This window comes from Ranitomeya imitator, chromosome 2 (assembly GCF_032444005.1).
Source record: "Ranitomeya imitator isolate aRanImi1 chromosome 2, aRanImi1.pri, whole genome shotgun sequence".
NCBI lineage: Eukaryota > Metazoa > Chordata > Amphibia > Anura > Dendrobatidae > Ranitomeya > Ranitomeya imitator.
Window position 1 is genome coordinate 411,507,046 of NC_091283.1, and position 288,358 is coordinate 411,795,403.

General features: G+C 44.1%; 1 long non-coding RNA gene across 1 annotated transcript; it reads right to left on the reverse strand.

Moving 5' to 3' along the window:
• Positions 1 to 56,254: 56,254 nt before the first annotated feature.
• On the reverse strand, positions 56,255 to 221,335 carry LOC138664218 (uncharacterized). The gene is made up of 4 exons (XR_011318305.1): positions 221,024 to 221,335; positions 107,057 to 107,143; positions 57,417 to 58,241; positions 56,255 to 56,269 (listed from the first exon to the last, which is right to left on the reverse strand). It is a non-coding gene; the product is annotated as an uncharacterized lncRNA (long non-coding RNA).
• Positions 221,336 to 288,358: the final 67,023 nt, after the last annotated feature.

The window sequence follows — 288,358 nt, forward strand, 5'->3', positions numbered from 1 at the left end:
CCGCTCTGCTTTACGGCCGGCCGGCGTTCACAGTCAGTGCGGGAAGCTGACGCCGGGGGACGCGACAGACACCGGAATGTAAGTATGTAGTGTTTGTTTTTTTTTACATTTACAATGGTAACCAGGGTAAACATCGGGTTACTAAGCGCAGCCCTGCGCTTAGTAACCCGATGTTTACCCTGGTTACCAGGGGACTTCAGCATCGTTGGTCGCTGGAGAGCTGTCTGTGTGACAGCTCTCCAGCGACCACACAGCGACGAAACAGCGACGCTGCAGCGATCGGCATCGTTGCCTATATCGCTGCAGCGTCGCTTAATGTGACGGTACCTTTAGAGATTGCAGCAGGGAGAGGAAGTAGATTGTACACACATACTTGGAGGCATTTATGACCTTCAAGGAGGGTGGATCACGTAGCCTGTGCTATTTCAATGCATATAGAGAGAACAGAGCACGCACAGTGCAGTCTGCAAGGACAGAGCATTAATAACAGTCTTTGTATCCGGTCAGAGAGTGAGGAATGCACCCACTGCAGACTCTGCAGGGGAGGGGGAAATCCTCACACTTCTTAGCATCAATGTCTGCCAGGATAAGTTCAGTTTCACAAGTCCATGAAACATGGACTGTGTTTGGATTAAAATACTCCACCTAACTAGCTAGTTTTCTCATCTCAGTATTACCAGTGTTTCACAGACGAGTGAGATTGGATAAGGAGAAATACGTAAAAAAAGAAGCTGTGCTGATACATGAGAGCTAGTGAAGGTGGCAGCAAACAAACCTCAAATTCAGCCTATATTACCGGGAGGACACATCCACATTAGAAATGTCTGAAACAAGTAGAAAGGGGGTCTGAAAATTAATTAAAAGGGTTTTCCCTTTTCAGAAAATCGTGGTCCCCAAGTGCAGATTGTTTAAAAATTTCCATACTCAATGTTCCCATGCCCAACGGTAAGTCTCCGCTGCTGCTTCTGGTATAGCATTGGAGAGTATCTGCTGGACCTGGGGAGGGTGACTAAATTATGGTTTGTTTGTATTTATAACACACTGTGCATGGGTACTGGTGTTTTCTGAAAGGGGACAACCCCTTTAACTTTGCAGACTGAAACTCGGTGCAACTTTTTTAACCCTAAGTAGAAAAAAAAATCCATTTTATACGCCAAAAGTGTCTCAAGAATTAGAAAAACATAGCTGATCTTTTCCAACAGCGACACCCATGTCTACAGGTACTTCAGCTTGGCTATTTGCCTTATATACAGTGCCTTGTGAAAGTATTCAGCCCCCTGGAACTTTTCAACCTTTTCCCACATATCATGCTTCAAACATAAAGATACCAAATGTAAATTTTTGGTGAAGAATCAACAACAAGTGGAACACAATTGTGAAGTTGAACAAAATTTATTGGTTATTTAAAATTTTTGTGGAAATTCAAAAACTGAAAAGTGGGGCGTGCAATATTATTCTGCCCCTTTAACTTAATACTTTGTTGCGCCACTTTTTGCTGCGATTACAGCTGCAAGTCGCTTGGGGTATGTCTCTATCAGTTTTGTACATCGAGAGACTGAAATTCTTGCCCATTCGTCCTTGGCTAACAGCTCGAGCTCAGTGAGGTTTGATGGAGATCATTTGTAAACAGCAGTTTTCAGCTCTTTCCACAGATTCTCGATTGGATTGAGGTCTGGACTTTGACTTGGCCATTCTAACACCTGGATACGTTTATTTGTGAACCATTCCACTGTAGATTTTGCTTTATGTTTGGGATCATTGTCTTGTTGGAAGACAAATCTCCGTCCCAATCTCAGGCCTTTTGCAGACTCCAACAGGTTTTCTTCAAGAATGGTCCTGTATTTGGCTCCATCCATCTTCCCATCAATTTTAACCATCTTCCCTGTCCTTGCTGAAGAAAAGCAGGCCCAAACCATGATGCAGCCACCACCATGTTTGACAGTGGGGATGGTGTATTCAGGGTGATGAGCTGTGTTACCTCTACCCCAAACATATAATTTGGCATTGTTGCCAAAGAGTTAGATTTTGGTTTCATCTGACCAGAGCACATTCTTCCACATGTTTGGTGTCTCTCAGGTGGCTTGTTGCAAACTTTAAGCAACACATTTTATGGATATCTATGAGTAATGGCTTTCTTCTTGCCACTTCCATAAAGACCAGATTTGTGCAGTGTACGACTGATTGTTGACCTATGGACAGACTGTCCCACCTCAGCTGTAGATCTCTGCAGTTCATCCAGAGTGATCATGGGCCTCTTGGCTGCATCTCTAATCAGTCTTCTCCTTGTTTGAGATGAAAGTTTAGAGGGACGGCCGGGTCTTGGTAGATTTGCAGTGGTATGATGCTCATTCCATTTCAATATGATCGCTTGCACAGTGCTCCTTGGGATGTTTAAAGTTTTGGAAATCATTTTGTATCCAAATCCGGCTTTAAACTTCTCCACAACAGTATCACGGACCTGCCTGCTGTGTTCCTTGGTCTTCATGATGCTCTCTGTGCTTCAAACAGAACCCTGAGACTATCACAGAGCAGGTGCATTTATACGGAGACTTGATTACACACAGGTGGATTATATTTATCATCATTAGGCATTTAGGACAACATTGGATCATTCAGAGATCCACAATGAACTTCTGGAGGAGTTTGCTGCACTGAAAGTAAAGGGGCGGAATTTCCACAAAAATTTAAAATAACCAATAAATTTTGTTCAACTTCACAATTGTGTTCCACTTGTTGTTGATTCTTCACCAAATATTTACATTTGGTATCTTTATGTTTGAAGCATGATATGTGGGAAAAGGTTGAAAAGTTCCAGGGGGCCAAATACTTTCGCAAGGCACTGTAAGTTGTACTAATTATATATAATATATATATTATTTCTGTGCATCTAATAGTAAGCGTCCCTTGAGACAAGAAGTATATATATAAAAGTCAGATTTCAAGTTACACACCTGAGAGGTGGCACCATGCCCAGCCGCCAGAGGCTGTTCCAAAACCCTTATCAGCCTCTAGTTTCCGCGTATCAATCATCGGCTTGTTTCCATGTATCTCTCATCCGCAGACTTTAGTTCAGAGCTCTCTGGCACAGGGGCCTGGGAGGAATTTGTTCCCTCTGTCTCTCCCTGTTTGTTTATCTGTTGTAATTATACACGGTGCAAAGTGTTCACTTGGGGGATAATGAGTCAAGGCATAATTATCACTCGGGCCCCCGCAGCACTGCAAACAATTCATGTTTTATTAACACACAATATTCCAACCTGTAGCCCCATGAGGTGGGTTATAAATGTGGATATCGGCTCGACATAGGATTATTATATTACTTCTGTAAGGTCAGTAATTATCCTGAATCATCATTTTCATCCCAGCTCTGTGATTTCAGGATTTAAGTCCCATTTATTTGGGCCAATAATCAGAAAATGTCTATAAGAGCACTCGTTCCTGATCATTGATCCGGCTGGCAAACTAGCAAAACCCTTGTTTATGGTGGCGATCAAATCATCATTGTTGGCAGCACATTGCCATGTGTTATTAACAGAAGATGTGCTGCTGACAAGAATCGTGCTGTATGGGGGACATAATTGTGCTGTATCGGGGGTGAGTGAATTGTGCCGATTGCAGGGACAGAATTGTGCTATATTGGGGGAACAAAATTGTGCTGTATGTGGGGACAGAATTGTGCTGTATGGGGGGGACAGAATTGTGCTGTATGGGGGGACAGAGTTGTGCTGTATGTGGGGACAGAATTGTGCTGTATGGGGGAGAGAGAATTGTGCTGTATGGGGGAGAGAGAATTGTGCTGTATGTGGGGACAGATTTGTGCTGTATGGGGGGGACAGGATTATGCTGTATGTGGGGACAGAATTGTGCTGTATGGGGGGGACAGAATTGTGCTGTATGGGGGAGAGAGAATTGTGCTGTATGGGGGAGAGAGAATTGTGCTTTATGGGGGAGAGAGAATTGTGCTGTATGGGGGGGGGACAGAATTGTGCTGTATGGGGGAGAGAGAATTGTGCTGTATGGGGGGGACAGAATTGTGCTGTATGGGGGGGACAGAATTATGCTGTATGGGGGAGAGAGAATTGTGCTGTATGTGGGGACAGAATTGTGCTGTATGGGGGGACAGAATTGTGCTATATGGGGGGACAGAATTGTGCTGTATTGGGGAGAGAGAATTGTGCTGTATGGGGGGACAGAATTGTGTTGTATGGGGGAGAGAGAATTGTGCTGTATGGGGGAGAGAGAATTGTGCTGTATGGGGGAGAGAGAATTGTGCTGTATGGGGGAGACAGAATTGTGCTGTATGGGGGGACAGAATTGTACCGAATGGGGGAGACAGAATTGTGCTGTATGGGGGGACAGAATTGTGCTGTATTGGGGGAGAGAGAATTGTGCTGTATGGGGGAGAGAGAATTGTGCTGTATGGGGGAGAGAGAATTGTGCTGTATGGGGGAGACAGAATTGTGCTGTATGGGGGGACAGAATTGTACCGAATGGGGGAGACAGAATTGTGCTGTATGGGGGGACAGAATTATGCTGTATGAAGGGGACTGAATTATGCTGTATGTGGGGACAGAATTGTACTGTATGGGGGAGAGAGAATTGTACTTTATGGGGGAGACAGAATTGTGCTGTATGGGGGGGACAGAATTGTGCTGTATGGGGGAGAGAGAATTGTGCTGTATGTGGGGACAGAATTGTGCTGTATGGGGGAGAGAGAATTGTGCTGTATGTGGGGACAGAGTTGTACTGTATGGGGGAGACAGAATTGTGCTGTATGGGGGGACAGAATTGTACTGCATGGGGGAGACAGAATTGTGCTGTATGGGGGAGAGAGAATTGTGCTGTATGGGGGGACAGAATTATGCTGTATGAAGGGGACTGAATTATGCTGTATGTGGGGACAGAATTGTGCTGTATGGGGGGACAGAATTGTACTGTATTGGGGGAGAGAGAATTGTGCGGTATGGGGGAGAGAGAATTGTGCTGTATGTGGGGACAGAATTGTGCTGTATGGGGGAGAGAGAATTGTGCTGTACGTGGGGACAGAATTGTACTGTATGGGGGAGACATAATTGTGCTGTATGGGGGGGACAGAATTGTGCTGTATTGGGGGAGACATAATTGTGCTGTATGGGGGGGACAGAATTGTGCTGTATTGGGGGAGACATAATTGTGCTGTATGGGGGACAGAATTGTGCTGTATGGGGGGAGAGAATTGTGCTGCATGTGGGGACAGAATTGTACTGTATGGGGGAGACAGAATTGTGCTGTATGGGGGAGACAGAATTGTGCTGTATGGGGGAGACAGAATTGTGCTGTATGGGGGAGAGGGGGAGACAGAATTGTGCTGTATGGGGGAGAGGGGGAGACAGAATTGTGCTGTATGGGGTATATTATTGTGCTGCATAGGGTGACTGAATCATGCTGTAGTGAAGGGACAGAATGATCCTATTAACCCCCTTTCTGTCCTCTTAAAGTTATGTCATTCACTGTCAATGGCACCATAAACGACTACTGATCAACTTGTATATAATCAATTGGTCATCATTTATGTGGAGAAATTAAGCATTTAAATGCGCCTCTAGTCTTCAAACTCTCAGTGGTGGCACAATGGTTTGCACTGTTGCCATTGTACACAACTGGGTAATCCGACGGGGGAACATCATCAGGCCCCTGGTGTAGGGGGAGCCACAGGTAGGATTTCCAGTTTACGGTAGTGACATTAATGCGTAGTGTTGCTGTCTGCAATGAATCTGTACGGTTATTTGTATGCTATATAACATACCATCATAATGGGTGGAGCACGCCTGCAGAAGGAGCAGCACAGTTCCTTTTCAAAAGTTTATGTAGTGATTGTAAAGGAAGTATTTTTATTGATGTGAGTCATCAAGGTTTGGTTTACGGATAAGTCAAATAGACCATAGCATTGCATGGCGGCAGCTTTTGTGTTTGTTTGTTTTTTCCCCTGTTTTACTTTTTTTTTAAACCAACAACTAGCTGGCTTATTTATCACTTTTAGTAGATTTTGTCTTTCTATTATCGTTTTCTGACAATTTCTCTTTTGGCTACAAAAAGGGTCAAAGTTGGAGGGAAACGTATCATTCTTCCCCAAACATGATTGTAGGGACTTTCAGAATGTGGAATCCCAGTTGTCCTCTCTGAGTAGTTTTAAGTAGTTACAGTTGCTTGGGAAAGTATTCACCCCCTTGGCATTTTTGGTGATTTGCTACCTCACAATCTGGAATTTCATTTTTTTTAGGTCTTGCATCAGTTCATGTAAAGAACATGCATACAACTGTGAACATTTGGTTTTCATTTTATTATGAAACAAACAAATAGGAAAAAATAGCTGAAAACTCCAGTGTGCATAACCCTTCATCCCACTTGTCAGTACTTTGTAGAGCATCCTTTTGTGGCAATTACAGCTGCAAGTCATTTTTGATAAGTCTATGAGCTTTCTACATCTTGCCACTGGGATTTTTTACCATTTCTCAAGACAAAACTGCTGCAGCTCCTTCAAGTTAGATGGTTTCCTTTGATGAATAGCAATCTTCAAGTCTGACCACAAACTCTCAATTGGATTAACGTCTGGACTTTGACTAGACCACTCCAAAACCTATAAGTTCCCCCATAAACCATAAAGTGTTGCTTTAGCTGTATGTGTTGGGTCATTGTCTTGTTGGAAGGTGAAACTCCATCCCAATCTCAAATCACTGACAGACTGAAACAGAAACTGCTGAAAAACATCCCTACTGCATATTGTTGCCACCACCATGTTTCATTGTGAGGATTGTGTTTTTAGGGTGATGAGCTGTGTTTGATTTGCACCAGACATAGCATTTACCTTGGTGTCCAAAAAGTTCAATTTTGGCCTCATCAGACCATAACACCTTCTCCCATACATTTCAGGAGTTTCAAACTTGTGTTTTGGCAAACTCAAAACAAGTCATATGTGTAAGTAAGGGCTTTTTCCATCCCTCTCTTCCATAAAAGTCACCTCTATGGAGTGTACGGCTTATTGTTGTCATATGGACATGTAACACCCCAGGTAACCGGTTGTTACAGTGGCATTGCTTTCCTCACGGGGAGAGTGATGTCATGCTTGGAAGCGAGGAAGGATCCCTTAAACAGGTATTCAGCACATGCAACACTGTTTTGACTCCAGGCCAGAAGAGGGAGCTCTGATCCAGTTTGTGGGGAGCTTCCCTAGATATTGATATATATACCCCTTTAAGCAGCGTCGGTTATCCCTGACCGAATACCACATTTGGCATCACGAACATTCTTATTCCTAAAAACCCCTTTAAAGACCTTTCCTTTAATTTGGACGCCCAGGGCCACGGACCGGGTCGCTGCCACCGTGACCACACTTTTAATGACGACTGGACACGGTACCGAGTACCCCTAGGCCTTGGGAGGGGCACTCCAGACAGCTACTCTAGTCTGCTTGGGAAATCTGCAGCTGTTGGTCTCTATGCTGTTTCTCTGATTAATGCCATCCTTTCCCCTTGCATGGGAATTTTACTGGGCATCTTCTCTTTTGTCAGGTTTGTTGTGGTTCTTTCCATTTGATGATAATGGATTTGATGGGGATCATCAGAGATTGTGATTTTTTTTATAGCCCAACCCTGACTTATACTTGTCAACAACTTTGTCCCTGACTTGTTTGGAGATCTCCTTGGTCTTCATGGTGTTGTTTGGTTAGTAGTGCCTCTTTCTTAATGGTGTTGTAGCCTCTCTGGCCTTACAGAAAAGGTACAGTGTATATACTAAAAAACTATGTGACACTTAGATTGCAAACAGGTGGACTTCTTATCACTAGGAATGTGACTTAGGAAGGTAACTGCTTGCACCAGCAATTTTTTGGGGCTTCATCACAAAAGGGGTGAATACATATGGACATGCCAATTTTTAGTTATTTCATCCCATGAATGTAATTTATGCCTATATTTTTCTCACTACACTTCACCAACAGACTATTTAGTGCTGATCCATTACACACAAATCGGATTACAAAAATATTTAAACACAGGTTGTAATGTAACAAAATAGGTAAAAAGCCAAGGGGGTGAATACTTTCAAAATCCACTGTATTTTAAATAGGCAACAAAGACCGGCCATACACAAGTCAGACGAGACTTGCTTTGGCCAATAACCATCTCAGCTGACTCTCCCATACACAGGAGCTCTCTCTTGGCCGAGTACTCCTGAATCCAAGCACTCCTGTTCTCTAAGAGAGCCGACTACTAACACGTCGATATTGCCATGTTCAGCTGACATTAGTCTAATGTTTATAGAGGCCTTACGAAGAAATACTTGGTGTAGTTGGTTGGACAGAAATCTGAGAACAGATGGACTTAAGGCACCCATACATTTTAGACTAGTATTGGCAGAACCCATTGTTATTGACTGGTTTGACTGATGGTCTACAGTTGAGGGAAATTTTAGTCACACATGCCTGATTTCGGACTGCCGATCACATTGTTCTCCCAAAGAGAAGCCGCTGGCTGTCGTGTCTTTCTCATAGAGAACACAGGAGAGCTCGGCTGAGCGAGCGCTCCTGTGTGGGGAGAGTTGGCTGAGATGGCTGTTAGTTGAACGATCGGCCATAGCACGGTTCAGCCAACAGTCATCTAATGTGTTTGGCCAACATTAGTATAGATGGTCTAAGGTCAAAGCTAGCAGGGTTGGTTTTTATGCAAGATCCGGACCAGTTTGGAAGGTTGCATTGCACCAGGTGCAGCTCCAGAGGTCACTATGTTGGACCTTCCCGTTCTTGAGGAGTCCAAAGTGGTGCCCGTTTATACTCCAGAAGGTTTGTTAGCTCATATTGTTGATACAATAAGAGTCTTCATGGACTGCAGTTTTTAGAAATCGATGACTACTAATCTCTCAGCAATCAAAGCAGGTGTGGGTAAAGCCTGAGTGGCATAACAGACCTTGGGTGAAATGTATAAAAATCACTCAGGTTTCTTAGGTTCTCATGGATCTTGTTTGGGCTGTATCGGCTGTTATTCAAAGCAACAAACTGTAAAGAAAATTGTTGAAAAAAAATCTTCATAGCTTTTCCCACTGATAAATCAAACCCTTTTTACCTACTTTTCAAGGCAGTTATGCCAAAAACTGGCAAATTGACATTGATAAATCTACCCAGCTCTCCAGAAAGGTCGTACAGGGCCCACGGGCATAAGGGGAGGCAGGGTGACTTGGGAAGATAGGGAGCTGACAGGGCTATGGGGTTTTTAGTTTTTTTCCCTAATGGGGTTTATATTACATGCTGGGAGGGGTAATTGGTTCAGTTATAGAAGAAGGAGGGGTTGGAGGAGGAGTTACAGGGGGACATTGTAAGAGGGGGAAGACATCTTAGTAGAGCAACCATTTTGAGTACCCACCTTTGTGACTAGAAGCTCCAACCCACCCTCCCCTTTTTTTACTTGAGGATCAGGCCACGGGCGTGTTTATAAGGAACACCCCCTTTTTCTTTATTAAAAGGGGCTTTAAGGGCATTATCGTTAAAGGAACCTATGTTTCATATAATAATCGTCATGGCGGCGCGGCAGGGTCCTCGAAGTTGGTGCAATGTGGAAATGGCAGATTGGTGGTGGGGGGATCTTGAAAGGTCCTGGACTCCCCCTGGGGGAATTTAATTGGACGGGGTTTGTTTGGATAATCCCGTGGAGGAGATACCTAAGTGACTCGTGGACGGGTCTCTTGGTTTGGTCAGGTTAGTCATCATCTGCCTCTGAGCTGGTGCATAGCGGCTTGGGGTAAGACTTAACCAGAGGGGCCAAAAGTTGGGATTTGGATATTTAAAGCTTACATTGTTGGGGCTTCGAGGACCACCCCCCTTTCCTCAGGAGGCTATTGTTTTGATATGTTTTGTATTAAATGTTAATAAAGGCTGCTGTGGCCATTTAAATCCAATATGTCTAATGTGTTTATTGGGGGGGATTTTCTTTAGTGTTAAGGGATTGGACCTTTCAGTGCTTCGTTAAGGAGTGGAGGATCAAGGGGTCGTTAGTGAAGCTGACCTGAGTCACGTATACCCTTATGTCATGCTCTCATGCAGTTATAGTTCCCAGCATGTGAGGCATGTCGGAAGATATATGTTTTTTCAAAAGTCAGAGAAATCCACAGGTTGTAACTGGTCAAAAGTAAGAATGAAACCTTGCACTCAACTTAATAACGTGATGATTTATTGTAGTACGCTTAACAAACATTTCGGTCACGTTTGACCTTCGTCAGTGACGTACTATGAGACAAGCGGTGGATGCCATGTCTGAGGTGGCAGCGCCCAAGCATCACACAGGATTAAGACAATTATCCCACACAATCGCTATTTTCAAACCTACTATAAATCGGGACATACCAGGGACTATCCCCACCGATATCCTAAATACACTATCTAACACAGTACGTCACTGACGAAACGTTTGTTAAGCGTACTACAATAAATCATCACGTCATTAAGTTGAGTGCAAGGTTTCATTCTTACTATTGAACGGTTTGGGGACCTACCTTAGCACCTCCTATAGTCGTGTTCACGGTGTTTCTTCCTATACGTAACTGGTAAAAGCACAAAATTTATAATCTGAACAGAAACTGAAGTTGGTAAATTGGAACCATTACGGGGAATCTGTCGGCAGGTTTTTGCTATGAAATCAGAGGGCAGCATGATGTGTGCACTGAAACCCAGATTACAGCGATGTGTCAATTTCTTAGCAGTACAACAAGTTGTACTTTCAATACAATCAGTGTTTTGTCAGCAGAGATTACCATTAGAGGACTACTTGTCATGTGCAAGATAGTCCAGCTTATCTGTGTAACCCAGACCTCACCCACTGATTGGCAGCTTCCTGTGCAAACTCTATGTACAAGCCAATCAGATTTGTGGGCGGGGTCATACACAGCTCAGCATTATAGCACTACTATATTTACAGCAGAGAAAACAGGGATTTTATCAAAACTGCAGCAAACAGTCCAATAAGTGATATATTGATGGAATCAGGGTTTCTGCCCCAACATCATGCTGTTCTCAGATTACATAGCATAAACGTGCTGTTAGCAATACAAGGTAGTATTAAAAAGGAATCTAGCGGTCTTCAACTTGAGGCTGCTAAAATTACACATCTGGTCCCCCCTTTTAGAAGTTGAGGTGTTACAACTACTGTATGGCCACTGCTAGAAGACCCCTATTATACAGAGTAGAATAGGCCTTTGCTATTTGCACCATTTTCAGTGGTTGAGTACTGTACTCAACCTCGGTGATCAAGATCGCACACGGTTGTATGAACTTTTCTTATTTGCATAGTGTAGGAGCTGTAGTTTTGCAACTACTGCATAACAACAGCTAGTAGCTCACCACTATACAGGATACAACCGTTTTCGCTATTTGCAACTTTTCATAGTTTGACAGTTGCATTTTTCTGCAAAATCTGTACAATTGCAGCTCGGAGATCACTACCATCCGTAGTAGCCTGGACTTATTGGCACAGAATGCCATCAGATACAATCGTATATGTTCCAACCCAATGGATAGGGATGAACACCTTGGTTGCCTCAGAAAGACCTTTTTGAATCAGGGCTACCATCCAAGAACAATTGAAAACCAGATTACAAGAGCCACCAGAATATCAAGGAATCACCTGCTACATTACAAAGCTAAAGAAGAAAATAACCGGGTACCTCTAGAAGTTACCTACAAACCAAATCTTGTGGTGCTAAGGGGAGCTGCACGGAAATTACAACCTTTACTACATAAAGATGCCCGCTTACAATCCATTTTTCCAGACCCCCCACTACTGAGTTTTAGGCAGCCCCCATATCTAAGAAGTATCATTGTCAGAAGCTCCCTGTCCTCTTCAACAGCTGCAGGAACCTTTCCTTGCAATCAGAAAAAATGTAAAACCTGTCCACTTATAATGACTACGGACAAGATAAAGATCCCCAATTCACATCAGGACTGCAAGATCCCAGGTACTTTCAGCTGCATCACATCTAATGTGGTGTACCTAATTATTTGTACTAAATGTCCAACTGGGGGTCTGTATGTGGGGGAGACAGGGCAGAAACTGAGAACAAGGATGAACTCTCATCGCCATACAATAAGAGAAAAAAGAATGGATCTACCTGTGGCAATACATTTCTGTCTCCCAAATCATAACATTATGGACATGAAATTACTTGTGTTAAAAGGTAACTTCAAATCTAAGAGAGACAGAAGAGTCTGGGAATATAAACTGATGACGACCTTTGACACTCTCACTGCAGGAATGAATGTGTCACACGGATTTATGTCTTTTTACATCAACTAAGGAACTTGCCCCTCAGACTATAAGGGGTCATCACAACAGAACCAGACCTTAATCAGAGGACAATAAAACAATCCTTATCTAAGAACTGGCCCAATATTTATGGATATAACTGTTTATCACTCATGGTAATTCTGCTTCATGTCTCCTGTCTTATCCATGGTCTGTCTTATCCATGGTTTTTCCCTTTTTTTTTCCTATACTATGTTGTGCATAAATATGTGATTCTTCAGAATTTCTTTTAGTCTTTGCCTGATGAAGAGACCTGTGTAGTCTCGAAAGCTTGCAATTTGTTACCATCTTTTCAGTTAGCCATTAAAAGGTATCAACCACTGAGGACTCTCAATTCTAAATATTTGGCACAGGGTGAAAGCTGTAGTTTTGTAACAGCTGGAATCAGGGCTGTGGAGTCGGAGTTGGAGTAGTGGAGTCGGTGTCATGGAAATTGAAGAGTCGGAGGTTTGGTTTACCGACTCCACAGCCCTGGCTGGAATTAGATTTATGGGGGCCTAGATTGTTAAACTTTGACTTCTGCTGGGATTTTTTTTTTTGTTTTTTGTAAGTTATGTAAATTTTTATTTATTAAAAAAAAAAAAATGATGAATATTCATGTTTTTCCAGCAGTAACTCTGCATTTTTTTTTTTTGCATCTGATTAGTCATTGTCTGGACGGGCTGCAAACAATGCATCACCGGCACAATGAGATTACTTCCAAAATCCGATTAACGACCATATCAATCAAATTAAATCACTTTGTGAAAACTTTTTCATCCTTTTTCTTGCCTGCACAATTAATGCATGCGGGGAGATGCCCCCCATCCCCCCCCCAGAATGCCACCCCGATACAATCATCATAACACTTTATGTACGTGCTGGTGTGAAATGAGCGCAACTGAAATCTATCCCACCGTGCCCCCTCCTCCCCTCATTTCTGCATTCCTTGGGAATCTTGTAATTAATTCAGGAGAAAATTAATTACTGTCGGATTATGCAACAATAGGATGCTTTAGAATTGAAGAGGCCCAATACGCACCAGATCTGAGGACCTCTTATCCTCTTTAAAGCTACGTTAACCCATTCCGCGCCCTAAACGCTATTGTTAATTGGACGTTATGACGGAACTTTAACTAGAAAACGGAGCATCCTGTTATCCTGAGCTCCGTGCATGAATTAGACAGGCGATATATGGCCAGACGCCTAATCTATAATATTGAGAGGGCGTAAGCCTCGATTTATCCTGGCGGCGTGGTGCATGTCCCCCCTGCCTACTCCGCATACCCCCCTAATCGCATGTATGGTTTGTGCCGGATTATCCTTTTCTACATGGCTAAGCCCAATTAGGCGGCACCAAAGAGGCTATAAAACTAAGTGGCAGGATGACGGTCACCATGTCCTACCTTCCAGACCTAGCGACGTGCCGGTCCTGATGAGAGTCCACAAAGTGAACAAAAGTTCCCAAAAAGGGTTAATTGAAATATTTGCAGTGTTTACTCAACACCCCCCCAACACTTTTTCCCATGTCTGTCGCTTGCCGACCTATGAATTAGTTGCCATGGTGACTGTGTACCCCCCACCCCCCCTTTTCTTCCTCAACCCCAAAGAACGGGAAAAAAAAAAAAGATCTCGAGGACTCATTTTAGCAGAAATAATTCTCACCCCCTGGAGCCTGGCGTCCAATCAGAGAGCCAGAATGTGATGTCATATCATTCCTCCGTTACCATGTGTAGAGGGTGCATGAAAACCGGGGGACTTGGAAATGCCCAGTCTACGTGTTGCCGTATTTGGCTGACTGTGCATTACTAAGCAAGAGAAGCGAAAGATGAAGGTTGGAGTCTGCTGCAGCGTAGGAATAGCACTTAAAGGGACATTTCACTGGAATTTTTCAATTTAAACTGAGTGTCTCCTCCAATTGCCTCTGTTCCACCGATTCTGGAACAGTTTTTCTTTTTCTTCTGTGCCATTCCGTTCCAAAGTTATGCCCCATGGAAATTCAAATGCAGATTTTTCTCTTCAACTAATGTGACCATGTTTTGATTGGTCAGTGGCACAATATATAAAGAAAACGCCCATAGAGTTCTGTGGTATATGCCCAATTGCTTAAAGGGAAAATGAGCATCTTTATTTCCTGGGGCATAACTTGGTTTGGACGGGCACAGAAGAAAAAGAAAAACTGTTCAAGAATCAGTTGTAGAAGCGGCTACTGGAGGAAGTTCTTAGATTACGGTACATTAAAGGGAATTTGTAAGCATTTTTTTTGCTATGGAATCTGAGCGCACCATTATGTAGGGATAAAGACCCTGATTCCAGGGATGTGTCATTTACTTGGCTCTTGCTGTTATTTTAATACAATCACAGTTTTCTCTGCTGCAGATCTAGCAGAGCTCGAATGCTGAGCTTTGTATAACCCCGCCTACAAAACTGATTAGCCGCTTTCTGTCACCACACAGTGTACACAGAAAGCAGCCAATCATTGTTGGAGCATGGTTACACCAGAAGGCACAAGACACCTAGTCCTCTAGTGATAATCTCCTGCTGATAAAACACAGATTTAACGAAAATAGCAACACACTGCCTAGTAAGTCACACATCACTGTTATCAGGGTATCTGTCCCTACATCATACTGCGCTCAGATTACATAGCAAAAACCTGCTGACAAAATCCCTTTAAGGTCACAGTTACACGACTGAATAACTCAGAGGAGAAGCCCAATGCGATGCTCGGACTGGCTGTCGGCTTGACAGCATGTATTCCTACGCAGCTTTGACTCTCGGGTCAGGGATGCCGGTGGCCAGTATGAGCACTACGTTGCGATCATTGGCTGTTATACGGCCATATGACCGCCTTAAGGCTTGTGTCCTTGTGTTTAGAATATACTGTACATAATGGGGCAATGTTTCATTAGCAAAATCCTGTAGACTGTTGCCAGAGTAGTGTTCATATTCATGAGCTGTGTATAACTCCGCCCCACCACTGATTGGCAGCATGTTGTGTACAATGTGCATAGGCAGAAAGCATTCAGAGAACTGGTCCATCTGCAGCAGATCAAAAAGGGATTTGATCAAAATTTGACTAAACAGCCCAGTAGGTGACACATCGTTGGAATCAGGGTCTCTACCCCTACATTATGCTGCTCTCAGATGGGATAGCAAAGACTGATAGATTCCTTTTATTTACATGCTTGGTGTTCAGAAGGTATGGAAACGTGCACATCCATCTACTGAACTGCGTGTTGGAGGACGCACTTGATCAATTCCTGTCCTGTCTGCCAACTCAGTGCTTAGTGGTCCTAAGAGACTATATTGTCAGATGTCTGAGGGGAAAAAAGACTCATTTTGACGAGAACCCAGCCACCCACCTCGTCCGTCATCAGAAGAGCCAGTGGAAATGGATTTCTGCCCTGCTTGTCATGAAAGTAGCAAAGTCTGTGCACTGCATGACAGTACAAATTTTTCGGAAAGGAAAGTAATAATGAACTGTGTTGCTAGCTGCCAGAAGGAGAAGGAGACTGATTTTGTCTGGAGCCCACCCCTAAAAGCAGAACAGCTAATGGAAACAATTTGCTCCTCTGGTTGTCAGGAAAGCGGCATAGAACCTGCAATAGCATGTCAGTATAGTTGAAAGGCAGAGCTAAGTAAGAAGTGACTATATTGTCAGCTACGAAAGGGAGAAGGATACTGATTCTAGTTACAAAATGAACGTTGCGCGGTGTGGTTTATCCTAATCCTCCTGTTTCAAGCCTCTCGCTACCCTCTGCTGTTCAGTAACATTATAGTATTATTTCAGGTGACAGAATATTGTTTCTGGAGTTTGGATGTAACACTGTGTTATTATTTTTGTCTTTACAGGAATAGAAGAGCTCACTTTCCAACCAAACATGATCTGCAGGTATGTGGGAATTTAATGAGCTCATTGTATAAACATGGTAAGAAGTGAAGGTAACCTTGCTGAAAACACCTGCCAGTGGCAGCTCCGTAACTGTATGTATACATATATGGGTGGATGTTTGGGAAGCAAATAGGGCATCAAGATTAGATTGAAGAGGTCTGACTCCCATCACCCCCCACAATCAGCTGCCATGCAGAAGTACAGTCATGGTCAAAAATTTTGAGAATGAGACAAATATTAATTTTTCCAAAGTCTACTGCTTCATTTTTTCTAATGGCAATTTGCATATACTTCTGAATGTCAGAGTGATCAGCTTAACAGCAATTACTGTACTTGCAAAGTCAATATTTGCCCAGAAAATGAACTGTAACCCCCAAAACACATTTCAACATCATTGCAGTCCTGCCTTAAAAGGAGCAGCTAACATCGTTTTAGTGATTGATCCATTAACACAGGTGTGGGTGTTGATGAGGACAGGGCTGGCGATCAATCAGTCATGATTAAGTAAGAATGACATCACTGGACACTTTAAAAGGAGGCTGGTGCTTGGTATCATTGTTTCTCTTCAGTTAACCATGGTTATCTCTAAAGAAACACATGCAGCCATCATTGCACTGCACAAAAATGGCCTAACAGGGAAGAGTATCGCAGCTACAAAGATTGCACCTCAGTCAACAATCTATCGCATCATCAAGAACTTCAAGGAGAGAGCTTCCATTGTTGTCAAAAAGGCTCCAGGGCGCCCAAGAAAGACCAGCAAGCGCCAGGACCGTATCTTAAAACTGTTTCAGCTGCGGGATCGGACTACCAGCAGTGCCGAGCTTGCTCAGGAATGGCAGCAGGCTGGTGTGAGTGCTTCTGCACGCACTGTGAGGCGGAGACTCTTTGAGCAAGGCCTGGTTTCAAGGAGGGCAGCAAAGAAGCCACTTCTCTCCAGAAAAAACATCAGGGACCGACTGATATTGTGCAAAAGGTACAGGGAGTGGACTGCTGAGGACTGGGGCAAAGTCATTTTCTCTGATGAATCCCCTTTTCGATTGTTTGGGACATCTGATTCGGAGAAGAAGAGGTGAGCGCTACCACCAGTCTTGTCTCATGCCAACTGTAAAGCATCCTGAAACCATTCATGTGTGGGGTTGCTTCTCAGCCAAGGGAATCGGCTCACTCACAGTCTTGCCTAAAAACACAGCCATGAATAAAGAATGGTACCAGAATGTCCTCCAAAAGCAACTTCTCCCAACCGTCCAAGAGCAGTTTGGCGCCCAACAATGCCTTTTCCAGCATGATGGAGCACCTTGCCATAAAGCAAAGGTGATAACTAAATGGCTCATGGAACAAAACATAGAGATTTTGGGTCCATGGCCTGGAAACTCCCCAGATCTTAATCCCATTGAGAACTTGTGGTCAATCATCAAGAGACGGGTGGACAAACAAAAACCAACAAATTCTGGCAAAATGCAAGCATTGAATATGCAAGAATGGACTGCTATCAGTCAGGATTTGGTCCAGAAGTTGATTGAGAGCATGCCAGGGAGAATTGCAGAGGTCTTGAAGAAGAAGGGTCAACACTGCAAATATTGACTTGCTGCATTAACTCATTCTAACTGTCAATATAACCTACTGGTACTCATAATATGATTGCAATTATATTTCTGTATGTGATATAAACATCAGACAAACACTAATAAAAACCAGATCATGTGAAAATATAATTTTGGTGTCATTCTCAAAACTTTTGGCCATGACTGTACATTGTGCAGTGGCTGTGGGTGGTACTATATGGAAGAGAGATTGCAGTACCAATCACGGCCACTACACAATGTATGGAGCTGTGCCGCTTCTGGTCAGCTGTGGGTCTGACGCCTAACACCTTCACCGATTAGATGATTGAAGGATAGGGTATAAATATTAAAGAAAATGTGTCAGAAGAAATCAGTTTTTTTCATGTTCCTTGTCTTGCAATTCTCACACTGGCCACTGGGGCTTTTTCTAGACTCTATCTTCATATGGTTTCAGGAAATTTACATGCAGATTAGCAGCAAATTCACACATACATTAACAGCAATGACCAGACAACGACCTGTTTTATATTAAAGTCTTTAATGAGAGTTTGCAAAGGTCATTCTGGAGGGAGCGCAAGGGACAAGGGACCTGTAATATCGCTTATTGTGATTGGTGGATCCTGTGCTATCAGCTGTGTATGGAGGAGTTGCCTGTCATTGTAATTCTGCCTCTGATGATAATGAATCTGCTGAAAACTCTTCCTGAAATTACAGGAAGTATGAGTCTAAAATAAGATCAGTGGCCAAAGTGAAAATTGCAGGATTACGAATTTTGATTTTAATTAGATATCGCAATATAAAAATAAAAACATTGCAAAATTCATTTTCTGGTGATACATTTCTTTTAAAGTCCCTGAAAAACCCTTTAAGGCCCCGTATAAATGATAATCCATAATAGAGTTGTCCAGATTGCTCTCTTTGATTTCTGCAAGATCTCTTTCATTTTTGGAGGTTGCACTATGACAATAAAGGACCCCCAAGAACAAGCTGCAAATAGGCTGAAAACCATATTTTCAGAAGGGTGGATAGTGTGAATTAGGTCGTATAGAGCGTGTATGGAGCAGTACCCAGGCAGTCAACATTTCTGTATCATGCCAGTGGCTTTAGCACTTGGGTCGCAGGGCGCTCGGGATGAACGGGTGCTGGCCTCAGCCTATTACGCACTCATTCATATTCATCTGATGATTTGGGGAAGGCGAGGACGGAAGCGTATCTCCGAGAAAGAGAGGGCAAGTACAAGATTTCATGCTGAGAACCTGTAGTTCAGAGGAAATTGGAGGAATCATTTCTTTCTATACAGTGAAAAAAACAAAACAATGAGAGGTTTGTGAAGGAAATCCCCCTATAGATGCAATGTAACCACCATGGGGCTCGCTGAGCCTATATATATGTAAACTACCACACGATATGGAGAAAAGTATTGGGTCTCGATGAGTGCTGACTGCTGAGGCGTAGAGGGCATAAAATATGCCAACACCCGGCTGACTCCATAACTGCAGAATCCAAAGGGGTATTCTCATCATATAAAGGCTAACTTACCGATCACAGGGCGTTCAACCTCCGGGACTCCCACCAATCCTGAAAACCAGTGCATTGAAGAGCCCCGAGCATTGGTCGATCTTGTGCATTGCCCTTCATTCACTCCTATGGGAGTGCCGAAGACCAGCCGAGCCCTGCGTTTGGCTAAATCCAGCGTTCACATTAAGAATAAATGGAGCCGCAGTGCACACGATCAACACCCTTTCCATTCAGATGGGTGGTTTTCGCGATCTGAGAACGAGATATCCTTAAGTTTGGACGTTATCCCCTAACATCAACACAAAAACTGCACCCCCACCAGGAGCTTCATGTCATTGTTTTCCACCACTGATCATTGCCTTACATCACCAAGCACAATGCCACCCGTCAGATGGAATGGCGTAAAGCATGTCCTTATATACACGATCGCAGTCAATCAATCATGACAGCGGCATTTAGGAGGTTAGGAAGAGAGTGTTGCCCCATGTCTGTCACGTTGGGACACTTATGGGCGCCACAGAGAAGGTATAATACAACAGTCTGCAATTTTGCTTGTATTGTTTAGGTGATCAAGTGATGACGGGTTCAAAAGATCCGCCGGAACTAATAAAAAGTGTAAAAATAAATACAAAATTAAAGAACATTTTCAAAAAGTGTTTAAATCACCAATTTTCTTGTACGCCAAATAGCGAAATCTAACATATTTGGTATTGCCGCCTGGGTAACTGTCTAAACAAATAAAATGTAAAAAAATGTTTCACCTATGAAGAAAAAAATCTAAATGGTGGAAATCGAATAAAATGAGGCCAAAATTATAGCAATAAAAACTACAGCTCACCGCACAAGAAACAACCCTGAAAAAAACTGTTATGGTTCTCAGAATATAGCAAGTAAAGTAATTAAAAAAAAAAAAACTGTGTTGGGGGGGTTTAAACAAAATAAAAACCTGTATAAATTTGGCATCACCCTACCGACCCATTGATGAAATATGTCGAGTCATTATTACCGCAAAATGGACGATGGAAGAACAACACGGTAAAATGGTGTGTGTGTGTGGGGGGGGGGGGGTTGGGGGGGGGTAGTGTTATACACTCAAAGCAGAACTTAAAACAAAAAAATAAGTCACATCTCCAAGGGGTTAATAACTGCAGATTTACTGAAGATCCATAGGAAAGCTTAGGAACATACCCCCTCTCTTTTGGTGAATACACTGTGTTCCAAATTATTATGCAAATTGGATATAAGTGTCATAAAGATTTAATTGTTTTGTTTTTCAAATAAACTCATGGATGGTATTGTGTCTCAGGGCTCAATAAATCACTGAAATCAATCTTAAACACGTGTGATTATTAGTTTTCCAGGTGATTCTAATTAAAGGAAAACTACTTAAAAATAATGTTCCACATTATTAAGCAGGCCACAGGTTTCAAGCAATATGGGAAATAAAAAGGATCTCTCTGCTGCTGAAAAGAGTTAAATAGTTCAATGTCTTGGACAAGGTATGAAAACATTAGATATTTTACGAAAACTTAAGAGTGATCATCATACTGTAAAGAGATTTCTGACTGAAAGAGAGCACAGACAGGGTTCATGCAGATAAAGGCATAATGAGGAAGGTTTCTGCCAGACAAATTCATTGGATTAATAGAGTAGCTGCCAAAATAACATTACAAAGCAGCAAACAGCTATTTGAAGCTACTGGTGCCTCTTGAGTCCCTAGAACCTCAAAGTGTAGGATCCTTCAAAGGCTTGCTGTGGTGCATAAACCTACTATTCGGCCACCCCTAAACAGTGTTCACAAGCAGAAACGGTTGCAGTGGGCCCAGACATACATGAAGACTAATTTTCAAACAGTTTTGTTTACTGATGAGTGTTGAGCAACCCTGGATGGTCCAGATGGATGGAGTAGTGGATGGTTGGTGGATTGCCACCATGTTCCAACAAGGCTGTGACGTCAGCAAGGAGGTGGAGGAGTCATGTTTTGGGCCGGAATCATGGGGAAACAGCTGGTAGGGCCCTTAAAGGTTCCTGAAGATGTGAAAATGACCTCTGCAAAGTATATAGAGTTTCTGACTGACAACTTTCTTCCATGGTATAAAAAGCAGAAACGTGCCTTCAGGAGCAAAATCATCTTCATGCATGACAATGCACCATCTCATGCTGCAAAGAATACCTCTGAGTTATTGGCTGCTATGGGCATAAAAGGAGATAAACTCATGGTGTGGCCACCATCTTCCCCTGACCTCAACCCTGTAGAGAACCTTTAGAGTATCATCAAGCAAAAGATCTATGAGGGTGGGAGGCAGTTCACATCAAAACAGCGGCTCTGGGAGGCTATTCTGACTTCATGCAAGTAGAGGAGGAGAACAGGTTGTTGACCACCATCTTGGAGAGTGAAGGAGTTAACAGGAATGCCTGGAGCATCTTGCTGACGGTAATGCGGAGAATGCAGGATCTGGGCAGAGCTCGGGCAGAAGTGCATCGTTTAGGAATGAATTAGTAATGTAAACATTCTGCCCTCATCCTTCACCGCCGGCTGAATGTCACGTTTCACTTGTTTCTTGGCTTTCCCTCTCTCAGTATCTTCTCCATGGTCTTCCCCTTCAGGCCTCGGCCCGTTCAGACTCCTCTCAGTAGCTTATCTAAACAGCATGGTTTTATTCTGGATAATTATCTTTATCTGATTCCCCATGAGCTGAGATTGTGGGATCCCCGGGGCACGGCATCTATAATGGGTGTAGTAACCCCACTGGGTTCAGCCGTAGTTCACACGCTCTGTATACATGCCTGCAAAAGTTTTGGAGGAGCAGAAAAAGAAATTCTGTAGATCTAGTTGGAGCTACTGAGCTCTAGCAATTTTATAATGAACAAAAAAAGGGGTGCAAAGAGGGACGGAAGGATTTGGGAAGAGTAGGGACTGTTCCTCAGAAGAGAAACACTAGGGAGTAATGTCTTCTGTGGTGGGGCTGGATGGTCACTTCATGTCAGGTGCAGATGTCTAGACATTACTCCTGATCGTAGGAGATAACCATCTAAGTACAGAAGCTACAGGGCCACGGTTTGCACCAGATCAAACTGGCAGATTACAAAGTAAACATGGGTTGGGGGGCAGTGGCATAACTATGACTAGAGTCCCAAGGGCCTCATTGCAAGATTTTGAACTGGGCCCACATCTCAATGTTGGTCAGGTGTAAGCGCCCTTGTAGTGTTCTAGATCCTATAAAGACATACGTTTTTACCCTCCATTTAATGGTATCTCCATCCTGGCCCCTTCTTGTAATAACGTCCCCCATCCTGGCCCTTTTCTGTCATATCATCCCCCATCCTAGTATAAAGAGCCACAACCAGCTGTAATAGGTGCTGGCAAGAATCCATTATGAATGTACCTTTGTATGATGCAGAAGAGTTCTTGAAGAGTACGGTTGGCTACCTTCTATACCTGAACTTGATTTCAAGTAAAAAGAAATTTGTTTCTATCAACTCGTCTGGTTTCCTCATCCTGGGGATTTAGGGATCTGATGCTGTACAGTGCGCGGCAGGCCGGAATGTGAAGGTGTCCACTGTAACAGCGGAGTCACACACACCCAAGAACCTCATATTACTGTACCTTTCCAAGGCGCAGATACTGGCCCATCGCTACCACCAAGTGCCACGTTACATGTGTCCGAAAACTATACCCACCTTGATGGCCCAATGGCTGCACAATCTTCCAAAGTTTTGAGGCCAATTTTTGAGCAGAACACTGTAGCCAGCCTCTGCATCTGGTTTCATCCTTTGGATGGCAAGACCTGAAATGAGCAGTTCATCTACGACAACCATGTCTGCTCTAAAGAAAGGGATAAAATGAAAGGAAGGGGTTCGATGGCGAATATTGTAATGTCCATGGCCGATACGGTTATTGTGGTGTTACGTGTGGTGTGAATTATCTGAGCTTCCCTTTGAAGGAAACAAATACTTTTTCATAGTAATCTCTATACCATTGTGTTTTTGTCTGAGTACACTGGTGAAATGCGTCGCTTCTTGTGAACTTCTGTCCGCCTCTCTTGCCCTGCTCACTTCCTCCAGGATGATGTTTGTGGTCGGTTCCAGCTTTGTTTGCCAGGGCTTATATGGGTACACAGTGAAACGTTCCGATTCTGCAACCACTTCAAGCACAGAGCGGAGTAACACGTTTACCTGGAGGAATGCTCCCAGTCTCCACCTCCGCTGTCAGAGCCAGCTCCTTGTCGAGTCTCCTGTTGTAACATGCAGCGCCAATGAACCAGAAGAAAACCGTATACATATATACTGTTGTTTTAACTGTTAAGATCATGGATGCAAGAAGATTCAATTTCATGCAGTTCTTGATCTTCACGACCAATGTACCCATGTAGCGCGGTCATGCACAGTCCTGTGTCCTGGTAGCACATTCTCCCCCATGTTTGTACAGATTCTTCACAGTCTATCCCTCATCCCATCCAACATTCTCCTTCAAAATCATGGGTCCACTTTCTACTACTTGGCCCTGGCAATTTTTTTTATATCCGTAGACACCGCCATCTTTTGCTGAGCTAGGAATATTATTTACAAAGAACACCATAAACATGTAAGATATTACATTACTTCTCAGGGTTCTCTATACTTCACCCTGTGGTGGGAAGGGGCCTCCGGCATCTGCACCTGCAGCACGGAGAGAGCGCGCTAGGAGCCAAGGAGGATACAACAGTCTATAAACAATGATGTTACTAAGGTATTGGAAGTTTACAACCGCCCTTCTCCCTAAGCAACAAGACAGGAGAATAACACAACAGGTGAGTCAGTGGGCACTCAGACCGTAGACACTGCCCCCCAACCACCATGCCGTAAACATCTGTGAGCCATGCTCTGACTATGCTAATAAAATGCAGGAAGAGAGGATAGAATGTGTGTCAGCCGTGAGAACGCCTGGGACAAACGGTCAGGCATTACCATCACAAGGGTCTCACACATAGAATTATTTTTCCTACATTTGGATGATGAACCAGTGACTTTTTGGGGGTCTATTGGGCCCACCAGAGAAAACTTTCAATGGCATCCTAAACGTTAACATTATTGTTGCATTGACAGGTCATAATAATCATAGATAATTTATGTGATAGATAAGAAATCTACAAATCACTTTATTTATCATATCTTATCTGAGAAAAAATGCTCCAAAGTGCCGGTCACTAGATGCCTGACTTCCCGCTGCCTGTTGTCAAGTGTAATCCATCTCGAGCAGCAGAGAAGATGGAGCTGGTTTTTGTCCTTCTACAAGTGTGGTGGAACTTCTCACAACTACTACTCAAGTTTCACTGCTAAAATGCATCCTGGGAATTGGATTTTTTTTAAAAGTCCCAGCACCTACAGTGCTGGCAGAATGCTGCTCACTACTACTACTACTGAACTCTACTACTTGAAGTGGGAGAAGGTCTTTGTCTTCGTACAGGAAGTGACAGTGGGTTTTGGACTTTCTTCTCCTCCTTACCTGCTTGTCTTACTGGATACAGACAGCACAGAGAAGCAGAATTTCAGTTGAGTGCATTTTAGCCATTGAAGATTGACAGAAGGAATGCATTCTGGGAATTAAATGTAGTAAAGTTCCAGCACCTATAGAGCTGGTAGAATGCTGCTCACTACTAATACCTTAAGTCTTACTACTTGAAGCGGAAAAGGTCTTTGTCAATCTATAGCAGGTGGGTGTGTTTTTCTCTCTACAGGAAGCAGTGGGTTTTGCACTTTCTTCTCCTTACCTGCTTATCAAAATGCATACAGACAGCACATAGAGGCAGGCTTTCAGTTCAAAGCAGACTAGGCATTGGAGAATGACAAAAACAATGTATTCTGAGAACTGAATATATTAAAATTCCAGCACCTATAGTGCTGGTAGAATGCTGACCAAGCCGGACCACCAACTCAAAAAGTTTGGACTGCAGGTTACAGAGCATGAGAATATGGACAGGTCTAGCACATAATAGGATGATATGTGCAACTCAGTTTAAACTTGTTGGGCATGAGGGAAGCAAGACTATTTTTTCTGAAATGACAGTTTTGTCTGAAATGACAGATAGATTGGAAGAATAAACTCTAGTTAGTTTTTTTTATAAATGGGTTGGGGTAAATCATGAAGCCATTGTCTACAGTGGTTGTAGAAGAAGCAAGGAGCCTTCTTGAGATCATGCACTGTGGCTGGAGCATTACTTAGTTCGGCACTACCTGGGCACGGACTGCACACACAGCTGTCAGGGCAGGCGCTCTGTTTAGACAGGCATTATATCTGATGTATGACTGACGGGCATTTGGTGGAAATCCCCAACCTGCAAAACTTTATGTCATCCCTAAAGAATGAAGAGTAAAATCTCTAATGTGAATGTCTTCACGGCTAAGAATAGATCCCAGAATCTTGTGCTGCCAAGGCTCTCATTAATCATTTCCTGAGATTCACATATTTCAAATATATTGCAAAATAATTGTAAGATAACCTGAGAATAGCGCTCCTAAGGCTTGTACCCCTTGCAGGCTTTATAATGACCGGGTCAAGCCAATCAAGCCTAGGAAATGATCTGGAGATGGTCTACGGGACAAATGCCCCAACGCTTTCATTGAGCCACTAATACAGAAATCATCCTAGGATATATCCGATAAAATGTAATCCAAAGTAGTATCATTTTAGCCCTAGTGAAGTTGGAATGTATAAAAAAATTCATAAAAATGCAGTATACTTTATTTTTACATTGTCCATTCTATTGGGTGATTCCTTTTCATAATCATTCGGCCAGTACTATATGTGCTGGAACTTTCTTTACCTAACTTCCCAACATGCATTCCTTCTGTAATTGTCCAACAACAATGCCTGCACAAAACTAAAAGCCTCTCTGTTATGGTTGTATGAAGTTCAAAATTTGAGGAAAAATTACCAACTCAGCTTTTCCATTTCGAATAACAAGGAAGCATGAGGTCACACCACTGCCCAGCATTTGTAGATGCACATTGGAAGGGGAAAAGGTTGAAATTCCAAATCCAATGGAACATAAAATCACAACTGTTATTGTTAGTGCATTAAAATTATATACATATTACAAAAAATAAAGTGAAGTGAGAGACCTCCATGAAACTTATGTGTTTTGAATGCTAAATGTTTTTAATCCAGGTCATATGAAGTTTGACAGACATGAGAGGAGGAGTATAGCGACTAAGACTGACCCTGTTTCCTGTAGAGGGACAAAGACTGACCCTGTTTCCTGTAGAGGGACAAAGACTGACCCTGTTTCCTGTAGAGGGATAAAATCCCTTCTCTGCTTCCTGTACAGGGACAAAGACCCTCCCCAGCTTCTGTAGAGGGACAAAGGCCCTCCCCCACTTCCTGTAGAGGGACAAAGATCCTCCCCTGCTTCCTGTAGAGGGACAAAGAGCCTTCAACACTTCCTGTAGAGGGACAAAGTTCCACCCCTGCTTCCTGCAGAGGGACAAAGACCCTCCCCCACTTCTTGTAGCGAGACAAAAACCCTCCCTTGCTTCCTGTAGGGGGCAAAGTCCAAACCCTGATTCCTGTATAGGGGCACAGACCCTTCACCGCTTCCTGTAGAGGGACAAAGGACCTCCCCTACTTCCTGTAGAGGGAAAAAGGCCCCCCACTTTCTGTAGAGACACGAAGACTCACCCCTGCTTCCTGTAGAGAGACAAAAACCCACCCCCAATTCTTGTCTTTGTGTCTTTGCTGCTAGAGACAACTTACTCTTGACAAAAGACATTTTTGGGGTAAGACAATATCATTTATCCATGAAGCGATTTGCAGAATATCTTTTTTATCTCAGTATTTATCACACGAGATCGTAATTTTAAGATAAATCATAGAATGTTAGAATTGGATGCAACTTGAAGGGTCATCATGTCCAACCCCTGTTCAATGCAGCACATGATTCACAAAACTATCTCAGACAGATGTCTGTCTAGCCCATGTTTGAAGACTTCCATTGAAAGAGAACTCACCACCTCTCGTGGCAGCCTGCTTCACTCATTGATCACCTTCACTGTCAAAAAGTTTTTCTAATATCTAATCTGTAATCTTCACCCTTTCAGTTTAATTCCATTGCTTCTCCTGTTTCCATGAGCAAATGACAATAAGGATGATCCCTCTACATTGGGACATCCCTTCAGAGGGGGGCGGACTTATTGCCAGTGCAGCTGCCCTGGGGCCCGGAGGTGGACTGGGGCACTCGCAGGCAGGCAAGGACAGCGTCACCACCCGACACATGTCGGGGCCCAAACGCCGTTGGGGACACCGGTACGCTATGGGGCCTGTGAGTCAAGGGGGCACGGTGAGAGTTTGGGTGCTGGCACTGGGCCCTCTCTCTGTACTTTAATCTGTTTGAAACACTCACCGCTCCCTGTCCCTGCCCAGCTCCGGTCTCTTATATGAGGCCCATTATTTTGTATAGAGCATTATATGGGGCCCATTATATTGTATGATGTATTATATGAGTCATTGGGGCCCATTATACTGCATGGAGCATTATATGGGGCCCAGTAAACTGTATTCCATTATATGGAACCCATAATTCTGTATAGAGCATTATATGGGGCCCATTCTGTATCGAGCATTATATAGGACCCATTATTCTGTATGGAGCAATATATGGGGTCCATTATTCTTTATGCTGCATTATAGGAGGCCCATTATTCTGTATGGAGCAATATATGGGGCTTATTATACTATATAGAGCAATATATCTGACTCATTATCCTGTATGGAGCACTATATAGGTCTCATTATTCTGAATGGAGCAATATATGGGGCTCATTATTCTGTATGGAGGACTACATAGGGTATAGTATACTGTATGGAGCAATATATGGGGCTCATTATACTATATGGAGAAATATATGGGGTACATTATACTGTATGGAGGACTATATAGGAAGAAATTGACTTTTGTAAAATGCACACTGCTGAGGACACATATATTTCTCTGTCGTATCTGTGCATCATGAATCGTGGTATGTGTTAAAGGGGCACACTGAGACTCTTTCGCCTGGGGCCCATGAAAACCTGGAGCCAGGCATGTGTGTCTGTCTGTGCATGTGTTTATGAATGTGTGTGTGTATGTATGCATGTGTGTTTATGCATGTGGATGTACACATGTGATCAAAATTATGGGTAATAATAAAAAACCCACAATGGTTACAGAAATAAATGGAATCTGACAAAAGTAATAATAAAAGATCTGTGAAAATTAACAAATGAAAGTCAGACATTGCTTTTCAACCATGCTTCCACAGAATAAAAAAAAAAAAAAAACTCATGACATAGGCCTGGACAGACATGATGGTACCCTTAACTTAATATATTGTTGCACAACCTTTTGAGGCAATCACTGCAGTCAAACGATTCCTGTAACTGTCAATGTGAATTCTGCACCTATCGACAGGTATTTTGGTCCACTACTCAAGAGCAAACTGCTCCAGTTGTCTTGTTTTTAAAGGTTGCCTTTTCCAGGCGGCATAATTCAGTTCTTTCCAAAGATGCTCAATAGGATTTAGGCCAGGGCTCATAGAAGGTCACTTCAGAATAGTCCAATGTTTTCCTCTTAGCCATTCTTGGGTGATTTGGTGACTGAGACCAAGCTTTCTGACACTGGGCAGCACATTTCTCTCTAGAATCCCTCGATAGTCTTGAGAGTGCATTGTACCCTGCACAGATTCTAGACACCCTGTGCCAGATGCAGCAAAGCAGCCCCAGTACATAACAGAGTCTCCTCCATGTTTCACAGTAGGTACAGTGTTCTTTTCTTGATATGCTTCATTATTCTGTCTGTGAACATAGAGCTGATGTGCCTTGCCAATAAGTTCCATTTTTGTTCCATCTGTCCATAGGACATTCTCCCAGAAGCATTGTGGCTTGTCTGTCAACATGTAGTTTGGCAAATTCCAGTCTGGCTTTTTTATGATTACTTTTCAACAATGGTGTCCTACTTGGTCGTCTCCCATGAAGTCCACTTTGGCTCAGACAACGACGGATGGTGAGATCTGACACTGATGTTCCTTGAGCTTGAAGTTCACCTTTAATCTTTTTAGAAGTTTTTCTGGGCTCTTATGTTACCATTCGTATTATCCGTCTCTTTGATTTGTCATTAATTTTCCTCCTGCGTCCACGTCCAGGGAGGATGGCTACAGTCCCATGGCTCTTAAATTTCTGAATAATATGTGCAACTGTAGTCACAGTAACATCAAGCTGCTTGGAGATGGAGATGGTCTTATAACTTTTACCATTAACATGTTTGTCTATGATTTTCATTCTAATCTCCTGAGACAACTCTTTCCTTCGCTTCCTCTGGTCCATGTTGAGTGTGATACACACCATGTCTCCAAACAGCACAGTGAGTGTCTGTAGCTCTATATACAGGCCCACTCACTGATTCCAAGATTGTAGACACCTGTACGGTGTTCATTTTAGGACATGGTCACAAATCAAAGTCAAACATCAGAAATACTCTGTCTGATACCTCATTCTGATACTTGAGTCTGATACCTGAGTCTGATACCTGAGTCTGATACTTGACTCTGATACCTGACTCTGATACCTGACTTTGATACTTGACTCTGATACCTGACTCTGATACCTGACTCTGATACCTGACTCTGATACCTGACTTTGATACTTGACTCTGATACCTGACTCTGATATGCTGACTCTGATACCTGACTCTGATACTTGACTCTGATACCTGACTCTGATACCTGACTCTGATACCTGACTCTGATACCTGACTCTGATACTTGACTCTGATACTTGACTCTGATACTTGAGTCTGATACATGAAATTAGTAAAATTAGTAAAATTAGCTAAAATTAGTACCTGGGATCACTCGAGCTTGTGGTGCAATGGTAAGGCCAACGGCTGTAGTGTCTAGACGCAGGATCCGTTTTTTTTCCGCCGGATCGGTTTTATTTTTCTGCCAGCTCCATTTTTTTACGCCGGATCCGATTTTTTTTTACGTCGGATCTGTTTTTTTTACGCCGGATCCGTTTTTTTTACGCCGGATCCGTTTTTTTTTTTTTTTGCCTGATCCGTTTTTTTTTCCGCCAGATCCTTTTTTCTTCCGTCGGATCTGTTTTCTTCGCCGGATCCGTTTTTTTACGCCAAATCCGTTTTTTTTCGCCAGATCCGTTTTTTTCTGTCGGATCTGTTTTTTTACGCCATATCCATTTTTTATGCCGGATCCGTTTTTTTTTTTACGCCGGATCCGCTTTTTTTTTTTTACACCGGATTTTTTTTTTGCCGGATCCGTTTTTTTTCACCTGATCCATTTTTTTTTACGCCGAATCCGTTTTTTTCGCCTGATCCATTTTTTCTTCCAGATCCGTTTTTTTTTTTTTTTACGCCTGATCAGTTTATTTTTGCGCCGTATCCGTTTTTTTACGCCGGATCCATTTTTCGTCTGCCGGCGGAAAAAACGGATCCGTCGTAAAAAAAACGGATCCGTCGTAAAAAACGTTTTTTTTTTACGCCGGATCCGTTTTTTCCGGTGGCAGAAAAAAAAACGGATCCGGCGGAAAAAAACGGATCCGGCGTAAAAAAAACGGATCCGGCGGAAAAATAAATGGATCAGGCGTAAAAAAAAAACGGATCTGGAAGAAAAAAATGAATCCGCCGAAAAAAACGGATTCGGCGTAAAAAAACGGATCCGGCGAACAAAAACGGATTTGGCGTAAAAAAACGGATCCGGCGAAAAAAAACTGATCTGGCAAAAAAAAAACGGATCTGGCGGAAAAAAAACGGATCCGGTGTAAAAAAAACGGATCCGGCGTTAAAAAAACGGATCCGGTGTAAAAAAATGGATATGGCGTTAAAAAAAACAGATTCGGCAGAATAAAACGGATCCGGCGAAAAAAAAAATGGATCCGGCGTAAAAATAAACGGATCAGGCGTAAAAAAAAAACGGATCCGGAAGAAAAAATGAATCCGGCGAAAAAAATGGATTTGGCGTAAAAAAAAAACGGATCCGGCGAAAAAAACGGATTTGGCATAAAAAAACGGATCCAGCAGAAAAAAAACGGATCCGGTGAAAAAAAAACGGATTCGGCGTAAAAAAACGGATCCGGTGAAAAAAACGGATCCGGCGGAAGAAAAACCGATCCGGCGTAAAAAAAACGGATCAGGCAAAAAAAAAACCGGATCCGGCGTAAAAAAAAAAAAATGGATCCGGCGAAAAAAAAACGGATCCGGCAGAAAAAAAAAACGGATCTGGCGTAAAAAAAAAAAACGGATCCGGCAAAAAAAACAGATCTGGCAGAAAAAAAAGGATCAGGCGAAAAAAAACAGATCCGGTGTAAAAAAAACGGATCCGGTGTAAAAAAAACGGATCCGGCGTAAAAAAAGGATCAGGCAGAAAGAAAACGGAGCCGGCAGACAAAAACGGATCCGGCGGACAAAAACGGATCCGGAAAAAAAAACGGATCCTGAGGAAAAAAAAACGGATCCTGCAGAAAAAAAACGGATCTGGCGGAAAAAAAACGGATCCGGCCGACAAAAACGGATCCGGCAGAAAAATAAAACCGATCCGGCGGGAAAAAAAAGGATCGGCGGAAAAAAAACAGATCCTGCGTCTAGAGGCTACAGCCGTCGGCATTACCATTGCACCACAAGCTCAAGTGATCCCAGGTACTAATTTTAGCTAATTTTACTAATTTTACTAATTTCATGTATCAGAATCAAGTATCAGACTCAGGTATCGGAGTCAAGTATCAGAGTCAAGTATCAGAGTCAAGTATCAGAGTCAGGTATCAAAGTCAATTATCAGAGTCAGGTATCAGAGTCAGGTATCAAAGTCAAGTATCAGAGTCAGGTATCAGAGTCAGGTATCAAAGTCAAGTATCAGAGTCAGGTATCAGAGTCAGGTATCAAAGTCAAGTATCAGAGTCAAGTATCAGAGTCAAGTATCAGAGTCAGGTATCAGAGTCAAGTATCAGAATGAGGTATCAGACAGAGTATTTCTGATGTTTGACTTTGATTTGTGACTTTGATATGTGAAAGTCAGGTATCAGAATCGAGTATCAGAATGAGGTATCAGACAGAGCATTTCTGATGTTTGACTTTGATTTGTGACCATGTGTGAAAGTCAGGTATCAGAATCGAGTATCAGAATGAGGTATCAGACAGAGCATTTCTGATGTTTGACTTTGATTTGTGACCATGTGTGAAAGTCAGGTATCAGACTCAAGTATCAGAATGAGGTATCAGACAGAGTATTTCTGATGTTTGACTTTGATTTGTGACCATGTCCTAAAATGAACACCGTACACCTGTGATGTCCCTTTTGTCACATTATTTTCAGGGGTACCATCGGTCCATGCCTATTTCATGAGTTTTATTTTGTTTTAAATTCTGTGGAAGCATGGATGAAAAGCAATGTCTGACTTCATTTGTTCATTTTCATAGATCTTTTCTTATTACTTTTGTCAGATTCAAGTTATTTCTGTGACCATTGTGGGTTTTTATGTCATTAAATGAGAGACACCAACAATTTTGGTATGTATATGTGTGTGTCTATCTATGTGTATTCAAAACATTTAACTCCCTCCTCCGCCCCCCACTGCCCCCTCCAACCTCCCTCATCTCTGCTGAGGACTTTGCCACACACTTTAAAAATAAGATCGACCAGACAAGGCAAGACTTTATTGTTCAACCACCACAACCCCTTTGTATACCAGACCAATGCCCAAACCCCATAACCTCCCTATCCAACATCACTGAAGGGGGACTTAATTGTCTCCTCTCCAAATCCCACCTCACCACCTGTGCGCTCGATCCCATCCCATCCCACCTCCTCCCCAACCTCACCACCACACTTATCCCATCCCTAACCCACCTCTTCAACCTATCACTAACTTCTGGCACCTTCCCCTCTGCGTTCAAACATGCCACAATCACGCCTATCCTTAAAAAGCCAACCCTCGATCCAACTGCTATGTCCAGCTATCGCCCAATATCGCTGCTCCCATTTGCTTCCAAACTCCTGGAGCAGCACGTCCATGCTGAACTCTCCTCCCACCTCTCATCTAACTTGTTGTACGACAATCTACAATCTGGTTTCCGCCCCCATCACTCAACTGAGACTGCCCTGACCAAAATCACTAACGACCTACTTACCGCCAAAGCTACTGGACAATACTCTGTACTCCTCCTTCTAGACCTGTCCTCTGCTTTCGACACAGTTGACCACTGCCTCCTTCTACAGATCCTCTCCTCCTTTGGCATCAAAGACCTCGCCCTTTCCTGGATCGCCTCGTACCTTTCCAACCGCACATTCAGCGTCTCCCACTCCCATACTACCTCCTCATCCCACCCTCTCTCTGTTGGAGTCCCCCAAGGCTCTGTTCTAGGACCCCTACTCTTCTCAATCTATACACTTGGCTTGGGACAACTCATAAAGTCCCATGGATTCCAGTACCACCTCTATGCTGACGACACTCAGATCTACCTCTCTGGCCCAGACGTCACCGCTCTGCTGTCCAGAATCCCAGAGTGCCTATCAGCCATATCCTCCTTCTTCTCCTCTCGCTTCCTCAAACTCAATGTGGACAAATCTGAACTCATCATCTTTCCTCTATCCCACAAATCTTCCTTACTTGACCTATCTATCGCAGTCAATGACATCATGCTTTCCCCTGTACCCGAAGTCCGCTGCCTCGGAGTAACCTTCGACTCTGCCCTGTCCTTCAAACCACACATCCAAGCTCTTTCCACCTCCTGTCGCCTCCAGCTCAAAAATATCTCCAGGATCCGTCCTTTCCTCAACCCCCAATCTACTAAAATGCTTGTGCACGCCCTCATCATTTCCCGCCTTGACTACTGCAACATTCTTTTATGTGGCCTCCCTGCTAACACCCTTGCACCTCTCCAGTCCATCCTTAACTCTGCTGCCCGACTAATCCATCTCTCTCCTCGCTACTCCTCCGCTTCCCCCCTCTGCAAATCTCTTCACTGGCTCCCATTCCCTCAGCGTATCCAGTTCAAATTGCTAATACTGACCTACAAAGCCATCCACAACCTGTCTCCTCCATATATCTCTGAACTAATCTCTCGATATCTTCCCTCACGTGACCTCCGGTCCTCCCAAGACCTCCTTCTCTCCTCCACACTTATTCGCTCCTCATCCAATCGCCTCCAAGACTTCTCCCGAATATCCCCCATCCTCTGGAACTCTCTGCCCCAACACGTCCGACTATCAACCACAGTCGGATCCTTCAGACGGAACCTGAAAACTCATCTCTTCAGGAAAGCCTACAGCCTGCACTGACACCGCTGCTGCCTCATCACCAACGAAGCTACCGCCTCACCAACACCGGAGCTACCGCCTCACCAACACCGGAGCTCCTGCAACCCACAACCTACTGTCTCCTTCCCCATAATCCTGTAGAATGTAAGCCCGCAAGGGCAGGGTCCTCGCCCCTCTGTATCAGTCCGTCATTGTTAGTTTGTTTACTGTATGTGATATTTGTAACTTGTATGTAACCCCTTCTCATGTACAGCACCATGGAATCAATGGTGCTATATAAATAAATAATAATAATAATAATAATAATAATGTGTATATGAGTGTATGTATGGGTGTGCATGTATGTGTGTGTGTAAGGCTACTTTCACATTTCCATCTTTTGCAGACCGTCACAATGCGTCGTTCTGTGGAAAAAACGCATCCTGCAAAGTTGCCCGCAGGATGCGCTTTTTTCACATAGACGCATTGCAACGTATGAACACACGTTCCATACGTCGTGCACTGGATGCATCGGTATTTGGCGGGCCGTCATATCGAAAAAACATTCAAGGGAACGATTTTCGTACATTGTGTCCTGCATTTTTTACTGTGCATGCCCGGCCGGAACTTCACCCCCTCCTCCCTGGGACTTTACAATGGGCAGCGGACGCATTGAAACACTGTGTCCGCTGCTCACGAACTCACAAATTCATAAACTTCTGTCGGTACGTCGCGCCGACGCTTGGCGACGGCCGAGTACTGACGGAAATGTGAAAGAAGCCTTAGTGTGAACATATTTGTTTTTGGCTCATGTATGATATTGTAAATGTAAAGAATATGAAAATCAACCAGGCTCTTTAACCCCTTTCTGACATATGACGTACTATCCCGTCGAGGTGGGCCCGTATGACCACCGACGGGATAGTACGTCATAGCGATCGGCCGCACTCACGGGGATAGCGCGGCCGATCGCGGCCGGGTGTCAACTGCCTATCGCAGCTGACATCTGGCGCTATGTGCCAGGAGTGGTCACGGACCGCTCCCGACACATTAACCCCCGGCACACCGCGATCAAACATGATCGCGGTGTGCCGGTGGTACAGGGAAGCATCGCACAGGGAGGGGGCTCCCTGCGTTCTTCCCTGAGACCCCCGAAGCCCCCCGAGGGTCTCTTACCTCCTTCCTCGCTGCAGGCCCCGAATCCAAAATGGCCACGGCATCCGGGTCCTGCAGGGAGGGAGGTGGCTTCGCAGCGCCTGCTCAGAGCAGGCACTGTGAAGCCTGGAGCTGTGCATGTCAGATCGCTGATTTGACACAGTGCACAGCAAAGTGTCAGATCAGCGATCTTACCCTATAACATGATGCCCCCCCTGGGGCAATGTTATAGTGTAAAAAAAAAAAATTCACATGTGTAAAAAAAATTCCCCCCAAAATTCCCCCCCCCCAAAAAAAAAATTTTTGTTCCTATAAATACATTTCTTTATCTAAATAAAAAAACAATAAAAGTACACATATTTAGTATCGCCACGTCCGTAACAACCCCACCTATATGACTGTCCCGCTAGTTAACCCCTTCAGTGAACGCGTAAAAAAAAAAAACGAGGCAAAAAACAACGCTTTATTATCATACCACCAAACAAAAAGTGGAATAACACGTGATCAAAAAGACGGATATAAATAGCATCATCAGCAAAAAAATAAAAAAGTTATAGTCCTCAGAATAAAGCGATGCAAAAATAATTATTTTTTCTATAAAATAGTTTTTATCGTATAAAAGCTCCAAAACATAAAAAAATGATATAAATGAGGTATCGCTGTAATCGTACTGATCCGAAGAATAAAACTGCTTTATCTATTTTACCAAACGCGGAACGGTATAAACGCCTCCCCCAAAAGAAATTCATGAATAGCTAGTTTTTGGTCATTCTGCCTCACAAAAATCGGAATAAAAAGCGATCAAAAAATGTCACGTGCCCGAAAATTTTACCAATAAAAACGTCAACTCGTCCCGCAAAAAACAAGACCTCACATGACTCTGTGGACCAAAATATGGAAAAATTATAGCTCTCAAAATGTGGTAATGCAAAAAATATTTTTTTGCAATAAAAAGCGTCTTTCAGTGTGTGACGGCTGCCAATCATAAAAATCTGCTAAAAAACCCGCTATAAAAGTAAATCAAACCCCCCTTCATCACCCCCTTAGTTAGGAAAATAATTTAAAAAATGTATTTATTTCCATTTTTCCATTAGGGTTAGGGCTAGGGTTAGGGCTAGGGTCGGGGCTAGGGTTAAGGCTACAGTTAGGGTTGGGGCTAAAGTTAGGGTTGGGGCTAAAGTTAGGGTTAGGGCTAAAGTTAGGGTTTGGATTACATTTACGGTTGGGAATAGGGTTGGAATTAGGGTTAGGGGTGTGTCAGGGTTAGGGGTGTGTTTAGGGTTACCGTTTGGATAAGGATTAGGGGTGTGTTTGCATTAGGGTTTCAGTTATAATTGGGGGGTTTCCACTGTTTAGGCACATCAGGGGCTCTCCAAACGCAACATGGCGTCCGATTTCAATTCCAGCCAATTCTGTGCTGAAAAAATAAAACAGTGCTCCTTCCCTTCCGAGCTCTCCCGTGTGCCCAAACAGGGGTTTACCCCAACATATGGGGTATTAGCATACTCAGGACAAATTGGACAACAACTTTTGGGGTCCAATTGCTCCTGTTACCCTTGGGAAAATACAAAACTGGGGGCTAAAAAATAATTTTTGTGGGAAAAAAAGATTTTTTATTTTCACGGCTCTGCGTTATAAACTGTAGTGAAACACTTGGGGGTTCAAAGTTCTCACAACACATCTAGATAAGTTCCTTGGGGGGTCTAGTTTCCAATATGGGGTCACTTGTGGGGGGTTTCTACTGTTTAGGTACATTAGGGGCTCTGCAAACGCAATGTGACGCCTGCAGACCAATCCATCTAAGTCTGCATTCCAAATGATGCTCCTTCCCTTCCGAGCTCTGCCATGTGCTCAAACGGTGGTTCCCCCACTCCCCCCCCCGTATCGGGGATCAGTGTACTCAGGACAAATTGGACAACAATTTTTAGGGTCCAATTTCTCCTGTTACCCTTGGAAAAATACAAAACTGGGGGCTAAAAAATAATTTTTGTGAAAAAAAAATATTTTTTATTTGCACGGCTCTGCGTTATAAACTGTAGTGAAACACTTGGGGGTTCAAAGCTCTCACAACACATCTAGATGAGTTCCTTAGGGGGTCTACTTTCCAAAATGGTGTCACTTGTGGGGGGTTTCAATGTTTAGGCACATCATTGGCTCTCCAAATGCAACATGGCGTCCCATCTCAATTCCTGTCAATTTTGCCTTGAAAAGTCAAACGGCGCTCCTTCCCTTCCGAGCTCTCCCATTCGCCCAAACAGTGGTTTACCCCCACATATGGGGTATCAGCGTACTCAGGACAAATTGGACAACAATTTTTAGGGTCAAATTTCTTCTCTTACCCTTGGGAAAATAAAAAATTGGGGGCAAAAGTTAATTTTTGTGAAAAAATATGATTTTTTATTTTTACGGTTCTGCATTATAAACTTCTGTGAAGCACTTGGTGGGTCAAAGTGCTCACCACACCTCTAGATAAGTTCCTTAGGGGGTCTACTTTCCAAAAAGGTTTCACTTATTGGGGGTTTCAATGTTTAGGCACATCAGTGGCTCTCCAAACGTAACATGGCGTCCCATCTCAATTCCAGTCAATTTTGCATTGAAAAGTCAAATGGCGCTCCTTCGCTTCCGAGCTCTGTCATGCGCCCAAACAGTGGTTTACCCCCACATATCAGGTATCGGTGTACTCAGGACAAATTGTACAACAACTTCTGGGGTCCATTTTCTCCTGTTACCCTTGGTAAAATAAAACAAATTGGAGCTGAAGTAAATTTTTTGAGAAAAAAAGTTAAATGTTCATTTTTATTTAAACATTCCAAAAATTCCTGTGAAACACCTGAAGGGTTAATAAACTTCTTGAATGTGGTTTTGAGCACCTTGAGGGGTGCAGTTTTTAGAATGGGGTCACACTTGGGTATTTTCTATCATATAAACCCCTCAAAATGACTTCAAATGAGATGTGGTCCCTAAAAAAAATGCTGGTCAACTTCTAACCCTTATAACTCCCTAACAAAAAAAAAAATTGGTTCCAAAATTGTGCTGATGTAAAGTAGACATGTGGGAAATGTTACTTACTAAGTATTTTGTGTGACATATCTCTGTGATTTAATTGCATAAAAATTCAAAGTTGGAAAATTGCGAAATTTTCAACATTTTCGCCAAATTTCTGTTTTTTTCACAAATAAACGCAGGTAATATCAAAGAAATTTTTCCCACTGTCATGAAGTACAATATGTCACGAGAAAACAATGTCAGAATCACTGGGATCCGTTGAAGCGTTCCAGAGTTATAACCTCATAAAGGGACAGTGGTCAGAATTGTAAAAATTGGCCCGGTCATTAACGTGCAAACCACCTTTGGGGGTAAAGGGGTTAAAGGTTATTCACCAAGTAGTAAAAAAATAGAAATATATTTATTTTAAAAGGTGTGCGTAGACCCAAAAATAACTTTTATTATGGTGCCCTGTGAACTCTGGGTATGCAGGGTGGTGATAATGAGGGCTCAGAGCCCAAGGTTTCGGGGGTCCCATGGCTAGATTGTCCTCATCATAAGCGGAATGCCAGGCAGGGAGGGGGGCCCAGAAATATTTCTTGCACAGAGACCCCAAACTGACAGTGTCCGCCCCTGCCTTCAGATATTTGTAGACAGCTATTAAGTTTCCTCTAAGCCTTCTGTTTTGGAAGCTAAACATTCCCAGATCCTTTAACTGTTTCTCGTAGGATATACTTTGTAGTCTGCTCACCATCCTGGTAGCTCTCCTCTGAACTGGCTACAGTTTTTCAATGTATTTTTTTTAAATGTGGTGCTCAGAACTTGACACAGTATTCCAGATGAAGTCTGACCAAGGAGGAGTAGAGAGGGGTAATTACTTCACGTGTTCTAGACTCTATGCTTCTCTTAATACATCCTAGAACTGTGTTTGCCTGTTTTGCTGCTACATCACACTGTTGACTCATGCGCAGTCTGCAACCTAATAGTGTATCCAAGTCTTTTTCTCACGTGCTGTTGCTTAGTTCTGTTCCTCCCATTCTGTAGATGTAATTTTCGTTTTTCTGGCCCAGATGTAGAATTTTGCATTTCTCCCTGTTAAATACCATTCTGTTAGTCGTTGCCCATTCTTCAAGCTTATCTATATCCTGCTGAATCCTTTCTCTGTCTTCTCTAGTGTTAGCTATCCCACCTAGCTTTGCATCGTCTGCAAATCTGATTAGTTTACCTTCGGTTCCCTTATCTAGATCATTTATAAAAATGTTGAACAACGCTGGGGCCAGAAAAAAAGGTAGCAAGGAAGAAAACGTGCATGCCCAATATAAGAATTAATAAGATTTATTGGAGACAATTATCAGCAAACATTCAAAAGTCAATAGGCTGTGCCCACTTTTTTCATTAGCTTTGAGATCAGAATTTAATCATTTATCTCTTTGTGTATGTAAAGGCAACATCTAGATTTGGAGCTCTGTTTAAATAAAAAAAAAAAACGACAGACCCTCCATTTCGTTGACAAATTATGGGGCCTTTGGCAGCTGTCCCAATGGTACCTACTCCTATGTATCTTGACTATATGTGAGCCCCAAGTCTAAGGAATTCCTATTATTTATTTGGAGACTTCAGGGATTCATTATCATGTATGCTAAATCAATGCAGACTTTGTCTTTATGTCCTCTAGGGCAGTGACACCCATTGATGACCCAATGTTATGGGAGCACACACACCACTCCGGGTATATGGATGACTTGGCTGCTCTCAGTCACTTATTCCAGTGCATTAGTAGCACACTGGATGTTTCCGCAGATTTCCAGCATGCTAGGACTAGCCATTTTTTTTATTTCTGGTTTATATCCTTATACGTATGTGTCTTGTAGCTGGCTCCTCTTAATTAATGACTCTTCACTCTGCAGCCATGGATATTAATTATTACAACGCCATGTGTCAGCTTCAGCCCAGCACGTAGACACTGTCAGGAGAGTGAGAGTGGATCTGGGGCCACGCCTGTGCTGCACACCTTGCCAAAAATGTGATGCGGATAAAGGCATTGGAACGGCAATAGAGAATGTAGAGGAAGTTAGGAATACCTGAGCCCACCACCAGAGATGGAGCTCGGCACAGCTCCAGTGTGAGGATCCCAAACATTCTATCATGGCATGCATGAACTTCTAATAGAAAAAAAGAACCGCCCACAGAATAGTTATTACATATGCTGTGTAACGGCTTTGTAAAAAAGGTCTGCATTTTTTTTTACATTTATATATACAGGGGTTGGACAAAATAATGGAAACACCTGAAAACATCAACAAAAGTTAGTTTAATATGGTGTAGGTCCACCTTTTGCGGCGATTACAGCCTCAATTCTCTGAGGTATGGATTCATACAAGGTGTGAATTCTTTCCAAAGGAATTTTAGCCCATTCTGCAGTTAAAACACCCTCCAGTTCTTTGAGCGACGATGGCGGAGGAAATCGACGTCTAACTTGAATCTCTAAAATCAACCATAAGTGCTCAATAATGTTGAGGTCTGGGGATTGTGGGGGCCAGATGAGATGCTCAACTTCATTAGAATGTTCCTCGTGCCATACTTTAACGATTCGAGCTGTATGAATTGGGGCATTATCATCCTGAAAGATGGCGTTCCCCTCCGGGAACAGTGCTTGAACCATTGGATGCACTTGGTCGCCCAAAATGCCTAAATGATCTTGGCTGTTAATTCTTCCATGAAGGGATATCATTGGCCCAGCGGATCTCCATGAAATAGCACCCCAGATCATCATAGAACCTCCGCCTTGTTTTACGGTTGGGAGAAGGCAGTCTGGATGGAATGCTTCTTTCGGCTCTCTCCAAATGTACACTCGTCCGGAGGTCGGAAATAGGGTAAACGATGATTCGTCTGAGAATATCACGTTTCCACTGCTCGAGGGACCAATTCTGGAGGTTTCTACACCACTCTAAACGCTTGGAAACATTTGTCATTGAGAGCAGCGGTTTTCTAATTGCAGCTCTTCCCTGGAATCCAGATTTGTGCAGCTCCTGACGAACAGTTTTCGTGGAAATTGGGTTCTGTAGGTGTTCATTGAGCTCAGCAGTGATTTTCAGAGCCGTGGTCTTTCGATCCTCTCTCACAATTCGCTTTAGAGTCCGACGGTCTCTCTCAGTGAACTTTGACTTTCGGCCGGACCTGTGCTTTGCTGCGGATGTTTTTCCTTCTCTTTCAAACACAGTCATTACTTTGGAGACAGTAGCTCTTGACACACCAAGCATTCGGGCACTTTCTGTTACACTAGCGCCTGCCATATGAGCACCAACAATTTGGCCTCTTTGAAATTCTGAGAGGTCTGCCATTGGTATCAGGTACTCATCAATGTTCTTAAAATTAGGCAAAACAAACAGTTAATTTACATACAGATATCACAAATAATCAACTACAAAACAATACCATGTCACGGTTTGCATGTTTATCACATGTTCGAAGGTTATGATGCCAAAACATTAGGTGTTTCCATTATTTGTCCAACCCCTGTATATATACTGTGTATATACACTGTATATGCATACAGTGTCACTTATGTACACGTCAGGTATTGCAGTATTAGACAGAGTATGGCTGCAGTATTAAACCAAGCCTTTGGATAAGAAAGGGCCATTGTGCAGCACCAGGATCTTCAGTTATACTTTGTCATCTTCATTTTCCGGTCCTTTTATGGACAGTTGACGTTCTTTGTTGTCTTGCTATCCAGAGCTTGATTGGCTAAACTCAATGTTAAAATTGCAATTGCAAATGTCCCTTCTCCAGGAGACTAGCGGAATAATGGCTTTTTCATAGATGCCCTATCAAGTCTGCTTAAAGGGGTTGTTCACCCTTTTTTCCAAGGCATCAAGTGTGTATTCCAGATAATAGAAAACACCTGCCGATCCTCTGCCGCCCCGGTGAATAGTTACCTGGTCCCCACACTTGTCTCTTCTCTACCACATTTAGAGTGGTTGACCTGAAACTACTGCGTCTACTCATTAGAAGGAAACTACTTTCTTTTTTGTTGTCTTTTAATACACCCTCAGGCCCTCGATAAAGCAAAAAAAAAAAGGGTGGATGACTCCTTTAGGGTATGTGTCCACGTTCAGGATTGCATCAGGATTTGGTCAGGATTTTATGCAGGTAAAATCCTGACCAAATCTGCACCTGAGGTCACTGGCAGGTCACCTGCGCTGTCCTTGCGTTTTTCTGCAATGTAAGGACATGCTGCGTTCTTAAAAGACGCGCCGCATGTGCGTTTTCGCGGGTATGCCGTATGCGTCTTTTACTGCATAGTGGAGACGGGATTTCATTAAATCCCCTCCACTATGCTGTAACATCTGGACGCTGCGTTTTTGATGCTGCGGCTCAATGCAGCGTCAAAAACGCAGCGTTTCCTGAACGTGGAAACATACCCTTAAACTTGTGGGTCCACTATGGAATTATTCTTTTAGATAAGTTCTTGCTTTTCTAGGAAAGCTACATCCATACATTTCCCCGGGAGTGTGATGTCTCTCTGCCTTCCTGACTGTTGGCGTTGCCTAGAAAACCCTATTGGTGAAATCTTAGTTTGTTAGTGGGGTCCCTCATTCAGGACCCTTATCTAGAGTTGTGTAAAAAAGTGTTTGCTCCTTCCTGATTTCCTACTCTTTTGCATGTTTTTCACACTTTTAAGTGTTTCAGATCACCAAACAAATGTAAATATTAGACAAAGATAACACAAGTAATCACAAAATGCAGTTTTACATGAAGGTCTTTATTATTAAGGGAAAAAGAAAATCAAATTTACAGGGCACTGTGTGAAAAAGTTATTGCCGCCCTTCCCTTGAAACATAAATGAACTGTGATTTATCAGATCTTTGTGAAGCTCAGTTCATATTCCTCATCCACACTCAGACCGGATTACTGCCACACCTGTTCTCAATCAAGAAATCACTTAAATTGGACCTGCCTGACAAAGGGAAGTGGACCAAAAGTTCCTCAAAAGCTAGACATCATGCCATGATCCAAAAAAATTCTGGAAAAAATGAGAAACAAAGTAATTGAGATCTATCAGTCTGGAAAATGTTATGCCATTTCTAAACTTTGGGGACTTCAGCAAACCACAGTGAGAGCCATTATCCACAAATGGTGAAAGCATGGAACAGTGGTGAACCTTCCCAAGAGTGGCCAGCCGACCAAAATTACCCCAATAGCACAGCAACAACTCATTCAAGAGGTCATAACAAACAAAAGACCCCACAACAGCATCCGAAGAACTGCAGGTCTCACTTACAATGCCTACAAGTAGTATTCAACCCCCTGCAGATTTAGCAGGTTTAATAAGATGCAAATAAGTTAGAGCCTTCAAACTTCAAACAAGAGCAGGATTTATTAACAGATGCATAAATCTTACAAACCAAAAAGTTTTGTTGCTCAGTTAAATTTTTATAAATTTTAAACATAAAAGTGTGGGTCAATTATTATTCAACCCCTAGGTTTAATATTTTGTGGAATAACCTTTGTTTGCAATTACAGCTAATAATCGTCTTTTATAAGACCTGATCAGGCCGGCACAGGTCTCTGGAGTTATCTTGGCCCACTCCTTCATGCAGATCTTCTCCAAGTTATCTAGGTTCTTTGGGTGTCTCATGTGGACTTTAATCTTGAGCTCCTTCCACAAGTTTTCAATTGGGTTAAGGTCAGGAGACTGACTAGGCCACTATTTTTTGCCTCTTGAACCAGGCCTTGGTTTTCTTGGCTGTGTGCTTTGGGTCGTTGTCTTGTTGGAAGATGAAATGACGACCCATCTTAAGATCCTTGATGGAGGAGCGGAGGTTCTTGGCCAAAATCTCCAGGTAGGCCGTGCTATCCATCTTCCCATGGATGCGGACCAGATGGCCAGGCCCCTTGGCTGAGAAACAGCCCCACAGCATGATGCTGCCACCACCAAGCTTGACTGTAGGGATGGTATTCTTGGGGTCGTATGCAGTGCCATCCAGTCTCCAAACGTCACGTGTGTGGTTGGCACCAAAGATCTCGATCTTGGTCTCATCAGACCAGAGAACCTTGAACCAGTCAGTCTCAGAGTCCTCCAAGTGATCATGAGCAAACTGTAGACGAGCCTTGACATGACGCTTTGAAAGTAAAGGTACCTTACGGGCTCGTCTGGAACGGAGACCATTGCGGTGGAGTACGTTACTTATGGTATTGACTGAAACCAATGTCCCCACTGCCATGAGATCTTCCCGGAGCTCCTTCCTTGTTCTCCTTGGGTTAGCCTTGACTCTTCGGACAAGCCTGGCCTCGGCACGGGAGGAAACTTTCAAAGGCTGTCCAGGCCGTGGAAGGCTAACAGTAGTTCCATAAGCCTTCCACTTACGGATGATGCTCCCAACAGTGGAGACAGGTAGGCCCAATTCCTTGGAAAGGGTTTTGTACCCCTTGCCAGCCTTTTGACACTCCACGATCTTGTCTCTGATGGCCTTGGAATGCTCCTTTGTCTTTCCCATGTTGACCATGTATGAGTGCTGTTCACAAGTTTGGGGACGGTCTTAAATAGTCAGAAAAGGCTGGAAAAAGAGATAATTAATCCAAACATGTGAAGCTCATTGTTCTTTGTGCCTGACCTACTTCTTAATACTTTAGGGGAACCAAACAGAATTCTGGTGGGTTGAGGGGTTGAATAATAAATGACCCTCTGAAAAGACTTTTCACAATTTAAAAAAAAAATAAACAAAGAAATAACATTCGTTTTTGCTGCAGTGCATTTCACACTTCCAGGCTGATCTACAGTCCAAATGTCACAATGCCAAGTTAATTCCAAATGTGTAAACCTGCTAAATCTGCAGGGGGTTGAATACTACTTGTAGGCACTGTATCTTAGTTAAGGTCAGTGTTCATGACTCCACCATAAGAAAGAGACTGGGCAAAACGCTTGATTGCAGATGTTGCTGCTAAGGGTGGCCTTATTAGGTTTAGGGTACAATCACTTTTTTACACATGGCACTGTAGGTTTGGATTTATTTTTCCTTTAATAATAAAGACCTTAGTTTAAAAACTGTATTTTATGTTTACTTGTGTTATCTTTCTCTATTAACACATCCGTGCCACTTTTGCCCCTGTGCTGTATCTGGTAATGCAGCTCAACTTACCTGAATACTGCACAGACACAGCCATTGGAAAAGGTAGTGCTGTATCATAACACTGGACAGCCCCCTGGTTGTGAAACCTTTCAACCCATAGAGAATTATTTCCGGCGGATAATCCCTTTATAATTCAGCATTGTAGTCTAGTGAATCATTAGTCAGGGTTAAGTTAAGGTTTTCATTAGGTTCCAATATACCGTAGCTCCACGATTGGTTATTTCTAATGCATCAATGTTAAATCTCCATTTTTATCAAAACAAGGCAGTTAAAAGAGTTACCAAAATGCATTTTCGACGATTGGTCAAGACTCAGGACCAATGAATGACGATCATGGTGCAGAGCACTAATTAATGGCGTTGCAGGTTGGCAGCTGGGTTCTCCTAGACTGCAGCTGTAAAGAGAAAGCAGCATAAACACAGAGGCAATTTAGAGATTAGCGTATGTACCACAGTATGTTGGCTGCGTGCTCCCATCTCCAAGCCTGGCACCGTTAGCGGCCCCTCTCCGGTTTTACATTCCTTCAATAATGATATGTAATTTCGGCACGCAGAAAAAAAGAGGGGAGGGGAGGACCCTACTTGAATGTCGGAGGGACCGTGGGAAACAAAGAGCTCATCTGTACACAGAAATGCACCAAGCAGAAAGTCATCATGTCTCGGAGATAAATCTGGGGCATTCGTACCTGTGCTAACAGGTCTCCAAAGATGAATGAGCACTGATAATGGGCACCTCTTCCCTGGGCAGATATCAGTCAAAATGAAGTTGGCCAGCTTGTTTTATCATAGTTTTGGTAAATCATATAATTAGGAGGCCAGGAGAAGATTGTTATATTAGAGGGAGATAGGGTAGGATATGCGATCACATCAACGTTGTGAGTTGTGACATGTTGGACCACGACATCCAGCCGAGATGTGTTATGAAATTTTTGTAAACTATACCTTTAGTCTGGTACCTAAAACTCAATAATATTAACCATTTGGCCTACATATGCAGAAATTATTAAATTATCTCAAGTCTGATCATTAGAGGTAGATTTATCACATTTTATATACGTGGTCAATATGAATGAGGGAATCGATTCGCAAGACTCTGGACCATCAGTATTCAGTGGCCACTGGTCAGGAACTCTGTTAACCTCCATATACCGCGAACCATCAATATTGACTGATTGCAGGTTGGGAGCCCTGTGAACCTCCTTATACATGCCAGACTCTCAGATACCTCTTCTGATCCTTAGACCCAGCATGATGTCATCAATGCAATGTTAGACAAACATGACATCACTTAACAAAAGAGGAGCCAGGGATACCAACAAATAGGATGCAGTTCACTGGGCTCCCATCCATTAGCTATGGAGTATTGAGTACCAAGGTCCTGCAAATCAATTTGCTCACCTCTAGTGGCTCCCTATTCATCTTCGTTTAGAATTAATGCCGCCAAGTTATATAGTGTGGGATCATGATTGTGAAAAACCAGGCTGAGACCTTATCTTAAGGGAACCCGTGAGGAGCTCTAGGGTCACCAAACTAATTACTGTACATTGCAAGATAGGGTAGAACAAGATAAATTCAAACATACATTTATGACCACAAATGGATTCTCCATAGTAGAGAAAATCAGCTTTGAACCTTTATGTAAATGAGGTTGTAAGTGTAAAGAGGGAAAAAGTTACTCATCCTCCTCATTGTTCTCCACCTAGTATAACCTTCAGGTTTGATTGACTTATGTTGGGTGCTGCCATATTATGGCTGTCAGTAGCACTAACCAGACAACTATCAAGCCTTTATCAAAAGGAGAATGAGAACTCAAACTTGAAATGTTTGGAAAATGTTTCCATTCTCTGAGATTCCATCCTTCTTTCACTCAAAAAAGATGAACGGAAGAGTGGATCAAGTGCAAGGAGCCCCACATAATATTAGAAGAGTCTATACTCCATTCTGTTGTTTTGAATGGAGTACCACTTTTGGGTAATAAAGTCCATATTTGTACCTAGAGTATTCTTATAGCTGCTGGGAATAGAATGTATATTTCACTCTTAGATTATCCTCAAGTCCTACTGTCTTCTACTGACAAAGGTGCTTACTGTAAATGTTTTTTTTTTTTACTAAATACTACATTTCTGATACCTCACCCTTAACGTATGTCCAATATAGTAAACATTTATGGGTCTATTCATGAAGTTAATTGAATCCTCTTAAGTCTTTGTTTTCTAAGGAGGCCTCAATAAGGTGCAGATGGTTCACTCCTAATTTATTCATGAAGTTCTAGACTCGAACACATATCTAGAGATGGGAAATGAGGAGGTGCTGAAAGTACCCTTTATCTTTCCCTCTCTCCCCCCAATAACAAACTTCCTCTACATCCTGGAGAAAAAAAATTGTAAAAAAAAAACCCATATCAAAGTGTCCGAATGGCATCCTGCATGGAACTATTGGAGCGAAGGGTGAACGTCTGGATCAGGTTCCTTCAGAAACGGACATAAGGGAGATGGGAGAGCCAGCACGCGGCATGTCTGCGTCAGCTCTGACAGCTCGCACTGGGGCACGGCGCCTCTGAAGTAGAAGGAAGGAGGGGGTCCCAGGACCTGTAGGGAAATTATTAGGGGGAGGTGAGAAATCTGAGTAAACATAGCTGGTGAAAATGAATAAGGGAGGAAGCAGGAGGAAAATTAAAACCGGACTTCAGGTCCCATGGTAATCCCTGAACATGCTGCAGGATACCACCATACAAAGTGTAAATCTAGCACAGTTGGTCTACTCTGCAACAGCGTCCAGATGAGATAAAGCAAGACGTCTGGGATTAATGGCTCGTATGCAAGAGTACTCCAGTTCAGTTCTTCATGCAGCATTATATGATGGTGGACCAGCACCTCTTGGCTTTACTGCACCATGTGGACCTCTATAAAATTTCTTCATACTCCAATTGAGAACTCCAAAACTTTTTTGACAGTTTCTCCAAAGTACGTAAAAAAATTCTTGCTCATGTAGATGGAGGCCAACCATGGCCATAATTGGAGATGATGTTCTCTTATCTAGATCTTTAGTCTCTTAAGCTACATTCACACATCATTGTCAACTTTTAAAACTTGTGAGAAATAGACCGTTTTTTTCATCCGTGTGGCATCCAGCTTTTTCTCATCCGTTTCTATAAAGTGAAGATTTCCTGAACTTTTATTTATCCATTGACTCTTAATAGATCAGTGAAGTCCAGATAGAGAACTGAAGAACCATGTATGTCTTCCATGATACATCCCTTGTATATGATACTTTAGAGACACTAATGGCCAAGTCCGATCCGCAAAATGGGGATGAATAGAACATGATCCGACTCTCACAAATCGGATGCACAGATCCTTTTTGTCCCCCTAAACTAATATGAGTATGGAACAATGAAACTGAGTCCAAGTGCTGTCCGAGAAAAAACAGATGCGTCCCAGTAGATAAGTACTGTATGATATTAACATTTTGATTTAAAGGGGTTGTTTAAAATTAGAAAGCATGGCTGTCATAGTCATACTTATACAGTAGTGGCACACCTGATCACTGGTTGTGTCTCCGATCTGCCGCTCCATTTTATAAAGAGGATATATGTGCACTGTGGGGGCGTAATCACTAGGCTTGAGCAAAACGGATCATACAAATTCAAAAGTCGCTGACTTTTGGCAAAGTCGGGTTTCATGAAACCCGACCCGATCCTAGTGTGGGATCGGCCATGCAGTCGGCGATCTTGGCGCCAAAGTCGCATTTCGTATGACGCGTTTGGCGCCATTTTTTTCAGCCAATGAAGGAGCGTGGGCAGAGTAATGACATAGGTCTTAGGGGCGTGGATGCCTATCGCCATCTTGTCGCTTGTGCGCTGTAGCGATTTGCAATGTGTAACACCAGCTTTTCTGTTCAGGGACGGAGGAGAGAGAGAGAGAGAGAGAGAAAAAAAATTCCCATTGACTTTGCATTGGGTTTCGTGTTTCGGTCGATCCCCGACTTTTCGCCATAATCGGCCGATTTCACTCGACTCGACTTTTGAGATAGTCGGGTTTCGCGAAACCCGACTCGACCCTAAAAAAGTAAAAGTCGCTCAACCCTAGTAATCACCAATCCTATTTGGCTTTCACAAGACAACCCCTTAAGTTTACAAATATATTCAGAAGAGGGCTGTCTAGGCGATTGAATCAGTCAGACAACCCCCTTCACGCCCAACACTGGTCACATGCTGTCCTAGGAAACCCTTCCTTGTGTCACATATAAAGCCCAAAGAGGACTCGCTACAGTCGAGACCAGAGCGGAGGTCCGGGCATTGGTTAAAGAAATAATAGAAAATTGCATAACTTACCATTTAAAGCCTCATTTAAACTAGACAACCCCTTTAATTAAATTTTTAGATTGGAAATGCCACAATAAAGATCTCTTGAAGATCTGCCCTTTCATTTCAAAAGCTAAAGTCACAAAGAAAATAAAGGATATGAAAGTTCTCATCGATAAGTGGTCATCATGTTCTGCTGGGGAAGTGGCTACTTCCAAGTGGTCACAGTAAAATCCCTGAAATAGTTATCCTTCCCTGTGTGACACTGTCTACAGGGATAACAGTCAATCACAGATTAGGACCGCCCACTGGACTCCAGAGCATAAAATGTAAATAAATAATAATAAAAATGTAAGTTCTAATTAATCTTTTTTCCACAAAACTACATATCTGTCTGCTCTATGAAATACTGCCAGCAGATCGGACAGGTCGCCTTTAAATCTTTGTCTATGTAAGGGATTAGGAGCTCTGTATCAGAAAAAAACCAACTGCTATAAAATATACTAAGAAATTACAATCTGTACAGGATTACCAGATCTGGACATTCACTTTTAGCATAAAATCCCAGATCACTCTTAGATCCCAAAAATCCTTTTTCTAAAGGGCCACATGGTGCTTGAAGATGAACTGGCATTGGTCCTCCTACCACCACCATCCAGGGCAGCAACTTAGACAAAGGTCCAAATTTTTATTTATTTATTTTTTAAGTTAGTTTTCGTCCCGTTCTGTGAATTTCTCATTGTCCTACTGTTGCGATTGTCATTTGTGTAAGCACGAATACATGAATACAAATCATCCTCCAAAAAATCCAGTTTTAGGCCAGGCTTGTTTTTTGTGCCTCCTGGATTGGCTGACTCCATCACAAAGTGCACTGCTCCCGTGTAGAATGGAGGAACCGTCCAAACATCGCTCTCCCAATGACAGCCGCCTCTTCTGTATTAGGAGTGGGGAGTCTGTGGGATGTTTCCCCCGCTCACAGCAGGCCCCTCATTGTGAAGCAGGTCAACAGGAAGCGAAAAGATACTTTTCAGCACTTTCTGTAAACTCATCCAAAAATTCTTATCTCCTATAAAGAAGAGCTGAAAGATAAAGGACGACTGATTGTTCCTGTTCATCGGTTATGCTGGTTATGTGCCGAGCAGCCTCTGCGGAGGATCGGAGGTCATTACTGGCGAACTATATGGAGTACTGTCCCTCTGGAGACTGTATTGTGTGCGATGCATCACACTTGTCGTGTAGTCCAAAAAAGCTCCCAATGTATAGGCCAAATACGTCTTGTTAAAGGGAACCTGTCACCCCGTTTTGCATCTCGGCTTTGGGAAAATGGCCGCCGCGATCTCTAATGCGCACGTGCGGCATCCCGCGGCCATTTTCCTGAAGCCCCGTGCAGCAGAGCACTCCATCTGCGCACGCGCGGCCCCAGGAAGATGGCCGCCCCCACCGATGCAAGGGATTACAGCGCAGATCGCGCGCTGTGTCTTCACGTGGGCGCAGGGAAGTCGGAACTCTGGACATGCGCACACCACTACGCCACCAACGGAAAGCTGGGGAAGAAAAGAGCGCTGTGAACACGCCCACCTGACCAGACCAGCCTGATTGACAGGCAAAAACGGCGACTTTGGTAATGTATTTCTCAGCATACATGGGGAATCAGCGTACACTACATACACTATAGTAACGCACAGCGCAGGCCATATTTAACAGTATTTATAGCTCAATCTCAAAAAACGGGGTGACAGGTTCCCTTTAACCATTTGGTCAGTAAACGTCAGCAGACCGAAGAGTATACTTTACAAAGATACATGCTGCAGAACGCGAATGGACGGATTTGTCTGGAGCTTTTCCTATTTTGTATCTCTGACTGCTCTGAAGGGCAGGGAACAAAGTCTCCATACAGCCCACCATCATCCTGCACCATCACAATAGTAATACACCATGCATATGTGGACGTCTGTTGGGTGAAAGTTTCTAGGTGGAGATTAATAAAAAAAATTCATATCACGTAAAAAACTAACACGCCGATGGCACATGGACTTGAAAAATGGACACACCAATGGCACACAGATGTAAAAAATAGAAATGCAGATGGCACACGGAAGTTAAAAAAAAGGGACGTTTGGATGTCAAAAACGGATCTGCGGATGGATGGCACACCGATATAGAAAATGGATACAAAGATGGAAAGCAAACTGACATACAAAATGGCTACACAGATACATGGCAAAATGACATAAAAATACGGAATGGATGTTACATGGACGTAAAAAACACATATGCAAATCATACACAGATGTAAAATACTGGCACAAGGATGAAAATTAGTTGAAAATCGTCCGAATAGTCTCGATGAAAGGTGACAAATTTTCGTACGCTCGTCTGCAGCCGGGCTTGGCCTTAGATAGTAAGAGGGTTGTATAGATGATGTACCCCACTTTTGGATAATTTGCAGCCTATTGATCTATACCTCCAATATATAATGCACAATTTGATGTGATAAGGGTCTAACTCATGTAACGACGTAAAAGGAGTGAGCAGGGGCTGGTATTTCTAAGAAGCCTCATTGACCCTGTGATGATGCAAAACGTGGCCACCATCACTAAGCTCCTGCCTGGAAGGGGCTTGTGGAGAAGCAGCAGTGACTGTATAATCGCTCTGCATAGATTTTATGACTGATGGAACTGACTGTCGCCGTCGAGCTCGGGCCGTCACCCCGGCGCTCCTGCATACTACACATGGAGTGAGGCCGCTCGGTGTATTTTGCTGTTTGTTTTTTCACAATGTAGGAGGTGGTTCAGATTTTCTGTACAGGTAGAAAGAGATTGAAGTGAACCTTTCAGCGGCGCCCCCTCCCACCTCTTATCTGAGGCACAAGGCGCCAGGCGTGGAGGGACGCACAAAAGCAAGGGTGAAAAATCAGAGAATGGCCAACCGACAACTAATATTTGACTTTGTAAAAAGTAAACGAACGAAAAGCCTTCCAGGTCTGCGACACACGTGGTTATGAAAGCCTCGTATGGCCATAAAAACGAGCTGCATGGTAACCACACGTCACTGCCAGGCACACAGGGAGAAGTGGCATCATAGGAGCCCTTACAGCCCCAATTATCAAACATAAAAATAGCACAAAAAGTTGAAAAATAATAAAGGGTGTTTTCACCTTTCGGGACAATTTTCTTTGTTTAACTTAAATCTAAAAATGTATTATTGCATATGGGTTTCGGTAAAAGTGTTGCCTTCTCTGGCCTCAATGGTGGCTGCAGAATGAGCTGATAATCCTTTAGTGAGCTCACTATGACTGTTTCCGCAGGGGGGTTGTAAACCTTTTATCTGTCTTTTCCTGAGCTTTTCTCAGACGATTTATGACCAGAGACCACATCAAAGTTGAATGTGTGGAGAAAACAAATCGCCTATAAAAGCAAGGTGGTGCAAAATTTTTAATAAAACCCAATTGTAAAAAAATGTTTTGCACTTTAAGTAAAAAGAAAATAGTCGCCAAAAGTGAACAACTCCTTTATGATGTCTTCAAATGTGAAGGACCCATAACAGTTATGACTTACCTGTTGATAAGGTATATTGTCCCCTGCAGAGAGGCCCATGAATGGTGCCCAGAGGCCAGTGCCAACAACCTCTCTGTTGGTCTAAAGCACGGCGATGTCTATTCAAAGGGTGGGGAGGTTTAAGGAGGAAGGGGCAATGTGTGTGTCATGCCACCCTGTAGATTGGCTTTATTAAGGTACCTTTTATTTTTAGAGGACTTCCTGAAAGTAGCTGTTTGGCGCACCACATCTAGGGACAGAGCCCCTGCCCGAGGTTGGGCTTGCCAGCTCCACCACCTTTTTTCTTGGCTTCACTTGGGCCAGTGCTGTCTCGACTAAAATCTCGCCAATATACAATCTCTGTATCGGCACACGTGTATATCTGTCTTGGAACTGGCCATCTCCCTATAATTAGAAATATTGGTCTTGTAGTAATTCTTCCTTTCCTCCATCCAGGGCAATATTAGTAATATATCCCATCTAGTTATTGGGGACGGGGATACATGGGCCTGTGTGATTTCAAATGCCAGGGCAGAATTTCATCCCCAGTCCGTACCTGGTGTTGATGAATTCTGACCAACACATAATCAAATTAGAAATCTCGGGAATTTTTTATTTCCAGAGTAAAAAAAAAAAAGACAAACACCTCCTAACAGAATGAAGCAAATGTGAACAGGTGCAAGCTGCTGTTACTGTAACATATACAATCCAAAGAATACATGCGTGTGATCTGATGTCTTCAGACATTGAATATATGAAATGTAAACTGCATTGCTGCCAGATAGACTATACGTGTAAAATTGAGGTTCTTGGTGCACAAACTGGCCAATTTGTGTTCGCCCACCAGCCACAACAAGGATCTCAACCTTGCCATCGGACATGCTTCTCCTGTCCCAAAAATGTACAAATTTAAAATATCAGGAAGGATCCAACACTACATAAAAACAGGCTAAGGGCTAATTCCGACAGGTTTTTATCAGTCAGTATGCCCACCGGACAACACAGTAAGAATAAGCAGTGTGCCTGCGCCCAGCAGCCATTTTTCACATCAATGGTCCAGACAAGTTGCATGTCAATAACTTGCTGATTTGGGGCTGTGTGGACGATCACGTGGAGCTAGACTGATTTTAGTACTGCTGTCTGAACCGGGCTTTAGACTAATGGGACTACCTTTAATTGTATGCCATAAAAAAAAAGTTGGGGTCTCATCACAAGAAATGTACACCTTGTTATGTCTGGTGGTCACATATGAATTTGCCAATTTGGTTACATTTTATAGGCATAGTGTATATGACAATAATATATTTTCCCAGTGTTCATGTGGATTTCCTCCAGGTACTCAGTTTTCCTCCCACATTCCAAAGACATACTGATATTGTGAGCCCCAATGGGGACAGTGATGATAATGTCTGTGCTGTGGAATATGATAGCGGTATATAAGCAAAGCATAATAATATATTCAATGTCTGCATAGATCTTGGCGCATATAGTGTCTACTGCGCTCTTTGGTTGGCATATATTACTGCGTCATGGAGTTGGTTGCAGATATACTCAATAATTCAGGTAGTTTCTGAGTCAAGAAAAGTCTTGCAGTCATTTTGGCTGTCATGTCCGATGCTGAATGAGATGCATGGAGTAACTTCCCAGTAGAGATGTAGCCCAATATTAATCCATCCTTCTATCATAGCCCAACGAGCGACATTTTCTTCATATGCATAATACAAATATTATGGTAGTAAGCAGAAACTGAATCAATACTGACCTATTGGGCACTTAAGATTTTTAGGATCCTCATAAAAGTCTGAATTTTGGGCACTGCAATCCAAGAATAACATTGAAAATGCTCTCTGGAGCCATGTCTTTACCGCTAGAAAAGTTCCAATACCCCTCCCCCTTCATACGCACACCTCCGTTAACCTATCGTCTTCCAAAAGGAACTGTGCCTCAATTATGTAATTTCCGTCATCTTACAGACTGGTAAATTTACACTCAACATACCTGTATACATGTAACCGATAAGAAACCTTGTCCAGCGTCATTATATTATCACTGGTCATTAACTGGTCGTGTCCAAACTGACGCAAACATAGGCGTCTACTGCAGGTCTTCTATCTTGTACCTACGTACATATCCTAAAAGATCTAAAGAGATGGCAAATCTGGAACAATCCTATCTTGGTGGACAAGTCATTGCCGGCAGGTAACCATAACTTGTATGGTATAATTTGGGGAAGGCGGGGCTGATGCAGTAATCGATATAAGTATTTCATGGAGAATGCGGAATATTGTTCACTCATGTAATAGTGGCCAACAGCGACATATATAGGAGAAAAGGCCCATAATGATGAAGAATAAGTCATCCCAATGCCAGGAGGCCACCATGCTTGGGTATACAACTTCCTGATCTTTGAAGAAGAGATCAACCCTTGACTTCTCCATTGACTTCATTTCTCCATTTTTGGGGATTGTGGAACTAACAGAACTTTCATATCACCCATGGGAAGTAAGAAGATGGCTACATGATGTTTCATCCTACATTAGCCACTTAACAGTCTCATACTCTTCCAGGATAAGTACAGATTAGGTGGCCATATGTAATCCAAAGGTCTTCTGGCACCAGCTCTCTTCTATAACAACAAAGGGATTGCATTTAAGCTGGACAATGCTTCCCTCCTGCACAGAAGGTTCTCCATATGCTCAACCAGTCTTGCCAAAAGCTAACTTTATTCCAATGTGTGGATGTCCTAAAGGGGCTAACCTTAATTTAATAGATTATTTTTACAACCACTATTCAACAAGGTCAAACACTTTTGGAATTTAATGCTTATTAAATTGTATAGCCGTTCTTGGGATAGTAAGAATTTGCTTTTGCTTACAGCTCGTTGCCATGGAGACAGACCACCACTACTGTCTAGATTATAAGAACTGTGCATAGGATGGAAGGGATTGGAGGCAACAGCGTGCTCCAGTGATCCCGGCCAGCTACAAATAGGTGTTACTAGCTGAATAAAAAAAAAAAGCTTGTAAGCATGGCACATGTTCTATGTTCTGTTGTTTAGAAGTGGTGGTCGGTCTCCTAGGCAATGAGCTCTAAATAAAAGTGTTAATATATCAAGAACGACTGAACATTTTAATAAGCAGTAAACTCCAAAATTGTTTATTTTTTTACAACCACTGTCTGACATAATCCATCTATGAAGATGGGAATAACCCAGTTGAAGAAAACAAAATATATTATGCAACATTCATAAATTACAGATAAACTTTGGTCCTCTGTTCCAGTTAATGCTTGCAATAACGGGAGAGGTTTGCATGCCACATGACTAACTGAACATGTCAGTCGATGGAGGTAGGAGGACTAAAATTGGAACTCATAGGATACCTGCAAAAACCATACTGGGTTTATAAAAGAGTCCGATTCGTGAAAGGGCAGATCCATGCAAAATCTTGGAGCAACTCAAGGCTGGGCTAAAATTTGGCGATTTCTGCCCAGCTTCAAGAATGTGAACAGATCTGAGTCGGGATGGTGGCATGGTGTCTGTCGATCATCAAATTTATGATCAGCGGCGGCATTCACTAAGCCAGAAATTTTACTCCAGCAGGGACAAGAGTAGGATTAGTGGCGAAGTGAAGGCCACTTGTCCTACACTCCCGATTCACTAAGAGGTGTGTGTCGCATGACTCCAGCATGCCCCCTCAACAGGACCGGTGTGAACAAGGCTCTACATTCTTGACAGGAGTTTTCTGCAAATTTTTACAGAAAGAATATCTCACCTCTTGCTAGAGACGTCCACACACAAACTGCCCAGCGCTGGATTATCAGGTGATGTTGACTTTGGTTAGCCATTTAGCCATAATCAATGGAGATCATAAAACTTAACTTTACAGTTCTGAGGAATTATTTAATGAACCTGAGCTGAATGTCATGTGTGTATACCACTGCTTGACATTACCTGAGGTGAGCTCTATACGGGGTGATACTTCCCTACCAACTAACATCTCAGCGCATGTATGGTTCGCGGGTGGTTGGGTGCTGACATTATCCATCCTGTGCACTTGGCCAATTGTATTGCATTATTTTCTTATTTGCAGAGAAATAAGTGAAAGGTACCAAATATTTTTCCATTTTTTAAAAATATTTATGTAAAAGTGTCCGCAAATCAGAGAAATCAATATATAAGATGGAGAAAATATTTCTAATAGAAGGACTGAGCACCCAAGTTTGGATCCACCACACAGGATAAAAGGACAGCTGGATCCTCTGCAAGTGCTCCTCGCATTTCTTCAAGTCTTTATGGATAGTAAGGATCTGAACTGTTGAAGTTCTTGTAAAATTGGATGTGGTCCATAATGTACAAGACCATTTGGCAACGTTCTTTTCGAGCATGTAATATCCATCCTGTAGTGGCAGAGCTCCATCCATTGTAAACCAAGTGCAATACTCGACCACACAGTAGACGTTCATCCATCAACTTTACTTGTGTCTTATCCAACATGAGATGTTTCATATCCTCGTATGTCAGGGTCTCCGGTATAATGATCTTCAGTCTTGTGCGCAGATGGATCTGCAGAAACCATGCTTGATATTTGGTCCATAACCTGAGAAATAACATAGCAAAAAGAGAACGCTGTCATTATTTTTCATATTTTACAGCTCATATTGACATTTCAGGCTAAATTTTGAGTTCAAGAGTGACCTAAGAATCAAAAGCATCCTCAATCATTTCCATAAATTTGGTTGCAAATAACTAAATCCAAAATTCAATCCCAGGTAATGCTGAACCCCGTACAAAACTAGAACCCCGGCATAACATACCAAAAAAAAGTTTGGACACGTTTTGGAGATGAGTGCATCGCTTTGATGGTAATTAAATTCATAGCAAATTTTAATACATTTGAAAAATATTTGATTTCTGCCAAAAAAAAGGCTACTACTATTTTACACTTTTCATTGGCCAAGGAAGGCGCACATGATCTTTGGTGTGGCTGAACTTCTCCATCATGCCTTGCCACGATAACAAAACATGGAATAATGCACGGAATATTGTAGCCCTTATAAAAGTCAATGCAAGGAATGCAGCAGCCACACCGTGGTGAATAGAGGACATAACAGCTCACATCTTACCAATAGAGGTAGGAAGAAAAAGCAGTAAAACTCTGAATAAACTGTACAGATAGTGTGTGACAGCACAGCAGTAAGAACAGTTACCATTGTCTACACGATGGACCCATTACCTTGAATTAGATTTATCAGGTTTCTGTCAATATGGTGGCTATTTTATCCCGCATGTTGGAGGATGGAGCCTCCAATGCAGATGTGAATATTGTATAATCTCATAGAATAGGAAAGATTTTACTTGGCAGAAGGAAAAGATTCATCATGCGACCTAACCAAGATACTAAGAAAAAAATGTTGATATCCATTTTAACCTTTTTAACCCCTTCCTGACCTTTGACGCAGCGTATGCGTCATGAAAACCCGTGTCAATCCGACCTTGTGACGCAGCATATGCGTCATGGCCGGATTGGGCTCCTGCAGGCCGGGTGAAAGGGTTAACTCCAATTTCACCCGGCCTGCAGGGACAGGGGGGGTGGTAGTTTAGCCCAGGGGGGGTGGCTTCACCCCCCCCCCCCCCCCGTGGCTACGATCGCTCTGATTGGCTGTTGAAAGTGAAACTGCCAATCAGAGCGATTTGTAATATTTCACCTAAAAAACTGGTGAAATATTACAATCCAGCCATGGCCGATGCTGCAATATCATCAGCCATGGCTGGAAACACTTTTGTGCCCCCACCCCACCCCACCGATCGCCCCTCCAGCCCTCCGATCTGTGGTCCGCTCCCCTCTGTCCTGTGCTCCGCTCCCCCGTCCTCCTGTCCGCTCCCCCCGTGCTCCAATCCACCCCCCTGCACACCGATCCACCCCCCCCGCACACCGATCCACCCGCCCGCACACCGATCCACCCGCCCGCACACCGATCCACCCGCCCGCACACCGATCCACCCCCCCATACTCCGATCCACCCCCCACCCCCCCCGGTGCTCAGACGCCCCCCCCCGTGCCCTGATCTCCCCCCCCTTATACTTACCTAGCCTCCCGGGGTCCGTCCGTCTTCTTTCCTGGGCGCCGCCTTGTTCCAAAAATGGCGGGCCCATGCGCAGTGCGCCCGCCGAATCTGCCGGCCAACAGATTCGTTCCAATGTGAATTTTGATCACTGTGATAAAACCTATCACAGTGATCAAAATAAAAAAACTGTAAATGACCCCCCCCTTTGTCCCCCATAGGTAGGGACAATAATAAAATAAAGAATTTTTTTTTTTTTCCACTAAGGTTGGAGTTAGAACTAGGGTTAGGGTTAGGGGTAGGGTTAGGGTACGGTATGTGCACACGTATTCTGGTCCTCTGCGGATTTTTCCGCAGCGGATTTGATAAATCCACAGTGCTAAACCGCTGTGGATTTATCGCAGATTTACCGCGGTTTTTCTGCGCATTTCACGGCGGTTTTACAACTGCGATTTTCTATTGGAGCAGTTGTAAAACCGCTGTGGAATCCGCAGAAAGAAGCGACATGCTGCGGAATGTAAACCGCGGCGTTTCCGTGCAGTTTTTCCGCAGCATGTGTACAGCGATTTTTGTTTCCCATAGGTTTACATTGAAATGTAAACTCATGGGAAACTGCTGCGGATCCGCAGCGTTTTCCGCAGCGTGTGCACATACCTTTAGAATTAGGCTATGTGCACACGGTGCGGATTTGGCTGCGGATCCGCAGCGGATTGGCCGCTGCGGATCCGCAGCAGTGTTCCATCAGGTTTACAGTACCATGTAAACATATGGAAAACCAAATCCGCTGTGCCCATGGTGCGGAAAATACCACGCGGAAACGCTGCGTTGTATTTTCCGCAGCATGTCAATTCTTTGTGCGGATTCCGCAGCGTTTTACACCTGATCCTCAATAGGAATCCGCAGGTGAAATCCGCACAAAAAACACTGGAAATCCGCGGTAAATCCGCAGGTAAAACGTAGTGCCTTTTACCCGCGGATTTTTCAAAAATAGTGCGGAAAAATCTCACACGAATCCGCAACGTGGGCACATAGCCTTAGGGTTAGGGTTGGGTTGGAATTAGGGTTGTGGTTAGGGTTAGGGGTGTGTTGAGGTTAGGGTTGTGGTTAGGGGTGTGTTGGGGTTAGGGTTGTGATTAGGGTTATGGCTACAGTTGGGATTAGGGTTAGGGGTGTAGGGGGGTTAGTGTTGGAGGTAGAATTGAGGGGTTTCCACTGTTTAGGCACATCAGGGGGTCTCCAAACGCAACATGGCGCCACCATTGATTCCAGCCAATCTTTAATTCAAAAAGTCAAATGGTGCTCCCTCCCTTCCGAGCCCCGACGTGTGCCCAAACAGTGGTTTACCCCCACATATGGGGTACCAGCATAGTCAGGACAAACTGCGCAACAATTACTGGGGTCCAATTTCTCCTGTTACCCTTGAGAAAATAAAAAATTGCTTGCTAAAACATCATTTTTGAGGAAAGAAAAATGAATTTTTGTTTTCACGGCTCTGCGTTGTAAACGTCTGTGAAGCACTTGGGGGTTCAAAGTGCTCACCACATATCTAGATAAGTTCCTTGGGGGGGTCTAGTTTCCAAAATGGGGTCACTTGTGGGGGGTTTCTACTGTTTAGCCACATCAGGGGCTCTGCAAACGCAACGTGACGCCCGTAGAGCATTCCATCAAAGTCTGCATTTCAAAACTTCACTACTTCACTTCCGAGCCCCGATGTGTGCCCAAACAGTAGTTTACCCCCACATATGGGGTATCACCGTACTCAGGAGAAACTGGACAACAAATATTGGGGTCAAATTTCTCCTGTTACCCTTGGGAAAAAAAATTGCGGGCTAAAAAATCATTTTTGAGAAAATAATTTTTTTTTTTTTTTCATGGCTCTGCGTTATAAACTTCTGTGAAGCACTTGAGGGTTCAAAGTGCTCACCACACATCTAGATTAGTTCCTTTGGGGGTCTAGTTTCCAAAATGGGGTCATTTGTGGGGGATCTCCAATGTTTAGGCACACAGGGGCTCTCCAAACGCGACATGGTGTCCGCTAATGATTGGAGCTAATTTTCCATTTAAAAAGCCAAATGGCGTGCCTTCCCTTCCAAGCCCTGCTGTGCGCCCAAACAGTGGTTTACCCCCACATATGGGGTATCTGCGTACTCAAGACAAACTGGACAACAACATTTATGGTCCAATTTCTCCTATTACCGTTGGCAAAATAGGAAATTCCAGGCTAAAAAATCATTTTTGAGGAAAGAAAAATTATTTTTTATTTTCATGGCTCTGCGTTATAAACTTCTGTGAAGCACCTGGGGGTTTAAAGTGCTCAGTATGCATCTAGATAAGTTCCTTGGGGGGTCTAGTTTCCAAAATGGGGTCACTTGTGGGGGAGCTCCAATGCATAGGCACACAGGGGCTCTCCAAACGCGACATGGTGTCCGCTAACAATTGGAGCTAATTTTCCATTCAAAAAGTCAAATGGCGCGCCTTCCCTTCCGAGCCCTGCCGTGTGCCCAAACAGTGGTTTACCCCCACATATGAGGTATCGGCGTACTTGGGAGAAATTACCCAACAAGTTTTAGGATCCATTTTATCCTATTGCCCATGTGAAAATGAAAAAATTGAGGCGAAAAGAAATTTTTTGTGAAAAAAAAGTACTTTTTCATTTTTACGGATCGATTTGTGAAGCACCTGAGGGTTTAAAGTGCTCACTAGGCATCTAGATAAGTTCCTTGGGGGGTCCAGTTTCCAAAATGGGGTCACTTGTTGGGGAGCTCCAATGTTTAGGCACACAGGGTCTCTCCAAACGCGACATGGTGTCCGCTAACGATGGAGATAATTTTTCATTCAAAAAGTCAAATGGCGCTCCTTCCCTTCCGAGCCTTACCATGTGTCCAAACAGTGGTTTACCTTTACATGTCAGGTATCGGTGTACTCAGGAGAATTTGCCCAACAAATTTTAGGATCCATTTTATCCTGTTGCCCATGTGAAAATGAAAAAATTGAGGCTAAAAGAATTTTTTTTGTGAAATAAAAGTACTTTTTCATTTTTACGGATCAATTTGTGAAGCACCTGGGGGTTTAAAGTGCTCATTAGGCATCTAGATAAGTTCCTTGGGGCGTCTAGTTTCCAAAATGGGGTCACTTGTGGGGGAGCTCCAATTTTTAGGCACACGGGGGCTCTCCAAATGTGACATGGTGTCCGCTAAAGAGTGCAGCCAATTTTTCATTCAAAAAGTCAAATGGCGCTCCTTCCCTTCCAAGCCCTGCCGTGCGCCCAAACAGTGGTTTACCCCCACATATGAAGTATCAGCGTACTCAGGACAAACTGGACAACAACTTTCGTGGTTCAGTTTCTCCTTTTACCATTGGGAAAATAAAAAAATTGTTGCTGAAAGATCATTTTTGTGACTAAAAAGTTAAATGTTCATTTTTTCCTTTCATGTTGCTTCTGCTGCTGTGAAGCACCTGAAGGGTTAATAAACTTCTTGAATGTGGTTTTGTGCACCTTGAGGTGTGCAGTTTTTAGAATGGTGTCACTTTTGGGTATTTTCAGCCATATAGACCCCTCAATCTGACTTCAAATGTGAGGTGGTCCCTAAAAAAAATGGTTTTGTAAATTTCGTTGTAAAAATGAGAAATCGCTGGTCAAATTTTAACCCTTATAACTTTCTAGCAAAAAAAAAATTTTGTTTCCAAAATTGTGCTGATGTAAAGTATACATGTGGGAAATGTTATTTATTAACTATTTTGTGTCACATAACTCTCTGGTTTAACAGAATAAAAATTCAAAATGTGAAAATTGCGAAATTTTCGCCAAATTTCCGTTTTTATCACAAATAAACACAGAATTTATTGACCTAAATTTACTACTAACATGAAGCCCAATATGTCACGAAAAAAACAATCTCAGAACCGCTAGGATCCGTTGAAGCGTTCCTGAGTTATTACCTCATAAAGGGACACTGGTCAGAATTGCAAAAAACGGCAAGGTCTTTAAGGTCAAAATAGGCTGGGTCATGAAGGGGTTAAACTAAGTCATCATTGCTTTCTATAGGAGGTTGGTGCGTTTTGGGGTCTGCACTATTTAGGGCCTGTAGGCACTAGTCGGTATGCTTGCCATATGGCGCCTATGTGAGAATTGGTACAAGAATACCTCCATCATATGTCATGCAATCAAATCAAAATTGAAAAGTTTTTGTATGCCTTCATTACAATCCGATGTACATATAGGTGCAGTGTAGGCGCCCCTATACTATGGCAGTACGGCCCAAGACCATGAAGCTTTTCCAGTTTTACTAGAATCATAGATAGATCGATAATGTGCATCAGGGCCATAAGTTTGTTTTGCCCTTTTTTTTCTACAATTTCCTTTGGTATAGGCCATTTCACACTACAGATGTTTGCCCTTAGCTGTGAACCCTACGTGTAAAACAATTAATGCCTCCCACACAGCAGATGCCGATGGGTTAATGCATACATATGATATCATGAAGTTTGATTTTTCTTTTTGTATTTCTTTTTTTTTTCTTAAAGGGGATGGTAAGGAGTTCCCGCAAAGTATCTGGATCTTTAAAAACACACAGAGTGGCTGGAATGAAGCCCGCTCATCGTACCAGTGTGTTTGGAAAGACAAGAGGCCGGCCCTCAACCTGACAACTCACACAAAGGAAATGAGTCCCGAGTAAACGAGGAAATTAAAAGTGCTTCCTACAGGTTGCCAGGAAACTTGGGCACTTGGCTGAAGATTGTACTTGAAGTGTGTACGGTTAAAGGGGCGGGAGATGGCAACCTAGATTCCATCGTAACAGAAAATGCACTACAGAGCGGAGTTTACCTTTACTTTTTTTTAAGAGGATTTTATGTGAGACTCAGTAGTAGTTAGAAGAAGCAAATCTAAAAAAAAAAAAAATCAAAACGGACAACTCTAAACATGACTTTCAATATGAACATACACAAAAATTCAAAGCAGTTACACATTAAAGGGCTATGTCTAACTTTGTATCTTAGCTTTTATGCACAAGATGACAAATAACTTCCTGATTGTTGGCGGTCTGATCACTGGGACCCCCACCGAACCAGAGAACAAGACTCCTGTTCTCCACTAATCCATTGTCTACGAGACAGCAGCATACCAAGCTCTGTTTCTCCGCTGGTCCCATAGACAACGTAGCGGTGATACACATGCTTGCATCTTGTAAAAAGAGAAGAAACTTTGGACTAGCTCCGCTTAGAGGCCCGCAGTGTGATATCACTGAGTGTGATAGTTCTGAAATGCTGAAAACAAGAAATTTAATGTGATTATCGTCTTTTTGGCACGAATTTTGGCTTTTTGTTATTTAAGGTTTTTATGTCATTCCCGGATAATAACAAACCAGATGACCATCTGAAGATAGGCAAGGCCAGGACATCGGGACCAGTCAAAGCACGTCAAATGGCTGAGAACACTAGACTTTTTGGAAGTGGGGGGCCGCCATGATCTTAATGTTTATCAAAACATGGGTGGGTTACACTCTTGTGACTCTAGGGGTGCTCATAATAGACACATAGCTGGGTATTGCGTGATGTACTTTGACATAATGCATATGATTCAATTTGATAAATTGAGACACCAGAGACTTTGGATTAATGTGAAACGTCTACGTTCCTGGCAAATATGCATCTTTCTCCGCCTCAGATATTTTCATTTTTGCCCATCCCGAGTTACCGTTTCCAGTTCTCATGCATCCAGTTGACATCATGGGTTTCCTTAATCGACACTCAGTTGAAGAAGTCTAGTGGACAAACCTTTAGAGAGTCTGTATTGATCTTCCACGGTGTCGGGACATTGGGTAAAGACAAGGGTGTTTACTTAGGAATCGGTAATGACTAATAAATACATCAGAGCCCCCTCCAGAAACATTATGGAACCATTAATCTCAATAAAAACACATATGTGAAGGCGGACACTCAAGGCCAATAAGACGCAAACACTTTTGTAGTCACAGAAAGCCAACTGTAGCCATCTGTGTGCTGGGTTTTAGCCTTTATTACTCATGGTTATCCATTTCTAGTGGGGTGCGGAGGGGTTTAAAAAGGTAGTCTGGATTAGATAAGCCATATTAAGAGAAGGGGATCTGCTTATTTCGCTGAGCTTTGGAGGACCTAATACTTGCATACATTACACAGACAGCCTGCTGATTTCAGAGTGAACCATGTAATACTCAATTTTCCCTGTGGAGGAGCTACAGTAGAATTAGGCTATGTGCACACGTTGCGGAATGGGGTGCAGAAATTTCTGCACAAAATCTGCAACTCCTGGCAGAAACCGCAGGTGCAGATTTGCCGCGGATTTTATGCGGAATTGATGCAGATTTTGTGCGGATTTTCTGTGATTTTTACCACTGCGGATTTCTATAATGGAAGGGTGCAGAAACCCTACAGGTCCGCACAAAAGTGACATGCACTTCTTTTAAATCCGCATCGTTTCCGCACGGATTTTTCCGCACTATGTGCACAGCTTTTTTTTTTCACTATTGATTTACATTGTACTCTAAATCACAGAGCGGATCTGCAGCGTTTCTGCACGGAAAAATCCGCTGCTGATCCGCACTAAATCCGCATCGTGTGCAGATAGCCTTAAACACTTGTTACCAGGTCCCTCTGCAGATTACAGCTGATTGATGTGGCTGCCAGTAGAACACAATATGATTATCTTATTATGGAAGGCCCCTTCTAACTAAAAAAGGTTGTCCTAGGTGGACTAACTAAGTACATGGAAAATGAAGACCTAACTATTCTATTGCGATCTTGCTATTTTCTTTCAACAATTAATTACCTATTGCAGATTTACAAGTTAGATTATTTTAAGAAGGGTTTTATTTAGCGTACACCCTAAATAGTTTTGTCATTTTATTAGCAGAGACATTACATATCTTGCCTTAACATTTTGGTATGAGTCCCCGAAATAATGCCCTTGAATGTTGAATAATGAGGTCATCGAGAAACAATGGTTCAAGCCAATTTGCAGGGATACTAATACTAGGCAGATCTATCAGACCATGGATATGCCACACAGCAAAGGACATGTGCTATGTAGTATTCACATGCTTGTATTGGTTTGGCTAATATATCTGGTCTTGGCTCACTAAATGGTTGGCCATTGACTTTTAGAGTGCTTCAAATAAGTCACTCTTGCAATAAAAAAAATTTTTCCCTGTTAGAATTTTTTTTTTTACAATTTGGGCATTGTGAAAAAAGGGTCTATACACAACCAGTCTCCTCTAAGGGAGCCTATCAGCCTAAAATAACATACTGTTTAGATCCGTTTTTTTGTTTTCCAAGTATTTTTTTTTAAATTATTGCTTTTTTTAATATGATCATTATTTTAAAAAAAATCGTAATCTTGAAATTTTCACTGTGGCCACTTTGTCGATTTTGAGACTCCCATTTCCTTTTCAGCAGTCTCACTATCATCACAGGCATGTGTGCAATGATAGGTAAAACCTCTATATACAGCTGATAACAGAGGATCCACCAATCACAATAGGTGATGTCACAGCTGACCTTCCCTTCACAATGAACTCTGCACACACTCATTAGATGTTTCAATACAAAAGATAGGGTCAGGGTCTGACCATTGTGGCTAATATACATATGTTTGTCACAGTGTGACTGTGGGATAGCAAATGGGCTCCCCTATGATGTTGCTCAAGCTAGGGGTCCTTAGCTATCCCTGTCCCCAGGATTACCCCTGATGGTGGGGACGCCTGAGACTCATTCCTCGCTATGCTCCTGAGTAGCACTAATCTGCTAAGTATATGGGGAACATAAAGCAGAAGCACAGTCACACAGCACTTGCACAGGGAAAAACACTAAGGTACAAAAATGTAAAACCTGTGAGGCAACAAAGTAACAAAAAGACACCATCGGAAAAGGAAAGGTTTTACCAAATACCCCTCACAACAACTTTGGAATAACCATCAGTTATTCAGGATGTGTCCACCTCTCTAGACCATGATAGACTAACTATAGCTGGTATTACCTGCACAGCAAAGCCAGCATATATAGAGGAGAGCAGACATGACTCGTGCGCCAACAGCATGTGACTAAAGGAGATTAACAACCCCCGCCCAGCAACAATTTAACTCTTGCTAACTTGCCTAGGAGCTGCAGCTCTTAGGCCAAGTTCACACGTTGAGTATTTGGTCAGTATTTTACCTCAGTATTTGTAAGCCAAAACTAGGAGTGGATGAAAAATACAGGAGTGGTGACGTGTTTCTATTCTACATTTCCTCTGATTGTTCCACTCCTGGTTTTGGCTTACAGATATTGAGGTAAAAGACTGACCAAATACTGCATGTGTGAACGTGGCCATAGAGTCGACACCAAAGTCACCCTGTGCTGATCATAACTACTAATTTAGTTAGAAGGAAGAGTGTAAGAATCTGTGGATTGCACCGACCCAGACGCTGCCATAACAGTTGGTGATACTTGCAAAAACCTCCTTCTGACAGTGTTATTTCCTGAAAAGACAGGAAGTTAGAGTCTAAAAAGCGCCAGTGTGAAAATTGCAAGATTATTAATTTTGTTTTTAAATAAAGAAATAATTGGCAACATTTAAAAAAGTATATACATTTAACACAAAATCCTGATCCTTGCACTGAAATCAGATGTAAATCTCAGTGGCAACCAAAAGTAAAATAACAGTATGTGATGTTAATGTGCGGAATGTGCTCTGTGTAACCAGATGTGTGGGGCCGATGTGTGGGAGAGAAGAGGCAGCAGTGACCTTGTACCTCTGGCTTCTCTACTTTGTGTACATGAAAACAGGGCCCTGGCTGGTTTCCTTTCCAGCTGTCTGTCTAATTCTTTATTTCCACAAACACCCTGTAAGTAAGTAATCTGTTAATAGCCGGCCCTGTCTGGGACAGGTGCCGCGAGCTTAGCCCTAGGAGCATCCTGAGTCACTTCCCAGGTATGGCTTTTAGCAGTGAGTAATGCTTCTCTCCCGAGAGGGCTGGACCACCTCCATAGTATTACACACTGCATCTAACCAGCTGATAATTAAAGGAGTTTATTCTCAGAAGTGCCCACCAACCCACGCTCTACCTCTCAGAAGGCCGTGAACTATAAAATTACCTAAAATTAGGAGCAATTTTTGAGCTACGTCCTTGGAAATGAGAAGTATCTTAGTGCAACATCTGTAAAGCGTCCGTCATCGTATCCCCTATTTTAGTTCTTCAAAAAGTTGGGTTTGGTACAGTTCTCCAATCTGTAATTTATGTGGAGCAATTCCAGATTAACACACACATAAAATGCTATTTGGTGTTACGTGGGATGTCTTGGTTCCTAATAGAGGAGAATATTTTTTTCTTATGGATTTATGATCAATGATATCTACAATATACGAAGGGAACTCGGAGAACAGAATATAGAAATTCCCATAAAAAAAGGACTTTATTCACCAGGAGTCTTGTCTATGTTTCTTCTTGTGGAGACAGCAGGCTGGCATATGGAGGCCAGTCAATACTTTTTGGGGGATAAATGTATGCAAGTTAGCTCTTTTCCAGAAGAAAGAAAGATGCCTTTCTAGTACCAACTATTGGGCGCACTTCGGAGATGATCAAAATCAAGGTCAATCAGCTGCTCCTAAAGCCAGCAGAATATTGTAATGTATTCATAGAGGCATGGGCTTGCAAGTCTGGGACGTTATCTAGAATAAACTCTGACAACACGAGGCCCTGAAGTTAGAACAAGTTAGAACAAGTCTCCAAAATCAGTCAAGTCTGAACATAGCCCGAAACCATGTCAGTAACAGTTCTGTAGAGGTGCCAGAACTTACTAAGTACTAGGGCTCTAGGAGTCAGAAGCTGCAGTACCGGGATCTGCCTAGAAGTGGAACCTGGCAGCTACCTACAGCCCAGTCTGTCTCCACCATCAGGAGATTCCTAGTGCGGGCCTGGTCCAGTGGCACAGTGGGTCCACAAATCCACGTGAGCCACCATTGGGTATAACAGTTATCTGTTATCCAGCGTTTTCGGGGTTCAAAATCGAGATCGCTAATTTGAACCCAGCAGGAATAACTTGATTTTTTGGGGAATAACCCTTTAACTGATACGAGCACATAAATGTCCTGTATAAAAATATGGTTAGTATCTGACATTTTAACAAGTCTTGCTATGTGGCTAAGTCAAATCAGATTCTCCTCCAAAAGAAAGTAACCCATTCGGGGGGATCTTGGCACTCATCACTGCAAAAATAACTCCAACAATAACGCTTCAATATAATAAATTTTAAAACAAATGAATTTTATTATTGCAATAAATATAAAAGAAACCACACGGGTTTATAAAAGCATAAATGAAAAGACTAGTGGGGAAGAGAAACCAAAATACAGGAAAAGAGGGGTGGGCATGGCTTAAAGTGGCATAGCATATAGTATATATATAAAGCAAAACAAAAGGGGAGTACGTACAAAGCTTCATGATATAAAGTGCAAGTGCACACATAGACTACTATGTAATATCTCAGTAAGTAAATATGCACACAAATGCTATTAATATGTAATACACAAGCTCATTCCATAGAGATGACCACCACCCGTGTGGTTTCTTTTATATTTATTGTAATAATAAAATAAATTGTTTTAGAGATTTATTATATTCAAGCGTTATTGTTGGAGTTGTTTATGCATATTTTTTGCTTCTTGTTGGTATATATATATATATATATATATATATATATATATATATATATATATATACATGATTGAGTCCACTTCTTGGTGTTCCTCATCCCTGCAAAGCAAAATTGTTTCACTCGTATAATGTCTTACGAATTGGAAGAAGTACAGAACAATTCATTGACCCATCGGTCCACAAGCAGGACAAGCCTGGCTAGGTGGTTTCCTATGGTTAGAAGATAGTAAAAGGTTTGTGGCTGGGAACAGATTGTCTAGGGGTGTGGGAGTGATGAGTTTTAGCTCATTATATAATAATAATTTTATAAATATCACTTCCCATGATCTGTCATAATTTATCACTGTCGGGATGGTTGTGGTTACCTCATTGTTCTTGTAATCTCTCTACAGCCTCATTCTTTTGGCCATTTCCTGACATACAGACAGATTGAGCGCACAGTCATTCTTCTTCTGCACTGAAAATGTAAATTGTTACCCTCAGGTCGTAGAAGATACACCAACTCTAGGTGACAAGTGTCTTGTCACTGTCAATACATTGTGCTAGATTTATCTACATTCACCTGTTTTATACATTTTATCATAATTCATAACCCAAGAGTATGATGCTGTGCAGAAGTGGTTATTGGTAGCTTTAGTATAACAAATGATCCCTGTACTGTCAGACAACCTGAGATTGTTTGATAAATAGGCACATTGCTAATTACTTTATATAAAAAATTTTGTGTTTAGCCACCAAAAAATTACCAAAAAGTGGACCCTTTCCATCTCTAGCCGCAGAGACACTAATACGGGGTGCAGGAAGTGGGGACGAGTCTGTTTCCCTATAGGAAGTGAGGGTGAGTCTGTATCTCTGCAGGAAGTCAGAGCAGGTCTGTCTTTCTACAGAAAGTCAGGGTGAGTCTGTCTCTACAGGAAGTGAGGGCGGCTGTTTCTCTACAGAAAGTGAAGGCGGGTATCTCTACAGAAAGTGAGGGCGGGTCTGTCTCTATACAGGAAGTACATTTCAAAAACCTTTTCAAAAACCTGACCGGCACATCCAAACATAGACTCAGTGTGAACAGGTGCTGAACCTAGAGTCGCCAACTCGTATATAGTTAAGTAAATAAGGCAGCACACTGCAGCGCTAGAACATACAAACTTGAAAAACGAAATTTGAACTGCATTACTGCACTAGAAATATGAAAAATGAGAGCGTTTAGCGCATAAAAATGGCCAATTTTATGTGTACCTGGTAGCCCCTTTACGGCATCTCTCTTATACCAGGTCCTACACTTGCCTTACCTCGCTGAGAATAAACGTCTCCATCTGAATGGGTACATGTGAAACCTCTTCTTAGACTAAAATTCTCTCTCTCTGTGGAGGGGTATTGGACCTGCTGTAATTAAAACACCTGTGGCTAGGAGGCGGAGTGCACGATCAGAAGGCTAGAGAATACATTTCAAAAACCTGACCGGCACATCCAAACATAGACTCAGTGTGAACAGGTGCTGAACCTAGAGTCGCCAACTCGTATATAGTTAAGTAAATAAGGCAGCACACTGCAGCGCTAGAACATACAAACTTGAAAAACGAAATTTGAACTGCATTACTGCACTAGAAATATGAAAAATGAGAGCGTTTAGCGCATAAAAATGGCCAATTTTATGTGTACCTGGTAGCCCCTTTACGGCATCTCTCTTATACCAGGTCCTACACTTGCCTTACCTCGCTGAGAATAAACGTCTCCATCTGAATGGGTACATGTGAAACCTCTTCTTAGACTAAAATTCTCTCTCTCTGTGGAGGGGTATTGCACCTGCTGTAATTAAAACACCTGTGGCTAGGAGGCAGTGTGCACGATCAGAAGGCTAGAGAATACATTTCAAAAACCTGACCGGCACATCCAAACATAGACTCAGTGTGAACAGGTGCTGAACCTAGAGTCGCCAACTCGTATATAGTTAAGTAAATAAGGCAGCACACTGCAGCGCTAGAACATACAAACTTGAAAAACGAAATTTGAACTGCATTACTGCACTAGAAATATGAAAAATGAGAGCATTTAGCGCATAAAAATGGCCAATTTTATGTGTACCTGGTAGCCCCTTTACAGCATCTCTCTTATACCAGGTCCTACACTTGCCTTACCTCGCTGAGAATAAACGTCTCCATCTGAATGGGTACATGTGAAACCTCTTCTTAGACTAAAATTCTCTCTCTCTGTGGAGGGGTATTGGACCTGCTGTAATTAAAACACCTGTGGCTAGGAGGCGGAGTGCACGATCAGAAGGCTAGAGAATACATTTCAAAAACCTGACCGGCACATCCAAACATAGACTCAGTGTGAACAGGTGCTGAACCTAGAGTCGCCAACTCGTATATAGTTAAGTAAATAAGGCAGCACACTGCAGCGCTAGAACATACAAACTTGAAAAACGAAATTTGAACTGCATTACTGCACTAGAAATATGAAAAATGAGAGCGTTTAGGGCATAAAAATGGCCAATTTTATGTGTACCTGGTAGCCTCAGATGGAGACGTTTATTCTCAGCGAGGTAAGGCAAGTGTAGGACCTGGTATAAGAGAGATCCCGTAAAGGGGCTACCAGGTACACATAAAATTGGCCATTTTTATGCGCTAAACGCTCTCATTTTTCATATTTCTAGTGCAGTAATGCAGTTCAAATTTCGTTTTTCAAGTTTGTATGTTCTAGCGCTGCAGTGTGCTGCCTTATTTACTTAACTAATAATCTATACAGGAAGTGAGGGCCAGTCTGTCTCTCTACAGGAAGTGAGGGTGGGTCTGCCTCTCTACAGGAAGTGAGGGCGAGTCTGTATCTCTACAGGAAGTCAGAGCAGGTCTGTCTTTCTACATAAAGTCAGGGTGGGTCTGTCTCTACAGGAAGTGAGGGCCGGTCTGTCTCTCTACAGGAAGTGAGGGTGGGTCTGCCTCTCTACAGGAAGTGAGGGTTAGTCTGTATCTCTACAGGAAGTGAGGACCGGTTTGTCTCTACAGGAAGTGAGGGTGGGTCTGCCTCTCTACAGGAAGTGAGGGCGAGTCTGCCTCTCTACAGGAAGTGAGGGCGGGTGTCTCTACAGAGTGAGGGCGGGTGTCTCTCTACAGAAAGTGAGGGCGGGTGTCTCTCTACAGAAAGTGAGGCTCTCTACAGAAAGTGAGGGCGGGTGTCTACAGAAAGTGAGGATGGGTCTGTCTCTATGCAGGAAGTGAGGGCCAGTCTGTCTCTATACAGGAAGTGAGAGTGGGTCTGCCTCTCTACAAGAAGTGAGGGCGAGTCTGCCTCTCTACAGGAAATTAGGGCGGGTTTGCCTCTCTACAGAAAGTGAGGGTGGGTGTCTACAGAAAGTGACGACGGGTATCTCTCTACAGAAAGTGAGGGTGGGTGTGTCTACAGAAAGTGAGGGCGGGTCTCTATACAGGAAGTGAGGGCCGGTCTGTCTATACAGGAAGTGAGGGCGGCTGTTTCTCTACAGAAAGTGAGGGCGGGTGTCTCTACAGAAAGTGAGGGAGTGTCTCTCTACAGAAAGTGAGGGCGAATCTGTCTCTATACAGGAATTGAGGGAGGGTCTGTCTCTATACAGGAAGTGAGGGCGAGTCTGCCTCTCTACAGGAAGTGAGGGCGGTTCTGCCTCTCTACAGGAAGGGAGGGCGGGTCTTTCTCGCTACATGAAATGATGGTGGGTCTGTCTCTCTACAGCAAAAGCGGAAGATTTGTCTTTTTACAGGAAGTTGGGTTGGGTCTGTCTCTCTAAAGGAAGTGAGGGCTAGTCTGTCTCTCTACAGGAAACGGAGGTGGGTCTCTCTACAAAAATGGAGGAGGGTCTGTTTCTCTACAGGAAGTGGAGGCAGGTCTGTGTTTGTAGGATATTAGGGTGGATCTATCTCTACAGGAAGGGTGGATGGGTCTTTGTCTCTACAGGAAGTGAGAGCAGGTCTGTCTCTACTAATAGTTGGGTCAGGTCTGTGTCTCTACAAGAAGTGAGGGCGGAACACATGGGCTACTTGCACAGTGAACAAGTCTGTATGTATGTTTTTGGTTTTACTATTCTCTTTTGTGTCTTCAGGTTTCTTGGTGGTGTGTGAACATGATCATACAGACTTGTTCACTGTGCAAGTAGCCCATGTGTTCCTGTTTCCATAATTGTTCTCTTGTGTCTACAAGACTGGGGAGTTCCACCACTCCTCTTGGGCTATCTGCACAAAAGCTGTTCTACCCTGTATGCACACATGGATTTTTCCTCTCTGAACCCTGTTCACACAGGTTATATACAGATGATCAGGTTTTTAAATACATCAGATAGGGATTGCATACATTAGTTAGGACTGCTCTGATAAGGGTATACCGTGAAGATTGGTAGAGCAGCTTAGTATACATTTTTTGCAAAAAACGTATCAACCAAATACCCTGTTTTTTACATCTTTTACTAGCACTTGCGGATTACTGCAACATTTTTTCAAACTGAGTGTTTTTGGTTTTACTATTCTCTTTTGTGTCTTCAGGTTTCTTGGTGGTGTGTGAACATGATCATACAGACTTGTTCACTGTGCAAGTAGCCCATGTGTTCCTGTTTCCATAATTGTTCTCTTGTGTCTACAAGACTGGGGAGTTCCACCACTCCTCTTGGGCTATCTGCACAAAAGCTGTTCTACCCTGTATGCACACATGGATTTTTCCTCTCTGAACCCTGTTCACACAGGTTATATACAGATGATCAAGTTTTTAAATACATCAGATAGGGATTGCATACATTAGTTAGGACTGCTCTGATAAGGGTATACCGTGAAGATTGGTAGAGCAGCTTAGTATACATTTTTTGCAAAAAAACGTATCAACCAAATACCCTGTTTTTTACATCTTTTACTAGCACTTGCGGATTACTGCAACATTTTTTCAAACTGAGTGTTTTTGGTTTTACTATTCTCTTTTGTGTCTTCAAGAAGTGAGGGCGGATCTGTTTGTACAGGAAGTGAGGATGAGTCTGTCTCTAAAGGAAGTGAGGACGGGTCTGCCTTTACAGGAAGTAAGTACGAGTCTGTCTCTCTACAGGAAGTGAAGGTGGGTCTGTCTCTCTACAGAAAGTGAAGGTGGGTCTGTCTCTCTACAGGAACTGGAATTAAATGTTTCTACAGGAAGAGATGGCGGGTCTGTTTCTCTACAGAAACTGGGGCAGGTCTGTTTCTCTACAGGAGGTGGGGGTGGGTCTGACTCTCTAGAGGAAGTGGGGGCGGGTCTGTCTCTCCAAAGGAAGTGGGGCCGAGTCTGATATCTACAGGAAATGGGGGCATGTGTTTCTCTACAGGAATTGGAGTCTGTCTCTCTACAGAAAGTGAGGGCAGATCTGTTTTCTCTATAGCTAGTGAGGATAGGTCTGTCTCTACAGTTAGTGAGGGTGGGTCTATCTACAGTTAGTGAAAGCAGGTATGTCTCTACAAGAAGTGGAGGATGATCTGTCTCTCTACAGAAAGTGAGGGCAGATTTGTTTTCTCTATAGCTAGTGAGGGCAGGTCTGTCTCTACAGTTAGTGAGGGTGCGTCTATCTACAGTTAGTGAGAGTGGGTATGTCTCTACAAGAACTGGAGGCTGATCTGTCTCTCTATAGAAAGTGAGGGTGGGTCTATTTGTAGTTAGCGGGGGCGGATCTCTCTATAGGAAGTGGCTGTGGTCTCTGCCTCTATGAGAAGATGGGACTGGTCTTTCACTCTATGGAAAGTGAGGTGGGCCTTTGTCTATAATGGAAGTGAGGGTGTTTCTTCTCTACATGAAATATGGCTGTTTTCTGGCTCTACAGGATGAGGGGCGTCTGTCTTTACAGGAAGTGAGTACAAGTCTGTCTCTACAGGAAGTGAGTATGAGTCTGTCTCTACAGGAAGTGAGGACGAGTCTGTCTTTCTACAGGAAGTGAAAGTGGGTCTGTCTCTACAGGAAGTGAGGGTGGGTCTGTCTCTACATGAAGTGAGGACAAGTCTGTTTCTCTACTGGAAGTGAAGGTGGGAAGGCCTCTCTACAGGAAATGAAGGTAGGTCTGTCTACACGAAATTAGGGTGGGTGTTTCTACAGGAAGTGAGGGTAGGTCTGTCTCTACAGGAAGTGAGGGTAGGTCTGTCTCTACAAGAAGTGGAGGTGGGTCTGTCTCTCTACAAGAACTGGAGTTGAATCTGTCTCTACAGGAAGTGATGGGTCTGTTTCTCTACAGAAAGTGGGGGCGGGTCTGTCTCTCTACAGGAAGTGTGGGCAGGTCTGACTCTCAACAGGAAGTGGGGGTGGGTCTGTCTCTCTAAAGGAAGTGGAATCGGGTCAGATATCTACAGGAAATGGGGGTTGGGTATGTCTCTCTACAGAAAGTGATGGCAGATTTGTTTTCTCTATAGCGAGTGAGGGCAGGCCTGTCTCTACAGTTAGGGAGGGTGGGTCTATCTACAGTTAGTGAGAGCGGGTATGTCTCTACAAGAAGTTGAGGCTGATCTGCCTCTATAGAAAGTGAGGGTGGATCCATATGTAGTTAGCGGGGGTGGATCTCTATAGGAAGAGGCTATGGTCTCTGCTGTTATGAATAGGTAATTCAGAACCACAATGGACCTTGAAGTTCAGAGCACACAAGTGACCTGACAAAAACCACAAAACATAGGACGAGCTCTGAGACGTGGAAACTCTGCTGACCGCAATCCCTAAACCTATCAAACCACACTAGAGGTAGCCGTGGATTGCGCCTAACGCTCCCTATGCAACTCGGCACAGCCTGAGAAACTAGCTAGTCCTGAAGATAGAAAAATAAGCCTACCTTGCCTCAGAGAAATTCCCCAAAGGAAAAGGCAGCCCCCCACATATAATGACTGTGAGTAAGATGAAAATACAAACACAGAGATTAAATAGATTTAGCAAAGTGAGGCCCGACTTACTGAATAGACCGAGGATAGGAAAGATAGCTTTGCGGTCAACACAAAATCCTACAAACAACCACGCAGAGGGGCAAAAAGACCCTCCGCACCGACTAACGGTACGGAGGTGCTCCCTCTGCTTCTCAGAGCTTCCAGCAAGCAAGCAGAACCAAAAAAGCAAGCTGGACAGAAAATATAGCAACAAAAGAACACAAGCAGAACTTAGCTTATGCTGAGCAGACAGGCCACAGGAACGATCCAGGAGGAAGCAAGACCAATACTAGAACATTGACTGGAGGCCAGGATCAAAGCACTAGGTGGAGTTAAATAGAGCAGCACCTAACGACTTAACCTCATCACCTGAGGAAGGAAACTCAGAAGCCGCAGTACCACTTTTGACCACAGGAGGGAGCTTGATCACAGAATTCACAACAGTACCCCCCCCTTGAGGAGGGGTCACCAAACCCTCACCAGAGCCCCCAGGCCGACCAGGATGAGCCATATGAAAGGCACGAACAAGATCGGCAGCATAGACATCAGAGGCAAAGACCCAGGAATTATCTTCCTGACCATAACCCTTCCACTTAACCAGATACTGGAGTTTCCGTCTCGAAACACGAGAATCCAAAATCTTCTCCACTATATACTCCAACTCCCCTTCCACCAAAACCGGGGCAGGAGGATCAACAGATGGAACCACAGGCGCCACGTATCTCCGCAACAATGACCTATGGAATACGTTATGGATGGAAAAAGAATCTGGAAGGGTCAAACGAAAAGACACAGGATTAAGAACCTCAGAAATCCTATACGGGCCAATGAAACGAGGCTTAAACTTAGGAGAGGAAACCTTCATAGGAATATAACGAGATGACAACCAAACCAAATCCCCAACACGAAGTCGGGGACCCACACAGCGTCTGCGATTAGCGAAACGTTGAGCCTTCTCCTGGGACAAGGTCAAATTGTCCACTACATGAGTCCAAATCCGCTGCAACCTGTCCACCACAGTATCCACACCAGGACAGTCCGAAGACTCAACCTGCCCTGAAGAGAAACGAGGATGGAACCCAGAATTGCAGAAAACGGTGAAACCAAGGTAGCCGAGCTGGCCCGATTATTAAGAGCGAACTCAGCCAACGGCAAAAAGGACACCCAATCATCCTGATCAGCAGAAACAAAACATCTCAGATATGTTTCCAAGGTCTGATTGGTTCGTTCAGTCTGGCCATTTGTCTGAGGATGGAAAGCCGAGGAAAAAGACAAATCAATGCCCATCCTACCACAAAAGGCTCGCCAAAACCTCGAAACAAACTGGGAACCTCTGTCAGAAACGATGTTCTCTGGAATGCCATGTAAACGAACCACATGCTGGAAGAACAATGGCACCAAATCAGAGGAGGAAGGCAATTTAGACAAGGGTACCAAATGGATCATCTTAGAGAAGCGATCACAAACTACCCAAATGACCGACATTTTTTGAGAGACGGGGAGATCCGAAATAAAATCCATAGAGATATGTGTCCAAGGCCTCTTCGGAATCGGCAAGGGCAAAAGCAACCCACTGGCACGAGAACAGCAGGGCTTAGCCCGAGCACAAATCCCACAGGACTGCACAAAAGAACGCACATCCCGCGACAGAGACGGCCACCAAAAGGATCTAGCCACCAAATCTCTGGTACCAAAGATTCCAGGATGACCAGCCAACACCGAACAATGAACCTCAGAGATAACTTTATTCGTCCACCTATCAGGGACAAACAGTTTCTCTGCTGGGCAACGATCAGGTTTATTAGCCTGAAATTTTTGCAGCACCCGCCGCAAATCACGGGAGATAGCAGACACAATTACTCCCTCTTTGAGAATACCCGCCGGCTCAGGCAAACCCGGAGAGTCGGGCACAAAACTCCTAGACAGGGCATCCGCCTTCACATTTTTAGAGCCCGGAAGGTACGAAACCACAGAGTCAAAACGGGAGAAAAACAGCGACCAACGAGCCTGTCTAGGATTCAACCGTTTGGCAGACTCGAGATAAGTCAAGTTCTTGTGATCAGTCAAGACCACCACGCGATGCTTAGCTCCTTCAAGCCAATGACGCCACTCCTCGAATGCCCACTTCATGGCCAGCAACTCTCGATTGCCAACATCATAATTTCGCTCAGCAGGTGAAAACTTCCTGGAAAAGAAGGCGCATGGCTTCATCACCGAGCAATCAGCACCTCTTTGCGACAAAACAGCCCCCACTCCAATTTCAGAAGCATCAACCTCAACCTGGAACGGAAGCGAAACATCTGGTTGACACAACACAGGGGCAGAAGAAAAACGACGCTTTAACTCTTGAAAAGCTTCCACAGCAGCAGAAGACCAAATGACCACATCAGCACCCTTCTTGGTCAAATCGGTCAATGGTTTAGCAATACTAGAAAAATTACAGATGAAGCGACGATAAAAATTAGCAAAGCCAAGGAACTTTTGCAGACTCTTCAGAGATGTCGGCTGAGTCCAATCATAAATGGCCTGGACCTTAACAGGGTCCATCTCGATGGTAGAAGGGGAAAAAATGAACCCCAAAAATGAAACCTTCTGAACACCAAAGAAACACTTTGATCCCTTCACAAACAAAGAATTAGCACGCAGGACCTGGAACACCATTCTGACCTGCTTCACATGAGACTCCCAATCATCCGAGAAGACCAAAATATCATTCAAATATACAATCAGGAATTTATCCAGGTACTCTCGGAAGATGTCATGCATAAAGGACTGAAATACTGATGGAGCATTGGCAAGTCCGAATGGCATAACTAGGTACTCAAAATGGCCCTCGGGCGTATTAAATGCAGTTTTCCATTCATTGCCCCGTTTAATACGCACAAGATTATATGCACCACGAAGATCTATCTTGGTGAACCAACGAGCCCCCTTAATCCGAGCAAACAAATCAGATAGCAGCGGCAAGGGGTACTGAAATTTGACCGTGATTTTATTTAGAAGGCGGTAATCAATACAAGGTCTCAGCGAACCATCCTTCTTGGCCACAAAAAAGAACCCTGCTCCCAATGGCGACGACGACGGCCGAATATGACCCTTCTCCAAGGATTCATTTACGTAACTCCGCATAGCGGCGTGCTCAGGTACAGATAAATTAAACAGTCGACCCTTAGGAAACTTACTACCAGGAATCAACTCGATAGCACAATCACAATCCCTATGCGGAGGTAGGGCATTGGACTTGGGCTCATCAAATACATCCCGGTAATCAGACAAGAACTCTGGGACCTCAGAAGGGGTGGATGATGAGATAAACAGAAATGGAACATCACCATGTACCCCCTGACAACCCCAGCTGGACACAGACATTGATTTCCAATCTAATACTGGGTTATGGACTTGTAGCCATGGTAACCCCAACACGACCACATCATGCAGATTTTGCAACACCAGAAAGCGAATATCCTCCTGGTGCGCAGGAGCCATGCACATGGTCAGCTGGGTCCAATACTGAGGCTTATTCTTGGCCAAAGGCGTAGCATCAATTCCTCTCAATGGAATAAGACACTGCAAGGGCTCCAAGACAAACCCACAGCGCCTAGCAAACTCCAAGTCCATCAAATTCAGGGCAGCGCCTGAATCCACAAATGCCATGACAGAATAGGAAGACAAAGAGCAGATCAAAGTAACGGACAAAAGAAATTTCGACTGTACCGTACCAATGGTGGCAGACTTAGCGAACCGCTTAGTGCGCTTAGGACAATCGGAGATAGCATGAGTGGAATCACCACAGTAGAAACACAGCCCATTCTGACGTCTGTGTTCTTGTCTTTCAGCTCTGGTCAAAGTCCTATCGCACTGCATAGGCTCAGGTTTATGCTCAGATAATACCGCCAAATGGTGCACAGATTTACGCTCACGCAAGCGTCGACCGATCTGAATGGCCAAAGACAGACTCATTCAGACCAGCAGGCATAGGAAATCCCACCATGACATCCTTAAGGGCTTCAGAGAGACCCTTTCTGAAGATTGCTGCCAAAGCACATTCATTCCATTGAGTGAGCACAGACCACTTTCTAAACTTCTGACAATAAATTTCTATCTCATCCTGACCCTGACACAGAGCCAGCAAATTTTTCTCTGCCTGATCCACTGAATTAGGTTCATCGTACAGTAATCCGAGCGCCAGAAAAAACGCATCAATATTACATAATGCAGGATCTCCTGGCGCAAGGGAAAATGCCCAGTCTTGAGGGTCGCCACGTAATAAAGAAATAATAATCTTAACTTGTTGAACTGGGTCACCAGAGGAGCGAGGTTTCAACGCCAGAAACAGTTTGCAATTATTTTTGAAACTCAGAAATTTAGCTCTATCTCCAGAAAACAAATCAGGAATAGGAATTCTTGGTTCTAACATAGAATTCTGAGCCACAAAGTCTTGAATATTTTGTACTCTTGCAGTGAGAAGATCCACACATGAAGACAGACCTTTAATGTCCATCACCACACCTGTGTCCTGAACCACCCAAATGTCTAGGGGAAAAAAAAGGCAAAACACAGTGCAAAGAAAAAAAAATGGTCTCAGAACTTCTTTTTTCCCTCTATTGAGAAGCATAGTACTTTGGGCCTCCAGTACTGTTATGAATAGGTAATTCAGAACCACAATGGACCTTGAAGTTCAGAGCACACAAGTGACCTGACAAAAACCACAAAACATAGGACGAGCTCTGAGACGTGGAAACTCTGCTGACCGCAATCCCTAAACCTATCAAACCACACTAGAGGTAGCCGTGGATTGCGCCTAACGCTCCCTATGCAACTCGGCACAGCCTGAGAAACTAGCTAGTCCTGAAGATAGAAAAATAAGCCTACCTTGCCTCAGAGAAATTCCCCAAAGGAAAAGGCAGCCCCCCACATATAATGACTGTGAGTAAGATGAAAATACAAACACAGAGATTAAATAGATTTAGCAAAGTGAGGCCCGACTTACTGAATAGACCGAGGATAGGAAAGATAGCTTTGCGGTCAACACAAAAACCTACAAACAACCACGCAGAGGGGCAAAAAGACCCTCCGCACCGACTAAAGGTACGGAGGTGCTCCCTCTGCGTCTCAGAGCTTCCAGCAAGCAAGCAGAACCAAAAAAGCAAGCTGGACAGAAAATATAGCAACAAAAGAACACAAGCAGAACTTAGCTTATGCTGAGCAGACAGGCCACAGGAACGATCCAGGAGGAAGCAAGACCAATACTAGAACATTGACTGGAGGCCAGGATCAAAGCACTAGGTGGAGTTAAATAGAGCAGCACCTAACGACTTAACCTCATCACCTGAGGAAGGAAACTCAGAAGCCGCAGTACCACTCGTGACCACAGGAGGGAGCTTGATCACAGAATTCACAACACTCTGCCACTATGAGAAGTTGGGACGAGTCTTTGACTTTATGGAAAGTGAGGTGGGTTTTTGTCTATAATGGAAGTGAGGGTGTTTTTTTCTCTACATGAAATATTAATGTTTTTTGTCTTTACAGGATGTGAGGGCGTGTCTCTATCTACAGGAAGTGGGGGATGGGTCTGTTTCTCTTCAGGAGGGGGGGATGGAAGGGTGGGTCTTTTTCTCTACAGGAAGGATGGGGGATTTGTCTACAGGAAGCAGAGGTGTGTATTCAGCTCTCTACAGGAAATAAGGGAGGGTTTTTGTGTCTACAGGAAGCAGAGGTGGGTCTTTAGCGCTCTACAGGAAGTGAGGAAAGGTTTTTATTGCTAAAGAAATTGGTGGTGAGTCTTTGTCTTTCTACAAGAAGTGGGGTGAGTTTTGGTCTATTTACAGGAATTGGAAGTATTTGTCTCTTTGCTCCTGCTCTCCTCTGTTAGGCTGGTTTCACATTTTGCGTTTAGTGACGCTGCGTTTGTAGCGCATATAAACGCATGCGTCATGTTTTCCTATATTTAACACTAAAAACGCATGTGTTTGACGACGCATGCGTCTTTTCGATGCTTGTGTCCAGCTGCAGAAATGCAACATGTAGTAATTTCCAGAGGCGTCTATTTGCCGCATAGAAATGCATGCGTTCGTTTGCGTCTAAAAAACACATTGCTGTCTATGTAAACGCATGCGTTTTTTTTTTGCACATGCGTTTGGTTGCGTTTTTGAATGCATGCGTTTCAATTGAGATAAGCCTGTCTAGACACTGATAAGCCACCCCCTACCATCAAGGTGATAAAAGGGAGGTTGTGGACAGTTTCAGGACACTTCTCACCAGACTCTGTAGAAGACAAGACACGGGCAGGCCGCATTTTGGAGGACAAGACCCTGATCAATGTGAGTATATATATCCTAGCCAATGCCTTTATTTTCTATTTTTTGGCTCTACATGTCCTAATTTCTTCCATTTCTTTCTTTCTACATGCGTCAGAATGTCTTCTTTGGAGTCTTCATCTGATGAGGAATATCAGCCATGTCAGTCGGAAGTGGAGCATGTCAGTGAGGTGAGTATTTGCCTCGTCAGCTTGGTAAGTATTCACTGTCACATCGACACATGTGACAATTTGATTTTTCCTTTTTGTTTAGAGCACTTCTACTGAGGCACAGACCGAGCAGGAGCAGCGGAGTCAAGGTCCGGTGGGAAGATGCCAGCGGGTATGTTTACAAGGCTGACTGTCCTCAGTGTAATATTCTTGAATCTTCCTTTCTTTCCACTCGTATTTCTTTAATTTTTTCTTCTGGAATCCTTTTGTATGTTGACTTTCCTATTCATGCCATTTCTCAGCATCTTTTTTTTTTCTTTTCCTTATGTAATTGAGCAAAATTAAATGACTTTCTTTAATTTTTAGGTTTCACAACGGGACGATGACCTGATCGACAATGACCTCCTAATCACCCTTGTCCAGGAGCGAGTCCTGTTGTGGGACAGCCGGGATCCACAGCATTCGATCAACACCACGCTCCGGCGTTTATGGAATGAGGTGGCCCGAGCGATGTGGGATGGCTGGGACAACGCCCAGACACGGGTCCGTAGTGCATTTGGTAAGTATTGCACTGCAGTGTGAAGCAGCAGAGACCTTGGCCATGCTCACTCGACTGTGTGTGATGAAAGAAACTCTCCGGCGTTTCTCTCATCACACACAGTTGTCTGTGCAAGGCAAAAAGTCCATTTCCTGACCATAATGTGTTTTATTTTAACAGTGGACAAAGTAAAAACACGTTGGCGTTCGATGAAGGACCGCTTCAACAAGGATCTGCGCCAAGAAAGTCGTGTTGCCAGTGGTTCAGGAGCAAGGATCCGAACGTACAAGTATCATCACGTTCTGTCATTTTTAAGACCGGTCCTTGCCCAGAGAACGTAAGTATTTATCACATGCTTTTGGTTGTATTGTATTGCCATAATCTGTATTTTTAAATTCCACAGGATTTTGCGTCTTGTTAATTTTTGGTATTAATTTTCTTTTTCCTCTTTTCACAGCACATACAGCACGACTGTCGGCCCAGGTTCTGGAGCGGTCCTTCATCCGACAGCCATGGACCCGTCCTAGCCATCCAGCAGCGCAGCAGCAGGTGGGCCTTCCACACTAACTGGAGACCAGGGAGCTGATCCATCAGGTCTTCCCCTTTCGCAGTCCTCTTCCACTGCCCCATTTTTTTGGGGCTCATCCCGGCAGCGGCAGAGGGCTTCGGACAGGTCACTCATGCCCGAGTTTTTGCACTTGAGCTCGGTTTTACATGAAGCATTCAAGGCTTTAGGTGACCGAATGGATGTTTCACATAACCTCTTGAATGCCCGTATCCAGGAGGTCACCAAAAGCCTTGATCAAGTGAAAGACGACCTCCAGAGGCCAGCTCATCATTTTTTTAACCAAATTGAGCAGGGCATGTCGGAACACCTTACCCCTGATCTCCAGCTCAGTGTTATGCAGGCCTGCAATGCTGGTTACGTGCAGGCTATGCAGCAGAGTCGGTATTTCCAGCAGACAGTGGCGGCATATCCAACTGTGCTGTCACTGTCACGATTAACCTCAATGCCGACCTCTGCTGCATACCACTGCACGGTCACCTCAATTCCTTACACAGGCGTACTCCTCCACAGCGCCAGCACCATGACGAGAGCAGTTGGACATACCACTGCCACCACCGTGAAAACCGCTGCTCCGGCTTGGACCTCCTCCACTGACACCTCGATGCAGCAGGACCCTGGCATGGGTTTTCGGACCGGCCCCACCACGATGCAACAGGATCCTGGCATGGCTTTCAGGACCGCCCCCACCACGATGCAGCAGGACCCTGGCATGCCTTTACGGACTGGCCCCACCACGATGCAGCAGGACCCTGGCAGGGCTTTCCGGACCGCCCCCGCCACGATGCAGCAGGACCCTGGCATGCCTTTCCGGACCGCCCCCACCACGATGCAGCAGGACCCTGGCATGGTTTTCCGGACCGCCACCACCACGACGCAGCAGGACCCTGGCATGGCTTTATGTACCGCCCCCACCATGATGCAGCAGGACCCTGGCATGGCCGTTCGCTCGACAAGCGCTATGGACTGTGAGACAGTGAAGCCGGACCCTGACAGGTCACCCGCCACCATGCCACGGCATATGAGCCCACCAAGACGTCCCCCTACCAGGCAAACCCCAAAAAAAACTCAGAAAAAAAAACAGAGAACTCTTAGTATTTCTCCCCCTTCACCTACCGATGTGTCTGTAATGTCAGTTTTGTCTCACCCTTCCAGTGGGTCTCAAGCCTCTCATGTGTCAAGCCCCATCCCCGAACTTCCAGACCCTTCTAGTTTCATTGCCCCTTCTCCTGCCACCTCAGCGTCGTCCACGGGTAGCCAGGCCTCAGTTCTTCACACCCCCCGTTTACATCACTCTACCCCAAGCCGGCGCAGTAAAAAATAATTTTTTGACTTTGTTAACAAAATAAAACAAGTTTGATTTGCCACAATTATGTTTGGTTTATTGTGTCTATCGCCGCTGGCAACTCACACCGTGCGCCAAGAAACTTCGCCACACACTTATTTTTTGGGCCACATCATATCTCCAGTAGTTAAAAATAAAAGACTGCAGCTATATGTGTGTCTTTAGTATACAGATATGAGGTGGGCCAAAAAATATAACATGTATCTCCATAATCTCTTTTTGTCTATGCCTAGTGTGGCAGTATGAAGAGAAAATGGTGGAAATACAGTGCAGTCCTCTACTGATCAGGTCAGGTGTCAAAAAACTCATTAGTTATGACACCTGACCTGTTGAGTAGATAACTGCCTTGTATAACCACCATTTTCTCTTCTTTATACATAATCGATTACACACAAATTGAGGGGACAATGGTGGTCACACGCTACATATCTATGCTCACCTGCACAGGTGTCAGAAATAGTGAATTCATGAGCCTGTATATGTGCATCATGAATTCATTATTTCGGACACCTGACTTGATGAGTATAGATAGCGTGACAGTAATTGTCTCTTCAGTTTGTGTCCAATGGATACAGGAGAAGAGAATCATGACGCAATGACTTCAACAAGCTTACCAATAAAGCAACATGGCTGCCATATTTTATATCAGTATTTGTAAACCAAAACAAGGAGTGGAACAATTAGAGGTAAATTATTATATTAACATAATAACTAGCACCTCTGCCTTTATCACCCACTCCTGGTTTTGGATTACAAAAAATGATATTAAATACAGATCAAATACTGCCAGTTTTAGGACAACCTTGGTTTGGAGAGGAAAAAGATAGGAGACATGGTCAACACAACCAACACTAAAGTTTATTAATGTGAAATATTATTATGATTGTAGAAAATTACTGGTACAGATATAGTTACAACAGGACATTTACACAACATTGTCCTGCCATGACACCCGGCCAAAATCTTAATCAAAAAAGGCAGCAAATTGGTCCCGCATGTGACCAACGGCTGCAGTTGACTGCAGTGGGTGATGCTGGAAATCAGGCAGTGGGTGTGCAACTGGTTCATCCAGTTCAATGTTGGGTCGCTCCTTAGTCATTATGTAATTGTGGAGAACCACACAGGCTTTGACCAGCTCGTCGACTGTTTCCACTTTTAGATTTATGGCTGATGCAAGAATGCGCCATTTAGCGACCAGAATGCCAAAGGTACACTCTACTGTTCTTCGGGCCCTGGTCAGTCTATAGTTAAAGATCCTTCTAGTGTGGTTCAAGTCCCGACTGGAATATGGCTTCAGTAGGTTTTCACACATCTGGAAGGCCTCAACCCCAACCATAACAAATGGCAGCGGTGGGCCTTGAGTGTTGGGGAGAGGCTGTGGCGGGGGAAAATTGAAATTTTTGCCATACACACGCCGGCCCATATCAGAGCTCTTGAAAGTCTGGGAATCGTTGCCACGGCCAAAAGCTCCAATGTCCACGGCGATGAAGCGACAGTCCGCATCAGCTATTGCCATGAGCACTACAGAAAAATATTTCTTATAGTTAAAAAACTCCGATTCTGTTCTGGCAGGTTTGATAATGTGGATGTGCTTTCCATCCACCGCTCCTAAACAGTTGGGGAAATCACACACATTCCAGAATTTTTCTGCAATTTCACGCTACATGTCCAAGGTGGGTAAGGGTATAAACTCATCCCGGAATACATTCCACAAAGCCCGACATGTGTCCACAACTATTCCGGACAGGGTGGATATTCCAAGCCGGTATTGGAAGTGGAGGGATGATAAACTGTCTCCTGTGGCCAGAAATCTGGAAGAAAAACACAAACAAAAAAAAAATTACAATCTATTCTTTTTATGGTGTGGTTACCCCCCCAAAAAAAGGAAATACACAAAAAATACATGTCAGAAAAACCTAAATTTGGACGGTCATTGGTTTAGATTTTGAATGTACCTTAATGTAACCAGCAGACGTTCCTCGGGTGGAATCGCTCTACGGAGCTGGGTGTCCTGTCGCCGTATGGCTCCTTGGACACGAGAAAGCAAATCCCGGAACGATTCTTGCGACATTCGCGTGTACTCCTGGAATGTCTCCGGGTTGGCATTCAGCTCGGCATAGAGCGTGTGATAGGCTCCACGGCTCTCACGTAGTTCAATAATGGGGTGCCTCCAAAAACGCCTACGTTGTCTCCTTCTCCATCTTTCGTGATTTCGGTCTTGCTCCCAAGCAAAAGCACAGGCAAGAAACAGCTTGAAGCTGAAATCCAGGTTGAAATAAAAGCTCTCCATGCGAAGATCCATCATGACACAGGATACAGTAGCAAACTGTTAAAATTTCAGTAGCCCTAGGGTCTATATATAGAGATCCCATCATATACGCCCTCTCTAGTCCCATTGGTGGTGTCTGGTTATCTTGATTTTTATCTTGTGAAATTTCTCTTCTTGCGCACCAAAAACGCAAACGCATGAAAAAACGCATGTAAACGCGTACAAACGCGGTGTTTTTTTTAGCCGCATGCGTCAACGCATGCGGCTAAATAATGCTGCAATTGTATGCGTTTACATGCGTTTTTTCCACCACTTGCGGATGCGTTTAAAACGCTGCAGATTAAAACGCAAATGTGAAACCAGCCTAAATCATGTATGCAGATTGTCAGAATTGAACTTTCAGTTTAGGACATGCAATGGCAGGAGCAATGCATCCTGGGAAGAGAAGACAAAAGTGACAGCACCTATTGTGCAGGCAGAATGCCAACAAAGATAAATCGGCCACTCAAAAAAAAATGGATGGCATGAGAATCAGGACACTACTTGTGACTAGGGTTGAGCGAAACGGGTCGAAAATTTTCAAAAGTCGCCGACTTTTGGCAAGGTCGGGTTTCATGAAACCCGACCCGACCCCTGTGTGGGGTCGGCCATGAAGTCGGCGATCTTTTGAATCTGGAATCGGAATTCCGATACCGATTCCCGATATGTTTAAGATATCGGGAATTGGTATCGGAATTCAGATTTAAGTGTAAAATAAAGAATTAAAATAAAAAATATCGCAATACTTACCCTCTGACGCGCCCTGGTACTAACCGGGAACCTTCCTCCTTCGAATCAGCGCTTCCAGGACCTTGCGGTGACGTCGCGGCTTGTGATTGGTCGCGCGGCCGCCCATGTGACCGCTCGCGCGACCAATCAGAAGCCGTGACGTCACCACGACGTCACCGAAGGTCCTGGAAGGGCTGATTCTTAGGAAGGAAGGCTGTCGGAAAGAAGCAGGGTATAATAGGAATATACTCACCCTCGGACGCGCCCTGCTTCTTTCCGGCAGCCTCCCTTCCTAAGAATCAGCGCTTGCAGGACCTTCGGTGACGTCGCGGTGACGTCACGGCTTCTGATTGGTCGCGTCAGAGGGTAAGTATTGCGATATTTTTTATTTTAATTCTTTATTTTACACTAAAATATGGATCGCAGGGCCTGAAGGAGAGTTTCCGCTCCTTCAGACCCTGGGAACCATGGAAACCCAATGCACTGCATTGGGTTTCGGGTTTCGGCCGACCTCGACTTTTTTATAGGATCGGCCGATTTCACTCGACCCGACTTTTGAAAAAGTCGGGTTTCGTGAAACCCGACCCGATCCTATAAAAGTAAAGGTCGCTCAACCCTACTTGTGACATATTAGGCTGGGATGTGCAGAAAAAAATCAGCTTTATCTTGTTGTGGGGGATGATGGCAGAAAGCCCCTGCTTTTCTGCAGCTGTTCTATTAAAGTACAAATTATGTGGCCCTCAATAAAATCAATGTACAAGTCTTTCCCCTTCTGATTAATAGAGAGGTTCCCAATCCTTTATAAGTCTGTATAGCCCAAAAAGACATGTTATAGTGGCCAAAAGTCATCAAGTTTCTTGCAGTAAGGGCTGAAGAACAAGACAAAAATGTGCAAAGTAATTATTCTGTTCAGGGCGCTTGATCACACACATTGATAATTTATTATTTAAATGTGCTAACAAGCGCTGTCCTACCGTCCGGGGAGGGGGGAAGCATAACTCATCACTTCAGCAGTATCGTACACAAAGCTCCTTGTCGCTAACGACAAAAACAAAAACTTTAGGTCTCCAATGAGGCTCATGTCCCAGCCTTTACAGCAGCAGACTGACCTTCCTCCCCTGGAGGCAAAGCCTGCCATGTAATGATGACACTTGTCCTGTATGCTGGATGGTTGGCTTAAAAAAAAGATGATACCTAATGTAACAGCTGGTGTGATGGATGGGACTAGGAAACTGCCCTTAGGGGCCAATTTCTGAAAAAAGAAAATAGATTTTAACCCTTACGGAGCTATAGAAAGTAGAGTGGATGTTTATGCCTGAGAAATTATAAACCTGTCTCTTTGAGTTGGTCTTTTGTTGTTGTTTTTTGTGTGTGTGAAGGGGTAAATAGATAACAAGGCGATGTTGATATTGATGTTTTCTTTTAGGCCGGGATCACACATGCGAGAAACACGTCCGTGTCTCGCATGTGAAATCCAAGCTCTGGCGCCGGAACTCCAGAGCGGAGTGTGTGGCCGCATAGCAACACATGGAGCCGCACGCTCTGCTCTGGAGTGCCGGCGCCAGAGCTTGGATTTCACATGCGAGACACGGACGTGTTTCTCGCATGTGTGATCCCGACCTTAGAGTTCAAAAAGCAAGCGGAACCTGCATTAGTATAAATTTTTAAGAGTTCAAAAAGCAAGCAGAAACCACTTCAGGAAATTCTTGCTTCGGAACAATTTTGATTGGACACTTGTTTGTTTTAAAACCTCTTTAGAAAAAAAAAAGTAAACAAAAAAACCTAATTTGAACAGCAAACTAGAATTCTCATAAAAATGAATTGGAAGCGGTTTCCAAGAGTTTTTAAAGCAGATTTTGAGAAGCATTTTGGAGCGTTAAAAAACTCCTGAAAAAAACTCATGCCATAATGGTATTGTATGTATACACTTTTTTCCCCAGGAGATTAGGAGCAGAAACTCTTTGGGTATGTGCACACATTGCGGATTTGGCTGCGGATTCACATCAGTTTTCCATGCGTTGTACAGTACCATGTAAACGTATGGAAAACAAAATCTGAAGTGCACAAGCTACGGAAAATGCAGCGCGGAATTGCAGCGGTTTTATTTTCCGCAGCATGTCAATTCTATGTGCGGATTCCGCAGCGTTTTACACCTGCTCCGAGATCCTTGCGGAGAGTGACATGTTAAGCATGTCGAGGTGAGGAGACTTAGGCTGCCGTCACACTATCAGGATTTGGTCAGTATTTTACATCAGTATTTGTAAGCCAAAACCAGGAGTGGGTGATAAATACAGAAGTGGTGCAAATGTTTCTATTATACTTTTCCTCTAATTGTTCCACTCCTGGTTTTGGCTTACAAATACTGATGTAAAATACTGACCAAATACTGCTAGTGTGACGGCAGCCTTAAAGCCGCAATGCTCCTCTGGGAAATATGCAAATTGTCTCTTCAGAGAGGAAGTGGACTAGAACGCTAGTGCTCCCAGAGGAGCATTGCGGCTTTAAGTCTCCTCACCTCGACATGCTTAACACTCCGCAAGGAGAGACAATACTTCTTGGATCCCGGTCAGATGCCTCTCAATCAGCCAAACCAGAGCTCCACTTTGCACTGATGAGGGGCAGTACCCCGAAACACAGTGTCTGCAAATTGAGATTCTGGTTTGGCTATTATCTTAAGTCATGTGACAAGGCTCGTTAAAGGGTCAACATTGACTGTAAGGCCGGCGTCACACTAGCGAGTTTTACGGACGTATGAGCGCAGAAAATACATCCAGAAAATACGCATTGCACATGGCCCAATGATTCTCTATGGGGCAGCTCCTATCTGCCGTATATTACACATCCGTAATATACGGTATGTTATGGGCGTAGAAAATCGCCGCAACTCGAGGTAACTACAGTACATTCCCCTTTTACAGCCAGGAGGAAAGCTAATGCAGAGCTCCTGGGTGTAAAATGATTTAACCCCTTCAGATGGATTTACAGCGTGGGACAAGACTGTAACAACGGAAGGTATGGAATATTGTTGTTTGTTTTTTTTAACTTTGTTTCAGGTGACAAGGGTCTTCAGGTGGATTAAGAGTATAATAAAATATTAAAACACCATGTGTCTTTATTTCATTAAAATACTTTTTAATAATGTGTGTGTTTTATTAACCATTTCTTTCTATTGGATTAATATAATGGATAGGTGTCATAACTGACGCCTCTCCATTATTAACCTGGCTTAATGTCACCTTCCAATAGCAAGGTGACATTAACCCTTCATTACCCCATATCCCACCACTACAGGGGAGTGGGAAGAGAGAGGCTAAAGGTACCGTCACACTAGACGATATCGCTAGCGATCCGTGACGTTGCAGCGTCCTCGCTAGCGATATCGTCCAGTGTGACAGGCAGCAGCGATCAGGCCCCTGCTGTGCTGTCGCTGGTCGGGGAAGAAAGTCCAGAACTTTATTTGGTCGCTGGACTCCCCGCAGACATCGCTGAATCGGCGTGTGTGACACCGATTCAGCGATGTCTTCACTGGTAACCAGGGTAAACATCGGGTAACTAAGCGCAGGGCCGCGCTTAGTAACCCGATGTTTACCCTGGTTACCATCCTAAAAGTAAAAAAAAACAAACACTACATACTTACCTACAGCCGTCTGTCCTCCAGCGCTGTGCTCTGCTCTCCTCCTGTACTGGCTGTGAGCGTCGGTCAGCCGGAAAGCAGAGCGGTGACGTCACCGCTCTGCTTTCCGGCCGCTGTGCTCACAGCCAGACCAGAGAAGCAGAGCGCCGAGGACAGACAGCGGTAGGTAAGTATGTAGTGTTTGTTTTTTTTTACTTTTAGGATGGTAACCAGGGTAAACATCGGGTTACTAAGCGCGGCCCTGCGCTTAGTTACCCGATGTTTACCCTGGTTACCGGCATCGTTGGTCGCTGGAGAGCTGTCTGTGTGACAGCTCTCCAGCAGCGACCAAACAGCGACGCTGCAGCGATCCGGATCGTTGTCGGAATCGCTGCAGCGTCGCTAAGTGTGACGGTACCTTAAGTGCCAGAATAGGCGCATCTTCCAGATGTGCCTTTTCTGGGGTGGCTGGGGGCAGATGTTTTTAGCCAGGGGGGCGGAAATAACCATGGTCCCTCTCTAGGCTATTAATATTTGCCCTCAGTCACTGGCTTTCCCACTCTGGCGGAGAAAATTGCACGGGAGCCCACGCCAATTTTTTCCGGGATTTAACCCTTTAATTTAATAGCTAGAGACCCCAAATTTGACACAAAGACACTTCTTACATTACTTATGAGGAATATGTTATAAAAGAAGGGATATGAGATGGTTTATGGGCAGCACGGTGGCGCAGTGGTTAGCACAGCAGCCTTGCAGCGCTGGAGTCCTGGGTTCAAGCCCCACTAAGGACAACATCTGCAAAGAGTTTGTATGTTCTCTCCGTGTTTGCGTGGGTTTCCTCCGGGCACTCCGGTTTCCTCCCACATTCCAAAGACATACTGATAGGGAATTTAGATTGTGAGCCCCAATGGGGACAGCAATGATAATGTGTGTAAAGCGCTGCGGAATATGTTAGCGCTATATAAAAATAAAGATTATTATTATTATTATATGGTTTACAGTATGTAACCCATGTCTCATATCCTGTCGGGTTTGTGAAGGAGATAGGAAAAGCTGGCAATAGAATTACCGGCCTTTCTGCTATCTAGCGTTGAATTAAATATAAATACATATATATATATATATATATATATAGATTGTATATATGTTTTTAAGAATATTTGAGCTGATGGATCCATGATATGTCCATTTTGCAAGCCTGCAAGAAAAAAATCGCCATACGGATGACACACGGATAAATTTGTGCGTAAAAATCGCATCCTCGCATTGAATATGGAACAGTGTTTTGGGACAATTACTGCGGAAAAACGGACCGTATTTACTTACGCCTAGTGTGACGCCGGCCTTAGGATTGCTACTTCCAATAGGTGGCACTAGAGTTCTAGTCCTCTTCCTCTCTGAAGAGACGATTTATACCTGCTCCATAATTAGAATTTGCAGGTGTAAAAATGCATGTGAAAACCGCACAAAAAACAGCGGATTTTTAAGAATCTGCGTGGAAAAGTCCGCACACGAATCCGCAATGTGTGCACATGGCCTTTCTGGTCAGTTTACGCTTCAAAAACTCAGTGTGGACATAGCCTAAAAGTGGATCCAAGTTATAAGTCGGGTGGTTTACCACATACAGAGTGGTCACTCATAGACTCCTAGAGGGGCGAAAAGGACTTATATAATACGATTATACATATTTCCTCATGCATATGCCAATCCAACACAGTAGTGTGAATAGACCTTATTATTGTGTCTTTGCTTCATTATTTTTTACACATTCTTCCCTCTTTTTTGTGTTTTTGGCGCAGATTCCAAGCAGATTTTTTAATGCTTTTTATTATATTATTTTTTACAAGTATTTTTTAAGCTCACCATACGAAAAAAAAATGCACAAAACCCCAACCCCACAAACATCCACAGGGTCTTTAAAGGCAAAGTGCACATAAGTTTTCATGTAATCGCATCCATTTTGCTTGAACTGCTAAATGCAGGGATCCTGTTTTTCTGGCATATTCTTATAAGAACCTACGGTACTTTTTTTATGCTGCTTTGGTGCTGTTTTTGATGCAGTTTTTCAGTGAGGTTTTAACGTGTTTTTAATTCTAGCACAGGTGCTCAGCAGTTTAATGTACTTTATGTTGCAAACCATTATGAAAAACGGCAACAAAAATGTTTTTTTTCTGTTGTTTTTTTGCTATTTGTGCACTATAAATGCTTTTTCCCATTCAAATGTATGGAAAGCTTGTTACAGGCCGATTTGAAGCATTTTTGCCACTTTTGGCAGAGAATTTTATCTTAACACTATGTGTGAACATAACCTAACTTATGGTTTTCATTCATATAGTTCAATTAAGTCTGATGCCCTCATCATTATGTTGGTGGCACGGTACCAGCAGATCACAAGATCGCGTTTTCTGTGTTGGTACAATAACAGAGCAGTGTATGAAGGAGGCTGGCTGACTGTTCTTTTCAATAGCTAAGCCAGCACCCTTCACCACAACTGATACTTAGACAGCTAGGTTTGGCCTAATTTTCGAACATGAGCAGACAGCACTGACATGTGCCCACACAGAAATAGGAAATTCTGTCCTCTACCAAGCACAGAAACAGAAGTGGAACTGTCAGGAAGGGAAGTGGAGCTGCCAGGAACGGAAGTGGATCGGCCGGGAACGGAAGTGGAACGGCCGGGAACAGAGTTGCTACAGGAGATTGGGACACCTGGTGTAACTTAACTACATTAATAAATTATACAGTATAATTTACTCCTTGTAAAAATTGTTTAAAAAACAATCTGCGCTTTACTCATCCTCCGTAGGTCCAGCAATGAGTCTCTGCTGCTGATCCCAGTCTTTTATTATATGTAGCGCTGCAGTCAATCAGTGAGTTCAACAACTTTGAGCAGCTCGTGGTGTCAACTCTGATGATGTGACGTCAGCACTGCAGAAAAATAACAGACACATTGCAGCGGTGGAGACAATGCGCTGAACCCGGGAAGAGCAAGTAAAGCTTTGTTTGCTTTACGCCTATTTATGTATTTTTATGGTCTGAACAGTCCCATATAATACTGCCAAATAGTGTCTAATAAAAATATCATAGTGCCAACAGATTTAACTGTGCCTTACACTGGCCAGATCTTCATTGCCATACAGTGCAAGAAAAACAGGCCCATGAAGAGGTCCAATAATCATTCACCCCAGCTGCCATGATGCATGTTAGGGCCATGGGGCAAGTGATCTTTTTGCCTATATCATAAGGACGTCTATGAAATCTATAAAAAGCCATTCTTCTCTGCTGCAAATAAAACCCTATAATCTGCTGCCGGGCCCATAAAGGGTTAACACACTGATGTAGGGGTTCTATCTGTGTGCTGATTATTTTGCGGGATTACCAGCATAAGTTTACATGTTTTTTCCTCCTTTTGATGGTAAAATGATTTAAATCTCCCACATCTTGAGCACATAACTTTCCATGGGTGTTTGTTTCTTTTCTTGGTTACATTTATTATTTTTTGCGGTCCATACATTACATGATACAGAATGTGGACAAGACCCAGCGTGTTACAACACCGGCAAAAAGCAGATCATCATTTAATATCAGACTTCGAGCAAAAGCATTCACCTGTCACAAGGGAAATCTGATTGTCATGGCTCATTTATAAACGGCAGAGAATGGAAATGAAGGCTTAGCTGCCGTGTTCTTAAAATGTACGGACACAACTTATACCCTTAAAGGGAGGGACCTTAAACTTGAAAGTGTGCACTACCCAGTTAGGCCGGTTTCACACGTCAGTGGCTCCGGTACGTGAGGTGACAGTTTCCTCACGTACCGGAGCCACTGACACACGTAGACACATTGAAATCAATGCATCTGTGCAGATGTCATTGATTTTTTGCGGACCGTGTCTCCATGTGCCAAACACGGAGACATGTCAGTGTTCGTGGGAGCGCACGGATTACACGGACCCATTAAAGTCAATGGGTCCGTGTAAAACAGGTACCGCACACGGACGTTGTCCGTGTGCAGTCCGTGTGCCGTGCAGGAGACAGCGTTACAGTAAGCGCTGTCCCCCCACATGGTGCTGAAGCCGCGATTCATATCTTCTCTGCAGCAGCGTTTGCTGTAGAGAAGATATGAATATTCCATTTTTTTTTGTTTCTCGTGTTTAACATAAAGATCCATGACCCCACCCCCCTCCCACCCCCTGTGCGCCCGCCCGCTGTTCTTAAAATACTCACCCGGCTCCCTCGCTGGCTGGCGCTGCTTCCTGTCCTGGCCGCACCTTCTACTGTATGAGCGGTCACGTGGGGCCGCTCATTTACAGTAATGAATATGCGGCTCCCACCCCTAGGGGAGGTGGAGCCGCATATTCATGACTGTAATCGGCGGCCCCACGTGACCGCTCATACAGTAGAAGGTGCGGCCAGGACAGGAAGCAGCGCCAGCCAGCAAGGGAGTCGGGTGAGTATTTTAAGAGCAGCGGGCGGGCGCACAGGGGGTGGGAGGGGGTTGGGGTCATGGATCTTTATGTTAAACACGAAAAAAAAAAAAAAAAAAGGATTTATCATATCTTCTCTACAGCAAACGCTGCTGCAGAGAAGATATGAATCGTGGCTTCAGCACCAGATGCAGGGGACAGTGCTAAACTTTAGCGCTGTCTCCTGCACGGTGCGTGTGGTACCCAGTGGGCACACGGGCGGCACACGTGTGCCACAGAAATGCACGGGCACACGGACACGGATAATTCCGGTACCGGAATTATCTGGACGTGTGGAACTGCCCTTAAAGGTACACTCAATCGTTCCATGCTACACCTTAAAGAGGACTTATCTCTTGCCATAAATATATGTAGAATTGTGAGTCCTCAGTGGTTGATGCCTTTTAATGGCTAACTGAAAAGATGGTAACAAATTGCAAGCTTTCGAGACTACTCAAGTCTCTTCATCAGGCACAGACTAAAGCAAATTCTGAAGAATCACATATTTGTACACAACACAGCACAGAACTGTCATTATGGGAGAGTGATAAGTGATAAACAGTTGTGTCCCATAATGACAGTTCTGTGCTGTGTTGTGTACAAATATGTGATTCTTCAGAATTTGTTTTAGTCTTTGCCTGATGAAGAGACCTGTGTAGTCTCGAAAGCTTGCAATTTATTACTATCTTTTCAGTTAGCCATTAAAAGGTATCAACCACTGAGGACTCTCAATTCTAAATATTTTTCTATCTGTTGGCTAACAGGGTACCAAGATATATATCTTTCCTTGCCATAAATATTTAATTATTTTTATCCGGTATAAATGCCGCTGTTCTCCTGAATCCGGCGTTGTTTTTCTTTTGTTCCTACTACTCTTCATTCCTGAGATATGGCCTCCTCTTTTCTAAATAAAAATGTAGAACTTTTTAGCCAAATGGGTGTGGCCTTCAAGGAGACACCCACTGAGAAGAGCTGATGACCACACCCAGTTTGCTAAACATTACTAGATCTACATACTGGGAAGATGGGGCCATATCTCATGAGCGGAGAGGCGCAGGAACAAAAGAAAAATAACACCGGATTCAAGAGAACTGTGGCATTAAAGGTAATCTGTCATTTGATTTATGGACAGCATGCAACAAAACCCAGCTATGTGATTTTAGCCAGATATGTCTTACTCTTAAATACCGCATAGGTGAAAAGCCCTCTGGACTTGACTAGTCTGGTGTGGTCCCTGGCTATCTTCTCTCCGCCCCACTTCAGTTGATTTACCCTATGTATATACACTGGCAGTAAGTATCTGAGACAGGTTCCCTTTAATAATGTAAAAAAAAGCCATATTTATGCCAAGTGACACGTCCTCTTTAAAGGGATTGTTTTATCTTTTAGCATGTAGCCACCATGATGATCAGATCTTGGCACTCCACACAAACAGCAGATTTTGCCAGGGAAGCCTTGTCAGTCCACACTGAGAAATGTACTATTACAGGTCAGCCATTCAAATATATGGGAGTCATGTAGATCCACCAGAGTCAGAACCACTCTTATAGTTCTTATCTCTGGTTCACAGATGGGGATGTCCTTATATAAGATTTACATGCCAAAACAGCAAATGTGCGAATGCTACCTAAACATCTAGGAGGCTTCTGAGTTGCCAAAACATTTTTCGGGAAGCAACATTTTTAACCCTGTGACAAGCCCAAGCTTTGGAGAGGGCACAATCAAACGTTGTGGATTGGGATGTGATATGTAAAAAAGGGGGTGTAGCTATGTAAAAATATATTTACTTCACCCCACAATCAACCTTTCTACTTGGAAACTATTTAAAAAAGTTGCCTAAAAGTATGCCTAAAAGATCAGACGAGCTGATATGTCTTCATGAGAGGATACCTTTCATTCCGTGCTCCTTGGCATCTGTCCGGTGGCTGACGTAGGCAGATGGGTAACATCGATTCTACCAGACTGGACAAACGGTATGTTTACATTGCAGTTTTGCGACACATCAGTGTCTCTGTTGGAGCTTCTGTCTGAAGCCCTCAAAAACAGGATTTGGGTGAAACCCCCTGATGGAAGTTGTATTTACTTTAATGAGGAACACAAGTTACTTTGTGTTTTGTTTGGTTTCCATTTCAGCAGTGTCCACCTTTTTAAGGTGGCCAGTTAGGCATAGTCAACTGTGCTTTTGTGCCTGTCCAAACAAAGGCCAGGTAGATCATAAAATGACACTATTTGCCTCTACGTCAATGGCACTGTCAGGGGTTTCGTCCATCTCCTGTTATTTTAGGATTTTGGATGAAAACCCCAAAGGATTCTCTGGCGTGTGGCCCAAAAGCAATGCCCTTGGAGCATGGAGTCTTTGGTGGGTGCTAGTGTTTATTTCCCACTTCAAGAAAGTGGAGCAGCTTTTGCCTCAACGTCTCTATTTGTGGTGGTTATTTTACTACCCAAGTCCAATATTACTGTGAAGCAATCTGTTTTAGTGCTTGGGATTTACAGAGTCCAAACTAGATTATTTGGCAAGGAGGATTATAGGTTAGGCCCTCAACCTTATCAACTTTCAAGTATGTAAGGCCCTGTGCAGACCTGGTGTAATCGTTGCATTAATTAGAAGAGGCTCTGGGTTTGCTTGCAGGTAGGAGGTAGTTCATAGGGTTCCTATCCAGCATCTGCAAATTACTGACCAGGGTTCTGCAAATGGATTTGGTCATCTCTACTGGCCATGGCACTCGGGTGACCAGCTAACAGAGAAACTAGCCGGAATAGGAATGAACAGGGGTGACATGGTTGCTGCCAGGCAGCTACTTACTGTCCTTGCGAACAAAACAAAAAAGGAGAATCATGAGCATTCCTACATAGGAAGAATTCTGAGCTTGGTCAAGGCTACCTTTTTTTTGTCTGAAAGTACGTTTTAAGAAGACTTTGACCACCTTACAGTTTAACGATAGCATTTAGAAAACCAGCCCTCCTTATTCTATCCGACGTACAAAAAAAAGTGTACCTCAACTTTGATGATTTTGGATATTCTACCAGCTTTTAGAAAAGAAACCAGATTCTCCATTTGAACATCCTAATAGTTCCCTGAAAATCATCATTGTTGGCTTGTAGGTTCACTGGACAGAAGACTGGAGCAATAGACGAGGAGAATTACAGAAGGAGCAATAGTGACTACAAATTTTATACTGGAAAGATAACTCAATTAATCTGTCAAGTCAGAGGCTCAAAAAAGGTTAAATTACATCCAGAGAGGAAACCCATCACAGCTTATTTTTTTCCCTTCCATGTTTGACTAGTTGTTTACCATGGGAGGGCAGAAGCTGGTCTGTGCCAAAGTCAAGGACTAAGCGTCCCTTTGGCAGCACAGTTACATAAAATGCAAGTAAATGAACCAGAAATTGAAACGGGATCTCAGCCTCATCCAAGGGTGCTCTCACCGAGGTCACCACTCCTCTCCTTGCTCCAGGACTCGCTGCTCAGTCTCAGCCCAGACAGCGGGGACAGAATAGTCAGTGGTAATGACGGTGGCTCCAATCGGTTTTAGTTTACATGAATAATGCCTAATACTAAAGGGAAGCAAAGCTAGCTAATCGACTTACAAAAAAAAAACCGAACTGCTGAGAAGTCTCAAAGGAGATTAGGCAACGTGGCTGTGCCGGAATAATATGCTTATTTCAGTGTTCAAAAATAAATATATTTGTGTGTACCTAGTAAGCGATCTACACCCTGTAGTGTCCTACACTGCAGGCCCCCCAAGAGGCTAATCGGACAATCCTTTTTTGTTAGGGTCCCCTGATGATAAATAAACACAGCTGAGACCTCCAGCGATCAACTGGAATCGGCATGAGAGCCCACAGCTGTGTAATTCTTCTGCAGCGCCTTCAGAGGGAGAATGAAGTATTACACAATTCCTTTTGACCATAGCTTTCTGTTCATGAAATGTGTGAACATGCCAGATCCTTCAGGAAAAAAAAAACTTTATGGTTTTTAGATGGTGGGGTGCTAAATGGGGGAAATCCTGTCTTTAAAAATGGACACTAGACAACTAAATAATGGGACATAGCAAAGGGAGAGTTGAGTTTTCCTATTGCCCATGAATGTGGGGAGAGGGAGTTGAGTTGTATAGAAAAATTGTCCATTGCGGTTGTATTCTAGGGTGTAAGTAGAATTTATAGGGCCCCTTAGCAAAATGCTATGAAACCAATAAATAAAGGTATATGTGATAGCGCCATGTATCACAGAGTTCACATAATATTGCTAGAAAGCAGAAACCATTACAAAATATTGTACCGGAGTATGCCCCCTTAACCCCTGTAACCCACAGCAGGTACTATGACTAGTACAGTTATAAATACTAATAATACAATAGTTGGTCCAATTTGATTCGCAGGACTTGGTGCATCGGCCACGTCATTAATCTGTCGTATCAGCATGGGAGCCCTGAGAACCTGATGGCATCCGTGTCTCCTGTTTTGAGAATCCTGCAACAATGGCATCATGAAAGGCCAGCTAATCAATAAAGAAGCCGTGGATGCTGGGAAGAAATAGGCATTTCTTAGGTTTTCCCATCCAGCGGCCATATTACAGATTTGCCGATGGACTGCGTCCAACTCAAATAGTCTTTCTTGTTGATGTCTAGGTAGCAGTAGTGTTCGCACTCCCATGTATCTTTTCTCTGAAGTTTTCTGATTTTATTATTCTTTTTGTCCGTTAAGTGTGCTCTCCTTAGGGGGTTTCCAGGACTACAAAATTTGAAAGGTTAGGCCATCAATATCAGATAGGAAGGGGCCTATTTCTCAGCAACGCCTTAGACAAGGCAAAGTTCTGTAGTTTTGGTAGTGGCTTTACCTTAAGTTTACAACTTGAAGCAGTCCAATCTCATTCTTTTGAATATGGCTGAGCTGCCTGAATGCCAGGCACAACCGCTACTAAAATAGGGATACGGCATTTATGAAGCACCACTGTCCTGTCCCTTTAGCCAGATGACTAGTATGGGCACCCCGAGTTGGGTTCTCTAGGATCAGGTAGGATGATCTAGGTCACTGTCCCCAAACTGCAATTCTCAAGAGCCAGGAACAGATCATTTGTACAGGATTTCACAAGTTATGGAATTATCACCTCAGCAATAATAAGAAAATCTGGAAAACCATCTGTTGGTGCCATTTGAGGACTGAAGATGGGAAACATTGGTCTAAAAGGACAGAACATCAATTCCATAGTCCTAGAAAACCCACTTAAAAAGAAAATAAACTTTTGATTATTTTTCTATATGTTTTAGGACCTTAAGTAAATCCGGTGTTGTACACTGCAGAGAAACGGTGGTGCGCACTACGGAGAAACGGTGGTGCGCACTACGGAGAAACGGTGGTGCGCACTACGGAGAAACGCTGGTGCGCACTACGGAGAAACGCTGGTGCGCACTATGGAGAAAAGGTGGTGCACACTACAGAGAAACGGTGGTGCACACTACGGAGAAACGGTGGTGCACACTATGGAGAAATGGTGGTGCGCACTATGAAGAAATGGTGGTGCACACTACGAAGAAATGGTGGTGCGCACTACGGAGAAACGGTGGTGCACACTACAGAGAAACGGTGGTGCACACTACAGAGAAACGGTGGTGCACACTATGGAGAAATGGTGGTGCGCACTATGAAGAAATGGTGGTGCGCACTATGAAGAAATGGTGGTGCGCACTATGAAGAAATGGTGGTGCGCACTACGAAGAAATGGTGGTGCGCACTACGGAGAAACGGTGGTGCACACTACAGAGAAACGGTGGTGCACACTACAGAGAAACGGTGGTGCACACTATGGAGAAATGGTGGTGCGCACTATGAAGAAATGGTGGTGCGCACTATGAAGAAATGGTGGTGCGCACTATGAAGAAATGGTGGTGCGCACTATGGAGAAACAGTGGTGCACACTACAGCGAAATGGTGGTGCACACTATGGAGAAACGGTGGTGCACACTATGGAGAAACGGTGGTGCGCACGATGGAGAAATAGTGGTGCACACAATGAAGAAATGGTGGTGCGCACTACAGAGAAACGGTGGTGCGCACTACGGAGAAACGGTGGTGCACACTACGGAGAAACGGTGGTGCACACTATGGAGAAATAGTGGTGCACACTATGGAGAAATGGTGGTGCACACTATGGAGAAATGGTGGTGCACACTATGGAGAAATGGTGGTGCACACTATGGAGAAACTGTGGTGCGCACGACGGAGAAACGGTGGTGCACACTATGGAGAAACTGTGGTGTACATGAGCAGTGACATCAGAGATCCAACGATATTGGCTGTGAGTCTGAATGACAGATAGTTATGAACCAATTGGATGTACATATGTACAGAACTGTCATTGGGCAATGTAAGTAGCCAATGATTAGGCAGATGGACAGTGTGCAGAGGTAATTATTTTCTGTCTGTTCTTATTGGCCGGTCAGTAATGTATCCTGCGTCAAGACTCAGTGGTGACATCGTCAGTGTCTGACGCTGAAGAATAAGATTGGCCATTTTTTTCTCCCTAGTAAATACATCGTTAAAGAAGAGTATATAGGCACTTGTGTGACTCTGACTGGCTATGAAAATGATATGAGCGACGATTGGTTTATTGCTTTTATTGGATATGCAATAGGGATTATCTTATTGGTTTTTATGGGCCCTATGGCGTCAAAGCAAAGGCTTTAAAAGGTCCATTTCATCACTCAATATAGCCCCAGCCCCCTGAGGAAGACCATTTAGGCGAAACTTGTTGGGGTGGCTATGTACTTATTTTAGTTAGCACTAGTGAAACCTGTGCATATCATAGATTACAAATACTTTGATTATGCAGTATCAACCCATGGACTGTAGCCATGGTATCGATACGGTAGCAGAGCTTCAGCAATACATTTAGGTAGATCAGCTAAATGTATAGGATCTAAAGATCATAATTTATATAGAAATAACACAGGCTCACTATTGTAATTTTAATCAGACTTTACCGCTTTTAATTAAACATAATAAAAGGCATATTTTAATACATGCCTTAATTAGGGGTTATTTACCCTCTGGGTAATTTGCTAATGTGTGATCTTATAGAAGAGCGGTGCACGTCTTAAAGGTCTTTTCAGCGAAGGGTGGGGTTCTCAGGACCTGGATCATCACTGATCTGCTCATAATTATAGGCCCAAAAATATACCCGAAAGTTTACTTACTCTTAAAAGAACTATCCATGTTCAGAGCCAACGTTTTCCCTTCACCTTGCGTGATCAGCAGTCCTTGCTATCAGCTATTACTGGAAGAGAGGGAAGCGTCTATATAATGATGACACTTGGTACATCTCTTGGCTCTCGCTTATGGATAAAATAGGGCATATGAGAAAGTTGAGTAAAGCTTTCCCTATAAAATACTGGAATATATCTAGAAGTTTAGTGCTTGAGTACAGTAGTCTTGACCTTATGATGTTTGGTTGCTGCTTGTCACCATGGCTGACCTATTTTCTCATGTCTGGTCCCACTTATAGCCTACAAACCCTCTGATGGCACTGGTGATGAATACGGCAATAGCGTTGAGTACTACTAGATCCATTCTTCACATTTATAGCTGTACAACCACCCTTTATCTCACGTTGTTGGGGCTTTTCGGTATGAAACTTGCCTGTCTGGTTCTTCTACCCTTACTTTTTGTGATGGATCTGTCACTGAACCAAGCTTTTTTTTTCCTTCTGACCTTGCTACTGTGCCCAATGACCCGCCTTTATCTCTGTATTGTGCCTTGATTGAGGGGACCTGTCACTTGACATCACCTTACAGGATCCAACCCAACCTGTAGTGGATCCTATTGTCCCCACACATTTCCCTCTTTGACTACTCGCCTAACCAGTCTGTAATTCTTGACGTACTGATGCAATGTCTTTAAATCCCGGAACTATCGCTGGCAACACCATGTACTCCAAACTACATGAGGGTTATAACAGTGACTTTTAGGCATTAAACAGTGTGACCTCCTGCTCAGCAAGTCAAGGTGGTGACGTAGATTTCATCCTATATATCTTATATAGGGGTTGTCCAGTCACATACGATTCTCAGGGCAGGTCATCAATATCAGACTGCCGATATTTTAGGATTTTTAGAGTAACTACACTTTTTTAAAATTATTTTATCTAACATAGAAAGTTATGAGTTGTCTTCCTTCCCATAAAAAAAATAAATGTAAGTGGTTCCCAAACGCCTGTTCTTCCCCAGTCTATCTCCCTGTCTTCAGCTGCATTGATATCAGAACGTACTCCTTTGGAGTATAGATGATGGCAGTGATGGGTCGGCTCCAGTCTCCTCCTCTAAGTGTTGTGCTTATCAGAACAATCTATTATGACAGCTTATCCCCCAGGGTTAGTGAGACACGGGTGCTGACCCATCACTGCCATCATCTGTACTCCAAATACCGTAAGTGCTTTCTGATATTAATACAGCTAAAGGCAGGAAAGCAGACTGGGGAAAAACGGGATTTGGAAACCACTTACATGCTTTTTTTTCGTAACTGGATTGAAGAATCACCTAATAAAGTGATTTTCACAGTGTCATAACTTGGTCAAAACTCTAAAAAAAATAAAAGTTTAATTACTTTTTAAAATATGTCATCAATTGTGGGGGGGGGGGGGTCAGACACCATGCAACACCCCCAGTCAGCTGTTTGCAGCTCCCACTGTAGACAGATGTACACAGTGTAAAGAACAGCACAGTGTAGTGGCCGTTCTCAGGTACTGCAGCTCAGCTACCATTCACTTCAACAGGATTACGACACATTGTACAGAGCTGAGCTGTACCGACTCCAGCGTGAGCCAGAAATAGCTGATCAGACGGGGGTGTCAGACCAATCTGGTATTGATGACCTGTCATTAATATCTAAGTCCTGAACATCCCCTTTAACAATCACACTTGGTCCATACAGGAATGTGCCAATAAATTGGGCCTCCAAGCAACATTTTCAGGGTAGTGCTCAAAGACCATGCAGACAAATAAAAAAGGGTTTGTTGGTGCTACCTTCTACCAAACACTCATTCATCACCCGCACACATGGGTGAGATCTGTGACCGCTACACAGTGAAGCCCCCAATGGGTGTGCAATATCCTAGAGAAGCCCAATCCTCAGTGGAGGTCTAATCTCTCACCCTCGGACCCACCAATAATCTGCCCCAAAAATCGATGCATCATTTCAGGCACCGATCTGCCATGGATGTGGTGGGGCTGAGCAGCAGATCTACCATTCAGTGGGTCCAATCCTTGACTTTTCTGTGTGTAACTCACAGAAATAACGTGATTGTTTTTTTTCAGCAGCACAAGCAACAATTTCCATAGCAAATTTCCGTAGCATGAGAGCGGAGCGGCGGAAACCACATTCACATGGATAGGGTTCGGATTGTCGCCAGCGAATATCAGCGCAGAGTTCGAGACGAAATCGCCCTGCTCAGTAAGAATAGAGGTGGCACGTGTGGTGTCGGCTCCTGTTTTGGTTGCTTTCCGCACACTCGCTGTGATAACTGAAGACGTGAGCGAGAGGAACATTTGACCACGAGATGAAAGTGGGCAAAACTTCCATAAACCAAATGCACAGAGCCATCCGAGGAGCAGGACAGGCTGTATACTTCCAGTAATGTCCGCTGAAATAATCCACTTACAATAGGGGAACGTTTTTTTCTCTTTTTTTTTTCTTCCCCCCTCAATTCGTCTACCAAACGTCAAGCTTACCAAACACTCTTTTTCTTTAGGACAAGGTTTCAAAGGTATCCATTTCATAAGTGGTACTTACATCTGTCAGAGCGGCTCCGTCCGACGCGGCTTAATGACCTCCCATTACGTGGCGTCCATATGGAGGGAGACGAGGAAACAATGACGGCTGAAATGGAAAGGGATAAACATCAGTTTAATACGCTCCTCTCGTCCTGGTCACCTGACCGCGGTATCGGTAGAGATGACTCTCCTTTTAAAGATTATTATTATTATATTAAAGGGGTTGTTCACAGGCCGCTATAATGCGAGAGTAAACAAGGCAATGTAAAAAGACCAGCGAGGAGGATTGGGATGCAGCGTGGATTAAATAGGTTAATATCACTTATATGTCTTTAATTAGAGGTTTTCCAAAATCGGAAAAACTTTGGTCCCTACCACACTGCAGTTTGATAAAAAAAATAAAACCATGCTTTACTCACCCTCCCTGGGTCCAGACACGAGTCTCTCCTGATGTTCCAAATGTCTGCTATTGTCTGCAGAGCTGACATCACTTGGCGCTGCAGCCAATCAGTGAGCTGTGCGGACCGTGCTGTATACAGGCATTGAGATCGGTTATTGGTTGCAGTGATGCTGATGTGAAATGAGCGCTGCAGACAATAACAGCCATCGGGAGCAGCAGCAGAGGCTCAGTGTTGGACCCGGGGAGGGTGAGTAAAGTGCATTTTTGCTTGTTTGTTTTTTTTTTTTTTTTTAAACAGTGTATGTTTGAAACTGGAAATGCTCTTTAATGATTAGTTTACACCACATTTCGATATGATTTGCTGCCACGTGTGACCACCATCAGTGGACATGTGCTGGACGTTCTGCAAGAGAGTCAAAGGAACAGTAGGGGGAGACGATAAAAGTATGTAACAGCGATAGCTGGACGCAGGAGTGTTCTTTTTATTTTCACTAATTAAAAAAATCTCATCCTTACTTGTGAAACTACCCCTTTTAAAGCAACATACACAAGACTAGAAGACATCAGGCCCTGCCCAATGCATCATCTGTGTATAAGAAGCCAGCACCTAAATGAAGGGAACATCTCATGTTGTACTAGGTGTTTTCTCACTCAGTCTATATAAATATATGTATGCTATAGTTGTGCCATCTTATCTGTTATTGGAGACTTTCTACCATTATACTCTTAATTCATCATGGTGTAGTCCTTGGAGTAAAAGGAGCAGAACGCGTCACCTCTACGGGGGAGATGATGGACATGAACCCTAGTAGTGTCACCCACATCTACCAAGACTTTATGGCATACCTTGTGAAAGATCAGAATAGCACTTTTTGGTGCAATTCCTAAACGACCCAATTTACCATAAAGTGGGAAACACTGGGATTCTGTGCTTTGAAAATAGAAATGTGTTTTTTCAGTCGGGCCATAGAAACCTATAGGGGAAAAAACAGCCCTAAAAATGCACCATTTAACAGCATCTAAACACACAGTGGGTAGGAGTTTTCATGAAGCACCCACTTTACTTGAATTGTTACCCAAATGCTATTAACCTGTAGTTATAAGGTGAATTGGAAGAAAATAGCGTTTCAATGATGTCCGGCCAAAGTACTGAAAGGGCGGCTACTGGGAGAAAATGAGCCTTATTCTGCCTGGGAGCTGCCAGCTACAGTCACCGCTCATCACCACTACACTCTATACTGTGAGCGGCAATTTTATGGAGAGGCACAGGCAATGCTCCATGGGAGAAAAGAATACAAATTAGCTCTCTAATTAGCATACGTTTCTCCCATGGAGCATTGCCTGATAGACTAAATACTCAGCTCATCACTTGGAGTAGAACCAGTCCTTCCCTCTCATTACAAAGCACGTTCCAGAACGCGGTCCTTTACAGACCGATGGTCTTGGGAGAAACGGAAACACGCAGACAAGCCTTTTAACTTTGTCTTCTTTTTGTCTTTGGATGCATAATTGCAGTTCAGTCATCCATGATGATCTCTTACCTTCCCGAGAACTGGGAATTTGTGAACCCAATGTTGTGGTCCTGCCCGGCACAAATAACGGTGCTTATTGAGACCATTGGTGAAGTAGGACGGTCTACACCGGCCACACAACCCTTACTACTAATACAGTACTGTCCAAGCAGAACCACGATCCAACATTACTAGGTGGCACAAAAAAGCACCAGAACCAAGACCATCAAAAATGTAAAGAGCGAAAGCATGAGGTGCAAAGCACCAGAACCAAGACCATCAAGAACGTAAAAAGCAAAAGCATGAGGTGCCAAAAAGTCAATGGTGATTTATTACAAATTGGGTGGTAGGGTTCATGTTACTATGAAAATAGTTGGAGGCCACAGGGTCATCCACTGATCCCTATATGTGGTATAGGACACTCAGCTGCTGGTACGTGTCATTAGGGTTGGATGGAAAACTCCTTAAAGAGAATCTGTCAGTAGGATGAAGCCTCCTAAGCTATCTATTAGGGCACACAGATCAAAGGAAGCTAATAAATTGACACCTTGATATCTGCGATCCGGTATCTTATTCCAAAGAAATCCCCCTTTTTCTTAATATGTAAATGAGCTGTTAAGATCTATGTGCCGGACACAGATCTCCCTGACAATCTGCCTCCATAAATTATTTTAAATGATAGGGGGGGTGTTACCAGTGTGAGACATGTAGATCAGGAGAGCAGACTGTCAGTCATTACATGTCTCACACTTGTAACTTCCCCGTCATTTAAAATATGTATACGGAAAAAGGCCTCCTTTTCCTCATACAGCGTCACTCTTGGTCATGCCTGATATGACCACAAGTTAATGGGAATGAGCTGCAATACTAAACACGGCCCTTAAACTAAGAGCTGTGCTGTTTCAGGGAGAAATCTTCTTTTCTAATCCTAAATACCCTTTTATGTACCACATGCTGCCTTGAGGATTCAATAGGGTGCCATGTTGTATGTGACATTATTATTGCTGTCCACATGTTGGGGCTTTAGTTTTAGCACCCCTAAACTGATAAGACCATTTGTTCTCATTTATTTATTTTCAGCTTGTAATGGATCGGCCTTTCTCAGATACAATAGCCCGATGCCCCGTGCGCCTGCACGGGATGTGGCAGATCCTTTAATTCTTTTCCTGGAAGGAATAAAAGTGGATTTCTTTCTGAAGTCCCATCCTGGATGGGTGCGACTTATTTATTCTCCATATCTGCCTAACCTATTCTGTGATATGCTGTCTGGCACCGCTCTTGTCGGATCTGTTTGGTCAGTGGTATAGCATGGAATTTGGAAATATTTTTCTGGCTAAATAAACACCTTTATCCAACGTTTTAATCGGCAACTGATTTTTTTTTAATGAAAGGAAAGTCACTTCTTAAGAAACTTATGTTGGGAAAGCTGAAAGAGCCTGGGCTCAACTATAAATGCTTAAAGGGGCGACCATGCAGAGAAAAGTCATTTTCATACATAAATCCTGTGTTAATACACAGGACGGAGTCCTCTTTTCTGTGTCTCCCTGTACAGAGTGGAGAGTGGTTACACAAGAGCGTCTCTTGCTCTGGAGCACATCTCCTGTCCTATCCATTGATGTGAATGGACATGGTGTAATACTTCATTTCTCCAGTGGTGACGCCGCAGGGAAACTGAGCACATTCTGCCAAATTTTGCAACAGATGACATCTGATCACTGGTGGTCCTAACAGGGAGACCCTCTACAATCCATGAAATGTGTGAAAATCTCCGTATCTCCATAACTGTCTACTACGCTGGCTCATATAAACCAGTCCTGGATGGGAAAAGCGCTATTGGTACCACTATTGGATGTTTCAGAAGATAAAGACCTTTAGGATAAGGCCACACGGCACGGCTCAATGTCTCACGATTGTGAAACTAATTCATGCGGCCATTGGCCGGCCATGGGTTGGTGGAGTTTCAGCCGTGAAGCTACCGTCTGGTCACACTCTTACATGAGCAGATAATCAGCTGAATGAGTATTTATGAAAACTCTGGTTCCCAATCATTGGCCCGTAGCACCATACTACTGATGAGCGAACAAATAAGCAAAACGCTAGATCATATGGTGATTGGATCGATTATGTGGTCCTAAAGTCATCTCTATCGGTAGCAGCTCTCCCCATGTAAACATTGGTTGTGCTGCAGAAAGTATGCAAACTGTACGGACTCCCTAAGGTTAATACTATCGTTCTTCCAGTTTGCAACGACTGATGTAAAGTAGCTTTAAATGATCGCCGATCACCATGCTTTATCTTCGATAGGGGCAGAAACTACGTTTTACTTTGTGAACTTAGTCAAGATAGGTGGTGGATGAAACATTTAATTACCCCACCAATTGCTAGTAATCCTTTTTACAAGGTGGACACCACACGGCACCGTAGCCACATGGATGGCATTTGGGGAATGCACTTTGGAAGGTTGGTCCTGCTCACTTCCACATCGGGTGGGTGTGGGGCAGGTTAAGTTACATCTACAGATACCGGCTGGGACACCTCCATGATACCGGTCTATTGCTCCAACGTCCTGGCTGGTATCCGTGGATGTGACATCACCTGTCTGCTCACCTGTCGATGAGAAAGTAAGAGGAGCAGGACCAACGATAAGTGCTATAGCCACACAAAAGGATCCTGAGCACAGATGGATAGTGATAACTCGATTCACTTTTCCAGTAAATACTAAGTAATGAAGCAGATAGAAAACACGGAGACTTACTGAGCTCCCAGTGTTATACAAAGGCACCTACAATTGATGCATGGTCCATCCCTTGCTGCACCATGGAGGTATTCTCTCTAGAAGGACTTCCATTGGCATGGACCATGTCTTGGAACCCTTTGAGATGTGAAGGAGTCTGGGCAGCAGTTACCAATAGATCCTATCCCGAAAAAATGTCCCATTACTTCATGTAGTTGTTGAGGGGAGAGGGAATTAATACCTCGGAGTCTGGCTCTCATTAGCAGCTCCTCTGATTTACTATTTAACAAATTCCTATTTAATGAACTACCCACTTTCACAATGTGAGACTGTGGCTCTGTGAGCGAAAAACAAGAATCCCCTCTAAGGAGCCGGGGGAATATTATGTGACATATTGTGGGTTAATTATTCACAAGGACTGAAAATCACACCATGGGGCCGTGTAATCGGTCACAGAGACCCCAATGTGTGCAGACTGTAAACATGATGGCAACCAATAAGGTATATACAAATATAGACCAACCAATAAAGACTGTATACATATACAGGCCATATAGTATAGTCCGAAATTGGCTCAGAAATAGCATATATAGTAAGTCTTGGTGCCCACAGCCTCATCTGATCTGATAGACTGCTGGTGGTCAAAAAGGTTGTGTTCACCAAGGCTTTTTTTGAAGCGGTCAAAAACCACAGGTTTTTCAATCAGGAACCGCTCCTTTTTTTGCCATTTTTGTTTTCCTGGAGTGGTTTTCAAGTGTTCTTTGCAGCCCTTTCATTGGACAGTGCCTAGTCTGGAGAGGTTTTCTTAGGGATCTGCATAAAAAAAAGTGACACATTTTCTTTATTCCACCCGATGTTTTTTCCAAACCTCTTCAGGAGAAAATGAAACATTAAAAACCTACCGTAATTGGTACAAAGTAGATTTTTTTTTATACAAAGGATATTTTCAAGTAATTTTTGAGGTGGCTTTTGGGAAGGATCTGCTCCAAAAAAAAGCTTCTATGAACAAAGGGGGGGGGGACGATTCATCAAAGTGTTTTTACTAGAAAACTGGCATAAAACACTCTTTTCAACAAATTTTTGAACAATGCAAAGTTGCACAACAATTTTGTATCTTTTGAATTTTGGGCAGAGACCTTGGATTCCAGCGATGTATTACTTACTAGGATGTGTTTTGCTTTTTCAACACAATGAGTGTTGAGATTATCATTACAGGACTAGGTGTCTCGTGCCTCCTGGTCCAGCCACGCCCCCAACACTGATTAGCAGCTTTCTGTCACTATACATTGTAGAAATCTGCCAATCGGTGGTGTGGGCGGGGTTATACACGGTTCAGCATTCCGAGCTCTGCTAGATCTGCAGAAGAGAAAACCGTGATTCTATCACAACTGCTGCACCCAGTAAACTAAGTGATATATCGCTGGAATCAGGGTCTCTGTCCCTACATCATGCTGCTATCAGATTCCCTTTAAGTGGCTTGGACCTAGTAATAAATTCAGCACATCTTTTTCCTGCATGTCTCTGGTGTATGAGAAGCTAGTCTTAATGAATTAGAGGCATATGCTAATGATTCTGGATCCCATACCACCCACCCTTATGATAAACTCTTAACCTGTTTTTTTTTTTTTTAAATTCGTTTATTAATTGCAGAATAAATCATACAATACACACATTTGCATTTGATTCTATCATTATCCATTATGATATACAATGTGAATCGTTACAATGCGTAGTATTACAAAAGTAATAAACAGTGCATGTCAATCACAAGTATCTTATTATAAAACCTTAACTACCTCAACTACTAAAAGAACGAAAAGAACTAAAAGAACGCCGCCAAAAGAAAGTTCCGTATAGATTTCACCCTGTAAGTAATGTCTCCAAAACCACAGGCCTCACTTCCTATGTATATATTAGAGTATTATAGGTTATAGAGTAAGATGAGAGGAGTTCCATTTACCCCATATTTTCTCAAATTTATCTGGACATCCTCTATTCTGATATAGTGTCCGTTCATACGGGATAATTGAGTTCACTAAATCCACCCAAGCTCTAAGAGACGGGCAAGAACCACCCATCCATCTCAGCGCCAGTACCTTTCGCGCCAGGAACAGTGTCTCTCGCAAAAAAATCCCAGTGTGGTGGTCCCAAACTCCTGCATCCCACACCCCAAATAAGCAGGTCAATGGCTCAAGTGGGACAGGGATCAACAGCAAGGATGTCAACAATGTTGTCACCTCTTTCCAATAATGAGAGATAATGGGACATCTCCATATCATATGAATAAAATCTGCATCACTTAAGTGACATCTCAGACAATCTGACGAATGGAGACGTCCCATCTTGAAAAGACGAGTCGGGGTCAGATAGGATTGATATATTATGTACAGCTGAGTCATCCTATTGTTAATTGATGGGGAAACCTTAGTTGGAGATTCCAAAATGTCTTCCCATTCTTCCCCCAGCGTATCCGGAAGAAGCCCCTCCCACCTTTTCTTAATAGAATCTATAGTAGACTCCTCTCCTATGGATAATAGATAAGTGTATAAAGAGGAGATAAGTCCTTGAGGGCCTTGTGAATTGAGAATACCTATCAGTGGAAGAGATGAAATGGCTCGACCCGTACCCACATTTCGCATGTGTGATTGAAAGGCTGATCTCAACTGCAGATAGCGGAAAAACTGGGATCTTGGGATGTTATAAGTATTTTGTAATTGTTCAAAGGAGATAAAAAAAACCCTGGTTGTGTACATTTCCTACTGAGAGAACATCGTGTGATATCCAAAATTCCGTGGATGGGTGGCCTAATAATCCCGGGAAATAACTGTTATTCCACAGTGGCATTTCAGCCACTATATCAACAAATTTGGTTATTTTTTTTATTTGACTCCATATTGATCTTGCCAACCGAAGCAAAGGAAGCAAACGGGGAACACCGACCCTCTCCATCTCCAAAAACCCCAGTGGACAATCGATCCTAGCAGAGTAAAGCAGATGACTCTCTGAATTAGGAAGAGGATTAGAATTATTGGTCATCCACTTATTTATCATTTTAACCTGCCCGGCTAGATAATATAAGTAGAAGTCTGGCAAAGCCGCTCCTCCCCCCCGTCTCGGTCTCTGTAGAGTAGATAACCTAAGTTTAGGCCTACTTTTCCCCCATATAAAAGACGTGGTTAGGGAATTTAGAGTCGCAAAGAGGGATTTAGGTATTGGGACAGCACTATGTTGAAGGCAGTAGTTTAACTTGGGAAGCAGTATCATTTTGATCAAATTAATGCGGCCAGCCACAGAGAGAGGGAGTTTATCCCAAGTATTAAATTTAGATTTTACCAGATCAATTAATGGGTAAATGTTAAATTGTAAATCAAATCTACTATGTTGAGACATATGTATTCCTAGATATTTGAAATTAGAGACAATGGGTAACGCCGAGAGAGTCCCAAGACGCAACATTGGGACATGAGAAAGAGGCATCAGGGCAGACTTATCCCAATTTATATAAAGACCAGAGAATTTGCTAAATTTGTCTATCATTGTTATTACTTTTGGTAGCGTATCCTCTGTTTGATCCATAAATACCACCATATCATCAGCATAGAGGCCAATAATATCTACCCGATCTGCAATGCGTATCCCCTTGATGTCGCTGGAGGATCTCATCTGTATTGCCAGAGCCTCTATCGCCAATGCAAATAGAGCAGGGGAGAGAGGGCACCCCTGGCGAGTCCCTCTATGTAAAGAAAAAGGCTCGGATATTGAGCCATTCACTATCATACGCGCCCTAGGTTTCGTATATAATGTTCCTATCCCTTTCAGAAATCTGTCCCCAAAACCATACTTCCGCAAACATGCAAACAGAAAGGACCACTCGATGGAGTCAAAAGCTTTGGCTGCATCCAGCGATGCCAATGCCCACTTATTATCTGGCTCCAAAGAGCTATATTGAATAACCGATTGGACCCGTCTAATATTGATGGAAGTACTTTTCCCAGGCATAAAGCCTGTTTGATCCGGGTGTATGAGATCTAATATAATCGTATTCAGTCTGGTAGCCAGAATTTTAGTAAAAATCTTGTAATCTACGTTCACCAGGGATATAGGTCGGTACGATCCACAATCGAGAGGATCCTTCCCCTCTTTCCTGAGTACTATAATATTGGCATCATAAAACGTTTCAGGGACAGACTCTCCCCTCCATATTCCCCCGAGTACCTTCAATAGAAGTGGTGCCAACTTGTCCCTGTATTTCCTATATAGCTCAATGGGGAACCCATCAGGACCCGGGGCCTTCCCTGTAGCCATGTCCGCTATAGCCTGCTCCACTTCCTCCAAAGTAAACTCCGCATCCATAAAGGCCTGTTGGGATGGGCTCAACGAGGGAAACGTTATATCCGATAAATAATCCAAACATTCATCAGTATCAAAACCGCTACCAGATTTATATAACAAATTATAATAATCGTGAAAACCTTGAAGTACCTCATCAGTAGAGGATACTAATGTGTCATCAGGCATACGGATTTGTAATATTGTGTTGGATGTATTGTGTTGGCGCATTAAGAAAGCCAAGAGCGTACTGGCCTGGTTCCCCAGCTCAAAATAGGACTGGCGGGTAAAGAATAATTTACGTTTCGATTTAACGTCTATATGTTGGGCATACAATCTCTGGGAGGTGAGCCACTCAGCCCTGTTACTGCTGGTCTGATTTGCTATATATGTAGCCTCTGAATCCTTTAATCGTTGCTCCATCTCGTCATCCTCCCCCGCCGTCACCCTTTTAATGTAAGAGATTGTAGAGGACAAGCATCCCCTTAAATATGCCTTCAGAGTGTCCCAAAATAAACCAAGATTCTGGGGTTCTGGATGTGCTAAAATAAAACTATTTAATTGTTCGACTGTCCTGTCACTTGAATCTATCAATTTCAACCAGAAAGGGTTTAATTTCCAGGATCTATTGTTATTGGATTGACCATATTTAAGTTTAAGAATTACTGGACTGTGGTCCGAGATCCCCCTGTTACCATGTTCAATATTATCCACCTGCAATGCCACGCCACTAGATCCAAATATATAATCTATACGAGATAAAGATTGTTTAGTGGATGAGTGGCAGGTATACCCTCTATCCTCCGGATGACTTATTCTCCACAAGTCCAACCAACCGCTGCCATCCATAAACAGCGCCAGCTGGGAGGGCGATTGAGGCAAAGACTCCCCGGATACTGTGTTATCCAACCTCACTCTGTCCTTAGAATGGTCCATTACTAGGTTGAAGTCACCCATGCAAATAACATTGGCATCTGGATATTTTAAGGAGAAACCCAATGCCATACGGAGAACCGACATACTAGGGGAGGGTTATAAACACAAAGTATCACATATTCACATGAATTGAGAATTGCATGTACAAAAACAAAGCGGCCCTCCGGATCCCGCCGTGCCTCCCTCGCCTCCCACCTAACCCCCCTGTGTATCAATAAGGAGACCCCTCTTGAGTAGCTAGTATGGAATGCAAGGAGCGACCACTGTACCCATGGCTTTTGTATACATCGAACCGTATCCCTAGTCAGGTGTGTCTCCACCAATGCCACTACATGAGGATTGTGTTTTTTGATCTGTGAAAATACTTTAACTTTCTTCCGAGGAGTCTTAATACCCCGTATGTTCCAGGTCATATATATAATTTCAGATCCCATATTTATATAAAAAGAGAAAAATAATATATGTCAACAATATTATACGGGCGTGATCCAGAGACACCCCACAGAGCAAAAAAATCAATGTTGGCGGCAACCATATACATCAAACAGTCAGAACTAGTGCATAAACTCAAACCCAACATAACTTGAACAATAGAGGAGCATGCTCCCATACTCCCACAGTCAAATAGAAACGGGGATACCCTCACTGAATTCAGTGTCCGGTATTGTTGACTTCTTTCGCACCTATGTAAAGAGCTCTATTTATATTGCCATTTGATAAAGAACCCAAATTAGGAGTTTTTTTGGGCTTTGGACCCTCCGTGAGACCGCAACCATTCGGCCACTTCTGCTGGGTCTGTAAAAAATAAAGAGGATCCATCATGGACAATGCGGAGCCGGGCTGGATAGAGCATGGAATAAATTATATTCTTGTCTCGAAGTAGCTTTTTGACTTCCATAAATCGTGCCCGCTGTTTCTGGAGCTCCATGGAGAAATCCGGAAAAATCGATATGATGGTATTGTTGAGTTTAATGGGGCCCTTCTGCCTTGCCAAGCGAAGAATAGCATCTCTATCTCTGCAATTAAGGAGGCGTGCCAGAAACGGTCGAGGTGGAGTTCCAGGGGGCAGAGGTCTCGTTGGGACCCTATGGGCTCTTTCCACTGAGAATGTTGAGGAGAATCCATCTCCCAGGGTGGACTTAAGCCAGTCTTCCAGGAATTGCTCAGGCTGCTGACCCTCCGATCGCTCCGGGAGACCAATAATTCGAATATTATTGCGACGCAGTCTGTTTTCCAAATCATCCGCCTTTTGTTTCCAGGCGTTTAAGGAGCCAGCAGCTTTTGTCAGTTTAGCTTTCATGGGAGTAATAGTATCTTCTATATGTGACACTCTTGTTTCCACCTCCGAAATACGCCCTCTCATAGCTTGCATGTCATGTCGCAAACGACCCACCTCAGTATGCACATCCTCTATTTTTTCCGTAAGAGATGATCTAGTGAGGGAGATAGCCTGCATTAACTGCTCGGATGCTTGTTTAAGAGTCAGTTCGTCTTGTTCTCCCTCCTCGTTACTATCAGAAGGACGGCCCTTACGCTGGGTAGGTGCAGGATTATTTCTGAGAGTGCGCACATTGTCCGAGGAATCATCTCTGGCAAATTTCCTCAGTTTATCAGCCGCCCCTGCTCCCCTAGGGTGTTGCATGGTGGGCAAGCAGAGGAACTCCACAAAGTAATCCTGATTGTGATTGCAGATAAACCAAGCTCTAGCTTCAGGTCCTGTATAATATTAGACTGTACGTCAAAGGGGGTCACAGGGCTGGCAGACAGTAATAATGAGGGTCACAGGGTGGTCGTTCAGATGTTTACTCAGGCCCTATATAACTGAACGGGCTCTCAGTCCGCACACAGGGAGGTCAGCAGGAAGGGGGTTAATTCCCAGTTTTATGGTGCTGCTAAACGAAGCGGCTGTATGACAGGGGAGGCACAGGGCCCAATATTTCAGGGCACACACCACACCACCCCCCCAGTTCCTTATTTGCTTGTTCTCCTTCCAAGCAGCACCGCAGGTATATGAGGCACTGCTCCCTTTGCTGTTAGGGAGCGTGCTATGCTAATGTCCGCCACTCCCGTGGGCACCGCTGTCCCCCTCAGGTCTCCCAACCTCCGTGCACAAGCACAGCTCTCACCGCTGCGATCTTGCTTCCGTTCGCCCCGACGAGAAGAGAGCCCGGCTTCAGCAGGAGACGGCGCCGCGTCCTGTGTCCTGGAGCGCGCGCACCGAAGATGGCCGCCACTGCACGTGGATCTTCCCGGCCTCTCTGTCCCTGCAGCTCCCGCCGCCTCAGATCACTACGGCAGCCGTCCGGAGAGCTCACAAGGTTCCTCTAAGTGTGGGGTCTCAGCCCCTGTCGGTTCTGTTTGCGGGGATGAGATATATGTGGCAGGATTGAATCAGGATGTATGGAGCTCCTACTCAGTGCGTCCTTCTTCTCCGGCTACATAGCCACGCCCCCCTCTTAACCTGTTTTACCTAATAAAAAGTTATGGACTTACTTAGGCTCTGATCAATTGCCCATAAGGTTAGGGCATGCCAGTTGCAGAAGAGTAGATATAGTGGTAAACAGACGGTGCCAAAGCTGGGGTGCAGTGAAGAAATTATTATTATTTCTTTATATAGCACCATTAATTCCATGGTGCTGTACATGATAAAGGGTTACACACAGAGTTATAGATATCGTTTACAGTAAACAAATTTACAATGACAGACTGGTACAGAGGGGAGAGGACCCTGTCGTTGCGGGCTTACATTCTACAAAATGCACATTGTGATCTCTCATAAGCAAGCTATACTATGCTATGGTAGTCATGGCCCACCCATCTCATTGCCCACCCATTCCTGGATACAGGAATATCCCAATTTTAGTGTTAGCTACGAGGCCCAATAGTTGCTCAGTATGTCGATGTAGGTTATGGGCACTGGTGACTTCCAGATCGAAGGTCTCAATATATTTATTCCCAAGTGGCCAAAACTCTGTTGTTGATATCTTTTAACTAAAGGGTTAATGGGCAGATATTCTCGCCCTTCCAGATTTGCTTCTGTGGGTCTAAAAATGCATTATTTTTAGGTTGTAGAAAAATCTATCAGCTCTTTGACATACAGAATGCACCTGCCATCACTCAAACTTGACAGTGCAAATATATTGTTCCATCGCTTTGCCGAACGCTACAGTCCTCCGAGAAAGAGTGGGGATCGCCATTAATAATCATGATCGATGCACCGGCTGACAGAAGACGATGTAGTGCACGCAGCAAAATTCAGGTTTGGTGGAGACTGCTGTCTAAATTTCAGTGCCTGAGTCACAATTATAAAGCAAACAGCCCACGGGTATAAGAAGCAGACATGGGAAAGGAGCGCAGCTTATTTGCTTAAAGATACATTAACACCAAAAATATAAACTGTAAACGTGTTGGAACGGATGTGTTCACATAGCTGGATAACAAAGGAGTGGCAGTGCCTCCGGTAATGCTGCGGCTACGCTGGTGATAAAGCTGGGGTCAACAGCAGGGCTCTCTGATACGGTCAATAATAAAGAGAGTTTAATGGCAAAAAGAGGTCAGGAGGACCTCTTTACTGGTGCCTAATCCATGCTATAATCCCAAGCCAAGGCCAAATTCTTTGTAGGACAAATTTGGGACATAACCCTTCCTTCTCTCCGTAGAGTAGTCAGAGCAGAGCCTCCTCCTTTTCATGGACCTCCTGATCTACGCCGGATGTGTTGATGGTGTATACTTCGGATTGAAGTCTTGGCACACAGAATGAAGATCTGCTGTAGTCTGTCATTGTATGCTTAGAAAATTTGCAGTGTACGTCCATGTCATGACAATTTATGGAGAAGTATGGAAGGCTCTTGACTGCAGTGAGCAAAGCGCTCCACCAAATTTTTATTTTCCATAACCCCCCCTTTTTTTAGTCCATATTTCCACCATAAACCAAAAGAAAAATGGTGCTATATCTAACAAAACATCATACAAGATTTTGTTAGAAAAAAAAACGCCCCTTGATGAAGCTGAATGAAACGCACGTTGGGGCACAGTTGGCATCCTATACTCTTCTACTTGATGTATATGTTAATCACTAGGTAATGTACTGCAATAGATATGTGGAAATATTAACTGTATACTGTTTATAGCATTGCGAGGTTTGTTGTTAGCCCTCCATTGAGCTACTCTGTTTTCTCACAAAATCCGTTACATCTGGTAAATTGTATATTTAATAAAGTTGATATATTTGTGAGATATTTTGTAGCACCATTTTTCTTTTTCTTTTGGTTTATTGAGGGAACATGGACTAAAATAAAAAGGGGGTATGGTTATGAAAAATAAAAATTTGTTGATGCAATTTGCTCACTGCACTCAAGAACCTTCCAAACTTTCATCCCCATAAGTGGTCATGCCATGGACATACAACAGCAAATGTCTAATCATACAATGGCAGACTACAGCAGATCATCACACGACCCAAAAAGAGTATTTTAAGACACAAGATCAATCTTATAAAGAAAATATTTTATTACACAAATTACAGAAGGTCATCATCGTGTGTGCCGAGACCTCAAGGAGAAATATACACCACCACCACCAACGCAGACCATGAGGTCTATGAAAAGGAGGAGGCTCGTTTTTGATTACTCTACAGAGAGAATGAAGGGTTATCTTGTTATACCTAGGTGCAGCTCTGTTATTCAGCCAGATACTTTTGGTTATTAGTTATAGGAATATTGCTTAGTCCTAATCATGTTCCCGCCATACTAGTTACCCACTCAAAGGATGTGCATTTGGATGCCAGGTTGATATTCTCTATCATCAGACGTAGGCCTGGCATCCACATGTGCATCCATTGGGTGAGTAACTAGTATGGCGGTGATTTGGAGCAACCAATATTCCTATAACCTTCAGGAAAAGCTATTTTCTGGGTGGTTTTGGTCAACTACCGGGAGATTTGGCAACTCTTCCAAGAGTACAGGGAGATCACCCTTTTTTTTTCCTACTGGACATTTTATGAGATATGATAACAAGGATGAAAAGTAATTTACAAAAAAAGTAAGCAAACATCCAGAGTGTTCCACCTTAGGCTATGTTCACACGTTCCTGATTTCCCTCCTTTTTTTTCAGGACTAAAAACCGCAGCTCTTGGCAGAAAACGCAGGTCCTTTTTTTTGGTGCTTTTTTGGTGCGTTTTTTAATGCAGTTTTCTATGCAGAGTCTGTGTTTTCTAGGAAGTTTTTTAGGGTTAAAATGGCTGAAAATACCCTAACCCTACCCCTAACCCTACCCCTACCCCTAACCCTACCCCTAACCCTACCCCTATTCTAACCTTAGTGGGAAAAAAATTCTTAATTTTTTTATTGTCCCTACCTATGGGGGTGACAAAGGGGGGGGGGGGTCATTTACTATTTTTTTTATTTTGATCACTGAGATAGGTTATATCTCAGTGATCAAAATGCACTTTGTAACGAATCTGCCGGCCGGCAGATTCGGCGGGCGCACTGCGCATGCGCCCGCCATTTTGCAAGATGGCGGCGCCCAGGGAGAAGACGGCCGGACGAACACCGGGAGGCCGGGTAAGTATAAGGGGGGGAGATGAGGGCACGGGGGAGGGGGGGCGTTGGAGCACGGGGGGTGGCATCGGAGCATGGGGGGGTGGGATTGGGGCACGGGGGGGCAGCCACACTGCAGCGGTTCTGCACCACAAACCGCAGAAAACCCGCAGATATTTTTTTCATCTGCGGGTTTTACTGCGGGTTTGACCTCACAATGGAGGTCTATGGGTGCAGAACCGCTGCAGTTCCGCAAAAAGAAGTGACATGGTACTTCTTTTTTACCGCGGCTATTCAGTGCGGCTTTTTTCGCGATTTTCCGCAATGTGGGCACAGCAGTTCCTGTTTTCCATAGGGTACATTGTAATGTACCCTGCATGGAAAACAGCTGTGGACCCGCAGCGGGAAAATCGCGGCGATTCCGCATGAAAAAAAGGATGGTGTGAACATGGCCTTATGCCTCCATGACCTTGTACGTGGTGGTCTGGACCATGTTCCGGAATATGAAATGTAGAGCGGTAGAGAACTTATTACAATGTATGTTCTAGATCATATGATTCTGCCAGGATGGTAGACAAGTGTTAACAAATAGAGTGGTTTGGTTAAATGTCTGCCATAAAGTTGGAGCCCGGTATCGCTTCGTCATGAAGTCGGAGCGCGGTATGGCTTTGTTGTGAGACAGAAAGTGTTAAATATGTTTTGGATTTCTAAAAAAAGAGAGAGAAAGCTGGAGGAGGAAGTGATATTAATGAAGCGTTGAATGACAAACAGCGTCCTGGTCTCCCTGTCTCTCGTGTAACCTCAGGTGACAGGTCTGGAATGCTCCTGTGTCATGCTTTTCCACATGTTAACTCATTCAAGGCTAGGCCATGATAAATTTCCAACTGTAAATGATTAATAAATCAGAAACACCAAATTTCCCACCTACTGTGAAAGGGCCAATCTGTAATATGTAGCCTTTAAAAGGGCGTCTTGCCAAAGGCAACCTGCCTGGGTGACCAGCTGATCGAGCTGGGTCCTGTTCCAGGTACCACGGCAAAGAACTTATTTAGGCCAGAGAAGCTACAGTCAAGCATTTTACCCACAGATGAGGGGCCCCGCTATGATTTCTGATAAGACCACCCTTCTGACGTCATTTTGTGGTCTAATCAGTGCTGGTTAGTCAGTATAAAATGGACGGACTCCGAAAATATATAATAAACTTGGTTCAGTTGTTCAGTGCCGTATGAACTGTATATTTTTTCATAATTTGGGAAAGTTATGAAATGTCCTATAAATGTCAGTTCTATTCCGCATCTAAGGATCTCGGCTTTTAGTTGAGATGAATCTGTTCTGCACTTTATATACATGCTCAGTAGTGAGTCAGGGCTGTGGAGTCGGAGATATGGAGTTGGAAAAAATTAGAAGTTGGAGGTTTTGGCCTACTGACTCCACAGCGCTGGTATCTTATATTTAGTCTATATTAGTGGGCGATGATAACACAGACCTAATATCCAACCTATATTCCTAGGAGAGAAACACAGATCTCACATGCAGCCTGTATTACCGGGAGGAGAACTCCCGAGAGAAAAATCTGATACCTGGAAAAGGCTGCAATCCTACATATAAAGGGATCAGAAAATAAAAGAATTGCAGACTGTAACTTCCAATGCAAAGAAATGTATAATTCTATTAACTAAATGTACCCACTATAAGTAACAAATCATTCCATGTCCCCCAAATGTCAAAGGTGTCCATAGTTTTAAAGATATGAGCAGGTTCCGATTAGCCTACCAGAGGAACTTCAACTTTTATAGGAGTCCTGAGAAGAAAAAAAACATAAGATCCAACCTTCTCATTGAACAACCCATGTGGAGCTGACGGGAGCAGATGTTATGGTTTTACAAATAACCAATTGGTGGCCTCTAGGTGCAGCCTCCTGACACTGTGTATTACACATTCACTTCAGGCAGTTCTCTTAGACTTGAAACCTTTCAAGATACCATGTGGAACACTATCTGTCTTGTACAAGGTGTTAAGGTTTAACGCTTCAGGTGACACTTAAGCACTAAGGGACAGAGTGTGACACAGGGACTCTGGAGTTTTTGCATCTTGGTGCCCTTCTCCACCGTCTCGGACCCTCCACTAGTCAAAACCAGGTGTATGAGTTTTGCCTATTATTCAAATACTCCCTTAAACATAACTTATCACACAGTTACATTTACAGTGGGGCAAAAAAGTATTTAGTCAGTCAGCAATAGTGCAAGTTCCACCACTTAAAAAGATGAGAGGCGTCTGTAATTTACATCATAGGTAGACCTCAACTATGGGAGACAAACTGAGAAAAAAAAATCCAGAAAATCACATTGTCTGTTTTTTTATCATTTTTTTTGCATATTATGGTGGAAAATAAGTATTTGGTCAGAAACAAACAATCAAGATTTCTGGCTCTCACAGACCTGTAACTTCTTCTTTAAGAGTCTCCTCTTTCCTCCACTCATTACCTGTAGTAATGGCACCTGTTTAAACTTGTTATCAGTATAAAAAGACACCCGTGCACACCCTCAAACAGTCTGACTCCAAACTCCACTATGGTGAAGACCAAAGAGCTGTCAAAGGACACCAGAAACAAAATTGTAGCCCTGCACCAGGCTGGGAAGACTGAATCTGCAATAGCCAACCAGCTTGGAGTGAAGAAATCAACAGTGGGAGCAATAATTAGAAAATGGAAGACATACAAGACCACTGATAATCTCCCTCGATCTGGGGCTCCACGCAAAATCCCACCCCGTGGGGTCAGAATGATCACAAGAACGGTGAGCAAAAATCCCAGAACCACGTGGGTGGACCTAGTGAGTGAACTGCAGAGAGCTGGGACCAATGTAACAAGGCCTACCATAAGTAACACACTACGCCACCATGGACTCAGATCCTGCAGTGCCAGACATGTCCCACTGCTTAAGCCAGTACATGTCCGGGCCCGTCTGAAGTTTGCTAGAGAGCATTTGGATGATCCAGAGGAGTTTTGGGAGAATGTCCTATGGTCTGATGAAACCAAACTGGAACTGTTTGGTAGAAACACAACTTGTCGTGTTTGGAGGAAAAAGAATACTGAGTTGCATCCATCAAACACCATACCCACTGTAAAGCATGGTGGTGGAAACATCATGCTTTGGGGCTGTTTCTCTGCAAAGGGGCCAGGACGACTGATCCGGGTACATGAAAGAATGAATGGGGCCATGTATCGTGAGATTTTGAGTGCAAACCTCCTTCCATCAGCAAGGGCATTGAAGATGAAACGTGGCTGGGTCTTTCAACATGACAATGATCCAAAGCACACCGCCTGGGCAACGAAGGAGTGGCTTCGTAAGAAGCATTTCAAGGTCCTGGAGTGGCCTAGCCAGTCTCCAGATCTCAACCCTATAGAAAACCTTTGTAGGGAGTTGAAAGTCCGTGTTGCCAAGCGAAAAGCCAAAAACATCACTGCTCTAGAGGAGATCTGCATGGAGGAATGGGCCAACATACCAACAACAGTGTGTGGCAACCTTGTGAAGACTTACAGAAAACGTTTGACCTCTGTCATTGCCAACAAAGGATATATTACAAAATATTGAGATGAAATTTTGTTTCTGACCAAATACTTATTTTCCACCATAATATGCAAATAAAATGTTAAAAAAAACAGACAATGTGATTTTCTGGATTTTTTTTTCTCAGTTTGTCTCCCATAGTTGAGGTCTACCTATGATGTAAATTACAGACGCCTCTCATCTTTTTAAGTGGTGGAACTTGCACGATTGCTGACTGACTAAATACTTTTTTGCCCCACTGTATGTACATTTGCTATCACAGTGGAATCTTTCCTGGTGAAAAATGTATAAATGAGATATCTGAATTTTAAGAGAAGGGTGTTGTGCCTTATACACATGCAAACTATGCATAGAATCCTAGCCATGCATGCTGCAGTACAATGCTCCTTGTTTTTACACCGTGTACTTTTAGTTTCACGGAGAACAATTTGATCACCTTATAGGAACTCTAACTTTTCTCACTGATGGTGAATTTACTTATATTCATTCCATCCGTGCTGTAAAGGAAAGGGACTCTACATTGTCTTTCTGGTGGGAGTTAGGATTAGGCTCATCAGCAAGCAAAGATGCAGGGTAAAGCACGGAGAGACACATTGCAGCTTAGAGCTGTCTTTACACGTCTGATAGTTGTCGCCAAACATTTGATGGATGTTTTTTCCTCCTGTCCCCCTTTATTACACATACTCACTTAATCTGACCAATCTATTGGGTATTTTCAGTAAGCAGAGGGGGTAAAAACGCTACCAAACATCTGGTGGTAGCAGATTTCCTAGGAGTAAAGGACTAAACAGAACTAAAGAATCGGACATATTAAAATCCTTTAGCACTACAGGATTGGACACATTGAAACCCAATAGAACTAAAGGATCAGAATGTTGAAATCCAGTAGATCTAAAGGATCGGTGTTGAAATCCAGTAAAAGTAATGGAGTGGGCATGTTGAAATCCTGCAAAACTAAAGGATCAGACAAGTTGAAATTCTAAAAAACTAAAGGATCAGACATGTTAAAATCCAGTAGAACTAAAGGTTCGAACAGGTTGAAATCCAGTAGAACTAAAGGATCGGACAAGTTGAAATCCTGTAAAACTAGAGGATCCTACATGATGCAATCAAGTAGAAATAAAGGATCAGACAGGTTGAAATCGAGTACAACTAAAGGATCGGACAGGTTGAAGCCCAGTAAACTAAAGGATCGGGCTTGTTGAAATCTAGCAAAACTAAAGGATTGGACATGTTAAAAATCCAATAGAAGTAAAAGATCAGACATGTTGAAATCGAGTAAAACTGTAATATTGGACAAGTTGAAATCCAGTAGAACTAATGGATCGGACATGTTGAAACCAGATGGATGGAGAGTGGAGACACCCCCATAAGGTTAACCCCACCATAACCAGGCCGGGGAAGGAAAAGCAAGAAGTAAACCCTGACCTGGATCATGACAACTACTTTACATTTGTCTTCTAGCCCCATTCAATGAGCTGGTCTGCGTCATGCTCCTGGGCTTTGGTGTACTTAGAGAGATGGGAGGAAGCTATTCTGCCCTCGATGCAATAATTCAGTGATGTCTTTGCTGTGGATTTGCAAGGATGGATAGCTTAGTGAGGGAACTTGCAAATGAAAGTTTGAAATACAATCATGTGTTTCCTTTATGGAGATTTGTAAATTTCTGGTCACAGCTGATACATTCCCAGGTATGTAGTGGAAAATAACCATTTCTGCTGCTATTACCCTGCACATACCACGACATAATCCTATAACTGGTATAATGGTGCCCTGTGCAGTACCTAGTCCTGTTATAAATGGTTGAACATTAACTTGCAGGGTACCTATGTGTTATAGGTGGCACTAACAATATACATTTTCTTTCCTTCTGGGAGAGAGCTCATTTGTATGTATTTCACACAGAGAAAGCCAATGATATTCCATACTTAGTTGATGTCCTTAAAGGGGTTTTGTGATGTCAGAAACCCCTTCATCAGTAGCACAGTTTATTTAAACACAAACTGCACCTTACTCACCCACCCCGGGTTCAGCACTGAGTCGCTACCACTGCTCCCAGTCTCTGTTACTGTCTGCAGCACTGCCGTCAGGTTGACAGCACTGCAGCAGTTAAATAAGATGCTGCCTTTTGTCTGTACATAGTGAATCAAGTGTATTGGGCCTACTACTGCTCATATAAGTGGGTTGTGGCCCACCAGAGGATTTTCCTGTTCTCCTGTGGGCCAGTCCAAGCCTGAGTACAGGCAATGGAGCAAAGCAAACATGGAACACCAGGAGTCTCAAAGCTAAAGGTACCTTCACACTAAACGACGCTGCAGCGATCCAGACAACGATCCGGATCGCTGCAGCCTCGCTGTTTGGTCGCTGGAGAGCTGTCACACAGACACAGCTCTCCAGCGACCAACGATGCCGGTAACCAGGGTAAACATCGGGTTACTAAGCGCAGGGCCACGCTTAGTAACCCGATGTTTACCCTGGTTACCATCCTAAAAGTAAAAAAAACAAACGCTTCATACTTACCTTCCGCTGTCTGTCCCCGGCGCTGTGCTTCTCTATACTGGCTGTGAGCACAGCGGACGGAAAGCAGAGCGGTGACGTCACCGCTCTGCTTTCCGGCCGCTGTGCTCACAGTGAGTGCAGGAAAGCAGAGCGCCGAGGACAGACAGCGGAAGGTAAGTATGAAGCGTTTGTTTTTTTTACTTTTAGGATGGTAACCAGGGTATACATCGGGTTACTAAGCGTGGCCCTGCGCTTAGTAACCCGATGTTTACCCTGGTTACCAGCGAAGACATCGCTGAATCGGCATCACACACGCCGATCCAGAGATGTCAGCGGGAGAGCCAGCGACCAAAGAAAGTTCTGGCCTTCTAGCCCCGACCAACGACATCACAGCAGGATTCTGATCGCTGCTGCGTGTCAAACTGAACGATATCGCTAGCCAGGACGCTGCAACGTCACGGATCGCTAGCGATATCGTTTAGTGTGAAGGTACCTTAAGACACAGGTGTGTTTCCTAATGGGCCTTAAATAGGACAATGGAGACGACACCACTGTGTCATGCCAGGCAACCTGTGTAAAACCCGTCGTAGAGCACAACAGAGGGCAGCGGAACGAGGTGAAGGAAACACAGGGCTCTGGAGTCGGTAAGCTAAACCTCCGACTCCTCAATTTCCCTGACTGAGACTTTTCAGCACTGCCTCACTACTGAGCATGTACATAAAGTGCAGCACAGATTTATCTCCGCTAAAAGCCGAGATCTCAGGAACAGAACAGACATTTATAGAACATTTCTTAAATTTCCTAAATTCTTATGAAAAATTTACATCACATACTGCATTATACTACTGTATCCACTTTACTATATATTTTAGGAGTCGGCGTCGGTCCATTTTATAAAGTCTCCACAATTTCGACTCCACAACCCTGGGACACAGAGCCCGGGATACCCAGGACAGGTATGACACCCAATTAATAAATTAAAAGTTATAGCTGTAACCAATGCAGCTGTCTTTCTATAGGTTTGAGCACTAAATGTGGGACGGGGTACGAGCAATGGATTCATATTACATCAGAGCCATTGCCACCTTCATCACACTATCTTCAAATTTAATAGCATGGTCTCGGGAGATATAAAAATCGTGGCGGAAATTCTCCCATATATCTATTCCCCTTTATGAAAGGTAATATCACCACCATGATTTGATGTAGGGGCACAGGAAACTTTCCAAACGTTCTGGAACTGTTAGAGTCATTGCTAAGACTTCCATGAGTCTGGGAGGTCTTCCATTATTCCGGGAGCCTACCGGACATTCCAAGAGAGTTGACTAATGTGACCTTCATTATTGGCAAGCAAAGCACCCCAAGACCACAGTGGAGCAAGGTTGTCCAGGCAGGTATATCTTTTAGCACTACTTCATATTTGGAAATTGCAGGCGCAAACCCTCTGTCAGTGAGTATGAAGTCTCCCAATTATTACAGCAAATAGTATGAGTCAAGCTCGTCAGTCTATACCCACCCAATCCACTAGTCTTCATGCCAATTAGACTTTACTGGTCCAACCTTGCTGGGACATGGTCCTGAGACGTGACTGTCAGATATGTCAGGCAAGTGAACCTAATAGTTGGGCTTACAGGAGAACTAAATGCCATGTAAAGAATAGGAATTACAGAAGAGGGTGAGGAGGGACAAAACCAAGTAGGAAATCTGGGGATTTATAGGTTTAAGTAGGATTTCAGCCACCCCCACAAGCACGGGCTATTAGCCTTAGTAACTTGTGAAGCGTTAACATAATCCGCAATTCTTTTCAACTTTCTAAAATCCAGAATTTGAGGGGCTGGAGAGGGTGTTGCTGCTAAAACATAAAAGATAAAGGATAACAATGAATCATATTAATCCCACCGCCAAATTTTGAGGTCGCATCCTGTCATAGCCCGTAGACAACGCATTACATCTCACCTGACAGAGAAGTGGATCCAATACGGTTGTGAGATCCTGACAAAAAGGATATCCCATTATTAAATCCCATTTACATACAATGTAACCTGTACATTCAATCCGTTTTGAGGCCCAGACTCTGTTTTGGGTCCAGGGTACAAATGTTACCTCTACAACCAGTATAATTACATCTGTGAACCACCTAAATAGCCACTTGTCTTAATAAGCGTGTAACATAGTAACATAGTTAGTAAGGCAGAAAAAAGACATTTGTCCATCCAGTTCAGCCTATATTCCATCATAATAAATCCCCAGATCTACGTCCTTCTACAGAACCTAATAATTGTATGATACAATATTGTTCTGCTCCAGGAAGACATCCAGGCCTCTCTTGAACCCCTCGACTGAGTTCGCCATCACCACCTCCTCAGGCAAGCAATTCCAGATTCTTACTGCCCTAACAGTAAAGAATCCTCTTCTATGTTGGTGGAAAAACCTTCTCTCCTCCAGAAGCAAAGAATGCCCCCTTGTGCCCGTCACCTTCCTTGGTATAAACAGATCCTCAGCGAGATATTTGTATTGTCCCCTATATACTTATACATGGTTATTAGATCGCCCCTCAGTCGTCTTTTATCTAGACTAAATAATCCTAATTTCGCTAATCTATCTGGGTATTGTAGTTCTCCCATCCCCTTTATTAATTTTGTTGCCCTCCTTTGTACTCTCTCTAGTTCCATTATATCCTTCCTGAGCACCGGTGCCCAAAACTGGACACAGTACTCCATGTGGGGTCTAACTAGGGATTTGTACAGAGGCAGTATAATGCTCTCATCATGTGTATCCAGACCTCTTTTAATGCACCCTATGATCCTGTTTGCCTTGGCAGCTGCTGCCTGGCACTGGCTGCTCCAGGTAAGTTTATCATTAACTAGGATCCCCAAGTCCTTCTCCCTGTCAGATTTACACAGTGGTTTCCCGTTCAGTGTGTAATGGTGATATTGATTCCTTCTTCCCATGTGTATAACCTTACATTTATCATTGTTAAACCTCATCTGCCACCTTTCAGCCCAAGTTTCCAACTTATCCAGATCCATCTGTAGCAGAATACTATCTTCTCTTGTATTAACTGCTTTACATAGTTTTGTACTCATCCAATGGCCAACCAACGCAATTACAAAAATTCTGCAAAATACGTTATTAACAAAAAATGATGTGAAATATCTCCACTAGATGTTCCGCTTTATGTGTAACCTACTCTTGTTGTCTACAGACTGTTGTCAAGTCTAATCCTAAATTAGCAACAGAGACGGATTACAGAAAGTGGGTGTGGGTCTGTCTCTCCACAGGAAGTGGGGGCAGGCATTGGCCTCTCTACAGGCCATGGGGGTGGATCTTTGTGTCTCTATGGAGAGTGGAGGTGGGTCTGTTTGTTTCTCTACAGGAAGTGGAGACGGGTCTTTGTGTCTACAGGAAGTGGGGGCGGGTCTGTCTCTACAGGAAGTGGGTGGTAGAAGGCACAGATGCACTAAAACCAATTATAAAATAATATATGAAAATTTTTTTTTTATAGATGTAGATCTAAAATAAATAATATCAGTGCTCTGTGAGGGGATAGTGACTAAACACTCAAGTACGGAACAACCACAACAACCTTAACTTGGAGCGCCAAAGGAGTGAACCCACACAAAGGATGAATAACAAATAGTCTTTATTAAAGCAAAGTGGCAACCATATAAATATAAAAATTTTTTTACTTACAATGATATCAGGACCTGGTGACTCCCATTACAGGTACTTTGCAGATAGTTCTCATTCCACGGTTTTTGCACTTTGCACCTTATTTGAGCTTGCAGCGGTGGGCTGCTTTTACCTATGGTATTGCACTCATAGAGTGCTTTTGAGCAATTTATATTGTCTGCACACTGCACTTTATAGCTGTGTGCCTGTTTTCTGCGGCTCTGCACACTGATTTATGTGGCACAAGGATATATGTCCTATATTTTTATTATAATTTGGGTACTCTGAGCTCGCTATCGTGTATGCTTTTCTTTTTTTCAGACTTTTTGTACACATATAATAAAAAAAAATTTTTTTGTGGTGATTTTGCATTTTGTTTCGCTTATTTTTTGGCAATAGCTAGTTTCTGCACATTTGCACTTTATTTGGTTTTTGTGAGCCGACAATTTGGCTTTCTTATGTGCTGTGGCTCTGCACATTTATATTTCAGCATAGGGTACACTCTTATACTGTGCATACTATTTACTTCTCTGGAGCCCGCAATTTTTTGCTATTGTACTTTTTTATATTTGCACACTGTATTATTACACAAATTTTTTATTGGTACAAAAATCCATTTATTTCATCATTTTTTTATATACCCTGGTTTTCAATGTGTTTCTATCTGCATTAACTAATATTGGTGGTCACCAACATATATGGTTTACGAAAAATATAAATAATTTTTTATAATTGTCCTGCCTTAATAATCGCGTACTTGTTTTTTATTAGTATTTTTTTCATTGTAAGTAAAAAAATTTTTATATTTATATGGTTGCCACTTTGCTTTAATAAAGACTATTTGTTGTTCATCCTTTGTGTGGGTTCACTCCTTTGGCGCTCCATGTTAAGGTTGTTGTGGTTGTTCAGGAAGTGGGTGGGTCTATGCAGGTTTCTACAGGAAGTGGGGGTGGATCTTCGCATCTCTACAGGAAGTGAGGGCAGGTCTCTGTCTACAGGAAGTGAGGGCCGGTCTCTGTCTACAGGAAGTGAGGGCAGGTCTCTGTCTACAGGAAGTGAGGGCCGGTCTCTGTCTACAGGAAGTGAGGGCAGGTCTCTGTCTACAGGAAGTGAGGGCAGGTCTCTGTCTACAGGAAGTGAGGGCAGGTCTCTCTCTACAGGAAGTGAGGGCCGGTCTCTGTCTACAAGAAGTGAGGGCAGGTCTCTGTCTACAGGAAGTGAGGGCCGGTCTCTGTCTACAGGAAGTGAGGGCAGGTCTCTGTCTACAGGAAGTGAGGGCAGGTCTGTCTTTCTTCTTCATTTATCAAATGCATACTCGCTTTTCAGAGAGGTGGGCTTTCATTTCAAGGCAGGGCAGCCATTGGATAACAGCAGATTCAGTACATGCTGGGAGGTGTTGGGAAAAAACTTCCAGCTCCTATAGTGCTGGCAGAATATTGATTAAAGAGGTATCACCCTCTGGAAAAAAAAAAACGGATAGCAAGTTACACAGCATGAGATTCTATCTAATTCCTGGACATATGAGACAACATAAACATTTTTCAAAGAACATACATGAATGGGACATGTTAAACGTAATTGCTTAATTTTTCCAATTTTGTGGTATCATTGACCTCACACAAGGGCAAAAGGATTTTCTGCATCAGAGGTGACATGGGGTGCTACATACTGTATGTATTCAGTGTGATCAGGTAGACCCCTCCCAATACAACCCAATACATCACTATTAGCCAGAAGGAAGGTCGATGCAGGACACGTCAACCATAAGTGTCAACCGACGGTGACAAACTACAACTCCCACAATCCTTTTTTAAGGAAATGCTAATCCACACTTCGACCTTGGCAAAAGTGGATAGAGATAACATCACTAGCATTACATAAGGTCTGTCCGGGTCTCACTATTTGCCAAAGGGATTTCATTAGACAGCAGCACACAAAACACACAAGGCCTGCAGGTCACCTGGCAGATCTGCCTTCTGCCTCTGTTTGTTTCTTAGGTCATCATAGTAACCAGAACTCTCATGTATTTCTAGATTTAGGCTAGAAATTAATATGACTGACACTCCAGAGTGCGTCACAGCCAATAGCACAATTCAAGGAATGTCTAACTACTCATTATACCCTCCTGGCCCAGGGGAGCTTGCATTGCAAATTCCCCCTCTGTAGGTTCACAGATAGTAAAGGAGCTACACAGAGTAATATATTAATATACTGGCACCATATAGTCACCACTAGGGGGAGATAGCGAACAGACTGCATACAACGGGGCTGACCCGACTTTAGTCACCACCATGCATGCTTAGCCTCTGATTTCTAGGCAGCAGATGGGACATAGTCTACATTTAGTCTGCATGCATTAAAATAATTTTCTGTAATAAAAGGGCAAGAAAAACGTGGCTGTCTTCTTTCAAAAACAGCGCCATCTTCTTTCAAAAACAGTGCCATCTTCTTTCATAAACTCTGCCGTCTACAGATTATAGCTGGTACTGCAACTTCAATATTACAGTGACAATCTGTGGACAGGGGTGGTGCTGCTTATAGAAGAAAGTAGACATTTAAAAAAAAAAAAATCCTGAAATACCCCTTTAAAGCTTAATCACCGTACAATAAAATGTTCTGTCATTTCCAATATATTTTCAATGTACTTTCAATAGCTTTGCTTTGAAATTAAAGCCAATGAAAGAAAACATTTCATGATTATTTATTATGCTTACTTATACAGTGCCTCATTATCGCTGTCTGTATCATTATGTCTTCGGGAGGAAATCGGAGGAAACCAGGGCTGTGGATGAAGCAAGCCAAACCTCCAACTCCACAGCACTGGTCACTACTGAGCATGTGCATAAAGTGCAGCACAAATTCCTTAGATCAGGAGTAGAACACACATTTTAGGACATTTCACAACTTTCCCAATTTCAACAATATCAAATCAATAGGGATTGGACACCGATCAGCTGTTATCATCTGCTCCACTAGCGGACAGATGTAGAGTGTACAGAACCAGAACAGCACAGCTTCAAACACTGTGTACTGGCCACAGTGTGGCTCCCATTCACTTTAATGGGAGCTGAGCTGCAGTACATGAGAATGGCCATTACCAGTGTATATCGCTTTGCTATTTGGCTCTGTTTACGGTTTACAAGCGATTTGCTATACAGCTTGCAAGTGCTGCTGTGAAGCAAGCGGGATCCACCCAGCTCCAGCGCCCCTGCACTCAGCCAGTGTTTCTGTCCGAAATCACTGGATCCACCCAGCTCCAGTGACGATGCACTCCGCCAATGTTTCCGTGAATCTGTCCAAAATCATTGGATCCACCCAGCTCCAGTGCTGTTGCGCTCCGCCAGTGCTACCATGAAGCTATCCGAAATCACTGACTCCACGACTCCGACTCCACAGCACTGCCTCAATACTGAGTATGTGCATAAAGTCCAGCACAGATTCATCTCAACTAAAAGCCTAGATCCTTAAATCAGGAATAGAACAGAAATTTATAGAACATTTCAAAACTTTCCGAAATTATGAGAACATTTACAGCACATCCTGCACTGAACTACTGAACTCAATTCATTATATATTTTAGGAGTCGGTCCATTTTATACCTACTCCATATCCCTTGCTCCAAAAGCGCTGTTCAGGTAAAGCTGTCTCAGCTTCCTCCATCAGAGCACACAGATCGGACTAGCGGTTCAACCACGCCGCCAGCCTGAACTGTCAATGATCAGGAGCACACTGCCCCCAGGCAAGCAAGAAGCCATAAGGCAGGGGAGCGATGTGCTCCTGAAGACAGAAGATGAGCAGTGTACACTGGAATAGTGAGTCCCTGTAAGGCCTCTTTCACGCTTCCGTCTTTGAGCTCCCATCGAAATACGTTGTTTTTTGAGAAAACAGGATCCTGCAAAAAAATTTGCAGGATCCTCAAATTTCTCATAGACTTGTATTAGCGACGTATCGCGACGGATGGCCACACGTTTCGTCCGTCGTGCACTGGATCCTGCGGAATTTGACGGGCCGTCGTTTGGAAAAAACATACAAAGAAATGTTTTTTTGTCTGCAGTGGAAAAACATGCCAGGACGCCTACTGCGTCATACGTCGTTCTACAGAATGGGAGCCTATGGACGCAGGATCCTGCGGTAACTGTGAAACGCAGGAATCCAGTGACGGATCCTGTTTTTACATTTGAGCATGCCTGGAAGCATTTTCCAACCCAAGGAAAAAATCTCTCTCTCGTCCCCGGAATCCTCCATCTACACTATAAAAATTCAGGCGGATCCGCTGAAATACTGGAAACGTTGCATACGTTTTAACACTATTTTCTAAACGTACGTCGCTACGTCTCGGCGACGCATTAGGACGAGACACTACCGACGGAAGTGTGAAAGAGGCCTTAGGAGCACATCATTGGTAGGCCTCTTTCACACTTCCGTCTGCTGTTGAGCGTCTTAATGCGTTGTTGTGACGTATCGACGGACGTTGTGAAAATAGCGAAAAACTTGCGCAACGCAGTCAGTGTTTAGAAATTTCCGGGGAAGAGAGAGAGACTGACTTTTCCCGGACTTGAAAATCCTTCCGGGCATGCTCAGAGAGGAAAAACAGGATACGTTGCTAGGTGCCTGTTTCTCACAGTCAGCGACGCATCCTGCGCCCATAGGCTTCCATTATAGCCAGCGCCGGGCAGTGCAGGATGCGTCGCTGACCGATTTTCCGACGTGCAGAAAAAATGTTCCTCTGACCGACTGACCGTTTTTGGCCAACAGATCCAGTGCACGACGGATGAAACGGATGGCCATCTGTCACAATCCGTCGCTAATACAAGTCTAGGAGAAAAAACAGGATCCTGCAGAAAAATTTGCAGGATCCTGTTTTCTGAAAACTGTGACGGGAGATGAAAGATGGAAGTGTGAAAGAGGCCTTGGGCTACTTTCACACTTGCGTTTTTCATCTTCCATCACAATCTGTCGATTTTTGAGAATGCAGGATCCTGCCCAAAAAATTCGCAGGATCCTGCATTTTCCCATAGACTTGTATTAGCGACGGATTGTGACGGATGGCCATCCGATTCATCCGTCGTGCACTGGATCTGTTGGAAAATAGCGGTCCGTCGTGCGGAGAAAACGTCGTCGGCTATAATGGAAGCCTATGGACGCAGGATCTGTCGCTGACCGTCACACACAGGGATCCAGCGTCGTATCACGTTTTTCCCCTCGGAGCATGCCCGTAAGGATTGATTCCCTGAAATTTCTCCATTGAAATTGTGGCAACAACACAAAAGACGCATCCGTCATTACACTGGATGCGTCGAACACGTTTTTCACTATTTTCGGGACGTCCGTCGATACGTCATTTTAGCTCCAATAACATTTACTAAGGTTGTAAAAAATTGAAACAAAGTATACAAGAAAGTTTCACCAATAGAATAAAAACCCTTTAAGCCAAGCTCAGATTTCCGTTTGGATGTTCCGCTTTATGACTTACGGAATTAATGTCTAAAACGGACCTGTTGTCTAACTGATGCAAACCGAAGTACGGTGCTTACCATGGGGTCCTCCTAGGCATCATACATGCATTTTCTTAAATGCATGTATTTTTGGCTACAAAGAATATTTGCAGTTTTATTTAATTAAAAATGTTGCACCATTTTGCTTTTGAAGGTTGTTTATTTCCTGCACATTCAACTTTAATGTGGTCTGAAGTCATACATCATGTGACAGGAGCTCAGAAAAAAGACAGATAAGAGAGTGACAAACTCCTGTCAGTCTGAGCCGACTGGTAGATTCTCAGTTAACTCACAATACTGCAACAACATAAATGTTAGAGTAGGCAACATTTTTAATGAAACCTAATTGCAAAAATTATTTTTAGCTTAAAATATATACAATAAATTATCCTCAAAAGATGAACAATACTTTTTACTAGATTTACTCCTCCGCAGAAAAGCTCATATTCCTGGTCACTGCCGAGTATAGGGACCGTTAACAGCAGCTTGTATTCTCAGAAGGATTGGCTCAGTGAGGCCGTGGGCCTGGTGACATCTCCCATATATTGCCTATTGACTCCTGACTAATCTCTTTTATCAGTCCTGCAATTTTGGGCCGGTCTCCCCAGGACATTGCACATTACCTGGCATGGTGAAACTCATCTGGTGGCCACAAGGAAATAAAACCAAGGTTACTGGCCTGCCTAAAAAGTTAGAAGAGAAATATCTATATCTATGGTCGTGCCTAGAAAAGATTGGCAATGGCCACCACCCGATTGCCCTCGATACTCCGCCTGTTTGCTTTTTCGCATTCTTTTGCCTCTCTAAACTTTTAGCACCTCTGTTATTCTCTCCTCCGTCCTACCTCTCTCCTCTTCTTGCCCATCCCGTCTCTCGCACCACTCTCTGCCCAACCGGTTCTTCCATCGTTCTGTTTCTGAGAGGATTATAGCCATGGCAACTACCAGGTAACAGCGGCAACTAGAAACCCACCAGTGTCCACCCCTAATCCACCCGCTCTGGTCACAGGACGCTTAGTTTTAAAAAGGTAGAATACTTTTTTTTTGTAACAATGACAGAAACATCTCTCATGTTGCAGATTATAAAGGGGTAAAAAAAAAGAAAGCAAAGAGAGGAGACGTGTCATTTAGTAACGTTTCTTCTATCCGGAAATTTGAAACAATAATTTGGTGGAATATTGATGGTTCTGGATTATCAGAGAGTAAGAAAAAAGTTTAAAAAGGTAAAAAAAAAAAAAGGTAAAACATCTACTTTGACAGGGTGCGCTCAAAATCCTAAAATCCAAGCAAAGAGTCACTCTCCTCTGTCGTCTTCTCTGTAGATCACACAGCTGGCAGTAGTTGCTAAGAGTCCTATGGATCAGACCACAAAAGGGGCTTTAAAGGAGCCGTATTGGACTAGTTTTGGGGGCAGTTTTATATGCACAGATTGCTTTTTTGGCTGCTGAAGATTTTTCTCCTTGGAAAGACTGCAGTAGATGAGTACTGGAACATACTGTACCTTAACCCCTTCCTGACCGGGTCTATTTTCGTTTTTTGCACTTTTATTTTTTCCTCTCCCAAGAGTCATACTTTTATTTCCCGGCTACATAACCGTATCAGGGCTTGTTTTTTTTGCAGGATGAGGTGCAGTGTCGAATGTCACAATTTGTTTTACCATATAATGTGTAGATAAATGGGGAAAAAAACTCCAAGTTGGGTGAAATAGTGAAAAAAACACATATTTTTAAGGTTTTGTTTTTATGTCTTTTTTTCTTATAATTTTGTGTGAGGGCTTGTTTTTTACATTGTGAGCTGTAGTTTTAGTTGATACCATTTTGGGATATATATATATATATATATATATATATATATATACTGTGTGTATATATATATATACAGTGGGGCAAAAAAGTATTTAGTCAGTCAGCAATAGTGCAAGTTCCACCACTTAAAAAGATGAGAGGCGTCTGTAATTTACATCATAGGTAGACCTCAACTATGGGAGACAAACTGAGGAAAAAAAAATCCAGAAAATCACATTGTCTGTTTTTTTAACATTTTATTTGCATATTATGGTGGAAAATAAGTATTTGGTCAGAAACAAACAATCAAGATTTCTGGCTCTCACAGACCTGTAACTTCTTCTTTAAGAGTCTCCTCTTTCCTCCACTCATTACCTGTAGTAATGGCACCTGTTTAAACTTGTTATCAGTATAAAAAGACACCTGTGCACACCCTCAAACAGTCTGACTCCAAACTCCACTATGGTGAAGACCAAAGAGCTGTCAAAGGACACCAGAAACAAAATTGTAGCCCTGCACCAGGCTGGGAAGACTGAATCTGCAATAGCCAACCAGCTTGGAGTGAAGAAATCAACAGTGGGAGCAATAATTAGAAAATGGAAGACATACAAGACCACTGATAATCTCCCTCGATCTGGGGCTCCACGCAAAATCCCACCCCGTGGGGTCAGAATGATCACAAGAACGGTGAGCAAAAATCCCAGAACCATGCGGGGGGACCTAGTGAATGAAATGCAGAGAGCTGGGACCAATGTAACAAGGCCTACCATAAGTAACACACTACGCCACCATGGACTCAGATCCTGCAGTGCTAGACGTGTCCCATTGCTTAAGCCAGTACATGTCCGGGCCCATCTGAAGTTTGCTAGAGAGCATTTGGATGATCCAGAGGAGTTTTGGGAGAATGTCCTATGGTCTGATGAAACCAAACTGGAACTGTTTTTTAGAAACACAACTTGTCGTGTTTGGAGGAAAAAGAATACTGAGTTGCATCCATCAAACACCATACCTACTGTAAAGCATGGTGGTGGAAACATCATGCTTTGGGGCTGTTTCTCTGCAAAGGGGCCAGGACGACTGATCCGGGTACATGAAAGAAAGAATGGGGCCATGTATCGTGAGATTTTGAGTGCAAACCTCCTTCCATCAGCAAGGGCATTGAAGATGAAACGTGGCTGGGTCTTTCAACATGACAATGATCCAAAGCACACCGCCAGGGCAATGAAGGAGTGGCTTCGTAAGAAGCATTTCAAGGTCCTGGAGTGGCCTAGCCAGTCTCCAGATCTCAACCCTATAGAAAACCTTTGGAGGGAGTTGAAAGTCCGTGTTGCCAAGCGAAAAGCCAAAAACATCACTGCTCTAGAGGAGATCTGCATGGAGGAATGGGCCAACATACCAACAACAGTGTGTGGCAACCTTGTGAAGACTTACAGAAAACGTTTGACCGCTGTCATTGCCAACAAAGGATATATTAGAAAGTATTGAGATGAAATTTTGTTTCTGACCAAATACTTATTTTCCACCATAATATGCAAATAAAATGTTAAAAAAACAGACAATTTGATTTTCTGGATTTTTTTTTCTCAGTTTGTCTCCCATAGTTGAGGTCTACCTATGATGTAAATTACAGACGCCTCTCATCTTTTTAAGTGGTGGAACTTGCACTATTGCTGACTGACTAAATACTTTTTTGCCCCACTGTATATATATATACACACACACATATATATATACGGTATATATATATATATATATATATATATATATTGCTTATTAGATTTTTTATTGCATTTTTTGGGGGAGGTGCCACAACAAAAAATGGCAACTTTAGCTATTTCGATTTTGCCAAGCTATATCGTTTTCTATTTTAATTGAACTTATTTCGGATGGGTCTAATATATATATATATATTTCTTTATTTTTGTATTGGGGGGAAAAAAGGGGTGATTCACTTTTTTTCAGTATTATTTTGGTTAAAAATTTGGGAACTTGAACTTGAGATCGTTTGCACTATATGCAAGTAAGTATTGCAATACATAGTGAAATTAAAGATCTCCTATAAAGCCCAGCTATAGGCTCTGATCACTGCAGCTAAAGGCAGATGCCAGTTGTATGTGTATGGTACAGGCTCAGCTTCTGAGCTGCTCCAACGGCACACACTATATATTCACTGCGGAAGATGCCAGGAAGGGGTTATAGGGGAGCTTGTCAGGTTTTAAACTTAATAAATTGAGGGGATACACTGATTCCAGTGCTAGGTCACTTACTGGACTTATTGCTGCAGTTTTTATAAAAATCACTATTTTATTTCCTGCATCTCTGCTAGTATTCTCAATGCAGAGCTCTACATAGTCCAGCACTTCACCACTGATTGACCGCTTTCTGGCTACACTGTTCACAGCTGCCAATCAGGAGTGATCTGACTGGCCACTGGGCAAATACTAGATGGACCGGTCCGGCCGTGGGCCGTATCAATTGCGACACTATTAATAGCTGTGGCAGAGCACCAGCTCTGCTCTCCATCACTTAATACAGCAGGCTGAAGGATACTTTTGGCCTGCGGACTGCTCACGGCCAGCTCCACACAGGGGACACCAGTCGGCATGATAATGTCACTGCATTGTGCCACCCATGTTTACTGCAAGCAAGACAGGATAGAAGAGAAGACAGAGACGGCGGCTGGATTGGGTGTGTATAAGATTTCATCTTGGTGAGCTGTGGTGGACCATCATACTATATGGGGGTTGTGTGTGAACCATCATACTGTGGGTGAACTATCATACTATATAAGGGCTGTGAGTCAACATCATACTATATGGAGGGCATTGAGGAGGACCATCATACTCCATGGGGAGCGGACGGGACTATCATATGGTATGGTATGAAGATGATACGATATGATGGTTGTGTGTGGACCATCATACTGTGGGGAGACAATCAAAATATATGGGGGCTCTGAGGGGGACCATCATACTACATGGGGGGGCGGTGAGGGACCATCATACTATATGGTGGCTGTGTGTGGACCATCATACTAAATAGGGGCTGTGGGAGAACCTCATACTACATGGGGAGCAGCGGGGGACCATCATACTATATGGTGGCTTTGTGTGAATCATCACACTATTTGAGGGGACTCATTGCACTATATGATGGCTTTGTGTGGACTATCATACTGTGGGGACTCAATTATACTATATGGGGGCTGTGAGGGGGACCATCATACTACATGGGGGGACTGTGGGGAGTCCATCATACTATATTGCAATATTATTATTGTTGAATCTTACAAATTATGTAGTGCTATTATTGTAAATATAGGTAAGTCTTGATTTCCTGCAGGCACGATAATACAAGTAATAGAGACCCCAATCTGAGAAAGGAGACAGAGCCAGCATGGGGCTGTGTGCTTTGAAATGCCAGGGCTAAATTTTAGTCCCAGTCAATCCTTGCCCAGACCTCATGAATATTGAGGACTACATCACAGGAACTCAGCACTGAGAGGACTAGCAGAGCAGCAGGAAGAAGCCCAGTTAGTGTCCCACCGCTTGAATTAGGGTCTCTGACGTTACTTCATGATGCACATATGTGGAGCAGCATAAACCTGCTGACGGATTCATTATAAAATGGACTACACCTTGGACATATGTTGCCTGGTATGACAGACTCTCGCAGGAGAATGACTCTCAAATTGCTCCCAGGAAGTTCTCTCTGCTACGTAATACACTGCCTCTCTGCGCTACACTTACTGGTTTAGGTCATGTCAGAGTCAGGAATGGGAAGAATAAAAACTGGGCAGTTTCTATAGGGGGTGCAAAGGTGGCAGCTGCAGTACATGAAAGAAGATCTGCCGATTGGTTGGTGATGGTATGGGTGGGCTGAGTGGTCTCTGCCTATTGTCACGTTTCATATTTGTCAGCTGTTCGCTCAAGGTGTAATACAAATGCTGAATAGAGGTGGAAAAACACAAAGCCGAGGTCACTGTATCCAGTGCTGAGAACCAGTCCTGCCTCTTTAATTTGTGACTCAGGTCTGTAGGGGGTCAGCTCCCAGCTAAGCCCGGATTACTGGGGGCATTGAATCTTATGTACAGCAGGCCGCAAAATTAGCAGACTGCTCAAGCCGCAGCCCTGATCTGCTGAAATATTTGGCATGTGAATGGCCACAAGGACCCCAGGACCGATAAACACGCAGAGGATTAACTCAAAGAGCAGCCGCACCTAGCACTGCTAGCTCCTACAACACCGCGTGCTGTGCCCTCCACCAGAAACGTGTCCCCAAATATCCCGGGACTAGATTGTAAGCCTGCGAGCCTAGGTACTAGGTTAAAGAGACATAGAACCTTATCTCTTCTTATCTGAAGTGGAGTGCAGATTGCTGTTCCCTGTTATCAGCCATTACCAGATACGATGTAAATAAATTTGCTTTATCTGAATTTATGATTCATCCTCTATCTGTGGAGTGCAAGCTCCTAAGGAAAGTAGGCAAGTAGCCTCTTCAGAGAGAAAGAGGACTCCAGTGTCATCTATTGGACATTGCAATCCTAAAAAGTCACTATTGACCCTTTAAGGAGCCTTAAGTTTGGATAACAAGCCAAATCAGAAACTTTATTTGCAGACAAGTGTTTTGAGCAGTTTGCCCTTCATCAGGGCAAGCAGGAGAGCGGACCTGGCTGGGTGAGATGCCTCGGATGGGGGTCTAAAAAGGCTATTTGCATATGGAACTTCACAGAGGAGCATTGCATGGCCTATAAGTCTCTTAACGCCAGCTTCACACTCTCCATAAGACTAAATTTTCCCCCATAGACACCCTAAGGAGAGCGTTATACATTTTTATGGAGCGCTCGGCCCACTGTAGTGACATCGTACTTTATTGAGGGGTTCAACTTGTTTTGTAGCTGAAAAAAGTTGCATTTTGTTGCATGGCATTTTTGCGCCAAACAGTTGCAAAGCAGCATGAAAAAAATTCTCCATAGAGATGAGCTGAAGTACTGAAGTATCTGCCAATCTCCATTACTCTTAAACTTTGCCACTTTAAAAAAAAAAAAACATGTATTCTCCTTGACATGTAACATGTGGGGGTATAATGTCCTCTGTACACTCCATTTTCTCAGTCTCCTTATCACGTCACAACGATAATCCAAGGTTTAGCCGAGTCTCTGACCTCTGTATCTGGCAAAGATCCTTCTCCTTTACATCCCATTTCCAGTTTTGTATCCGGTTCTTGCATATGTCAGCTATAGGATGAGCGCCAAGGTACAACTTGCACAGACCTGCTCACATCCAGGAGCTACGCTCACTGGTTGGATGGATGAATCGGAGGCCGTTGTGTGCACTGTACCATGCAAACTCCAGGTACACACCCCAGTATCCACGCTACAGAATACTGCGGGGGTCTTTTTATTAGAAAAGGGGATTTGGGAATAGATCGCTCCCTGGATATGAACGTCAACATAAATTGACATCTTTTCCTGGATCCGCGCATTCCTCGACAATGAAACCACAAAAACACTAGTGCACGCCCTTATCATCTCCCGCCTTGAATACTGCAACCTCCTACTCTCTGGCCTCCCCTCTAGCACCACCCCAATCCATCCTACACTCTGCTGCCTGACTAATCTACCTGTCTCCCCGCTATTCCCCAGCCTCTCCCTTATGCCAAGCCCTTCACTAGCTTCCTATCATCCAGAGGCTACAGTTCAAAACCCTTACTATGACATACAAAGCCATCCACATCCAGTCTCCTCCATACATCTGCAACATGGTCTCCCAGTACTTATCTACACGCAACCTTCGATCCTCACAAGATCTCATTCTCTACTCCCCTCTTATCTCTTCTTCCCATCCAAGACTTCTCCGGTACTTCCCCCATACTCTGGAACTCTCTACCCCAACACATCCATCAGACTCTCATTTACCACAGAAACCTTCAACAAGAACCTGAAGACTTACCTCTTCCGACAAGCCTGCAGTGATCCTCAACCTACTGAACCACCACACAACCAGCTCTACCCTCTCCTAGTGTATCCTCACCCATCTCTTGCAGACTGTGAGCCCTCGTGGGCAGGGTCCTCCCTCCTTCTGTACCTGTTCTTTACTCATGTTTATTGTATTAGTCTATATTTGCCCCCTTTTCACATGTAAAGCGCCATGGAAAAAATGGTGCTATAAAAATTTATAATGACAATAAAAATAATAATAATAGGAAATCTTCTATCTCCATTGGCCTTTAAAGCCATGGTTCCATAAGCCGAAACTGGGTAAGAGGGCTAGGTGAAGTAGGCAGAAAACATTTATTGAAGGAGAAGTCGTTATAAATTACTTTTGCAATCTATCAGACAATGCTGGGGGGCTACCGTGTTGCACAACCAAAAACCATCTGTGCAACTTGCGATTATTCTTCTGATGTGCGATATTTCTGTAAAGAAATGGCTAAATCACAGACAAGTCTCAGACCTCAATGCAAGCCGTCTATAGTGACCAGCGACAACAAATTCGAAACATTTGTGATTCTGAGCCACAGTCATGGTAGGTTGCAATCATTAGATTCAATACCACAACCTCAATGTTGCCCTAACCTAAGGGGTGCACATCCTAAACCCGGAAAATCTCAAACACATTACACTTAGTTGCGCTTAGATTTCTGTAAAGCGTCACTTATTATTTAATATTAAGAATAAAAGTACATGCACTGGAGAAGCCCAAGTCCAGTCGAAACACAGCAAATTCTGAGCTGGGAACCACTTACATTCAGCAATCAAACCTTGAACTAGTTGTGCAGAGCTCGGCTGCCACCGAAACAGCTACCCGTCATCTAAAATCACCTAAGAACTGTCTTCCCCATGTGAAAGTTCACCCTGCCATGGATACGCCAAATATTGCAATAAATGGGATGAGTTGTGCGCGTCTTCAACATCCCACTCATAATGAAGTCATCAACAACCTAGTTCCTACTCCAGACTTTACTACCAATCTCTTCCTAATCTTCCCAAAATTTCAAGATCTTTTCCAGGTGACACAAGACCTTCTCTCCCTAATGTCCATTGAAATCGAACCCTTCTTTATCTCACTACAAAACCTACTTTATCCATCCTAGGGTTCCTCTGACCCATTTATGGCTCGTTTGGTTTAGTTTATTGTCCCAAATTACTGTGTGTGGCTATTGATTATGGTATAGTGTCAGGGTAAGAGGCATGTAGAATAGAACTTTACTGATCGATGGGCACCCACCGTACCTCAATCTCCAACATTAGACCCTACAATAGATATATTCAGCCACCAGCTAACCCTGTACTGCAAAGGGAGGATGTGGAAAACGGGGAGCATGTATTGTATTTGGTGTTGAAGTAGGGGCCAGTCTGCAATGAGCAATTTTCCATCTGAAATGTCTCAAACTTAATTTAGACATTAAGGCTGTGAGGCGAGTTTTCAAACCTCCCCAATCTTGGGTGTTATGAGAGCTTTTTTGCCCAGTGATCCAGCAGATTTCTATTGGTTGCGGCAGATATTTCAGGGACAACATGATCTAGCGATTATTGTGGACAAACTTATGTACCAAAGTAGTAATCAAGAAGGTTTCCATTCACAGTCTGCAAAGCGAAATCTTAAAAATGAAGATGATCAAAAAGTGGTAAAACATGACCAAACTTCGAGACGATTCGAACATGATATAATCCCACCAAGTAGTGCACTGCCATCCAAAATAATTTGGCTACATATTTTAGTCACTGTATCTCTGGCCGATTCCTTCTCCTAAATTTTGTTCTGCCAAGTCCCCCTCCATCATCATCATCCGGCTCTGCTCGTCCATGCACGAGCAACGTCGGGACCTGAAAATTGATGGGAACAGCGAAACAACAAGGAAAAGCTCCAGAGAGGGCAAGCGCTGAAAGTTTAATAGAGGCAGCATTCAACGCCGTGTCAGAGAGCAATATATCGATACGACAGATTAATTCCATGGTGGAAGCTGAGGAAATCTATCACAAGCTGCAAATGTGACCTAAGGGGCAGCACAATGAGACTGGACCAGACCTGCCGATACCTCACTACACACAGGATATTAGACTATAAAGTGTGTGCAGCACAAATCCTTTACCACTGATACGTTTCAGATAATCAAATATTCTGGGGACAGTTCTGAAGAGTAACTAAATTCAAAATATAGTCAAAATCCACTACTGTAATTGTAAAAATGTAGTAAATTGTGCCTCTGTTTTTTATATCGTGTTACATTCATTTTTGCTTTTAACTTCTTAGTTGCTTATGCCACAAAGCATAGAAAACTTCTTTTAATCCCCACAAACTTTGCTTTTGCTACCAATATTTTAAAATGTACTCAATTTTCAAGGCAAAACGACCAAAATTTTCCATCAATATCAAAACAGTAAAATAATCACAGACTTCAGTATAGTTCCATTTATGACACATCCAAGCGCAGTTTTACCAATTTTCTTACTATCTTTAGTTTTGGGATAGTAAGGACTCCAAAGAGGATCGTGAGATTGTGTAAATTTTCTGTAAGAGCACCCCCATAGACTGTCAATGCCATCAAATCACAGCCTTCGGGTACGTTCAAGACTTTTTCCCTAAGTTGTCAGAAGAAAAGGTCAAAGCAGATGTAGTCTTCTGTCTAAATTTGAGAAGATCCTGGTGTGAAGATTTCCCCACAATGGTCACTAGTGGAAGGGAATTTGGGCCAAATTTGTTGCCATGGTTCAGGGCAATAACGTGGTAGAAGACAATGTGAAGCTTCTTGAGACCCTGGTGAAGATCTGTGGCACAGTGGTCTGCAGGATGTCCCAATATTTGATGTCCATCTGGACATGGGAAAGTTCACAGAGGAGCCGGGCGAGAGCGTCACAAATATATTGGCCTTTGCCCATCGCCACCTTAGGTGACCACATCGGTACCAATGGGAGATAATTGCAGTTTGGTGAACATCCAGAGGCATAATTGCCATTTGTAGATCATTCCTCTCCCCACTACAAAAAAAAATTGTAATCAAAACTTTTTTGTATCCCAAAATTGTGCTAATAAACAGGTCCTCACACTGCTCCATAGGCAAAAAAGTAAGTACGGTATGTTATGGGTGCAGGAATGCAGCGACACAAGGCAAAATCATTTTCTTAAAAATAAAATGTCTTTTTATTCTGTAAATCTAGTAAAAGATACCGTAATTATAGCAACACCACATTGTCATATTTCCTTCCCCTTAGAGGATAAAGATGTCATGATATTTATACCACACATTGAACAAGAAAACCTCCAAAACTATAAAAAAAAATCCCTAAATATACTAGACTAACCTGGTCATACGGTAATAAATGCGCTGTGGGAGCTGAAGAGTGAGCCTAAAATCAACCTCCATTTCTAAGGATGCTGATTAAAACGCCTTCTCTCAACATCTAATTTTGGAGAGCTGTCCCCAAGTTTTGTATCTAAGAGGTTTTGGTGACAATATTGGGGGCTTTACAACCATCTTTACATCTATCTATGTATCCATACATCTCTGTCTCTATCCATCCATGTCTGTATCTATCCATCCATCTCGGTATCTATCCATCTCAGTATCTTTCCATCCATCTCTGTATCTATCTATCCATCTCGGTATCTATCCATCCATCTCTATCTATCCATCCATCTCGGTATCTATCCATCCATCCCTGTATATATCCATCCATCTCTGTATCTATCCATCCATCTCTGTATCTATCCATCCATCTCTGTATCTATCAATCCATCTCTGTAGCTATACATCCATTTCGGTATATATCCATCCATCTCTGTATCTATCCATCCATCTCTGTCTCTATCATCCATCTGTCTTTATCCATCCATCCCGGTATCTATCCATCCATCTCTGTCTCTATTCATCCATCTCTGTCTCTATCCATCCATCTCTGTCTCTATCCATCCATCTCTGTCTCTATCCATCCATCTCTGTCTCTATCCATCCATCCATATCTGTCTCTATCCATCCATCTCGGTATCTATCCATCCATCTCGGTATCTATCTATCCATCTCGGTATCTATCCATCCATCTCTGTCTCTATCCATCCATCTCTGTCTCTATCCATCCATTTCTGTATCTATCCATCCATCTCTGTATCTATCCATCCATCTCGGTATCTATCCTGTTATGAATAGGTAATTCAGAACCACAATGGACCTTGAAGTTCAGAGCACACAAGGTGACCTGACAATAAGCAAAAAACATAGGACGAGCTCTGAGACGTGGGAACTCTGCTGACCGCAATCCCTAATCCTATCACACCACACTAGAGGTAGCCGTGGATTGCGCCTAACGCTCCCTATGCAACTCGGCACAGCCTGAGAAACTAACTTGGCCTGAAGATAGAAAAATAAGCCTACCTTGCCTCAGAGAAATTCCCCAAAGGAAAAGGCAGCCCCCCACATATAATGACTGTGAGTTAAGATGAAAGTACAAACACAGAGATGAAATAGATTTAGCAAAGCGAGGCCCGACTTACTGAATAGACCGAGGATAGGAAAGATAGCTTTGCGGTCAACACAAAAACCTACAAACATCCACGCAGAGGGGCAAAAAGACCCTCCGCACCGACTAACGGTACGGAGGTGCTCCCTCTGCGTCTCAGAGCTTCCAGCAAGCAAGAAAAACAAATTAAAGCAAGCTGGACAGAAAATATAGCAACAAAAGTAACACAAGCAGAACTTAGCTTATGCTGAGCAGACAGGCCACAGGAACGATCCAGGAGGAAGCAAGACCAATACTAGAACATTGACTGGAGGCCAGGATCAAAGCACTAGGTGGAGTTAAATAGAGCAGCACCTAAAGACTTAACCTCATCACCTGAGGAAGGAAACTCAGAAGCCGCAGTACCACTTGTGACCACAGGAGGGAGCTTGATCACAGAATTCAAAACACTATCCATCCATCTCTGTCTCTATCCATCCATCTCTGTATCTATCCATCCATCTCGGTATATATCCATCCATCTCGGTATATATCCATCCATATCTGCATCTATCTATCTATCCATCTCGGTATCTATCCATCCATCTCGGTATCTATCCATCCATCTCGGTATCTATCCATCCATCTCGGTCTCTATCCATCCATCTCGGTCTCTACCCATCCATCTCGGTCTCTACCCATCCATCTCGGTCTCTACCCATCCATCTCGGTCTCTACCCATCCATCTCGGTCTCTATCCATCCATCTCGGTCTCTATCCATCCATCTCAGTATCTTTCCATCCATATCAGTATCTATCCATCCATATCAGTATCTATCCATCCATCTCTGTATCTATCCATCCATCTCTGTAGCTATCCATCCATCTCTGTATATATCCATCCATCCATCTCTGTATCTATCCATCCATCTCTGTATATATCCATCCATCTCTGTATCTATCCATCCATCTCTGTATATATCCATCCATCTCTGTATATATCCATCCATCTCTGTATCCATCCATCCATCTCTGTATCTATCCATCCATCTCTGTAGCTATCCATCCATCTCTGTAGCTATACATCCATCTCGGTATATATCCATCCATCTCTGTATCTATCTATCTATCCATCTCGGTATCTATCCATCCATCTCTGTATATATCCATCCATCTCTGTATCTATCCATCCATCTCTGTATCTATCCATCCATCTCTGTATCTATCCATCCATCTCTGTATATATCCATCCATCTCGGTATATATCCATTCATCTCTGTCTCTATCATCCATCTGTCTTTATCCATCCATCCCGGTATCTATCCATCCATGTCGGTATCTATCCATCCATCTCAGTCTGTATCCATCCATCTCGGTCTCTATCCATCCATCTCGGCCTCTATCCATCCATCTCGGTCTCTATCCATCCATCTCGGTCTCTATCCATCCATCTCGGTCTCTATCCATCCATGTCTGTCTCTATCCATCCATCTCTGTCTCTATCCATCCTTCTCTGTCTCTATCCATCCATCTCTGTCTCTATCCATCCATCTCGGTGTCTATCTATCCATCTCGGTCTCTATCCACCCATCTCGATCTCTATCCATCCATCTCGGTCTCTATCCATCCATCTCGGTCTCTATCCATCCATCTCGGTCTCTATCCATCCATCTCGGTATCCATCCATCTCAGTATCTATCCATCCATCCATCTCTGTATCTATCCATCCATCTCTGTATCTATCAATCCATCTCTGTAGCTATACATCCATCTCGGTATATATCCATCCATCTCTGTATCTATCCATCCATCTCTGTATCTATCCATCCATCTCTGTATCTATCAATCCATCTCTGTAGCTATACATCCATCTCGGTATATATCCATCCATCTCTGTATCTATCCATCCATCTCGGTATCTATCCATCCATCTCTGTCTCTATCATCCATCTGTCTTTATCTATCCATCCCGGTATCTATCCATCCATCTCTGTCTCTATTCATCTATCTCGGTATCTATCCATCCATGTCGGTATCTATCCATCCATCTCGGTCTCTATCCATCCATCTCGGTCTCTATCCATCCATCTCAGTATCTTTCCATCCATCTCTGTATCTATCCATCCATCTATCTCGGTCTCTATCCATCCATCTCGGTCTCTATCCATCCATCTCGGTCTCTATCCATCCATCTCGGTCTCTATCCATCCATCTCGGTCTCTATCCATCCATCTCGGGATCTATCCATCCATCTCAGTATCTTTCCATCCATCTCTGTATCTATCCATCCATCCATCTCTGTAGCTATCCATCCATCTCTGTAGCTATACATCCATCTCGGTATATATCCATCCATCTCTGTATCTATCTATCCATCTCGGTATCTATCCATCCATCTCTGTATATATCCATCCATCTCTGTATCTATCCATCCATCTCTGTATCTATCAATCCATCTCTGTAGCTATACATCCATCTCGGTATATATCCATCCATCTCTGTATCTATCCATCCATCTCTGTATCTATCAATCCATCTCTGTAGCTATACATCCATCTCGGTATATATCCATCCATCTCTGTATCTATCCATCCATCTCGGTATCAATCCATCCATCCATCTTGGTATATATCCATCCATCTCGGTATCTATCCATCCATCTCTGTATCTATCCATCCATCTGTCTCTATCCATCCATCTCTGTATCTATCCATCCATCTCTGTATCTATCAATCCATCTCGGCAGCTATACATCCATCTTGGTATATTTCCATCCATCTTGGTATATATCCATCCATCTCAGTATTTATCCCCGCATCTATCGCTGTCTCTGTATCTATCTCTATCTGTATCCCTGTCTCTATATCTATCCCTGTATCTGATATACTTCAGCAGTATTGAGTAGAAATGTATACACATAAGCAGATGCTGAGTCTCTGTGAAGACTATAATAGGGGATAGATTGATGGAGGACTGGCAGTTCAGTGGGAAGATCACTGGTGGTCTCCAGCACAGAGTCTGGACACATAATTCACTTTGAACTATGGGGTATAAGACTATTCACTTACAGGAAAAGCTGCCCAATGGGGTCAGGACAAGAGGTTATGTTGGGTTCATACTGGGGGATGGGCACAAACGGTGGGAACAGGCCACACTATAAGACCCCATCTACCGCTGGGCCTGGACGCTGGTGCCCTCAGGCAGCCTTTAACTCTTTGCCCTGTAGTCTGCAGGGCTGGAATTCGGCTATTTGTGGCTGATGGCGTCCCGCTGTGTCCAGCATTTTGTGTGAGTATATGAGGCACGCATTGTGCCAAGGGATACATGGTGATATAGGATGAGAGGCCGTCAGATCATATTATTCTGATGGTAACTTACGTGTAGCATTTAGGACATTACATTTGCATCATTTATTTCTTTAATGGATGATCACTTATTAGGGGACTCCCAAAATTACCAGTAGAGGTACCCATCTAAGCTTCAGCTGGCACCCCTATAAGTTCTGGCCATAATCCGTCCTCGGTATCACTGCCTCACTAATTGTCAGCCACAGTGCTCCAGTAGTAAATGGTAGGGTGCCCCCAGAAAGACCACAAGTGCCCAATTTACATGAAATAAGTTGAGCTGCAATACCAGACATGACCTGTAGGTAGGAGTGGCTCTGTTTATTTGGTTTCTATAGAAGAAATCATCCATGGTTTTTTTGTTTGTTTTTTTTGTACATTTTGCACAATTTTTTTCCAGTGCCCCTTTCAAATGCCAACCATAGTGCTCGAAAGACTAGTAATTGTGCTCCCAGACGTGCCATCGAAATTCTCACTTAAAGGGTTATTATGCCATCACATGCCATCATTTAAAGGGTTATTTCCAAAATATGAAGTTATTTTCTATCCATAGGATAAAGGATAAATTACTGATCGCTGGGGGTCCCAACCGCTAGGACCCCCAATGATCCTGTGAATGAGAATCTGGGCTCATTCTTTGTGGATGGTTGACAACGCTGCTTTCGCCCTGTCCTTCATGAAGGGTAAGCATGCTCAACCTCCATTCTCTATGCCACTGCCATAAGTATAGGAGTGCTATGGTGGTTGTCTCCAGCAGTCCCAAAAACTAAGAATGGAATGGAGGGGTTTCTGGGATCGCTGAGGGTCCCAGCAGTCAGAAAGGTGTCCTTTATCCTGCTGAAAGGGAATAACGCACTATCTTGGGAATAACCCACGGAGTCGAACCTTTACTGAACCGGAAAATAAAGGGGCCACAGCTCTATTGCAGAACATTTTTTCTCTACACAGTGGTCCCAGACGTTGGACCCCCAAGAGACCCTTCCTCGCTCTCCCCATATGCCCTTAGAAATGCCAGCACAAGGATGATACAGGAAAGATATATATCTTGGTACCGTGTTAGGCAGTAGATAGAAAAATATTTAGAATTGAGAGTCCTCAGTGGTTGATACCACTGAGGACTCTCAATTCTAAATATTTTTCAGCACAAGAATGGCATTTTCTAAATTTTCTGCACTACGCCTTCAGCAAGTCTCATAGTGAGGAACTGAAGAAAGTGGTAAGAGAAGGTGCCACTCAAAGGCACAGATGCTACTGCACTTCTTCCCTGGATTCACGTGGGGGGTCTAGAAGAATACCCCGATAACGGAGGTGGGTGTACAGCCTGATCATGGATTTATGACTATTCATAGGTAGGAAAATATCATACACGGGACTCCGATGATTGACCTCCATGATTTTATATTTTTTTTGGTGGGGTGTTAGGGGGCTCTCCGTGTCTGCAGTCTTAGCTTAGTGTATCCCGGCGCTCGCCCTGAGCAGACATTTTTAATGAAAAGCAAGTTATATGACTTTTAATTAAATGCGTTTATTAGGAGGGTGAAATATTTGGAAAAGCCGCTTTTTTAGCTCCTTGGAACACATTTTCCAGAACCAGGCGATGCTGTCTGCATCCGCTCGCCTCAGGCTGGTTTTAGTGCACAAATAAATCCGAGGCAGCAAGTGCTGACAGATTATTATGCAGTGTGACAGCAGGGGCGCAGATCGCCTCCTCCCCGCAGCCTCTGTACTAGAAAGATGTGGTGGGGGACATGTAAGTGTCAGCGGTAACGAAGGGGGGTGGGAGGTTATGATGGCACAAGACAATGATAGACGACTGAAGGATGACTCTGAGCACAAACTGGAAAAACCTGTGTGATATCAGAAATGTGAAGTCACCGCCTCGGTGCATTTCAGAAATCCCCCTTTAAGCTCTCCTAAAAAAAATCGGGGGAACTTCATTCATAGGAATGGAGGAGCAGAAATCAGCAGGGAGGTGCTAGGGTATGCGCAGACGGGAAGTATTTGGTGCAGAAATTTCTGCATCTCTTGGCAGGAAAAACTCTGCGTAAAACTGGCATGTTTTTGATGCACTTTTTACATGTGTTTTTGGTGCCGATTTTTCCTTACTCATTACTATGGTGAAATCTGCAGCAAAAACACTGAAAGAATTAACATTCTGCACCAAATCTGCAATTAAAAATAAGCAGAGTGTGTGTGACACTTCAGGATTCTCACTTGGCATCAGGAAACCCTTCAGGTTTTGTGACAAATCTGCAAGGTGCGCACAGGCCCAAAGCGCTTCACTGCAACTTCGTTTCTTGCTTTGTATCTACTGAAGTAGAAAACTTTTCTATTCTCTTCATATGCAGCTCCCTTCCTTCTTCTATTTAGTGTCCTTTATATATTTTTATTTTATTTTTCTTTGTTTATTTTGTAATTTTTTTTATTTCTTTTTTTTTTATTTTGCTATTTCTTATTTTTGTTGTTTTTATTCATTTTGCCTTTTTTAGGTTGTGTCCAATTCTCTAATTATGGGGGGAAAAAAACCTAATCTTCTAGGTAACCGGACTATGTAAAACACAAGAACAATAAAAAAAATTCTCATGGAGCAAAAAAGCAGCACATTTGCTAGCGGAAAATATGCTGCATTTTACATTGGCAGCATCGTACACGAGATTTTACAAAAAATCATGGTGTGAAAAATATCTGCGGTGTAAATCGATGAGCTGTGGGTTTACGCTTTACAGCATGTCAATTTATGCTGCAGGTCCAGGTGCGAAGATCACCCTTCGCATGGCTTTCTTGCTCTGATTTCACAACTAGATGGAGGCCCGATGCTATCGCATCGGGAGGGCGGTAATATCACGATGGTGGCAAGCATGTGGTGCTGTTGTTGCCTAATGGCATCCTGTGATAATCTAATGACTTTTGCATCAGGGGACTCATGTGCTTGACGCCTATGCTTATATACATTGTTTTTGTCCCAGTGATGCTGTTGCTCTTCAAGAGTCTCATTTACCCTTTGTTGTCTTCGACGTTGTGCCTTTGCTGCTTTCCTTTCATTGTCATTGGCTTACTTTTTAGGAGGAGCCATGTTGGCATTGATATTTGCTTTTTAAAGGGGTTTTCCCACAAACAAAAGTTCATTAAAAAAATTGTCTGTGTCTGACTGTGTACAGAACATACCACAGCTCCTGGCCAGGGGAGGAAGCAAAAGACAATACTGACATTACAGCAGGAGATCGCAGAGGATACATTTTGTGAGGTAAAATATTTTTTAAAAACAGTCAGTGAAATATTTTACCTCACAAAATGAATCCACTGTGATCCCCTGCTGTAATGTCAGTATTATCTTTTGTGTCCTCCCCTGCCCAGGAGATATGGTATGCTCCGTACACGGTCAGACAGACAATTTTTAAAAATGGGAAAACCCCTTTAATATGACTGACTTCCTCCTCTTGTAGACACGTCGCGCATCTGCTGCTGGGATCAGCTGAATAATTCACTGCACCTGCACGTAATTCGCCCAGGCGCAGTAAATCAGACTGCCGCCATCTTTGTGCAGACAGATAGCGGTGGTCACATTAAAACTGCGCATGCGCTCCTCCTGTACAAAGATGGCGGCAGTCAGTAAATCATTTGGCTGATCTCGGCAGCGGCCTGTTCTGCTGTGGTACCGCGCAAGAGGCTGCTTGAGTGTGTGTGTGTGTGTGTGTGTGGTGCATACGGGATATAGAGTGTGTGTGGTGCGACAGTGTTCCATTGGTGGTACAGCGCAATAGGTTGGTACCAGCAGCAGTTTCCATATTGAGACACCCAGCACTTGGGTGTCCCAATATGGCGGCCGGTGAACTTCCGCCGCTTGGAATTCTGGGATACGATGACATCTGGACAGAACAGGAAATTAAAATATTACAAGGCAATTATATAAATAGATGCCACTGCCACTATTACTATCAGACCTCCGCTACCACCGTAAATACATCCAGTGGGAACATAACCTGGGTTTTTTCCGTTGCAGATTTTTGTTCAGAAAAACTACAGTGTAGTACAGTTCAAGAAAAATGGATGAGATTTATGTGTTGGTTTTTTATATTTTTTAGGTTGCCCAAATATCAATTTTTTGGGGAAGTTAATGTGCGTTTTATTTGTGGATCTACCTGATCGTCTTGAACAAGAAGTTGAAAATCAACAAAATAAAAACCACATTTGCGTTTTTATTCCATTTCCAAAGCAGAAACGCAGTAAACACACTTGCAATCCGCACATGAGTAAGGCTACTTTCACACTTCCGTCTTCTGGGCTCCGTCGCAATCCATCGTTATGGGCAAAAACGGATCCTGCAAATGTGCTTGCAGGATGCATTTTTTGCCCATAGACTTGTGCGACGGATCCGTCGTGTTTTGGTGGACGTGACGCACAAAAAACGTTCAATGTAACTTTGTTTGTGCGACGTGTCCGCCATTTCCGACCGCTTGCGCGGCCGGAACGCCGCCCCCTCCTCCGCGCTCATCGCAATGGGCAGCGGATGCGTTGTAAAACTGCATCTGCTGCCCACGTTTGGTACGTCGGGCCGACGGTTTGCGACGGCGCCGTACCGACGGAAGTGTGAAAGTAGCCTTAAAGGTAGAAAGATAACGTTTTATCAAGACAGTTTTATTTTGACCAAAAAGACAGAAAAAAAGTGAAAAAAACAAGCTAAAAACACACGTAAATTTTTTTTAAAAAGTAAGTAAATTAATTGGTGCAGAAATGCTGCTGAAAAAGTGCAGGATCAAAAATACAACAAATGCCCATTGTGGAAATGTAGCCTTAATCTTAAGGTACCTTCAAACATAACGATATTGTTAACGATATCGTTGCTATTTGTGACGTAGCAACGATATCGTTAATTAAATCGTTATGTGTGACAGCGACCAACGATCAGGCCCCTGCTGGGAGATCGTTGGTCGCTGAATAAAGTCCAGAACTTTATTTCGTCGCTGGATCTCCCGTGGACATCGCTGGATCGGCGTGTGTGACACCGATCCAGCGATGTCTTCACTGGTAACCAGGGTAAACATCGGGTAACTAAGCGCAGGGCCGCGCTTAGTAACCCGATGTTTACCCTGGTTACCATGCTAAAAGTAAAAAAAACAAACGCTACATACTTACCTACCGCTGTCTGTCCTCCAGCGCTGTGCTCTGCTCTCCTCCTGTACTGGCTGTGAGCCGGAAAGCAGAGCGGTGACGTCACCGCTCTGCTTTCCGGCTCCCAGACAGTACAGGAGGAGAGCAGAGAAGCAGAGCGCAGCGCTGGAGGACAGACGGCTGTAGGTAAGTATGTAGTGTTTGTTTTTTTTTACTTTTAGCATGGTAACCAGGGTAAACATCGGGTTACTAAGCGCGGCCCTGCGCTTAGTTACCCGATGTTTACCCTGGTTACCGGGGACCTCGGGATCGTTGGTCGCTGGAGAGCTGTCTGTGTGACAGCTCTCCAGCGACCAAAGAGCAACGCTGCAGCGATCCGGATCGTTGTCGGTATCGCTGCAGCGTCGCTTAATGTGAAGGGGCCTTTAGGCGTGATCGCTGCCATTATACCAATAGCTATACTAAAAGAATATATAAAATATATAGAGTATTAGATCTATACAAATTTCATATATTAAATATATATAAATAAATATATATATATATATATATACACACACACACACGTAAATACACTCGCAAGCATAGATATATATATTATACATACATACATACACATATATAAATATATACAACTTTTTAAGAAAAGAAAAATGTATATACATAATTTTTATATATTTTTTGCTCTCTCTATATATATGTACACATATATACAGTATAATATGTATATATGGTATGTATATATATAAGAAAAAATACATTAAAAAAATTATATTTTTTCATATATATCACACACACAAATTTCATAGTAGGGAGTGTCGCTAAATTTAGTTTTGGACTAATATTGTATTTTTTTATGTATTTTTAATTTTTTTATAAAACTGGTACTACCAATGATTTTAAGCTGCTGCATTAGAAAAAAAAAGGGTATAGATCCATATGTGAACAGGGCCTTATGCTTCTGGTCCCAAAATATGCTTTACAAGATAGAAAATTTAATATATATTTCTATACACATTTTTTTTTTCTTGACATGCGATAGTGATTCTGTCATGTCCAACCCTTAGATACTCTTCTGGCCAGTTCTCGCAAAGCTTCCTTGATGGTACCCAGCTACCGGGGCATTTCGTCCGAGTTGCAGAATATAAATAGATCTTGAAAATGTTTTTTCATCATTTCAATCCTTAGAATGTTTTTCTTCCTTGTTTTTGATTTGAATATTGATTCTACTATGTAATCCGCAGGACATTGTGAGGTGTAATATAGCCTCGCTCTTTAGGACAGCGCCTCCGCTCACCTCCCACCACACTGGCATGGTAGTTGCCCACCAGGCTGACAGTAGCCGCCGCTTATCCAGTTTCTTGTTTATGGAGCGCAGTTGATAATTAAGTGGTATCTTAAAATACCACCCAGGTGTGTCCCACCCCCTCTAAATCCTGCAGCACTCACCACCGCAGCTCAGGCGAGTTTATTTTTCCGAGCACTGAACACGTACCTCAGCATTACAGTATATTTCCAGCGTGAGATGCCATTCTGCCGGTGATTAAAAGGATTCCCAGGGGGCTACATTTAGACCATACGGGAGGACGGTGCAACCTCTACACATCTGATGTGGCTCCCAGCCGCCTGCCCCAGGTTGGACCCAAAAAATCCCCCCCTAAATTAATCACAGACCTGTACTTTGTAGGTTTGTTCTAGGACTGATCTTGGTGAAATCTTTCTAAACCGAGACGCTTTCCCTGATCAAATAAAAACATGCTTGTCTTTCCGAGGCTCGCGGGTCATGGAGTACACAGGGGCTCTCTTTACTCATCATGTCTCCGGGGCATCGCGTTCACCGCTGTTTTGGACATGGTCTCATTTTTTGGGAAAGACAACTAGCAGTATACAAGCATTCTTTCGCACTTTTCTACAAATTCATGCCCTAAATAAACTAGTAGGATGAAATAGAAAGCTCCTTTAGTAGGCCAGCGTCTCAATGCCTACCGAAACCTCTTTTCACAAATAATTGCAAGCCCCCAAAATATTTCCCTGATGACAAAATCAAGTCTTGTTTGGAAAGTGTAAAGGGGTCTTCCAACAACAGACTTTTATATAGCATAAAATACAGCTCTGGCAATAATTAAGAGACCACTGCAAAATGTTCAGCTCGTCTGATTTTTCTCTTTATAGGTATATTTTTGAGCAAATTGTTCTTTTATTCTATAAACTTCTGACAACATGTCTCCGAATTTCCAAGCAATAAATTTTGTATTTTTTTCTGAAAAAGAAAAATGGTCAAAATTAAAAAAAACAAACAGAGCTTTCAGACCTCAAATAATGTAAAGAAAACAAGTTCATAATCATTTAGAAACAACAATACTAATGTTTTAACTCAGGAAGAGTTCAGAAATCAATATTTTGTGGAATAACCATGATTTTTAATCACAGCTTTCATGCGTCTTGGCATGCTTTCCACCAGTCTTTCACACTGCTTCTGGAGCAACAATGTAAGCAGTTCTTCTATGTTTGATGGCTTGTGACTATCCATCATCCTCGATTACATTCCAATGGCGTTCAGGTCTGGAGATTGGGCTGCCCATGACAGGGTTTTGATGTGGTGGTCTCTTAATTTTTGCCAGAGCTGTATATACATCAATTCAGGCTGATGGTTGCCCAGGAAAGTCAGGTGCCCAATCTCAGAACAGAATGTATGGTCATCTCTACTGATCTGCATTCAAGTTACCACCATTAATTCAGTCAAAACGAATGGCCCAATGTTGGGGATTGTAGTGTTCTATGTATGGAGTAATTGTAGGGTCATGTGCCGTGATTATAATGACAGGATTTGCCATAAAGGGAGAGAACAGGGGTCTTCTGTTCTTTCTTCGGGAGCACACTACTCCTCTGCCTCCTGCACTCCTGAATGCCGGGGAGCGGTATGCTCCTGAAGATTACCTGCATGGGCCAGTGGTAAAGTTGAGCCGCAGATCTGAACCAGCATTTGAGATGTGTATGGTCACTTGAGAGCGGCGCTTACAAACTCTACAGTACAGAGCTTGTAAGAGCGGAGTTCCTTGTCTAAGTACCTGACCTCCTCTGATAAACTGCAGGTGGCCGGTAACCTAGGCAATGAGAAGTAAATTAATTGACAATCTCTTCATTCTTGAGAACGGAGAGGATTTTCAATAGGACTTAAATTGCAAAGCTGCTTGTTTTTACAGGCCACTTTGCAATTTTACCCATTTATCCAGATGAGACCCCTATAATGCAGTGTCCGTCACATCCAGGTAGGGACAGAAAAAAGGGGTGGACAATCATGTCAGCTTCGCTCCTTCACAGTTATAGACACAGCCGAGCATGTCGGGCAAAGTAAGTTTTCCCCCAGATGACAGCAGCCAGCTGCCCTCTCACCGGGCAAGGGGGATGTGCCCTGGAAACGCCATAAAGGTCTAATAATCTGGTGCCAGTCCATTCCTTCCAGGCCACATATATACATATGACATACTGCGTCCGTCCGTCCTAGCGCTCCATATTGGCCACATTACCAATTGAACAAGCAACTAATCATCCAGTGCCGTGTCTGCGAGTGAAATTATGGACGCAGGAACTGCCTCCAAAACACACAGTCCAAATAATTCTGCCACATTTTTTCATATTTTTTTTTCCACCGCAGAGGCGTCAGCGAGGCCTTTCCAGCCCAACCGAAAGGGGGGCACTTCTCCCTTAGTCCCCCCACCCCTCCTCAGCCTACCTGTGACATGCATGAAAATGAAAGCTGTGGGAGTTAGCCGATATCCCCCGTGAGCGGCCTCACCAGAGCTACTGCACGCAGCAGATAAAGGCCCCTTTGAGAGGTAAGGGGGCAGCGGCCAGCATTGGCTCTCTATTTTGGGACAATGCCACATTCGGAGACGTAAAGACAGAAAAGGATGACCAAATACTGATGTACCGGCACTGTAACCAGGTCACCCTTCACCGGATATTGGCAAAATCTAACCTAACCCATCTCCTACTGTATGTCCCCAAGGGTCTGTCACCGGCCCCTGCCCCTCAGACCACAGCAGGACCCAAAGACCGTCCAGAGTTACAGAGGGGTTAAAAAGGAGACATGGCAGGGGGTTTGAGAGTATTATTTATCCTTCTCTCAAACACCATCGTATCAGTTTAGTTTTCAGAAGCCGAGCTGAAAGGAAGGCCTGTGTGAGCGGCCATGCTGCAGGCTGCGTGTTTGCTGTCCTGTCACTGCTACTTAGCCAGGACATTAATCTTGGTTAGTCCTGAATCACAAGCTCTGACTCCCGGCTTCACGCTGGGGCTCCGGCCTTCAGCAGGATACAGGGAGCCCTCAACCCCATCTACTAGCCCCATTACCCTCCTCACCGCCTGCCCCATACAAGAAGCCGCTACTGGGACTGGTGGGGTGGGGGAAGGGGGGACAAAAGGGGAGATTATCATCAGTCATTATATAGGGGTCACTGGAAATTATACTGCAAAGGAAACGAAGAATGGAGAGTTGTAAATGTGAGGAATGCAGAAAAAAGTCACTAGAAACTTCTATCTACCCATATCTATTTATCTATCTCATATCTATCTATCTATCGATCCCATATCTATCTATTTATCTATCTCATATCTATCCCATATCTATCTATCTATCTATCCCATATCTATCTATCCCATATCTATCTATCTATCTATCTACCTATCTATCTATCCCATTATCTATCTATCTATCCCATATCTATCTATCTATCTATCTATCCATCCCATATCGATTTATCTATCCCATATTTATCTATCTCATATCTATCTATCTATCTATCCCATATCTATCAAGATTCAAGATTCAAAGAAGCTTTATTGGCAGGACCAAATACACATCAGTTTTGCCAAAGCAAGTGTATAAAGGCAATAGGGATAGGGACTGTGGGGATGTTGGGTAGGAGCTGTAGGGAAGGTGGATGGGGGCAGATCCAGGGTGGGGTCTATAGTCCATGGCACAGGGGAGGTGGATGGGGACAGATCCAGGGTAGGGGCTATAGTCCATGGCATAGGGGAGGTGGATGGGGGCAGATCCAGGGTAGGGGCTATAGTCCATGGCATAGGGGAGGTGGATGGGGGCAGATCCAGGGTGGGGGCTATAGTCTATGGCATAGGGGAGGTGGATGGGGGCAGATCCAGGGTGGGGGCTATAGTCCATGGCATAGGAGAGGTGGATGGGGACAGATCCAGGGTAGGGGCTATAGTCCATGGCATAGGGGAGGTGGATGGGGGCAGATCCAGGGTGGGGGCTATAGTCCATGGCACAGGGGAGGTGGATGGGGGCAGATCCAGGGTAGGGGCTATAGTCCATGGCATAGGGGAGGTGGATGGGGGCAGATCCAGGGTATGGGCTATCTATCTATCTATCTATCTATCTATCTATCTATCTATCTATCTATCTATCCCATATCTATCTATCCCATATCTACCTATCTATCCAATATCTATCTATCTATCTATCCCATATCTATCTATCTATCCCATATCTATCTATCCCATATCTATCTATCTATCTAGCTATCTATCCCATATCTTTACATCTATCTATCTTTCTATCCAATATCTATCTATCCCATATCTATCTATCTATCTATCTATCTATCCCATATCTATCTATCTATCTATCTATCTATCTATCTATCTATCTATCTATCTATCTATCTATCCCATATCTATCTATCACATATCTCTCTATCTTTCTATCCCATATCTATCTATCTATCTATCTATCTATCCCATATCTATCTATCTATCCCATATCTATCTATCCCATATCTATCTATCTATCTAGCTATCTATCCCATATCTTTACATCTATCTATCTTTCTATCCAATATCTATCTATCTATCCCATATCTATCTATCTATCCCATATCTATCTATCTATCTATCTATCTATCCCATATCTATCTATCACATATCTCTCTATCTTTCTATCCCATATCTATCTATCTATATATCTATCTATCCCATATCTATCTATCCAATGTCTATCTATCCCATATCTATCTATCCATCCAATGTCTATCTATCTATCTATCTATCCCATATCTATCTATCTAACCCATATCTATCTATCTATCTATCTATATATCTATCTATCCCATATCTATCTAGCTATCCCATATCTATCTATCTATCCCATATCTATTATCTATCTATCCCATATCTATTATCTATCTATCCCATATCTATTATCTATCTATCTATCCCATATCTATTATCTATCTATCCCATATCTATCTACTATCTACACACCTGGTCAAAATTGTTGGTACCCTTCATTTAATGACAGAAAAACCCACAATGGTCACAGAAATAACTTGAATCTGACAAAAGTAATAATTAAAGATCTATGAAAATGAACAAATGAAAGTCAGTCATTGCTTTTCAACCATGCTTCCACAGAATTAAAAAAAAAATAAAACTCATGAAATAGGCCTGGACAGAAACGATGGTACCCCTGAAAATAATGTGACAAAAGGGACATGTTAAATCAAGGTGTGGCCACTAACTAGCATCACAGGTGTCTACAATCTTGGAATCAGTAAGTGGGCCTGTATATAGGGCTACAGATACTCACTGTGGTGTTTGGTGACATGGTGTGTATCGCACTCAACATGGACCAAAGGAAGCGAAGGAAAGAGTTGTCTCAGGAGATTAGAATGAAAATTATAGACAAATATGTTAAAGGTAAAAGTTATAAGACCATCTCCAAGCAGCTTTATGTTCCTGTCACTACAGTTGCACATATTATTCAAAAATTTAAGAGCCTTGGGACTGTAGCCATCCTCCCTGGACGTGGCCGCAGGAGGAAAATTGATGGCAAATCAAAGAGACGGATAATACAAATGGTAACAAAAGAGCTCAAAAAAACTTCTAAACAGATTAAAGGTGAACTTCAAGCTCAAGGAACATCAGTATCAGATTGCACCATCCGTCGTTGTATGAGCCAAAGTGGACTTCATGAGAGACAACCAAGGAGGGCACCATTGTTGAAAAAAATCATAAAAAAGTCAAACTGGAATTTTCCAAACTACATGTTGACAAGCCACAAAGCTTCTGGGAGAAAGTCCTATGGACAGATGAGACAAAAATGGAACTTTTTGGCAAGGCACATCAGCTCTATGTTCACAGAAGGAGAAATGAAGCTTATCAAGAAAAGAACACTGTCCCTACTGTGAAACATGGAGGAGGCTGTTATGTTCTGGGGCTGCTTTGCTGCATCTGGCACAGGATGTCTAGAATCTGTGCAGGGTACAATGAAATCTCAAGACTATCAAGGGATTCTAGAGAGAAATGTGCTGCCCAGTGTCAGAAAGATTGGTCTCAGTCACAGGTCATGGGTCTCGCAACAGGACAATGATTCAAAACACACAGCTAAAAGCATCCAAGAATAATAATAATATAATAATAATCTTTATTTTTATATAGCGCTAACATATTCCGCAGCGCTTTACATTTTGCACACATTATCATCACTGTCCCTGATGGGGCTCACAATCTAAATTCCCTATCAGTATGTCTTTGGAATGTGGGAGGAAACCGGAGTGCCCAGAGGAAACCCACGCAAACACGGAGAGAACATACAAACTCTTTGCAGATGTTGTCCATGGTGGGGTTTGAACCCAGGACCCCAGCGCTGCAAGGCTGCAGTGCTAACCACTGCGCCGCCGTGCCGCCCACTAAGAAGAAAATATTGGACTATTCTGAAGTGGCCTTCTATGAGCCCTGACCTAAATCTTATTGAGCATCTTTGGAAAGAGCTGAAACATGGTGTCTGGAAAGGGCAACCTTCAAACACGAGACAACTGGAGCAGTTTGCCCATGAGGAGTGGGACAAAATACCTGTCGAGAGGTGCAGAAGTCTCATTGACAGTTACAGGAATCGTTTGATTGCAGTGATTACCTCAAAAGGTTGTGCAACAAAAATATTTAGTTAAGGGTACATTCATTTCTGACTTTCATTTGTTCATTTTTATGGATCTTTTATTTATTATGACTTTTGTCAGATTCAAGTTATTTCTGGGACCATTGTGGGCTTTTCTGTCATTAAACCAGGGGTACCATCAATTTTGACCACATGTGTATCTATTATCTATCTATCCCATATCTATCTATCTATCACATATCTATCTATCCCATATCTATCTATCTATCCCATATCTATCTATCTATCCCATATCTATCTATCTATCTATCTATCTAATATCTATCTATCTATCTATCTATCTATATCTATCTATCCCATATCTATCTATCTATCTATCCCATATCTATCTATCTATCTATCTATCTATCTATCTATCTATCTATCTATCTATCCCATATCGATCTATCTATATCTATCCCATATCTATCTATGTATCCCATATCTATCTATCTTTCCCATATCTACCTGTCTGTCTGTCTTTATATCATTGGAGCAATGTGATTCACTTGATGGTTTTCTTCCTATTCGAGCATCACTTGGGGTAATTATTTGTGAGATTAATGACAATAGGTGAGAAATCTGGGGCAATATGTGTCGACAACCTATCATACCTGCCGAGCTCCACTTTTATGGGTTTTATTCGGCAAGTGAAAGGGTCATGGGATAACCTGAACAGAGCGCAGCTCAGTATGAAGGGGGATGGTTTTGGATGCCATGCCGTGTAGCAAAATTTGTGGTAGAATTGTGGCACAAACTACGTGACCTGAACGATGCTCACAATACAAATGTATCATCCAGAATGGGACCTACTAATCTTCTGAGAACTATAAGATCACTTCAAACTTCATTTTCTGACATAATTCCAGATGTGCGAATATGCTGCAGCCAAACTGAAGAAGCAGAGCTGCAGTGTAAAGAAGAAGGGGCAAATGTCAACTGAATGAATGTGACAAGGTGCATTTATACATGGAGCTAAGTGACTTCTAACATGTCTTCACTCGTGCCAAGGAAAAGGTTTCCATGTATGAGGCTTTGTAGTATATGAGGCATGCAAGCAGCTAAGGTGTATTATGAGGTTCTGCAGCAGCTAAGGTGTATTATGAGGTTCCGCTGCAGCTGAGGTGTGTATGGTGAGGCTCTGCAGCAGCTGAGGTGTGTATGGTGAGGCTCTGCAACAGCTGGGTTGTGTATGGTGAGTTTCTGCAGCAGCTGAGGTGTGCATGGTGAGGTTCTGAAGTGGCTGAGGTGTATTATGAGGTTATGCAGCAGCTGAGGTATATTATAAGGTTCCACAGCAGCTGAGGAGTGTATGGTGAGGTTGTGCAGCAGCTGAGGTGTGTATGGTAAGGTTCTGCAGCAGCTGAGGTGTATTAGGAGGTTCTGCAGAAGCTGAGGTGTATTATGAGGTTCTGCAGATGCTGAGGTATATTATGAGGTTATGAAGCAGCTGAGGTGTGTATGGTGAGGCTCTGCAGCAGCTGAGGTGTGTATGGTGAGGTTCTGCAGCAGCTGAGGTGTATTATGAGGTTCCGTAGCAGCTGAGGTGTGTATGGTGAGGTCCTGCAGCAGCTGAGGTTTGTATGGTGATGCACTGCAGCAGCTGAGGTGTGTATGGTGAGGCTCTGCAGCAGCTGGGTTGTGTATGGTGAGGTTCTGCAGCAGCTGGGTTGTGTATGGTGAGGTTCTGCAGCAGCTGAAGTGTATTATGAGGTTCTGCAGCAGCTGAGGTGTGCATGCTGAGGTTCTGCAGCAGCTGAGGTGTGTATGGTGAGGTTCTGCAGCAGCTGAGGTGTATTATGAGGTTCTGCAGCAGCTGAGGCGTGCATTGTGAGGTTCTGCAGTAGCTGAGGTGTGTATGGTGACAATCTTCAGCAGCTGAGGTGTGTATGGTGAGGTTCTGCAGCAGCTGAGGTGTATTATGAGGTTCTGCAGCAGCTGAGGTGTGTATGGTGACGCTCTCCAGCAGCTGAGGTGTGTATGGTGAGGTTCTGCAGCAGCTGAGGTGTGCATGGTAAGGTCCTGCAGGCTCTTGATGTCTGTGCGTGGCATATAATACTACACAGGACTTGCCTAACCTCAGGGCTCTGATGAATGGGTTAACCAGATGAAGTGAGGCCGCTGCTGGTGCAGAGGGTGGGGGAATTAGCAGCTTTTCCTGCACCTGCCTGGTTTATGGCTGGCAGGTGAGCACAGATAAGGGCCTGGTGCCAAGGTCAGCGCAGACTGCGACCCAAGAGGAGGGTGCTGAGGGCTGCAATGGTGCCGAACTGGGATATGGGAATCCACACAACTGGCGCAGGTACAGAGCGCAGCTCCCTATGACAACTACGACATGTCGGCCTAGAAGGAAAAATGCAGAACTATGCATATCATAGGCTCAGGGTCCAAACAAGAAACTTGTCCAACAGTGACAATAAGTGAATCGTTACTTGATAAAACTTTATCGCTGCACTTCAGTAAGTTCCCTGGTGCTAGGACACTGCTGTAGTGCTGCAGTCGCACCGGTCACGTTGTATACAATAGCTGCCCGGCCGCCATAGAAAGCCTTTCAGGCAGAACTGCTGCCGCCGCTAAAAACAAGCGTGGAGCAACACTGCCACCCAGTGGACATCTGTGGTGACTGCAGGGGGAAAATTAAACTGCTAGAATCGACATCCTGGAAACTCATGTTCTGTACTCTTTTTTACAGTTTTCTATGGTGTATATAGAGAATAATTTATTAAAGGTGCTCATCTTCAAAATATTTGTCATGTAAGCCAGAAAATAAAACCATAAATAAAGAAAACCTGCATCTGTCCCTATAGTCCGGCTGTTCAGATTGAAACAACCAATATACCACACTGCAAATGCCCGAATGCAAATAATTTTGCTTTTTATGCCTGGAATAATAATACATTATGGTTAATAAAACTTAGCATTTCTGCTATGTGGGAACATGGCCTGAAAGTTATTATAGAATGTTAGAGTTGGAAGGGACTTCCAGGGTCATCGTGTTCCACCCCTGCTCAAGGCAGGACTCACTAAACCATCTCAGTCACATGTCTGTCCAGCCTCTGTTTGAAGACTTCCATTGAAGGAGAACTCACCACCTCTCGTGGCAGCCTGTTCCACTCATTGATCACCCTCACTGACAAAAAGTTTTTTTCTAATATCTAATCTGTATTTTCTCCCTTTCAGTTTCATCCCATTGCTTCTCGTGTTTCCATGTGCAAATGATAATAAAGATGATCCTTCTACAATGTGACAGCCCTTCAGATATTTGTAGACAGCTATTAAGTCTCCTCTTAGCCTTCTTTTTTGTGAGATAAACATTCCCAGATCCTTTATCCGTTCAATGTAGGACATACTTTGCAGTCTGCTCGCCATCCTGGTCGCTCTTCTCGGAACTTGCTCCAGTTTGTTGATGTCTTTTTTAAAATGTGGTGCCCAGAACTAGACACAGTATTCCAGATGAGGTCTGACCAAAGAGAAGTAGAGGGGATAATTAATTTACGTGATCTACAGTAGACTCTATGCTTCTCTTAATATATCCCAGAACTGTGTTTGCCTTTTTTGCTGCTGCATCACACTTTTGACTCATGTGCAGTCTGTGATCTATTAGTATACCCAAGTCTTATTCACACATGATGTTGCTTAGTTCTATTCCTCCCATTATGTAGATGTAATATGAATGAATACTCAGCTGCTATCACATCGGGTGGTAAACATTGAACGGAACTACACTGTATGTCTTATAAATAAATAATAAATGGCCTCAGTCAGAGCTGTTTTCAGCTGATCAGTGGGGGTGTTGGGTTAGGATATCTTTAAACTGGACATTTTAAGGCAGTTGGATCCAATTATGGGTCAGTCTGATGTCTTCAAATAGGAGTATCTGCTTTTGGTGCTAAAGAGTAACCACTGTTTTAATTTTTATTTCATAAAATATCACACATGAAAATAAGAAACTTTGTAATATATCTTATTGCTACACCCATTTGTGGCCCCTCTGTGCAACAGGGCCGGTCCTGCCTAGGAAGGAGCACACCTGAGCGGCTACCCGATGTTCACTGGAGCTCCTGATGGTGCAATCAGGTTTGAGCTGCAGGTAGCCGCCAGGTACCACTCCTAGGCAGATCCCAGTACTGCAGCTGCTGACACTGTTTAAAGGACTAGGGCTCCTCTACAGAATAGTTACCGACACAGATGTGAACTACGTTCAGACTTGGCTGATTTGGAGACTGGTTCTAGCAGGCCGGATAGAAACAGTTTCAGGAACTGGGCGTAAACGAACCAGGGGTCCAGGTCCAGGAATTGGTCGCACACAGACCAGGGGAGGAGGTCCAGGAACTGGTAGCACACAGACCAGGGAAGGAGGTTCAGGAACTGGCAGCACACAGAACAGGGGAGGAGATTCAGGAACTGGCCTGTTATGATCTGGTGGCCTAGGAGCAGCATGTGACGTACTCTGGAGAAGGTGGTACCTGTACTGACCGCAGACCCTGAACCTAGCAGCGCAACTAGAAATAGCCGTGGGATGTACCTAACACTCCCTAGACACCTCGACACAGCCTAAGGACTAACTTCCCCTAAAGATAGAAACGGTAAAACTATCTTGCCTCAGAGAAAATCCCCAAAGGATAGACAGCCCCCCACAAATATTGACTGTGAGAGGAGAGGGAAATGACAAACGCAGACTGAAATCAGGATTAGCAAAGGAGGCCTTACTAGCTAAAAAGAAAGAATAGGACAGAGAACTATGCGGTCAGTATTAAAACACTAGAAAATATCCACCACGGAAAATACAAAACTCCACATCTGACTAAAGACATGGAGGGTATATCTGCATCTCCAGAGATACCGCTTGGCTGCAAAAAATCCTTACACAGACAAGCTGGACAAGACAAAACATGAAAATGCACTGAACTATAAGGCCCACAGCATGTGGACAGCAAAAACAAAGCCAGGACTTATCTTTGTTGAAAAGCACAGCAAACAGGAGACCAGTAAGGGATGTGAATCCTCCAAAAACAATGGACAACTGGCACTGACTAAAGGATCAAGCATGACTAAATAGCTGAGTCCAAATTGCAAAAAGTGAACACACCTGATAAATGCTGCGATCCAAAGACAGCAGCACTACCACTCATAACCACCGGAGGGAGCCCAAGAGCAGAATTCACAACACTGGCCGCACTCAGAACAGGGGAGGACATTCAGGAACTGGTCACACACAGAACAGGGGAGGAGATTCAGGAACTGGCTGCACACAGAACAGGGGAGGAGGTTCAGGAACTGGCAGCACACAGAACAGGGAAGGAGGTTCAGGAACTGGCAGCACACAGAACAGGGGAGGAGGTTCAGGAACTGGGTGCACACGAACCAGGGGAGCAGGTTCAGGCACTGGCTGCACAAGAACCAGGGGAAGACGTTCAGGAACTGGCCGCACTCAGAACAGGGGAGGAGGTTCAGGAACTGGCCGCACATGGAACAGGGGAGGAGGTTCAGGAACTGGCCGCACTCAAAACAGGGGAGGAGGTTCAGGAACTGGCAGCACATGAAACAGGGGAGATTCAGGCACTGGCCGCACACAGAACAGGGGAGGAGATTCTGGCACTGGCCGCACACAGAACAGGGGAGGAGATTCAGGCACTGGCCGCACACAGAACAGGGGAGGAGATTCAGGCACTGGCCGCACACAGAACAGGGGAGGAGATTCAGGCACCGGCCGCACATGGAAAATAGGAGGAGGTTCAGGAACTGGCCGCACACAGAACAGGGGAGGAGGTTCAGGCACTGGCTGCACACAAACCAGGGGAGCAGGTTCAGGCACTGGCTGCACACAAACCAGGGCAGAATGTTCAGGAACTGGCCGCACACAGAACAGGGGAGGAGGTTCAGGAACTGGCCGCACACAGAACAGGGGAGGAAGTTCAGGAACCAGCCGCACACAGAACAGGGGAGGAGGTTCGGGAACTGGCAGCACACGGAACAGGGGAGGAGGTTCAGGAACTGGCCGCACACAGAACAGGGGAGGAGGTTCAGGAACTGGCCGCACACAGAACAGGGGAGGAGATTCTGGCACTGGCCGCACACAGAACAGGGGAGGAGATTCTGGCACTGGCCGCACACAGAACAGGGGAGGAGATTCTGGCACTGGCCGCACACAGAACAGGGGAGGAGATTCAGGCACTGGCCGCACATGGAAAATAGGAGGAGGTTCAGGAACTGGCCGCACAAAGAACAGGGGAGGAGGTTCAGGCACTGGCCGCACACAGAACAGGGGAGGAGGTTCAGGCACTGGCTGCACACGAACCAGGGGAACAGGTTCAGGAACTAGCTGCACACGAACCAGGGGAGCAGGTTCAGGCACTGGCCACACCAGGACCAGGGGACCTCACAACTCACTAGTAGGAGAAACTCCACACTAATGAAAATTGTTGCTTTGGAAACTCACTAAGGAAAAAGGAAACTTTTATACAAGATGCCTCCCAGCTATTGTCTGGGAGCTATCTTGCAGGTGTGCTCTGATACTAAATGCCTCACAGCCATTCACTGGGGCCAGTTTACTATGTACACGTGCTGCCCCTTTTAGAACAGGGTAGCACATGCGCACTAGGCACGCTGCCAGGAAGTGTGGCATGCACAAGCAGGAGACATGCCAGCAGACAGGGAGCAGGCCGTGTATGTTAGGGTATGTGCACACGTCAGGATTTCTTGCAGAAATTTTCCTGACAAAAACTAGACATTTCTGCCAGAAATCCGCATGCATTTTTACCGTGATTTTACCGCGATTTTGACGCGTTTTTGACGCATTTTTTGTGCGGTTTTTCCCAAATGCATAGAATTGCGGGAAAAACGCAGAAAATCCGCAAAAATAATGAACATGCTCATTTTTTTACCGTATGCACAGAACATGCAGAATGCATTCTAAATGATAGAATGAATAATGTATGCGTTTTTAATGAGTTTTTATAGCGTTTTTAGCGTGAAAAAACACGAAAAAAACGCGAAAAAACCTGTACGTGTGCACATAGCCTCAGTGTCCCTGTATGTAGGGGAAAGGGGAACTATGCATGGACGCTGGCAACAGTGTTAACACTTATCAGGGAAATCTTCTTTCTCCTCCTGGACTGATCTTTCCCTCTTAGTTCATGGGTAACATCTGTATTCAGCGAGACAGGAGGTGACAGTTGGTGCTTTTAAAATATTATGGAGGATCGAGAGGCCGATACAGTCATTCTATTGAAAGATCCATAGAACTTTTTGAGCACTAATTGTCATCTCTCCCAGAAACGGGAAAATCTGTAATTACACAAGAGATTTTTCCTGTGAATTGAGAATTTTGAGAATGCAAGATCAGTCCAGGAGGAGAAAGTAACCGATTTCTCCGATAACATAATACAATACAATTCAAATCCCCTGCTTGAATCCGTCTTGCCTTCACAGTTTCGGACATGGGCATGTTGCTACATAAACTATATCTTTACAGCAGCAGATGATGGAATAAAATGTTATATCAGTGTCCAGCAACCGGATTTAGAAAGTTTTTTTATGCTAGTAGATGGAGACAAAAAGAACATCCTCCACATGGGAAGGATCCTTCTGTAAATTGTAGAGTCCGTTTTGTGCACCCTCTTTTCTTTTACTGTGGTAAGTCCCTTAGGTTTTTTCCTCTATGATAGGTGACTTCTGAAGTTCCACCATTTACTCCTCTCACATCAGAGTCTGCCATTAAATTGAGCCAATATTTTCTCAATATGTTGGAAGCATCAGTAGCTTGTGTCTAACATAGGTCCTATATACAATGATGTTTTGCATAGGTTGTATCCCTGACTTATTTAACAGGGTATTTTTAGAACTGTTCTTGGCTTCCAAAAAACCTTCTTCAGGATAGTCTCATGCTTTAAAGACAGTCAAAAAGTGTGTTGGTTTCCATATGAAACAGTCTGTTCCTGTGAGTTGCTGCCTCTACACTCAAGTAGGGATTCCTCCTCTTATAATCTCTGTTCTCAGGAACAGAAGGATTTTTAATTTTATAATTTACAACTTGTTGCCTACATTGCTGGCCTCCTCTGCAGTTTATCAGATCAAATTTTTGCTATAGAGCATGCATTTGTAGCTCTGAATCTGGCAGATCACTGGATCTAGCCAGCCTCATTGCTCCTGCGCTCCTCTGATGCTGCATCATGGCAGTGAGGATCGGAGGAAACAGGAGTATTTAGGGTTAAAAATCATGGCAGTGAGGTAGGAGAACAGTGCTCTCCTGAACAAAGGAAAAGACAACTATTTTAAATCAGCAATAAGAAATTACGTCTCCTGCCCCCACAAGTGAAAACATCGGTATCTTATTATAAATTATTGCTATTTGGTGACAGAAGCCAAAAATAATTGTGTCTCCCACTCCCATAGAATCAAAATGTTGTCAATAAACCTACCCAAAAAGAAATGTGAAAAAAGTAAATCTGTGAATACAAGTGTGTAAGAGCACTCTAAAACAAATTAGCATCAGTAGGCGCACAAGCCGTGCCCATAGCTGTCCCTTTTGTTTGATGATGGAATTTACTAAACAAAAATAACTTGTTAGTAAGAACAAGGTGTAATACATGGGACAGCAAATATATCTAAATCATGCCTAAAATTGCTATAAAGCGTTTTGATATTGAAGCTAATTTACATTGTAGTATCCGTGTCCCCTAATATATTAGTGACTGTATCTTTTGAGTCTGTGATGTAGGACAGCAGTGCGAAATACAGCACCAATGTATAAGTAGCACCCCGAGTCAGAACGGTCAAATCTTATTATTAGTGATGGGCGAGCATGTTCCGATAATGTGTTTTCTGAGCATGCTCGTGTGCTGAGTGTCTTCGGCATTCTCGAAAAATATGTTCAAGTCCCAGTGGCTGCATGTCTCGCGGCTGTCCGACAGCAGCAACACATACAGAGATTGTCTTGGTAATTATGTACTCAACGTCGATTGTGATTTAGTCATAAGGAATCAACACCAGGGTTGCACCTTTGAAATGCTGCTGTAAAATAGCACTGATTAGAGACAGGTATGATTGCTGCTGTTAGAGGCACAGCTGCCACCTGCCCTGAGCAGAATGGGCTCAGCTGCTGTGCATACACCTGCCCTGAGCAGGAGGGGCTCAGCTCATGTGTATACACCTGCCCTGAGCAGGAGGGGCTCAGCTCCTGTGCATACACCTGCCCTGAGCAGGAGGGGCTCAGCTCATGTGTATACACCTGCCCTGAGCAGGAGGGGCTCAGCTCCTGTGCATACACCTGCCCTGAGCAGGAGGGGATCAGCTCCTGTGCATACACCTGCCCTGAGCAGGAGGGGATCAGCTCATGTGTATACACCTGCCCTGAGCAGGAGGGGATCAGCTCCTGTGCATACACCTGCCCTGAGCAGGAGGGGCTCAGCTCCTGTGCATTCACCTGCCCTGAGCAGAAGAGGCTCAGCTCCTGTGCATACACCTGCCCTGAGCAGGAGGGGCTCAGCTCCTGTGCATACAACTGCCCTGAGCAGGAGGGGCTCAGCTCCTGTGCATACACCTGCCCTGAGCAGAAGGGGATCAGCTCCTGTGCATACACCTGCCCTGAGCAGAAGGGGATCAGCTCCTGTGCATACACCTGCCCTGAGCAGAAGGGGCTCAGCTCCTGTGCATACACCTGCCCTGAGCAGAAGGGGATCAGCTCCTGTGCATACACCTGCCCTGAGCAGAAGGGGATCAGCTCCTGTGCATACACCTGCCCTGAGCAGAAGGGGCTCAGCTCCTGTGCATACACCTTCATGACATCATAAACACAGTCTTCGCCTTTCTTCACACAAGTTTTTTTATTTAGCTTAAGGGAATGTGGCAGAAAAAATCCCCAGCATGCTGAATTTTAAATGAAACTACAAAAATAACATCAAATGTTAAAGCTTTAACAAAAAAAGTGTATTATTACTAAATTTGGTATGTATTATATCACTGCTGAGGGCGGTTTCACACATTGTCTTTGGTGCAAAACACAGTGCAGCAAGTCGCAAGGAAAAAAAAAACAGTCTATTTCTCAGGCCGGTGCAACTCCTCTACCCCGCCAGTCTCCCGATACTGCAACTTTCATAATTCCATCCTAAGCAGAAAAACAAAGTTTCTTCGGCTAGGTAGGAAATATGAAGGCTACAGCGGATCAGCGGTTACATGTCACTGCTTATGTCAGGAGAATGGTGGGGGATAGAGTAAGCAGCGTGGAGGAGCAGCACCAATCTGGAGGTAAGTACAGATATTTTTTTTCCCAATAATGCAGCACCCTGGGGCCCTTTACATGGGTTTATCCAGTAGTGGACGCTGCCTTTAAGCTTTTTTGATGTAATTAGTTAATTTGCCCAGCAGATGTCCCCACACGTGAACTGAATGGACCTGCCTATGCACAGATATTGGGGTTATACATAGATTATAATTCCTTGCATGTGCTGACATCAGCAATCACGGTCATTAAGTTCCCATATCAGTCCCAACAGATGGGAGTCAGCCCCCACAAGACTATCAGATGGGCAATATCTGCCATGGACTTTGCAGCGAATACAGAAAGAAAATCCTATGTTACATACAGTATTTGTTGCTCGTTTTGAAGCAGATTTAACCCTCTAATGGAAAATCCGCTGTGAAATAGCATGGCTTTTCACAGATCAGAAAAACCCGCAGAAATGTAGTGTAGAATCCACACTGCAAGTCTGAGACAATTCAGCCACTTGGGAACTCAGCTATTTGTGAAACGATAAATCGTAAGGTTTCCCATGTCAGAACCTCTTGGGTAAAATCCAGGGACAATTATACAGAACTGTCTCACAGTTGTACATGTCCTGCAGAGCTGTGACAATAGTGCACTTTACAGATTGTACACTGGAAGGAAGCAGAGAGCCTCCAAACTCCCCTTTTTCCTCATAGACTGTAAGCTTGCGAGCAGGGCCCTCATTCCTCTTGGTATCTATTTTGAACTGTATTTCTGTTATGCTGTAATGTCTGTTGTCTGTACAAGTCCCCTCTATAATTTGTAAAGCGCTGCGGAATATGTTGGCGCTATATAAATAAAATTATTATTAAATTATTAGTTCTCACAAGTGTCCACTAGGCGGCGACAAAAGACCATGATATAAAATGCTAGATTTTCTCAATCACAGCGTTCTGAATTGTTGAGATTTCTGGAAAGAATTTTTGCCTTTTTATTATATTTGACTATTATTGTATTAAATTAAAATGTAAGCAATTTATTTTTGTCATTATGAAAAGCGTGAGATTATAATGCTATCATATATAAGAACAATATGAATGATACAGCGAGTCTGTGAGGTTGGGGGTTTATAGCTTTGTTTTCCTTTTTTTTTCTTCATTTATTCCAATAACAAAAAATTTGAAAAATGCTAGGAGCAGTCTCCCCCAACTCTGTATGAAAGATGCAAAGGCAACGCTTGAAATAAAACTTTGCAGTTCTTGAATCAAATGCTCCCCGTACTTAAAGACAAGTTGATCTCATGTGACAAAAAATGTGATAAAAAGTTAAATTTGCAAATCACTTAATTTATAAATTATGCTGTCTCATCCCATAAAAAAATCACTGCAGTGTTGGCCACTGCGATTCTCCGCGTGGCTGTCCACTGTCTGTTGTCAGGTGTAATCCTTTTCCAGCAGCCGTGACTGATTACAGGAATGGGGTGGGCAGGTCCTTTTCGCAATAGGAATTGGGTGTGGGGTCTTGTCTCAATAGGGAGTGGAGGCGGGTCCTTGTCAACAAGAAATGGGAGTGGGTTGTTCTCAATAGGAAGTGGAGGTGAGTCCTTGTCTCAATAGGAAGTGGGGGCAGGTACTTGTCTCAATAGGAAATGAAGGCGGGTCCTTGTCTCAATAGGAAGTTAAGGTGGGTCCTTGTCTCAATAGGAAGTGGAGGCAATCCTTGTCTCAATAGGAAATGGGGGCGGGTCCTTGTTTCAATAGGAATTGGGGGCAGGGTCTTGTCTCAATAGGAAGTGGAGGTGGGCCCTTGTCAACAGGGAACAGGAGTGAGTTGTTATCAACAGGAAGTGAAGGCGGTCTTTGTCTCAATAGGAAGTGGGCACAGGGACTTGTCCCAGGAAGTGAAGGTGGTCCTTGTCCCAATAGAAAGTGGGGGAGGGTCTTTGTGTCAATAGGAAGTGGCGGTGGGTCCTTGTCAATAGGGAATAAGAGTGGGTTGTTGTCAATAGGAAGTGAAGGCGGTCCTTGTCTCAACAAGAAGTGAAGGCAGTCCATGTCTCAATTGGAAGTGGAGCAGGGTCTTGTCTCAACAGGAAGTGGGAGCGGGTTCTTGTCAACAGGAAGTGGGAGCGGGTTCTTGTCAACAGGAAGTGGGTGCGGGTTCTTGTCTCAACAGAAAGTGGGAGCTGGTTCTTGTCTCAACAGGAAGTGGAGGTGGGTCATTGCCTCAATAGGAATTGGGTCCTTGCCTCAATAGGAAGTGGAGGCGGGTCATTGTCTAAATAGGAAGTGGAGGCGGGTCATTGTCTCAACAGGAAGTGGAGGCGGGTCATTGTTGCAATAGGAAGTGGAGGCAGGTCCTTGTCTCAGTAGGAAAAGGGGGTGAGTCCTTGTCTCAATGTGAACTGGGAGGACTTTTGTCTCAATACAAGTGGGGGTGTGTCCTTGTCAACAGGTAGTGGAAGCGAGTCCTTGTCAATAGGTAGTGGAAGCGGGTCCTTGCCAACAGGTAGTGGAAGCGGGTCTTTGTCAACAGGTAGCGGGAGCGGGTCCTTGTCAACAGGTAGCGGGAGCAGATACTTGTCTTGATAGGAAGTGGGAGCCAGTCCTTGTCTGTTTACATTAAGTGGGGACAAGTCTTATTTCTACAGGATGTAAGGGCAAGTCTGTTTACAGGAAGTGGGGGCGGGTCTTTGTCTCAATAGGAAATGGGGGTGGGTCTGTTTACTACATGATAAAGGGGACGTACTGTAATACAGAATCTTACCAATTATGAGAAAGCTAACAGAATTCTGACTGATGCTATACCATAAAATGATACATTTCCAACCATAAAGCGCTACATGATGAGCTAATTAACCCCTTCACAAAACGCGTGGTGTATATATGGCAGAAGTCAGAAGTGGGTGCATAGAGCAGGCTTACACAGTGAACCTGCCCCATACCCAGGACCTGTCGCTAACAATCGCAGGTGGAGTGGAGCTCTGTCTGCAATTGTTAACCTGTTAAATGCCACTGTCAATCTCTGACAGCAGCATTTAACATGCAGTGACATGCCCACTCTTCATTACCTCCTATCGGTGCGCCCTTGATGTGATGGTATGTCATCGATCGTTTGTTGTCATGACGGCATTTGTGGTCATTATGGGGAACCTTTGAAAGCCAGTCTGTGGCAGAGTTTCAAAAGAGACTGATTTCTCCTATATGCAGCGATACTGTGGCATAGCTGTACATAGCAAAAGTGATAGGAAAATGCATCTTCAAGCCACCTAGGGGGGCTAACAAGAAAAGGAAAAAGTAAGAAAAATTAAAAATATGAAAAAATACAGAAAACCTAAAAGTTAAAATCACCCCCTTTCCATCCATTGAAAATAAAGAAATTTAAAAAATAAAATAAATACAAATATGCGGTATAGCTGGATTCAGAAAAGTCTGATTGATCAAAATATAAAAACAATTAACCTGATCGGTAAACATCCTAAACAGAAAAAAATTCAAGAACGCCAAAATTACTTATTTTTGGTTGCAACAATTCCACAAAAAAAATGCTGGAATAAGCAATCAAAAGGTCACATGTATACCAAAATGGTACTGATAAAAACATTTTTCGCACGGTGATGACGTCAACACAGTTCAGCCCGGCTGGGAACACAGCCTCAGTGACCTACAGTAACCTCATTGATGTCACCGCTAATCACTCATGCTGCGCTCGCAGCAGTTCATTTATGAGTGCTCTCAGCCTGGACGGTAGCATCTTAGCACCGTCCAGGTTGAAAACTATTAATACCCAGACATAGATTACGGCATTTTTGTTTTATTACAGGAGATGAGGGCTTCAGTGTAATAGGTGTTATATTCACCTGTGTTTGCTATTTTTAAATAAAAACTGAAGTGTGTTTTGTTTTTATTTCAAACTAAAGACTTTAATCTTGCTGTGTCTATATTTACAATACAACCATAGGATTAGTAATGGATAGGAGTCTTAAAACGTCTCTCCATTACTAAGCCATGGGCTTGATGTCACCAGGCAATTCAAAGGTGACATCAACCACACAAATATGACCCTAATTAATACTCCTACAGGGCAAGTGGGAAGAGTCGGGCAACACTCCAGAATTGGAGCATCTAAGAGATGTGAATTTTCTGAGCAGCTACAGGCTGCTATTTTTAGGCTGGTCAATATTAGTGATGAGCGAATATACTCATTACTCGAGATTTGTCGAGCATGCTCGGGTGTCGTCCGAGTATTTTTTAGTGCACGGAAATTTAGTTTAGCAGCTGAATGATTTACATCTGTTAGCTTGATTACATGTGGGGGTTCCCTAGCAACCAGGCAACCCCCACATGTACTTATGCTGGCTAACAGATGTTTTCATCGCCGCAGCTGAATGATTTACTAAATCTCCGAGCACTAAAAAAATACTCGGAGGACACCCGAGCATGCTCGACAAATCTCGAGTAACACGTATATCCACTCATCGCTAGTCAATATCCATAGCCTCTTACTAGCGTGAGAATACCAGCCCCGAGCTGTCTGCTTTAGCAAGTCTGGTTGCCTAAAATAGGGGGGATCCCACATTGGGTTTCATTTATTTATTTAAAAAATATAAAAAAAAAAAAAAATACCATGTGGACCCATCTATTCTTGATAACCAGCCTTGCTGAAGCAGCGAGCTGAGGGTTGTAGCCTTCAGCTGTCAGTTTTGCTTGGCTGGTTATCAAAAATACAGGGGAACCCATGCCGATTTATTTATAGTGCAGGTGGCAGCTGATGAATGCTCCCATGAGTCACCGCCTGCTCTTACTGTTATTAGTGGCAGGAGGTGTAACAGTCCTATCACCCACCACCTGCTCTAGCTGTTATCAGTTGAATACAACTCTCATCATTCTTCCCTGGCGCTGATCACAGGCAGAGTAGGGGATAATAATGCGAGTGGTCTTTAGAACCCGGTACAGGGGAACAGTGCCAACAGTACCGCTGTTTCCCAGGAGCCGGTACGTGCTGGTATGTATCACACTGATGACACACAGATGTCATCCATGTGCACATGTGCGGGATGTTTTGAGGCCCATGCTGCTGTTAAAAATGGACATGTCAGCGTATTTTGTCCATGGAAACACACTGAGATGTGCACAGAATCATTAATCATTAATTGGAATGGGTCTACGTGTGTAAGTGTCTCCGGTACGTGTGAAAACTGTCTTCAAACGTTCTGGACACATTGATGTCTGAAAGAGCCCATAGTCTGTAAATCATGCCCTATGGATAAGTACTCAAGGCCGCAACAGACAGTTAAATAATGTCAATGACAATCAAGATAGAGCAAAAACAGCAGATGCTTTGGTAGTGGCAGCATAAGATCATAAAGCAGCTTTAAGGTTGATTGCTCCATTAAGTTTCTGTGATCAGGGATGTCATGATCCCAATGGCAGGGGATCACAAAAGGACAAGCACACAAAAAACAGAACAAGCTCTAGGGTGATGGAAACTGAGCTGACCGCGATCCTGAACCTGATTCACAACACTAGCAGTAGCCGGGGAACGTGCCTACGATGATTCTAGACGTCTCGCGCCAGCCGAAGGACTAGCTTCCCCTATTAGAAGAAACAAAGACCTCTCTTGCCTCCAGAGAAACACCCCACAGAAATAGCAGCCCCCCACATGTAATGACGGTGAAATGAGAGGAAAGCACATACGTAGTAATGAAAACAGATTCAGCAAAATGAGGCCCGCTAAAACTAGATAGCAGAGGATACAAAAGTGAACTGCGCGGTCAGCGAAAAACCCTACAAAAAACCATCCTGAAATTACCTGAACTCATGTGCCAACTCATGGAACATGAGGAGTAATATCAGCCCACTAGAGCAACCAGCAACAAGGAATCACATAACTGCAAGCTGGACTAAAACAAAAATAAAGCAAAACGTGGAACAGAAAAATCAAAAACTTAGCTTGTCCTGAAGATTACTGAAGCGGAAAGCAGAGGTAACAAGACACACTGATTACATTGATCGCCGGCGCGGAAATGACAAGAAAGCCAGGTTAAATAGGAAACTCCCATATCCTGATAGAACAGGTGGACACCAGAGACCGCAGAGAACACAAGTCACCCAGTACCATCTGTAACCACCAGAGGGAGCCCAAAAACAGAATCCACAACACAGGGATGACTGTGACCGGGTGAAGGGCCTCCTCCAAAAAAATGACGCTATTCCTTAAAGGGAACCTGTCACCCCGTTTTTTGAGATTGAGCTATAAATACTGTTAAATAGGGCCTGCGCTGTGTGTTACTATAGTGTATGTAGTGTACCCCGATTCCCCACCTATGCTGAGAAATAACTTACCAAAGCCGCCGTTTTCGCCTGTCAATCAGGCTGGTCAGGTCGGGAGGGCGTGTTCACAGCGCTGGTTCTTCCTCAGCTTTACGTTGGTGGCGTAGTGGCGTAGTGGTGAACAAGCAGCGCGCGATCTGCGCTGTCATCCCTTTCGTCGGTGGGGGCGGCCATCTTCCTGGGGCCGCGCGTGCGCAGATCGAGTGCTCTGCTGCACGGGGCTTCAGGAAAATGGCTGCGGGATGCCGCGCGTGCGCATTAGAGATCGCGGCGGCCATTTTCCCAAAGCCGAGATGCAAACTCGGCTTTGGGAAAATGGCCGCCGCGATCTCTAATGCGCACGCGCGGCATCCCGCGGCCATTTTCCTGAAGCCCCGTGCAGCAGAGCACTCGATCTGCGCACGCGCGGCCCCAGGAAGATGGCCGCCCCCACCGACGAAAGGGATGACAGCGCAGATCGCGCGCTGCTTGTTCACCACTACGCCACCAACGTAAAGCTGAGGAAGAACCAGCGCTGTGAACACGCCCTCCCGACCTGACCAGCCTGATTGACAGGCGAAAACGGCGGCTTTGGTAAGTTATTTCTCAGCATAGGTGGGGAATCGGGGTACACTACATACACTATAGTAACACACAGCGCAGGCCCTATTTAACAGTATTTATAGCTCAATCTCAAAAAACGGGGTGACAGGTTCCCTTTAAATGCCAACTTAATGCCCAATAGCTCCCTGTTGCCTACATCATAGTTTCTTTCGGCTGATGATAACTTTTTAGAGAAGGCACATGGGTGCTATTTACCAGGCAACAACCCTTGAGAAAATAAAGCCCTGACCCCACCTCCGAAGCATCAACCTCGACAATAAATGGTAGAGAAATATTGGGTTGGATGAGTTCTGGTACAGTGGGAAAACATCTCTTCAAAGAACAAAATGCCTGCCAAGCGCAGTCGGACCACCTCGAGAAGTCTGTACCTTTCCTAATCATGTCAGTAAGGGTTTTGACAATAGACGAGAAGTTTTGCATACATTTCCGATAATAGTTTGCAAACCTCAAAAAGTGTTGCAATGCTTTCAGATTTTCTCAGAGGTTCCATTCCAGGACTGCTCCGAAACCTGCAGCTGACACTAGGAAACCCAAGAACTGAACCTCCTGTTCGGCAAATACACACACACTTCTCCAATTTAGCATACAGTTTATTATCCTGTAGAACCTGTAACACCAGCCTGACATGTACCGGATGAGACTGGAGATCTGGTGAGTAGATTACAATATCGCCAAGGTACACTACTGAAAATCTACCCACAAGGTGACAGAAGATGTCATTAATGAAACATTGGAGAAAGCATTAGTCAAGCCAAATGGCATGACAAGATTTTCATAATGCCCTTCTGGGGTGTTAAACACCATCTTCCACTCATCCGCCTCCTCAATCCGATTATAAGCTCCCCTGAGATCCAACTTGGAGAATCATTTTGCACCAATAATGAACAAATCAGATATGAGTGGATCAGTGGGAGGGGATATGGATTCCCTGATAGTAATCCGATTTATTTCTCGAAAGACTAAATCGGTTTCTAACCAGCATAGAAAGGGTCGTTAGCCTCTGGAGCACCAAAGTAAACTAAATCCATTTAATATGAAGCACACACACATTGGCTAAATGAAAGATCTGTAATTCACAATACATAGTGACTTCCCCAGATCAGTACATAAAATATACAACTCCTGCTATATACAGTACTATCTACCTAGAAGCCCCCATGTTTTTCTGATTTTACTTTTTACAATTTTAACATCTTTTTCCCTATACAGGAAGTGGACAGCCTTTTTCCCCCTCAACAGGAAGTGGAGGGTTTTTGCCCCTCTAAAGGAAGTGGAGGGCCTTTGCCCCTCTAGAGGAAGTGGAGGGTCTTTGTCCCTATACAGGAAGTGGAGGGTCTTTGCCCCTCTACAGGAAGTGGAGGGTCTTTGCCCATCTACAGGAAGTGGAGGGTCTTTGCCCATCTACAGGAAGTGGAGGGTCTTTGCCCCTCTACAGGAAGTGGAGGGTCTTTGCCCCTCTACAGGAAGTGGAGTGTCTTTGCCCCTCTACAGGAAGTGGAGGGTCTTTGCCCCTCAACAGGAAGTGGAGGGCCTTTGCCCCTCTACAGGAAGTGGAGGGTCTTTGCCCCTCTACAGGAAGTGGAGGGTCTTTGCCCCTCTACAGGAAGTGGAGCGTCTTTGCCCCTCTGCAGGAAGTGGAGTGTCTTTGTCCCTCTACAGGAAGTGTGGAGGAGGGTCTTTGTCTCTTTGCTCCCACTCTGTTTTTCAGCCTGCATGTAGATATAATAGAGGTGACTAGAATTGGACAATGGCAAAACAAGTGAAAGAAAGGAGGTCCCTACACTCATTGTGCATGCAGACTACAAAATTTGGAGAAGCTGCCCACTTAGAAAAGAGTGGGTGGCAAATTACAGAGTATGAGAATTGGGACAGTTCCTGGATACATTACACTGGTATGTGAACGAAAAACAGTTTGATCTTGTTGTTAGGTACAAGAGTAGCAAGATAATACTTTCCTATAGGTTTTGTACATAAGCACACCTTAAGTATAATTTTACATGCAGTACAATAATTTCAAACTTGAGGTGGAAAGTCATTGCTTAGAGGAGCTTTCATATCGCCCAGAATGCATAAAACTGGGGAATTGAAAATTATAATTTTCTGCCTATGCTAAGTCCATATGCACTACTTGTGCAGGTGAACATGGCCCAAATTGAAATGGAAATATCAGTAGAGCAACATTTATTCAAAAAACTTTGGTTTGCAGTATATTCATGATTTATCACAAGTTGTAAAAAAAAGGGTTATAAAAAAAATTAGTAACAAAGGCATAGTGCCCTTGCGGACTCATTACCCTCTCTTTGCTTTGGAGATCTAGGACAGTAATAAATATCCATCAGAGATGATAATGCTGCAGTCTTACAATTTAAACACTAGAGGGCAGCAAACAGTCTGAAAACTTGAATCATACATCACAGACAGTTCTCAGAAGTGTCCACTAGGGGGAGACAAGAAATCATGACAAACTACTAGATTTACTTGATCATCTCGATCTGTGTAAACAGTGCATTGTTGATTTCAGGAATATTTGCTGTTCTGTAACTTATCACAGTCATGTGTAATAGCTTATTATTAGACATTCCCTTTTCTCATTCTGGGAAGCATTGGATTGGAAACTGATCACATATAAGAAAGGTTTCTTTCTTAAGGTACCGTCACACAGTGGCACTTTGGTCGCTACGACGGCACGATCCGTGACGCTCCAGCGTCGCTCCATTATCGCTCCAGCATCGTAGACTGCGGTCACACTTCGCAATGCACGGCGCTGGAGCGATAATTTCATGACGTATTTGCGATGTAGAATCAGCAGAGGAGGTGGAGAATATCGTGCACACCTTTGTTACACGATGCGATCATGCCGCCACAGCGGGACACTTGACGATGAAAGAAAGTTTAAAACGATCTGCTACGACGTACGATTCTCAGCGGGGTCCCTGATCGCAGTAGCGTGTCAGACACAGCGAGATCGTAAGTATATCGCTGGAACGTCACGGATCGTGCCTTCGTAGCGACCAAAGTGCCACTGTGAGATGGTACCCTTATAGTGACTGGTTGATATCACAAAAGAAAAAAGTACCCCTAGCTATTGTATTACGTCTGGGCTGGGGGTGTAGAACTGTATAATGGTCATATTGGGAGTTGTAGTGCTCTAGCTATAGAGTATAATAGAATTATGTTACGGTCATTTCTAGTGATAGAAAGATGTTGGGGGTTATATATAGTGTTTGATGTATAATGGCATCCCCCTTATCATCCAGTTCACTTTCTGCCTTTTATCCTGTCACTGAAGTTAGCAGGCTCCTCACTTCTTCTCGCCCTACAACCTGCACCAGTGACCCTATTTTCTCACCTCCTCCAGTCCCTCTCCCAGGCTGTCACTAACTACCATCCTTTGACCAGAACTATGCTGCTAGCTACAGACATGTCTCCAATCTCCCCTTTATCTCTAAACTCCTGGAAGCTCCTATCCGCTATCTCTCAGACCACTCTCTTCTTGACCCTTTACAATCCTATTTCCGCTCCTTACACTCTACAAAACTGACCTCACTCAAGCCTCTAATGATCTACTAACAGCTAAATATAAGGGTATGTGCACACGTCCGGATTTCTTGCAGAAATTTACTGAAGAAAACCGGAAAATTTTTTGCAAGAAATCCGCATTTTTTTTTTGCGTTTTTCTTAGCATTTTGCAAGCGTAATTAGCTTGCAGAATGCTAAAGTTTTCCAAGCGATCTGTAGCATCGCTTGGAAAACTGACTGACAGGTTGGTCACATTTGTCAAACATAGTGTTTGACAAGTGTGACCAACTTTTTACTATAGAAGCAGCCTATACCGCATCTATAGTAAAAAATAGAATGTTTAAAAATAATTAAAAAAAATAAAAAAAATGGTTATACTTACCTGCAGACAGCAGATCTCCTCAGCGGCGTCCGTTCCTATAGATGGTGTATGTGTGCAGGACCTTCGATGACGTCGCGGTCACGTGAGCGGTCACATGACCGGTCACGCGACCAATCACAGGACCGCGATGTCATCGTAGGTCCTTCACACAGACCATCTATAGGAACAGAAGCGGCAGCATGCAGCGCAGAGAGGTGGGAAGACACCGTGGCCATCAGAGGGTAAGTATATGACTATTTTTTTATTTTAATTCTTTTTTTTTACTAATTATATGGTGCCCAGTCCGTGGAGGAGAGTCTCCTCTCCTCCACCCTGGGTACCAACCGCACATGATCTGCTTACTTCCCGCATGGTGTGCACAGCCCCATGCGGAAAGTAAGCAGATCAATGCACTCCTAGGTGTGCGGAATCCCTGCAATTCCGCATTTTTAATGAACATGTTGCTTTTTTTTCCGCAATGCGATTTTTTCGCGGAAAAAAAAGCAACATTTGCACTAGAAATGCGGAATACACTGTAATTAATAGGAGGCATATGTAAGCGTTTTTTCGCGTTTTTATCACGTTTTTATAGCGGAAAAAACGCGAAAAATCCTGAACGTGTGCACATGGCCTAATGGTCACTACTCCCTGCTGATTCTCCTGGGTCTCTCTATGGCATTCAACAATGTGGATCACCAGCTCTTCCTCACTATGCTCCGCTCTATCGGCCTCAAAGACACCGTTCTCTCCTGGTTCTCCTCCTATCTCTCTGACAGCTTCTTCACTGTATCTTCCACTAGCTCCTCTTCCTCTTGCTGTCAGGGTTTCTCAGGGTTCAGTCCTAGGTCCCCTTCTCTTCCCCTTGCTGTCAGGGTTCCTCAGGGTTCAGTTCTAGGTCCCCTTCTCTTCCCCTTGCTGTCAGGGTTCCTCAGGGTTCATTTCTAGGTCCTCTTCTCTTCACCTTGCTGTCAGGGTTCCTCAGGGTTCAGTCGTAGGTCCCCTTCTCTTCACCTTGCTGTCAGGGTTCAGTTCTAGGTCCCCTTCTCTTCACCTTGCTGTCAGGGTTCCTCAGGGTTCAGTCCTAGGTCCCCTTCTCTTCACCTTGCTGTCAGGGTTCCTCAGGGTTCAGTCCTAGGTCCCCTTCTCTTCACCTTGCTGTCAGGGTTCAGTTCTAGGTCCCCTTCTCTTCACCTTGCTGTCAGGGTTCCTCAGGGTTCAGTCCTAGGTCCCCTTCTCTTCACCTTGCTGTCAGGGTTCCTCAGGGTTCAGTCCTAGGTCCCCTTCACTTCCCCTTGCAGTCAGGGTTCCTCAGGGTTCAGTTCTAGGTCCCATTCTCTTCCTGTTGCTCTTTGGGTTCCTCAGGTATCAGTCCTAGTTCCCCTCTTCCCCTGTCGGGTTTCCTAAGGGCTCAGTCCTATGCCCCCTCGTCTTCTCTCTATACACTGCCCCATTGGACAAACCATCAGTAGATTTGGTTTTCAGTACCGTGTCTATGCTGATGACACCCAATTATACACATCGCCTCCTGACATCACCTCCGCAGTACTATAAAATTATCTGCTGTCTCTAAGACCATGTTCTTCTCCTCTATCTAAAACTGAATCTTTCCAAAACTGAACTCCTTGTGTTTCCTCCCTTAACAAACCTAAATATATTTGATATTTCATTTCCATGTGTTGCTCTTCCATAACTCCCTGGCAGCACGCTCACTGTCTTGTTATATCTGACTCAGATCTTTTCACTCCATGTATCTTATCTCTCGTTCATGTCACCTGCTCCTCAAAAACATCTCCAAAATCTAATCTTTTTTACCATGGAAACCACAAAGAAATCGTATTTTTGCTCTGATTTATTCTTGTCTGGACTACTGCAACTCTCTACTATTCGTTATCCAGCTTACTAAACTCTCCCCTCTCTTAACTATCCTGAATACAGCAGCCAGGATCATATTTCTGTCCTGCTGTTACACTGATGCCTCCACCCTGTGCCAGCTATTGTACTGTTTGCTCATCTGCAACAGAATCCAATAAGCCCTTCACAGTGCTGCACTGCCCTATCTCCTCCCTCATCTGTCTATCACCCTAACCATTTACACAATGCTGCACTGCCCTACATCTCCTCCCTCATCTGTCTACAGATTTATCCCTCTTCCCCACAGTGCTGCATCTCCCTCCATCTCCTCCCTCATCTGTCTACCAGGCTACTTGTCTTCTGCACAGTGCTGCACCGCCCTACATCTCCTCCCTCATCTGTCTACCAAGCTACTAGTCTTCTACACAGTGCTGTACCGCCCTACATCTCCTTCATCTTGATCTACCACCGTACTTTCCTCTCCACAGTGCTGCACCCCGTATCTCTATATACCACCCTACCATATCTCTGTTTTGCTGTTGATTTAAGACTAAAATCCTCAATAACTGGAATCTCCCATTCCAGTTTCAAAAACTTTTCTTTGGGTATGTTTCCACGGTAAGTATTGGCAGCGCTTTGGACGCAGCTCTGTCCAAAGAGCTACCAGCTTTTGTACGCGTGGTGATTCCACATGTGTTCATTGAACCATGCAAAAATCACTGCATCCTATATATAGGACAGTGATATTTATCTTGTGAACACTCAGCGTATCCACAAGATAAATAGACATGCTGCGGTCGATAAAGACGTGCCGCATGTCCGTATACGCAGGGAATCCGGAGGCGTCCCTGCACACATAGTGGAGATGGGATTTCATAAAATCCCATCCACTATGCTGTAACATCTGGACGCCGCGGATTGGACGCTGCGGCTGTACGCAGCATCATTCCGCAGCCAGTACTGACCGTGGAAACATACCCTTATGCTGCACTACATATTACACTGCCCCAATCTGATTTTCCGTTCTCTCTTCCTACATTTTTCCTCCTGGCCTCTCACTAAACTCTCGTTTCTCCAAACCAGTGGTCCCCAACTCCAGGCCTCGAGGGCCGCCAACAGTGCAGGTTTTCAGGATTTCCTTAGTATTGCACAGGGGTTGGAATCATCACCTCTGCAGATGATCACATTACCACCGATGCAATACTAAAGAAATCCTGAAAACCTGCACTGTTGGCGGCCCTCGAGGCCTGGAGTTGGGGACCCTTGCTCCAAACGATCCTAAATGCAGCAGCCAGGCGCATAATTCTGTCCACCGATGCCTCCACCCTTTCAGTCTTTGCACTGGTTGCCCATCTGCTATTGAATACAACAAACCTCCAACTCCCGTCTCAAAGATTTCTCTTCTGCTGCATCAATTCTCTAGAACGCACTGTCCCAGACAATCTGATTCTCAGTTCTCCCTTAGTACATTTTTCCTCCTGCTCCTTACTTTCATTAGTTTCCCACACCTTTCATGCACTGTTGTGATGACTATATGTTACTCTCTAATGTCTGTCATTGTTTGTACGTATATAAAGTGCAGCGGAATATGTAACTTTCCAAATAAAATTATTCTTCCTATCATTTATCTATAGAGTGTACAAAAAAATATAATATGGACGTGCCCAGTGGAAAAATAGAGGGTTGTAGTGTTTTAAGGATAGAGGATATCTGCATTGTTTTACGATCATATACAATGTCTGGAGGCATCTTCTATGTCTTTCTTTCTGTCTGTCGCGGATATTCATTGGTCGTAGCCAGCCAGTGGGCGTAGACAAAAGGGCAGGGGAGGCCAGGAAGTATGCAGAGCGAGCCCTCGCCCACTCCGTACAGGCCCGGCCAGAAGTGTTGCAAAGGGGGTGGAGTCGCCATGAGGAGGGCGGAGCCGGCCGGGACCATGGGCGCTGTTGGGCCTACCGCGGCCAAAAGCCGGGGACAAAATTAGCGGCCGCAGGTTGCAGCCAGCCAGTGAGCGGAGACAAAAGGGCATGGGAGGCCAGGAAGTATGCAGAGTGAGCCCTCGCCCACTCCATACAGGCCCGGCCAGAAGCGCTGCAAAGGGGGTGGAGTCAGTGAGGAAGGCGGAGCCGGCTGGGACCATGGGCGCTGTTGGGCCTACCGCGGCCAAAAGCTGGGGACTAAATTAGCGGCCGCGGTCAGTGATGACGGCCGCGACAGCAGGAAACAGCGCAGCACATGCGGCGGTGACAGCTGCGGACGGAAGGTGAGTATATACTACGTGGCTGTGCAATATACTCCGTGGGCTGTGCTACATACTACGTGGGCTCTGCAATATACTCCGTGGCCTGTGGTATATACTACATGGGCTCTGCAATATACTCTGTGGCCTGTGCTATATACTACGTGGGCTGTGCGATATACTACATCGCTGGGCAATATACTACATGGCTGGGCAATATACTACGTGGACATGCATATTATAGAATACCCGATGCGTCAGAATCGGGCCACCATCTAGTAAAATATAATTCTAAATCACATACTAAAAAGATATACAGGAATCACTTCATAGCTTTCCTCTAGAGGGCAGCAAATGACTTCTGAAAGTTGCTGCACATCCCAATCCCAGCAGTTTAATTTTTTGACAGTAGGTGGAGACAAAGGCCGATAACATCTTTAATCTGCAAATTATAAAGCACCAATGGAAAAACCAGATCATTATGTACTAGATGCCATCAATCAGGGTAAATTTACCTGTTAGATACAATAAGAAATGGAATTGTTACATATAAGTATATTCAGAAAAATGTATATAAAACACAGCAACTAAGACGTCTGTTGAAGCAAACACTTCATTTTCTTTAAAAGTGTGGAGTGGTGATAAGTTCTTATATTATATCTGAGCTCAATATAATCTACATTAAAAGCAAAGTAAATTAGAAAAGGCAGTTACTGATCCCGAGTTACATTCTGTGCTATATTCCGAAGCTGCACTCACAATTCTGCTGGTGCTGTCACTATGTACATACATTACATTACTTATCCTGTACTGATCCTGAGTTACATCCTGTAGTATACTCCAGAGCTGCACTCACTATTCTGCTGGTGCAGTCACTGTGTACATACATTACATTACTTATCCTGTACTGATCCTGGGCTACCTCCTGTATTATACCCCAGAGCTGCACTCACTATTCTGCTGGTGCAGTCACTGTGTACATACATTACATTACTTATCCTGTACTAATCCTGAGTTACATCCTGTAATATACTCCAGAGCTGCACTCACTATTCTGCTGGTGCAGTCATTGTGTACATACATTACATTACTTATCCTGTACTGATCCTGAGTTACATCCTGTATTATACTCCAGAGCTGCACTCACAATTCTGCTGGTGCAGTCACTGTTTACATACATTACATTACTTATCCTGTACTGATCCTGAGTTACTGTACATCCTGTATTATACTCCAGAGCTGCACTCACTATTCTGCTGGTGCAGTCACTGTGTACATACATTACATTACTTATCCTGCACTGATCCTGAGTTACATCTTGTATTATACTCCAGAACTGCACTCACTATTCTGCTGGTGCAGTCACTGTGTACATACATTACATTACTTATCCTGCACTGATCCTGAGTTACATCTTGTATTATACTCAAGAGCTGCACTCACTATTCTGCTGGTGCAGTCACTGTGTACATACATTACTTATCCTATACTGATACTGAGTTACACCCTGTATTATACTCCAGAGCTACACTCACTATTCTGCTGGTGCAGTCACTGTGTACATACATTACATTACTTATCCTGTACTGATCCTGAGTTAAACCCTGTATTATACTGCAGAGGTGCACTCACTATTCTGCTGTGCAGTCAATATGTACATACATTACAATACTTATCCTGTACTGATCCTGAGTTACATCCTGTATTATACCCCGGAGCTGCACTCACTATTCTGCTCGTGCAGTCACTGTGTACATACATTACATTACTTATCCTCCGCTGATCGTGAGTTACATCCTGTATTATACTCCAGAGCTGCACTCACTATTCTGTTGGAGCAGTCACTGTGTACATACATTACATTATTTATCCTGTACTGATCCTGAGTTACATCCTGTGTAATGTTCCAGAGCTGCACTCACTATTCTGCTGGTGCAGTCACTGTGTACATACATTACATTACTTATCCTGTACTAATCCTGAGTTACTGTACATCCTGTATTATACTCCGGAGCTGCACTCACTATTCTGTTGGAGCAGTCACTGTGTACATACATTACATTACTTATCCTGTAATGATCCTGAGTTACATCCTGTGTAATGTTCCAGAGCTGCACTCACTATTCTGCTGGTGCAGTCACTGTGTACATACATTACATTACTTATCCTGTACTGATCCTGAGTTACTGTACATCCTGTATTATACTCCAGAGCTGCACTCACTATTCTGTTGGAGCAGTCACTGTGTACATACATTACATTACTTATCCTGTAATGATCCTGAGTTACATCCTGTGTAATGTTCCAGAGCTGCACTCACTATTCTGCTGGTGCAGTCACTGTGTACATACATTACATTACTTATCCTGTACTAATCCTGAGTTACTGTACATCCTGTATTATACTCCGGAGCTGCACTCACTATTCTGCTCGTGCAGTCACTGTGTACATACATTACATTACTTATCCTCCGCTGATCATGAGTTACATCCTGTATTATACTCCAGAGCTGCACTCACTATTCTGTTGGAGCAGTCAATACGTACATACATTACATTACTTATCCTGCACTGATCCTGAGTTACATCCTGTAATATACTCCAGAGCTGCACTCACTATTCTGCTGGTGCTGTCATTGTGTACATACATTACATTACTTATCCTGTACTGATCCTGAGTTACATCCTGTATTATACTCCAGAGCTGCACTCACAATTCTGCTGGTGCAGTCACTGTTTACATACATTACATTACTTATCCTGTACTGATCCTGAGTTACTGTACATCCTGTATTATACTCCAGAGCTGCACTCACTATTCTGCTGGTGCAGTCACTGTGTACATACATTACATTACTTATCCTGCACTGATCCTGAGTTACATCTTGTATTATACTCCAGAACTGCACTCACTATTCTGCTGGTGCAGTCACTGTGTACATACATTACTTATCCTGTACTGATACCGACGTACACCCTGTATTATACTCCAGAGCTACACTCACTATTCTGCTGGTGCAGTCAAAATGTACACACATTACATTACTTATCCTGTACTGATCCTGAGTTAAACCCTGTATTATACTGCAGAGGTGCACTCACTATTCTGCTGTGCAGTCAATATGTACATACAATACAATACTTATCCTGTACTGATCCTGAGTTACATCTTGTATTATACTCCAGAGCTGCACTCACTATTCTGCTGGTGCAGTCACTGTGTACATACATTACTTATCCTGTACTGATACTGAGTTACACCCTGTATTATACTGCAGAGCTGCACTCACTATTCTGCTGTGCAGTCAATACGTACATACATTACTTATCCTGCACTGATCCTGAGTTACATCCTGTATTATACTCCAGAGCTGCACTCACTACTCTGCTGGTGCAGTCACTGTGTACATACATTACATTACTTATCCTGCACTGATCCTGAGTTACATCTTGTATTATACTCCAGAGCTGCACTCATTATTCTGCTGGTGCAGTCACTGTGTACATACATTACTTATCCTGTACTGATACTGAGTTACACCCTGTATTATACTCCAGAGCTACACTCACTATTCTGCTGGTGCAGTCACTGTGTACATACATTACATTACTTATCCTGTACTGATCCTGAGTTAAACCCTGTATTATACTGCAGAGGTACACTCATTATTCTGCTGTGCAGTCAATATGTACATACATTACAATACTTATCCTGTACTGATCCTGAGTTACATCCTGTATTATACCCCGGAGCTGCACTCACTATTCTGCTCGTGCAGTCACTGTGTACATACATTACATTACTTATCCTCCGCTGATCGTGAGTTACATCCTGTATTATACTCCAGAGCTGCACTCACTATTCTGTTGGAGCAGTCACTGTGTACATACATTACATTACTTATCCTGTAATGATCCTGAGTTACATCCTGTGTAATGTTCCAGAGCTGCACTCACTATTCTGCTGGTGCAGTCACTGTGTACATACATTACATTACTTATCCTGTACTAATCCTGAGTTACTATACATCCTGTATTATACTCCGGAGCTGCACTCACTATTCTGTTGGAGCAGTCACTGTGTACATACATTACATTACTTATCCTGTAATGATCCTGAGTTACATCCTGTGTAGTGTTCCAGAGCTGCACTCACTATTCTGCTGGTGCAGTCACTGTGTACATACATTACATTAGGCTACGTTCACATTTGCGTTGTTGGGCGTTGCGTCGGCGATGCAACGCACAACGCATGCAAAAATGCATTGTTTTGTGACGCATGCGTCCATTTTTGGCTTGATTTTGGACGCAAAAAAAATGCATGCTGCGTCCTCTGCGCCCTGACGCTTGCGCCAAAAATGACGCATGCGTCACAAAACGCAAGACAACGCATGTCCATGCGCCCCCATGTTAAATATAGGGGCGCATGACGCATGCGTCGCCGAACCCGCACCCGACGCAACGCAAATGTGAACGTAGCCTTATCCTGCGCTGATCGCGAGTTACATCCTGTATTATACTCCAGAGCTGCACTCACTATTCTGTTGGAGCAGTCACTGTGTACATACATTACATTACTTATCCTGTACTGATCCTGAGTTACATCCTGTGTAATGTTCCAGAGCTGCACTCACTATTCTGCTGGTGCAGTCACTGTGTACATACATTGCATTACTAATCCTGTACTAATCCTGAGTTACTGTACATCCTGTATTATACTCCGGAGCTGCACTCACTATTCTGCTGGTGCAGTCACTGTGTACATACATTACATTACTTATCCTGTACTGATCCTGAGTTACATCCTGTCTTATATGCCAGAGCTGCACTCACTATTCTGCTGGTGCAGTCACTGTGTACATACATTACATTACTTATCCTGTACTGATCCTGAGTTACATCCTGTATTATTACTCCAGAGCTACACTCACTATTCTGCTGGTGCAGTCAAAATGTACATACATTACTTATCCTGTACTGATCCTGAGTTACACCCTGTATTATACTGTAGAGCTGCACTCACTATTCTGCTGTGCAGTCAATATGTACATACATTACAATACTTATCCTGTACTGATCCGGAGTTACATCCTGTATTATACCCCAGAGCTGCACTCACTATTCTGCTGGTGCAGTCACTGTGTACATACATTACTTATCCTGTACTGATACTGAGTTACACCCTGTATTATACTGCAGAGTTACACTCACTATTCTGCTGGTGCAGTCAATACGTACATACATTACATTACTTAACCTGCACTGATCCAGAGTTTCACCCTGTATTATACTGCAGAGCTGCACTCACTATTCTGCTGTGCAGTCAATACGTACATACATTACATTACTTATCCTGCACTGATCCCGAGTTACATCCTGTATTATACTCCAGAGCTGCACTCACTACTCTGCTGGTGCAGTCACTGTGTACATACATTACATTACTTATCCTGCACTGATCCTGAGTTACATCTTGTATTATACTCCAGAACTGCACTCACTATTCTGCTGGTGCAGTCACTGTGTACATACATTACTTATCCTGTACTGATAGCGACGTACACCCTGTATTATTCTCCAGATCTACACTCACTATTCTGCTGGTGCAGTCACTGTGTACATACATTACATTACTTATCCTGCACTGATCCTGAGTTACATCTTGTATTATACTCCAGAGCTGCACTCACTATTCTGCTGGTGCAGTCACTGTGTACATACATTACTTATCCTGTACTGATACTGAGTTACACCCTGTATTATACTCCAGAGCTACACTCACTATTCTGCTGGTGCAGTCAAAATGTACGCACATTACATTACTTATCCTGTACTGATCCTGAGTTAAACCCTGTATTATACTGCAGAGGTGCACTCACTATTCTGCTGTGCAGTCAATATGTACATACATTACAATACTTATCCTGTACTGATCGTGAGTTACATCCTGTATTATACCCCGGAGCTGCACTCACTATTCTGCTCGTGCAGTCACTGTGTACATACATTACATTACTTATCCTCCGCTGATCGTGAGTTACATCCTGTATTATACTCCAGAGCTGCACTCACTATTCTGTTGGAGCAGTCACTGTGTACATACATTACATTATTTATCCTGTACTGATCCTGAGTTACATCCTGTGTAATGTTCCAGAGCTGCACTCACTATTCTGCTGGTGCAGTCACTGTGTACAAACATTACATTACTTATCCTGTATTGATCCTGAGTTACATCCTGTATTATACTGCAGAGCTGCACTCACTATTCTGCTGGTGCAGTCAATATGTACATAGGCCTATGAACCCATATACAGTTAGGGCCAGAAATATTTGGACAGTGACACAAGTTTTGTTATTTTAGCTGTTTACAAAAACATGTTCAGAAATACAATTATATATATAATATGGGCTGAAAGTGCACACTCCCAGCTGCAATATGATAGTTTCCACATCCAAATCGGAGAAAGGGTTTAGGAATCATAGCTCTGTAATGCATAGCGTCCTCTTTTTCAAGGGACCAAAAGTAATTGGACAATGGACTCTAAGGGCTGCAATTAACTCTGAAGGCGTCTCCCTCGTTAACCTGTAATCAATGAAGTAGTTAAAAGGTCAGGGGTGGATTCCAGGTGTGTGGTTTTGCATTTGGAAGCTGTTGCTGTGAGCAGACAACATGCGGTCAAAGGAACTCTCAATTGAGGTGAAGCAGAACATCCTGAGGCTGAAAAAAAAGAAAAAATCCATCAGAGAGATAGCAGACATGCTTGGAGTAGCAAAATCAACAGTTGGGTACATTCTGAGAAAAAAGGAATTGACTGGTGAGCTTAGGAACTCAAAAAGGCCTGGGCGTCCACGGTTGACAACAGTGGTGGATGATCGCCGCATACTTAATTTGGTGAAGAAGAACCCGTTCACAACATCAACTGAAGTCCAGAACACTCTCAGTGAAGTAGGTGTATCTGTCTCTAAGTCAACAGTAAAGAGAAGACTCCATGACAGTAAATACAAAGGGTTCACATCTAGATGCAAACCATTCATCAATACCAAAAATAGACAGGCCAGAGTTAAATTTGCAGAAAAACACCTCAAGAAGCCAGCTCACTTCTGGAAAAGTATTCTATGGACAGATGAGACAAAGATCAACCTGTACCAGAATGATGGGAAGAAAAAAGTTTGGAGAAGAAAGGGAACGGCACATGATCCAAGGCACACCACATCCTCTGTAAAACATGGTGGAGGCAACGTGATGGCATGGGCATGCATGGCTTTCAATGGCACTGGGTCACTTGTGTTTATTGATGACATAAGAGCAGACAAGAGTAGCCGGATGAATTCTGAAGTGTACCGGGATATACTTTCAGCCCAGATTCAGCCAAATGCTGCAAAGTTGATTGGACGGCGCTTCATAGTACAGATGGACAATGACCCCAAGCATACATCCAAAGCTACCCAGGAGTTCATGAGTGCCAAAAAGTGGAACATTCTGCAATGGCCAAGTCAATCTCCAGATCTAAACCCAATTGAGCATACATTTCACTTGCTCAAATCCAGACTTAAGACGGAAAGACCCACAAACAAGCAAGACCTGAAGGCTGCGGCTGTAAAGGCCTGGCAAAGCATTAAGAAGGAGGAAACCCAGCGTTTGGTGATGTTCATGGGTTCCAGACTTAAGGCAGTGATTGCCTCCAAAGGATTTGCAACAAAATATTGAAAATAAAAATATTTTGTTTGGGTTATGTTTATTTGTCCAATTACTTTTGACCTCCTAAAATGTGGAGTGTTTGTAAAGAAATGTGTACAATTCCTACATTTTCTATCAGATATTTTTGTTCAACCCTTCAAATTAAACGTTACAATCTGCACTTGAATTCTGTTGTAGAGGTTTCATTTCAAATCCAATGTGGTGGCATGCAGAGCCCAACTCGCGAAAATTGTGTCACTGTCCAAATATTTCTGGCCCTAACTGTACCTCTTCAGTCTCTCTGGATGTCAACTTTTTTTTCCTGAATTTCAGTGTTCAGGATCACAACCTCAAGAATCAAAACTTCACACAAGGACCCATAATATGTCAAAAGTTATATATATCTACTATATAATTGTCTAAGGGTCACTTCCATCTTTCTGTCTGTCTGTCACGGATATTCATTGGTCGTGGCCAGCCAGTGGGCGTAGACAAAAGGGCAGGGGAGGCCAGGAAGTATGCAGAGCGAGCCCTCGCCCACTCCGTACAGGCCCGGCCAGAAGCGCTGCAAAGGGGGTGGAGTCGCCATGAGGAGGGCGGAGCCGGCCGGGACCATGGGCGCTGTTGGGCCTACCGCGGCCAAAAGCCGGGGACAAAATTAGCGGCTGCGGTCAGTGATGACGGCCACGGTCATTGATGACGGCCGCGACAGGAGGAAACAGCGCAGCACATGCGGCGGTGACAGCTGTGGACGGAAGGTGAGTATATACTACATGGCTGTGCAATATACTCCGTGGGCTGTGCTACATACTACATGGGCTCTGCACTATACTCTGTGGCCTGTGCTATATACTCCGTGGGCTGTGCAATATACTCTGTGGCCTGTGCTATATACTACGTGGGCTGTGCAATATACTACATCACTGGGCAATATACTACTTGGCTGTGCAATATACTACATGGCTGGGCAATATACTACGTGGACATGCATATTCTAGAATACCCGATGCGTTAGAATCGGGCCACCATCTAGTAATATACATTACTAGATATCTATATCTATATATATCTATATAGATATATATAGATATATATATATATACACGTTACCCATTAATCACAACAGATATTTGTGCTTGCTGCAGAACCCCAAAATATCATGGAAAGATATTGATTACAGCTCTGCAGGGTGGGGGGTAGCATTCACCTGGCAGACATCTGGAGTCGTGATCTCCAGGTAAATCAGACAGAAAAAAAAGAATCCGTGTGGATCCCGGCATTTGTGCTGCCAAATTGGGGCAACTTCATGTAGACTGTAGCGGATACTGCAGCTCTGCGGATACCCCCATGTGTATAGATGGGAGAAGCACAGAAGTGAAGGTGGGGACCACCCCACTTCTCCATACATGGCCCATCTGTTGGGCACGGTGGTGGTGCCCTCGCCAGCTGTTATTCTGAGCTCCAGAGTCCAAACTCTCAGTAACCCCCACACGTTTGCCAGTTCTGTGCTCCAGGCCGTGATGAGAGGAGACCATTATTTATATCCCAACTATTTCAATCCTACTTTACCCCCCTTCTGCCTCTCCTCTCAAACAAACGTGTTGTGTTAGTAGCCGTCTCCGCAGGACAAAGTGTGCGTTTGTCTCCCCTCTGGGGAGAAATGAAAGACACTCTGTCTCCTCAGTACCATGCTGGGACCTCAGCTCTTTATACTCCCAGCTCCGCAGGACAAATGCTATCTGAGGAGACATAGAGACCCTCTTCAGAGCAAAAAGGGGGGCTTGTTCTGATGGTCCTTTAATGGTGAGCTAGGAGTGAACATTAGGACAGAGGGTCTGTGTCCTGGCCTTACAATGGGATGAATTATTACAGGCCCAGCCTGGGAAGGGGGGAGCTGAGCATTCACATTATTAGAGGAGGGGGCTGCGCCAAACAATTAGAGAAGCCCTTCTTCTTGCCTCTGGAGTATTTTTTGTGGGATTTCCAAAAGGAAGCTATTCTTTCTAAAAGGAAATCTCCGCAATGAGGAAGAGAAATGGCGGAGCCTGACTGTGGGGAGATGGGGCAACTAGGGGCCAGGGCCATATATGAGCATATTAGAATCCTTCTCTATCCTCGGATATATATAGTCATAGTATCAACAGTTCCATCCGCCCAATATCTGAAAGAGAAGCCGCTTTGTCATTATATGGCCAATAAGTGCGAGGACGGGGCATGGGATGGTAGCCTCCTTAGGTACCTCTACATTAGCCCTGTTGATGAGGGGGCCATTTGGCTTTATGTAATGCTGCACATAAGTGCTCATGCAACTATTTCAGCCCAATATCGGATGGCAATGCACGGACTAGACACAGGTTTTCTGACCCGAGCGTGACAGCCTCATAGAAATATAAGAAGTGGTCACACTTGGGTCCGGAGATTCTCCACCAGTCCCTGCCCTAGTGGTCCATGCTCGGACCAAATGGGACAGGCGTCTGAATGAGCCCTTATAGAGATCTTGCTGCTTTCCATAGCAATACATCAAAGAGGACCAGTCACTTGTCATAAATATGTATTTTTATCTACTTTCTTCTTGAGGACCAAACCCTGTTGACCAGCAAGACTACGTTTACATTTATTTTTTGGGGGGAACAGAGGGCCATAACTGAGGAACGGAGAGGTGCAGGAAGAAGTGAAAAATTACACCGGACTCAGGAGAACAGCCACATAAACACCAGGTAAAAAATTACACATTTATGGTAAATAACAGGTCATCTTTATATATATTTCATTTCCATGTCGCTTGTGCATGGCAGAGGATTGAATATGAAGAGGAGTGCCTAATAAGTAAAGATGGTTATTAAGGCTCAGTTCACACCTGCTTTTGAGATAGGATTGGAAAACGAGCACCAATTGGATTGCTATAATCCTGCAAAGTATGGAACCTGACAGGCCTTAAATATCTTCTAGACCAATTTTTCTTGTTCCTCAGTTTGTGCAAATTTTATTTATACTTTGTGTTTCGTCATTTCTAAGATCTCTGCCTGCTGTCAGTGAACGTGAACCTTCTTCTTTACATCCGGGAGACTGAAGATTCAGCAGATGCAGATTTTTTCCAATGTGGTTTCCAAACCATGAGACATGTCAGAGACTGTAGTAGATAGCCATGAGAGGATCAGCTTTATTGAGTATGGACCTGCAGAAATGCATTCTTTAAATCTAGAGTTAGAAACCTGGAGGTCAACCTTGGATATGCTGTGGCAAAATAGAATGGGATCTTGTAAGCTCACACATGTAGATCTCATTCTTCTTGTGCGCTTTCTCTGTAGACATTTCCCAGTACTTTCCCTCTATATTTCCAGTACACACAATACAGGTCCATTCCCTACCAGTCAATCACAGTTATTTCCAAATTCAACAAATTCTTCACGAGTGAGTAACTGTTACGACACAAGGAAGGAATAGAAGGTAGAAGAGGTGACTCAGGCCGACATCCCTCGGGACTGTAAATTGTAAAAGGAGACTCCTGTACTGGAGTAAACCCAGCTGTGACTAAGAGGAGGTCAATGTCCCCATCAGCCAGAGGAAGAGACATTGAGGGGAGCCCCATAGCCTGGGGTGACCTTCATTCCTTTTTCCAATTTTCAAGGAGTGGTATATAAATATGGCTGATCACTGGAGAGGTGTAATGTAAAGGTACCGTCACACTTAGCGACGCTGCAGCGATACCGACAACGATCCGGATCGCTGCAGCGTCGCTGTTTGGTCGCTGGAGAGCTGTGACACAGACCGCTCTCCAGCGACCAACGATGCCGGTAACCAGGGTAAACATCGGGTAACTAAGCGCAGGGCCGCGCTTAGTAACCCGATGTTTATCCTGGTTACCATCCTAAAAGTAAAAAAAAACAAACACTACATACTTACCTACAGCCGTCTGTCCTCCAGCGCTGTGCTCTGCACTCCTCCTGTACTATCAGTGTGAGCACAGCGGCCGGAAAGCAGAGCGGTGACGTCACCGCTCTGCTTTCCGGCTGACCGACGCTCACAGCCAGTACAGGAGGAGTGCAGAGCACAGCGCCGGAGGACAGACGGCTGTAGGTAAGTATGTAGTGTTTGTTTTTTTTACTTTAACGATGGTAACCAGGGTAAACATCGGGTTACTAAGCGCGGCCCTGCGCTTAGTTACCCGATGTTTACCCTGGTTACCAGCGAAGACATCGCTGAATCGGTGTCACACACGCCGATTCAGCGATGTCTGCGGGGAGTCCAGCGACCAAATAAAGTTCTGGACTTTCTTCCCCGACCAGCGACAGCACAGCAGGGGCCTGATCGCTGCTGCCTGTCACACTGGACGATATCGCTAGCGAGGACGCTGCAACGTCACGGATCGCTAGCGATATCGTCTAGTGTGACGGTACCTTTAGGCTTGTGGGCCCCAATGCGACCATGTGCCATTTCTGACACTGGTGTCTTCTTACGAGGTAGACCGACACCAGGACCCAGGTGTAACCAATACCTCTACATCCGATATAGCTAATACATAGGCTAAATGCCAGAAAACATGCAAGTATGGCAAATCAAGGTTATGATAATCTTTATCAGAACAATCTAATATGAAGGCAAGAGAAGACGCTGGTTTGACGGCTAACATGCCTTCCTATCTCTACTTTGTCATGAGCTGAAGACCATGTCAAAACAGATAGCTGCTCGTCATCGTTGGGTAATATAAATGATTCATACATTAAACCTAGACTGTAAATGTCACCTATCTACTTTTGCGGAAAGTGTAGTGATCGATGCCTAGAAAGTTGAACAAATAAAAAGGGGAGATCTTGAGAACGAAGCAGCGACCATTGACCATAGCATATCCCAATGACTGGTATTTATCTCCTTCCCACCCAAAAGACAGAGGATCTCAGCGACTGGTGAAGATCTCTACTCGCATAAACCCTACCATTTATAACCCCCCGAGATGTAAGAAGTTGAGGAAAAGATGATTACGCTTTATTCTGGCTTCACTTCTGTAAAGGAAGCCAGACATATTACTTCAAAATCCTCTTAGAAAATCTTTAAGATAAGATTCTTCTCAGACATGTCCTAACCACATCTTGTAGAAAATGCCAAGACCTGTTACAAACTTTGTCCAAAAGTAGTAGCAATTTGGGCAGTGAAGGTCTTGGAGGACTAAATCTACCCATGTACATCTGGAAGGCCCCAGAGTAGATCTGGAAGAACACATCTACAAAAGTTGATATGAAGGAACACATCTACCAAAACTCATTAAAACTCATTGTGGGAACTTAACCCAAGAGTCCTTTTCCATGGACAGATAATAACTTGCTTGCATCATCGATCACAGCTTGTTTAACCAATTATCAGATGATCACAAGACATTTAACCTATATGCTACAGTAATCCTATATCATTTTGCCATTGCTCATGATATTAAAGATCGCACTGCGCACTATGCTCCTGATTCATCAAATTTTTTTCTCCAGAATTCTGGATTAAAGGCTTTGAAAAAAAAAAAAAAAAAAAATCACAAAATGTAAGTGTGACTCGGAGTTGCATCAAAATTGTGACATTTGGTATTTGGAGTTTCTCCCAGCTCTGACAAAAGGGGTGGAGCTGGGGCGCGGTAGCGGTGGGACACCACAGCTCATCTACTTCATGACGAGATTTGGAATCCCCTGCTCCAAAAAGGCACATGCCACTCGTAAGATGCTTCAAATTCATGAATAGGCAGGCAACTTTTCATGAATCAGGAGAGTCTCACTCCAGCAGGCCTTTGGCATGAACACTGCCGATCTTGATGAATCGGGCTATAGGTGTGACCCCGCAAGTTGGAAGTTATGCAAGTGAGGAGAGCACCAGGGCTGGAAACTGGTGAAGACTGCAATCGGTCAGTATATTACTGTAATTACTCTACATAGCATGCACATTTATATGGGTTTATTGATACAAAAATTGCTTCATTAACAGGGGTTACAGCAAGGTTGAAAAGTATCTCTATAGACTTACTGATCACTGGGGGTCTGTACAGTAGGACACTCGCTCATCCACTGAATGGGGCTGAAAAGAACAGAGTACAAAAACATGCACTAATTCACTCACTATGGGACTGCCAGGAACTACGGTACAGAAACTCAAATCCCAGTAAATGCATCCTTAGGGTACCGTTACACTATACGATTTACCAACGATCACGACCAGCGATACGACCTGGCCGTGATCGTTGGTAAGTCGTTGTGTGGTCGCTGGAGAGCTGTCTCACAGACAGCTCTCCAGCGACCAACGATGCCGAGGTCCCCGGGTAACCAGGGTAAACATCGGGTTACTAAGCTCAAGGCCGCGCTTAGTAACCCGATGTTTACCCTGGTTACCAGCGTAAAAAAAAAACCAAACACTACATACTTACATTCCGGTGTCTGTCCCTTGCAGTCTGCTTCCCGCACTGACTGACTGCTGGCCGTAAAGTGAAAGCACAGCACAGCGGTGACGTCACCGCTGTGCTCTGCTTTCACTTTACGGCCGGCGCTCAGTCAGTGCGGGAAAGCAGACGGCAAGGGACCTGACGGATACCGGAATGTAAGTATGTACTGTTTGTTTTTTTTTACATTTACGATGGTAACCAGGATAAACATCGGGTTACTAAGCGCGGCCCTGCGCTTAGTAACCCGATGTTTACCCTGGTTACAAGCGAACGCATCGCTGGATCGGTGTCACACACACCGATCCAGCGATGACAGCGGGAGATCCAGCGACGAAAGAAAGTTCCAAACGATCTGCTACGACGTACGATTCTCAGCAGGGTCCCTGATCGCTGCTGCGTGTCAGACACAGCGATATCGTATGGATATCGCTGGAACGTCACGGATCGTACCGTCGTAGCGACAAAAGTGCCACTGTGAGACGGTACCCTTATACACAAAATAGAGATAGGGGATAACTTTCAATTTTGGTAAAACCCTTTTCAGTGTAAAACATAAAAGGTGTCTGTCACAGAGTCTCCGCTAAGCCGGAGAAGCTAGTCCTCCCTAATCTACAGTAATGGGCTGATGGTTAGTTGTGTGCACACGCTGCATATTTCCACTTCACTCCATTAGTGACTAATAGGTGGCTTTAGTTAGTATTATCTCTTAATGCCCCCATCCCCTTTGTACAATCTCTTACAGATAAAATTAAGCCTCTGTTCCTACCCTGTCCTTTCATTGACAGATCTGTCAGCTTCAATCTGCCTATTTTGCAGTTGCGAGTGCTTAGGCTATGGGATGTGATGGAAACCAGCAAAGTGAGTATCTGTCCAAGGTCTATAGCATCCGACACATACACGATGAACGCCTACTTGGTCTAGCGTGCATTAATTCCAAACCAAAGAGAGGAATTAATGTCCACTTTGAAGAGCTGGTAATTGGCAAATGTGTATTCATAAGAATACTTGTTCCAGATGATAAGCCAGTGTATGGCTGCATTCATACCTTCAGTTTTTTTCCTTTTTTTTAAAGGGAAGGAGAAATTTCATGCCCTGATTCATCAAAGCAATTTCAGCAGAATTCTGGAGTTAAATTGCTTTGAAAAGTCCCAAATGTTTTGAACCATTCGGAATTGTGCAAAAATGTTGTGACTTTTGGAGTTTCTTCCACCTCTACCAAAATGTACGGAACAGTGGCGTGCTTGGAGGGGGGGATGACATAGCTCATCTAATTCCAAATCATGACCAGCAATGGCGTTCCTTACTTTCTGGCATGATGCACTCTCAATGGTTTAGCGATTCTCAATAACTCAGGCGTGCCCGACTCCTACACTCCGCCTCATAAAGAACAACGAGAAAATTGCTCATCCTTATGAATCTGGACCTCTTTACTTTTCCCATTTATGATGTTTCTGATTTTCACATAAAAAACTGACCACAGAAACCCAGCTTAAACATGCTGCCAACGAACAAGCAAAAGGGACGTTAATCGGGTAATCAGGTGGTTTATGTCAGCACGAAAGTTATTATTCTTGGCAGCACATTGCCAACTGTCTGTCCAGGGAAATGGGACAGTAAATGAGTGCCGATTGTTTTGAAGATATTAATTTGGTGCTCGTTAGCTGGCTAAAATCGGCCAATCCAAATGGGCCCTAAGTTCCTACTGGATATCTAATATTCCCAATGCCTCTTCCCCGGGCATCTGTGGTGAGGAGGAGACTAAGATGTCCTACACATGAGATTGGCTGCCATTCCTGGGATGGGTTAGGTCAGCTTTCCTCTTATGTACATAACTGGGAACAACCAGTCCTACTGATATTGGATTAATTTTCCAGAAATGTAGTCCGTTTTACATCAAGTTCCTGCTCGACAATGGGTCTTGTGGCCCAAACTAACATCATATCATTGGGCTGGGACTTATGGCTGGAATACGGAAGCAAAAATGTGTTTCTGTAAATTTGTCAACCCAATTGGCAATATGAGCTCATGACAACTGCTAAGTGATGAGGATTTCCAGTAACTCGTCCACCTTTCCTAGCTCTCGTCAACCTACAAGGACCTCTCTGAACCTACAAGCCAACCACTGAAGATCAATATCCAAACATGGAGAGGCCAAATGGACCATTGAGGGCTGGCAACAACAAAAAAAAAAGCTTGTGCTGTCCCGGAATAAGAAGTGCAGTCAGAGTGACTAGCTGGTAATCCTCAGGACATGGAGACACTTATAGAGAATACTACTCAATATGAGTCCTTAGTGGTAAGCAATATTATTTAAAGTGGTTTTCTACCTGGTATGGACCCAATTAGGGCATCTTGAGCTACAGGCCTGTTGATTTTGAAACCAGAAACTTTCGCCTCTAAAGTCATGGTGTTGACTTAAAGTCTTCCTTCAAACTTAAAAACTATGTTACTTGGCTGCTCGATGGCACACTTTGTGGGGCACAGATAGCATGTACTGCACATGGCACTGTGCAACCTAAAGATGCCCATAAACAGATAAAAATCAAAAGAAAACCCACTAATATTGGTGAACACTCTAATCAACCATCTATTGTGTATGGTCACCAGGCATCAGGGGAATGTAGGATTGGACATGTTGGATTCAAACATGAATGATCCTTTTATTTCTCATGGGAGATAAGCTGTCAGGGATGTATGACAGCAAATTATTTCCCTTTATTATTGAAAGTATATGCATGCTCAGCCAAGTCGTGTGTGCATGTGTACGGTGCAGTTGGGAAGATTAGCTGCCTGGCTGTGTCTTTATCATTCTACATTATCAGCCATTACAAGGAATCACTGAGAATAATCCCCATGGCCACAGATTTGCAGCTCCAGAGACATTGGCATCTGTCAATGAGACTGATATCGGTGGCACAGGCTTTAGTGCTGGCGAGATGTCTTTGCACCGATATTGGTGGCACAGGATTTGGTGCTGGCAAGATGTTCTTGCACTGATTCTAGATGACGCACAGATCTGTTAGGACATCTGGATAGCTGCAATAACACTTTGTGCAGATTCTGTGGTGCCCAAAGCAGAACGCACACAAGGTAATTCTTGGAATGATGTTGAGATAAAGGCAAAGTGATAACAGAGCATTAGTGACCTTTCCTTCTGGAGTAATATGGCTCCTTATCACCAACCTAAAGCATCATTGTGCACAAAAGAAAGACTGCATTGCGTTGTCCTGAGGGAAACAGCTGCAAATTTCAGTTATCAATAGTAAATATTGGAACGGACAGGGGTCCGGGAACGGCTTCCTATAGGGACCCAAATATCATGGATACAAGGGATCAGTGGAATGCATCATTTGTCCGCAGCGTGCACAGACATCTGTCCCTGGTCTTTGTGCCTTTATTCTTCTTGACATTGGCTCAAAGAGTCATTGTCTAGAGAAAAGTAGAGTCTTAACCCTTGCAGCACCACAATGCGAGAGACTAGACCCAGCGTCACCATTGATCCCTGGAGGGAGCACTACGTGGTGGGCAATGTGGTAGAGAAAGCGCAAATCACATGTCCGACTGACCTTGAACAGTGGGGTACTTAATAGGCAAAGTACTTCGGAGTCTGTGAGAAGTTCGGAGATTGCTGCTTTCTCCAGATACCTTTATTCTTGGCTGTGCCCATTTTTCACAACTACCTGGCAGCGTGGTCCGCTCATGTCTATTGGATGACAGATGCATGACAATAGTCGTATTGGCAGCTGTCTATGGAGGGCATTATCATCACCATGTCAAGATCACCTGCATCCTTTTTCAAGATCATGCCCTGTGGCCTGTACAGGAGACTTTTTTGTTGGTACCAATCTCAAGCTGCTACTTATATCATTAACCAAAGCTACAGATCCATGAAACATCCATAGTCACAGAGAACAAGTGTAACAAAGTATTAGGACTGGGAAACAACCAGTAAGATGTTCAGCCACCATTCATCGCAATGTCCTCAGATACTGCACTTCCACTAAAACAATCCATTAGCACAAGATTCATCAAGACAGACGGGGATTAGTTTACCTATTCACCTAATAGTAAAGTACAAATCCACATGTTTAAGCGTCCTAACCGAGTGGGTGGTGGAACGGCATCATACAGCGCACGTGTCCTCCATCGAGCTCCAGAGAAAGCCAGGTAAGCACTGCCAAGTGACGGCTCGTGGCACACAGCCCGACAGAAAACTGCTCCGAAAGTTACAAATGGCGACATTATGGAGAGTCTAACAAATAGTGATATACACTACATTGGCATGAAAACGTTTGGGCCCTCTGTTGAAAATTACTGTTATTGTGAACAGTAAGGCAAGTTGAAGATGAAATGATCTCTAAAGGAGCTAAAGTTACAGATGATACATTTCCTTTGGTATTTTAGTAAAAAAAAATATTGTCATTTATAACATTTTAAAAATTACATAAACTACCGTGTATACTTGAGTATAAGCCAAAATTTTCAGCCCACTTTCTTGGGCTGAAAGTAACCCTCTCGGCTTATACTCGAGTCATACCCAGGAGTCGGCAGGTGAGGGGGAGCGGAGCTGTGTAATAATACCTGCTCCTGGCGCGGTCCCTGCACGTCATTTCCCCGGCAGCGTCTTCCTGTAGTGAGCGGTCACATGGTACCGCTCATTACAGTAATGAATATGGACCCCACTCCCATAGGGGTGGAGCCGCATATTCATTACTGTAATGAGCAGTACCATGTGACCGCTCACTACCGGAAGAAGCTGCCGGTGCCAGGGAACAGACGTGCAGAGACCGCGCCAGGAGCAGGTGAGTATAACTCAGTGCGCTATATTCACCTGCTCCCCGTTCCACCGTTGGCGCCGCTGCGTCTTCCCCGTCCTCTGCAGCGACGCACGGGTCAGAGGGCGTGATGACGCGATTAGTGCGCGCCGTCCTCTGCCTGAACGTCAGTGCAGAGGACGGGAAGACACAGCGGTGGTCGGCGGTGGAACGTGGAGCAGGTGAATATAGCATATACTGTATATACATATATATCTGTATGGAGCATCTTATGGGGCCATGTGCAGCATTGTATGGGGCAATTATCTGTATGGAGCATCTTATGGGGCCATGTGCAGCATTATATGGGGCAAATATCTGTATGGGGCCATGTGCAGCATTATATGGGGCAAATATCTGTATGGAGCATCTTATGGGGCCATGTGCAGCATTATATGGGACAAATATCTGTATGGGGCCATGTGCAGCATTATATGGGGAAAATATCTGTATGGAGCATCTTATGGGGCCATGTGCAACATTATATGGGGCTAATATCTGTATGGAGCATCTTATGGGGCTATGTGCAGCATTATATGGGGCAAATATCTGTATGGAGCATCTTATGGGGCCATGTGCAGCATTATATGGGGCAATTATTATCTGTATGGAACATCTTATGGGGCCATGTGCAGCATTATTTGGGGCAATTATCTGTATGGAGCATCTTATGGGGCCATGTGCAGCATTATATAAGACGAATATCTCATGGGGCCATAATCCACATTTGTGGAGCATTATATGGGGCAAATGTGTCTATGGAGCATCTTATGGGGTAATAATCAACATTTGTGCAGCATTATATGGGGCATATTTTAATATGGAGCATCTTATGGAGCCCATCATAAACTGTATGGAGCATTATATGGGGCGTATTTTGTATGGAGCATCTTATGGGGCCATCATGAACTGTATGGAGCATTATATGGGGCTCCTGATTCAATATGCATATTCAAAAACACTTAACCTACTGATGTCTCAATTAATTTAACTTTTTTTGGTTTCTATTTTTATTTTTGAAATTTACCAGTAGCTGCTGCATTTTCCACCCTAGGCTTATACTCGAGTCATTAAGTTTTCCCAGTTTTTTGTGGCAAAATTAGGGGGGTCAGCTTATACTCGAGTATATACGGTAAAATGGTCCGATGCAAAAGTTTGGGCACCCTGCATGGTTAGTACCTAGTAGCACCCCCCTTTTGATAGCATTGAAATTGAATTGAATCCATTTTTCCCTCTACCCGTCAAATGTTCCCCATGCCATTGGCTGCAATAAAACCTCAAAGCACGATCAATCCACCCCCATACTTAGTGGTTGGCGAGATGTTCTTCTGAAATTCGATGCTCCTTTTTTCTCCACACATATCTTTGATCGTTGTGACCAGAGTTCTATTTTAACCTCATCGGTCCACAGGACTCGTTTCCAAGATGCATCAGGTTTGTTTTAATGTTCATTTGTATACTTCTGAGGCTGTATTTTCAACTGAGGACGCAGGAGTTTACTTCTGATGACTCTTCCATAAAGGCCATATTTGTGCAGGTGTCACTGAACAGTACCACAATGTGCCACAACTCTAGAGTCTGCTAAATCTTTCTGAAGGTCTTTTGAAGTCAAGAGGGGGTTCTGATTTGCCTCTCTAGCAATTCTACAAGCAGCTCTCACTGAAATTTTGTCTTGGTCTTCCAGACCTTATCTTGGCTTCCACTCTTCCTCTTAAAGAGAACCTGTAAGGTCCCCAAGAACCACCAGGAGTTGTATCTGCATATATAAATACCCTGCAGAAGAATTCCGATCATGCGCAGTGAGTCTCTATGAAACATCAAAACGTACACCTGGCTTCAGAGGTTGAATGCAGTGAGGGAAAGAAGCTGCGAGAATGAGCAAGGTAAGTATAGCGCTAACGATGACACCGATGTTTGTAAGTTATATTATCATGCCCACAGGGGAATGATAACATCTAAGTGGGTCAACTAGTCTGAGGACACTAACGCACCATCGACTAGTCAAAGCCCGCTTACATATCATACACGGACTTTAGAAATGCACATAAAACCAGATCTTTAGAAAAAGTTCCGGAATAAAGGGACTGTTGAGCAGGGTATTTACATTTGCAGACACAACTGCTGGTGGTTCTTGGGACTCGGGAGACTTGACAGGTTCCCTTTTACTAACATTTCTTAATTGCATTTCGAAATGTGGAATGGGCAACTTGAAAACGCTTTGCTATCTTCTTATATCCTTCTCCTGATTTGTGGACCTCCACCATTTTCAAAGTGCTAGGCAGCTGACTAGAAGAACCCATGACTGCTGTTTTTGGCACAAGGTGAGAGGAGGCTGGATTTTTATACATTATATTAAACAGGAGAAAAATGAGAGTAGTACTAGGTATGTAGAAAATATAACAAAGTTTATTGAATAATTCCAGTAATAAAATACACATATATAAGAAGGACAAACATAAACTGATACGTGTGCAAAGATAACACCAAGGTAACCAGGACCCAATACCTGCCCTAGTCAATTACTGCCTCACAAGGTAATACATTCTAAAGTGCATGTGCAATAGAGTATGAAGGCATTGGAAAAAATTGCCTGCCGCTAAGAGTAAAGACCCCCAGTGTGTACATCCCCACAACGGGGCGACCGTAATTACAGGGAGAAACGGCAGACACTTACCACAGACAAGGGTAGATGGGTCCTGGGCTGGATGTGTAGCGAAAAAGCCCCCCGACGCGCGTTTCGCGCTTGAGAAAGCGGTCGATTAGGACGCGAAAACTTTGTTATATTTTCTACATACCTAGTACTACTCTCATTTTTCTCCTGTTTAATATATTATGTTGAGTGGGTATATTTTTTCCTTTGTGGGCTAATTTCTGGCCCTTTTCTGCTGACTGGAACATGTCAGCGAGGTTTTTGTGGCTACTGGATTTTTATACAGCTGGGAAATTTGCATCACCTGACCTTTCCAAATGATGAAAGTGAACAAACCATAACTCTAACAAGCCAATTAAGGTCTGAAACCTTGGTCAAAGTTATCTAAGCACACAAATCTCCAAGGGTGACCAAACATTTGCATCGGTCATTTTCTTTCTAAAATACAAAGGAAATGTGTCTTCTTTAATTTCAGGCTTTTCAGAGATCATTTTATATTTAACTTGCTTGACTGTACACAATAACAGTAATTTTGACCAGGGGGCCCAAACTTTTACATGCCACTGTATATACATAGTGCAGTGTAACCAGTGCCAATAACTAGTATATAAATATAGTAACACACCTGATCCTAAAAAATACATAGTAGTACACCTGAACCCATAGATATATAGTAACACACTCTATCCCATCGATACATAGTAGTACACCTCATCCCATACACACACACATATATATTTTATATACAGTGGGTACGGAAAGTATTCAGTAGTTCTACTCCTTCATTGGAGTCCAGCTGTGTTTAATTAAACTGATAGGACTAGATTTGGAAAGGCATACACCTGTCTATACAAGACCTCTCGGCTCACAGTGCATGTCAGACCAAATGAGAATCATGAGGTCAAAGGAACTGGCCAAGAAGCTCAGAGACAATCTGACCAAGGTTACAACAAAATTTCTGCAGTACTCAAGGCTCCCAAGAGCACAGTGGCCTCCATATACTTAAATGGAAGACGTTTGGGATCACCAAAAGTCTTCCTAGACCTGGCCGTCCAGCCAAACTGAGCAATCGTGGGAGAAGAGCCTTGGTGAGAGGTAAAGAACCCCAAGATCACTGTGGCTAAGCTACAGAGTTGCAGTAGGGAGATGGGAGAAAGTTCCACAAAGTTAACTATCACTACAGCCCTCCAGCAGTCGGGCCTTTATGGCAGAGTGGCCCAACGGAAGCCTCTCCTCAGTGCAAGGACATATGAAAGTCCCCATAGAGTTTGCTAAACAACACATGAAGGACTCCCAGACTATGAGAAATAAGATTCTCTGGTCTCATGAGATGAAGATAGACCTTTTTGGTGATTATTCTAAGAGGTATGTGTGGAGAAAACCAGGCACTGCTCATCACCTGCCCAATACAATTCCAACAGTGAAACTTGGTGGCAGCAACATGCTATGGGGGTGTTTTTCAGCTGCAGGGACAGGGCAACTGGTTGTCATTGAAGGAAACATGAATGCGGCCAAGTACAGAGATATCCTGGATAAAAACCTCTTCCAGAGTGCTCTGAACCTCAGACTTGGCCGAAGGTTCACCTTCCAACAAGACAATGACCCTAAGCACACAGCTAAAATAGCAAAGGAGTGGCTTCAGAACAACTCTGTGACCATTCTTGACTGGCCGAGCCAGAGCCCTGACCTAAACCCAATTGAGCATCTTTGGAGAAACCTGAAAATGGCTGTCCACCAACACTCACCATCCAACCTGACGGAACTGGAGAGGATCTACAAGAAAGAATGGCAGAGGATCCCCAAATGCATGTGTGCAAAACTTGTTGCATCATTCCCAAGAAGACTCATGGCTGCACTAGCTCAAAAGGGTGCTTCTACTCAATACTGAGCAAAGGGTCTGAATACTTATGACCATGTGATATTTCAGTTTTTCTTTTTTTAATAAATTTGCAAAAATGACAACATTTCTGTTTCTTTACATTCAAGATGGGGTGCAGAGCGTTCATTAATGAGAAAAAAAAATGAACTGTTTTGAATTTACCAAATGTCTACTATGAAACAAAAAGTGAAAAATTAAAAGGGGTCTGAATACATTCCATACTCACTGTGTGTGTGTATATATATATATATATATACACATACATATACATACAGTACAGACCAAAAGTTTGGATACACCTCATTTAAAGATTTTTCTGTATTTTCATGATTATGAAAATTGTAAATTCACACTGAAGGCATCAAAACTATGAACTAACACATGTGGAATTATATACAGTTAGGGCCAGAAATATTTGGACAGTGACACAAGTTTTGTTATTTTAGCTGTTTACAAAAACATGTTCAGAAATACAATTATATATATAATATGGGCTGAAAGTGCACACTCCCAGCTGCAATATGATAGTTTCCACATCCAAATCGGAGAAAGGGTTTAGGAATCATAGCTCTGTAATGCATAGCGTCCTCTTTTTCAAGGGACCAAAAGTAATTGGACAATGGACTCTAAGGGCTGCAATTAACTCTGAAGGCGTCTCCCTCGTTAACCTGTAATCAATGAAGTAGTTAAAAGGTCAGGGGTGGATTCCAGGTGTGTGGTTTTGCATTTGGAAGCTGTTGCTGTGAGCAGACAACATGTGGTCAAAGGAACTCTCAATTGAGGTGAAGCAGAACATCCTGAGGCTGAAAAAAAAGAAAAAATCCATCAGAGAGATAGCAGACATGCTTGGAGTAGCAAAATCAACAGTTGGGTACATTCTGAGAAAAAAGGAATTGACTGGTGAGCTTGGGAACTCAAAAAGGCCTGGGCGTCCACGGATGACAACAGTGGTGGATGATCGCCGCATACTTAATTTGGTGAAGAAGAACCCGTTCACAACATCAACTGAAGTCCAGAACACTCTCAGTGAAGTAGGTGTATCTGTCTCTAAGTCAACAGTAAAGAGAAGACTCCATGACAGTAAATACAAAGGGTTCACATCTAGATGCAAACCATTCATCAATACCAAAAATAGACAGGCCAGAGTTAAATTTGCAGAAAAACACCTCAAGAAGCCAGCTCACTTCTGGAAAAGTATTCTATGGACAGATGAGACAAAGATCAACCTGTACCAGAATGATGGGAAGAAAAAAGTTTGGAGAAGAAAGGGAACGGCACATGATCCAAGGCACACCACATCCTCTGTAAAACATGGTGGAGGCAACGTGATGGCATGGGCATGCATGGCTTTCAATGGCACTGGGTCACTTGTGTTTATTGATGACATAAGAGCAGACAAGAGTAGCCGGATGAATTCTGAAGTGTACCGGGATATACTTTCAGCCCAGATTCAGCCAAATGCTGCAAAGTTGATTGGACGGCGCGTCATAGTACAGATGGACAATGACCCCAAGCATACAGCCAAAGCTACCCAGGAGTTCATGAGTGCCAAAAAGTGGAACATTCTGCAATGGCCAAGTCAATCTCCAGATCTAAACCCAATTGAGCATGCATTTCACTTGCTCAAATCCAGACTTAAGACGGAAAGACCCACAAACAAGCAAGACCTGAAGGCTGCGGCTGTAAAGGCCTGGCAAAGCATTAAGAAGGAGGAAACCCAGCGTTTGGTGATGTCCATGGGTTCCAGACTTAAGGCAGTGATTGCCTCCAAAGGATTTGCAACAAAATATTGAAAATAAAAATATTTTGTTTGGGTTATGTTTATTTGTCCAATTACTTTTGACCTCCTAAAATGTGGAGTGTTTATAAAGAAATGTGTACAATTCCTACATTTTCTATCAGATATTTTTGTTCAACCCTTCAAATTAAACGTTACAATCTGCACTTGAATTCTGTTGTAGAGGTTTCATTTCAAATCCAATGTGGTGGCATGCAGAGCCCAACTCGCGAAAATTGTGTCACTGTCCAAATATTTCTGGCCCTAACTGTACTTAACAAAAAAGTGTGAAACAACTGAAATTATGTCTTATATTCTAGGTTCTTCAAAGTAGCCACCTTTTGCTTGATGACTGCTTTGCACACTCTTGGCATTCTCTTGATGAGCTTCAAGAGGTAGTCACCGAGAATGGTTTTCTCTTCACAGGTGTGCCCTGTCAGGTTTAGTAAGTGGGATTTCTTGCCTTAAAAATGGGGTTGGGACCATTAGTTGTGTTGTGCAGAAGTCTGGTGGATACACAGCTGATAGTCCTACTTAATAGACTGTAAGAATTTGTATTCTGGCAAGAAAAGAGCAGCTAAGTAAAGAAAAACGAGTGGCCATCATTACTTTAAGAAATGAAGGTCAGTCAGTCTGAAATATTGGGAAAACTTTGAAAGTGTCCCCAAGTGCAGGTGCAAAAACCATCAAGCGCTACAAAGAAACTGGCTCACATCAGTACCGCCCCAGGAAAGGAAGACCAAGAGTCACCTCTGCTTCTGAGGATAAGTTTATCCGAGTCACCAGCCTCAGAAATCACAGGTTAACAGCAGCTCAGATTAGAGACCAGGTCAATGCCACACAGAGTTCTAGCAGCAGACACATCTCTACAACAATTGTTAAGAGGAGACTTTGTGCGGCAGGCCTTCATGGTAAAATAGCTGCTAGGAAACCACTGCTAAGGACAGGCAACAAGCAGAAGAGACTTGTTTGAGCTAAAGAACACAAGGAATGGACATTAGACCAGTGGAAATCTGTGCTTTTGTCTGATGAGTCCAAATTTGAGATCTTTGGTTCCAACTACCGTGTCTTTGTGCGATGCAGAAAAGGTGAATGGATGGACTCTACATGCCTGCTTCCCACCGTGAAGCATGGAGGAGGAGATGTGATGGTGTGGGGGTGCTTTGCTGGTGACACTGTTGGGGATTTATTCAAAATTGAAGGCATACTGAACCAGCATGACTACCACAGCATCTTGCAGATGCTATTCCATCCAGTTCAGACCTGAACCCAATCGAGATGGTTTGAGGTGAGCTGGACCGCAGACTGAAGGCAAAAGGGTCAACAAGTGCTAAACATCTCTGGGAACTCCTTCAAGATTGTTGGAAAACCATTCCCGGTGACTACCTCTTGAAGCTCATTAAGAGAATGCCAAGAGTGTGCAAAGCAGTCATCAAAGCAAAAGGTGGCTACTTTGAAGAACCTAGAATATAAGACATAATTTCAGTTGTTTAACACTTTTTTGTTAAGTATATAATTTCGCATGTGTTAATTCATAGTTTTGATGCTTTCAGTGTGAATTTGCAATTTTCATAGTCATAAAAATACAGAAAAATCTTTAAATGAGAAAGTGTGTCCAAACGTTTGGTCTGTACTGTACATACAGTGGGTACGGAAAATATTCATATCCCTTTAAATTTTTCACTCTGTTTCATTGCAGCCATTTGGTAAGTTCATTTTTTCTCATTAATGTACACTCTGCACCCCATCTTGACTGAAAAAAACAGAAATGTAGTAATGTTTGGAAATTTGATAAAAAATGTCACATAGTCATAAGTATTCAGACCCTTTGCACAGACACTCATATTTAAGTCACATGCTGTCCATATCCTTGTGATCCTCCTTGGGATGGTTCAACTCTTTCATTGGAGTCCAGCTGTGTTTAAACTGATAGGACTTGATTTGGAAAGGCACACACCTGTCTATATAAGACTTCACAGCTCACAGTGCATGTCAGACCAAATGAGAATCATAAAGTCAAAGGAACTGGCCAAGGAGCTCAGAGACAGAATTGTGGCAAGGCACAGATCTGGCCAAGGTTACAACAGAATTTCTGCAGTACTCAAGATTCAAAGTGGCCACAATAATCCTTAGGCTGGGTTCACATTGCGTTAAACCCGTCCGTTAGGACTACGTTACGCCGTGGCATAACGCGGTGTAACGCAGTCCGTTAACGCTGCCACTGATTCCAATGTCGGACGCATCGCTAACGCACGCCCACAATGGGCGTGCGCTAGCGATGTGCCATCATTGAGTGACGGACCCCGAGACGCGGGCTGCAGTGTTTCCGGGTCCGCCACCGCTAGCACAGATAGAGCTAGCAGACGCTCTATCTGCACTAGCGCGCTGCCATACCGACACTTGCGTTAGCAGCCCGTTAACGTGTGTTGAACGGGCTGCTGTTAACGCAATGTGAACCCGGCCTTAAATGGAAGAAGTTTAGGACCACCAGAAGTCTTCCTAGACCTGGCCCTCCAGGCAAACTGACCAATTGTGGGAGAAGAGCCATGGTGAAAGGGATAAAGAAGAACCCCAAGATCACTGTGGCTGAGCTCCAGACATGCAGTAGGGAGATGGGAGAAAGTTCCACAAAGTTAACTATCACTGCAGCCCTCCACCAGTTATGGCAGAGTGGCCCGACGGAAGCTTCTCAGTGCAAGACATGAAAGCCCGCATAGAGTTTGCTAGAAAACACATGAAGGACTCCCAAACTATAAGAAATAAGATTCCCTGGTCTGATGAGAAGAAGATAGATCTTTTTAGTGATAATTCTAAGCGGCATGTGTGGAGAAAACCAGGCACTGCTCATCACCTGCCCAATACCATCCCAACAGTGAAACATGGTGGAGGCAGCATCATGCTATGGGGTGTTTTTCAGCTGCAGGGACAGGACATCTGGTTGTCATTGAAGGAAACATGAATGCGGCCAAGTAAAGAGATATCCTGGAAGAAAACCTCTTCCATACGCACAGTCCATACGCACAGTCCATACAGAGTATACGCAGTCCATACGCACAGTCCATACAGAGTATACGCAGTCCATACGCACAGTCCATACAGAGTATACGCAGTCCATATGCAGTCCATACAGAGTATACAGTCTATATGCCCAGTCCATACAGAGAATCCAGTCCATATACACAGTCCATACAGATAATCCACAGTCCATACAGAGTATACACAGTCCATATGCTCAGTCCAGAGTATACACAGTCCATATGAAGAGTCCATAGAGTATAAGCAGTCCATAAAGTATACTCAGTCCATACGCACAGTCCATACGCACAGTCCAGAGTACATGCAGTCCATACGCACAGTCCATACAGACTATACACAGTCTATATGCCCAGTCCATACAGATAACCCAGTCCAAAGAGTATACACAGTCCATATAGAGTATATGCAGTGCATACGCAGTCCATACAGAATACACGCAGTCCATACAGAGTACACGCAGTCCATAGAGTACACGCAGTCCATAGAGTACACGCAGTCCATACAGAGCATATACAGTCTATATACACAGTCCATACAGAGTACACGCAGTCCATCAGAGTACACGCAGTCCATACGCACAGTCCAGAGTACACGCAGTCCATACAGAGTACACGCAGTCCATAGACACAGTCCATACAGAGCACACGCAGTCCATAGACAGTCCATACAGAGTACACACAGTCTATACGCACAGTCCATGCAGAGTACACGCAGTCCATACGCACAGTCCATACAGAGTACACGCAGTCCATACGCACAGTCCATACAGAGTACATGCAGTCCATACGCACAGTCCATACAGAGTACAACGCAGTCCATAGAGTACACGCAGTCCATACAGAGTACACGCAGTCCATGCAGAGCGTACAGTCTATATACACAGTCGATACAGAGTATACACAGTCCATATGCACAGTCCACACAGAGCGTACAGTCTATATACACTGTCCAGAGTGTACATAGTCCATAGAGTATACACAGTCCATAAAGTATACGCAGTCTATAAACAGTCCATACATAGTGTACAGTCTATATACACAGTCCGTATGCACAGTCCATAGAGTATACACAGTCCATATACAGAGTATATAATAATAATAATAATAATTTTTATTTATATAGCGCCAACATATTCCGCAGCGCTTTACAAATTATAGAGTATATATACTGTCTATATACAGAGTATACAGTCTATATGCACTGACTATGGGAAGCTCCAACGTACATGATACCATAGAGAGGTCATCTAACCAAAATCCCCAGCAGACCAGTGACCAGGCAGTGCCTCCACCTGCCAGAAGTTCTCATGGTCTTGTTCTCACCTGCCAGTGTCATTGGTCCCATTAGTCCAATAATCCACTTCCATGAGAAGAATAAATCCAGTTATATCCACAAACAGGACTCCAGTATTCCCCTAGTGAGGCAGAACTCCTAATATCCCCAGTAGTGACAGCAGAGCAATTCTGTATTTCCATGATCCAGTGCTGAGCCCATAGTATCCATGCAGGGTGAGGAGGAGGAGGATGCGATGCTGTGCAGGGTCCCACAGGCTGAGGGGCGTCCGGCAGCTGGCTGGTCCTCAGCCCCTCTGCTCACAACTGTGCCAGTACAGGAGGTAGGAGCCCAATGCACTCCCCTCCTTCCAGGGACTGGCTGCCAACTACCTCCCACAGCACAGGCGCAGAGCTCCAGCTCCTGCACTGTCTGCTGCTGTGGAAAGTGAGTTTCCTCCACAGTCCCTGGGAGGATTAACCCATTCATTACAGCAAGCTGCTCATGCAGTGAGTCTGCAGCAAAACCTGCACATGAGCCATGACAGCCAGAGAGGACAGTGGCTGCACCACAATGTGGCTTTACCTTTGTAGCCTCTTAATAATGGATTTATTTGTATAAAGTCACTGTACCACTATAGACCCTATAACATAGGGCATTCCAGTTATCAGAGCTGGGAATTCCAGATTTCCCAGCAGCCTGGGTCAGGACAGGGGATGGTTGTGTGGCCAAAGATTGTTCTGGGCCACTACCACATTACAGCACAATGTAGATAATGGGGTCTTAGGGTACTGCAAAAAGTCAAAACTAGATTTTTTGCCCCTTGCTTGTCGTAGTACCTTGGTGGTCTCAATGCTTCCCCCATTCACCTACCTGTGACTTTGCAGGGGCGCAGAGCGATCTTCAGTCACACAACCTGAGCTGTAGCCAAAGTGACCATCTATCCCAAGAACTCTGCTGAGAGCCCCTAATAAGGGGCTGCAGCTATGGAGTGTGGGCATGAGGGTCTTTATACACAGGCGGATTTTGTGCCCGAATCCAGAGACATAGAAGGTCACTCAAAGTTTGTAAAGCTCCGAGAGCGGACACGGACAGAAGACCCTTGCACAATGGACCTTTTGCGGTCCAATAGCTCATCACGAGGCACAATTCCACTTGCTTTGGAGGTGGTAGTGGCTCCGACTGCACAGGTTGCACCAATATTATGTCCGTCTCTGTATAGCTCCCCTTTAACAAGGCCGATGCTTGGAAGGATGAATACTTTGTTCCCACCATTGTCTATGTAGAAGCATCCACCAATCAACTGATGAACCATGTGGACACTATAATCGCCGCTTGTTGGCTGCACGATTCTCCGTGTAATCAAGAATCTATTGCCAGCAATAATGGATCTGTATGTGCACCAGCAGTCATCCAGTCACATATGACCATCGCTCCATGTAGAGCTAAGGGAATGGGGGCCCATGGGCAATGAATAAAGGGGTGACACCAATGTGTAGCCATCACTGTATTCTACCGGGCAATTCAGAGCCCAGTTCTCGGGATTAGTGGCGTATACAACGATCAGCAGGTTATCAAGAAGGTTAAGGCCATGTTCACACGTTGCAGACTTCCCTGTGGATTTTTCTGCACTAAAAACCACAGTTCTTGGCAGAAAACGCAGGTGCGGTCTTTGGTGCGTTTTTTGATGCGGTTTTTAATGCAGTTTTCTCTGCAGATGGATGGTAATGAGGGGTTAATGCCACCTTGCTATTGTAAAAGGTGGCATTAAGCCCGGTTAATAATGCACACGTCTCCCAATAGCCAACCCTATACATGTCCCCCAATAGCCAGCTGCACACGTCCCCCAATAGCCAGCCGCACACATGTCCCCCAAGAGCCAGCCCCACACATGTCCTACAATAGCCAGCCCCACACGTCTCCCAATATCCAGCCGCACACATGTCCCCCAATAGCCAGCTGCACACGTCCCCCAATAGCCAGCCGCACACATGTCCCACAATAGCCAGCCGCCCACATGTCCCACAATAGCCTGCCACACACGTCCCCCAGTAGCCAGCCGCACACATGTCCCCCAATAGCCAGCCGCACACATTAATAATGGAGAGGCGTCAGGGTTAAAAAAAAACACAGACACTAGGAAAAAATATTTTAATGAAATAATGACACACACTTTTTGACAAAGCCTTTATTATACGCTCAATCCATCCTGAAGACCCTCGACCTGCAAAAGAAAGAAAAAAAAAAACCAAATTCATACTCCCTGGCCCTGTCCGCAGAAATCCCATAACGAGGGTCCCACGACGATCTGCCATGGAGAACAGACACATCCGGAGATGTGTCTGCCCTCCACGGCTGCAGCAACACACTGACAGGAGCTCCGGCTCCTGTCGGTCTGTGTTACTGCGCATGCGCGAGCGAGTTTACCGGTGTTCATTGACCCCGGTACTCTCGCTGTACGGCAGTGCTGCGTGGGAAAGTTCACACGCAGCTGTACTGCCGTAAACCGAGAAGCCGGCGCCATTGAACTCCGGAACAGTATGCGATACACTGCTAGGAGCTTCGCTCCTGGCAGTGTATCGCCGGAGAGCAGGCGATCGGCGTGGGACACTCTGTATTGGATTCTGCGGACAGGTAGTATGGATGTGGTTTATTTTTGGGGGATTTTTCCCTAGGGGACCGAGGGCTTCGCGTACCAGTATGTGCTGTTGGTGAGTATATACTCTATGTTATATGTACTGTGTGTCATGTATGTTACGTGAATTGTATGTGTAGGTGTTTTGTGTTACTTACTATTGTGCTAAGTCGCCGGACACAGGGACAACTCTCCCATCCTAATACCGGATGGGAGTAGTAGTCCCATACGGCGGCTTAGCACAATTGGGTGGCACTATCGACACACACACAGACACACACACAGACAGACGCACACACACACAGACAGACGCACACACACACATATACATACACATCTCCATGGTGACAGCCACACCTCGCCCACGCACTTCCGCCCACGCACTTCCGCCCGCTTCCCCACACTTCCGGCTGCAGCGGTTTCTACTCCCAAAACCGCAGAAAACCTGCAGATATTTTTGCATCTGCGGGTTTTACTGCGGGTTTGACCCTCACAATGGAGGTCTATGGGTGCAGAACCGCTGCAGTTCCGCACAAAGAAGTGACATGCTCCTTCTTTTTTTCCGCAGCAATTCCGCGCGTTTTTTTCCGGGATTTTCCGCAATGTGGGCACAGCGGTTTTTGTTTTCCATAGGGTAATATTGTACTGTACCCTGCATGGAAAACTGCTGCGGACCCGCAGCGGCAAAATTGTGGCGGTTCCGCTGTAAAAACTGCATAATGTGAACATGGCCTAAGTGTCACACGATCGAGAAAAACTGTCCGATTTCATTGATCAGAGGGGCATCAGTTTTTCTTGAACATAGAGAAAAAAAAAAACATTTCTCCTCTCCACCTTCTCCTTTGTCAGTCTGTGAAAATTGGAAAACACTTGGATGTCAACAGAGTGCTGTCCGATTTTTTTTTTTTCAGACCCATAGACTTGCATTGCTGATTTTGATCCGACACTTCGATCAAAATCAGGCATGACTGCAATTTGCACTTGATCTGAGCAAAGAAAATCAGACGTGCACAGCCCCATAGGATATCATAGGTGTGAGTGTTATCAGTGAAAACTATGGATAACATTCGTCCAAGAAAATCGGTCTTGTGCACAAGCTCTATCTTTCATTAGCAAGCTCTATATTCACAGTGAAACAAGTGATGGTAGGTGTGAAGATGTGACATTGAAAGCGACCTCGGAGAAAGCTTCGCCGAGTCACTGTACAGGGTGGGCCATGTATATGGATACACCTAAATAAAATGGGAATGATTGGTGATATCAACTTCCTGTTTGTGGCACATTAGTATATAGGAGGGGGAAAACTTTTCAGGATGGTGTTGGCCATGGTGGCCATTTTAGATCCAACTTTATTTTTTCCAATGGGAAGAGGGTCATGTGACAAGTCAAACTTATTGAGAATTTCACAAGAAAAATAATGGTGTGTTTGGTTTTAACATAACTTTTTTCTTTCATGAGTTATTTAAAAGTTTCTCTTTGTTAACAGCCATTGACACGTCGCAGAGGTTAACACGTGAGGAGCGGATAGAAATTGTGTTGATGTCTGGTGAACGCAGTACCCGGGTCATTGCAGCAGACTTCAATGCAAGAAAACTATCACCATTCCCATGTTATTTAGGTGTATCCATATAAATGGCCCACCCAAAAAAGTTTGCCTCATCACTGAACATAATGTTCTGTGTAAGCTGAGGGTCCTGTTGAAATTTTGTTTTGCCCTTTCTGCACCGATCTGGGTCATCCTCGTTCAGATGCTGCAGCTGCTGGATTTTGAAAGGGTGCCATTTGTGAGTAGCTAATATCCGCTGAAGAGATGTTCGACTGATGCCAGATCGGAGCTCTGAATTTGCAGAATGGGCAAAACAAAAATTGAAACAGGACCCTCAGTTTACACAGAACATTATGTTCAGTGATGAGGCAAACTTTTTTGGGTGGGTCATTTCTATGGATACACCTAAGGCCGGGTTCACATTGCGTTAAACCCGTCCGTTAGACGGACTACGTTACACCGCAGCATAACGCGGTGTAACGTAGTCCGTTAACGCCGCCATTGAATCCAATGTCGGACGCATCGCTAGCGCATGCCCACAATGGGAGTGCGCTAGCGATTTGCCGTCATTGAGTGACGGACCCCGAGACGCGGGCTGCAGCGTTTCCAGGTCGGTCACCGCTAGCGCAGATAGAGCTATCAGATGCTTTACCTACGCTAGCGCGCTGCCATACCGGCACTTGCATTAACAGCAGCCCGTTAACATATGTGTTGAACGGGTTGCTTTTAACGCAATGTGAACTCGGCCTAAATAACATGGGAACGGTGACAAGTTTTCTTGCGTAGGGTGTCTTGCATTGAAATCTGCTGGAATGACCCGGATACTGCGTTCACCAGACATCAACACAATTTCTGTGTTAACCTCTACGACATGTTAATGGCTGTAAACAAAGAGAAACTTGTAAGTAACTAATGAAAGAATAAAGTTACATTAAAACCAAGCACACCATCGTTTTTCTTGTGAAATTCTCAATAAGTTTGATGTGTCACATGACCCTTTTCCCATTGGAAAAAATAAAGCTGGATCCAAAATGGGCAACTTCAAAATGGCTGCCATGGTCACCACCCATCTTGAAAAGTTTTCCCCCTCCCATATACTAATGTTCCACAAACAGGAAGTTGATATCACCAATCATTCCCATTTTATTTAGGTGTATCCATATACATACAGTAACCCACCCTGTAGTTTCACAGGTTTTCAACCTTTCATTGTGACACTTAAAAGGGTTGTCCACCTTTTGGAGACTATTTTTTACTTAAATGTATGCATTTGGTTGGGAAAAAATCATTTTTGCAATTGAGTTTCAATCAAATGTTTTGATTAGTAGAGAATAGGAGACTCTTAGTAATCGGGAAGGGGCCGAAGTGCTCACCTTCAGCTGAGGTCAGCTTTCCTCTGATAGACAAGGTTAGCGCTGAACAGCATTTTCATAAGGCCAGGACATTGTCAAACTTGCCTCTAAGAGGAGAGACGAGGCAATCACAGCCAAAGAACTTCTACCTCTGAATTTTGTTGATTGGTGGAGGTCGATCAAAATTTCTGACACATGAAATGTTTGATGATGCACACTTTATGGTCTCAATTTATCAAGAATGGTCTTTTGCATGCTAGTTTTGCTAAAGGATCCACTCACGAAGATGGGCCAAATTTATTAAGACTGTTTCTCTTAATGAATTTTATGCGTTTTTCGTTGACGAAAGATATGTGCTCCAGAATAATTGTTGCCTTAGAGTTTTCTGGTCCCATCCTCATCCTACAGTCCATTGATTTTTCTGAAAAATGTAGGGTCAGCCATATTGATCACTTTCATCTGAACCTCAGTCAAAAACATGGAGATCTTCTGGATCAGTAGGTATATACACCTGTGCTCCTATATAAACTACGGAATGTCACAGTAGATAAACTATGTCGTCTACTGTGTTTATCTAATAGTCAGTGTCTTCATGACCACGGGGTTTATCTAGGATTGTAGAGCTCAGCCTCAGTAAAAGCTCACCGACACAAAAAGAGGATTTAAAAATCCTCCAAAGAATTCAAAAAAGTCACAGAAAAAAGCAGAGATGTTTACCTGCAGAAGCCTCCAACCAAATGCACCAGCAGGGCGCAGCGGACCCGATAAATGATGGCAAACACACAGGTGCAAAAAATACCGATGAAACAACCACTTTCAATCCAGTGTTGGCTGTTTGGCATTAGTGCACAAAAAGATAAGAGATACTAGTCTGTATATGGCATAATTCACACAAGCAATACAGAGCATCTGGTTTACAGCCTATTAGTAACGCACATACAGGCGGGCTGCCCAGTGCTACAAAATGCATGCTGTGCGAACAGAGGCCAATAGTTTACAGAGCCATCTTGGTCCGACTGCGCCCTGCAAGATAAAGTGCAAAAAGAAAACCACATATCAATGTATGTAAGGTATTAGTTTATATTGGGGCCTCAATACGTAAGCTGGCAACCCACGTCAAGGGTCCTTACAATTTGCCAGTCCTAACGCTAAAGATTGAGTAAAAGCTCACCGACACAAAAAGAGGATTTAAAAATCCTCCAAAGAATTCTGCAGGTAAACATCTCTGCTTTTTTCTGTGACTTTTTAGAGCTCAGCCTCATTCACTACAATACCAGACACAGCCTATAGGCAAGAGTGATGCTGTTTTAGGAAAAAATAGGCAACTTATTTTCTAATCTTACTATTTTAGCTGTTGAATTATGTCTGTGTAGCATGCGGAGGCAGTCTATTGTGTAGCAGAGCCTCATGCAGTCCAGTTCATAGAGTACATGTAGCTACAGACACTAAAATAGTGACCTCAAGTACAATACTGATTAATGCGGAAGCCACTAAGTGGTTAGGTTCTCAATAACTGTGAAACAATGGCCCTATGGCCATCTGTATCTATTCCAAAGTGGTTGAATTGGTTCTGCGCTATGATGAAGTCTTCAAATCTAGGCGTTGGTTTGTGTGATCTCTGGTTGACCTTGAATATACTTTGCTCTAGGCTTAATGGATCTTGAGATAACTGGCATGAAAAAAGCAGCTTTGAAACAAACATGAATCTGAGATACTCTGTATAGAGATGTTTATGTTATATAGTGACTAAAGGTAGCCACCCAAAGGATATAATGGTAATTGTAGGCTGTTTTCCTATTGAAAATGTATCATGGGAAATCAAAGTCCATAATGAAATTCGAGCAAAGGTAAGGTTGGACGGCTCTGTAGTGCTTAGCGGTATCCTCGCCCACACATATATGCAAGGTTGGACTTGCCCACTGGAGAATCCGCCAGTGGGACCTGGTTTCACCTTTAGGAGAGCCTATGATGCATACCTTGCACATGCTACAGGTCTCTTGAGTGGGGAGAACCTAGTGTCATCATCTGGATTTCAACAGTATCTGAGCAATCATGTGATAACCGATGGAATCAGCAAGCAGAGCCGAATCCTACCATTGTGTATCTTACTGCTATACCACTTGATACAGTATACATACAAACAGGAGAACTAAAGGAGTATAATGGGTATATAAATTTATTACGTATACAAAATGTGAATACACATATGATCAAGCATATATAAAACAGTAGTATGTTTACAAAGATTTAAATACAAAGTGCAAAAAGGATGGAAAAAGGGGAAACAAGTATCCACCCGGTGTGCAGGAGCCCAGAGTCTCAGACAGTCTGATAAAATCAGCAGACTAGTAGTAAAGCACGTAGCAGAAAGCCACCTTGGTTGTAAATACAATAGAGTGACAAACAGTCACTAGTGGTGAATATTTGGCGCTTACCGCAAGTATGATGGACTGCACAGCACACCGGACCGGAACCGGGATGAAACGACCTCCGACGCGCGTTTCGCTTACTTTATTTGCCGCTTTATCAAGGGGATAGTAAAGAGTGCCGAAAAGGACCTTAAAAAGGGCCGGACCTAGAACATGTGACGTGTCACATGCTAGGAAGTGGCCAATAGCGTGCGGCATGCTCGGCGCATGCGCAGATCTGACCGCAGGCCCTGCACCCAGCGGCGTCCAGCGTCATAGCGCGTGAGCGGGAAAAAAAAACCCCGGTCACACGTGGGAGGCAATGTAGACGCCGCCCAGGAACAGAGACCGGCAGCCCGAACCCGCGCATGCGCACTGCCACCAATGTATAAGAAAATGAAAATGCCATATACCAATAGTACAACAGCCAATGGGGAGGGATCTGGAGGCATGACCACTGAATTTGCATCAGTCTAAGGGGACAATACACCCCAATATATAAATAAATAAATAACTTGCAATAACATAAGGATTGAGAGAGTCCATAATATGCCGCATAGAGAAAAATTATAATTTTTTATATAATAGATGCCGCATCTTCCATGATAACAGTGGGACTGATGTTCAGTCATTTCTTATGGACTTAAATGCCAGATCCTCCGTATGGCGAGAGAGAGGGAACATCATGGTTGTCTATATCGGCAGGACAGCAGTAAACAAATTTACTGTGAAGAAAAAACCACAAATAAGACATCAAAGTGAAAACATAACAAAAATACCTAAAAACAATAAAACCAGGAACCGGACAATGATAACCTATTCCCATTGGATGGGAGGTAGGACCGAATAATATATCATAAGTAAAAACAGGGAGGGATGCAGAAAAGTGGGCAATCTGAGACCATAGGCCATAGATAAATTTATTAGAGGAATGACGCAAAACTTAGCGATTCGTTCAGGCCGCTTGGTGCGACTGTATTCAATCTAACGATCCAGCCTGCCTCTCACTGTGCCAACATCTTTTTATAATTTCCCCCTCGTGTGCCCAAGTGTACGCAGTCTATGCCCCTGATCCGCAGAGACCCCGCGTCACAGTCATGATATAATTTAAAGTGATGGGGTATCGTCTTTAGATCAGAGGCATCGACTACGCCCCTAGCTGTCCGGATGTCACGTACGTGCTCCCTAGTACGTTGTTGTGAATTCCGCTCTTGGGCTCCCTCCGGTGGTTGTAAGTGGCACTTTTGTGAGTTCTGCTCTTGGGCTCCCTCTTGTGATTTCTAGTGGTATGGCTGCTCCTTGGAGTTAGCTGTCATCAGCTGCCTCCACTTATCTTCTCTTCTGCTCGGCTATTTAGGTCTGGCTCTGTCTTCAGCCAGTGCCACTTGTAAATGGTTTCTGGTTGGATTCACATCTCTTTGGAGTTCCCTGTTATCCTGACCAGTTCAGCTAAGCTAAGTTTTTGCTTGCTCTTTTCTGTCCATAGATTGTGGACTTATCCATTCTGTGCTTTCTATGTTTGTCCAGCTTATCAGTGTGAATTTATTCTGTCTTGCTGGAAGCTCTGGGAGGCAGATTTGCCCTCCACACCTTTAGTCAGGTGTGGAGTTTTTTTTGTAAACTCTGCGTGGATTTTTGTAGTGTTTTATACTGACCGCACAGTATTCCATCCTGTCCTATCTATTTAGCTAGACTGGCCTCCTGTGCTCATCCTGGTTTCATTCTGTGTATGTCTTTTCCCTCTCCACTCACAGTCATTATTTGTGGGGGGCTAATCTATCCTTTGGGGATTTTCTCTGAGGCAAGATAGTTTTCCTGCTTCTTTCTTTAGGGGTAGTTAGCTCTTAGGCTGTGACGAGATGCCTAGGGAGAGTTAGGAGCATTCCACGGCTACTTCTAGTGTTGTGTTGAGCTTAGGGACTGCGGTCAGCACAGTTACCACGTCCTTCAGAGCTCGTTCCATGTTGCTCCTAGACCACCGTATCATAACAGTATGTATACGGAGCTCCCTTGACGTTAGACTCACATAAATCAAAGCAGCCACACGTAGCGTAGTATATAACGTTTGTGGTGCTGCACGATATGTGGTGTCTAATGGAAAATGTCCTATTGCCGTCAGATGACATAAAGGAAGCTGTCCGTACAATATTGGCACAAGCCAAACAGTGACCGCACTGAAAACAACCAAGTACTGGGCCTCTGGTACCAAAAGGGTTACTAACAGGGGGAACGTAGTGACTCCGGACAAGCATGTTTTTCAGGTTAGGGGACCTCCTAGCTGTCAGAGGGGAAGTCGCCCAGGGCGGGACCCAGGGATGGCTCTGTACCCAAGATAGGCCAATGCCGGGCAAGAATTTCTCTCATATTACACCATTCATGGTTATACGTTGTTATAAATCGTATTTTTGAGTCTTCTGGCCCAGTTTTGGCTTGGTTACCTGTAGTATACAGAAGGTCCCTTCAATGTGTCCTCCTGGCTCTATCATAGCCACGCCTGACGCACCTACGGCTATAGCCGCGTGCCTCAAAGCGTGCTTTAAGAGCAACGGCCTGGGCTTGAAACCTATCTTCTGTAGAGCAAATCCATCTCATTCTCAGGAACTGTCCGACCGGGACGGCCCTCACAGTCGCTGGATTGTGTGCTGAGTCAGCGTGAAGCAAAGTGTTAACGGCAGTTGGTTTTCTAAATACATCAGTCTGCACACGACGAAAATTGTCGATCTCCAGACTGATGCCAAGAAAATCAATCTGCCTAGTATCATAATTATAAGTTAAAGAAATATTAAACGGATTGTCGTTCAGTCGACTCATGAAATCCTCGAGCTGCCACGCCGTGCCCCCCCACAAGAATAGAATATCATCTATGTATCTAAGCCAGCACAGCACATGGTCGGCGGCCTGGGCCCCACAGCACATGGTCGGCGGCCTGGGCCCCCCCCCCCCCCGTTGCCAAACACGGATCTCTCCCAGTGACCCAGAAAGAGATTGGTGTACGAGGGGGCACAGGCCGCACCCATGGCTGTGCCACGCTTCTGAAGATAATACGAATCCTTAAATACAAAGAAGCGTGGCACAGCCATGAGTGCGGCCTGTGCGCCCTCGTACGCCAATCTCTTTCTGGGTCACTGGGAGCTTTACTACTAGTCTGCTAATTTTATCAGACTGTCTGAGACTCTGGGCTCCTGCACACCGGGTGGATACTTGTTTCCCCTTTTTCCATCCTTTTTGCACTTTGTATTTAAATCTTTGTAAACATACTACTGTTTTATATATGCTTGATCATATGTGTATTCACATTTTGTATACGTAATAAATTTATATACCCATTATACTCCTTTAGTTCTCCTGTTTGTATGATTAATATGGAGTGGGTTGCCTCTTGTATAGGCTTTGGGTCTTTTTCCACTAGTGTAAAACAGCCCTTCTTTTTCTCCTTAAAAACATGTGCTCTGAAGTTGTTGTAACCACTTGATACAGTGCCTGATGAAAATTAGCCAAGATTTGAAAAACTCCTTTAATGATAATGCATTGGTTTTGTATAGATGAAAGGTGGGCCCTCAAAATCTAGTCCTCTGGAGGACCCAATGTTCCTCAGTTTGACACTGCATATATGTATTCTTTACTTGGCCATACCTTCTCAATTAGCAGAGGTGAGTAAGCCACTGGTGGCGACCAATCCAGCTTGCCGAATCCAATGGAGGCCAGTCTGGGCACCTCCCTATATATTATAAGGTTGTCCCAACTCAGCCATGTATATAAGGACCTTTAGAACTGGAGAATAGTCCTGGGTGATAATTCTGACAAGAGGTCACTTGTGCAAAGCGCAGGAGGATTGTTTGCAGAAGGGGCCTATCGTGTATGTTCCTCCTGAATGCCCCCATTGTCTTCCTACAAGTTGCATTCCTCAGAGCTCCTGTTCAGTCCATGTCCGTACATCACCCTCTCCCCTGTGCCTATCATTATCACACGTGAATTCCATCCATCTTCACATTTGTCTTGCCAATGATGGATGCATCCATCATTGTTATAGAGACAGACCCGTGATACTGTAGTAGTTTTAGTCACACAGTACCTGAAAAACTCAGTAATACCTGCTCTGCCTCTTTTATGGCTTCCAGTAACCATTGCTGCCCTGTGCCAGTTTGACTCTGGGCACCTTGCTGGCATTCACTTCTTTGCAGTCTGTGATACTGCCTGGCATTGACTGATATTATTGTTCTTTGACCTTGTAAAAAGACATTGATGCTGCATTGTACACTAGGCGGCTGACGGGTCCAATGCAAAGTCGAAATCCATAATTTCATACCTTTCTACAAATTCTATTATATTATTTATGGAACCAATATTTAGTTATTTTGCTCACTGATATAGCGCCATTAGTTCTACAGCTCTTTAGAGAACTCATCATTACTGTCCCCATTGGGGCTCACAATCTACATTCCGGATCAGTATTTCATTGGAGTGTGGAAGAAAACTGGAGAACCCGCAAGACACCCACACAAACACAGGGAGAACATACAAACTCCCTCCTAGACCAGTAGTCAGCAACCTGCGATACTCCTGCGACATGTCAGGAGCTTCCTTACTTCCAGGCGGAAGATTGAACATTATGCTTTAGTGACCATGCCAGCAGTACAATACTAGCACGGAAACAGACACAAATCTACTGTACTGAAGGATGGAGTGACCACAAGATGACTTCTGCCATCCTTTCATTCTTTGATCATGGCTACTGGGACCAGGGGACGATATCAAGAGATGTTCCCATGAATCCTGGATAAAGAAGGGTATTGGGATGCTGCCACAATCCTGAGTAGTGCTGGATAACAATAATACCATTGTAGTGCGAGTTTCCTTGCCATTGACCTTGTTGCCCTTTTCACTTAAAGCCATTTAAGTCCATGACCCATCTACTTATATGATGACACTGGAAATAGAAAGAACAGGGAAGAATCCAATTCTTTTTTCTTTATCTTGAATTGCTTTATATTAATTTCTAGAAGTTCGTATTGCCAAACCATCAATCTACAATTGTACCAAGGCTCAAACATTTACACCACTGATTTCTCCTTTTAATATGTCATTATAGCAAGATGATATTACAAATAGATATTCAGGATGTTGAGAATCTCCGACAATGAAGTATGTAGTATATCGGAACTCATATGTTTGATACAGAAAAGCACAAGACACAAAAATAAATAACAAAAGAAAAACTTGGCAAGAGAAAAATAAGGTACAATGCCAGGAAGCAATTACTTGGCACCTTTTATTCAGCTTGAAATAAAGTCAGAATAACCTGTCATTTATTAGAAATGAGACTCACTGGTTCTCACATTCTCAGTACTCGCATAACGTTATCCTAAAAATGATGTTTTTGATGTTTAAAAAGACAAGTTTTATTCCTTGTTCACAATGGCAAAGATAAAAGAGGTGTCTGAGGAGACCAAAAATGCTATTATCACCAAGCGCTAGCAGTCTACAATAGTACTATCTCCAAAGCACTTAGCATTTCGGATTCAACAGTGAGAAATTTCATCAAGAAGTTTGCTAGCCAAGGAACAGTCACAAACATTCCAGGATTAGGTGGAATGAGGACAATAGATGAAAGAACATTAGGAGAGTTGGTTCAAATTGTGGCAAAGAAACCGCATACAACTAAAGACCAGTTTGTGTTGGAGTCATATAGAGTGATAATTTCAATCCGTACATTACGCCATATACTGAACAAAACAGGGTCCCATTTGTGAAGGCCAATGAGGACTCACTGCTTAAAGGAAGGAATGAAAAAGGGTGACTGAACTTTGCCAAAAGTTACATAGGTAAACTACAATCTTTCTGGGGAAATGTTCCACAGACAGATGTAACCAAACCAGAGCTCTTTGGCAATGCATGTTATGGTACATGACAAAATGAGGCCTATAAAGATCAGGAGGAGACATGGTGGAGGAGCCTATAAAGAAAAGTGTCTCTTACCGATGGGGCCACGTGGTGGAGGAGTCCATAGACAAAAGTGCCATCAATTTACAGTGACACATGGTGGAGGATCCTATAAAGAGCAATTTTCCCAACATACAGTGACACGTAGGGAAAAGTGTCCCTGGTGAAACCTGGAAACATTCACGGTCTCGAGATAATTGCAGCAGAAGAGCCTCCTATCAGACAGGATTGTAGCACCTAGTTTCTGAAGATATTGGCTATTTTTATAATAAATAGTCTAGGGTGCCAATAATGTTGACCACAACTGCAGGTATATGTAGCAGATGCCTCTGACCTTTCTTCTTATCCTTTACAGAATATTATAATATTCTGCAACAAAGTTGGAAAATTAAACATTTCTCCATCTTATACAACAAAAATGCTGCACATTGGGCAAAGAAAACGCTCAGCAAACCCTGATAGTCAGAAGGAATTGCAGTTTCACAGTAGACGGAGTACCACAGGTGGCGGATTACTTTGTGATCATTGGGGGATCTGAACTCTTCAGTCTTTCCTTTCCGCACAGCAGTGCCCGGATATCCACCATGAAGCTCCATAGAAGTGAACGGGGCTTTCTGCGTTTTCTTGTCAGGTGGTCAGGATGCCGTTGTGTTGTTTCATTTTCAGGATTGCTGGGGGTCCCAAATGTTGTGAATTGATGCAATATGCTACTGAATGGGAATAAGCCTTAAACTGCCATCCAATTTCCATGATTATTTACAGGCAGTAAATACCCGCCGCCGCCTATTCTGGAGATTATGGCTTACTCTTCCTATATACTCTTGGGATATTAGTGCTTTGTGGTGTTGCGGTGACTTTATGAAGTTTGCTGTTCCACTAATTGGTGTCTGGGCGAGCGCCAGGCTATGAGTGTCATGGAGAACAAGTAGATGGTGGTGCTACTTGTTAATACTGTTATTATCAGATACAACGTGCAAATCGTTGCACGCCAGGGATGCGGTTTCTGACTGTGTGCCCAGAGACGATGTGGCGGTGTGAGCGAGGCGCTTGTCTGCATGTAGCGGTTGTTAGCGTGACAGGAAACCTATACACCTGTTTCACACACAAGGCAGGGCCCACGCACGCAGGGACTTGTAGGCAGAGAACAATGCTGTGCATTGTTGTAGAAGCACCTGGGCCATCCCTGAGGATCACTCAGCGCTTGTCAGAGTCTCTGAGACACACACAAAGACGAGCGCACAGCCTGGGGCACAGCGTATCATCTCTCCTTAACACGCAAGGTGTCAGTCAGGGCCCTGCAGTCTGTTTACATGGAACGTCACGCGGGAATTCGTGTCACACACCAAGGAAGCAGACCTGAAATCCTGGACATAGCAGAGCAGGATGGCAGCACTATTCTGCAGATGGCACCATTTTTGTGAGTTTAGATAAGAAAAAGCGACACTTTTCCTTTGCACCAGATTTGCAAAATCTCCCCCTTTTGGTTGTACTTTTTTACCATCTTAAAGGTATTGCTGCTGCTGTCACTGAATAAGGCCATTCCTTACAGGTTACAGAAGCTAAAAACCATACAGATACTTCACAGCTGAGGGTTTGTTACACTTGTATTTAATCTTGACAATAATTAAGACAAATGTTCAGCATCTGCATGTAAGCAAGATGTAGTGAGACATTGAAACAGCAGGAAGACCAAAATCCCATTATTTATAGAAAATACATTTAGGGTATGTTCACACGTTTAGAAAATTCCTTGGAGAAGGGAATGGCACTAGGATATCAATTGCAGCTTTATATTCCTCGCACTCATTACATGGATCGCTCACACATGCGGTATGCAAAAAGCCACTGAGATGCGGTGCTCAGCTAATAAGGTAATACCAATCTTCATAAACAAAAGTTGAAAAAGTAGCGGCACTCACCAGTCTGCTTCAAAATTATGTCTTTAATGTGTCTTCAATCCATAGTACAGATTATGCGGACACAATGCAGGTAGTTACGAGGGTGCGGGGAGTGAAGGGGGACGACGGCCGTTTCGTGCGCTCTGCACTTCGACGGGTCCACGACATGGACATGTCGAAGTGCAGAGCGCACGAAACGGCCGTCGTCCCCCTTCACTCCCCGCACCCTCGTAACTACCTGCACCCCGCACCCTCGTAACTACCTGCATTGTGTCCGCATAATCTGTACTATGGATTGAAGACACATTAAAGACATAATTTTGAAGCAGACTGGTGAGTGCCGCTACTTTTTCAACTTTTGTTTATGAAGATATGTTCACACGTTCCTGATTTCCATCCTTTTTTTTTCAGGACTGTTTTTTAAAAAACTGCAGCTCTTGGCAGAAAACGCAGGTCCTTTTTTTGGTCCTTTTTTTGTCCTTTTTTGATGCGTTTTTTGATCCTTTTTTTGATCCTTTTTTTATGCAGTTTTCTATGCAGTTAAAATGGCTGAAAATACCCTAACCCTACCCCTAACCGTACCCCTAACTCTAACCCTACCCCTAACCCTACCCCTACCCCTAACCCTATTCTAACCTTAGTGGGAAAAAAAAAAAAATTCTTAATTTTTTTTTGTCCCTACCTATGGGGGTGACAAAGGGGGGGGGGTCTCATTTATTATTTTTTTTTATTTTGATCACTGAGATATATATCTCAGTGATCAAAATGTACTTTGGAACGAATCTGCCGGCCGGCAGATTCGGCGGGCGCACTGCGCATGCGCCTGCCATTTTGCAAGATGGCGGCGCCCAGGGAGAAGACGGCCGGACGGACACCGGGACGCCGGGTAAGTATAAGGGGGGGAGATTAGGGCACGGGGGGGGGGGGGCATCGGAGCACTGGGTGGGGCATCGGAGCACGGGGCGGTGGGATTGGAGCACGGGGGGCGGGATCGGAGCACGGGGGGGCAGCCACACTCCGCCCACGAACTTCCGCCCGCTTCCCCGCACTTCCTGCTGCAGTGGTTCGGCACCACAAACCGCAGTAAAACCCGCAGATATTTTTTTCATCTGCGGGTTTTACTGCGGGTTTGACCTCACAATGGAGGTCAATGGGTGCAGAACCGCTGCGGCTCCGAAAAAAGAAGTGACATGGTACTTCTTTTTTCCCGCAGCTATTCAGCGCGGTTTTTTTTTTGATTTTCCGCATTGTGGGCACAGCAGTTCCTGTTTTCCATAGGGTACAATGTAATGTACCCTGCATGGAAAACAGCTGCGGACCCGCAGCGGGAAAATCGCGGCAAATCCGCATGAAAAAAAGGATCGTGTGAACATGGCCTAACTCCTTGAAGCTAAAAACTGGGAAGCCTTTAGGGCACTGCTTTACACTTTTGGCTTTTTGTTTCATTTTCAATAGGAACTGTTATAAGAAAATGTCCATAAGGCTACTTTCACACTAGCGTCGGAATCTCCCCGTCGCAATGCGTCGGGCAGAGATTCCGACGCTAGCGTTTAACGCAGTGCACAATGGAGGCAGCGGATGCATTTCTCCGGCGCATCCGCTGCCCCATTGTGAGGTGAATGGGAGGTGGGGGCGGTCCGTCAGGAGCAAAAAAAGTTACATGTAGCGTTTTTTGCTCCGGACGGTCCGCCAAAGCACGACGCATCCGTCGCACGACGGATGCAATGTGTGGCAATGCGTCGCAATGCGTCGTCAATACAAGTCTATGGGGAAAAAACGCATCCTGCAAGCACTTTTGCAGGATGCGTTTTTTTCTGCAAAACGACGCATTGTGACGGATTGCAGTTAACGCTAGTGTGAAAGTAGCCTAACTGACGTACCAAAACAATTAAAATATGGTAAATAATAATAATAATCTTTATTTATATAGCGCCAACATATTCCGCAGGGCTTTACAGTTTAACAGCTTCAATCACAACAGTCATAAGTAACAATGTTAACAATACAATAATTAAACCAACACAAGACGACCCTGCTCGTGAGAGCTTACAATCTACAATGAGGTGGGGGAGATACAAAGTACAGATGTGTATTTACAATGATGTATTTACAATGATGGTCCAGCCATCTTCAGGGAGTGGGGGATGGATGGAAGTAGTGAATGGGCTACACACACACAAACAAAATAACTGATTAGGGAACATGATAGGCCGCTCTGAACAAATGTGTTTTGAGGGAGCGCCTAAAACTATGCAAATTGTGGATGGTCCTAATTTCTTGGGGTAGAGCATTCCAGAGGATTGTTGCAGCACGGGAGAAGTCTTGGAGTCGGGAGTGGGAGGTACGGATTAGTGCAGAGGTTAGTCGAAAGTAATTTGCAGAGCGCAGAGGTCAGTTAGGCCGATAGACAGAAATGAGGGAGGAGATGTAAGGGGGTGCCGCACTGAGGAGAGCTTTGTGGGTGAGAATAAGTACTTTGAATTGTATCCTGTAATGAATGGGAAGCCAGTGTATTGACTGGCGAAGAGCGGACATGTTTGAGCAACGATTAGTTAGATAGACGACCCTGGCAGCTGCATTAACACCTTCATGACCCAGCCTATTTTGACCTTAATGACCTGGCTGTTTTTTGCAATTCTGACCAGTGTCCCTTTATGAGGTAATAACTCAGGAACGCTTCAACGGATCCTAGCGGTTCTGAGACTGTTTTTTCGTGACATATTGGGCTTCATGTCAGTGGTAAATTTAGGTCAATAAATTCTGCGTTTATTTGTGATAAAAACGGAAATTTGGCGAAAATTTTGAAAATTTCACAATTTTCACATTTTGAATTTTTATTCTGTTAAACCAGAGAGTTATGTGACACAAAATAGTTAATAAATAACATTACCCACATGTCTACTTTACATCAGCACAATTTTGGAAACAAAATTTTTTTTTGCTAGGAAGTTATAAGGGTTAAAATTTGACCAGTGATTTCTCATTTTTACAACGAAATTTACAAAACCATTTTTTTTTAGGGACCACCTCACATTTGAAGTCAGTTTGAGGGGTCTATATGGCTGAAAATACCCAAAAGTGACACCATTCTAAAAACTGCACCCCTCAAGGTGCACAAAACCACATTCAAGAAGTTTATTAACCCTTCAGGTGCTTCACAGCAGCAGAAGCAACATGGAAGGAAAAAATGAACATTTAACTTTTTAGTCACAAAAATGATCTTTTAGCAACAATTTTTTCATTTTCACATGGGCAAAAGGATAAAATGGATCCTAAAACTTGTTGGGCAATTTCTCCTGAGTACAACGATACCTCACATGTGGGGGTAAACCACTATTTGGGCACATGGCAAGGTTCGGAAGGGAAGGAGCGCCATTTGACTTTTTGAATGAAAAATTATCTCCATCGTTAGCGGACACCATGTCACGTTTGGAGAGCCCCTGTGTGCCTAAACATTGGAGCTCCCCCACAAGTGACCCCATTTTGGAAACTGGACCCCCCAAGGAACTTATCTAGATGCCTAGTGAGCACTTTAAACCCTCAGTTGCTTCACAAATTGATCCGTAAAAATTAAAAAGTACTTTTTTTTTCACACAAAAATTCTTGTCGCCTCAATTTTTTCATTTTCACATGGGCAAAAGGATAAAATGGATCGTAAAATTTGTTGGGCAATTTCTCCCGAGTACGTCGATACCTCACATGTGGGGGTAAACCACTGTTTAGGCACACGACAGGGCTCGGAAGGGAAGGCGCGCCATTTGACTTTTTGAATGGAAAATTAGCTCCAATTGTTTGCGGACACCATGTCGCGTTTGGAGAGCCCCTGTGTGCCTAAACATTGGAGCTCCCCCACAAGTGACCCCATTTTGGAAACTAGACCCCCCCAAGGAACTTATCTAGATGCATATTGAGCACTTTAAACCCCCAGGTGCTTCACAGAAGTTTATAACGCAGAGCCATGAAAATAAAAAATAATTTTTCTTTCCTCAAAAATGATTTTTTAGCCTGGAATTTCCTATTTTGCCAAGGGTATTAGGAGAAATTGGACCCCAAATGTTGTTTTCCAGTTTGTCCTCAGTACGCTGATACCCCATATGTGGGGGTAAACCACTGTTTGGGCGCACGGCAGGGCTCGGAAGGGAAGGCACGCCATTTGGCTTTTTAAATGGAAAATTAGCTCCAATCATGAGCGGACACCATGTCGCGTTTGGAGAGCCCCTGTGTGCCTAAACATTGCAGATCCCCCACAAATGACCCCATTTTGGAAACTAGACCCCCAAAGGAACTAATCTAGATGTGTGGTGAGCACTTTGAACCCCCAAGTGCTTCACAGAAGTTTATAACGCAGAGCAGTGAAAATAATAAGTACGTTTTCTTTCCTCAAAAATAATTTTTTAGCCCAGAATTTTTTAATTTTCCCAAGGGTAACAGGAGAAATTTGACCCCAATAGTTGTTGTCCAGTTTCTTCTGAGTACGGTGATACCCCATATGTGGGGGTAAACCACTGTTTGGGCACATGCCGGGGCTCGGAAGTGAAGTAGTGACGTTTTGAAATGCAGACTTTGATGGAATGCTCTGTGGGCGTCATGTTGCGTTTGCAGAGACCCTGATGTGCCTAAACAGTAGAAACCCCCCACAAGTGACCTCATTTTAGAAACTAGACCCCGAAAGGAACTTATCCAGATGTGTGGTGAGCACTTTGAACACCCAAGTGCTTCACAGAAGTTTATAACGCAGAGCCGTGAAAATAATAAACACGTTTTCTTTCCTCAAAAATAATTTTTTAGCCCAGAATTTTTTATTTTCCCAAGGGTTACAGGAGAAATTGGACCCCAAAAGTTGTTGTCCAGTTTTTCCTGAGTACGCTGATACCCCATGTGTGGGGGTAAACCACTGTTTGGGCACACGTCGGGGCTCAGAAGGGAAGTAGTGACTTTTGAAATGCAGACTTTGATGGAATGGTCTGCGGGCGTCACGTTGCGTTTGCAGAGCCCCTGGTGTGCCTAAACAGTAGAAACCCCCCACAAGTGACCCCCTTTTGGAAACTAGACTCACCAAGGAACTTATCTAGATATGTGTTGAGCACTTTGAACCCCCAAGTGCTTCACAGACGTTTACAACGCAGAGCCGTGAAAATAAAAAATCATTTTTCTTTCCTCAAAAATGATGTTTTAGCAAGCAATTTTTTTATTTTCACAAGGGTAACAGGAGAAATTGGACCCCAATAATTGTTGCGCAGTTTTATCCTAAGTATGCTGGTACCCCATATGTGGGGGTAAACCACTATTTGGGCACACGTCGGGGCTCGGAAGTGAGGGAGCACCATTTGACTTTTTGAATACAAGATTGGCTGGAATCAATGGTGGCGCCATGTTGCGTCTGGAGACCCCTGATGTGCCTAAACAGTGGAAACCCCTCAATTCTACCTCCAACACTAACCCCAACACACCCCTAACCCTTATCCCAACTGTAGCCATAACCCTAATCACAACCCTAACCCCAACACACCCCTAACCCTAATCCCAACTGTAGCCATAACCCTAATCACAACCCTAACCACAACCCTAATTCCAACCCTAACCGTAAGGATATGTGCCCACGTTGCGGATTTGTGTGAGATTTTTCCGCACCATTTTTGAAAAATCCGTGGGTAAAAGGCACTGCGTTTTACCTGTGGATTTACCGCGGATTTCCAGTGTTTTTTGTGCGGATTTCACCTGCGGATTCCTATTGAGGAAGAGGTGTAATACGCTGCGGAATCCGCACAAAGAATTGACATGCTGCGGAAAATACAACGCAGCGTTTCCGCGCAGTATTTTCCGCACCATGGGCACAGCGGATTTGGTTTTCCATAGGTTTACTTGGTACTGTAAACCTGATGGAACTCTGCTGCGAATCCGCAGCGGCCAATCTGCTGCGGATCCGCAGCCAAATCCGCACCGTGTGTACATGGCCTAATTCTAAAGGTATGTGCACACGCTGCGGAAAACACTGCGGATCTGCAGCAGTTTCCCATGAGTTTACAGTTCAATGTAAACCTATGGGAAACAAAAATCGCTGTGCACATGCTGCGGAAAAACTGCACGGAAACGCAGGGGTTTACATTCCGCAGCATGTCACTTCTTTCTGCGGATTCTGCAGCGGTTTTACAACTGCTCCAATAGTAAACCGCAGTTGTAAAACCGCAGTGAAATGCGCAGAAAAACCGCGGTAAATCCGCGATAAATCCGCAGCGGTTTAGCACTGCGGATTTATCAAAACCGCTGCGGAAAAATCCGCAGAGGACCAGAATACGTGTGCACATACCGAAACCCTAACCCTAACCCTAGTTCTAATCCCAACCTTAGTGGAAGAAAAAAAAAAAATTATTTATTTTATTATTGTCCCTACCTATGGGGGTGACAAAGAAGGGGGCTCATTTAGTATTTTTTGTATTTTGATCACTGTGAGGTTTTATCACAGTGATCAAAATGCACTTGAAACGAATCTGCCAGCCGGCAGATTCGGCGGGCGCACTGCGCATGCGCCCGCCATTTTGGAAGATGGCGGTGCCCAGGAAAGAAGACAGACGGACCCCAGGAGGCTCGGTAAGTATGATGGGGTGGGGGGGGATCGGAGCATGGGGAGGTGGTTCGGAACACGGGGGGGTGGATTGGAGCATGGGGGGGGGTGGATCGCAGGGGGGTGAATCGCAGTGCGGGTGGGTGGATCGGAGTGCGGGGGGGTGGATCGGAGTGCGGGGGGGTGGATCGGAGGGCGGGGGGTTGGATTGGAGCACGGGGGTGGTATTGGAGCACGGGGGGAGCGGACAGGAGGACGGGGGAGTGGAGCACAGGACGGAGGGGAGCGGACCGCAGATCGGAGGGCTGGGGGGGCGATCGGTGGGGTGGGGTGGGGGCACATCAGTGTTTCCAGCCATGGCCGATGATATTGCAGCATCGGCCATGGCTGGATTGTAATATTTCACCAGTTTATACGTGAAATATTACAAATCGCTCTGATTGGCAGTTTCACTTTCAACAGCCAATCAGAGCGATCGTAGCCACGGGAAGGGGGGGGTGAAGCCACCCCCCCTGGGCTAAACTACCACTCCCCCTGTCCCTGCAGATCGGGTGAAATGGGAGTTAACCCTTTCACCCGATCTGCAGGGACGCGATCATTCTGTGACACAGCATATGCGTCACAGGTCAGATTGGCACCGACTTTCATGACGCATACGCTGTGTCACAGGTCGGGAAGGGGTTAAGGATAGGGGAAAGTCGCGTGAGGGGGAGGCCAATTAATAGAGCGTTGCAGTAGTCCAGGCGGGAGTGGATCAGGGCGACAGTGAGGGTTTTTGTTGTTTCCATGGTGAGAAAAGGACAGATTCTAGAGATGTTCTTTAGGTGTAAGTAGCACGAGCGGGCAAGAGATTGTATATGGGAGGTGAAGGACAGATCGGAGTCAAACATAACACCCAGACAGCGCACCTACTGCCGGGGTGTTATTATGGTGCCACCTACGGAGAGGGAAACGTCAGGTTTAGGGAGGTTAGTAGATGGTGGGAGCAGAAGATGTTCAGTTTTGGAGAGGTTGAATTTCAGATAGAGAGCGGACATGATGTTGGAGACTGTGGACAGACAGTCAGTGGTGTTCTGTAGTAGAGCAGGAGTAAGGCCAGGGGATGACGTGTATAGTTGTGAGTCATCGGCATAAAGATGGTACTGAAAAGCAAATCTGCTGATGGTCTGTCCAATTGGGCCCAGTGGCGTAGGAAGGGGGGTGCGGGGGGGGCGGTCCGCCCCGGGCGGCACAATGCGGGGGGCGGCCGGCGCTGCTGGAGAAGAAAAAAAAAAAAAAAAAAAAAAAGACGCCCCTTTAAATCTTCGGGCGGCGCCGTCCGCCGCCACGACCAGGGCCAGCTCCCCCCACCACCGGACCCCGCCCCCCGCTCTATACTCACCTCTCCTGGTTCCTGCGGCGCCGGCAGCTGCAGCGTCCTCTGACTCTGCGACGTCTCAGAGCAGAGGGCGCGATGACGTCACTACTGTGCGCGCCGCTCTGCCTCTCTGTCCTGAGCGTCGCAGAGCCGGAGAGACGCTGACTGCACCGGACCTGCGCTAGGAACGGGAGAGGTGAGGATTTTACTTTTTTTTTTTTTCTTTATGTCTGACTGTCTGGGGCAATGCTGGACACACTGGGGCAATACTGGAGACCATGGGGCAGATTGCTGGACACACTGGGGCAATACATGAGACCATGGGGCAGATTGCTGGACACACTGGGGCAATACAGGAGACTATGGGGCAGATTGCTGGACACACTGGGGCAATACTGGAGACCATGGGGCAGATTGCTGGACACACTGGGGCAATACATGAGACCATGGGGCAGATTGCTGGACACACTGGGGCAATACAGGAGACCATGGGGCAGATTGCTGGACACACTGGGGCAATACAGGAGACCATGTGGCAGAATGCTGGACACACTGGGGCAATACAGGAGACCATGGGGCAGATTGCTGGACACACTGGGGCAATACAGGAGACCATGTGGCAGAATGCTGGACACACTGGGGCAATACAGGAGACCATGTGGCAGAATGCTGGACACACTGGGGCAATACAGGAGACCATGGGGCAGATTGCTGGACACACTGGGGCAATACTGGAGACCATGGGGCAGAATGCTGGACACACTGGGGAAATACTGGAGACCATGGGGCAGAATGCTGGACACACTGGGGCAATACAGGAGACCATGTGGCAGAATGCTGGACACACTGGGGCAATACAGGAGACCATGGGGCAGATTGCTGGACACACTGGGGCAATACAGGAGACCATGTGGCAGAATGCTGGACACACTGGGACAATACAGGAGACCATGTGGCAGAATGCTGGACACACTGGGGCAATACAGGAGACCATGGGGCAGATTGCTGGACACACTGGGGCAATACTGGAGACCATGGGGCAGAATGCTGGACACACTGGGGAAATACTGAAGACCATGGGGCAGAATGCTGGACACACTGGGGCAATACAGGAGACTATGGGGCAGATTGCTGGACACACTGAATACTGGAGACCATGGGGCAGATTTCAGGACACATTGAGGCAATGCTGGAGACCCTGGGCAGACTTCTGGACATACTGGGGCAATACTGGAGACCATGGGGCAGATTGCTGGACACACCGGGGCAATACTGGAGACCATGGGGCAGAATGCTGGACACACTGGGGCAATACAGGAGACCATGGGGCAGATTGCTGGACACACTGGGGCAATACTGGAGACCCTGGGGCAGATTTCTGGACACATTGAGGCAATGCTGGAGACCCTGGGGCAGACTTCTGGACACACTGGGGCAATGCTGGACACTGGGGCAGATTGCTGGACACACTGGGGGTAATATGCTGGACACACTGGGGCAATGCTGGACACTGGGGGTAATATGCTGGACACACTGGGGCAGACTGCTGGACACACTGGGGAAAGGCTGGACACTGGGGCAGATTGCTGGACACACTGGGGGCAGTGCTGGACATACTGGGGCAGATTGCTGGACACACTGGGGGTAATATGCTGGACACACTGGGGCAGATTGCTGGACAACATGGGGGTAATATGCTGGACACACTGGGGCAGATTGCTGGACAACATGGGGGTAATATGCTGGACACACTGGGGGCAGGACTTGAGGCATGGGCAGAATGTAGATACGGGGCAGGATTGGAGACACGGGGCAGGATTGGATCATGGGGCAGGACGGATACGATGGAGGCTGGTGGGGCAGGATGTGGAGATCATATGGGGTAGAATGGATACTCATGAGGGCAGGATGCGAGAACATATGGCTGGAGCCAGGAATGAGAAACGGGGCCAGGGTGGGGAATATTATTACCATAGGGGCTAATTAATGGATATTATTACTGCAGTGATGTATTTATTTTATTTTTTTGAGTATACTGTTTTAAATGGGGGGGCGGTCCTGTTACTGTGCAGAGTGACACTATATCACCTTTTTTTCTTCATGTGATGTAATGTAGAAGTTGTGAAAAATTAAGTAATGTGTTCTGCAAGCGGAGCTCGAGATAACTGTGTTATTTCCTGCAGAAACGAGTCCTGGCTGGAAGGAATGATGGCGGTCTGTGCTGGATGAAAGATGAAGGACTTCACCTAGAGACGTCACTGGTGAGTCAGTGTTACCTATACACTGACACTATACACTGTATACTATATAGAGGTCCTGTGTATAATGTCACCAGTGATCTCTGTATTACCTCTACACAGACACTGCATACGAAGTACAGATCTCCTGTGAATACTGGCACTTATGGTGATAGTATTGTGGTTTTTTTTTTATTACTGATCAGTATTGTAGTATTCAGTCACTATGTGGTGGTAATATGTGGTCTGGAAATAGTGTTGTGGTATTTGTCCCTTGTATGTAGTATTATTCGGTCACTATGTGGCCTGGTCATGGTGTGGTGGTATTAAGTCACAGGTGTGGCATGTGGGGGTGACACCATTAGGCCCAGTTTAAGTTCTACAAAACAGGAAAACCGTTTTTGGTAACCTTTGTGTGTATTGAGCCGGGGGGGGGGGGGGAGCCAAACTCGGGAACAGCCCCGGGCGGCAAAAGCTCTAGCTACGCCTCTGATTGGGCCCGTGTAGAGGGAGAAGAGAAGGGGACCAAGAACTGAGCCCTGGGTTACCCCGACAGTGAGAGGAAGAGGAGATGAAGTGGAGCCAGAGAACAGAACACTGAAGGAGCGGTCAGAAAGATAGGAGGAGAACCAGGAGAGAGCGGTGTCCTTAATGCCAAGTGACTGGAGCCTAGAGAGTAAGACAGTGTCGAAAGCTGCAGAAAGATCGAGAAGAAAGAGCATAGAGTGGTCACCGTTACATTTTGCTGTCAGAAGGTCATTGTTCACTTTGATGAGTGCAGTTTCTGTCGAGTGTAGGGGTGGAAGCCGGACTGTGAAGGGTCTAGGAGGGAGTGAATGGAGAGGTAACGGGTAAGGCGGGAGTAGACTAGGCGCTCCAAGAGTTTAGAGATGAAGGGGAGATTGGAGACCAGTCTGTAGTTGTTTGTGCAGGATGGGTCCAGGGTGGGTTTTTTTAGTAACGGAGTAATGATAGAGTGTTTGAAGGAGGACGGGAAAATGCCTGAGGAGAGTGAGAGATTAAAGATTATTGTTAGGTGAGTAGTGACGACTGGAGAGAGACTGGAGGAAATGAGAGGGAATGGGGTCGGTAGAGCATGTAGTCGGACGAGAAGAAGAGAGGAGCCTGGAGACTTCTTCTTCTGTGATGGGATCAAATGCGGAGAGTGATCCCGGGGAGATGCAGGGAGGGATGGGATTCACTGAACTTGGTGATTGGGAGCCGATTTCCTGACGGATATTGTCTATTTTCTCTATAAAGTGGGAGGCCAGATCAGCACAAATTTCTGTGATAGGGGCTTGAGCTTTTGGCCTGAGAAGGGAGTGAAAGGTGTCAAAAAGTTTCTTGGGGTTGTTGGATAGTGAGGAGATCGGAGTGGTGAAGTAGGTCTGATTGGCGATGTGAAGGGCAGAGTTATAGGTTTTTAACCCCTTTACCCCCAAGGGTGGTTTGCACGTTAATGACCGGGCCAATTTTTACAATTCTGACCACTGTCCCTTTATGAGGTTATAACTCTGGAACGCTTCAACGGATCCCAGTGATTCTGACATTGTTTTCTCGTGACATATTGTACTTCATGACAGTGGTAACATTTCTTTGATATTACCTGCAATTATTTGTGAAAAAAACGGAAATTTGGCAAAAATTATGAAAATTTCGCAATTTTCCAACTTTGAATTTTTATGCAATTAAATCACAGAGATATGTCACACAAAATACTTAATAAGTAACATTTCCCACATGTCTACTTTACATCAGCACAATTTTGGAACCAAAATTTTTTTTGTTAGGGAGTTATAAGGGTTAAAAGTTGACCAGCAATTTCTCATTTTTACAACACCATTTTTTTTTAGGGACCACATCTCATTTGAAGTCATTTTGAGGGGTCTGTATGATAGAAAATACCCAAGTGTGACACCATTCTAAAAACTGCACCCCTCATGGTGCTCAAAACCATATTCAAGAAGTTTATTAACCCTTCTGGTGCTTCACAGGAATTTTTGGAATGTTTAAATAAAAATGAACATTTAACTTTTTTTCACAAAAAATTTACTTCAGCTCCAATTTGTTTTATTTTACCATGGGTAACAGGAGAAAATGGACCCCAAAAGTTGTTGTACAATTTGTCCTGAGTACACCGATACCCCATATGTGGGGGTAAACCACTGTTTGGGCGCATGACAGAGCTCGGAAGCGAAGGAGCGCCATTTGACTTTTCAATGCAAAATTGACTGGAATTGAGATGGGACACCATGTTGCGTTTGGAGAGCCCCTGATGTGCCTAAACATTGAAACCCCCCACAAGTGACACCATTTTGGAAAGTAGACCCCCTAAGGAACTTATCTAGAGGTGTGGTGAGCACTTTGACCCACCAAGTGCTTCACAGCAGTTTATAATGCAGAACCGTAAAAATAAAAAATCATATTTTTTCACAAAAATTATCTTTTTGCCCCCAATGTTTTATTTTCCCAATGGTAAGAGAAGAAATTGGACCCCAAAAGTTGTTGTACAATTTGTCCTGAGTACGCGGATACCCCATATGTGGGGGTAAACCACTGTTTGGGCGCATGGGAGAGCTCGGAAGGGAAGGAGCGCCGTTTGACTTTTCAATGCAAAATTGACAGGAATTGAGATGGGACGCCATGTTGCGTTTGGAGAGCCACTGATGTGCCTAAACATTGAAACCCCCCACAAGTGACACCATTTTGGAAAGTAGACCCCCTAAGGAACTTATCTAGATGTGTGGTGAGCGCTTTGACCCACCAAGGGCTTCACAGAAGTTTATACTGCAGAGCCATAAAAATAAAACAAAAATTTTTTCCCACAAAAATTATTTTTTAGCCCCCAGTTTTGTATTTTCCCGAGGGTAACAGGAGAAATTGGACCCCAAAATTTGTTGTCCAATTTGTCCTGAGTGCGCTGTTACCCCATAAGTGGGGGGGAACCACTGTTTGGGCGCATGGGAGGACTCGGAAGGGAAGGAGCGCCATTTGGAATGCAGACTTAGATGGAATGGTCTGCAGGTGTCACATTGCGTTTGCAGAGCCCCTAATGTATCTAAACAGTAGAAACCCCCCACAAGTGACCCCTTATTGGAAACTAGACCCCCCAGAGAACTCATCTAGATGTGTTGTGAGAACTTTGAACCCCCAAGTGTTTCACTACAGTTCATAACGCAGAGCCGCGAAAATAAAAAATCTTTTTTTTCCCCACAAAAATTATTTTTTAGCCCACAGTTTTGTATTTTCCCAAGGGTAACAGGAAAAATTGGACCCAAAAGTTGTTGTCCTATTTGTCCTGAGTACGCTGATACCCCATATGTTGGGGTAAACCCCTGTTTGGGCACACGGGAGAGCTCGGAAGGGAAGGAGAACTGTTTTACTTTTTCAACGCAGAATTGGCTGGAATTGAGATCGGACGCCATGTCGTGTTTGGAGAGCCCCTGATGTGCCTAAACAGTGGAAACCCCCCAATTATAACTGAAACCCTAATCCAAACACACCCCTAACCCTAATTCCAACGGTAACCCTAACCACACCGCTTACACTGACACACCCCTAACCCTAATCCCAACCCTATTCCCAACTGTAAATGTAATCTAAACCCTAACCCTAACTTTAGCCCCAACCCTAACTGTAGCCCCAACCCTAACCCTAGCCCTAACCCTAGCCCTAACCCTAGTCCTAACCCTAGCCCTAACCCTAGCCCTAACCCTAGCCCTAATGGGAAAATGGAAATAAATAAATTTTTTAAATTTTTCCCTAACTAAGGGGGTGATGAAGGGGGGTTTGATTTACTTTTATAGCAAGTTTCTTAGCGGATTTTTATGATTGGCAGCCGTCACACACTGAAAGACGCTTTTTATTGCAAAAAATATTTTTTGTGTTACCACATTTTGAGAGCTATAATTTTTCCATATTTTGGTCCACAGAGTCATGTGAGGTCTTGTTTTTTGCGGGACGAGTTGACGTTTTTATTGGTAACATTTTCGGGCACGTGACATTTTTTGATCGCTTTTTATTCCGATTTTTGTGAGGAAGAATGACCAAAAACCAGCTATTCATGAATTTCTTTTGAAGGAGGCGTTTATACCGTTCCGCGTTTGGTAAAATTGATAAAGCAGTTTTATTCTTTGGGTCAGTACAATTACAGCGACACCTCATATATATAATTTTTTTATGTTTTGGCGCTTTTATACGATAAAAACTATTTTACAGAAAAAATAATTATTTTTGCATCGCTTTATTCTCAGGACTATAACTTTTTTATTTTTTTGCTGATGATGCTGAATGGCGGTTCGTTTTTTGCGGGACAAGATGACATTTTCAGCGATACCATGGTTATTTATATCTGTCTTTTTGATCGCGTGTTATTCCACTTTTAGTTCGGCGGTATGATAATAAAGCGTTGTTTTTTGCCTCGTTTTTTTTTTTTTTTCTTACGGTGTTTACTGAAGGGGTTAACTAGTGGGCCAGTTTTATAGGTCGGGTCGTTACGGACGCGTCGATACTAAATATGTGTACTTTTATTGTTTTTTTTTTATTTAGATGAAGAAATGTATTTATGGGAATAATATTTTTTTTTTTTTCACTATTTAGGAATTTTTTTTTTTTTTTACACGTTTGGAAAACATTTTTTTTACTTTTTTATTTTGTCCCAGGGGGGGACATCACAGAACAATGATCTGACAGTTTGCATAGCACTCTGTCAGATCACTGATCTGACTTTCAGCGCTGCAGGCTTCACAGTGCCTGCTCTGAGCAGGCTCTGTGAAGCCACCTCCCTCCCTGCAGGACCCGGATCCGCGGCCATCTTGGATCCGGGGCTGGAGCAGGCAGGGAGGGAGGTAAGACCCTCGCAGCAACGCGATCACATCGCATTGCTGCGGGGGGCTCAGGGAAGCCCGCAGGGAGCCCCCTCCCTTCGGGAAGCTTCCCTGTACCGCCGGCACACCGCGATCATCTTTGATCGCGGTGTGCCGGGGGTTAATGTGCCGGGGGCGGTCCGTGACCGCTCCTGGCACATAGTGCCGGATGTCAGCTGCGATAAGCAGCTGAAACCCGGCCGCGATCGGCGGCGCTCCCCCCGTGAGCGCTGCCGATCGCATATGACGTACTATCCCGTTGGTGGTCATAGGGGTCCACCCCACCTCGACGGGATAGTACGTCTGATGTCAGAAAGGGGTTAACATAAATTTGAAGTGTATGAAGTCTTCTGGTGTGCGAATTCTCCTCCATAAGCGTTCAGCACTCTTAGAGCATCGCTGGAGAAATCGGGTTTGTGATGTGAGCCAGGGCTGTTTTACTCTGTTTGGAGGTTCTGAGGGTGAGGGGAGCTACTTGATCTAGGGTGCTTCTAAGAGTGTCATTGTAGTGATGTACCGCCAGATCAGGACAGGAAAAAGAAGAGATTGGGGACAGTGATGAGTGTAAGGAGTCTGAAAGTGTATGAGGGTTAATGGCTTGTAGATTTCTGACTGAATGGTAGGTAGGAGGGTGCTGGGGATTTGTGAGCATGAAGGAGAGAATGTTGTCAGAGAGGGGAAGCGGTGAGTTATTTAGGTAGGAGATTGAACACAGCCGGACAAAGACCAGGTCAAGGGTGTTACCGTCCTTGTGTGTCTCAGAGCTTGAGAGCTGTGAGAGGCCGAGCGAAGTGGTTAGTGATAGAAGCTGGGATGCAGATGTAGATGCAGATGTAGAAGTGGGGCTGTTTATGGGGATGTTGAAGTCTCCCAGGATAAGGGTTGGGAGTTCTGAGGACATGAAGTGCGGCAGCCAGGCAGAGAAATGGTCCAAATAAATAGTAAATAAATGGTAAAAATAGATGGATTTGATAAGACACGCTGATGTGGCATACTATAGTGATACGACTTCCTGTGCATACAGGGAAAAGGATGTATCCATGGCAACCTGAAACAAAAACATCTGAACATTCGGCAGCCTCCACATCCTTCCATAAGAGGTGCGCCTATCGGCCACATACACTATATGGCCACAAGTACGGGACATCATGCATTACACTACAGGAGCTTTTCTGACCTCCCCTTCTACATCTACAGACATGAATAAGGGGTCAGCTCCTCTGCAGATAGATATAACAGCACCAGCTCTTCCTGCAAGATTTTTGAGGCATCTGTGAGAATTTTTGCCAATTCTTCCAAAAGAGCATTTGTGAGGTCAGACACTGATGTTGTTGGAGAGAGGCCGGGCACACAATCTCCATTTTACCTCATCCCAATAGTATTAGATGGGGTTGTGGTCTGAGCTCTGTGTGGCCGGTCATGTTCTTCCACCAAACTCCCCAACCATGTCTGTATGGACCTTGTGCACTGGGCACAGTCATGGCGAACAGAAAAGCTTCTTCTCCAAACTGTTCCCACAAAGCTAGAAGCTACAATTGTCCACAGTGTCTTGTGATGAAGGTTTAATGTTTCCTTTCACTGAAACTAATGGGTTGAGGATGAGCACTAAAAAACAGCCCATAGCATTATCCTCCTCTTCCAATCCTACAAGCGGGCACACAATGCAGTCAGCCAGGTAGCGTTCTCCTGGCATTCACCAAACCCAGGCTTGTTCACCAGATGCCAGTTACAGAAATGTGATCCGTCACTGCACAGAACACGTTTTCTCCAGAATTCAGTAGTGGCGGCTTTACACCACTCCATCTGATGCTCGGCATGGTGTTTGGAATGCTTGTAATTTGTGCCATGGAAATTCATGCCATGAAGCTTCCAGAGGGAGAAGAGGAAAGGTTTGTGCTACTGGTAATGCCAGAGGGGACTAGGTTGATGAATCTTCTGCTCTCTGTAATGTTATGGGGTCTCCACTTCGTGGCTGAATTGCTGCGGTTCCCACTTCTCAATAATATAATACACAGGTGATTGGGGAAGAATTAGGAGGGAAGAAATGGGCTTATTACACCGGTGGCTCCTACTACAGGACCGCGCTGGTATCAGTGAGCTTTTTAACACCAGCCATTCTGTCACAATAGGCAGATAGCATGAAGGGAGGGCCGCACGTTATACATCAGGGGGACAAGGGCCAAAAGAACTTAATAAGAAACAGGAATTTACACGTGCCCCAAAACTTTTGTCCATGTGAAAAAGTAGTGATCATGATCTGGACTTCCTGCTGAAATGGCTGATAACAGGCAGCAATAGATGGAAATGGTTGAGTATTTCGATAACAGTCTAATAGCTTCAATCTTTGGCATTTTCTAGTCAGAGCATGCTGGGAGATTTAGTTTTCCAACAGCTTGAGATCCACTGGTTGTAGAGCACATGTAAGTAACCGGGATGTACAGTGCTGGCTGTGTACACTGGACAAGGCTCCCAGAGACATAATCACTTGGCTGTGCAATTGTGGAGAACAATAGGAATGTATAGAAAGTTTAGAGAATGTCAGTTGTAATTGCATAACAAGTCTCTTGGGTCTACAGAAAGTGACAGGTGACATGGAGACAATATCTGGGGATAAGCTCTGCACTTTTCTTAAGTGGCTAAATGGGAGACATCACAAATAAAGCACAGAATTATCCTTCTGTCCATCACCTTGGCTGTGACTGATGTGTTCTCTGTTGTGCGACAATATTAAGCTAAAGGATCTATAGATCTACTGAAACCAAGACTTGGTATTTGTGTGTAAGTGTCATAAAACTATAGTGGGTGCAGAAGTTACAAAAGTGCCACAAAAGTCCCAATAAAGACTTTGCATCAGGTCCAGGTGCTTCAAATGACACTTCTGTGCGAATGAGAGTGTTTGGCCAGTTTTCTGTAAAATCTTGCAATATGAAGAATACATATCTGAACCAGAAACTCATTCTGAAATCGTGAAATCCACCAACTTTAAGCTTGGGCAGAGTCTTGAGAGATTGTGCTAACACATAGAGTGGCATCCAGTAAAGAATGAATACCATCTGGTAAATACAGCTGTGCTCAAAAGTTTACATACCCCGGCAGAATTTTTGCTTTCTTGGCCTTTTTTCAGACAATTTGAATATCACCAAAACTTTTTCTCCACTCATGGTTAGTGGTTGGGTGAAGCCATTTATTGTCACTACTGTGTTTTCTCTTTTTAAATCATAATGACAACCCAAAATATCCAAATTACCCTGACCAAAAGTTCACATACCCTGGTGATTTTGGCCTGAAAACATGCACAGAAGTTGACACAAATGGGTTTGAATGGCTAGTAAAGGTAACATCCTTACCTGTGATCTGTTTGCTTGTAATCAGTGTGTGTGCATATAAAAGCTGAGTGAGTTTCTGGAATCCAGACAGACTCTTGCATCTTTCATCCAGCCACTGACATTTCTGGATTGTGAGTAATGGGAAAAGCAAAAGAATTGTCAACGGATCTATGAGAAAAGTTAGTTGATCTGTATAAAACAGGAAAGCGATACAAAAAGATCCAAGGAATTGATAATGCCAGTCAGCAGCAGTCAAAGTGTGATTAACAAATGGAAAATCAGGGGCTCTGTAAAAAAAAAAAAAAAAAAGTATCTCACCTACAATACGCAAAATAACACAGAGACCAGCCTCAAAACTTCTGGAACTAGGTAATTTGGAGTGATGAGACCAAAATTTAACTTTTTGGCCACAACCATAGACGTTACATTTGGAGAGAGGTCTATGATGAAATGAACACCATTCCTACTGTAAAGCACGGAGATCGCTGATGTTTTGGGGACGTGGGAGCTACATAGGCAGAGGAAACTTGGTCACAGTTGTAGGAAACATGAATGCAGCACGTTATGAGCAAATACTGAAGGCAAATTTGCACTCATCAGCCCGGAAGCTGCGCATGGGACGTACTTGGACATTCCAACATGACAACAATCCAAAACACAAGGCCAAGTCAAACTGTCATTGGCTACAGCAGAACAAAGTGAAGGTTCTGGAGTGGCCATCTCAGTCTCCTGACCTCAATATAATTGAGCCACTCTGGGGAAATCTCAAGCGCACAATTCATTATAGACAGCCCAGGAATTTACAGGAACTGGAGGCTGATCAGGATCATTTGGATGTTTTGGGTTGTCATTATGATTTAAAAAGAGAAAACACGTAGTCTGAAAATATATGGCTTCACCCAACCTCTAACCATGAGTGGAGAAAAAGTTTTGGTGTTATCATTCATATTCTCTGAAAAAAAGTCCAAGAAAGCAAAAATTCTCCTGGGGTATGTACATTTTTGAGCACAACTGTTTATATATATATATTTGTAACTATAGTGGCATCTATTTCCCATAGGATCCCATAGTATGTCTTTAGAGATGCATCCATTGGCGGTATAGACTGGGAAATCCTCGTGTCCTACATCCTGAAAAGACCCATATAGCATGGTTTACACTGAGCTTTTTTTTGCCGAGAGCTTGGAGCAAAAACTCTTCAATCAAAACTTGTGGTTTTTGGAGAGTTTCATTGCCAAAAACGCATCAATGTGAACACGCCCTATCTTTGGTTAAGGTAACACGTAGTAACTGCACATCGGAAAAACTCTGACTTGCGTTTGCTTCAGAATCTGCACGGATTAGCATTATTTCCACGTGCAAGTGTTCACCATAGTTTACAAGCAGAATTTGCATAGAAACCACCTTAATAAATGTCATGTTAGTAGCTTGGGAACCTGCCCAGGGGACAATCCTGACAGTATGAACTGCAACACAGCTCTCCTACTGTAACAAGGAGGCTCATTTTGTAAGCCTTCCTGGCCCATCACTATTTGGGAGCTCTGATTTTGCTGCAAATAAAATAGCCAAGTTGCAGAGACGTCGCGCACAAGTCTCATGTCGAGTGTGACTTGTGCCAAAGTTTGCGGCAAGTTTGTCATGTGTAACTTACAACCAACATCAAAAAATCCGACACATTTGAAAACATTTGTGAGAACGCGACACTATAGGAAATCATTATATCCAATGTTGCAATGTATCGATGCGATTTCAGCTTCGCCGTGTAGCTCTTGCTTTTTTCAGATGGATTTTGGAGAGGAAAACAGGAGCAAAAAAAAAAAACCCTGTAAAAATTGCTTTAGTTTCTCATTTCGATCATCTCAACACGAGCAGAAAAAAACAAAGTGTAATAACCAACTCAAATATCTGAAATGTATCCTTTTAGTAGAATAAATGGAATATAATTATTAGAAGCAGCTCGGTTAGCGTCCATCACACAATCTACACGGTAAGCGATGGAGACCAGAGTCGTGTCTTCGGATGATCCGCTTCGCTTTGCACAGCAGGGCTAGTTCCGGCTTGAAGCAATTCAGGTGTACGGATGTGAGCCAACAGTTTTCCCAGACCCGTTCTTTCCTGGATCTTACAAGAATAGCAGCATTGTTCCTGTGCGTGCAGAGCTCCTGCTTGGCTTTTGGGTTCCGCCCTTGCTCACAAACCGCAATTACACCCAGCTGCACCTTGTCCCTTCTGTCTGCCTTGCTCTCTTTTGGCATCAGGTAAATATAGGCATCTGCACGCGATCCCTGGGGAAAGTGAGGGAGGGAAGTCAGGTTTCCACATTACTGTAACATCGTCCCCCTCTGCACACCTCCTGTACATGTGTTCTCTAAGAGAAAGGGAAAGGCAAAAAAGAAAGAGCATTCCTCTGAACTGACTCAGCACTTGTGTGGAAGCAGAGCGAATATTAACCCAGTCTCCGCTGTGCTTTCCGCCTCCATTCCGTTGCAGACTTTGCCCACAGACCCATATCCGATCGTTGGACTAAGGTTTGCGATTCAGACATTCAGGAAAGTTATCCTGCAGTAGAGGTGCAGCACAAGAGAAGTTTTCAGACAAAAGTTGTAGAAAAAGATATAGCTCAGTGGTTAGCTTTTGGCCTATGAACAGCCCTATAGTCCTATAACTTATCTATTATTCATTTTACTAACTTATATAGTGCCATTAATGCTACAGCTCTTTACAGACATTAGGCTACGTTCACATTGGCGTTGTGCGCCGCTGCGTCGGCGACGCAACGCACAATGCAAATAAAAACGCACCAAAACGTACGCAAAAACGCTGCATTTTGCGACGCATGTGTCCTTTTTTGCCGAAATTTGGACTCAAGAAAAATGCAACTTGTTGCGTTTTCTGCGCCCGACGCTTGCGGCAAAAAAAAAACGCATGCGTCGCACAACGCAGCACAACACATGTCCATGCGTCCCCCATGTTAAATATAGGGGCGCATGACGCATGCGTCGCCCGACGCAAACACGCAAAACGCTAATGTGAACGTAGCCTACTGGCACTGCCCCCATTGGGGCTCACAATATAGAGTCCCCATCAATATGTCTTTGGAGTGTAGGAGGAAACCAGGGGCAGGCTGGCAAATTTTAGCCTGGGGGGCAAGCACACAGCAGTGGCCCATGAGTAGCGGCCCATCCTTAAAGGGGTTGTCGGATCTTAAGCTACATGTCTACAGTCACTATGTGTGAATCCTCATATCGCACGCACTGTGCGCTGTGAGGATTCTCCAGTGCCTGCGCCGGGAACAGGTGTTCTTGTGACTGCAAGCATGCGATATATATATATATATATATATATATATATATATATATATATATATATATATATATATATATTTATATATATATTATGACACACACACACACACAGTCCCACTGTATAATTGACACACGCACAGTTCCACTGTATAATTGACACACGCAGAGCTCCAGTGTATAGTGACACACACGCACAGTCCCACTGTATAATCACACACACGCGCACAGCCCCACTGTATAATCACACACACAGGGCCGGACAGGGACAAAAAAGCAGCCCTGCCACAAAAAAACCCCACCAGTCCACATACTCAAACACTCCCCACCCCCAATCAGTGAATTTTGCTATACTTTGTCCTGCCCTTCAACACTCCTCTTAAAGGCGTTATTTGAAGAGCCACATGTGAATGGCGCCGAAGTGCGCATGATCGACCACAGGTCCATTTACATGGTGCTCTTTAGAGCTCCAGCTCTCGGGATCATGGGGGGTCTCAGCGGTTGGACCCTGGCGACTCCAAGTTCTCGGCATAGGAGATTACTTGGGATAATCCATTTAAATGGATTTTCCAATATTTTTTTAAATTTTCCCATAAAAAAACTGAAAGTAATAAACCAGTATTGACCTTCCCAAAGACCAATGGCACCTCTCTGACAACAGAACAGGAGAAATGGTACCATGCAGTGTACAGTATATATACAGGAGAGGAGGAGTGATGCTGTGCATTGTATATATACAGGACGAGCGGTACTGTGCAGTGTAAATATACAGGACAGGAGGAGCGGTAGTGTGCAGTGTATACCGTATTTTCCGGCGTATAAGACGACTTTTTAACCCCTGAAAATCTTCTTAAAAGTCGGGGGTCGTCTTATACGCCGGGTATCTATGGTGGGTGGGGGGGAGTGGTCCCGATGACGGAGGGGGCGTCTCACAGGGAAGTGTGAGTATGCCCCATTACCTCATATTATATCTGCAGCGTCAGCGTGGGGTGCTGGGGAGCGGTGGCGGCGGCTGCTCCTTTGTGCCGCGTGGGTGCTATGGGGCGGCGGTTCCTTTTGGTACAGCGTCGTGGCTCTGTGCTGTGGGGCGGCAGCGGCGGCGAATCTTCAGGGAGAGTCAGTCGGGGCTCCTCCGGCATCTCCCGAAATCCCGGAGGCGCCGGCAGCTCCATTGCTGCGATGCGGTGGCCTCCGGGAAAATGGCCGCTGGGGGCGGCGCAGGCTCAGATTCAGATCTCATCTCCCGAGATCTCGGGACGAGATCTGAATCTGAGCCTGCGCCGCCCCCAGCGGCCATTTTCCCGGAGGCCACCGCATCGCAGCAATGGAGCTGCTGGCACCTTCGGGATTTCGGGAGATGCCGGAGGAGCCCCGACTGACTCTCCCTGAAGATACGCCCCCGCTGCCGCCCCACAGCACAGAGCCACGACGCTGTACCAAAAGGAACCACCGCCCCACAGCACCCACGCGGCACAAAGGAGCAGCAGCCGCCGCCGCTCCCCAGCACCCCACGCTGACGCTGCAGCTATAATATGAGGTAATGGGGCATACTCACACTTCCCTGTGAGACGCCCCTCCGTCATCGGGACCACCCCCCCCCAAAAAAAAGGCACATTAGTCACCGGCCGTATAAGATGACATACGGCGTATAAGAAGATCCCCGATTTTTAAGATTTTATATTTTAACTGGAAAAGTTGGGGGGTCGTCTTATACGCCCAGTCGTCTTATACGCCGGAAAATACGGTATATACAGGACAGGAGGATTGGTGCTGTGCTGTCTATATATACAGGATAGGAGAAGTGGTGCTGTGCAGTGTATATATACAGGACAGGAGGAGCGGTAGTGTGCAGTGTATATATACAGGACAGGAGAAGTGGTACTGTGCAATGTATATATACAGGACAGGAGGAGCGGTAGTGTGCAGTGTATATATACAGGACAGGAGAAGTGGTGCTGTGCAGTGTATAGATACAGGACAGGAGGAGTGGTACTGTGCAGTGTATATATACAGGACAGGAGGAGTGGTACTTGTGCAGTGTATATATACAGGACAGGAGGAGTGGTACTGTGCAGTGTATATATACAGGACAGGAGGAGTGGTACTGTGCAGTGTATATATACAGGACAGGAGGAGTGGTGCTGTGCAGTGTATATATACAGGACAGGAGAAGTGGTGCTGTGCAGTGTATATATACAGGACAGGAGGAGTGGTACTGTGCAGTGTATATATACAGCACACGAGGAGTGGTACTGTGCAGTGTATATATACAGCACACGAGGAGTGGTACTGTGCAGTGTATATATACAGGACAGGAGGAGTGGTACTGTGCAGTGTATATATACAGGACAGGAGGAGTGGTGCTGTGCAGTGTATATATACAGGACAGGAGAAGTGATGCTGTGCAGCGTATATATACAGGACAGGAGGAGCGGTACTGTGCAGTGTATATATACAAGACAGGAGGAGCGGTACTGTGCAGTGTATATATACAGGACAGGAGGAATGGTGATGTGCAGTGTATATATACAGGACAGGAGAAGTGGTGCTGTGCAGTGTATATATACAGGACAGGAGGAGTGGTACTGTGCAGTGTATATATACAGGACAGGAGGAGTGGTGCTGTGCAGTGTATGTATACAGGACAGGAGAAGTGGCGCTGTGCAGTGTATATATACAGGACAGGAGGAGTGGCACTGTGCAGTGTATATATACAGGACACGAGGAGTGGTACTGAGCAGTGTGTATATACAGGAGGAGTGGTACTGTGCAGTGTATATATACAGGACAGGAGGAGCGGTACTGTGCAGTGTATATATACAGGACAGGAGGAGCGGTACTGTGCAGTGTATATATACAGGACAGGAGGAGTGGTACTGTGCAGTGTATATATACAGGACAGGAGGAGCGGTACTGTGCAGTATATATATACAGGACAGGAGGAGTGGTACTGAGCAGTGTGTATATACAGGAGGAGTGGTACTGTGCAGTGTATATATACAGGACAGGAGGAGCGGTACTGTGCAGTGTATATATACAGGACAGGAGGAGCGGTACTGTGCAGTGTATATATACAGGACAGGAGGAGCGGTACTGTGCAGTGTATATATACAGGACAGGAGGAGCGGTACTGTGCAGTGTATATATACAGGACAGGAGGAGCGGTACTGTGCAGTGTATATATACAGGACAGGAGGAGCGGTACTGTGCAGTGTATATATACAGGACAGGAGGAGCGGTACTGTGCAGTGTATATATACAGGACAGGAGGAGCGGTACTGTGCAGTGTATATATACAGGACAGGAGGAGCGGTACTGTGCAGTGTATATATACAGGACAGGAGGAGTGGTACTGTGCAGTGTATATATACAGGACAGGAGGAGTGGTACTGTGCAGTGTATATATGCAGAATAAGGCCACGGTCACATGTTCAGTATTCGATTAGTATTTTACATCAGTATTTGTAAGCCAAAACCAGGAGTGGGTGATAAATGGAGAAGTGGTAATGTGTTTCTATTACCGTATTTTTCGGACTATAAGACGCACCGGACGATAAGACGCACCCCAAATTTTCAGAATAAAAATAAGGAAAAAAAAAATGTTTCAAATGGGGGTACGTCTTACAGTCCGAATTCAGCTTACCAGTGAAGGGATCGCCACAGGTGGAGAAGTGGTCACAGGGGCCTTTCGGTGGTCCAGGCTTTTGCGTTGGCCTCCAGGAAATCCCATCCCAGGCTGGTGCTCTGTGCTTGGGCGGGCGTGGAGGCTCTGGACTCCGGGGCAGTGGTTGGGCTCCGGGGCACAGGCTGGGCTCTGGGGCACAAGCTGTGCTGCGGGCAGTGGCTGGGCTCTGGGGCACAAGCTGTGCTGCGGGCAGTGGCTGGGCTCTGGGGCACAAGCTTTGCTGCGGGCAGTGGCTGGGCTCTGGGGCACAAGCTTTGCTGCGGGCAGTGGCTGGGCTTTGGGGCACAAGCTTTGCTGCGGGCAGTGGCTGGGCTCTGGGGCACAAGCTTTGCTGCGGGCAGTGGCTGGGCTCTGGGGCACAAGCTTTGCTGCGAGCAGTGGCTGGGCTCTGGGGCACAAGCTGTGCTGCGGGCAGTGGCTGGGCTCTGGGGCACAAGCTGTGCTGCGGGCAGGGGCTGTGTTGCGGGGCTGTGGCAGCGGCTCTCTGGGCTCAGTGGGGGCTCCGACGGCATTTTGTCAAAGCCCGGAGGCCCCCCGCTCATCCTTGAATGGCAAGTTGCGGTGGCCTCCGAGAGCATGGGCGCCGGGAAAATGGCCGCCGGGCCGGCGCACGCTCAGATTCAGATCTTGTTGCCAAGATCTCGCCCCGAGATCTCGGGAGACGAGATCTCATTGACGAGATTTGAATCTAAGCGTGCGCCGGCCCGGCGGCCATTTTCCCGGCTCCCATGTTCTCGGAGGCCACCGCAACTTGCCAAATTCCCGGGGGCCTCCGGGCTTTGACGAAACACCGTCGGAGCCCCCACTGAGCCCAGAGAGCTGCTGCGACAGCCCCGCAACACAGCCCCTGCCCGCAGCACAGCCACAGCCGCACCAGCATGGGAAGGGAGGCTGCATCGGGACCGCCGCCGCATGATATGTAAGTATATTGCGACTACAAGACGCACCCCCATTTTCCCCTTACATTTTTGGGGAAAAAAGTGCGTCTTGTAGTCCGAAAAATACGGTATACTTTTCCTCTAATTGTTCCACTCCTGGTTTTGGCTACAAATACTGATGTAAAATACTGACCAAATACTGATCGTGTGAACGTGGGCTTAATACAGGTACTGATTAGGGTGGAATTACAGTAGAATATGGCATCGGATGTGAGGAGAAAATCATACCACTTTTGTGGAAGAAAATGGAACAGATTTTTTTTTTATACTCTTTATTAGCCCATGTGGCAACATTTCACTTCCATAGAGAAATGTTCAGTTATGGATCCAAAACGTTGCCACATGAACTAATAAAGAGTCCGCTACTTTTCTCACAATTAGTCGGAATGATAGCTAGATAGATACACACACATACATAATAAGAATTGATACTGAGAATTACACCATTTATGCAGGACAGTAGAAGTATACACAGCTCCACAACATACCGTATATACTCGAGTATAAGTCGAGCCGAGTATAAGCAGAGGCACCTAATTTGGCCACAAAAAACTGGGAAAACTTATTGACTCGAGTATAAGCCGGGTATACATTGTCCCCACATCCCCGTCCTTGTATGCATGGCTCCTTATCCCCGTCCTTGTATACATTGTCCCCACATCCCCGTCCTTGTATGCATGGCTCCTCATCCCCGTCCTTGTATGCATGGCTCCTCAACCCCATCCTTGTCTGCATGGCTCCTTACCCCCGTCCTTGTATGTATGGGCTTCTTATTACCATTCTTGTATGCATGGCTCCTTATCCCCGTCCCTGTATGCATGGCTCCTTATCCCCGTCCTTGTATGCATGGCTCTTTATCCCCATCCTTGTATGCATTGCTCCTTATCCCCGTCCTTGTATGCATGGCTCCTTAACCCCGTCCTTGTTTGCATGGCTCCTTATCCCCGTCCTTGTCTGCATGGCTCCTTATCCCCGTCCTTGTATGCATGGCTCCTTATCCCCATCCTTGTATGCATGGCTCCTTATCCCCGTCCTTGTATGCATGGCTCCTTATCCCCATCCTTGTATGCATGGCTCCTTATCCCCGTCCTTGTATGCATGGCTCTTTAACCCCGTCCTTGTTTGCATGGCTCCTTATCCCCGTCCTTGTATGCATGGCTCCTTATCCCCGTCCTTGTATGCATGGCTCCTTATCCCCGTCCTTGTATGCATGGCTCCTTATCCCCGTCCTTGTATGCATGGCTCCTTATCCCCGTCCTTGTATGCATGGCTCCTTATCCCCGTCCTTGTATGCATGGCTCCTTATCCCCGTCCTTGTATGCATGGCTCCTTATCCCCGTCCTTGTATGCATGGCTCCTTATCCCCGTCCTTGTATGCATGGCTCCTTATCCCCGTCCTTGTATGCATGGCTCCTTATCCCCGTCCTTGTTTGCATGGCTCCTTATCCCCGTCCTTGTATGCATGGCTCCTTATCCCTGTCCTTGTATGCATGGCTCCTTATCCCTGTTCTTGTATGCATGGCTATTAAAAAAAAACAACACATCATACTTACCTTCCCATGCCCTCGCAATATCTCGTTCTGGTGCCAGCAGCTCCTATGGCTGGGTGATCACCTGTCCCCCGCTCATTAAGGTAATGAATATTTACCCACACCTATGGGAGTGGAGAGGGGTGAATACTTATTACCTTAATGAGTGGAGGACATATGATCGCTCGGACTGAAGAGCTGCTGGCCCCGGAACGAGATTCAGCGAGGGCGTGCAGGGAAGGTAAGTAGGATGTGTGCTGGAAGCCGGCGGCTGTGCACACTAAGAGAAATTAATATTCACTGCCAGCGCAGTGAATATTCATTTCTCTTTAGCAGCGGCACAGGCTTTAGCCTCAGCTGCCGGCTCCTGCCTCTGTGACCCGCTGCTCCCCCTCCGTCTTTCTGTGACAATGACTCGTGTATAAGCCGAGGGGGGCGTTTTCAGCACAAAAAAAATATGCTGAAAAACTCTGCTTTATACACGAGTATATACAGTATACTACAATCTATTATATACACAGCTGCATATTATATACCGTGTTAAGGAATATAGAGCCATGTATATATTATATAGTGTAGAGATGTGACAGCAGTGTATATATAGTGTGAATTACACAATATATACATAGCGCCACATTATATAAACTTCTCTGCACCATATAAACATCTCTACACTATATAAACATCTCTACTATATATATATATATATATATATATATATATATATATATATATATATATATATATATAATATAATTAAGATAGCATTATACTATAATATGATGCATACATTATGATGCACACATCACATAAGAGACACCGAGGCTGATGTACATAGGAGACACCGCAACTGCTCAATATATATCACATTGAAACTACTGTATATACAATATATAGTTGACACTGCGACCGATGTGTATAGTTGTAGTATCACCTATATATTGTATGTGATACTGTGACTGCTGTACACATATTATATATATATATATATATATATATATATATATATATATATATATATCTCTACTATATAATTGTCTAAGGGTCACTTCCGTCTGTCTGTCTTTCTGTCACGGATATTCATTGGTCACGGCCTCTGTCTGTCATGGAAATCCAAGTCGCTGATTGGTCGCAGCAAAACTGCCACGACCAATCAGCGACGGGCACAGTCCGGAAGAAAATGGCCGCTCCATACTCCCCGGGTAACGCACTCCGTAACCGCTGCTATTAACCCTGTGTGTCCCCACCTTTTTACTATTGATGCTGCCTATGCAACATCAATAGTAAAAAGATCTGTTAAAAATAATTTAAAAAAAAACAAAAAACCTGCTATTCTCACCCTCCAAAGTCCGCCGAGCCGCTCGCCATCTTCTGTTCCCGGCGATGCATTGCGAAATTACCCAGATGACTTAGCGGTCTCACGAGACCGCTAAGTCATCTGAGTAATTTCGCAATGCATCCTGGGAACAGAAGATGGCGGCAGCCGTGCGCGTATCGCCGGAGCTCCGCTGGATCCCAGGGGTGAGTATATAACTATTTTTTAACCGGGATATGGTGCCCACACTGCTGTATACTACGTGGGCTGTGTTAGATACCGCGTGGCTGCTATATACTACATAGGCAGTGTTATATACTGCGTGGGCTGTACTATATATTATGTGGTCACTGTTATATACTGCGTGGGCAGTGTTATATACTACGTGGCTGCTATATACTGCGTGGGCAGTACTATATATTATGTGGCCACTGTTATATACTGCGTGGGCAGTGTTATATACTACGTGGCTGCTATATACTGCGTGGGCAGTGTTATATACTACGTGGCTTCTATATACTGCGTGGGCTGTGTTATATATTACGTGGCCAGTGTTATATACTGCATGGCTGCTATAAACTGCATGGGCAGTGTTATATACTACGTGGCTGCTATATACTGCGTGTGGGCTGTGCTATATATTACGTGGCCAGTGTTATATACTATGTCGCCTGTGTTATATACTGCGTGGCTGCTATATACTGCGTGGGCTGTGTTATATAGTACGTGCTGCCCAACTTTTTACTATTGATGCTGCCTATGCGGCATCAATAGTAACATAGTAACATAGTTAGTAAGGCCGAAAAAAGACATTTGTCCATCCAGTTCAGCCTATATTCCATCATAATAAATCCCCCGATCTACGTCCTTCTACAAAACCTAATTGTATGATACAATATTGTTCTGCTCCAGGAAGACATCCAGGCCTCTCTTGAACCGCTCGACTGAGTTCGCCATCACCACCTCCTCAGGCAAGCAATTCCAGATTCTCACTGCCCTAACAGTAAAGAATCCTCTTCTATGTTGGTGGAAAAACCTTCTCTCCTCCAGACGCAAAGAATGCCCCCTTGTGCCCGTCACCTTCCTTGGTATAAACAGATCCTCAGCGAGATATTTGTATTGTCCCCTTATATACTTATACATGGTTATTAGATCGCCCCTCAGTCGTCTTTTTTCTAGACTAAATAATCCTAATTTCGCTAATCTATCTGGGTATTGTAGTTCTCCCATCCCCTTTATTAATTTTGTTGCCCTCCTTTGTACTCTCTCTAGTTCCATTATATCCTTCCTGAGCACCGGTGCCCAAAACTGGATACAGTACTCCATGTGCGGTCTAACTAGGGATTTGTACAGAGGCAGTATAATGCTCTCATCATGTGTATCCAGACCTCTTTTAATGCACCCCATGATCCTGTTTGCCTTGGCAGCTGCTGCCTGGCACTGGCTGCTCCAGGTAAGTTTATCATTAACTAGGATCCCCAAGTCCTTCTCCCTGTCAGATTTACCCAGTGGTTTCCCATTCAGTGTGTAATGGTGATATTGATTCCTTCTTCCCATGTGTATAACCTTACATTTATCATTGTTAAACCTCATCTGCCACCTTTCAGCCCAAGTTTCCAACTTATCCAGATCCATCTGTAGCAGAATACTATCTTCTCTTGTATTAACTGCTTTACATAGTTTTGTATCATCTGCAAATATCGATATTTTACTGTGTAAACCTTCTACCAGATCATTAATGAATATGTTGAAGAGAACAGGTCCCAATACTGACCCCTGCGGTACCCCACTGGTCACAGCGACCCAGTTAGAGACTATACCATTTATAACCACCCTCTGCTTTCTATCACTAAGCCAGTTACTAACCCATTTACACACAATTTCCCCCAGACCAAGCATTCTCATTTTGTGTACCAACCTCTTGTGCGGCACGGTATCAAACGCTTTGGAAAAATCGAGATATACCACGTCCAATGACTCACCGTGGTCCAGCCTATAGCTTACCTCTTCATAAAAACTGATTAGATTGGTTTGACAGGAGCGATTTCTCATAAACCCATGCTGATATGGAGTTAAAGGGAACCTGTCACCCCGTTTTTTGAGATTGAGCTATAAATACTGTTAAATAGGGCCTGCGCTGTGTGTTCCTATAGTGTATGTAGTGTACCCCGATTCCCCATGTATGCTGAGAAATAACTTACCAAAGTCGCCGTTTTCGCCTGTCAATCAGGCTGGTCAGGTCGGGAGGGCGTGGTGACATCGGTGGTTCTTCCTCAGCTTTACGTTGGTGGCGTAGTGGCGTAGTGGTGAAGACACAGCGCGCGATCTGCGCTGTAATCCCTTGCATCGGTGGGGGCGGCCATCTTCTTGGGGCCGCGCGTGCGCAGATCGAGTGCTCTGCTGCACGGGGCTTCAGGAAAATGGCCGCGGGATGCCGCGCGTGCGCATTAGAGATCGCGGCGGCCATTTTCCCAAAGCCGAGATGCAAACTCGGCTTTGGGAAAATGGCCGCCGCGATCTCTAATGCGCACGCGCGGCATCCCGCGGCCATTTTCCTGAAGCCCCGTGCAGCAGAGCACTCGATCTGCGCACGCGCGGCCCCAGGAAGATGGCCGCCCCCACCGATGCAAGGGATTACAGCGCAGATCGCGCGCTGTGTCTTCACCACTACGCCACTACGCCACCAACGTAAAGCTGAGGAAGAACCACCGATGTCACCACGCCCTCCCGACCTGACCAGCCTGATTGACAGGCGAAAACGGCGACTTTGGTAAGTTATTTCTCAGCATACATGGGGAATCGGGGTACACTACATACACTATAGGAACACACAGCGCAGGCCCTATTTAACAGTATTTATAGCTCAATCTCAAAAAACGGGGTGACAGGTTCCCTTTAAACAGTTATTCTCATTGAGATAATCCAGAATAACATCCCTCAGAAAGTAAAAAAAATGTAATGTTAAAAATAATAAAAAAACAAAAAACCTGCTATTTTCACCCTCCGTAGTTCACCGAGCCGCACGCGCCTGTCGCCAGCTTCCGTTCCCGGCGATGCATTGCGAAATTACCCAGAAGACTTAGCGGTCTCACGAGACCGCTAAGTCATCTGGGTAATTTCGCAATGCATCCTGGGAACGGAAGATGACGGCAGCTGCGCGCGTATCGCCGGAGCTCCGCTGGATCCCAGGGGTGAGTATATAACTATTTTTTATTTTAATTATTTTTTTTTTTAACAGGGATATGGTGCCTGTTATGAATTCCGTTCTGGAGCTCCCTCCTGTGGTTGCTAATGGTATTTTTGTGAGTTCTGCCCTTGGACTCCCTCTGGTGGTTTCGAGTGGAACTGCTGCTCCTTTAGGTAGCTGTAGCAGCTGCCTTCACTAATCGCCTTGCCTGGGTTTGTTATTTAAACCTGCTCTGGGCTTTAGTCCATGCCTGCTGTAAATGTTCTTGGTTGGATTTGGTTCTTTCCTTGAAATTCTCATATGGCCAGTCCTTGTCTGCAAAAGATAAGTTTTTGCTAGTTTTTGTTTGTCCATTTGTTTGGACTCTATTGCTTTTCAAATATGTCTCTTTTTGTCCAGCTTGTCACTATGTGTTATTCAGGCTAGCTGGAAGCTCTGAGAAAGCAGATTTGCCCCTCCACACCGTGAGTCGGTGTGGAGTTCATTTTTGTAAACTCTGCGTGGATTTGTAGTTTTTATACTGACCGCACAGTATCCTTTTCTCTCTGTCTATCTAGTTTAGTATTTGCCTCCTTTGCTGAATTCTGATTTCATTTCTTTGTACGTCATTTCCCTCTCCATTCACAGTCAATATTTGTGGGGGGCTATCTTTCCTTTTGGGGGTTTTCTCTGAGGCAAGATAGCTTTCTATTTCCTTCTTTAGGGGTAGTTATTTCTTAGGCTGTGAAGAGGTGTCTAGGGAGAGTCAGGAACATCCCACGGCTATTTCTAGTTGTGTTGTTAGGATTAGGGACTGCTGTCAGTAGAGATACCACCTTCTCAGAGCTCGCTCCATGTTGCGTTTTAGCCACCAGGTCATATCAGTGTGGCCTCTTAACCACCAGGTCATAACTGTACAGCAGGCCAGAAATGAATTAAATGAATCTCAAAAGAAGGAAAAGAAAGTTCTGAACCATTTTTTTTTCTGTGCTCTGTTCTGTCTTTTTTTTCCTCTTGATATCTGGGTGGTGCTGGATATATGCTCTGGTATGGAGGTTCAGAGTTTGTTTTCTCATGTGGATCAACTTGCTGCAAGAGTCCGGAGTATCCAAGATTATATTGTCCAGACTCCGGCTCTAGAGCCTAGAATTCCTACTCCTGATTTCTTTTTTGGGGACAGATCCAAGTTTTTTAACTTTAAAAATAGCTGCAAATTGTTTTTTGCTTTGAAACCCCATTCTTCTGGTGATCCCATTCAGCAAGTAAAAATCATCATATCCTTACTGCGTGGTGATCCTCAAGACTGGGCTTTTGCTCTTGAAACAGGGGATCCGGCATTGTTGAGTGTGGATGCATTTTTTTCAAGCGCTCGGATTGTTGTATGACGAACCTAACTCAGTAGAGCATGCTGAGAAAACACTGTTGGCCCTATGTCAGGGTCAAGAAGCGGCAGAGTTATACTGCCAGAAATTTAGAAAATGGTCTGTGCTCACTAAGTGGAATGAAGAGGCTCTGGCTGCTATTTTCAGAAAAGGTCTTTCTGAAACCCTTAAAGATGTTATGGTGGGCTTTCCTACGCCTACCGGTTTGAGCGAATCTGTCTCTAGCCATACAGATTGATCGGCGCTTGCGTGAGCGCATGGTGGTGCACCATATGGCAGTGTCCTCTGAGCAAAGTCCTGACTCTATGCAATGTGATAGGATTTTGACTAGAGCAGAAAGACAGAAAATCAGACGTCAGAATGGCCTGTGTTTTTACTGTGGTGATTCTGCTCATGCTATTTCTGATTGCCCTAAGTGTACTAGGAGGGTTCCTGGGTCTGTTACCATTAGTACTGTACAGCCTAAATTTCTCTTGTCTGTTACCCTGATTTGCTCATTGTCGTCCTTTTCTGTTATGGCATTTGTGGATTCTGGCGCTGCCCTGAACTTAATGGACTGAGAATTTGCCAAGCGCTGTGGTTTTTCCTTGGAGCCTTTGCAGAGTCCTATTCCCTTAAGGGGGATTGATGCTACGCCACTGGCCAAGAATAAACCTCAGTATTGGACTCAGTTAACCATGTACATGGCTCCAGCACATCAGGAAAATATTCGCTTTTTGGCGTTGCATAATTTGCATGATGTTGTTGTGCTGGGTTTTCCATGGTTACAGGTACATAACCAAGTGCTGGATTGGAGATCTATGTCTGTAACTGGTTGGGGTTGTCAGGGGATACATAGTGATATTCCTTTGATGTCCATTTCCTCGTCCCCTTCTTCTGAAGTTCCTGAGTTTTTGTCGGATTTCCAGGATGTATTTGATGAGCCCAAGTCCAGTTCCCTGCCTCCTCATAGGGACTGCGATTGTGCCATTAATTTGATTCCTGGCTGTAAGTTCCCTAAGGGCCGACTTTTCAATCTGTCTGTGCCAGAGCATGCCGCTATGCGGAGTTATGTAAAGGAGTCCTTGGAGAAGGGGCATATTCGCCAGTCTTCGTCACCGTTGGGAGCGGGATTTTTTTTTGTTGCCAAGAAGGATGGCTCCTTGAGACCCTGTATAGATTATCGCCTTCTCAATAAGATCACTGTCAAATTCCAGTACCCTTTACCTTTACTTTCTGATTTGTTTGCTCGGATTAAGGGTGCCAGTTGGTTTAATAAAATCGACCTTCGAGGGGCGTATAATCTCGTGCGTATTAAACAAGGTGATGAATGGAAAACAGCATTTAATACGCCTGAAGGCCATTTTGAATATCTTGTGATGCCATTCGGGCTCTCTAATGCTCCATCGGTATTTCAGTCCTTTATGCATGATATCTTCCGAGAGTACCTGGATAGATTCATGATTGTATATTTGGATGATATTTTGGTTTTCTCCAATGATTGGGAGTCTCATGTAAAGCAGGTTAGGATGGTATTTCAGGTCCTTCGTGCTAATGTGTTGTTTGTGAAGGGGTCTAAGTGCCTCTTTGGAGTTCAGAAGGTTTCTTTTTTGGGTTTCATTTTTTCCCCCTCGGCTATTGAAATGGACCCTGTTAAAGTCCAGGCCATTCATGATTGGACTCAACCTACATCTGTAAAGAGCCTTCAGAATTTTTTGGGCTTTGCCAATTTTTATCGCCGCTTTATTGCTAATTTTTCTAGTGTGGTGAAGCCTCTGACCGATTTGACGAGGAAGGGCACTGATGTGGTGAATTGGTCCTCTGCGGCTGTTGAGGCCTTTCAGGAGCTTAAACGTCGTTTTACTTCTGCCCCTGTGTTGCATCAGCCAGATGTTTCTCTCCCTTTTCAGGTTGAGGTTGATGCTTCTGAGAATGGGGCAGGGGCCGTTTTGTCTCAGAGAAATTCTGATGGCTCTTTGATGAAACCGTGTGCTTTCTTCTCCAGAAAGTTTTCGCCTGCTGAGCGTAATTATGATGTCGGCAATCGGGAGTTGTTGGCTATGAAGTGGGCATTTGAGGAGTGGCGACATTGGCTTGAGGGAGCCAAGCAACGCGTGGTGGTCTTGACTGATCACAAGAATCTGATTTACCTCGAGTCTGCTAAGCGGTTGAATCCTAGACAGGCTCGGTGGTCTCTGTTTTTCTCACGTTTTGATTTTGTGGTCTCGTATATTCCGGGTTCTAAGAATGTGAAGGCTGATGCCCTTTCTAGGAGTTTTTTGCCTGATTCTCCGGGAGTTCTTGAGCCGCCTGGGATCCTCAAGGAGGGGGTGATTCTTTCTGCCATCTCCCCTGATTTGCGGCGGGTACTTCAGGAGTTTCAGGCTGATAAACCTGACCGCTGTCCTGTGGAGAAATTGTTTGTTCCTGATAGATGGACTAGTAGGGTAATTTCTGAGGTTCATTGTTCGGTGTTGGCTGGTCACCCTGGGATTTTCGGTACCAGAGATTTGGTGGCTAGGTCCTTTTGGTGGCCTTCCTTGTCGCGGGATGTGCGTTCGTTTGTGCAGTCCTGTGGGACCTGTGCTCGGGCTAAGCCTTGCTGTTCCCGTGCCAGCGGGTTGCTTTTGCCTTTGCCTATTTCTGAGAGGCCCTGGACGCATATTTCCATGGATTTTATTTCTGATCTTCCTGTCTCTCAGAAGATGTCTGTCATCTGGGTGGTTTGTGACCGGTTTTCTAAGATGGTCCATTTGGTGCCGTTGCCTAAGTTGCCTTCCTCCTCTGATTTGGTTCCATTATTTTTTCAGCATGTGGTTCGTTTGCATGGTATTCCGGAGAATATTGTGTCTGACAGAGGTTCCCAGTTCGTTTCTAGGTTTTGGCGGTCCTTTTGTGCTAGAATGGGCATTGATTTGTCTTTTTCTTCAGCATTCCATCCTCAGACAAATGGCCAAACAGAGCGAACCAATCAGACCTTGGAAACCTATTTGAGATGCTTCGTGTCTGCTGATCAGGATGATTGGGTGACCTTTTTGCCGTTGGCCGAGTTTGCCCTTAATAATCGGGCTAGTTCTGCTACCTTGGTTTCGCCTTTCTTTTGTAACTTTGGTTTTCATCCTCGTTTTTCTTCAGGGCAGCTTGAGCCTTCTGACTGTCCTGGTGTGGATTCCGTGGTGGACAGGTTGCAGCAAATTTGGACTCATGTGGTGGACAGTTTGACGTTGTCTCAGGAAAAGGCTCAACGTTTTGCTAACCGTCGTCGGTGTGTTGGTCCCCGGCTTCGTGTTGGTGATTTGGTCTGGTTGTCTTCTCGTCATGTTCCTATGAAGGTTTCTTCCCCTAAGTTCAAGCCTCGCTTTATTGGGCCCTATAAGATTTCTGAAATTATCAATCCAGTGTCTTTTCGTTTGGCCCTTCCAGCTTCCTTTTCCATTCATAATGTGTTCCATAGATCCTTGTTGCGGAGATATGTGGTACCTATGGTTCCCTCCGTTGATCCTCCTGCTCCGGTGTTGGTTGAGGGGGAATTGGAATATGTGGTGGAGAAGATTTTGGATTCTCGTTTTTCGAAGCGGAAGCTTCAGTATCTGGTCAAGTGGAAGGGTTATGGCCCGGAGGATAATTCTTGGGTCGTTGCCTCCGATGTTCATGCTGCCGATTTGGTTCATGCTTTCCATTTGGCTCATCCTGATCGGCCTGGGAGCTCTGGTGAGGGTTCGGTGACCCCTCCTCAAGGGGGGGGGGGGGTACTGTTGTGAATTCCGTTCTGGAGCTCCCTCCTGTGGTTGCTAATGGTATTTTTGTGAGTTCTGCCCTTGGGCTCCCTCTGGTGGTTTCGAGTGGAACTGCTGCTCCTTTAGGTAGCTGTAGCAGCTGCCTTCACTAATCGCCTTGCCTGGGTTTGTTATTTAAACCTGCTCTGGGCTTTAGTCCATGCCTGCTGTCAATGTTCTTGGTTGGATTTGGTTCTTTCCTTGGAATTCTCATATGGCCAGTCCTTGTCTGCAAAAGATAAGTTTTTGCTAGTTTTTGTTTGTCCATTTGTTTGGACTCTATTGCTTTTCAAATATGTCTCTTTTTGTCCAGCTTGTCACTATGTGTTATTCAGGCTAGCTGGAAGCTCTGGGAAAGCAGATTTGCCCCTCCACACCGTGAGTCGGTGTGGAGTTCATTTTTGTAAACTCTGCGTGGATTTTGTAGTTTTTATACTGACCGCACAGTATCCTTTTCTCTCTGTCTATCTAGTTTAGTATTGGCCTCCTGTGCTGAATTCTGATTTCATTTCTTTGTACGTCATTTCCCTCTCCATTCACAGTCAATATTTGTGGGGGGCTATCTTTCCTTTTGGGGGTTTTCTCTGAGGCAAGATAGCTTTCTATTTCCTTCTTTAGGGGTAGTTATTTCTTAGGCTGTGAAGAGGTGTCTAGGGAGAGTCAGGAACATCCCACGGCTATTTCTAGTGTTGTTGTTAGGATTAGGGACTGCGGTCAGTAGAGATACCACCTTCTCAGAGCTTGCTCTGTTGTGAATTCTGTGGCTGAGTTCACTTCTGTGGTCACAAGTGGTATTGCAGTCTCTGGGCTTCCTCCCTCAGGTGTTTTGGTGAGCTCGTTGGCTGCCTTGCTATTTAGCTCCACCTGAGTCTGTCTTCCTTGCTCCTTGTCAATGTTCCAGTGTTGGATCTGAGCTACTGCATCTTTCCTTGGGCCTGCTGCTCTGCTAGATAAGTGCTTCTAGTTTGTTTTCTGTTTTTTCTGTCCAGCTTGCTATTAACTTTTGCTGGAAGCTCTGAGAAGCAAAGGGGTGCACCGCCGTGCTGTTAGTTCGGCACGGTGGGTCTTTTTGCCCCTTTGCGTGGTTTTCGTTTTAGGGTTTTTTGTAGACTGCATAGTTCTCTTTGCTATCCTCGCTCTGTCTAGAATATCGGGCCTCACTTTGCTGAATCTATTTCATTCCTACGTTTGTCTTTTCATCTTGCTAACAGTCATTATATGTGGGGGGCTGCCTATTCCTTTGGGGTATTTCTCTGAGGTAAGTCAGGCTTGTATTTCTATCTTCAGGCTAGTCAGCTCCTCAGGCAGTGTCGAGTTGCATAGGTAGTGATAGGCGCAATCCACTGCTGCTTATAGTTGTGTGAGGATAGATCAGGTACTGCAGTCTACAGAGATTCCACGTCTCAGAGCTCGTCCTATTGTTTTTGGTTATTGCCAGATCTCTGTATGTGCGCTGATTACTGCACGCTGTGTTGCCTGATTGCCGGCCATAACAGTACAAGGAGCCACACCAATGATTCCCAATAGAGGGAAAAAAGAAATCCTGACATCATTTTTTTTTCTTAGCTCTGTCTTCAGTCTTTTTTTTCCCCTAGACATTAGAGTGCTTCAGGACACAGCTGTGGACATGGATATTCAGGCTCTGTGCTCCTCAATGGATAATCTCGTTGTAAATGTACAAAAGATTCAAGATACTATTGATCAGAAATCGATGCTAGAACCAAGAATTCCGATTCCTGATTTGTTTTTTGGTGACAGAACTAAGTTCCTGAGCTTCAGAAATAATTGTAAGCTATTTTTGGCCTTGAAACCTCATTCTTCTGGTAATCCTATTCAACAGGTTTTGATTATTATTTCTTTTTTGCGCGGCGACCCACAGGACTGGGCGTTTTCTCTTGCACCAGGAGATTCTGCATTGAGTAATGTTGATGCATTTTTCCAGGCGCTGGGATTGCTTTACGATGAGCCTAATTCAGTGGATCAGGCTGAGAAAAATCTGCTGGCTTTATGCCAGGGTCAGGATGATGTAGAAGTATATTGTCAGAAATTTAGGAAGTGGTCAGTACTCACTCTGTGGAATGAATCTGCACTAGCGGCTTTGTTCAGAAAGGGTCTCTCTGAAGCTCTTAAGGATGTAATGGTGGGATTTCCTATGCCTGCTGGTTTGAATGAGTCTATGTCCTTGGCCATTCAGATCGGTCGTCGCTTGCGCGAGCGTAAATCTGTGCACCATCTGGCGGTATTGTCTGAGAGTAAACCTGAGCCTATGCAGTGCGACAGGACTATGACTAAAGTAGAACGGCAAGAACACAGACGTCTGAACAGACTGTGTTTCTATTGTGGTGATTCTACTCATGCTATTTCTAATTGTCCTAAACGCACTAGGCGGTTCGATAGCTCTGCCGTTATTGGTACTGTACAGTCCAAATTCCTTTTGTCCATTACCTTAATGTGCTCTTTGTCATCGTATTCTGTCATGGCGTTTGTAGATTCAGGCGCTGCCCTGAATCTGATGGATTTGGATTATGCTAAACGTTGTGGATTTTTCTTGGAGCCTTTGCGGTGTCCTATTCCGTTGAGAGGAATTGATGCTACACCTTTGGCCAAGAATAAGCCTCAGTACTGGGCCCAGCTGACCATGTGCATGGCTCCTGCACATCAGGAAGTTATTCGCTTTCTGGTACTGCATAATTTGCATGATGTGGTCGTGTTGGGGTTGCCATGGCTACAAACCCATAATCCAGTATTGGATTGGAACTCTATGTCGGTAACCAGCTGGGGTTGTCAGGGAGTACATGGTGATGTTCCATTTTTGTCTATTTTGTCATCCATTCCTTCTGACATCCCAGAGTTCTTGTCGGACTTTCAGGATGTATTTGAAGAGTCCAAGTCTGATGCCCTACCTCCGCATAGGAATTGTGATTGTGCTATCGATTTGATTCCTGGTAGTAAATTCCCTAAGGGTCGTTTATTTAATTTGTCCGTACCTGAACACACCGCTATGCGCAGTTATGTGAAGGAGTCCCTGGAGAAGGGACATATTCGCCCATCGTCGTCACCATTGGGAGCAGGGTTCTTTTTTGTAGCCAAGAAGGATGGTTCGCTAAGACCGTGTATTGATTACCGCCTTCTTAATAAGATCACTGTTAAGTTTCAGTATCCCTTGCCATTGATTTCTGACTTGTTTGCTCGGATTAAGGGGGCTAGTTGGTTTACTAAGATTGATCTTCGTGGTGCGTATAATCTGGTGAGAATCAGGCAGGGAGATGAATGGAAAACGGCATTTAATACGCCCGAGGGTCATTTTGAGTATCTGGTGATGCCGTTCGGACTTGCCAATGCTCCATCTGTTTTTCAGTCTTTTATGCATGACATTTTCCGTGAGTATCTGGATAAATTCTTGATTGTTTACTTGGATGACATTTTGATCTTCTCAGATGATTGGGAGTCTCATGTGAAGCAAGTCAGAATGGTTTTCCAGGTACTGCGTGCTAATTCCTTGTTCGTGAAGGGATCAAAGTGTCTCTTCGGTGTGCAGAAAGTTTCATTTTTGGGGTTCATCTTTTCCCCTTCTACTATCGAGATGGATCCGGTTAAGGTTCAGGCCATCCAGGATTGGACTCAGCCGACATCTCTAAAAAGTCTGCAGAAATTCCTGGGCTTTGCTAATTTTTATCGTCGCTTCATCTGTAATTTTTCTAGCATTGCCAGACCATTGACCGATTTGACCAAGAAGGGTGCTGATTTGGTTAATTGGTCTTCTGCTGCCGTGGAAGCTTTTCAGGAGTTGAAGCGTCGTTTTTGCTGTGCCCCTGTGTTGTGTCAACCTGATGTTTCTCTTCCGTTCCAGGTCGAGGTTGATGCTTCTGAGATTGGTGCAGGGGCGGTTTTGTCACAGAGAGGTTCTGGTTGCTCAGTGTTCAAACCATGTGCTTTCTTTTCCAGGAAATTTTCTGCTGCTGAGCGTAATTATGATGTGGGCAACCGAGAGTTGCTGGCCATGAAGTGGGCATTCGAGGAGTGGCGTCATTGGCTTGAGGGTGCTAAGCATCGCGTGGTGGTATTGACTGATCATAAGAACCTTACTTATCTTGAGTCTGCCAAGCGCTTGAATCCTAGACAGGCCCGTTGGTCGTTATTTTTTGCTCGTTTTGATTTTGTGATTTCATACCTTCCGGGCTCTAAAAATGTGAAGGCAGATGCTCTGTCTAGGAGTTTTGTGCCCGACTCTCCGGGGTTATCTGAGCCGGCGAGTATCCTCAAGGAAGGAGTCATTGTGTCTGCCATCTCCCCTGATTTGCGGAGAGTGTTGCAGAAATTTCAGGCTAATAAACCTGATCGTTGTCCGGCCGAGAAACTGTTCGTCCCTGATAGGTGGACTAGTAAAGTTATCTCTGAACTTCATTGTTCGGTGCTGGCCGGTCATCCAGGAATCTTTGGTACCAGGGAGTTGGTTGCTAGATCCTTCTGGTGGCCATCTCTGTCACGGGATGTGCGTGCTTTTGTGCAGTCCTGTGGAATTTGTGCTAGGGCTAAGCCCTGCTGTTCACGTGCCAGTGGGTTGCTTTTGCCCTTGCCGGTCCCGAAGAGGCCTTGGACACATATTTCGATGGATTTCATTTCTGACCTTCCCGTTTCTCAAAAAATGTCGGTCATTTGGGTGGTCTGTGATCGCTTTTCTAAAATGGTCCATCTGGTGCCCTTGGTTAAATTGCCTTCCTCCTCTGATTTGGTGCCTTTGTTCTTCCAGCATGTGGTTCGTTTACATGGCATTCCTGAGAATATTGTTTCTGACAGAGGTTCCCAGTTTGTCTCGAGGTTCTGGCGAGCCTTTTGTGGTAGGATGGGCATTGACCTATCTTTCTCCTCGGCCTTCCATCCTCAGACTAATGGCCAGACCGAACGAACCAATCAGACCTTGGAAACATATCTGAGATGTTTTGTTTCCGCTGACCAGGATGATTGGGTGTCATTTTTGCCGTTGGCTGAGTTCGCCCTTAATAATCGGGCCAGCTCGGCTACCTTGGTCTCTCCATTTTTCTGCAATTCTGGGTTCCATCCTCGTTTCTCTTCAGGACAGGTTGAGTCTTCGGACTGTCCTGGTGTGGATTCTGTGGTGGACAGGTTGCAGCAGATCTGGACTCAGGTAGTGGACAATTTGACCTTGTCCCAGGAGAAGGCTCAGCTTTTCGCTAATCGCAGACGCCGTGTGGGACCCCGACTTCGTGTTGGGGATCTGGTTTGGTTATCTTCTCGTCATATTCCTATGAAGGTTTCCTCTCCTAAATTTAAACCTCGTTTTATTGGTCCGTATAGGATTTCTGAGATTCTCAATCCGGTGTCTTTTCGTCTGACCCTCCCAGACTCCTTTTCCATACATAATGTATTCCATAGGTCGTTGTTGAGGAGATACGTGGCACCTATGGTTCCATCTGTGGAGCCTCCTGCCCCTGTTTTGGTGGAGGGGGAATTGGAGTATATTGTGGAGAAGATTTTGGATTCTCGTGTCTCTAGACGGAAACTCCAGTATCTGGTCAAATGGAAGGGTTATGCTCAGGAAGATAATTCCTGGGTTTTTGCCTCTGATGTCCATGCCCCAGATCTTGTTCGTGCCTTTCATGTGGCTCATCCTGGTCGGCCTGGGGGTTCTGGTGAGGGTTCGGTGACCCCTCCTCAAGGGGGGGGTACTGTTGTGAATTCTGTGGCTGAGTTCACTTCTGTGGTCACAAGTGGTATTGCAGTCTCTGGGCTTCCTCCCTCAGGTGTTTTGGTGAGCTCGTTGGCTGCCTTGCTATTTAGCTCCACCTGAGTCTGTCTTCCTTGCTCCTTGTCAATGTTCCAGTGTTGGATCTGAGCTACTGCATCTTTCCTTGGGCCTGCTGCTCTGCTAGATAAGTGCTTCTAGTTTGTTTTCTGTTTTTTCTGTCCAGCTTGCTATTAACTTTTGCTGGAAGCTCTGAGAAGCAAAGGGGTGCACCGCCGTGCTGTTAGTTCGGCACGGTGGGTCTTTTTGCCCCTTTGCGTGGTTTTCGTTTTAGGGTTTTTTGTAGACTGCATAGTTCTCTTTGCTATCCTCGCTCTGTCTAGAATATCGGGCCTCACTTTGCTGAATCTATTTCATTCCTACGTTTGTCTTTTCATCTTGCTAACAGTCATTATATGTGGGGGGCTGCCTATTCCTTTGGGGTATTTCTCTGAGGTAAGTCAGGCTTGTATTTCTATCTTCAGGCTAGTCAGCTCCTCAGGCAGTGTCGAGTTGCATAGGTAGTGATAGGCGCAATCCACTGCTGCTTATAGTTGTGTGAGGATAGATCAGGTACTGCAGTCTACAGAGATTCCACGTCTCAGAGCTCGTCCTATTGTTTTTGGTTATTGCCAGATCTCTGTATGTGCGCTGATTACTGCACGCTGTGTTGCCTGATTGCCGGCCATAACATTGCTCCATGTTGCGTTTTAGCCACCAGGTCATATCAGTGTGGCCTCTTAACCACCAGGTCATAACAGGTGCCCACACTGCTGTATACTACGTGGGCTGTGTTAGATACCGCGTGGCTGCTATATACTACATAGGCAGTGTTATATACTATGTGGGCTGTGTGATATACTCCGTGGGCCGTGCTATATATTACGTGCCCACTGTTATATACTGTGTGGGCAGTTTTATATACTACGTGGCTGCTATATACTGCGTGGGCAGTGTTATATACGTGGCTGCTATATACTGCTTGGGCTGTGTTATATACTGCGTGGCCACTGTTATATATTGCGTGGCCTGTATTAACGCATCAGGTATTCTACAATATGTATGTACATAGCAGCCACATAGTATATAGCACAGGCCACGTAGTATTTGTCTGCTATATACTACATGGCTCCTATATACTACGTGGCCTGTGCTATATACTATGTGGCTGCTATATACATACATAAATACATATTTTAGAATACCTGATGCGTTAGAATCGGGCCACCATCTAGTATGTATATATGTGTGTGTGTATGTATATATATATACGGTATATATATATATATATATATATATATATATATATATACATATATATATATATATAAGAGATATAAAAGAACACAGCAGCACATATACATGAATCTAGGCCATGTGAAAACACAGACAAATGTTTGATATGAATCATACTACTCAAAAATATTTTTTCATAAAAAAAATTTAAAAAAATTTTTTTTTCTTAAAACTTAGTTATAGATAAAATGAAGATTCTTAGCGCATAAATTGGCCAAATCATGTGTGCCCATCAACCACGGCAAGGTGATCTCCCCCTGATGGGTCCTACTCTACTGTACATGCCACTCTTGGGCCACCAGCCTACAACTTTGGACAAACATGTCACTCTGGGCTAAACCTACAATTTATGGGCAGGTAGAGTTGATTACTGCCACCTGCAAGGTCAATGGGAGGAGTGCAAGATCAGTCTGGATGCAGTCACATGCATACACTAAACAAAGAAAAAAAAAGCCAACCAGCACTCCCAATGTGTACACATGCAAGCTGCAAGCTGTATCATATAGATATAAAAGAACACAGCAGCACATGTACATGAATCTAGGCCATGTGAAAACACAGACAAATGTTTGATATGAATCATACTACTCAAAAATATTTTTTCATAAATATATATATATACATAGTGCGACTATACATAGCAGTATCACCTATATAACGTATATGCAGTAGTCTACATTATACAGGTGATACTGCAAATGTTTGATACACATTATATAGGCGATACTGCTGTATATGATACAGTGTATATACATCAGTCTATATACATTATATAGGCAATACTGCTACTGGTGTGTATATATGTTATATATATAGGTGATACTGCTGTGTATATGTATGTGTGTGTGTATATACACACACACCAGTATCACCTATATAACGTATATACACATCAGTAGCAGTATTGCCTATATAATGTATATAGACTGCTGTATATACATTATATAGGTGATACTGTGATTATATAGAGCAGTAGCAGCCAGTATCACCTATATAATGTGTATATATAGCAGTTTGTATCTTTTATATATGGGCAATACTGCTACTGATGTGTATATATGTTATATAGGTGATACTGCTGTGTATACAGTAGTGTGATATAAACACCCCCCCCCGCAGTGTCACCTATATAAGGTATATACACATCAGTAGCTGTGTCACCTATATAACATATAGACTGCTATACGTACATTATATAGGTGGTATAGTGATTATATACAGCAATATCACCTATATAATGTATATATAGCAGTCTATACACATTATATAGGTGCAACTGCTGTATATACATTGAAAAAAATCATCTTGGGACTCACCCAGGTCCCTGAGATGGGGGGAGGTCGGGAGGATGAAGAGCAGAAGTGGGTCGGGTCCTGGCCAGCATAGGCGGTGAAGAGGAGACAATGAGATTCATCCCAGGCATTGGTGAGGAGAGCGCTCTTCCCTGACGCTGGTGCAGGCCGGCCAGCGTCAGATACAGACAGTCAGCTGGAGCCTGCTGGTCAGATTCATCCCAGGCATTGGTGAGGAGAGCGCTCTTCCCGGACGCTGGTGCAGGCCGGCCAGCATCAGATACAGACAGTCAGCTGGAGCCTGCTGGTCAGATTCATCCCAGGCATTGGTGAGGAGAGCGCTCTTCCCTGACGCTGGTGCAGGCCGGCCAGCGTCAGATACAGACAGTCAGCTGGAGCCTGCTGGAGGTGCCCTATGCGCGCCGGACTTTTTAAATCTCTCCATGTGCGCGCGTGGTCTCCTGCTTGCCCGCGCTAGCACACAGCACAGGCAGCAGATGAGCACGCGCAGGACCTAGGAACGCGGCCATGCTCGTGCACTAGCACGGGTCACCTCGGCACTTCTCAGCGCGGGCAATGCGCGCACACAGGACCTGACTAGTGACTGCAAGATTTAAAGGGCCGTCTGGCGGGATGCGCTATGTATTAAACTCGCTGCCGGTCCTCCAGCGGCCCTGTGCAGCTGCTCAGGCACCGGTCCGGGGAGCATATGCATTCCTGTTACCCGGCCCAGTCCGCCCCTGGAGGAAACCCACTCTAATCTACAATGCTTACTTCAGCTCTTGTATCTTTCTGTTTAAAGGCAACCTTTACAGTTACGTTCACACTAGCGGTTTTTGCAGGGTTTTATTAATGCAAATTTTCAGCTACGTTTTACAGTACCAGCAAAGTTTGAGATTTCAGAAATCTCATGCACACAGCTTGTTTTTTTTTTTTGTCATCGGGATTTTATGCTTTGCATCCTTTTTTTCACAATGGAGCATGTCACTTCTTTCAGTATTTTTTCAGTGTTTTTCACCCACTGAAATGAATGGATGGTGTATCAGGTTCTGCTGCTTTTTTGTGCCAAAACATGAGTTATAATATTACTTTTTTTAAACTATCAGCATGCATAAGAGACAAATCTAGCATGCCAAAACCGTAGCAAAAGATTAGGTTTTACTGGGACAAAAACTATTGAAAAAAGAAAATGCATAATGTGAACTTACCCTTACTCTAAAATGCTATTTCTGGTGTTTCAGAGAAAATATAGGTCATTCTCTATTGTCCCCAACCAATGTTTCGAACTGAGTAGTCCGGAACAGCACTTAGTAGTGGGCTTCTCCTCATCCCACCATAGCTGATTGACGATATACCGCCAATCAAGTGAATCGGGGCAAGGAGAAAGTGGCTGGGAACATGATTGGACTAATCAGGTATCTCCCTATAGACCCTGGTTGGCTCTTCGAATTATGTTTTGTCTGAAAGCTGCAGCGTTACATAGCAAGTCAGCCTGGCTTGGATTAATGCTCCCTGTGGTTCATGTAGCATGAATCTAGTGACAGTTCGCATTTCAGATGTGGGTGAGATATGTTAAAAAGGGAAAAAGATCTTAATCATTTTAGACAGATAGTTGTAGTAAAGCATTTAAGATAACTTATTATTTTTATATTATTATTATAGCGCCATTTATTCCATGGGTTTTACATGTCAGGAGGGGTATACATAATAAAAACAAGTACAATAATCTTAACCAATACAAGTCACGACTGGTACAGTAGGAGAGAGGACCCTGCCCTTGAGGGCTCCCAATTATTCCTCTACTTTTTGTGCTCTTCTACATGAAGCGTATTTTAAATTATTATCTAGGTGGTACTTCACACCAGTAAAACTGCACAAAGTCTTTCCAACACAATCAAGATTTGCTGGAGGGAATGTGGCCATTATGGCCGTTTACAGATTTGTTTGGGAATGTCCTGTAATAAGATCTCTATGGATTGAAATATCTGAGCTCATTTCAATTATCACCAAACTTAATGTTAATCTTACACCACACTTTTCATTGCTATCTCTTGGTATTCAAGATATTCCTTTCCAATTTCCACATTTTCATATTTTCTTGGTCACTAAATTACTGATTGCTTCAAGGTGAAAACAGAAGGATATTCCCAAAATTTCAGATATTGTAGAGAGAATTTCTACTCAGAGTTTTTGAATTATCGCTTGCTTTAAGAGAGAACAGTTTTATAATGTATATCAAGAGATGGCACATTTGGAATAACGTTTTTCTTCCTTTCCCTTAGCTTGATACATGTATGGGTATATATATATATATATATATATATATATATATGTGTATAGTTATATGTGTATATATATATGTGTGTGTGTATGTGTATGTGTATATATATATATATATATATGTGTGTGTATAAATATATATATATATATATATATATATATATATACATACATACATATATACATACAGTATATATGTTGATTAACCTAGAACAGGACAAGACAAGCCAAGTTTCATCATCCTCGAAAAACTCAACTATTACAGGACTTCCTCGGAATCTAAGTTCAATATACCGGTTAGACATATAATACCTACTGATCCATGCAGTACTTCTTTTTCAAATTAAATTGGTTATAGAGTGCAAATTTACCAGTAGGACCTTAGTAGTTAGTTTCCCTTGTAGTTCCCAGTTCTTTCCCGTCCTATTTCTTGCCTTTTTTCCTTACCCCACCTTCTTCCCTCCATTCTATTAGTATTAATTATATTGTTTTGTATTTTATTATGAAAACTTAAAAATTCAGCTGGAAGAAAGGGATGCTAGTTCACTTCAGTGGAGGCATAAAATCATTAATTAGACAGCATTCTTACTCTATAACTAGGCTGCGAGTCTGGGGCTCTTGAGACCGCATTACTATGGATGTCTTTATTGAACTAGTACTCACACCAAGAGATTTCATCAGATGGCACGTAAGAAGATTCCAGAAGAAGTTTTATTTTCAAGCTGTACTCTTGTATTATGCACAGGTAGTTGTAGCTGCAACAGTAGCGGCAGCTGCAGTAGGTAAAAAGACAATTCTTAACCAGAGACATATAGAGATGAACCTCAGCCAAAGATGGATGACAAACAAACAATGGCACCAGAGGAAGAGAGGAGGGGTTACATATGCCAGAGCTGGGCTACAGGGAGAAAGACAGGACAAACTTCTATTAGGCAACAATAAAATGACAATATAACGTAATTTCCGGACTATAAGACGCACTGGACCATAAGACTCACCCCAAATATTCAGAAGGAAAATGGGGGAAAAAAATTCATGCGTCAAATGGAGGTCCGTCCTACAGTCCTGAATTCAGCTAACTGGGGGGAATCAGAAGCGCTGGTGGAGCAGAGTCACAGGGGGTGTTTGGTGGTTCGGTGATATGACCCAGACTGGTGTGCAGGTTCGGTAGTGCGGGGGGCTACAGCGACATTTTGTGAAAGCTGGAAGCTCCAACACATTCATTGCTGCAATGCGGTGGTCTCCGGGAAATTCCATCCCAGTTTGGTGATGCAAGGGCCAATGCGACATTTTATGAAAGCCCAAAGCCCCCGCACTTCTATTGCCTTGATGTTGTGACCTCCGAGAAAATGGCCCCCGGAGGCAGCGCATACGCAGTTAGAGATCTCGGCAACGAGATCTCAAAACCAAGATCTCAATCTGCGCATGCGCCACCTCCAGCGGCCGTTTCCAGGAGGCCAGATTGATTCCCCATGCGCAGATTGAGCTCTCGGCAACGAGATCTCAGGAGCCGAGATCTCAATCTGAGCATGCGCCGCCTCCAGCGGCCATTTTCCAGGAGTCCAGATTGATTCCCCATGCGCAGACTGAGCTCTCGGAAACGAGATCACAATCTGTGCATGCACCGCCTCCGGAGGCCATTTTCCCGAAGATCACAGCATCGTGTCAATAGAAGTTCGAGGGCTCCGGGATTTCACAAAATGTCGCCGGAGCCCCCCGCACCACCAAACCTGCCGCACAAGGCTGGAATGGGAGCGAGAAGAATCACCCGACTCCTGCCACCACGCTAACTGTAAGTACATTCCGACTATAATACGCACCTCCGTTTTCCCCCCAAAATTTTTTTGGGAAAAAAGTGCGTCTTAAGAGTCTGAAAAATACAGTAATACTGCATGATTCCCAAGTCGTTGGACATAACAGACAGATTTTACACCAATAATAAGCCCTTGTGAATGCTGTATATTGGACAAAGTTCTCTATAAAATTGCCTCCTTACCTTGATAAGCCAGAGCTGGTATGTCACTCTCCATAAGGAGAAGCCTTACCCCTTAGACCTCAGTCCAGAGCCTCTCACCTAGCCAAATCAGTTATCATGCTTTCCACTGATGAGGGCCAACAGCCAGAAACACTGTGTCTGCAAATTGATATACTGATTTGGCTTTTATCCTAAGTCGTATTACAAGACTGTTTAAGGGGTGGATTGGGACTTGTAGGATCGCTACTTCCAACAGGTGGCGCTATAGAGTCCAAGTCCTCTTTTTCTCTGAAGAGGCAATTTGCATATTAAAATTCACAGAGTTGCATTGCATGGCGAATAAGCCTCACCTTGACAAGCCAGAGCTGGAATGTGATTCTCCATACGGAGACACCTTACCCCTTAGACCTCAGTCCAGAGCCTCTCACCTACCAAATCAGTTCTCATGCTTTGCGCTGATAAGGGCCGACAGCCTAAAACACTCTGTCTGCAAATTGAGATACTGATTTGGCTTTTATCCTAAGTCGTATTACAAGACTCGTTAAAGGGTTGATTGTGACTTGTAGGATTGCTACTTCCAACAGGTGGCGCTATAGAGTTCAAGTCCTCTTTTCTCTTAAGAGGCAATTTGCATATTAAATTTCCCAGCGGAGCATTGCACGATGAATAAGCCTCCTTACCTTGACAAGCCAGAGCTGGTATGTCACTCCCCACAAGGAGAAACCTTACCCCTTAGACCTCAGTCCAGAGCCTCTCACCTAGCCAAATAATTTCTCATGCTTTGCATTGACGAGGGCCAACAGCCCGAAACACAGTGTCTGCAAATTGAGATACTGATTTGGCTTTTATCCTAAGTCATATTACAAAACTCGTTAAAGGGTTTTCTCTGAAGAGGCAATTTGCATATTAACCCCTTCATGACCCAGCCTATTTTGACCTTAAAGACCTTGCCGTTTTTTGCAATTCTGACCAGTGTCTCTTTATGAGGTAATAACTCGGGAACGCTTCAACGGATCCTAGCGGTTCTGAGATTGTTTTTTCATGACATATTGGGCTTCATGTTAGTGGTAAATTTAGGTCAATAAATTCTGTGTTTATTTGTGATAAAAACGGAAATTTGGCGAAAATTTTGAAAATTTCGCAATTTTCACATTTTGAATTTTTATTCCGTTAAACCAGAGAGTTATGTGACACAAAATAGTTAATAAATAACATTTCCCACACGTCTACTTTACATCAGCACAATTTTGGAAACAAAATTTTTTTTTGCTAGGAAGTTATAAGGGTTAAAATTTGACCAGCGATTTCTCATTTTTACAACGAAATTTACAAAACCATTTTTTTTAGGGACCACCTCACATTTGAAGTCAGTTTGAGGGGTCTATATGGCTGAAAATACCCAAAAGTGACACCATTCTAAAAACTGCACCCCTCAAGGTGCACAAAACCACATTCCAGAAGTTTATTAACCCTTCAGGTGCTTCACAGCAGCAGAAGCAACATGAAAGGAAAAAATGAACATTTAACTTTTTAGTCACAAAAATGATCTTTCAGCAACAATTTTTTTATTTTCCGAATGGTAAAAAGAGAACCTGAACCAC